This window comes from Aotus nancymaae, unplaced genomic scaffold, assembly GCF_030222135.1.
Source record: "Aotus nancymaae isolate 86718 unplaced genomic scaffold, 86718_ANA_hifiasm-v0.15.2.pri h1tg000049l, whole genome shotgun sequence".
NCBI lineage: Eukaryota > Metazoa > Chordata > Mammalia > Primates > Aotidae > Aotus > Aotus nancymaae.
Window position 1 is genome coordinate 14,977,635 of NW_026988463.1, and position 270,979 is coordinate 15,248,613.

The 270,979-nt window shown below is 50.4% G+C and overlaps 1 protein-coding gene, 2 non-coding genes and 1 pseudogene across 3 annotated transcripts; 1 reads left to right on the forward strand and 3 right to left on the reverse strand.

Annotated features, from left to right (window-relative positions):
• The first annotated feature begins 19,616 nt into the window (after positions 1-19,616).
• On the forward strand, positions 19,617-184,391 carry LOC110568750 (uncharacterized). Its single transcript, XM_064362875.1, has 66 exons — positions 19,617-19,683; positions 24,420-24,473; positions 25,794-25,954; positions 28,967-29,037; positions 31,974-32,139; positions 32,222-32,356; positions 33,352-33,532; positions 38,535-38,674; positions 44,971-45,074; positions 46,174-46,339; positions 54,329-54,514; positions 55,751-55,903; positions 57,439-57,583; positions 60,451-60,609; positions 61,899-62,023; positions 64,084-64,278; positions 75,018-75,173; positions 76,572-76,756; positions 77,654-77,836; positions 78,905-78,996; positions 83,581-83,744; positions 86,008-86,167; positions 86,407-86,486; positions 92,529-92,715; positions 93,688-93,843; positions 94,208-94,341; positions 95,089-95,247; positions 96,083-96,263; positions 102,486-102,697; positions 104,488-104,676; positions 105,544-105,683; positions 106,707-106,869; positions 106,981-107,067; positions 112,952-113,089; positions 113,184-113,303; positions 114,476-114,568; positions 119,121-119,338; positions 123,982-124,175; positions 131,683-131,991; positions 133,149-133,384; positions 134,973-135,050; positions 139,186-139,393; positions 142,832-142,998; positions 144,364-144,476; positions 145,948-146,029; positions 149,750-149,887; positions 151,418-151,580; positions 154,104-154,225; positions 154,838-154,978; positions 156,398-156,511; positions 156,618-156,746; positions 157,737-157,898; positions 159,639-159,803; positions 162,858-163,026; positions 163,592-163,776; positions 164,000-164,092; positions 164,247-164,451; positions 165,862-166,046; positions 166,125-166,222; positions 168,806-168,990; positions 170,655-170,860; positions 170,989-171,166; positions 171,643-171,752; positions 171,960-172,076; positions 172,192-172,333; positions 183,787-184,391. Exons 1-66 carry the CDS (start codon positions 19,617-19,619, stop codon positions 183,792-183,794), a joined length of 9,807 nt encoding a protein of 3,268 aa, XP_064218945.1. The 3' UTR covers positions 183,795-184,391.
• On the reverse strand, positions 87,909-88,003 carry LOC135269164 (small nucleolar RNA U13; annotated as a pseudogene).
• A 20,574-nt stretch (positions 184,392-204,965) lies between the features above and the next one.
• Positions 204,966-224,279, reverse strand: LOC105717860 (uncharacterized). The gene is made up of 3 exons (XR_010337428.1): positions 224,174-224,279; positions 223,169-223,237; positions 204,966-205,052 (listed from the first exon to the last, which is right to left on the reverse strand). It is a non-coding gene; the product is annotated as an uncharacterized LOC105717860 (transcript).
• Positions 224,280-262,691: 38,412 nt separating this feature from the next.
• Positions 262,692-262,792, reverse strand: LOC135269163 (small nucleolar RNA U13). The gene has a single exon (XR_010337462.1). It is a non-coding gene; the product is annotated as a small nucleolar RNA U13 (small nucleolar RNA).
• Positions 262,793-270,979: the final 8,187 nt, after the last annotated feature.

The window sequence follows — 270,979 nt, forward strand, 5'->3', positions numbered from 1 at the left end:
GGCCTCGCAAAGTGCTGGGATAACAGGCGTGAGCCACTGTGCCTGGCCTGAGCATCTAAGTATTCTTAAAGCTCTTAGTACTTCAGTGTCCCTTAAGTGATCCTGGCTGGTTTCCCAAATGGGCAAAATCAATTTAATGGGTTTGTCAGAAGTCACAGTGCATCACTTAGTGCATCACTCATAATACATCTGAGTATTATTTGTAAAACTTTTGGGTATATAGATGCGTGTGTTGGGTAGGGGAGGTCTCAGTGTGAAGGGTAACATCTGGAAGCCTCTGGCTGGTGTCTGTGGATTTCACACTGTTTATCATCGGTTAACGCCTGCTGTATCAGGCATTGTGCAGTTGGGGTAGAAAGCGCCACCCTGTCTAGGAAGAGTGAACAGTGGGTTTAGTGCTACCCTGCCAACATTTCTTCCCCCTTCCTCTTCCCTCCTTCCTTCTTTCCATCTAAAATTCGCCAAGTATAAAAGTACATAATTAGGTGGCTTGTAGTACATTCACAGTGTTACGTAACCATCACTTCTACCTAGTTCCAAAACATTTTCATCAGCCCAAAATAATCCCCCATACCCATCAGCAGCCACTCCCCGTTCCCTCCTCCCTGCAACCCCTGCACCCATCAGTCTGCGTTCTGTCTATGGATTTACCTTTAGTGGCTATACCATATCAAGGGAGTCGTAGAATACGTTATCTTTGCGTCTGGCATCTTTTGCTGAGCATCGTGTTTTCAAGGTTCATCCACATAGTAGCATGGACCAGGGCGTCATTCCTTTTTGTGGGTGAATCATACTCCATTGCGTGGATAGACCACAGTTGGTTAATCCACTCATCCCCTGATGAATATCTGTTATTTCTAGCTTTTGGCTATTGAGAACAATGCCGCTGAGAACATTTGTTTACAGGCTTCTGTGTGGACATAGGTTTTCGGTTCCCTTGGGTGTATGCCGAGGAATGCAATTGCTGGGTTATAGGGTAATCCTACCTGTACGGTTCATCTGTTTATTTTTTGAGACCTAGTCTCACTGTGTCACCCAGGCTGGAGCACAGTGATACGATCTCGGCTCACTGCAACCTCCACCTCCCTGGTTCAAGCGATCCTTGCCTCAGCCTCCTGAGTAGCTGGGACTACAGGTGCATGTCACCACGCCTGGCTTATTTTTTGTAGAGGCGATGTCTCACTGTGTTGCCCAGGCTGGTCTCAGAAGTCCTGGGTTCAACTGATCTGCTTGCCTCAGCCTCCTGAGTAGCTGGGATTACAGGCATGCGCCACTACACTTGGCAAATTTTTAAATTTTTTGTAGCGTTGGGGTCTTCTGTGTTGCCCAGGCTGGTCTCGAAATCCTGGGCTTCAGTGATCCTCCTGCCTTGGCCTCCCAAAGTGCTGGGATTACAGGCGTGAACCGCCGTGCTTGGCCTTTCCGTTTTCACTCAAGGTCTTTCTTTGTGGTTGCGTCGGTTTGCCGTTCCCGTGTTTGTTGTTTGTCTAACTAAGTGGACTCCTCATTTCATTTTCCACCTGCCTTCTTCTGTCTTATAGTCTTAAATCCGTTCAGGCCTTTATCAGTGACCAGATAGTGTCCACATGTGTACATGTGAGAGGGGGTGGTCTGGGTGTCTCCATAGCTGTGTGTGTCTCGGGGGCCGTGTATGGGGGGGATATGAAGGAGTGTGTCTGTGTATGTGTGGAGGTGTTTGTTGGGGGGTCTAGGTGTCTGCCATGTGTGTGAGCTGGGCTCTGGGTGTCTCCGTAGCTGTCTGAGTGTCTGTCCCTGTGTGTGTGTGTGTGCGCGCGCGTGTGTGCACACATATCTGTGTCTCTAGATGTGTTTCTAGGTGCATGGAGAGTAAGGGGAAGGGGCCAAGCTGCCGGAGCTGCACTGGTCTAGAAGCCGTCAGTCCTCCAGGAGCCCTGCAAGGACTTTCCAGCCCCCAGGGGGAAGATAAATGACTGTTGCCTTGCTGAGCTCAGGGACTAAAGGGCAGGAATGATTGTTCCTCCCATTGTTATACAGCATGGAGGGGACCATGCCTGGCTTCCTGGTCTTGTCAGTCACGGCTGTGTCCGGCTGCTTGTGGATGATTCCAGATGAGAAAGATTCTTACCGACTCCTGTACAACAAGGCCAGGGCCACTGTCCTCAGACTCCATGGCTCCACATTAGAATCCCCTGGTTGAGGTGGGAGTGGTGGCTCATGCCTGTAATCCTAACACTTCGGAGAGACTAAGGTGGGAGTATTACTGGAGCCCAGGAATTAAAGACCAGCTTGGGTAATATAGTGAGACCTCGTCTCTACAAAAATAAAAAATTAAGGCCAGGTGCAGTGGCTCATGCCTGTAATCCCAGCACTTTGGGAGGCCAAGGTGGGCAGATCACCTGAGGTCGGGAGTTTGAGACCAGCCTGACCAACATGGAGAAACCCTGTCTCTACTAAAAATACAAAATTAGCTGGGTATGGTGGCACATGCCTGTAATCCTAGCCACTCGGGAGGCTGAGGCAGGAGAATCACTTGAACCCAGAGGGAGAGGTTGCATTGAGCTGAGATCGTGCCATTGCACTCCAGCTTGGGCAACAAGAGCAAAACTCTGTCTCAAAAAATAAAATAAAATAAATTAGCTGAGCATGGTGATGTGTGCCTCTGGTCCCAGCTGCTCGGGAGGTTGAGGCAGGAGGCTGGCTTGAGCCCAGGAGTTCAAGGCTGCAATGAGCTGTGATCTCACCATTGCACTCTGGCCTGAGCAACAGAGTGAGGCCCTCTTTAAAAAAAAATAAAGAAAGAAAGAAACAATCCCCTGGGGGAGCATTTAAAAGGCTCCATGCCCAGGCCATGCCCCAGATCAATTGGATTAGAAGCTCTCAAGGTGCCACCAGGCATCAGTGCCCACCTGTCCCTGGGCACAGCCATGCTGGGGACACAGGAAGTCTTTAATTTTCTTTTCTTTTCTTTTCTTTTTTTGTTTTGAGACGGAGTTTCACTCTTGTTACCCAGGCTGGAGTGCAATGGCGCGATCTCGGCTCACCGCAACCTCCGCCTCCTGGGTTCAGGCAATTCTCCTGCCTCAGCCTCCTGAGTAGCTGGGATTACAGGCACGCGCCACTATGCCCAGCTAATTTTTGTATTTTTAGTAGAGACGGGGTTTCACCGTGTTGACCAGGATGGTCTCGATCTCTTGACCTCGTGATCCACCCGCCTCGGCCTCCCAAAGTGCTGGGATTACAGGCTTGAGCCACCGCGCCTGGCCCTAATTTTATCTTTTTTTTAATAAAAAGGGAAAACGCCTGCATATAACAATGAATCCAACCTGGATTACATTTCTCTTTATACCAACACAGTCATGTTGGAAATAGATGCTCAGTGATGCAAAGAAAAATTAGCACTGAGACAAAGGATCTTTCAGCAATGCAATTTTTACTTCCTGGACTGCAGGAAGGGTATCCTCACTAGCCATCTTGCCACCAGAGTACAATGAACAAAGGGAAACACACAAATTTATCCCTTACTCATTTGGGGTCATCCTTGCTGCTGTGTCTGATCTCCATTGGGTGGAGCCAGACCTCACAATCTAAACTAAAATCGGATTGGCCAACAGCTTAAAAATTTCTAAACAGGTAAAAGCAATGGAGGGCTGGGGCATGCCTGTGAGCACGTTCAGCACAGATACATTCATTAAAGTTCAAGGACATAGAATGTACTACGTGCCTGTAAGCACAGCATGTCTAACAGCTACGTAGGATAGGGCTTAACAAAGGTATTAGCATACTTATTCTTTAACAAGAAAGGAAACTTTGAAAAGGAACTTTTCTATTTCCCACAGTCATAAAATACATGTTTAAATATATTTTTATGGAGGAAGTGGCTCACTGAAGTGCTAATGTTGCCCTGATCAGCTGGTGGCTGCAGTGTGGCCCCAGGTGGCTGGCCTGGTCTAGGGGCGGGTGTTGAGTATGTGAGGCTCCATCACTGATGGTATGGTCCCCAGTGCCTCTGTTCATTCAGTAAGTGCTTATTGGGTGTGCAAATACGTTACCAGGATACAGCAGCAAATAGGAGAGACAGGCTCCTTGCTCTTAGGGAATCTCAACTAGAACTTCGTCTCATTAGGCTTGCTTTGCCTATTATGATAATACGACCTTACATATAAACGCTTCCTCAAATATTGTCTCCACCTATCCTGCCAACTCTTCCAGATAAGAAGGAAATACATTATCATTGTACAAGTAAAAGATTGGAGGCGGCCAGGCACGGTGGCTCACGCCTGTAATCGCAGCACTTTGGGAGGTCTAGGTGGGAGTATCGCGAGGTCAGGAGTTCGAGACCAGCCTGATCAACATGGTGAAACCCCATCTCTACCAAAAATACAAAAAATAGCCAGGTGTGGTGGCACACGCCTGTAATTCCAGCTACTCAGGAGGCTGAGGCAGGAGAGTCGCTTGAGCCTGGGAGGTGGAGGTTGCAGTGAGCTGAGATCACGCCATTGCACTCCAGCCTGGGTGACAGAGTGAGACTCTGTCTTAAAACGAATGGTGGCATGGAATAAGTATGATTTACACAGGGCTGCCAAGCAATTCATGGCAGAGTAACTTCTTCTCATCCTAAAATTCACCTTGGGCTTGTTAAAAATATAGATTCCCAAGCTACATGCCTGGAGATTCAGATTTGGAAGGCTTGGGAGAGGGCCCAGGAATCTGCATTTTTTTAAGAAAAGGCAAGGTGTGGTGGTGCCTGTCTGTAGTCCCAGCTACTTGAGAGGCTGAGGTGGGAGGCTTGCTTGAGCCTAGGAGTTAGAGGCTGCAGTGAGCTATGACTGTGCACTCTTGCCTGGGCAACACAGGGAGACCTCATTTCTTCAGAAAGTGAAAGAGAGAGAAAGAAAGAAAGAGAATAAGAAAGAAAAAGGAAAAGAATGAGCAAGAAAGAGAAAGAAGGAGTGCCTGGATGTTTCCTAAGTCAGGCAAGGTTGAGCAATGCTGTTCCATGTGGCCTGGGATCAGGTCAGCCAGAGAGAAGGAACTGGAATCGGGGTTCTTGACCTTGGCACTATTGGCACCTTGGACCAGATTGTTCCTTGTTCCGAGTCCATCCTGCGCATTGGAGGATGTTTAGCAGCATCCCTGGCCTCTACCCAGAGATCGATGCCAGTGGCAGTCCCCAGTTGTGACAATCAGAAATATTAATACTCCAGGCTGGGCGTGGTGGCTCATTTCTGTAATCCCAGCACTCTAGGAGGCTAAGGCAGGTGGATCACCAGAGGTCAGGAGTTCGAAACCGGCCTGGCCAACATGGCGAAACCCATCTCCACTAAAAATACAAAAATTAGTTGGGCATAGTGGTGGGCACTTGTAATCCCAGCTACTCAAGAGGCTGAGGCAAGGAGAATTGTTTGAACCCGGCGGGGCAGATGTTGTAGTGAGCCGAGATCACGCCATTGCACTCTAGCCTGGGGGAAGGGGCAAAACTCTGTCTCAAAAAAAAAAAAAAAAAATACTCCAGACATCACTGAATGTCTCCGGGGGCAACGAAATCAAATCACCCCATTGAGAACACCTGGGCAAAGTGCATGAGTTGAAGGAAACATTTCCCATGTTTGGGGATTGGGTATCTCTCACTAGCCCAAACATGGTTAAAATACGCCAATTTTCGGCTGGGGGCGGTGGCTCAAGCCTGTAATCCAAGCACTTTTGGAGGCTGAGGTGGGCGGATCACAAGGTCAGAAGTTCGAGACCAGCCTGGCCAATATGCTAAAACATTGTCTCTACTAAACATACAAATATTAGCTGGGCGTGGTGGCAGGCACCTGTAGTCCAAGCTACTCGGGAAGCTGAGGCAGGAGACTCACTTGAACCTGGGAGGCAGAGGTTGCCATGAGCCAAGATTGTGCCACTGCACTCCAGCGTGGGTGACAGAGAGAGACCTCATCTCAAAAAAATAAAAAAAGCAAACAGGGCCGGGTGAAGTGACTCATGACTGTAATCCCAGCACTTTGGGAGGCCGAGGCGGGTGGATCATGAGGTCAGGAGTTCAAGAACAGCCTGGCCAAAATGTTGAAACCCTGTCTCTACTAAAAATACAAAAATTAGCTGGGCGCCGAAGCACGCGCCTGTAATCCTAGTTACTCAGGAGGCTGAGGCAACAGAATTGCTTGAACCTGGGAGGTGGAGGGTGCAGTGAGCCGAGATCTCACTGCTGCACTCCAGCCTGGGTGACAGAATGAGACTCCGTCTCAAAAAAAAAAAAAAAAAGCAAACGGTAGAATCTGAAGACAAGACCTCAGTATCTGCATCTTTGGAACCACTACAATGCTGGGTTAAAATGTACAATACATGTTTGTTAATTTGGGAAGAAAGTAAACTGAAAGCATTCGATTCATCAAGAACCATGACTGAACCACTTGCGACCTGCTGCATCGCTGGGACAAGTCATTTGAGCTTCCCACGCCGAGTTCCTCTCCTTTCGAGGAAGAGGTAGGCTGATTCTTCCAGCGCTAAACGTCTGTGTTGGGAAATGGACAGGTCTGGGGGAGACTACAGTACCTGCTGGAACATTCCAGAACATGCTGGAATATGCTAGGGGCTTGCTGTCTTGCCCTACATTGTGCTGAAACCCTATTAGTTTCACTAGGGAGGAAACAAATTCAAGAGGCTGAAGAAGAAAATGCAGAGCCAGCAAAGGAGGCATGAGGTTTGATTAGGGGCTTAGATACAGAGGGGAGAGTGCAGGTGGTGGTGTGCCGGAGAGGTGAACCGCAGCTGCTTGCAAACAACGTGCAGTTTATTCAGCATTTTCACTTAGCACCCGCCCCTTAATGACCTCCACCTGGCAACCTTCGATGACCCTAAAACTCAGAGCCTCTATCCCTTGGAGGGCCTGTGTTTCGTGGGACGGGCCAGGGGCTCAGATGTTTCTCATAGATGGGAAACAAATCTCCAGGTTGGCCACTCCTGGATTCCGTAGCTGGAACACACATTCAGGTGCGTCTACCCTCCAGGTCATCCTAAGGATTGCCTGCAGGTTATTGCTTTCAGGTGCATTTGCCCTACAGCGCACAGGGGCAAGCTCGTGGCTAAGCTAGGAAACCCTCGAGACACAGGTCTCAATGAGCACGAGGCTGTGGTCAGCTTTGACAAGCAGGAGCGGAACAAGCCAAGCAGTGACACTCAACTTTGCAAGGATCAGCTCCTGTGTCCCCTTCCCACCGTCTGCTGCCAGGGTAGGGCATCTGTATTCACACATCTGGCTCAGGTGAGGATGGGGCCGGGAGCCACCGCTGCAGGTCATGTCATTCGAAAGCCCCCATCATTCCTTCCACTGGTGGGCCCTGGGAGCTGCTTCCCTCCTTGAGCTGAGAATGCCATCATCGGAGTGAGTCTTGGGTCTACAGATCTAGGGCTCTGTGTGTCCTGCTCGGGGCATGGTGAACATGGCTCATTCCTGGGAAGCGAGGACGGGAAGGGACTGGGTATGGGGCTGTAGTCTTCACATGAGGGTTCATTACCATGGAGGCCCAAGCAGCTGGGGACATGTGGTCCTGGGCAGGTATATTTCTGTTTGGAGGACGTGGGATTGGAAGCAGGTGTCAGTTATAGAGCGGAGCCCCAGGTGAAGTGGCGGATGCATTTCTGAGTAGCCAAGAAATAGGAAAGCGCCGGAAGAGGCAGGCCCATTAACGCAGGGGGAGGTTTTCAGGCCTCACCGTAGACGCTGCTCTATCAACAGCCGCTCACAGAGGGCCTCGAGGTAAGAACGTTTTGGCTTTTTTGGAAGTAGCTTTATTGAGATGTTATTTATGTATCACACAATTCATCCATTCAAAGTGTACAATTCAGCCAGGTGTGGTGACTCACACCTGTAACCCAGCACTTTGGGAGGCTAAGGTGGGAGGGTTGGTGGAGACCAGAAGTTCAAGACCTACTTGGGCAACATAGTGAGACCCAGTTTCTTAAAGAAAGAAAGAAAGAAAGAAAAAAGCAGTAGCTGGGCATGGTGGTGCATGCCTGTAGTCCCAGCTACTCAGGAAGCTGAGGCAGGAGGACCGCTTGAGCCTAGGGGAGGTGAAAGCTGCAGAGAGCTGTGATTGCACCACTGCACCTTAGCCTGAGTAACAGAAGCAAGACCCTGTCTCTAAAACAAAGTTTTATGGCTTTTTAGTATAGTCACAGAGTTGTACAACCATTACCACAATCAGCTTTAGCATTTTCATCACCTCAAAAAGAAACCCTGGGCTGGGCGCGGTGGCTCACGCCTGTAATTCCAGCACTTTGGGAGGCTGAGGTGGGTGGATCACCTGAGGTCAGAAGTTCCAGACCATCCTGGCCAACATGGTGAAACCCTGTCTCTACAAAAATACAAAAATTAGCTGGGCATGATGGCGGGTGCCTGTAATTCCAGTTACTTGGGAAACTGAGGCAGGAGAATCACCTGAACTTGGGAGGCAGAGGTTGCAGTGAGCTGAGATCACACCACTGCACTCCGGATGGGCAACAGAACGAGACTCCGTCTCAAAAAAAAACAAAAAAAACCCTACCCTTTAGTTGTTGACCCTCAATTTCCCCTCCCTGCCACTCCCAGCCCTTGGCAATAAACTGATCTAGTCTCCAGCTCTATAGATTTGCCCATTTTGTTCATTTCATGTAAATCGACTTAGTGTATGTGAGCTTTTGTGCCTGGCTTCCCCCTACCCACCCCCACAATGGAGTCTTGCTTTGTCATCGAGGCTGGAGGGCAGTGGTGCCATCTTGGCTCACCGCAACCCCCACCTCCCAGGTTCAATCAAGTCTCCTGCCTCAGCCTTCTGAGTAACTGGGATTACAGGTGTATGCCACCAAGCCTGGCTAATTTGTTTGTATTTTTAGTAGAGACGGGGCCAGATATGGTAGCTCATGCCTGTAATCCCAGCACTTTGGGAGGCTGAGGTGGGTGGATCACCTGAGGTTGGGAGTTTGAGGCCAGCCTGACCCACATGAAAAAACCTGTCTCTACTAAAAATACAAAATTAGCCTGCTTGTAATCCCAGCTACTCAGGAGACTGAGGCAGAAGAATCGCTTGAACCCAGAAGGCGGAGGCTGAGCCAAGATCGCACCACTGTAGTCCAGCCTGGGAGACAGACCAAGACTCCGTCTCAAAAAAAAAAAGGTGGGGTGCAGTGGCTCACACCTATAATCCCAGCACTTTGGGAAGCCGAGACGGGCGGATCACCTGAGGTTGGGAGTTCGAGACCAGCCTGACCAACATGCTAAAACTCGGTCTAAAAAAAAAAAAACCCAAAAACTAAACCAAAAAAACCCACGTGTGATTTTTTTTTTTTTTAAAGGCCTGACGATAGGCAATTCTGAAGGCTTTACTTGGCAGGCCTTAGGAGGGGCTACCCTCCCACACCAGGCTTGGGGTGCAGCCAGTGCCCTGTGGTCTCCGTTTGTATTAAGGGCTGAGGCCCCGAGGCTCTGCTGTGATGCATGTCTGCATTTTTAGCTCTGGTGTCTGCCTTCCTGGACCTCCTTATATGAGGTCTTGGGCAGGGGTCATCTTCAGGGGCCTCTGATAGGGCAGGAGGAGGAAAAAGAAGACCCTTTCCCCACTTTGGATTAGTACTCAGTACTTTGCCACTCTTAGCCCCCTCTTGCCCCGACCGAGGTCCATAAAACTGCCAGGAACCTTTCGCTGGGTTCCCCCACATCTGGATGATACACCAGACCCTCAATTGATGCCCCGTTGTGGGAAAATGGGAGAAGGGCAGTTGGCGCTTTCTCCAGTTTCTCCTTGTACCATCACGATGAGTGATCTCGGGCTTAACGCTGTCATTTTTGACTTGGTGTTTTGACACCTGATACCTCAACCCTCCCTTTTCCAGCTCAGCCGAACTCCCCACAGCCCCAGGAATCGGGACTCAATCTTTGATTGTGAAACGATGTCCACCTGTGAACAGTAAAGGTAAATGAGTGAGTAGGCTTGCGGATGCCGGGAGGATAATGACCAGTGATTATAGATGACCCCGTCTGGGAGCAGCAGTGAGTGTGGTAGTGAATGGCTGTCACGGGCAGGGCACGTTCTCTCATTGAATTTCCCAACGATTCTGTAAGGCAAGCATCTGTTCTGCATTTTGCAAAGAAACTGAAATTCTGAGAGGTGAAGTTACTGGTCCCAGGTTCCAAGCTGGGATTCCTCAGCTAACATGTCACCCCTCCCAAAAGGATTTTGTATCGTTTTTGTGCTTGAACTTTTTCCTTGTTTGCACTGATAAACTACATGTTTTATTTCCTGGGCGGGAGGCAGCCCCCATGGCCCTCCCATGAAAGAAATGTGGGGGCTTTCAAATGACACAGAGGTGGCCACCTGCTCCATCCTCACCTGGGCCAGGTGTGCTGATGCCGACGCCCACACCTGGCAGCCCGTGATGCAATGGGGACACAGGTGACTGCTGCTGTTTGGCTTGTTCTGCTCCTGCTTATCAAAGCTGAACACGACCTGGTCCTAATGGAGACTGGCTTCTAGGTGCCAAGCCTGTGTCCCGAGGGGTTTCCTGCCCTCCCATAAGTCTGCTCCTGAAAGACAAGCTTATCTGTGGTCTTTTATTTTCCTTATTCACAGAGACGGGTTCTCACTATGTTGCCCAGGCTGTTCTCAAACTCCTCATCCTCTCACCTCAGCCTCCCAAATTGCTCAGCTACCACACCCCGCCTATTTGTCTTGTTTCTGATCTGTGTCCCTGCACTAGAAAGTCAGCTCCTTCACTGGGCACAGTGGCTCATGCCTGTAACCGCAGCACTTTGGGAGGCTGAGGTGGGCAGATCACGAGGTTAGAAGTCTGAGACCAGCCTGACCAACATGGTGAAACCCCGTCTCTACTAAAAATACACAAAATTAGCCAGCTGTGGTGGTGCGTGCCGGTAATCCCAGCTACTCAGGAGGCTGAGGCAGGAGAGTCACTTGAACAGGTTGCAGTGAGCTGAGTTAGCGCCGTTGCACTCAAGCCTAGGCAACAGAGTGATACTCGGTCTCAAAAAAAAAAAAAAAAAAAGTAAACTCCTTGAGAGCAGGGGCTTTTGTCTGTCTTGCTACTGACTGCTGTATCCCCAGTGAACAGTGACGCACACAGTAGGTGTTTGCATTTTGGGAGGGGCCTGAGATCACTTTTAGCCCCTGTGGTTTTCTAGGAGGACTCACAGAGCTCAGAAAAGCCACTGCACTGATGGCCACTGTTTATTACAGGGAAAGATGCAGCATTAAATCAGCAAAGGGAAAAGGTGCATAGGGCAGGGAGGCCAGGCACGAGCTCCCAGAGGTTCTCTCTCTCTCTGGACTTGGGGATGGTACTTCTCGCAGCCATGGTGTGTGGCAACATGTACAGGGCACTGCCAACTAAGGAAGCTCCCCAGCGCCTTGTGTGCAGTGTTTTTATCGCCAGTCTTTCATGGCCAGGCTCATAGTTGACCTCAGTCTCCAGCCCCTCCAGAGGTTGATATCACATGGCCCAACCCCCTACCATAAATCATGTTATTAGCATAGACTGGCTGACGTGGTCCCAGGCCCCCAGGTAAAGAAAGACGCTGACGCTACTATCGGGCAGCATATTCCAAGGGCCTGGAGGTTCCTTCTAGGAGCGAGGCAAGGTTAACTTTTTTTTTTTTTTTTTTGAGACCGAGTCTCCCTCTGTTACCCAAGCTGGAGTGCAGTGGTGCAATCTTGGTTTATTGCTACCTCCACCTCCTGGGTTCATGCTATTCTCCTGCCTCAGCCTCCTGAGTAGCTGGGATTACAGGCACGTGCCATGACGCTGGGCCTATTTTTGTATTTTTAGTAGAGACAGGGTTTCATCATGTTGGTCAGGCTGATCTCAAACTCGGGACCTCAGGTGATCTGCCCACCTCTGCCTCTGCCTTCCCAAGTTCTGGGATTACAGGCAGGAGCCACCACATCTGGCTTGGGTTAATTTCTAGAAGGGGAATTGCTAGGAGAGAGATGTGCTTCCCCTTCCCCCACCCAACCCACATTTTTATGGCCACAATGTGAAGGTGTTTTGAGTGATATGAAAGGGAGGATGGTCTATGCCCTTGGAAATATTAAACTACCTGTTGTCAAGAGTTTCACGTACTCCAGATGTGAAGTGATCTGTCATTCACCTTTAACCCGCAAAACCTCAACGTGCTGTTTCCTCTTCGTTTTCCCTGAGAGCTCATGTCCTTTTTCTCCACTAGTTGCCAATTAGTTCATCTAGGTTTATGGCCTTTTCACTTAATTTTTTAAATTAATTTTTTGTTACTGAGACGAAGTCTCGCTCTGTCGCCCAGGCTGGCGTGCCGTGGCATGATCTCGGCTCACTGCAACCTCCACCTCCTGGGTTCAAGCATTTCCCCTGCCTCAGCCTCCTGAGTAGTGATCCGCCCGCCACAGCCTCCGGAAGTGCTGGGATTACAGGCGTGACCCACTGCACTGGGCCTGAGTTTTGTAACTTTAATTTGTATTTCCTTTTTAGTGATCTTGGCTCATTGCAACTTCCGCTTCCTGCATTCAAGTGATTCCTTTTCCTCAACCTCCCAAGTAGATGGTATTACAGGTGTGTGCCACTACACCTGGCTAATTTTTGTGTTTGTAGCTCAGACGGGGTTTCACTATGTTGGCCAGGCTGGTCTTGAACTCCTGACCTCAGGTGATCCGCCCGCCTCAGCCGCCCAAAGTGCTGAGATGATACGCGTGAGCCACTGTGCCAGGCCTAATTTGCATTTCTTTTATGTCTCAGGTTGAGCCTCTTTGCTGACACTCTATTTGTGTCTTTTTCCGTGAACGGGGTGTTTGTATACATTGTCCATCTTTGAATCTGTTCTTCTCCCCAACTAGATGCAATGCCGTTTTTATCATTGCTAACTCCGGCCCCTACTTGGTTTCTTTCTGACCTGTCGGTTCTTCACTTGAACACAACATCGTGCTGAAAGACACTTTGCCAGGAATTTCCAGCCCTTTCATTTTGCCAATGAGTAAAGGAGTCCAGAGGGGTTAAGTAACTTTTCTAAGGTCACACTGCTAATTGAACAAACAAGCAAAGAGATGAACCTTCCGTGCCCCGCCTTCTCCCGTCCACGCCCCGCCTTCTCCCGTCCACGCCCCGCCTTCTCCCGTCCACGCCCCGCCTTCTCCCGTCCACGCCCCGCCTTCTCCCGTCCACGCCCCGCCTTCTCCCGTCCACGCCCCGCCTTCTCCCGTCCACGCCCCGCCTTCTCCCGTCCACGCCCCGCCTTCTCCCGTCCATCTGACTTTTCCAACCTTACTAGTAATCCACAGGGAGCCAGGGAGCCAATTTCTCTGTAAATCTTTTTTTTTTTTTCTTTCGGCTATGGGGTCGCATTCTGTCGCCCAGGCTGGAGTGCAGTGGTGCAATCTCAGTTCATTGCAGCCTCCTTCTCCCAGGTTCAAGCCGTTCTCTTGCCTTAGCCTCACAAGTAGCTGGGACTATACAGGTGTACGTCACCACGCCTTGCTAATTTTTGTATTTTTAAATAGAGACAGGGTTTCACTATGTTGGCCTGGATGTTCTCAAACTCTTGACCTCAAGTGATCCTCTTGCCTCAGCCTCCCAAAGTGCTGGGATTACAGGCGTGAGGCACCAAGCCGGGCCTCTCCGTTCATCTTTTATGTGGAAGATAGGGTGGCAGTAGTGAGTGATTCATGAAGGCCAGGCAAGAGGAGCTCACTGCCCCCTGCTGGTTAATTCTTCTCTAGCACGGGGTAGCTACGGTTCTCTCACCTGCTTACCCTAGCTCTGCAAAATATCTTTTGGGGGTTTAAAAAGAAAGCTTCTATGAAAACAGACTAATAAGAAAAAATAAAAAATAAAAGCTTCTTCAGACCAGGTGTTGTGGCTCACATCCATAATCCCAGCGCTTTGGGAGGCTGAGGTGGGCAGATCATGGGGTCAGGAGTTTGAGACCAGCCTGACCCAACATGGTGAAACCCCGTCTCTACTAAAAATACAAAAATTAGCAAGGCGTGGTGGTGCACGCCTGTAATCCCAGCAACTCAGGAGGCTGAGGCAGGAGAATCTCTTGAACCCGGGAGGTGGAGGTTGCAGTGAGCCGAGATTGTGCCATTGCACTCAAGTCTGGGTGACAGAGCAAGACTCTGTCTCCAAAAAAAAACCCCAAAACCAAATCGATGTGGTTTGGCTGTGTCCCCAGCAGAATCTCCTGTGAAATGGTCATCTCCAGTATTGGAGGGCAGGCCTGGTTGGAGGTGATTGCTTTAGGCCAGAGGGAGTTCTCATGAGTGGTTTAGCACCATCCTCCCTTAGTGCTGTAGAGTAGTGAGTTCACAGGAGATCTGGTTGTTTAAAAGAGGGCGGCGCCTCCACCGTGCCTCTCTCTTGGTCCGCGCTTGCATCGTGATGTGCCTGTTCCACTTTGCCTTCTGCCGTGACTGGAAGCTCCCTGAGGCCTCCACAGAAGCAGATGCTGCCATGCTTCCTGTACAGCCTGTGGAACTGTGAGCCAATTAACCCTCTTTTCTTTATAAATTACCCAGTCTCAGGTATTTTATTTTCTTTTTTTTAAATATATATTTTATTGCATTTTAGATTTTGGGGTACATGTGAAGAACATGCAAGATTGTTACATAGGTCCATACGTGGCAATGTGGTTTGCTGCCTTCCTCTCCATCACCTATATCTGACATTTCTCCCCATGTTATCCCTCCTCAACTCCCCACTCTGCACTGTCCCTCCCCTACTTCCCCCCCGCAGACCCCAGAGTGTGATGCTCCCCTCCCTGTGTCCATGTGTTCTCATTGTTCGACAAACACCTATGAGCGAGAACATGTGGTGTTTGATTTTCTGTTCTTGTGTAAGTTTGCTGAGAATGATGGTTTCCAGTTTCATCCACGTCCCTCCAAAGGACACAAACTCATCCTTTTTTATGGCTGCATAATATTCCATGGTGTATATGTGCCACATTTTCCCTGTCCAGTCTATCATCGATGGGCATTTGGGTTGGTTCCAGGTCTTTGCTATTGTAAACTGTGCTGCAATGAACATTTGTGTGCATGTGTCCTTATAGTAGAACGATTTATAATCCTTTGGATATATACCCAGTAATGGGATTGCTTTTTCTTCCCTTTTTTTTTTTTTTTTTTTAGAGACCTCTTGTTGCCTAGGCTAGAGTGCAATGGCGCGATCTTGGCTCACTGCAACCTCCACCTCCAGGGGTCAAGTGACCCTCCTGCCTCAGCCTCCTGAGTAACTGGGATTACAGGCACCCACCACCACGCCCAGGTAATTTTGTATTTTGAGTAGAGGCAGGGTTTCTCCACGTTGGTCAGGCTGGTCTCGAACTCCTAACCTCAAGTGATCCGCCCACCTCAACCTCCCAAAGTGCTGGGATTACAGGTGTGAGCCAATGCACTCAACCTCAGGTATTTCTTTATAACAGCGTGAGAAGAGGTTAATACACAAATGAAAAGGCTGCCTTTTTCTTTTATTTTTTTTTAAGCAGAGTTTTGCTCTGTCACCCAGGCTGCAGTGCTCACAGCTCACTGCAGCTTCAACCTCCTGGGCTCAAGAAATGCTCCTGCCTCAGCCTCCTGAGTAGCTGGGACTACAGGTGTGTACTGTCACAATCGGCTTTTATTTATTTATATTTGTAGAGATGGAATCTCCCTGTATTCCCCAGGCTGGTCTTGAATTCCTGGGCTCAAACAGTCCTCCCGCCTCAGCCTCCCAAAGTGCTGGGAGTAAAGTCACGAGTCACTGCACCCACCAAAAAGGCTTCTGAATGCTGGTGATGCTGACCTGAGCCTGCTGGGTTTCAATCCATACTCCGGCCGAACTCACACTGACTGGAAGCTCAATCCCCAGTCATTGGCAAACCCAACCCCATAAGTTTCCTCCAGGTAGAAGGACTTTCTTTTTGGTGGGAGGACGGGGGTGGGCGGGGAGCTGGGGAGGTGGGAAGATACGGAGGCAGGAAGGTGGATCTATGGTGGATGACTTATCTAGGAGGGTCTGACTCTTTGCAAATTGAGTCCTGTGTCCCCACACTCTATCAAACCAGCTTACGGGGTTTTGGGCCACTGACGATGTAGACACAAAGAGCCCAGAGGTACAGGGACACTTCCCAGGCCGCCTCAGGTAGGATGGGGTGATGCACACCTGGCTGGTCATCAGAATGGCCTGCAGGGAGGGCCCCACCTTAGGAAGTCTGATTGTCCTGGCCTGGAAGGGGCCTGGGAATCTGCATTTGTAGCCAGTACTCCCTGTGATTGATGCTGCTGCATTGATGAGAAACTATGGCATCGAGGATTGCAAGGTTTCTGCTCAGGCTCCTGGCTTGGAATCGGGGGGGAATCCAGGCCTGTGGTCAGAGACTTGAGTCTCCTAGGGGGGAAGATGGAGAAAGTGATGGAGCAAAGCTGCCAGAGCTAACTGAGCAGGAACTCTGGCGCCAGATGGGGTGAAAATCATCCTGAGCTGTGTGACTTAGGGCAAGTGTCTTAACCTCTCTGTACCTCTGTTTCCTCATCTGTATCTCTGTTTCCTCATCTGTATCATGGGATGATCTTGTTCACCTTGCAGGGATTTTGCTGGAGGAGTTGACTGAATGAGTTAATATACAGGGAATGCTTTGCCTAGTGCCTCAACAATACCGTCTATTCTTTGCGATCCAAGGAAATCTCTCCTTTGTAAACTCTTCCACGATTTCCTGGCACAATAACTGTTCCTTTCTCTGCGTGAGGTCTGTCCATGGTGTGCTCAAAGTCTCCTGCTGTGTATCTCATTTCCCCACTGGCTCCTCCAAGCCAGCACCCCTCGGGATGTGGTTTTTGGCTTTTCCTCACAGTATTTAGCCAGCCGCACCAGAACTCATCATAGTCCCCAAGCAGCTGTGAGCTGAGGGGTCTTTTACGTCTTCATTCCTGTGGGTTGGGGGCTCCTGAACCCTGCTAGAGACAATGCTTGAGCTGGGGGCCGGATGCAGTGGCTCAAGCCTGTAATTGCAGCACTTGGGAGGCCAAGGTGGGTGGATCACCTGAAGTCAGGAGTTCGAGACTAGCCTGGCCAACACGGCGAAACCCTGTCGCTACTAAAAATACAAAAAATTAGCTGGGTGTGGTGGCACATGCCTGTAGTCCCAGCTACTCAGGAGGCTGAGGCAGCAGAATAGCTTTGAATTCGGGAGGTAGTGGTTGCAGTGAGCCGAGGTTGCGCCATTGCACTCCAGTCTGGGCAAAAAGAGCAAAACCCATCTTTTAAAAAAAAGAAGATGCTAGAGCTTGGGAAAGGGGAGGTGGAAGCATTGATTTCAAAATATGAAAAGAAAATTGGCCAAACTAAAAGCATAAATAAGTTTTCATAAAACATGGTGTGTCAACCAGTCAACTGTGTCTTAATTTGACTCTAAGAAAATTGTATTAAAAGTACATTTAACTGTCCATCAAGAGATAAATGGCTACACAGGAAGTGGTCTATCCATTCAGTGCATTGTTATTCAGCCTCAAAAAGGAATGACGTACTATTTCACATTACGTGGCTGAACCCCAAAACCGTCATGCTGAGTAGAAGAAGCCAGACAAAAAGGCCACCTACTGACCCATTTATGTGAAGTGTCCAGAATGGGCAAATCTGTAAGGACAGAAAGCCTATCAGTGGTGGCCAAGGACAAGGGTCAGAGGTGCCAGGAGTGATTGCTTACTATGTATGGGATTTCTTTTTGCAGTGAAGGTATTATAACATTGGTTGTAATAATGATTGCAAAACTCCCCATCTTAAAAACCATTGAGTTGTATTCTTCATTTTTATTTTGAGATAGAGTCTCACTCTGTCTCCAGGCTGGAGTACAGTGGTGCTATCTCAGCTCACTACAACCTCTCCTCCCGGGTTCAAGTGATTCTCCTGCTTCAGCCTCCCGTGTAGCTGGGATTACAGGCGCCCACTGCCACCACCAACATGCCTGGCTGATTTTTTTGTACTTTTAGTAGAGACTGGTTTTCACCATGTTGGCCAGACTGGTCTTGAACTCCTGACCTCAGGTGATCCACCTCCCTCAGCTTCCCAAAGTGCTGGGCTTACAGGTGTGAGCCACTGCGCCCAGCCGAGTTACGCACTTTAAATGGGAGGAGTGAGCCAAGTATGGTGGCATGTGCCTGTAGCCCCAGCTACTTGGGAGGCTGAGGTGGGAGGATCGCTTGAGCCTAGGAGGTTGAGGCTGCAGTGAACTGTGATCACACCACTGCAGTCCAGCTTGGGCAACAGAGTGAGACCCACCATCTCAAAAACAAAACAAAAAAACACCGTGAAAACCAAAAGTTGTGGGTGGAGGTGAGTTGGAGGTGAGAGAAGGGGAGGTGTGGGACCTAGGATGAGCGCTGAGCAGGTGTGAGCAGACCCTTGGCTCCGGAATTATTTCCTTGTCCTCTCAGAGGCCGTGAACCTGGAGCTTTGCAAAACCCGCTGCTGCTGTGATACGAGCCATCTCCAAAGGGCTTGCTGAGCCAGACCTCCCATTGGCTTTTCCTAACCTGAGCGCTGGGAAAGGCAAACCCAACATCAGACTATACAACTAGATAGTGGCGATGGTTGCAGTGTCATCAGTGGACACGATGCCACTAAGCTCGATACTTCAGAGTGGTTAAAATGGGCTGGGTGTGGTGGCTCATGCCTGTAATCCCAGCACTTTGGGAGGCTGAGGTGACTGGGTCACTTGAGCCCAGGACTTCCAGACCAGCCTGGGCAACATGGTGAAACCCCGTCTCTACCAAAAAAAAAAAAAAAAAAATTAGGTGGGTGTGGTGGCACAGACCCTGTAGTCCCAGTTACTTGAGAGGCTGAGGCAAGAGGATTGCTTGAGCCAGGGAGGTGGAGGCTGCAGTGAGCCATGATCTACCACTGTACTCCAGCCTTGGTGACATAGTGAGCCCGTCTTTTTTTTTTTTTTTTTTGAGATGGAGTCTAGCTCTGCTGCCCAGGATGGAGTGCAGTGGCACAATCTCTGCTCACTGAAAACTCCGCCTCCTGGGTTCAGGTGATTGTCCTGCTTCAGCTTCCCGAGTAGCTGGGATTATAGGCTCCTGCCACCATGCCCAGCTGATTTTTGTATTTAGTAGAAACTGGGTTTCACTGTGCTGCTCAAGCTGATCTTGAACTCCTGACCTTGTGATCTGCCCCAAGACCTCCCAAAGTTCTGGGATTATAAGCAAGAGCGACCATGCCTGGCAGTGACTCTGTCTTTTAAAATAAATGGTGAAAATGGTCAGTTTTGCATTGTTAATATATATAAAATTATACTGCAATTAATAAGAAACAACCACCACACTGCGTTGCCGTCTGCCCTGCGATCTCTGTTTACGAGGCTGGAAGAGTAGTCAAGCTCCTTTTCTTCCCCTAGGCTTTTTTTCCCCTCATTGGTCAGGAGCCCCCCTCCCCTCCTCTCTGTTGGGTCCGGGGTGCTAATAACTTTATTGGAGGCTTCTGATTGGCTGGATCTCTGTTCTGAATGCCCCCCACCTCCCCTTCTCCCCTCCTGGGCTGGGAGAGTGGGTTGAAGCGGAGCCCTCCTCTTTGGGGAAAAGATTCCTTTCAGGACTAGCTGAGCTGCTCTGGAGCCTGAGGCTGGTGGCCCCAGGGCTGGCCGAGGGGTGATGCCGGCCCCCATGGAGCTCCTCAGTCTGGTCCTGCTCTGGCCGCTGGTGGCAGTGACTGTGGAGAGTAAGTAAAACTGATGCGCGTTCCTGGTTCTGTCTAGTGAAGCGAGGGGCAGCCCAGATGCGCCTGGGGTGGTGCTTTTGTAGCCGGATGGCTGCTGACCTGCCTTTCCACTGCCACCTTTTCATGGGGCAGAAGAGCGAGAGATGACAGGTGAATCCTCATCTCTCACTCACTTCCTCCACCAGCATCCTCTGGAAACTCAGGCAAGGAAGGGGGATTGGGAAGCTGCAGAGACCAGATCTGAAGCCCGGAGTGAGAAAACGCTGCCTTCCAGGCTCACTGAGCTTGAGCCCGGGGGGTATCGAGGCTGCAGTGACCCAATATCAGGCCACTGCACTCCAGCCTGGGCGACAGAGTGAGATCTTGTCTCAACAAACAAAAAGCAACTTATCTTAATTTTCCTGGTACCCACACTTAAAAATGTAAAAAAAAAAAAAAAAAAAAAAGGCAGGTGAAATTAATAACATATTTTATATAAACTAATATATCCTATATATAATTAGAAAATATCAATAGAAAGTATTAATGATATATATATTTCCCATTCTTCAACATTCCATGTGTATATTATACTTATGACATTTCAATTTGAATGCTAAATTTTCATTTAGAGATCAAATACTTGATCTCTTTAGATGTCTTAAAATACAGAGTTGAGAAAGTATGTTTAGTTACTATGCTAAGTTGTTTCAAACATATTGGAAAGTTTTCTTTTTTAAAAAATATTTTTTATAGAGACGGGATTCACCATGTTGCCCCAGCTGGTCTCAAACTCTCAGGCTTAAGCAATCCTCCCAAAGTGCTGGGATGACTGGTATGAACCACTGCACTTAGCTAAAAGTCTATTAATAATTGAGTATTGGTTTTTCATTTAAATAAAATTAAATGAAAAGTTTCTCTGTAACTAGTAACGTTTCAGATGCTTAATAGCCACGTGCTGGACAGCACAGGCCAGATTGTGGGGTCTTTTATTAGTTGTAAATGATTGTTTTGATAGTTGGGCTTTTATTTGAGCATATAACACTGCCTGGCATACCATAGGTGCTCGGTAAATTGTGTTGGCTTCATAAAAGAATGCACACGGATCAGAACTGACAGCTGAGAAAGCTGAAATGGGACTTGATTGCATTTGCTGGCTTGAGATGACGTTGATTTCAGTCCATTTCAGGTCTCTTTCAAGAAGTTAGTCGGATCTGACTGAAGAATTTATTATCGCCAGTGTGCAATGTTGTCCCATCCTTGGTTAATCTATTATGAATCTATCATTGCATTCCGTTTTTCTGAAATTTTAAAAATATTTTACGTGTGTTTTTTTAAGTGCTCAGGAAATGGAAGGGGTGGGGTACAGGGTTAATTCAAGCACAAGGCTCTCGAAGCTCAGCTCACTTCTGCAGGTCATGGTGGATGGAGGCTGGCGGGCCAGGCTGCTTTGTAGCCTAGCAGAGCTGGAAAGCAGATGCAGGGATTGTCTGTTGAGCAAACAAGCAGAATGCTGGGCTTGTGCACGACCGAGAATGTCATGATTAGGCACACATAGGTGTAACTTGCTGCCCAGTGTCTGAGTGATCAAAGAGTTGAAGGAAAGTTGGAAGGGAAATTGATTGGGTTAAATGTCTTTGAAATGTGATTTTATCTGTTGATACTCTACTTGAATGCAAAGAGGGATTTGTTAGATGTGTCAGAATATTTAGGGGAAAAAAACCCTGTCGAATATCCTACCACGTTCTGTTGTTTCAAAGGGTCTAAACAAAATAGTATATATAATGCACTGCAGCTCCCACCCCTCCCCATTTTGGGGAAATGATTTTTTTTTTTTTTTCTTTTTCAGACAGGGTCTCACTCTGCTGCCCAGGCTGGAGTACAATGGTGTGATCTCGGCTCACTGCAACCTCTGCCTCTTGGCTCAAGCAGTTCTCCCACCTCAGTCTCCTGAGTAGCTGGGACCAAGATGTGCGCCACCATGCCTGGCTAATTTTTGTAGAGAGGGGGTTTTGCCATGCTGGTCAGGCTGGTCTCGAACTCCTGAGCTCAGCCATCTGCCCACCTCGGCCTCCCAAAGTGCTGGGATTACAGGCATGAGCCACCGCGCCCAGAAACAATTGGTTTTTCGAGGGGTTAAACAGGTCAGCCTATGTAGCAATGACCAGTCGAGGTGCACTGGGGTAGCTTTGGGGATGGAAGTGGTATTATTGAAATGCCATCCCATGGAAATGGCTGCAGATGGATGCCTGGTTAAGGCACTGGAGGGTGTGGATGGTGGCTGGGAAAGATCCCGCAAGTGGCTGGGAGGAAGGGGAAACAAGGCTTAAAAGTAGGTGGCAGGCCCGGAGCGGTGGCTCAAGCCTGTAATCTCAGCACTTTGGGAGGCCAAGGTGGGCAGATCATGAGGTCAAGAGATGGAGACCATCCTGGCCAACATGGTGAAACCCTGTCTCTACTAAAAATAAAAAAAAATTAGCTGGGTGTGGTGGCGTGCACCTGTAGTCCCAGCTACCCGGGAGGCTGAGGCAGGAGAATTGCTTGAACCCGGGAGGCAGAGGTTGCAGTGAGCCCAGATCGCGACACTGTACTCCAGCCTGGCGACAGAGCGAGACTCTGTCTCAAAAAACAAAATAACAAAGTAGGTGGCAGTGCAAGGGCTGCGTGGCTGGTGGAAGAGAGGGTGGGAGGGAGAGAAGAAGGGAGGGAGGGAGGGGTGCTGACCTTCCCAGGGAGAGAGCTCTGGAAATCCCTGGCAGTTTCCTCAGCAGCCTGAACTTGGGGCCAAGGGGCCACCTCACCACGTCTGCTCATGCCCTGGTTGTCCTCTACCCCTTGAATGGCGGGAGAAGGGAGACACCCACCGGGGAGCGGCAGCAGCTCCTGCCATTTCCTGCAGCAGCCTCTTGGTCTTGCCTTTGCTGGTTCTCTGTTCATTCACGCATTTTCTCACTTACTCTCCGATTCATTCAGGATGAGGGTATGGCTGGGGACTCTGGAGCCAGAGTGCCTGGGTTCAAGTCTCAAGGCTCCACCGTTAACCAGCTGTGTGCACCTGGGCAAGTCACTTCAGGACTAGGTGCTTTATTTGTAAAATGGGGAATAAGAAGGGCATTGACTCGGCTAGATTGTCAGGGAGATCAAACACGATGAATTAATAAAGGGGTGCAAGTGTTCATGGTATTCATTTATCCAATCTTTCCAGTCTCTACGGAATTCCAGGAGCTGGCGGTTACAGTGTTAAATAGGACAATCAAAATAATTAAATCACATACCAATTTTGAAAGGGTTCCGTTGAGAATAGGGTGCTATGTAGAGGTGGAGGTAGGAAACCTACTCAGGACAGGGTGGTCAGGGTGGGCCAAGGAGGGACATTTATGCTGAGACCTAAGGGATGCTGGGACATGGAGGGCAGGAGGAACAGAGTTGAGGCAAGTGGGAATGGCATGTGCAAAGGCCTTGAGCTGGGGAGGAGCCACCAGCATGCCTGGAGGGCAAGAGGGGGCAGGCAGAGGCCTGCTTGCCTGGTTAGGGTTTTACTGTAAGTCTGTGTGTTGAGGGGTGTGTGGTGGGGAGGAGCCCCAGGAGCTGTTAAGCAGGGAGTGATGTGATGTGATCTGATCTGTGTTTTTAAAGACTGACCCTGGCTGCTGGGAGGAGGATGAGTCATGGACACAGGGAAAATAGCAGGCTTCTTCAGTCATCTGGCCAGGAGGAGGTGTGGCTTTGTCTAGAGTGAGAGCCACAGAGTAGGAGGCACATGGGTAGCAGAGGGGAGGGATGCATAGGAGGAAGAATGGGAGGGGCTCTGAGGGGAGGGGACAGGGGATGGATAGATGGATGGATAGAGGCGAGATGGCGAGCTGGATGGATGGATGTGGGGGAGTGGGTGGATGGATGGGTAGGAGGTGGGAGACGGTGGATGAATGGATGGGTGGGTGGATGGATGGATAGGAAGGGGGAGTGGGTGAATGGGTGGGTGGATGGATGGATAGGAAGGGGGAGTGGGTGGGTGGGTAGATGGAAGATGGGTTGGGGGTAGGTGGGTGGATGGATGAATACGGGGAGTGGGTGGGTTAATGGATAGGAGTGGGAGTTGGTGGATGGATGGATAGGAGGGGGAGTGGGTGAATGGGTGGGTGGATGGATGGATAGCAGAGGGGAGTGGGTTGGTGGGTGAATGAGAGGGGCAGTGGGTGGATGGATGGATGGATGGGGGAGTGGTGGGTGGATAGGTGGATGGATAGGAGGGGAAGTGGTGGGTGGATGGATAGGAGGGGGTTGGGGAGGTAGATAGGAGGGGGTGTTGGGGGTGGATGGATGGATAGAGCGGGGATCGGGTGGGTGGATGGATGGGAGTGGGGATGGGTAGATGGACTGACGGATGGGAAGAATGGAGACCTGCGTTGGGTGATGAAATCGGCAGAGCTTACTGACATGTTGGACTCAGGTGGTGATGAGGGTGTGGCGGCACGAATGATTGCCACCTTGAGCTATCAGGGATGATGGTGCCAGTACCCAAGATGGGGAAGAGCAAATTGGACAGATAGGGAAATTGCTTCCAGTCTTTGTGGCCCTCCCTCCCCTGGGGACATTTTGCAAAGTCTGGGGAGAGCTGGCATTATCGTTTGTCATCCCATTAGTCCCCCTGGACCCTTAAATGTCTTCTTCCTTGAGTAGGTCAGTGGCCCATAGGGTGGGGCTATCCTATGCCTCTTTCTAGCCTCACCCTGGTTCCATCTGATTTGCAATTTCAGAGATTCCAGATTCGCAGGTGGGGCAGGCGGCCTCCTGCATGACTGCATGCACAGGTGAGTGATTCTCTCAGGATGGCTGAGCACACCTCTAGACCAGGAGCCTGAGCCCAGTACAGGGCCCGAGGGTGAAGCTGTCAGATGGGATCAGAGACAGCCCCAGAGGGCCCTGGCTATGTTCCCAAAGATACCAGTTGGGAGGACCAGGTCTAGTTCTGCAAAGGCCATCCACAGACTTAAACGGTAAGCAAGCTCAGAGTAAAATGCCTTATGCCATCCCAGCCCCCAAGGCCCGGGACTTTTTCCTCATACCTGTGGGCCGCAGGTGGAATAAATGTCTTTGGCCAGGTGATGCCATTTGCATTTTGGAGTGGAGCAGATGAAAAAACCTTTTGGGAAGAAATTCTTTGGAAAGAGAGAAGCATCTTAGGAATATGAGGTGTGGTTCTGTCTCAAGGAAATTGACATGAGAATGTCAATTCAATCACAAGCCTTAGGGAGGAGTGAGGTGTCATAATTAGGTTTCACACTTGATCCCCTGGCCACAATAGAAGGTTAGAGATTTGGCTCGAGAATTACAGACCTCTCCGTTCCCTAAATCGGCTCTTCCCCAGAGCAATTACTCTCCTCAGCCCGAGATCCCCCAAGGTTGGCCAGCTTTACAACTTTCTCTTCTGTGAAGATCAGGATAACAGCCCCCCAAAGCCACCTGATGTCCTTCAAGGTGGTAGGTGAGGAGTCAGACTGCCAAGGGTGGAATCCCAGCTTTGTGACCTTGCGTAAGTTAGTTAACCTCTCTGAGCCTCCGCTTTTTCTACTGTAAGATAGAGAAAATAGAGTATTCACCTCAAAGTTGGTTATAAGGCTTAAATGAGTCACTGTAGATGAATGCTTCTCAGCTGGGGTAATTGTGGCCCTCCCTTCCCTGGGGACATTTCGCAAAGTCTGGGGACATTTTTGGTTGTCACACCTGGGCTGTGTGGGTAGAGGTGTTGTCACACCTGTGGCATCTCGTGGGTAGAGGTCAGGGATGCTGCTAAATTTCCTGACAACACACAGAACAGCCCTCACAAACAGAATTCCCTGGCCCCAAATGTTAATAGTGCCCAGGCTGAGAAACCTTGACATGAGAAGAAGGCTTAGCCCATGATGACACTGGCTGGCGCTTACTGAGCACTTACTGTTACTATCTTTATTTTCTTTTTCATCCTTATGAGGGTATGCAGCTACTCAACCTTTCCCCAAGCTGGGGACAGGAAGCTCAGAGCCCAGATGGAGGGAGAGAGAGGTGCGAGCAAGGATGCTTGGAGGTGGAGTTGGGGTCCCAGATGGCTGCAGATCATCAAGGTGACATTACTCTCTCTCTCTGCCCTCCAGGGTCAGCTGGGCCCCTCCTCCATGTGGGCACCAGATACACCTATCGCTTTTCCACCAACACCAGCACCAGCCTGCAGGAGGTCCCGGTGGAGGGGAGTGGCCTTGGCCTCCACGGCTTGGCTGTCCTTGATGTGCTTGGCCCATGCCAGATGGCTTTACAGGTGAGTGTCTTTGGGCAACTGGGAGGTCACGTTGACACTGGGGAAGACCCAGAGGAAGCCACAGCCCCTCACCTCCAATTTCCAGTTTGCTTGATAAGCAGAGGAGCTTTCTGAGAAATCTTCTATTTGGCAAGTGAGGGCCCGTGAGAGGAATGTGGAAAAGTGGTGCCATTTTGGTTGTAAGAGGTGCCATAGAGGGCCCACTGGGGGAATAGCAGAGGTTAAGGAAGGAATATTTTTAGGGCAGGTTGGGGGAATTCCTTGGAGTGAGAAGAGCCATAGAATGGGGACATACTGTGACCTAGCGGTGGACTGAGAGACACATCTGAAGGTCTAAGGGTGAGCAAAGTCAAATCGAGTCAAGGCCTTTGGACAACAGAATAGACCGGGTGGAAGTCTATTCCCAGGAAGGCCTGCCCTGGCCTGCTTTCTGCTAGACACTGGACTGGCAGTACCTGGGTCCACAAGCTCAGGTTAAAGGCAAACAGTGAGGTGCAGTGGTGGTAGGTCCTAGGTTAAGGCAGAATTATGTGCTAGGCCCACTTGGTGGGTTGCAGGTTTCTTTTCATTAAGATTTTCTGGAAGCTCCTCAATGTTTTTGCAAGTGGAAGTGCTTGTCCATTTGCCTCTGTCCCATTTCTCATAACCCTCATATTTTTTCCTGGATAAACCCTCTCACCCCCGATAAGTGGCCTTTTAGTTTCTGCTGGAGTCTCATCTTATATTGTGATGCGTTTTTGTACTGGCTGGAATGCTTGCTAACAAGAGTTTCTCAAAACTGTTTTGTTGCATTTTCATGTAGACCACAGAATGGGGTCTTTCATGGAGTGGCCCTGAGCTGCCTCTGAATTCTTACAGTGTCCAAAATGTCAGAACTGCTGCTTTGTTAGTCTTTGTCATCCTTTTACATCCTTCAAAACACTTGTAGTTGCTTTTATCTGCAGGGCCAGTTCTCACAAAGCAAGTTGTGCCGTGTTGCAGTTTTATTCATTTGTTTGCTTTACGCATTGAAGAAAAGTTGCCAATGTCAAATGTTGGCAAGGGTATAAAGAACTGGTTTGTTTCAAAGATTTTAGATGAAAATGGAAAGTTTCTGGCCCCTTTGGAGGTTAATTAATTAAACATACTTTTAGAGTAAAAAGTGTAAAAATCACAAATCTTCAAAACAAGGAATTTACATAAACCAAACACCTATGTAGTGATCACCAGAGCAAGAAACAAAATATAACCCCCGAGCCTCCTTCATACTTCTTCTTGGTCACTTCTGCCAAGGGTACAGCTTCTTTTTTTTTTTTTGAAATGGAGTCTCACTCTATTGCCCAGGCTAGAGTGCAGTGGCACAATCTCAGCTCACTGCAACCTCCGCCTCCCCAGTTCAAGTGATTCTTCTGCATCAGCCTCCTGAGTAGCTGGAATTACAGGTGCACACCACCACGTCCAGCTAATTTTTGTACTTTTAGTAGAGACGGGGTTTTACCATGTTGGCCAGGCTGGTCTTGAACTCCTGACTTCAAGTGATCTGCCTGCCTTGGCCTCCCAAAGTGCTGGGATTAAAGCGTGAGCCACTGCGCCTAGCCTGCCTTTTTTATTTCTATCACCATAGATGAGTTTTGCCTGTCTTTGAACTTCTCACTGATGGAATTGTACAGGATGCTTTCCTCTGTGTCTGGCTTATTTGTATGTGTATTTTTTTTTTTTACTGTGATTATAATATGGAATACACCATTTCAACATCTTAAGTGTATGATTCAGTGGCATTAAGTACTTTCACAGTGTTGTACAACCATCACCACCCTCCATCCCTAGAACGTTTTCGTCGTCCTAAATAGCTCTGTACGCATTGATGGCGGCTTCCCGTTCCCGCCCTGCAGACCCTGGTCACCTCTACTCTGCTTTCTGTCTCTGCGAACTTGCCTGTTTTTTAGGTACGTCACAGAAGTGGAATCACATAACATGTGACTGTTTGTGTCTGGCTTATTTTAGTTAGCATAACTTTTCAAGGTTCATCTACATTGTGGCATGTAGCAGAACTTCATTCCATTTTTTTAAAAAATGTTTTTTATTTATTAAAACGGAGATGGGGTTCCACCATGTTTTCCAGGCTTGTCTCGAATCCCTGACCTCAAGTGATCTGCCTGCCTCAGGCTTCCAAAGTGCTGGGATTACAGGCATGAGCCACTGTGCCCAGCCAAAATCTATTAATTTTTTTTTTTTTTTTTGGAGACAGAGTCTTGCTCTGTCACCGAGGCTGGAGTGCAGTGGCTCAATCTTGGCTCACTGCACCTACCACCTACTTGGGTCAAGAAAGTCTCCTGCCTCAGCCTCCCAAGTAGCTGGGATTACAGGTGCCTGCTACCATGCCCAGCTAATTTTTGTGTTTTTAGTAGAGACAGGGTGTTGCCATGTTGACCAGGCTGGTCTCAAACTCCTGATCTCAAGTAACCCACCTGCCTCAGCCTCCCAAAGTGCTGGGATTACAGGCATGAGCCACTGTGACTGGCTGTATTAAATTTAAACACTGAAATCAGTTCTTTTAGGGAGGATATTTTGCATTTTTAGAAAGTCTACCTTTTGCAACACACACACACACACACACACACACACACACACACACCCTCCCACACACACCCCCTTTGGTGATGCTGGGGTATCCAAGTCTTCGTTATGGGCTAAGCCTTTGTTTGCTCTATGATGGAACATATTCCTGTTGATGCTGTAGAGTCCTATGAATCCCTCAACCAAACTGCCAGTGTCTTTTTGGGCAGAATGAGAACTTTCCAGACATTTAGCAGGAAGCTTTAGGTACTTAGCTATCTCAGTGATCCGCCTCTGGAGACATTCAGCCTTCACCACCCAGGCTTCGTCCCTGGTCCAGGGAGGGGTCTCTCTGCCTTGCCCCCAACATGGGTTCATGTATTCTGCTGGCCCTTGACCTGCTTTGTGGGTGGGGTGCTGGCGAGGTCCTGGGGTATGCCGGGAGAGGTCACCAACTCGCCGTGCTTTCTGCTTCAGCTCCGAGACTTCCAGGTGACATCCATCCTGGGGTCCAAGGCGGAGCTTCTGAAGGAGTCGGAGAGCCTGAGGTAAGACACTTGGCTATGGGGCCGGGACCTGCTCATGATGGGGCTGGAGGTGTGAGCCCTCTGCCGTCTTTGAACAGCTGTCTAGCTCTGGGTGCACTGAATTACATTAGGACAAACAGTTAGGGTGACCCCTCTGTAGCAAAGAGATGCCATCGTGGACTGAAGTTCAAGGAAGTTTCTGTATTTGTTTTGACCTTGTCAAGCACCTAAGGAGACCGCTGTGGGGCGGGTGCCTTCATGTAGGAGCCTTGGGTGACCCCACCGGGTGTCTTACCTGGTGGGAGGAACGCATCCTGTAGTTCTGGCTGTGCCCCCAAGCGTGTCCAGATTTCACGCCTGTCAATCACCGCCTGGGCATCATTGTTGAGGGTGTTCTGGAAGACTCCAGCTCATGGGACTGCTGGGCCCGTGGAGGTCTGCCTCTTCCCTCCCCCGCTCTGCCGAGACCCCATCCTCTCCCACCCCAAGCTAAGCTCCCCTTTTGTGACCCAGCCAAGCCTGGGATTCTCCCTGTGGCTTGTTTCCCAGGCCTCCCTGACAGTGGCCTCTGTGGCCTCAAAGCTCAGAGGGGCCGCCAGTCTGAAGACAACTCCTTCTCTGCAGACTCCTCTTCCATTTTTATGCGAATTCATTTGTTAAGATATAAAGCCTTTGTCTAGGGATACCAGGATGGGGGATGCTGCTGAGGGACAGACAGATCCCCACTGAAAGGCAAGGGGAGGGTCCCCTCCAAGGGGACTATTGTCCCCCAGCTCCTCATCAGAAATGCTAAGTCAGCGGGGCCAGGGGTTGTCACTTCCTGGAGGCCAGACTGACATTGCTATTCTGGGAGTGGTGGGTGCCATTAGCATTTCCCTCCATCAAGGCCTGAGACCCAGGGGACTGCTTTAAGAAGACCCCCAGGCCCTAGTTGGAGCTGGAGCGTGACTGCCGCCCCCACCGCCCCTCCCCCAGAAGTAGAGGTGGTGACATCTGTTCTCCAGGGCTCTGTCTTGCCAGCCTGTAGGGTTTGGGGACTCGGCAGCTTCCCGGCATCCTGCAGCATCTTTGTCTTGCCCTTTCAAGCTCCATGCAGGGAAGGAGGATTTCACCACCCCTCACCCCCCACCTTCCCATCCTTCACTCTGCAGATACCAGACCCAGGCCCCTTTCTGCCAGGCAAAGGGCCGGCGGGAAGAGCATCAGGCTGAATTCTGGTCCTAGCTCCTCCCCTGGCTTGCTGTGTGACATCCCCCAAGAAGGCCCCTGTCTTGGGACCGCATTTCCTTGTCTCGGCAATGACAGAGTCTCAAGTCCCTTCCAGGTCAGGGTTTCTGCAGCCTGTGACGCAGGAGCCTGCCTGGGTTCACATCCCAGCTGGGGCCCTGAGCTAGACACTGCGTTGCTCTGAGCCTGCTTCCTCATCTGGAATGTGGGTGGAGGGATGACAATGACCTCCCTGGTGGGATCTGTAGGGGAGGGAACGACTCTCTTTACCTACCTGGGTTCTGTAGTTGTGCTAGAAATGAACCGACATTAGAAGGGGTAGCAGATTTTTTACATGCACAGGGACATTTCAGAATGAAAGAGTGAAGGCCCCCAAAGTGGTGAATTTGGGAGCTTATGTACAATTTTTATGGGGGAAGGGGAGGAGGGAGGGAGGCAAGTTAGAAGGCAGTAGATGGTTTCTAGAAAACAGGAATGGACCTTTAGAAGAAGAGGTGGGAGAGGCCGGGCGCGGTGGCTCACGCCTGTAATCCCAGCACTTTGGGAGGCCGAGGAGGGCGGATCGTGAGGTCAAGAGATCGAGACCATCCTGGCCAACATGTAAAACGCCGTCTCTACTAAAAATACAAAAATTAGCTGGGTGTGGTGGCATGCACCTGTAATCCCAGCTACTCAGGAGGCTGAGGCAGGAGAATTGCTTGAACCTGGGAAGTGGAGGTTGCAGTGAGCCAAGATCGTGCCGTTGCACTCCAGCCTGGAGACAGAGGGAGATTCCATCTCAAAAATAAAATTATATTAAAAGAAGAGACAGGAGATGCGCTAGTGTGGGATGCAGTTTGTCTGGGTGTGGTGTCACCTTGCAGTATCCTCTCTTAGGATGAGAGCTGCTCTCCCAGGTGATGAAACTCCCTGGAGAGGATTGATGACAATTAGGTTCCTTTTGGGGGATATGTCTTAAGGCAGCAGAGGGGGAGTTCAGAAAGCGTCTCCCCATATTTGCTGTTGCTCGACAAATACAGCCTTCAGTTCAAAATAGACCAGAGGCTGGGTGTGGCGGCTTAAGCCTATAATCCCAGTGCTTTGGGAAGACTAAGGCTAGAAGATTGCTTGAACCCAGGAGCTTGACAGCAGCCTGGGCAACATAGCAGAAACCTATCTTTACAAAAAGTTTAAAAATTAGCTGGGCATGGTGGCCACATGGCAGTGGTCCCAGCTACTCAGGAGGCTGAGGCAGAAGGATCGTGTAAGGCCAGAAGGTTGAGGCTGCAGTGAGCTATGATCACGCCACCGTACTCCAGCCTGGGCAGCAGAGCGAGACTCTGCAAAAAAAAAAAAAAAAAAAAAAAAAAAGTCAATATACCCAGGTGGCATAATTTGGGGTGGCACATTCAGAATGCCATCAACTCCTTCTTGGGATTAAGTGAGATGCTTTGGAATGATTGCCTAATCTTGGGGGCTCAGCCTTTCATTCTTTGACACTTGTCTGACACACCTGTCCTTTTGTCCCGGGGTGACAAGGCTGGGGTGGCTCAGAGCCGAACTAGGCTGCCCCAGAGCCCCGCTGCAGAGGGAAGAAGTCGGGGGTATGTGGGGTTCCCCATGTGGGGTTCTCCAGGTGCTCCACATGGGGGCTGGCCTGCAGGAGGGCAGGAATGCTGTGGCCTCTGGCAGTCAGCAGGTGACCTGGGGCACCAGAGGGTCCCGCTTGATCCCTATCTGCCCTCTTGCAGCACTGCCCTGGGCCGTAACCCACTCCACTTCATCCTGCACTCTGGGCGTGTGGCCCGCCTGTGTCCCCGCCCCGATGAGCCACGCTGGGTGCTGAACGTGAAGCGTGCCGTGCTGAGCCTCCTGCAGGGCCATGCAGGGGCCTGCAGCCCCAAGACCCTGGATGAAGTGAGGCCAGGAGATGGGAAAGGGCGGGGAGTGGGGGTGAGGTGGACAAAAGGCCGACCTGTCCCCCACCGTGTCCACCCAGGTGGACATCCTGGGCCAGTGTCCTACCACATACCAGTGCCATGGGGACTGGCTGCACAAGACCAAGGACCTGGCTCGGTGCTCCCTGCGCAGGGGACGCTCCTCGCTGCATTCTCAGGCCCTGCCTGGAGTGGCCGTAAGTGCTGGGCGGGCCAGGCCCCTGACAGCTGCTGTGCTGGACCCTCCTCTTCCTCCTTTTTTCTCCCTTTTCCGGCTTCCGTCCTCAGCTCCCCCTCCTCTCCTCCAATTCCTTCTCTTCTTGGTCCTTTCTTTACCTACTCTCCTCCCTTCCCCTTCCCTCCCCTCTTCTCCTTCCTTCTAGAAACGTTACTGTATGTGTGTATGGATGTATGCATCTGTTTCCCTTAGAGACAGAGTCCCACCCTGTCACCCTGGCTGGAGTGCAGTGGTGTGATCGTGGCTCAGTGCAGCCTTCAACTCCTGGCCTCAAGCGATCCTCCTGTCTCAGCCTCTCGGGGAGCTGGAACTACAGGCACAAGGCACCACTCCTGCCTAATTTTTTAATTTTTATTTTTGGTAGAGAGAGTGTATTGCTGTGTTGCCCAGGCTGATCTTGAACTCCTGAGCTCAAGCGATCCTACCGCCTTGACTTCCTCAAGTGCTGGAACTATGGGAGTGACCCCCACACCCATCTGTCTGTCCTTTTCCTGACGCCTTCCTCCCCACCTCTGTCTCCAGCTCCCTGAAGAAGCAAGTGCTTTGTAAATAGCAAACATCTATCTGCAGAAGGATGAGAGAGGATCCCTGTTCATGTTGAGTCATTATGAAAAGTCTCAGCATCTGAGAGGTGGAGGTGGGCCTCTGCTGACGCGAATGTTTTCCAGCTGAGGCTCTGTCGTTTCTCTCTTGCTGGTCACTGTCTGCTGGACTTTCTTGTTTCCCCTCGTTCTTGTCACCTCCTGTCTGCCTTTGTCTGGGCTGCTGTTGGTGCGAGTTAGGGGTGGGTGACATGGGGATGCAGCTCTGAGCGTCTCCTCCCCAGCCTCACTGAGGGAGGGGTGGGGGCCTGCAGTTCTGATGCGGCCCTCAGCCCTCCTCCCTTGGTCCCAGTTGGGTCCCATGGATGGCTAGATCCTGGCCTGAGCTGTCTCTTCTCCTCTTGGTCTGCAGCCTGGCCTGGCCTCCCGTCTGACCTGCGTCCAGAGCTTCCGGGCTGGCGTGCTGCAGGAGGCCTCCTGCACAGAGCTGGACACCGCAGGGCCGCTGCCTGCGAAGGCGAGCGCTGTGCAGATTCGGACCCTCTCCTCACTCAGGCTGCTGCACGAAATGGCCCGAGATCCAGCTGGCACAGGTGACCTCAGGCTTCCCTGGTGGTTACCCCCTGGCTGTGGTGTGAGGGTGGTCTGGCCACAGGGGCCCAAGGAGGTCCAGGCTCCGTCCCTCTGTCCCGGCCTGGATGCCTCTGAGCCATTTCTGAAAATGATCGTCGTCAGGAGAGTTAGCCACTTGTAGAAGGTTCTCCAGGCTCTTTCTGCAGGCTCAGATCAAATGGCTCTGACTTGGTAGAGTCCTTTTTCCCATGGGATCTTCTGTTTCTCAATCTTAAATTCAGTGACCTCTCAGTTTGCTCATTTTAGGGGCAAACTGACTCAGGTTTTCTGATTTTCCAGAAAGTTCCTGCTAACACATATCATTCCCTGATGCTTGGCGCCCTCCTACAGTTTTGCTTGGAAAGAAACAAGTGAGGCCTGTATCTGGGGGGAGAATTTGTTTTCCGTGTTTGGAAACCAACTGTCTTCCTTAATAATGAAATCAGAATGGTTATTCTTACTGCTGGGATTTTGGAAGGATTTACTGTGGGTCAGTGGCCATGCTGAGCACTTTGTGTATTTCATTCTCATCAAAACCCCATTAGGAAGGTACTGTTATTAGTTAAATTTAAAGAAAAATTCTGGCCATGTGCAGAGGCTCATGCCTATAATTCCAGCACTTTGGGAAGCTGAGTTGGGTCGGTCACTTAAGATCAGGAGTTCGAGACTAGCCTGGCCAACATGGCAAAAAAAATGCAAAAATTAGCCACACATGGTTGTGGGCGCCTGTAATTCCATTTACTCTGGAGCCTGAAGCAGGAGAATTGCTTGAATCCAGGAAGCGGAGGTTGCAGTGAGCCAAGATCACATCACTGCACTCCAGCCTGGGCAATAGAGTAGAGGCCATCTCAAAGAATAAATAAATAAATCAAATTTTTTGATTTAATTTTTTTTGGAGGCACAGTTGTGTTCTGTTGCCCAGGGAGGAGTGCAGTGGTCTGATTATGGCTCACTGCAGCCTCAACGTCTGCAGGCTCAGGTGATCCTCCTACTTCAGCCCACCAAGTAATTGGCACTACAGGCGCACAGCACCATGCCTGCCTAATTTTGTATTTATTTATTTATTTATTTTTGTAGAGATGGAGTTTCACTATGTTGCCCAGGCTGGTCTCGAACTCCTGGGCTCAAATAATCCTCCCACCTTGGCCTCCCGGAGTGCTGGGATTACAGGCGCCTCGGCCTCCCGGGGTGCTGGGATTACAGGCGCCTCGGCCTCCCGGAGTGCTGGGATTACAGGCGTGAGCCACCGTGCCCGGCCCTTTTGTTGTTGTTGTTATTACTGTTACTATTATTTCAAGATGAAGTCTGGCTCCGTCACCCAGGCTGGAGTGCAGTGGCTTGAGCTCAGCTCACTGTAACCTCCTTCTGGGTGCAAGTGATGCTCCTGCCTCAGCCTCCTGAGTAGCTGGGATTACAGGTATGCGCCAGCACACCCAGCTAATTTTGGATTTTTAGTAGTGACGGTGTTTCACCACCAGGCCGGTCTCTTAACTCCTGACCTCAGGTGACCTGCCTGCCTCAGCCTCCCAAAGTGCTGCGATTACAGACATGAACCACTGTGCCCAGCCTTCAACTTTTTTCTTTTTCCATGTTTACAGAAAACATCAACTTAATTTTTTTAAGAGACAGTCTTGCTCTGTCACCCAGGCTGGAATGCAATGGTGCCTTGACCTCCTGGGCTTAAAGGATTCTTCCAGCCTCAGCCTCCCCAGTACACCTGTGCGCCACCATGCCTGGCTAATTTTTTAATTTTTTTGTAGAAACGGGTCTCGCTATGTTGCCCAGGCTGGTCTCAGACTCCTAGCTTCAAGTGATCTTCCCACTGCAGCCTCCCAAAGTGCTGGGATCACAGGTGTGAGCCACTGTGCTCCACCTTAATCAGCTTAAGAACATTGTCATCACCCTAAAAAGAAACCTTGTGTCATTAACCGTCATCTCCCCAGACCCTGGCAGCCACTCAACTGCTTGCTGCCTCTAAGAATTTTCCCATTGTGGAATTTCATATAAATGGGGTCATAAAGTGTGCCCTTTTGTGCCTGACTTCTTCACTCAACACAATGTTTAAGGTTCATCCGTGCTGTGGCATGAATTGGAATTTCTTCTTTTTCATTGCTGAATAATATTCCATTGTATGGATGAGTTTTTTTGCATATTTCCGTTGTCATTCCCAGGAAGCTCATGGAGTCAGAACTGGATTCAGGTTCTGACTGTGTTGTGTGACTTGGGCCGATAGTGTCTCTCTGTGCCTCAGTTTCCTTAGCTGTAAATATATGGGTAGGTCACCGCTTACCCCATAGGTTATGGGAAAAGTTACGGAAAATGGTCAGCTGGACACTGTGGCTCCAGCCTGTAATGCCAGTACCTTGGGAGGCCAAGGCGAGCAGATTCCTTGAGCCCAGGAGTTCAAGACTAGTCTGACAACATGGTGAAACCCCATCACTATGAAAAACACAAAAAATGAGCTGGCATAGTGGTGTGTGTCTGTAATCCCAGCTGCTTGAGGGTCTGAAGTGGGAGGATCACCCGAGCCTGAGAGGTCAAGGCTGCAGTGAGCTGTGATTGTGTCACTGTTCCAGCCTGGGTGACAGAGTGAGACCCCTTCTGAAAAAAAAGGAAAGCAAAGAAATTTGTCATTGCCTTTAAGCACCTGGCACATGGCCTTTGTGAGCACTAGTTCACATCCTCCTGGCCGCATTCTTTAGGGCCTGATCCCAAAGGCACACTTGGAAAATGAGCCTTTATCCCTCCTTGAAATTCTGTGCTGGGCTCAGGTGGCCCTGGCTTGGCCCTGTTTTCTCCCTGGGTAATTGTTCCAGGGTTAGGGTCATCTGGTTCCCAGCTGTTGTGGGAGAATTCTCTCCAGGTCTGCAGATCCTTGGCAAGTCATCAGGAGTGGTTTCTTTTTTTTTTTGAGATGGAGTTTCACTCTTGTTGCACAGGCTGGAGTGCAGTGGCGCGATCTGAGCTCACTGCAACCTCCGCCTCCCAGGTTCAAGTGATTATCCTGCCTCAGCCTCTCGAGTAGCTGGGATTACAGGTGTGTGCCACCACACCCGGCTAATTTTGTATTTTTAGTAGAGACAGAGTTTCTCCATGTTGGCCATGCTGGTCTCGAACTTCTGACCTCAGCCTCCCAAAGTGCTGGGATTACAGGTGTGAGCCACCACTCCCTGCTCAGGAGTGTTTTCATTCATGCTTGTCTGAGCACCTGTTATGTGCTAAGCACTACCAGGGCTCTGGGGACAGGGTTGTGATCATGGTCAACTCCATCCCTGTCACCCTGAGACTGCCACCTGCCTGGGAGGGGGAAACTGCTGATGGGGAAAAACACGGTTAAGGTGGCTGGAGACAATGGTCGTGTCAGGAAAGAAATTAAACAGCCTCATGAAAGGCAGTGACTTAGACAGGGGGGCCAAGAGGGCCTCTCTGAGGACGTAAAGATTTTGATGAAGGATAAGACAAGCTCAGCTTTGGGAAAATGCAGGAAAGAGCACTCAGGGAGGAAACGGGAAGTGCAAAGGCCCTGGGACAGGAATGACCTCTATGTGTCCCAGGCTCCCCTGGGCTAAGGAGAGGTCTGGGAGTAGATGGGTGGATGTGTACACCTGTGTGAAGCTAGACACACTTCGAGGATGAGTGCTCAGGCCTGCAGGCAGCCAGGTGGTATTGGACAGCATCTAGAGGGCACACGCCTCTGCCGAGGAGCATGGAAACTGACGGAGGTGTAGATTTCGGATTCGAGGGTAGGTCTTTGTCTGGGGTGTGGGGGTCCAAGCAGGGCTCAGGAAAGTTTAACACCACAGCTGTGTGCAGAGCAGAGGGCAGTTTCTGCCATCACCCATCTTTCTTAGGAAGCAGCCACAGGACTGAAGGCATGAGAAAGATTAAGATTTTTTTTGACAAGGTGACATATGACAAAAGGACGCGAGTCCCCCCCTCTCCAGAGGCTCCCACCATTCCTGGCTTCTAGTGTACTTTGCCAGACAAATCCTGTGTACTTACAGATACATTGGCAACTGTGTCTTTTTGGGTTGTCTGGTTTTTACATTTTGTTTCGTTACGTTTTTTTGAGACAGTCTCACTTTTGTTGCCTAGGCTGGGGTGCAGTGGTGCGATCTCAGCTCACTGCAACTGCCACTTCTCAGGTTCAAGCAATTCTCCTGCCTCAGCCTCCCGTGTAGCTGGAATGACAGGCATGTGCCACCACACCTGGCTAAGTTTTTCTATTTTTAGTAGAGATGGGTTTCACCATGCTGGCCGGGCTGGTCTTGAACTCTTGACGTCAGGTGATGCACCCACTTTGGCCTCCCAAAGTGCTGGGATTACAGGTGTGAGACTCCGGGCCTGGCAGAGAGTAGTCTGTTTTTATTTCATTTTTTTGAGATGGAGTTTCGCTCTTGCTGCCCAGGCTGGAGTGCAATGCGATTCTCCTGCCTCAGCCTCCTGTGTACTTGGATTACAGGCATGTGCCACCATGCCTGGCTAATTTTTTGTATTTTTAGCATAGCAAGGGTTTCTCCATGTGGGTCAGGCTGGTCTTGAGCATCTGACCTCAGGTGACCCACCCACTTTGGCCTCCCAAAGTGCTGGGGTTACAGGCTTGAGCCACCGCGCCCGGCCTGTTTTCATTTTTGCCCCATACACTCTTCTGCATCTTACTTTGGTCCCTCGATGGCTTGGAGATCTTTTGAAGGCAGGGCGTGTCCTGCTGACCTGCTTCTGTTAAAGGGTACTCAGTGTTCCCTGGCATGAGTGGGCCATGGTTTGTGTGCCCGTCCCCCGCTGGTGGGGACACAGGTTGCTTCTCATCTGAGGCTGTTTGCAGTGACGCTGCCATGACTTCCCTCCTAGACACCCTCTTACCTATCGCCTGAAACATGCTGAAGGAAGCATTGGCCGGGGTGGGGGCAACTCCCAGAGGACTTCCTAGCTCACTCTGGGGTTTCCCCATGTGGTCATCCCATCCACCTCTTCCCATCCCAGATCCAGATGATGGAGGTGATGAAGACATGACCCCAAGCAGCCTGCTATATGAGTGGGAGGACACTCCATCCCAGGCCATGGTGGCCACTGCGGACAATTTAGTGAGGAGGCTGTGCCTGGCTCGGACAACCAGCTTAGAGGTAAGTGGTGTCCGCAGCCCCAGGCCAGAGTCTTTCCTGGCCCTGCGTTCCTAGGACACCTTCTTCCTGCCCATATCCTGGTCCATCCTCTCAGATATTTAGTATCAGGGCTGTCACGTATGGATGAGTAGGCTGTGCACTGCACAACTGTGCCTGGTTGCAAAAGCAAGGAAATCAGGATGGTGTGTGCCAAGCCAGTGTCCTACTCCAGGTTGGATGTGAGCAGAGGGGAAGCCTTTTCTCCTCTGTCTGTCTAGGAGCAAACAGCAGTCCTGTTGACTCACAATCTAACCTCCCAGGCATAGTTACATATGAGCCTCAGCACTGAGGGTTTCCCACAACAAAGTTAGAAACACAGTCGGGCTTGATGGCTCACACCTGTAATCTCAGCACTTTGGGAGGCGGAGGCTGGTGGATCACCTGAGGTCAGCCTGGTCAATGTGGTGAAACCCTGTCTCTACTGAAAATACAAAAAATTAGCTGGGCATGATGGCACATGCCTGTAATCCCAGCTACTGGGGAGGCTGAGGTAGGAGAATTGCTTGAACCTGGGTGGCGAAGGTTGCAGTGAGCTGAGATTGCACCATTGCACTCCAGCCTGGGCAACAATAGTGAAACTCTGTCTCAAAAAAAAGAGTTGGAAACACATGGCCAAGGCCCCCTCCAAAACTCCCAGCTGTTTCAAGTCAAGAGGTGGCTGTGGCTTTGAGACTTACGGGCAGTTCCTCTGATGACGCAAGTTCTCCTCCCCACCTGGCTTGTTCCGAGAGAGAGCCTTGAACCCACATATAAGATGGAAAGCATGAGAGAGATGGTTTAACGTGGCACAGTCCCTGGGGAAGGCAAGTGATGTGTCATTGGATTGAAGGCTCATCCAGATAATCCAGGATCATCATATCTCAATATCCTTAACTTAATTACATCTGCAAAGATCCTTTTTGTAAATAAGGGAAATTTAAAAGTTCTAGAGCTTGGGACATGGACGTACCTTTTTGGGGGCCTCCATTCAATGTCCTACAGGTTTTTTTTTTTTAAGACAGAGTCTCACTCTGTTGTTCAGGCTGGAGTATCGTGGTGCAGTCATGGCTCACTGCAGCCTTGACCTCCCGGGCTCAAGTGATCCTCCCACCTTAGCCTCCAGAATAGCTGGGACTACAGATGCATGCCACTACACCTGGCCAATTCTTGTGTTTTTTGTAGAGTCAGGGTTTTGCCATGTTGCCCAGGCTGGTCTTGCACTTCTGGACACAAACGATCCTCCCACCTCAGCTTCCCAAGGTGTTGAGATTACAGGTGTGAGCCACCGCGCTCTGCCAAGCCTTTACGGTTTTATTGAGCGCTCAGTGTATGCTCAGACAATAAGCTCCAGGGCCTCACCTGCATAATCTAATTTAATCATCTCAGTGAAAGTTACATCATTGTGTCCATTTTACAGGTGAGGAAACTGAAGCTTGAAGAGTGTAGGAAATGTGCTTAAAGCCACCCTGGTAGTAAGTGAGAGCTGGGCTGTTATCCCAGGCAGCCTGGCCCAAAGCAGGGTTTCTCACCCTGGGTGCTGTGGACACCGAGGGCTGGGTCGTGCTTTGTGGGGTGTGAGGGGGAGGCTGTCACGTGCAATGGAGGATGTTTAGCAGCATCTCTGGCCTCTTCCCACAGATGCCAGCATCATCCCCACCTGCAGTCATGACAACCACATGTCCCTAGGGAGCACAGTTGTCCCCAGTAGGGGACCGCTGCTCTCTGGCCTGTGCTGTACCCATTGCACCACTGAACTTCATGGCTGGATGGGAAGACAGGCCTGCATTCTTTGGCCCCAGAAGCACCCTGACCACTGCCTGGACATCTCCCCTGGCAGGGATGGCTCAGGGCAAGATGCTCCATGGGCCAAGGTGCTCTTTGGACCCTGATGGTGCTAGCCGGAGAGGGCACTGTGCGGCTGTCTTACTTAGAGCACTGAAAAGGAAGTTACTGCCACCAGGGAGGTCCCCTGGGCTGAGGGGTGAAGTGCCGAGGACCCTGTTGCTGGAAATGGCTTTGCAGGGACCCATCAGTGTACGCCAAGCAGCTCCTGGGAGGGCTGAGGGCCTCCCTGGGTTGCCAGGGGGATAGACCTCATGAGCTTCGGCTTGAAATGCCTTTGCCCCTCCCCATTGATGGTGGCCAGGAGACAAGGTTTGTTTTTCAGTCTGGAGACAAAACCAGGACTCAGAGCACAATAGAAAGCAAACCCCCAGCTGGGCCCTCCGCAGAGGCCCTGAGTTTCCAAAGTGGGCAGCAGTGAAGTGGGATGGCTGAGAGCTTCCCTAAGGAACAAAGGAGGAGGAAGGAAGGGGGCATTGTGGGTGGGAGGGGACAGACAGAGGGAGCCAGCGGGGCCTGGGAGAGGGCGTGGCTCATCACTAATTGTGGGTGTTGTGAGAACAGGGAGGTGAGTTAAAGGTGTGTATACTAGCGGCTGACTCTGTGCAGTCAAGAGACAGCGTAGACCGTGGCGAAACAGGCCTGGTTCATACTGGCTCACAAGAGCGGGTGAGTAGATTGCCAGGTGTCCTGCAGCCTGGCGTTAAGCACTGCTGTTGTTAAGTTGTGGCCGGTCGCGGTGGCTCATGCCTGAAATCCCAGCACTTTGGGAGGCTGAGGTGGGTAGATCACCTGAGATCAGGAGTTTGAGACCAGCCTGGCCAACATGGTAAAACCCATCTCTACTAAAAATACAAAAATTAGCCAGGTGACTATAATCCCAGCTACTTGGGAGGCTGAGGCAGGAGGATCGCTTGAACCCAGGAGGTAGACATTGCAGCCAGCTGAGATCGCTCCAGTACACTCCAGCCTGAGTGACAAGAGTGAGACTCCATCTCAAAAAAAAATTAAGTTGTATTAACGTAGCTGACGAATGGGTACAAATACACACTTCAGTAGAAGAAATCGGACCCTAATTCTCGATAGATTCTTAGGGTGACTATCATTAACATTAATCTTACATTTAAAAATAGCTGGGGCTGGGTGTGGTGGCTCACGCCTGTAATCCCAGTCCTTTGGGAAGCCAAGGTGGGCAGATCGCTTGAGGCCGGGAGTTTGAGACCAGCCTGGCCAACATGGAGGAACCCCATCTCTACAAAAAATACAAAATTAGCCGGGCGTGGTGTCGCATGCCTGTAATCCCAATTTTGGAGGCTAAGGCAAGAGAATCGCTTGACCCAAGGAGGTGGAGGTTGTGGTGAGCTGAGATTGTGCCGTTGCACTTGAGTCTGGGCCACAAGAGCGAAACTCCAACTCGGGGGGGAAAAAAAAATGGAAGAGAATAATTTGAATGTTTCTAGCATAAAGAAAAGATAAACAGTTAAGGTGATAGATATCGTAATTATCCTGATTTGATTAGATGAATGTATCAAATTATTCCACGGGTACCCTGAAAATATGTGCATTTAATGTATATCAATAAGTAAATAGGCTGGACACCCTGGCTCATGCCTGTAATCTCAGCACTTTGGGAGGCTGAGGTGGGATGATCACTTGACCCCAGGGGTTTGAGACCAGCCTTGGTAACATAGGGAGAGCCCATTTCTACAAAAAATGAGCCAAGGATGGTGGTACATGCCTGTGGTCCTAGCTACTTGAGAAGCTGATGGGAGGATGGCTTGAGCCCAGGAGGTTGAGGCTACAGTGAGCTGTGGTCACACCACTGCATTCCAATCCCAGTGACAGAGTGAGACTCGTCTCCAAAAAAAAGAAAATGAATTATATTAGAAACGATGGTATGAAGTACTCCAAACCACGACTACCTGGTTACTTTCCTACAGTTTACTCTTGTCTTTGCATTAGAGCTTAGTCACGTTTATTGTAACTGTATGGTGGAATTACACGTGCTAAGGTTGCACATTTCCTCCCAGGTCTGTCCTTAGCAATTGTATGTTGGTAGCTTGAAATTGACCATGGTGGGTGTATTTACACCATGCGAATCGGCAAACGCTATGAATCAGGACTTTTTTTTTTTTAAGCCCTTGCATGTCAGATGCTGGTTAAGAGTGTGGGTTTAGGAGCTGGTGCCCTGGGTTCAAGCCTCTACTCTGCCACTGAGTAGCATGTGCCTACTGGCACCTGACTCAAACACTCCGATTACCACTTTCCTTCTCTGTCAGCTTAGATCAGTGCCTGGTACATAGTAAAGGCTCCTTACTAAGTAACTAGTGGTGTAGTAATTATTATTATTATTATTTTTTTTTTAGACAGCGTCTTGCTCTGTCACCCAGGCTGGAGTGCAGTGGTGTGATCTTGGCTCATTGCAATCTCTGCCTCCTGGATTGAAGTGATTCTCTTGCCTCAGCCTCCTGAACAGCTGGGATTAAGGCATGCAACACCATGCCTGGCTAATTTTTGTATTTTTGGTAGAGACAGGGTTTCACCATGTTGGCCAAGCTGGTCTCGACTTCCTGACCTCAAGCGGTCCACCCACCTCGGCTTCCCAAAGTGCTGGGATTCACGCATGAGCTGCCGTGCCTGGCCCCGGACTTGAGTTCTAGGCGGGAGGCTTGAGCCCTTTGTTTCCATCCATAGCCTGCCTAGGTCTGCTCTCTTTTCTGCTTTTGAATTTCTTCTTCCACCGATGGAAGGAAAGCAGGATGAGCCACTCATGAGCCCTGCTGTTGTGCCTGGCTCTGAAAAGCCCATTCTCAGGGTAACAGTTGTGGCCAGAGGCTTGCCCAGAGCAGGAGGAGTGGTCCTGGGCAGGTACCATATCCCGGTGCCTGTCTGCACACGTGTTCCAAGCCCAGGGTGCCAAGGGCAGTCAGGGAAAGGCAGCCACGGGCCAGAGAGACATGTAGGAAGCCCATTAGGAAGGAAGGAAGCAGGCCTGGAACTGAAAATTTTTTGGATTGCTGCCCCTGACTGGACAACAGAGTCTTTGAGGCCACCAGTGGTCAGGGCCAGCCGTGATGGTGGCAGTCAGCCTGCAGCAGGGGCTGGTTCGTGGGTCCTGCTGGAAGAAGGAAAGGCGGAGCTGAGGGTGGCCACTGGACCTGCCCACACAAGGCGTATTCTGGGAAGGCTGCCTGGACTCTGGCAGGCAAACATGTTGGCAGGTGGGCCAAGTGACCAGTGGGGGCCTGTTTTGCAGTCTGCGTCTTGCTGAGATCAAGCTGCGTATGTGGGGATTCCGTCACCGCCACACACAGCAGGGAGGCCCAGGGTCAGGGAAGCAGGTCCCAGCCTTGGAGGACCCCTGGTGGGTGAGGGCTACAGCCTGGCCCTGGACAAGCCTGGGAAACATGGGGCACTTCCCTGCAGGAAGCTGAGACCTGACTTGGCTTGGCTCTTAGCCTGTCGCTCTTTCTGTGGCTTTGGGTTTAGGTCAATGTGAGCCTGAGACTACAGGGGTACCAGGAGGGAAGTTTCCCAAACTAAACGTCTCCTAAACCCGGGGGCTGCTCTCTGAGTCCTTTATTTCTTGTGAATTTTGGGCCTTCTGCAGCCCCCATAATGCCCTTTATTAGCTGCTGTCACTGTTAATAATTGTATAAAACAATTACATTCTTTTTTCATTAGAAATACTGGAAAAGGCGGGGCACGATGGCTCACACTTGTAATCCCAGCACTTGGAGGGGCTGAGGTGGGAGGATCACTTGAGCCCAGGAGTTTGAGACCAGCCTGGGCAACATGGTGAAACCTCATCACTATGAGAAATACAAAGAAATTAACTGAGCGTGGTGATGTGTGCCTGTATTCCCAGCTACACGGGAGGCTGAGGTGGGAGGATCGCTAGAGCACAGGTGCGTGAGGCTGCAGTGAGAAGTGACTGTGTTGCTGCACTCCATCCTGGGAGACAGAGGGAGACCCTGTCTCTTAAAAAAAAAAAAAAAAAAAAAAAAAAAAAAAGTATGTATATTACATAGGAAAAGATCGCCACCTCGCTGAATATTTGAAATATGCTAAGACTTATTAGAATAATTAGATTACGATCATAGTGAACATTCACTGGGCTTTTGTTAGCTATCACAGATTCTGACAGTATGCCTGTTGCTTCACTGCCGTATCCTGAGTGCAATGCAAGGCACATAGTAGGTACTCAATAAATACCTGCTAAATTAAAGAAAAATGAACCAGCCTGTGCTTGTACGGGCTGGGGGTGCAGTGGGGGAGAAGATGGACCTGGAGCTTCATTTCACTGGGTCTCAGGACACCTTGGGAGAAGGTAGCAGGTCCTCCCCACTTTCCCCACAGTTGTGCTCGCAAGCAGGGGACAGGTGAGGAGACCCCCGCATTGCTGGGTGTCTCATGCTGCTCCCTCTGAATCCTAGGCTATGGACTTGTTCCTGACACTGGTGTCCCAGCTCCAGGGCCTTTCTGGGGGTGAACTGATGGAACTCTGGCGACATTCTTCCTTCAAATGCCGAGACAACGGGTAAGGCCCCTCTCTGGGTACGGGGTGGACCAGGAGCTGGCTGGGGGTGTCCCTGGCTTATGGGGAGTCTTAGTGCTGAGGGATGGATGCTGATGTCTTATCCCGTCCCCGAGACACGACACTTGCTTGCCCTTCAGTCCAAGAATGTGCGCCAAGAAGGAGATTAAGTGGGGAGCCTGGAGGTTCCCACGGGGCCCAAGCTGGATCCTGCCTGGGACCAGAAGCTGAAGGGCCTGGTGCATAAAAACAGCCATTGTTCCCTTCCCCAGACAGGGACCCTGTTGCTGGAATTAGCATTCCAATGCGCCTAGGGTACCCTCCTGCGGGGGCGGGTCGGAGAGTCAGGGCTGGGGGGTGCTGGGCAGGGCTGGGATTCCACCACCCAGTCCTTGCTGATCTGGGACCTGTAAGGGGGGTAACGAGGCTTCCAGTCTCAGAGGAGAATTTCTGAGGCACTAACTCCTGTGCTCTGGAGTTTGAGACTAGCCTGGGCAACATAGCAATGGCCCCATCTCTCCAAAAATTGAAACCGTTAGCCAGGTGTGGTGGCACACACCTGTGGTCCCAGCTCCTTGGGAGGCTGAAGTGGGAGGATCACTTGAGCCCAGGAGGTGGAGGCTGCAGTGAGCTGTGATTGCACCACTGCACTGCAGCCAGGGTGACAGAGTGAGACCCTGTCTCCTAAACAAAAAAAAAAAAGAAAAAAGAAATGTCCTGATGTTGTGCTGAGTATTCAAGTTTGAAATTAGAGACTGTTCGCTGATTGTTGGTTCCTCTTCCACGCGGGATTCTTACCCTGACTCGGTGGCATTGGCTCGGGTGGGATTCAGCAGAGCACCGGGTGGGGAACTTGTGTTTTTCCAAACCACTGTTTCCTGGGTGGGTAGAGCTGCCAGGGCCTGTACTGGGTGCTGTGGTCCCAAGAGGACAGGCCCCCGCCAGGCTTTGGGGCCCCAGACCCAGATCATCTCCTCTCAAGGTGTATGAGGGTGGGCATGTCTGTACCGCACCTCCCTGAGCCTCAGTTTACCCCCGGGTGACTTTGGTGAGATGAGGCTTGCAGGTGCTCAGCTCAGGTGGGTCACCTTGATGATCTCAGGCAGCCGCTGCTGGATGCGCTGCGCTCCTGTGGGACAGAGCACTGCGTGGGCCTCATGAAGGAACTCATCGTATCTGGGGAGGTGGAGCCAGACGAGGCGGAGGCGTGGCTTTCATCACTGGCCTTCCTCCCACAGCCCACAGATGCCATGGTCCACATGCTGCTGGTGAGTCCCTGCACCCCACCCGAGCCCCTGTGTCCTCCCTGCCTGGTCCTCCCTGCCTGGCTTGGCTGCTGGTTAGACACCCGGCGGGGGGTGATCAATTCTTTTGTGTTAGTCCTTCATGGAATCAGTGGAAGGGGCCAGACCACTCACCCTCCTGGGCTACTGTGGCAGGTTCAAGGGCGCCTTTGGTATCAGAGAGATCCAGGTTCAAGTGTCAGCAGTGTGTCTCCCACCTGTGTGATCCCAGGCAAGTGACTTAACCTTTCTAAGCCTGTTCTCCGATCTCTTTTTTTTTTTTTTTTTTTTTTTGAGATGGGGTCTTGCTCTGTCACCCAGGCTGGAGTGCAGTGGGACAATCTCGGCTCACTGCAACCTCTGCCTCCCAGGTTCAAGTGATTCTCCTGCCTCAGCCTCCAGTGTAGCTGGGACTACAGGTGCCCACCATCACGCCCAGCTAATTTTTTTTTTTTAGTAGAGACGGGATTCTTGGCCAGGCTGGTCTCGAACTCCTGACCTCAAGTGATCCGCCCTCAGCCTCCCAAAGTGCTGGGATTACAGACGTGAGCCACCACGCCTGGCTGGTTTCTGATCTCTAAAAGGAGGATGGAAGTAGTACCTCTATGCTGGGCTCATAGTGAGGAATGAAATGCTGTGTGTGAAGTGGTTCTCCTGGTGTCTGGCACGAAATCTGAGCACTTGAAATTACAGCTGCCACTATTATTATAAACATACATTTAATGAGTCTAGAGATTAGGAAATCTGTGTGAGACGAAGTCAGTAATTTCTACTGAAACATGGAGGTCTCGTTTAACCCTTGAGATGTCCCTACTGGAGTAGGTGCTGTTATCAACCCCATTTTGCAGTTGAGAAAAGTGAGGCCCAAAGAGGTAGGGCAGTTTCCCCAAGGGATTGCAGCTGCTCTGCCCTTCACTGGGATTCTGACCCGAGACCTTGGGGCATGTCCTCACTTGCCTGGGCCAGGGGGTGTCACCTGTCACTCCTCACCTTGTTCCGGCTGATAGGGAGTGCCAAGTCAGAGGACGTTTGCGGGGAGTGAGAGCGAAGACACAGCTGGTGCTGGGCCGCGGGGTCCCCGGGGCATCAGAGACCCCTGCATTGGTTGAATGGGCCCCAGCAGGATCTGTGAGGTCCTGGAGCTGGTCGGGCCCTGGCTGTACTTCCAGGCAGAATATAGGAAGCCTTTGCCTTCTGCCCCTGACCCCATGGTTTGGGGTGGGGCTGTTCCAGGCAGTCTGTGTCCAGGCAGACAAGAATCGGGCACTGACTTGGAACCAGGCCGAGGTTGGGCCCTGAGAGGCATCACCCACAGTTGACAGCCTAGCAGGTGACTCGCTGGCCACCAGGCATGCCACAACCACCCAAGACCTGCGCTGGGCTTAGCCAGCCTCCCTGGAAACATCTGTCTACTTGCCCCCATTCCCCCATCCCCTCTCCCATCCCCCTCCCCCTCCCATCCCTCTTTCCTCTTCCCCTCCCCCTCCCATCCCTCTTTCCTCTTCCCCCCCCCTCCCATCCCTCTTTCCTCTTCCTCCTCCCCTCTCCCATCCCCCTTTTGTCTTTGCTCGCTCTCTTCTCCCATCCTCTTCTCTCTTACTCCCCTCCGCTGCGCCATCCCCTCCCCGCTCCTTCCTCCCTCCCTTCACCAGATTATTTGTACATTTGTTCCACATATGTGCAGTAACTAAAAGCACAAACTCATCTGGACTTCCCCGTTTCAGATCCCAGCTCTGTCCCTCACCAGCAGGACCTTGGCCAAGGTACTTTACTTTCCCGGGCCTCAATTTTCCCCATCTGTGCGATGGAACTATTTTGTAGGATGATCTTGCAGACCAAGTGAGTTGCATGGTGTGTTCAGAGGGAGATGGCTGTTGGCATTAGTCTGTGATACAGTAGGGAGCCAAGCAGGTGGCGTCCATTGGCTCATGGAGCCTGGAAGCTTCCTCTACCTGCCTCACATGTGATGTTCTACTTGCCGGCCAGAGCTTGTGCCTCTCTGGGCCGTATTTTCTTGTTCTGTCATCCAGTCAGCAAGGCTCTGCCTGAGCTGTGACAGGTTCTGGGGATGTGGGCTGTCTTCGTGCAGCCTGGGGAGAGGAGGTGGAGGGAGGGGGAGTGGGGAGTGAGGGGTAAACAGGGAAAGAGAGAGTATTTTAATGAACTTTTTATTTCAGAATAAATTTATTTATTTATGAGACCGAGTCTCACTCTTTTGCCCAGGCTGGAGTACAATGGCGCAATCTTGGCTCACTGCAACCTCCACATCCTGGGTTCAAGTGAGTCTCCCTGCCTCAGCCTCCCCAGTAGCTGGGATTACAGGTGCATGCCACCACACCCGGATAATTTTTGTATTTTTAGTGGAGACCAGGTTTTACCATGTCGGCCAAGCTGGTTTCGAACTCCTGACCTCATGTGATCTGCCTGCCTCGGCCTCCCAAAGTGCTGGGATTATAGGCATGAACCACTGTGCCTGGGCTGCTTAATGGTGTGTTTTATTTTTTTATTTATTTATTTTTTGGAGACGGAGTTTCGCTCTTGTTACCCAGGTTGGAGTGCAATGGCGCCATCTCGGCTCACCGCAACCTCCGCCTCCTGGGTTCAGGCAATTCTCCTGCCTCAGCCTCCTGAGTAGCTGGGATTACAGGCACGCGCCACCATGCCCAGCTAATTTTTTGTATTTTTTGTAGAGACGGGGTTTCATCATGTTGACCAGGATGGTCTCGATCTCTTGACCTTGTGATCCGCCCGCCTCGGCCTCCCAATGGTGTGTTTTGATGAACAAAAGCTGTTCATGTTGGTGAAGTCCAGCTTCCTGATGCTTTCTAGCTGATGTTTCATCTCCCCCAGGTCCCGACGCTTCCTCTTTTCTTTCCCCAGATGTTTTCTTAGCTTTTCCGGGAGGGTTGGTTTGGGGTATGATATCTGAGCTTTAGAATCATGTTGGAAAGGTGAAATCAGTTCAATAAGGGTCACGGGTTTGAGGATAATTTTATTTTTCCATCTTTAAAAATGAAAAAGAGCTGGGCTCAGTGGCTCATGTCTGTAATCCCAGCACTTTGGGAGACTGAGGCAGGTGGATCATGAGGTCAGGAGTTCGAGAGCAGCCTAACGTGGTAAAACCCCACCTCTACTAAAACTACAAAAATTAGCTGGGCGTGGTGGCAGGCGCCTGTAATCCCAGCTCTTTGGGAGGCTGAGGCAGAAAATTGCTTGAACCTGGGAGGTAGAGGTTACAGTGAGCCGAGATCGTGACAGAGCAAGACTTCGTCTCAAAAAAATGAATAAATACATACATAAAATGAAAATAAAAAAAACAAAAAAGTGATTATTTTAAACAGACTTTTAACTGTAAGTTAAGTCTTTTTAAGTTAGAGATTTTTGCATTAAGATGGGTTTGTTTCTCTTCCCTTCCTTTTTATTCCTCTTTTAAAATATATTTTTCCTTTTCAAAATTCTCCATTCTTTTTGCAATGTGCTTTCTGGTTTTTGTGAAAACAGCGAAGGCTGGCCATTCTGGGTGCATCCCCAGGGCAGCTGTACACAGAACCAACTGGGTCATTACTGCCAGGCCTGCTGTTAGCACCCAGGAGTCATGCTGGCCAAGCCATCCTGGCGGGGACGCCGGCAGTGGCTCACAGATCTGGGCTCTCTGCCAGCCAAGTGGCACCAGCCTGCCCCACAGCCCTGCTGGGCCTGTGCAGGCTTCTGGCTCCAGCTTTGGTCTGAGACAGGCCTGAGCCTGCCCTGTCGGCGCCCCCTCGGCCTTTCTTGGGTGCAGCAGGCAGAGGCGGGAACCTCCAGCAGGCGGCCCCTCCCACGTGCCCCAGCCTGTCTCAGTCTTTTTATAACCCCTGCCCTCCCAGCCAAGCCCACTTGCCCAGCTCTGTGTTAGGAAAACAGAGAGCTTGGTTTTCTTTTCCCAAGTATAGGGAAACAGTGAATGTGCGTTTTCCAGGCTACACACACTCCTGTCCTTTCACAAGGAAAACATGCAGTGAGATACACACGCCATGACTCCCACACGTGCATCCTAAGCGCACGTGTACACACACAGGACACGACCCGCACTTACTGAGGCAGCGGGATGTGCGCACACACACTGGATCATGTGTACATGCACAGACCTGCACACACACAGACACAGGCTCACACCAAGGCACAGGGACACAAAAACAGGGACATGCACACACATGCTGGATCGTGGGTACTCAGACCCACATACACTGATGAAGGCTCACACCGAGGCACAGGGACACAAACACACAGGGACATACACATGCTGGATCTTGTGTACACACACAGACCCACACACACTGATGCAGCCTCACACCGAGGCACAGGGACACCCGGACACATAGGGACATACACACACATGCTGGATCATGTGTCCACACAGAGACCCCCACACACACTAACGGAGGCTCACACTGAGGCACACGGACACACAGACACACAGGGACATGCACACACATGCTGGATTATGTGTCCACACACAGATCTGCACACACACTGACACAGGCTCACACCGAGGTGCAGGGACACACACAGACATATATACACTGGGTTATGTGTACACACACAGACCTGTATACACATTCACACAGGCTCAGGGACACACAAACACACAGGGTCATGCACACACATGCTGCATCATATGTACACACACAGACTCACTCACACTGAGGCAGACTCTCCCAGGACATCCACATGGGGGAATGCAGGGACAGACACCCATACCATAGACCTGTCAACACACACACACACTCACAAACACACACACACACACACACACACACTGAGGCATACATGCCAAGACTCATACCTGGAGATGTAGATACACACCCTAATGTGTGCACATGTGAACACATGGCGGGATATGTGTGTACACACAGCAGGACACTCACATAATGGGACGTGTGAAGATAGCCACCCACACCTGGACACATGCATGGGCACACCAGTACACACACACATACCTGGATGCATGGGCATGTGCATACACCCACTGGGACACACATGAGATGCCCATGTGGGGACTCGTGTGCACAGGTCTCCACCGGGAAACACATGCGTTCTAGGGTTCTCGAGTGCATGGAGACACCTGCACACCCCCATGGGAACATACACACCCACAAGCACTGGGATTCCACAGCACACGCCAACATGTACACACACAGCTGCTCATGTTCACACTCACATGGTGTGTTCACACTCTAGTATAGTCACGCAGACCTGGTGAAGATTCACTAAGCCAAGGAAAGAACAGAGCTGGGCAGGTCAGGCTTGGTGGGCGTGGTGGCTCACACCTGAAATTCTAGCACTTTGGGAGGCGAGCGGATCACCTGAGGTCAGGAGTTCGAGACCAGCCTGGCCAACATGGCGAAAGCCTGTTTCCACTAAAGATACAAAAATTAGCTGGGCATGGTGGCAGGTGCCTGTAATCCCAGCTACTCAGGAGGCTGAGGCTGGAGCATCGCTTGAACCCAGGAGATGGAGGTTGCAGTGAGCTGAGATCGTGCCACTGTACTCCAGCCTGGGTGACAGAGCAAAACTCCGTCTTGGAAAAAAAAGTGGGGGACAGAGCTGGATGGAGATTTTATTTCCCCACAACTGCCAAGCATTCTCCGTTCTAGGGTGGCGTGGGTCTAGCACAGAGGCCACTGTTCACACCCAGTGCCCAAGGGCCAGATTTTAGGAGTGAGCCCAGAATTTTCATTTTGAGGAGCAGTTAGTGTTGGGGTCATGTGTGGCCTGGGAGCCAGACCCTTCTGGGTTAAATCTCAATTCTACCATTTACAGCTGGGCTACCTGGGGCAAATTCCTTACCCTTTCCGAGTCTCAGCTTCCTCATTCACAAAATGGAAATGACAAGAAAGGCAATGTGTGTGATATCTTATCAGCAGAATCTGGCTTGTAGTGAGTACAGTTTGTTTATTAATATTTGTTGGCCGGGCGAGATGGCTCACGTCTGTAATCCTAGCACTTTGGGAGGCCGAGGTGGGTGGATCACCTGAGGTCAGGAGTTCAAGACCAGCCTGGCCATCATGGTGAAACCCATCTTTAAAAAAAAAAAAAAAAGATTTGTTGGTCTAGGCCAGGCACAGTGGCTCATTCCTGTAATCCCAGCACGTTGGGAGGCTGAGGCAGGCAGATCACTTGAGCCCAGGAGTTTGAGACCAGCCTGGCCAACATGGTGAAACCCCATCCCTAAAAATAAAAAAATTGGCCGGGCATGGTGGCACGTGCCTGTAATCCCAGCTACTCTGGAGGCTGAGGCAGGAGAATTGCTTGAATCCAAGAGGCGGAGGTTGCAGTGAGCTGAGATGGCACCACTGCACACTCCAGCCTGGATGACAGAGCAAGACTCTGTCTCAAAAAACAAAAAAAATGTAAATTGTTGGTCTGATTTCTCTGAGGGGCCTGGAGGGGCCAGCTGTGTCCTGAGCCCCCTCCTGTTTGCCCCGTTTGCCCTCCTTTTGTTGAAGCCTTCAGTGACCTGGAGTGAGAGTAGCTGGGCGTCTGAGTGGTGGACTCTGTCGAGCTGCTGGAGTGACCCTGGGAGGACTCTGCCTGGGCCTGGTGGCTGCTTCTGAGTGGTGTCCACAGGAGATGAACCGTGGTTGGGCTGGGTGGGTGGGGCCCTAGCAGTCTCCTGCTCCCCAGAGCCAGACCCAAGGGGTCCATCTTGCATTTCAGGGCAGGGCAGGAAGACGAGGTGTGGGACACAGATACTCATAGAAAGAGGAAGGGTCTTTTTTTTTTTTTTTTTTTTTTTTGAGAGAATCTTGCTCGTCGCCCAGGCTGCAGTGCAGTGGCACAATCTTGGCTCACTGCAACCCCTGTCTCCTGGGTTCCAGCAATTCTCCCGTCTCAGTCTCCTGAGTCTGGGATTGCAGGTGTGTACCACTGACCCCGGCTAATTTTTGCATTTTTAGTCGAGACGGGTTTCGCCATGTTGGCTAGGCTGGTCTTGAACTCCTGACCTCAAGTGATGCTCCCGCCTCAACCTCCCAGATATCTGGGATTACAGGTATGAGCCACCTCACCTAGCCTACAGGAAAGGTCATGATACTCCTCTGAAGGGGCCCAGCACAGGGTCCTCACTGGATTTGTAAGCTGAGGGTTAAATGCAGCCATTTCAAAAATTAAATGATTGGAGCTGTAAGTAGACAAATGGTATTAAAAACAAAGGCAGTGGTGAACTCACCGCTGTCTACTCATCTTGCTGTGTCACACTCCATCTACAGTCTTGAGGTTATTGATATTCAGGGCGGTCCCAGAGGGCACTGACAGTAGTGGGCACGGTGGCCTGGGAGCCATCTCCAGCCTCCTCTCATCCTACACCTGGAAGCGGGTGATGCTGTTTAAAGGACCCTGGCTGGCTCAGGTGGCAGGGCCTGGAGGTGTGGCCCAGCTCTCCTGGGTTCCATGTCCCTGCTGTGCACAGAGAGATGATAGCATCCCCTGGTCCCGGGAGAGATGGCTTCTCTCTTGTGTGCCTTCGCAGATGGGAGGCCAGCAGGCTGGCACGAGCTTGCTTTGTGAGTTGATGGCAAAGAGAGGACTTGGGTTTAGTCTCTTGCGCATCCTACATGTGCTGGGAGGCAGACACCAAGTGGAACATGGTAGGGAATCCTGGACAGAGCATCAGACCCCGCCCAGAGGCCAGAACACTGGTCATCTAGCCCTGCACTGTCAACATTTGGGGTTGGATAATTATTTGGGGAGAGGGGACTGTCCTGTGTGTTAGAGGATGTTTAGCAGCGAGCCTGGCCAGTAGTGGCCCTCCCCCTCTCCACGTGTGACACCAAAGTATTTCCAGACATTCCCAAACATTCCTGTCCCCAGTTTAGTGGGGGACTCGGCTCTGCATTGTTCCGAAGTGCCCAGGTGAGTGGGTGTGTGGCCGCAGTGAGGCCTGTGAAGGGCGCTTATCACCTTCTCAGGGTGGGAACCGGTTTCTGTCCCCAGCCACTGCTCCAGACACCACGGGCCAGCCCCGGCGCCTTCTTGGGCATCTCAGCCCTGGTGCACAACCTCTGTGCTTCTCTGGATGGGCCCTGTGGGCAGCTGCCTGGAGTCGGCTCCCTAGTGAGCATCCTGGGAGAGGCCTTGGGTGGGAACTGTGCCTTCCGGGAGCCCTCAGAAGCTGACAAGGTGAGGACATCCAGTGTCCTGGGTATCGGGTCCAGTGCCCCCAGTGGGGCTCAAGCCAAGCGGAAAGCCCCAGGTGGAGAGGGTGGGCAGGTTCCTCCTTCCCCCCGATTCTCTCCTTCCCCCCTTGCCCCCCCATTTCCCCCTGGATGGATGATGGGTGGGTGGATGGATGGGTGGGTGTGTGGATGGATGGGTGGGGGTGGGTACCTGGCTGTGCAGGAAGCCAATAGGTATTGAGGGAGTCACAGTACGGGGAGGTGGCTTGCTTAGGAAGGGGCCCAGGAACACCAAGACGTTTAAAGACTGCCTGTGTGGCAAGACGCTGTGCTGTTTTGTAAATCATTTTATTGGAATGTAGCCATGCCTTTCCCCCATTTCCCCTGCCCCATTTCTCCCCCATTCCCTCCTGCCCCTCATTCCCCCCACCTCCTGTTTCCCCCCACCTCCTGTTTCCCCCTATTCCCCCATCCCCATTCCCCCATTCCCCTATTCCCTCACCCCCCCTTTCCCCATCCCCCCTGCCCCTTGTTCCCCTGTTCTCCCATTCTCCGCTACCCCCATTCCCCCATTCCCCACTGCCCCCTCATTCCCCACTGCCCCCTCATTCCCCACTGCCCCCATTTCCTCCCATTCTCCTCTGCCCCCCATTCCCCCATTCCCCTCATTCCCCCCTGCCCCCATGCCTCCCATTCCCCCCATTCTCCTCTGCCCCCATGCCTCCCATTCCCCTCATTCCCCCTCTGCCCCCTCATTCCCCACTGCCCCCATTTCCTCCCATTCTCCTCTGCCCCCCATTCCCCCATTCCCCTCATTCCCCCATTCCCCTCATTCCCCCCTGCCCCCATGCCTCCCATTCCCCCCATTCTCCTCTGCCCCCATGCCTCCCATTCCCCTCATTCCCCCCTGCCCCCATGCCTCCCATTCCCCTCATTCCCCCCTGCCCCCATGGCTCCCATTCCCCTCATTCCCCCCTGCCCCCATGCCTCCCATTCCCCTCATTCCCCCCTGCCCCCATGCCTCCCATTCCCCCCATTCTCCTCTGCCCCCATGCCTCCCATTTCCTCCCATTCCCCCCGCCCCCATTCCCTCCCATTTCCCCTGCTCCCATTCCCCCTGTCCCTTTTCCCCCACCCTCTTTTATACCTGCCCTCTTCTCCCTCCCATTCCGCCATCCTCTCCATCCCCCTGCCCTGCCCTGCTACTGCGCCTCGTGGTCCTGCCTCCATCTTGATTTAGCTCCAGCTTGTGCTGAAGGCGATCGGCAACGCGGGCTTGGCAGCCATGGCTCTCACCCCCACACTCAGTGCCTGTGCGTCTCTGCGAAGGAGCACCCCCGAGATCCGGCTGGGTGCCATCCAGGCCTTCCGGAGAGTCCCCTGCTCTGCAGACGTGAGCCCTTGTGTGTTTCACTGGGTGGGGTTGGGTGGTGGTGGGTCGCTAACCACCATTTGCTAATTCACTTCTTCAATTGTTCATTCACTCATCATGTATTTAATGAGCACCTACTTTGGGCTGCGTACTAGTGTGAGCAGGTATCCAGGTCTAAGCCTGTGTCTAGTATGGGAAGCAGATTATTCATCAAATGCACAAATAACCATATAATTACCGATGCCATCCATGCTCCCTCTAGTACAGGGCTTGGCAGACTACGGGCCATGGGCCACTTCCTGGCCCTCTTTGTCTGTTTTTGTCAATAAAGTTTTATTAGAACACAGCCACGCTCACTTATTTATGTGCTGTCTATGGCTGCTTTCCTGCTTCACCTGCAGAACTGAGTCATTGCAAGAGACTGAATGGCTTGCAGAATCTGAAAGAGTTCGCTGTCCCTTTACAGAAGAAATTTGCTAATCCCTAGGCCAGTACCTTCTTTGTTACTCAGAGTCAAAGTCACAGTCCCTTCGTTGACCTCCCAGTTCTTGAGGGACTGATCTCTGGGCCTCACCTGCTCCTGTCACCTCTCACCCCTCCTCCGCAGCACATTCCTCTTTCTGTTCTTCCTCAAACACTTGTGACCCTCTCTTGCCCCAGACCCATTGGACATGCTGTCCCCTTTCCTGGCACACTTTTCCCCCAGGTGTCCCTTTCTTTTTCACCTCCTGTAGGTCTTAGCTTAAAAGTCACTTTCACTGTGAGGTCTCCCTTGACAATTTCACCTGAAATTGAACCTCCCTGTTCCCCCATGGCTCTGGTCCTGTTTCCCCATTTCATTTTTCCCTCCACAGGGTTTATCACCACCTAATTTTTTATATATTTCACATGCTAATCTCATTGACTGTCTCCCTGCACTAGAATGCGAGCTTCAGGTGGACAAGGGCTGGGTTGGTCTTGCTTATGGCTGTCACCTAGCACAGTGCTGGGTGCACAGTTACTGCTTAGTTAATATTTGTTACATGGATGAATGGGTGGATGGATGGATGATGGGTGGGTGGATGGATGATAGGTGGGTGGATAGACGGATGGGTAGATGGGTGAATGAATAGATGAGTGGGTGGATGGGTAGATGGGTGGGTGGGTAGCTGACTGTGGAGGAAGCCAATAGATATTGAGGGAGTCACAGTATGGGGAGGTGGCTTGCTTAGGAAGGGGCCCAGGAATGGTAAGACATTTAAAGACCTCCCATGTGGCAAGACACTGTGCTGTCCTTGTAAATAGTTTTATTGGATGTAACCATGCCCATTTGTTGGGGAATTGATGAGGCGCTAGACTGGGGCTGGTAGAGACTGGGAATTAGGCATGGTCAGTGAACTCCTGCTACCTCCCACAACTGGGCCACAGGTGAGAGTGTGTCAGGGAAGCCTCCTACGGTGGGGATATCAGGATAGCTGGGGCTAGGCAGCATGTTCACCTGCTAGAGCCAGGGACATCATCCTCCTGGGTGGAGGTAGGTGGGCTTTTGGTGATGGCCTGCCTTCTGCCCAAGCCAGCGATCAGTGCTCTCCCATCTGTACCAATCCCCGGAGGAGGATGCTGAGATCCGTATCAATGCTTACCTGGCCCTGATGAGATGCCCCAGTGAAGAGGTGTTTGCTCAGGTGCGGCGCACCCAGGCAGGCGAGCTGTCCACCCAGGGTGAGCCATGGGTGTGTGTGTGGGAGGGATATGGGCAGGGAGGGGTGGGGCTGGTAGGGCACCTCCTGGAGAGTGCAGAGGGTTTGAGAGCATCCTCACCCTCCACTCCTCTGGCATCCTTCTGTCTTCTTGTCCACCTGTTTCTCTACCATACTGTCTAGATGAGGGGCTGTGTATTCCTCCCTCCCCTACATGGCAATTCCAGTCCCCATTCTGCTGCTGGATGACTTTGAAGACGTTGCTTCTCCTCTCTGTTCCTCAGTTTCCTCATCTGTGAAATGAGATGGGAGTCAGGGAGGCCTGTTTTAGCTCTGGCCAGATCATGACACAGTATCCTAAAGAGAAACCTAAGAAGAGGGACAGCATCTGCAAATCTCAGATCCCTTATGGAAGGAGACAATTCCCTTTATACTAGCACCTGAACCCAAAGATGTAAATTCAAAAAAATAAGTTCAACTGATTGTTAAAAAAATTTCCATAATATACAGTGGGGTGAGAGGAAACTGAGAGCCCAGGTTCAAATCCCAGCTTCACCACTTCCTTCCCGTATGCCTTGGGACAAGTAAGGAAACCTTCATGAGCCTCCATTTCTGTGCCTATAAAATAGGGATAATGCTAGTACCTCCCTCATAGTGATGCAAGCCTAAAATGAGTTAATACACAAAGACATTTAGAACACATAGTAAGTGCCATATGTGTGACTGTTGCTTTTAATGTTGTTATCACTACTGCTGCTATTATTAATGCAGTATAGCTACATGGTCAAAATTTTAAAGCATAGGCAAGGGACAAATGAGAAAAATTAGTCTTCTTTCCTCTTCCCCCCAATATCTTCCTGTGTCCTGAAGATAGTTACTGTGAACCAGGTCCCCCCCCATGGGACCTGATTCTGGTATAGGCTGTTTCTGGTCTTTTGCCATTAGAACCATCACCAAATTCTCATGTGTATCACATCAGAACTTGTAATACATAGATGAACATACTCATGTAACTCCTTAACAACAGCATCTCAGGATCATGTTCTACTTGCTATTGTGCTCCTTGCCTTTTTTTTTTTTTTTTTTTTTTTTTTTTTTTTTTTAATAGAGTCTTACTCTGTCACCCAGGCTGGAGTGCAGTGGCACAATCTCAGTTCACTGCAACATTTACCTCCTGGGTTCAAGCAATTCCCCTGCTTCAGCCTCTTGAGTAGCCAGGATTACAGGCATATGCCACCATGCCAGGCTAACTTTTGTATTTTTTTAGTAGGGATGGTTTTGCCATGTTAGCCAGGCTGGTCTGGAACTCCTGACCTCAGGTGATTCGCCCACCTTAGCCTCCCAAAGTGCTTGGGATGGCAGGTGATAGCCACTGGGCCCAGCCTGCTCCTTTTGGCTTTAACATGTCTGGGAGCTCATCTCTCATCTATGGCTCTTATACATTCTCATCTATGGCTGTGTGGGTGTTCTGCTGGATGTTTGTACCATAATCCATTTTACCAGTCTCCACTGATAGGCATTTAGGTTGTTTCTGGTCTTTTGCCATTAGAAACAACAGCCACAAATCTTCCTGCACAGCTACCTTTGGCCCTTGAGTTAATCTCACTTTAGGATAATTTCCCAGAAGATAAGTTGCCAAGGCAAAGGGTATGCACGTTGAAAAGTCTGATGTGATATTATTGAATTACCTTCTGAAGAGATGGCACTATTCAAAGATACAGCTGTCTCTGTTGGCAATTTCAGGCTTGGGGTATGATGTGTGCTATACCCCTCCTTAGGATCAGCTGAGGGGCTCAGCCTCCACAGTGGCCCTGGGGTACCACCTGATGTATTGCCCAGTGGGAATGAGTGGGCACCTTATCCCTAAAAACCCACATTCTGCTCTATTCTGTGATAGATTGTTCCAGAAGCCCCTGGCTGGACCTTCTGAGAGCCTGGGACAATGGCGAGGGTTGGGGGTTCCCTGTAGGACTCTAATATTCGCCGTTGGACTTAGTCACATGAGGCTCTCATTTGGTCTTTATCCCTCCAGGGACCCTCATGGATCTCATGTCACACTTTACCAATCAATCCTGAAACATACTTAGCCTTCTAGGTCCAGGCTCTGCTTTTAACTGATCTTCCCAAAAAGCCCTGTGAGGTACGTTGTTAGTTCCTTTTTCAGATGAGAAAACTAAGGTTCCAAGAGCTGGAGTGACCATCTCAGGCAACACTGGTACATGGTGAAACCAGGATTTGAAATCAGGACTGACTTCTCATTTTCACAGATGAGGAAACTGAGGCTGAGAGAGACAGAGGGACCACCCCAAGGTCACACAGCCTTTTTTTTAAAGATGGAGTCTCGCTCTGTCGCCAGGCTGGAGAGAGTGGTGTGATCTCAGCTCACTACAACCTCTGCCTCCCAGTTTCAAGTGATTGTTCTGCCTTAGCGTCTTGAGTAGCTGGGACTACAGGCATGTGCCACCATGCCCAGCTAATTTTTGTATTTTTAGTAGAGACAGGGTTTCACCATGTTGGCGAGGATGGTCTGGATCTCTTGATCTTGTGATCCACCCACTTTGGTCTCCCATAGTGCTGGGATTATGGGTGTGAGCTACCGTGCCCGGCCCAGACTCAGGTCTGACTTTCGAGCCTGTAATATCTTCCTTTGGCTTCTGGAAAGTGTCAGAATTCCATGCATGGGCTAAATTTCCAAGTTCTGTTCAGGCACGACTCTTCATTGCTGCTGTTGCTTGAGAGCAGACTTAGGTCTCCATAGGCAGGCTCCTGAGAAGGCCCTGTGTGTGGGAATTGCAGGACTGGGACGGGGGTCGGGAGGGCCTTTCCTCTGGGCAGTATTCTTGGCACTTTCCTCATGGCCTCTCCCCACTGGCCACGACTGTATTCCAGTGGGTTCTTTTGTATGGAGTCACCTGCTGCAGCTGCTGGAGACGCACGACCCCCTGAAACGAGCCCTCCGGGACACCCTCCCTGAGGACATCCTCAGCCAGGAGTTCCACCCGGAAATGTGGAAACACTCATCCTATTCTGATGTCACCTTCCGCTCAGGTATGGCCATCCTGGCAGCCCCTGTCCTGGTCTGGGAACACAAAGGCTGGGGGACCCTGGAGCTCCAACTCCCGACAGCATATGGATCAGACGTTGTGTCAAAGGGTCAAATATTTACATGCCAGTCAGGCGTGGTGGCTGAAACCCGAAGTGCTCACTACAGCACTTTCAGAGGCTAAGGCAGGAGGATTCCTTGAGCTTAGGAGGTCGAGTGTGCAGTGAGTTATGATTGCACCACTGCACTCCAGCCTTGGTGACAGAGTGAGACCCTGTCTCAAAAAAAAGTTACATGCTGCTTGTTCAGAAATTTGTTTTGCCATATTTCCATAGCACCTGCTGCTTTTGTTAGAAGGGAAAAGCCTTAAGAATTATTTTATGGCATTTGACTGAATACTTTTATCTTTTCTTTAAATTGGCTCTTTGTAATTTATGTTAAAAAATTTATCACTACCATTAATAGAAAATCAATTTAACTCCGTGTAAAAAGAAGGTACTCCTAAAAAGAAATACTGTACACCCAGAGGTGGATAATGAAACACAGCTCTTTTTTTTTTTTTTTTGACATGGAGTCTCGCCCTGTTGCCCAGGCTGGAGTACAGTGGTGCGATCTCAGCTCACTGCAACCTCTGCTTCCCAGGTTCAAGCGATTCTCCTGCCTCAGCCTCTTGAATAGCTGGAACTACAGGTGTGCACCACCATGCCTGGCTAATTTTTGTATTTTTATTAGTAGAGATGGGGTTTCACCATGCTGGCCTGGCTGGTCTTGAACCCCTGGCCTCAAGTGATCTGCCCACCTCAGCCTCCCAGAGTGCTGGAATTACAGGCATGAGCCACTGCGCCTGGTGGAAACACTATTTTATTAAATTGTCCTGGATTCTGTGGCTTCCTGAAGCCTGTGAATTTTGAGAACTGTTTTTCCCTACTTGTTAGGAAGAGAGATTAGCGCACACTGAGACTGCCTCTTTGTTGTAATTAAATAGAAAATCAAAAAGGGAATCTCTTGCTAGCTAAGTCCCCTAAACCGCCTCAGCTTTTCTGGGAAGCCTGGGGGTCGGAGGTTGGGTGTTCTGGGCACCTCCTCTCTGCCTGTTAGCAGAGGTGGGTGGGTGTGACCCTCTGTCATGGCCTCCCTCTCTTGCAAAGGCTGGAGGCTGTTTTCCATCTTGGCCGGGGAGGGGTGAGAAGATGCATCCGGTGTCTGACCCTGTGTCAGGGTATGGCCCCGTGGTAGTAGCCAGACCCCACTCTGTGAGTGTGCAGAAGGTACTGATGTTTTTTCTTACTCCTAGTGTCTGGCATCCTGGGAGCCAACTTGGAGGGGACTCTTCTCTTCTCTCCTGTCTCCTTTCTTCCCCGTTCTGCCACGGTCAACCTGACCATCCACATCATGGACCGTGCCTTCAACCTCCTGGAGGTTAGAGGGGAGCCTTGCTGCAGCCTCCACGGGGCCTCTCCTAGACTTGGGGCCAAAAAATGTCCCAGTCACTTATCTGTCTGTCCATCCATCCCTTGCCTCCATTGTTCAATCCTCCCCTACGCCCTATATCCAGTCATCCACTCACCCACCCATAGATATATACATACAGCTGTCAATTCACCCACATGCCTTCCTCCCTCCCTCCCTCCCTTCCTTCCTCCCTCCATCCCTCCCCCTCCCTCCTTCCTTGCATCCCTCCATCCCTCCATCCATACCTCCTTCCATCCCTCCTTCCATCATCCCTCTCCCTCCTCCCTCCATCCATTCATTCTTTCACCTGCTCATCTGTCCATCCACTCACATCCCTCCCATTCATCTCTCTCATCCATCTGCCCATTTACCCACCCACCCACCCATCATCTATCCATCCATCTGCCCACCCACTCATCATCCATTCACCCATGCACCTATCCTCCAGCCACCTACCCACCCGTCATTCATCCACCCATCACTCATTCATCCATCCACCCACCCACCCATCAGTCACCCACTCCTCATCCATTCACCCATGCACCTATCCTCCATCCACCCACCCACCTGTCATTCATCCACCCATCACTCATTCATCCATCCACCCACCCACCCATCATCTATCCACCCATCTACCCACCCATCCATCTACCCACCTACCCACCCCTTATCCATCTTCCCACCTGTCATTCATCCACCCACCTGTCTATCCCTCCATCTGTTCATTCATTCATCCATCTACCAAAGCACCCATCTATCACCCACCTACCCATCCATCCATTCACTCATTCATCTTTCCACCCACCTACCCATCCATGGACATACCCACCCTCCCATCTGTCTGTGCATCCATCCAGGTAATTTCCCATCCATCTCTCTTTCTACAGACTCACCTACTCATCTATTCATCTGTTCTCCCACTCATTCATCTTTCATCCACCTAGCCATCCATGTCCACCCACATTCCTCCATCAGTCCATTCTCTGAGTCACACATCCATCCATTATCCATCCGTCCACCCACCAGTCATTGCCAAGAGCTGGACTCTGGTGACTTCTCTGCAAACGCTATCAGAGATGTCTGGATGGAAAGAGGGAAGAAAGAATAGATGGAAGAAAGAAGAGGTGTCCATAAGAAAGGAAAAGCAGATGGATGAATAGGAATTAAGGATGGATAGGACAAAGGATAGAAAAGATGGAAGGTGGCCAGGTGCGGTGGCTGACGTCTATAATCCCAGCACTTTGGGAGGCCAAGGCAGGTGGATCACAAAGTCAAAATTTCAAGACCAGCCTGGCCAAGATAGTGAAACCCCGTATCTATTTAAAAAATACAAAACTTATCTGGGCATGGTGGCAGGCACCTGTAATCCCAGCTACTAGGGAGACTGAGGCAGGAGAATTGCTTGAACCTGGGTGGCAGAAGTTGCGGTGAGCTGCGATGGTGCCACTGCACTCCAGCCTTGGGTGATAGAGTGAGAAAAAAAAAAAAAAAAGATGGGTGGATGGATGGGAAGGACAAAAGGGTAGGTGAACAGAGGGGCACATGGATGGGCAGGTGGAAGACAGGAGGGACAGAAGGAAGGATCCATTTATTCACCTATCAAATTTTGAGAACCGCCCCAGGCCAAGTTGGGCAGGCATCTAGTGATTGAGACATGAGTCCTTGCCCTCTTCATGGATCTTTCGAGGGAGACACTCTTTCCAGTCTGAGTATATTGTGTGTGGGGCAGAGGAGGCAGGAAGAAAGTGACATGAGAGTTCAGGGGGGCTTCCCGGAGGTGGTGATATTTGACCCAAGCCTAAAAGAGTCGGCAAGAATTTTTCCTGTGTGGCGTGTACCAAGTAGATACACAGAGTGATGGATTTCCCAAGGTTGTGTCGCTAAACCTGAGTCCAGGTGGGCACTAGGGAGCCTGGAGTGCCCTGCTCAAGCCTTCTGGGTCTGTCATTCATATCCCCAGTCTGACAGCTTGTCATCACCCCTGTGATTGAATTGTTCCTTCCTGAGCCCCTGGCTTCTCTTCTCAGCTTGGTCTCCGGCTGGAAAATGCTGAGGAAATTGCTCGCAGGCTGTTTGGCAGGAAGTCATTCTGGGGTCCGGAAGATGGAAGACAGGCCGAGGCAGAGAAGCCCCCAGGACCAGAACCGGGGCCTGCACCACGGCCAGCCAGTCCCAAGTGTCCAGGAGACAGAGCTAGAAGGATGAGAGACCTTCAGCAGAAGGTAAGGGACGTGGCCACACCCACCCTGCTCCACCAGGCAGGCCCACCCCACTTCATTCTTGGGCTTTTGAACCTGAAACTTGGGTATTTGTGAACTCTGACCCTGCCCACTCCTTACAGAACTAAGTGGTGGCTGGTCCAGATCTGAACAGTCAGCTCGTAGTTGGCTTTATTTGGAAAAACTGTTGATTGAAATCAATCCCGTGCACGGGAAAGTCCCTAAGTTGTAAGTATACAGCTCTCCTGTCCACCATCTCAACATGCCCGTGTCACCAGCATGCAGACCATCTTTAGCCCCTAGCCTCCGCCTTGTCCCCCTGTTCTCGTTAATACCCATCCTTAACCGGGGTACTACTCTTCAGACTTAGGACAGCATCAATGAGTCTACTTTTTAAAAGTCAGTTTTGTTGAGGTCTAATTGGCACACAGTGAACAGTAGTATATGGTTAAGGCGTACAACTGAATACATTCTGACCCATGTACATATTCAAGATATCATCACCATGATAAAGCTTACAAACATACATGTCACCCCAAAAGTCTCTTCCAGATCCTTAGTAATCCCTTCCTCCTGCTTCTCCTTGTCCCCAGAAGCTAGTGAGAGGCTTTCTGTCACTGTAGACTCTCTTTCACTTTCTAGAATATTATGTCTTTTTTTTTTTTCTTTCCTGGGTACAATCTTACTCTGTCACCCAGGCTGGAGTACAGTGGTGTGATCTCGGCTTATTGCAACCTCTGCCTCCCTGCTCAAGCAATCCTCCCACCTCAACTTGCAGAGTAGCTGGGACTATAGGCATGTGCTGTCATGCCTATCTAGTTTTTTTTTAAAAAATGTAGAGGTAGGGTCTCACTATGTTGTCCAGGCTGGTATCAACCTCCTGGGCTCAAGTGGTCCTCCTGCCTTGGCCTCCCAAAGTGCTGGGATTACAAGTGTGAGCCGCTGCACCTGAGCAGCATGTCCTTTTTTAGAAAAGCATATAATGTTTTTTGTTTGGCTTCTTTTAGTCCGCATAATTTTTCTGAGACTCATCCATGCTGTAGGGTATAATGTAGTTTATTTCTTTTTATTGCTAAGTGGTATTCCATCGTATAGATATACCACAGTTTGTTTTTCCATTTACCTGTTGATAGACATTCGAGTTGTTTACAGGGTTTGGCTATTAAAAATCTGCTATGAATTATTTATGTACAAGTCTTTGGGTATGTGCTTTTGTTTCTCTTGAATAATTAGTAGATGTGGCTGGATCATATGGCAGGTGTATGTTTAACTTTTTCTAAAGCTGCTCAACAATTCTCCCAAGTGGTTGTACTATTTTTGCATTCCCACCAGCAGTGTGTGAGAGTTCCAGTTTCTCCACATCCTCACCAACACTTGGTATGGTTAGACTTTTTAATTTTAGCCATTCTAATAGTGTGTAGTAGTATCTCATGGCTTTAATTTGCATTTCCCTAATGACTGATGACATTGATCATCTTTTCACGTGCTCACATGCTGTTGTATATCTTCTTTGGTGAAGTGTATGCACAAATCTTTGGCTCATCTTATTTTGTTGAATTGTTTTCTTCTTATTGAGTTTTGAGAATTCTTTCTATATTCGAGAAATAAGTTGTTGTTTTTTTCTTTTTTTGACTTGGGGTCTGGTTGTGTCATCCAGGCTGGAGTGCAGTGGTGTGATCATACCTCACTGCAACCTTGACCTCCTGGGCTCAAATGGTCTTCCTGCCTCAGCCTCCTGAGTAGCTAGGACTACAGGTAGTGCAACCACACATGGCTAAGTTTTTTTTCTCTTTTTGTAGAGATGGGGTCTCACTCTGTTGCCCAGGCTGGTCTTGAACTCCTGGCCTCAAGTGATCCTCCTGCCTCGGCCTCCCAAAGTGCTGGGATTATAGGTGTGACCCACCACATCTGACCAGAAACAAGTTATTCATCAGATCTGTAACTCGGAAATATTTTCTCCCAGTCTGTGGTGTGTCTTTTTGTTCTCTTAATGGTGTCTTTCAAAAAAATACCAGGAAGTCTTAATTTTGATGAAGTCAGGTTTACTAGTTTCTTTGATGGATAGTGCTTTGGCTGTTATAGCTCAGACATTTTTGCCCGATGGGACGTTAGAGATTCTCATGGGACCTTCTGTAGACCTCTGAGCATGCGCTCTGTGCACTCTATCCTCTCTGCTACCCTGCCCTGCGAAGCCAGCTGCCAGGGGCTCCCCAGACCCCCGGCTCCTCAGCTCAGGGAGTCCCCCGACTCAGCCTCCATTCCCCCTCCCTGCGCCGCAGGGTGGACACTCTCTGGGCAGGAAACTGGGCTCACCTCGCTTGTTTTCATCTCTCGGGGTTCATCATCTTGGGTTGCCTGATGTCTTTGTCTTGGGCCATCTGGGTCCGCAGCTGCTCCATGTGGGAGGTTGAATCCAATCCAATTTGGTTGGCAGTAGAAGTCACATCCAGTTTCTTTTGTAAACATTATATAAATAGAATCATTCACCCTGTATTCTTTTTTAAAGGAGATAAAATTCTCATGTGTAAAAATAAGCATTTTAAAGTGGATGATTGGCTGGGTATACTGGCTCATGCCTGTAATCCCCGAACTTTGGGAGGCCACGATGAGTGGATAAGTTGAGCTCAGGAGTTGGAGACCAGCCTGGTCAACATGGTGAAACCCCGTCTCTACTAAAAATACAAAAAAAAAAAAACACTAGGCATGGTGGTGCATGCCTGTAATCCCAGCTATTTGTGAGGCGGAGGCAGGAGAATCACTTGAGTCTGGGAGGCAGAGGTTGCAGTGAGCCGAGATCGCGTCACTGAACTCCAGCTTGGGTGACAGAGTGAGAATCCATCTCAAAAAAAATAATAAAAATGAAGTGAAAAATTCCGTGGTATTTGGTACATTCACCGTGTCGTGCCACTAGTACCTCTGTCTGGTTCCAGAACATTTTCATCACCTGCAAAGGAGACCCTGTACCCATGAAAGAATCAGTCCCCAGCACCCCCTCCTCCTAGCCTCTCACAGCCACCAGTATGCTTCCTGTCTCTGTGGATTTCCCTAATTTGGATATTTCATACAAATGGAACCATAAAATATGTGACCTTTGTGTCTGACTTCTTTCTCTTAGCCTAGTGTTTTGGAAGTTCACCCCCATTGCAGCATAGCTCAGTACTCCATTCCTGTCTAAGGCCGACTCGTATTTCATGTAAGGCCGGCTGCCTCGCTGAAGAGCCAAATGGACACACTTATCTCTCTGTGCTGTCTCCCCACACCTGCTCCTATCTGGTTTCTCCATGCAGGCTCCACACGCCCACTCCTGCATTCCTCACTCAACCCTTTCAAAATTTAAAAAGGCCGCGGAAGATTTGTCCAATGGCAGTTTAACATTAACCTCCCCAGCAAGTCAGCCTACCAATGAAACTGTCTGCTCTTTGTTTCCCTAACAATCAATCAAATCTCCTTACCAATGAAATTGTCTGCTCTTTGTTTCCCAAGGACCAATCAACTACCTCCACTTCTTATAAAATCCCATGCCCTGAGAAGCCCATTGCGACTTCTCTGGCCCCTTCCCGGACCACAGAACCTCGCCCGGGAGCTGAATAAATTGGATTCTCATTTTTTTACACTGGCCTCAGTTTCCTCATTTTAACTCGGCAATATACCTTACAGCTGGTGCCGAAACCCGGGAGGGGTTGTGAGACCCCCTCCTAAAGGGGAAACCGACTCCTCCACCTGAAGCTGGACCAGGGAGCCACTCCGCCGCAAGGTAAGACTTCTGTTACCCATAGCCTCTCCCGCTGCTTGACTCCGGACTCCCTGTCTGTAACCGCGGCCGCGTCAGGGACTCCTCTCTGCCGTGGGCCCAGGGCCCCGGCTCTGTTCAGCTGAGGGCCCAGGGCTCCAGCTCCGCCTCGAGGACCTGAGTGTAGAGGAGACGTCCCTACGCTCTTGTCTTCCCCCCGTAAGGGGTCTGCGGAGGGTCAGGAACCTGAGGGAGACGTCCCCTTCTTCCTGAACCCTCTCTGGTGTCCGGTAGTGTCGTCCAGGACGCCTACCGGTCATCTCTGCGGCAGCGGGAGAGACTCGGGTAACCAGAAGCCCTGTTTACTCCTCCAGGCCCTTAAGGCCTGGGTTAGACCTTGGCTCCTAACCCCAAAACTCGCCCTTTGGCAAGTCAGCTCCCGTTTAAATATTTTCAGTTTCTCTTTCTGTTTCTCCTTCTGTTTCTGAGTGAGTGTGTGAGTGAGTTTTTTCCCTTCCAGTAAAATTGTATCCTGCTTTGCAGGTTTTATAAGTTTACAAATTCTTGTATTCTTGTTCTCTATTGCTAATAACTGTAAGTTTCTACAGTGAAGGTCATAAAAAATGCCCAAGCAGGCAGGACTCTAGCTTTCTAAACACTGTATCAAAAAGAAATAGATAAGGCCTGTGCTAAAATCCTTGAGCTCTACAGATAGCAAACATCTGGGTCACATAGCAACTATCACATGTAAGCCTAAGTTAAGTACCTATTACTGCTTAATGAATTGCCTTTGTTCTATGCCTGCAAACTTGTTTTAGTGCCACTGTGTACTTCATGTATAAAAAGCCAAGCCCTGTCTTTGTTAAGTGCTTAATATTAAAATGCTAATCTGCTAAGCCGGTAGCCACCTTAATAAAATCCTCTTGTTTCACAAAAAAAAAAAAAAAAAAAAAAAAAAAAAAAAAAGAAAAAGAAAAAATCATGGGTAACCAAAAATCCCACCCAAACCCTAAGTCACCACTGGAATGCCTAGTTCTAAACCTACCCAAGCTGGGCCTCTCTATAAAAAACAAAAGGCTACTCTTCCTCTCCACCGTAGCCTGGCCACAGTATCCGCTAAACAACCAGTCCAAGTGGCCTCCAGAGGGCACACTTAACTTTAATGTCCTCACTAATTTAAACAATTTTTGCCAAAGGAACAGCAAGTAGGCCGAGGTTCCCTACATCCAAGCATTCTAGTATAAAATATGAAAAACTCCCACACGAGACCTGGTAAACTTAGCATTTAAACTTTTTAATGGCCGAGAGGAAAAGGCTAAAGCCGTTCCCCAGGCTCATTTACAGCAACAGGTAAGCCTCCAAACCCAAGCTTTCGTAGCAGCCCTAAGGCCGGCAGCACGCCCAGCATCTGGTGGAGAAAACTCCTCCAAGTTCCTCCAAAAAGGTCCCCTAGAACCCACCCAGACTGCTTCAAAGGTCCCTCCAGGCCCTGCTTCAAATGTGCCCAAGAGGGACACTGGGCCCGGCAGTGCCCCTGTCCACGTCCACCTCCCGGACCCTGTCCAATCTGCAAATAAACTGGACACTAGAAGGTAGACTGCCCATTCTGGACTATAGGCTCACCCCCTGCATCTCCATGTGAGGGGCAGGCCAGTCCAAAGGATGCAGTCCCTTCACTTGAACTCCTTGGCCTCATGAATAATTAACGCAACCCGGACTCGAAGACCCCCATCACCCTTGCTGAGCCCAGGGCGCTACGAAGAGCGGGTAAGTCCATTTCCTTCTTAATGGACATGGGGGTTTCCTATTCTGTATTGCCTTCCTATTCAGAGCCTAGTACACCTTCTCAGGTCTCGGTTGTGGGAATTAACAGGAAGCCCTCCTGTCCCAACCAGACCCATCCTCTAACTTGTTACCTGGAGGGACATCCATTCACCCCTTTTCTCACTCTTTTCTAATCATACCCTCATGCCCAGTTCCCCTATTAAAATATTCTCCAAACTGTGGGGGCCACTCTCCAACTTACTGGCCCCCATACTCAAACCCATCACCCACTCACCTCTTACTGCCCCTCCTAACTGACCCTATGCCCGGGCTCAACCCCTTATCTCAACCCCCTATCCCTCCTAATATAGTTAATCCCTTAGTATGGAATATCTCTAAGCCTGTAGTGGCCAGACATCACACGCCAGCTAAAATACTTCTTAAAAATGCTACCAACTTTCCCTCACATCCTCAGTTTCCCATCTCAAAAACCCACCGCCAGGGCCTAAAGCCTATTATCACCTAACTCCTGGCACAGGGACTCCTTATTCCTACCAGTTCCCCTTGCAACACTCCTATCTTGCCAGTCCAAAAGCCGTGAGGCTTTCACCTGGTTCAGGACCTGCGCCTTATCAATGAGGCAGTAATTCCCCTCCACCCTGTAGTTCCCAATCCATACACACTATTATCGAACATTCCCTCCACTACTCATTTTACAGTCCTTAACCTCAAGAATGCTTTCTTTACCATTCCTCTTCACCCTAAGTCCTATTTCCTCTTTGCCTTTACTTAGACCAATCCAGACACTAACCTCTCACAGCAGTTAACCTGGACGGTCCTGCCCCAGGGCTTTAGAGACAGCCCTCACATATTTAAACAAGCATTAGCAGCTGACCTAACCTCTTGCCCCCCCTCAGCCTAGTCTTCTCTTACAGTACGTGGACAACCTGCTGCTTTGCAGCCCTTCCCTCTCCATGTCACGACAGCATACTGACGCTCTCTTTAATTTCCTTGGGTCTAGGGAATACCGGATTTCCCCCTCCAAAGCACAGCTGTTGGTCACCTCAGTAATCTATTTAAGTATTCACCTTACTCCCCAAACTAAGGGCTTAAAAACAGTCAAAAGGCACTACTTGCACTGCAGCCCCCCAAAACAGCTAACAAAATCCTCTCCTTTCTAAAATTTGTGGGGTTTTTCATCACTAAATTCCTAACTTCGCTACTCTAGCTAAGCCCTTGTATGCGGCAGCCAAAAATACCCCCAGGGAACATGGCTAATATTCCAGTCCTATACCTGCATTGTCCCTAAAGTTATAAAACAACTTGGCTCTGTAAGCCATACAATCCTAAAAATAAAGCCACCCTAACTAACCAAATCAAACCCTCAAATAACACCTCTCATCCTTTCTCATAGTTAACTCTAGTACAGCAGGGAGCCAACATGCTAAACTTAATCAAAACCGTAAACTTCACTCACTGCTTTTTATGTGCCTCTCTTAACACCTCCCCTTTAGCCGCAGTTCCCCTCCAAACGGGATTAACCCTATCACAAAAGTCCACAAGACCTGAAACCACTTTAATGGGAATCCCCTTGTTTAAAATACACTCCCACTCTCTTTCTCTATGTTATGGGACACCTACCAACCATAGCCTTAAGTGCAACACCACAGTAAATATAAACTCTTCCTTTCATGCGCCTCAAGGGGGGTACTTTTAGTGTAATGGAACCCTAACCAAAATTATCAAAACCTCCTCCCCATTCCCCTGTGTGCCCGTCACCCTAGTCCCACAACTAGAGGTGTATAGGCAAGCTAAATTTCTATCCCTCCTTCCATCTTCCCCTCAGGGCCGAAACAAACGAGCTGTCTTCCTCCCCATAGTAGTTGGCCTCTCCCTAGCCTCCTCTTTAGCAGCTGCTGGAATTGGAGGCGGCGCCTTAGGCTACAGTATCACTTCAGCTGCTCAACTAGAAAACAAACTCCATGTGGCCATTGAAACATCAGCTGCCTCTCTGGCCTCTCTTCAGCAACAAATTACGTCACTAGCCCAGGTAACTCTCCAAAACCGACAGGCCCTAGACCTACTAATGGCGGAGAAAGGAGGTACCTGTCTGTTTCTCCAGGAACAGTGTTGCTATTACATCAGTGAAACAGGCCTAGTAGAAGAAAATGTCAATACTCTCTATCGCCTCAAGGAAAACCTCTGAGGAACGCCAAGTGCGCCAAACTTTCCTCTTAACTGGTGGCAATCTCCCATATTCACCTGGCTAGCTCCTGTTGTCATTCCCCTAATCATGGTTTGTCTTCTACTAATGCTGGTCCCATTCTTTCTTAGGTTTTTACAAGTTCGCATAAAAGAAATTTCCAGGGTGGCAATAAATCAAATGCTACTTCACCCCTACGTCCAACTCCCAACTGAGGCACCGGCCAACTGACCCCCCCCGACTCCGCCCCTGTTCAGCAGGAAGTAGCCAGAAAGAAGCAACGTCCTATATCATCAAAAAGGTCGGAATGTAAGGCCGGCTGCCTCGCTGAAGAGCCAAATGGACACACTTATCTCTCTGTGCTGTCTCCCCACACCTGCTCCTATCTGGTTTCTCCATGCAGGCTCCACACGCCCACTCCTGCATTCCTCACTCAACCCTTTCAAAATTTAAAAAGGCCGCGGAAGATTTGTCCAATGGCAGTTTAACATTAACCTCCCCAGCAAGTCAGCCTACCAATGAAACTGTCTGCTCTTTGTTTCCCTAACAATCAATCAAATCTCCTTACCAATGAAATTGTCTGCTCTTTGTTTCCCAAGGACCAATCAACTACCTCCACTTCTTATAAAATCCCATGCCCTGAGAAGCCCATTGCGACTTCTCTGGCCCCTTCCCGGACCACAGAACCTCGCCCGGGAGCTGAATAAATTGGATTCTCATTTTTTTACACTGGCCTCAGTTTCCTCATTTTAACTCGGCAATATACCTTACATTTCACAGTGCAGGGATGTGTCACGTGTGTTCATCCCTTCGTTCAACATTCGGGTTGTTTCTGCTGTTCAGTGACTGTGAATAGTGCTGCTCCTGTACTCCTTTTTGTGCCTGACTTCTTTGGTTTAAAATTGGTGAGATTTCTCCATACTGCAGTGTGTACTTATAATTCGTTCATTTTCATAGCTGCGTAGTGTTCCATTGTGTGACCATACAACAATTTGTGTGTCCATGAGTTGCTGGCTATTACAGACAGTGCTACAAAGACTCTTAGGTCTTAGGGAATGTATGTATTCATACCTGTCGGGCGTATACACCTAGGAGTGAAATTGCTTAATCTTAAGGTGTATACATCTTTTCTGCTTTTTCTCTTACCATCTTTTGAGTATTTTCTTACTAGAAGCTCGCCATATGCAGGTATGTTAATATTCTATGGGTGGGGACCACAGTTGACATAATCATTTTCCCATCAATGAACTTTTAGATTATTGGCAACATTTTGCTCTTATAAAGTGTCACTGCCATGTACATCTGATGGTGACCAAGGTGGATGGCTGGGGCATTGGTTCACTTGCTCACATGTTTCCTAACCACCAAGTGTAAACCCAGGCCTGAGCAGGACAGTAATCCCTGCTGTTAAAAGCATCTTGGACTAGAGCTGGGGGCGGCAAGAGGCTTGAAGGAGGGAGGTGGGCTAGGTACAGACAGGTTTTCTTAGAGTGCACAATCCCCTTGTTCTGTTGTTTTCTCACTTTTCCTGGAGACTCACATCCAGAGAAATACTCTGCATGAGCACAGTGATGAACGGCAGCAGATATTTGGCCTCAGTGCTGCAGAGACAATAGGGAGTGGTGGGGACTGTGGCAGACAGAGGAAGCCCATGCTCAGCTAAAGTGGCAGCCCCTGCTCAGCTCCGGCTCCTTGTTGCCCCTTGTTGTGGGGAGGGTGGGCCGCCCAATGTTTTTCTTTATAGAGAAGCCAGAGAGCTGAGTTTTACATAAGATCTTCCACTTTTGTTTAAAATTTCCCAAGTTACAAATTCAACTTATAAAAAATGTACGTGGCATGAACAACAATCAAAGACTGAAAAAGTGTCATAAACCAGAGACCAGGGAGACACGGCAACTCTATGCCGTGGGGTTTGCTGGATTGGATCTTGGGATGGAGAGAGGACATTAGTGGGAACACTGGTGAAATGTAAATGGCCCCTGGGGTTTAGTTACTAGAAACATAGCAACTTTGGTTGGTTAGTTTGCATCATGCATCCTGGTGATGGAAGATGCTGACCACGCAGAAACCGGAGAAGGGTGCATGGGAACTCTCTGTACCTTCTTCGCAGGTTATCTTTGTTTTCCTTTTTTTCGGAGACAGGGTCTTGCTCTGTCTGTTGCCCCGGCTGGAGTGCCGTGGCACGATCACAGTTCTCTGCAGCCTTGAACTCCTGAGCTTAAGTGATCCTCCACCTCAGCTTCCCAAGCATCTGGGAGGACAGGCGGGTGCCACCATACCCCGCTATTATTTTTAATTATTTTTTATTTTGTAGAGACAGGGTCTCAAAATGCTCTCCAGGCTCATTGTAAACTCCTGGCCTCAAACGATCCTCCTGTCTCACCCTCCCAAAGTGCTGGGAATAGAGGCATGAGCTACCACGCCCAACCAGTTTTCATCTTTTCCATAAATCTAAAATTACGCTAAAGTAGAACATTTATGAAAACATACACACACTCTCTCGGCGTTGGGCACTACTGTGCAAGTCAGAGAAATCACACCTGGGGTTGGGATTTCGTTCATGCTCTAGGAGCTAGTTTTGCAAGCCTCATCTGGATCCCACAAGTTTTTGATCTTGCTCACCAGCCACCCCTTCCCCCTCCCAAAGTACAGGCGCTTTGCCCTGTGTATTAGTTCGTTTTCACAGTGCTGATAAAGACATACCTGAGACTGGGCAATTGACAAAAGAGAGAGATTAAATGCATTTACAGTTCCAACCGCCTGGGGTGGCCTCAAAATCATGGCGGAAGGCAAGGAGGGGAAGTCACGTCTTACATGGATGACAGCAGGCAAAGGAAGAGAGAGCTTGTGCAGAGTGACAGCCCCATTCACTGGCACTGGAACAGTATGGGAAAGACCCACCCCCATAATCCTACCCCTGGGCCCCTCTCCCAGCCTGTGGGAATTACAGGAGCTTAAAAAGAGATTTGGGTGGGGACGCAGCCAACCGTATCACCCTGCTAATCCTGACCCTGTTCTTTGTGACCTGTCTTGGCTCTCCCGCAGGTGACCCAGAGGCGGGGGGTCCAGCAGCCTCTGCGATGCGAGCTGAGCATGAAGGTGTTGGGGCAGGAGCTGAGTTTTGTGAACTGTGGGGCCACAGGGAGTCACGTGAAGCACTGGTCCCTGAGCCTGGCAGAGCTCGCCATCAAGCTCCTGAAGGTAGCTCCTGCTGGCCCCTGCCCTCGAAATCTGCACTGTGACACTTTGGCAAAGTACTTAAGGGCATGAAATTTGGAGCCAGGCTGTTGAAGGTTAAATCCCAGCTCTATTGCATACCTCCTTGAATCTACTGATTCGCTTACCATGGCCTTAGTTTCTGCATCTGTGAAATGGGGCTAATAAATAAAAAATCACAAAATAGCTGCCTGGGCGAGGTGGCTCACGCCTATAATCCCAACATTTTGGGAGGCTGGGACCGGTGGATCACCTGAGGTCGGGAGTTCAAGACCAGCCTTGCCAACATGGCAAAACCCCATCTGTACTAAAAATACAAAAATTAGCTGGGTACGGTGGCAGACGTTTGTAGTCCCAGCTGCTTGGGAGGTGGAGGCAGGAGAATTGCTTGAACCCGGGAGGCAGCGGTTGCAGCCAGCTAAGATTGCATCACTGCACTCCAGCCTGGGCAACAGAACGACTCCATCTCAAAACAAAACAAAACAAAAAATGCAAAATATCCATTCATAGAGCAATTGTGTTAAAGGAGCTAATATGGTGAAAATCCAGCAGGGTTCCAGCTTGCCTGGTCTATACTGACTGCCTGCAACCTTACACAGGATCCACGCTCCTCCCCACCTACTGAGCCTGACCCGTAACCTTTTCTCATGAGCAAACTGCCCGGGTTCAAACCTAGCTCCATCCCTTTCTAGTTACAGGGCCTTGGTGGGCCATTTATTTTTGTGACCTCAGTTTCCTCATCTGGAAACTGGGATTACGTGCCCGTTGAGGACAAAAGAAATCTCTTGTGCTCAGTACTCAGAGGGTGCCTGGCTCACAGCAGGGGTGGCCACGTGCCCCGTGATGGTTTCTTTCTCTCTCTTCCCTCCCTTCCCTTCCCCTCCCCTCCCTTTTTCTCCCTTCCCTTCCCCTCCCTTTCCCTCCCCTCCCCTCCCATCCCATCCCTTCCTCTCCCGTCCCCTCCCTTCCCTTCCGCTCCCCTCACCTCCCTTTCTCTTCACCTCTCCTCCCTTCCCCTCTCCTCCCCTCCCTTCCTTTCCTTTTTTCTTCTCTCTCTCTCTTTTTTTTTTTTTTTTTTTGATGGAGTCTTACTCTGTTTCCAGGGCTGGAGTGCAGTGGCGTGATCTTGGCTCAACTGCAACTGTCATCTCCCGGGTTCAATCCATTCTCATGCCTCAGCCTCCTGAGTAGTTGGCATTACTGGCACGTGCCACCACGCCAGCTAATTTTTGTATTTTCAGTCAAGATGGGGTTTTCCCCTGTTGGCCAGGCTGGTCTCCAACTCCTGGGCTTAAGTGATCCACCTGCCTTGGCCTCCCAAAGTGCTGGGATTACAGGTGTGAGCCACTGCACCCGGCCCCGCTTATGGTTTCTTGGCTGCAGGGGCAAGAGGTCCAGATTAACCGGAGGCTGAGCCTGGCCGCAGAGGAGCTGGTCTTTCCCACGGTGTCTGGCCTCCCTGCTCGGCTGACCCTAAACGCCTCGGCCGCCATCAGCATCCGGGTCCGAGGAATCGCCGACTTCCAGCAGCGCTCGGATTTCTCTGTGAATGGTTATGTAAAGCCCAGGTAGCTGGCTCCTGGGACCTGGCTCAGGTTAGGGGGTGGGATCCCACTCCTACAGAGGGCTGCAGCGACCTGGGGGATGCAGGGGACATCCACACAGTCCAAGGGGATCCCTATTCTGCAGACCACCTGTGCCGAGAGACTGTGTGTAGAGATGCTGGGTGGTTAGATCCACTTTACAGATGAGAAGACTGAGGCTCAGAGAGGTCCTGTCTCGCGTTCAAGGTTACACCGCAGTGCAAGGCGGCTGGTATTCTGATCTAATGCCACAACTCTATACCCTTCCATCCACCCCACCCAGAAGGGAGGAGAGGAGCTAGCCTTGAGTTCACTGACCTGGTGCGACCCCCTCCTGACCCAGCAAGGCTGGTGCTTCTTACTCCCACCACCAGATGAGGAAACCAAGGTTCAAGGCGAGGATGCCAACAGCCTGGGGCACATGGCACCAGAGCGCCCGAGTGGAATGTGTGCAATTATTGGGTCTGATTCCAGAACCTGTCGCGGCACTGCTGAGCATCTGTCCCCAGCCACTCAGCTGAGCTGTCCTGGGGTCCTGGGTCTGACATGGGGAATGTGGACGCCCTAGGCTGGGTGCTCTGTGGGGTGAAGAGCCTGGGCTGAGACTTAGCTGGGATTCAGGTGTTCCAGCCGCATGCTTTTCCCAGTCGTGGAACTCAGGCAGGTGCTCTCACCGCTCTGAGCCTCAGTTTCCCCATCTGTAAGAGGGATGAGTGCAGGTGAGGACTGGAAAGTGCTTGGTGCACGTAAAGCCTGTGGGTGGGGTGGTGGTGGTGGAGGGGGCTGCTGTGGCTCAGAACTTCAGGGGGCAGCTAGGGGCGGTGGGTGGGGTCTGTGTCTCCAGGGCCCTCAAGATGCAGCTGGTACGTGCCTGTCCCTCAGTGCCCTGCTCCAGATCTCAGCTCAGATGGGCACAACGGGAGCCTTGGGGCAGGCTGGGCTGAGGTGGGTGACCAGTGTCCGCGGCGCCGCCAGCCTGGATGGAGGGATCCAGCTGCAGAAGGGCCGGGACTTCAAGGTGCATCTGAACACGCCCGAGGAGGCTGTGGAGCTGCTCAGCTTCAGGTGGGCGCCCTGTGCCAGCGGGCAGGGAACCATGAGCACGAGGGTGCATGTGAGCGTGTGTGAGTGTGTGCGTGAGTGATCACATGTCTGTGTGTGCGCATGGAGGTGTGCATGGTGTGGATGTGACATTAGCATGCATGTGTGTTACAGTGTGTGCCCATGAGCCTGGATCTGTGAGCACACGTGATCAGGCATATGAGAGAGAGTGTACGAGCTGCTGTGTGCATGAGGGTGTGTCTGTGTGTTGGTGAGTGTGTCAGTGAGCAGCTTTGTGGGAGTGGAGGTGTCTCGTGTCTATGAGCATTTGTGGGAGTGCGTGTGTGTCCACGAGTGTACATGTCTGTGACTAAAGGGTGGATGCGTCTATGATAGGGAATGTGGGCAGCCGAGGGGTGAGAGCTGGAGAACTTTCAGACCCTCAGCTCTTTCCTGGGGTCCCTCTGGGGCATGCTTGTCTTTGACACCTAGGGAGGTGACTTTTAAGGACAATTTCAGAGGGAGTGAGAGTGAGTACAGGCTGCCCCACCTACCTGCATCCTTTGCCTCGTCCTGCCCTATGGTGACTCTGCCCACCTTCTTCCTCCCTCCTCCCTCCTTCCCCTGTTCCCTGCCCCTCACTCACTGTCCACCTCCATCCTGACACCCCCCCAGCCAGCCTTCTTTCCATACTCCTAAATGGCCACCTCGTTCCTATCCCAGGGCCTTTGCTCCTGCTATGTCCTCTGTCTGGAACAGTGGCTCTTTCTCATCCTCTGGGCCTCTGCTCAAACGTCGCCTCTGCAGAGAACTCCCCCTACCGCAGCTAGGGAATGCCCGCTCTGTCCCTGAGACAGCCTGTGCCGTGCTATCCTCTGCGTGGGTTTCTCACTGTACTTGTCACCATCTGTGGTCCCCAGCCTCTGTCCCTGTGCCCGTGGAGTATCACCCACCAGCGTGTGCACTGCCTGAAGGCTGGTCCCCTTCAGGGTAGAATTTGCCCCTGTGCCAAGCTCTGACAGCTCAAGGTGTTACTTGTCTAATGAATGAATGAAAATGACGCATCTGACGCTGTCCTCTTTTCCCACCCAGCTCTCAGCTGTATGTCGTTACCAGGGATGGCGTGAGGAGCCTTAGACACATCCCTGTCCCTTCTGAGGCCCAGTCCTGTACTGGTGAGGAAGGTAGGCAGCGGGGCCTCCATGCTGTCTTCCCAAGGTGGGCATCCCGGGGTTGAAGGGAAAGTTGCCAGCTCCAGATCCCAGAGTGACTCTCCTGCCCTAAAAGTATTCATGTTCTGCAAACCAAAAAGTATCTCAGACAGGTCTCAGTCAATTTCGAAGTTTAATTTGCCAAGGTTAAGGACATACCTGGCGTGTCCACAGGAACACATATCCACAGAACAATCTGTGGTCTGTGCCTTTTTCCAGAGATGATTCTGAAAGCTTCAGTATTTATTTATTTTTATTTTTTATTTTTCTTTAAGTTCTGGGACACACGTGCAGAACATGCAGGCTTGTTACGTAGGTATACATGTGCCATGGTGGTTTGCTGCACCCATCAACCCGTCACCTAGGTTTTAAGCCCCGCGTGCATTAGGTATATGTCCTGATGCTCTCCCTCCCTTGGTTTAAAGGAGAAAAGCCCTCTGGAGGGAAAGGAGGGAGGGTATGGTCACGTGACTGAACCCACACAGTGCAAAAGAAAAGGAGCAGGGAGGGGAAGAGTCACTTACGTATTCATCCTTGCTCAATAAATCAGCACTTTACATAAGATAAGGTGGACATAGAATAGCTGTGCAAATATTTAACACTTATCTGTAGCTACCTGCTTATGAACAAAAGGGAAGGCAGCTGTTTGCCTGACTCAGCTTCTAGCTTAATTGTTTCCTTTTGCCATCGTGAACTGGGATCCCCAGATCATCTTCTTTCTTCTTCTTCCTTCTCTTTCTTCTTCCTCTTCCTCCTCCTTCTTTCTCTCTCTCTTCTTCTTCTTCTCCTCCTTCTTCCTCCTCCTTCCTCCTTCTTCATCTTCCTTCCTCTTCCTTTTTTCTTCTTCCTTCTTCTTCCTTCTTCCTTCTTTCTCTTCTTCTTCCTCCCTCTTCTTCCTCTTCTTTTTCTTCTTCTTTTTCTTTTCTTTTTTTTTTTTTGGGACGGAGTTTCGCTCTTGTTACCCAGGCTGGAGTGCAATGGCGCGATCTCGGCTCACCGCAACCTCCGCCTCCTGGGTTCAGGCAATTCTCCTGCCTCAGCCTCCTGAGTAGCTGGGATTACAGGCACGCGCCACCATGCCCAGCTAATTTTTTGTATTTTTAGTAGAGACGGGGTTTCACCATGTTGACCAGGATGGTCTCGATCGCTTGACCTCGTGATCCACCCGCCTCGGCCTCCCGAAGTGCTGGGATTACAGGCGTGAGCCACCGCGCCCGGCCCTCTCTTCTTCTTTTTCTTTCGTATTCTTGTCGCACTCTGTCACCCAGACCAGAGTGCAGACTCCATCTCCCCAGGCACAAGTGATACTCCCGTCTGAGCCTCCCAAGTAACTGGGATTATAGGCACTTGCCACCCTTCCCAGCTAATTTTTTTTTTGTAGAGACAGGTTTTCACCATGTTACCCAGCTTGGTCTCAAACTCCTGGGCTCAGGTGAACTACCTGCCTCGGTTTCTCAAAGTGCTGAGATTACAGGCAGGAGCCACTGCGCCTGGCTTTACTTTCCTTTACCAACTACTTTAGTCAATGATAATACTTCTAGAACTCTACCCTTTAAAAGCAAACCAAAATCACTTAAAAACGGTCTGTGCGCACAGATGTTCTTTGCAACATTATTTAGAACAAAAAATAGGCAGCAACTGAAATATTCCGGAGTAGGCAAAATGGGCAATTATAAGGGCCAGTGAGCTAAGGGTAGGTTGTTACATTAAGTGGCTTAAAAAGAGTCAAAAGAAGAATGAATATTTCATAGCATGAAAAATTCATGAAATTGAAATTTCGGTGTCCAGAAATAAAAGTTGTATGGGAACACAGCCACACCCCCTTCATTTGCATATCACCTGTAGCTACCTTGTCCAACACCACAGCTGAGTAGCTGCAGCCTAGACTCTGTCACCATAAAGCATAAAATATTGACTGTCTGGATGGCGGGTGGCCCATACCTATAATCCCTGCACTTTGGGAGGCCGAGGTGAGAGGATTCCTTGAGTCCAGGAGTTCAAGACCAGCCTGGGTAACATAATGAGAACTTGTCTCTACAAAAATAAAAATTAACAAATTAGGCCGGCATGGTGGCATGCACCCAGTGGTCCCAGCTACTTGTAAGGCTGACAGGAGGATCGCTTGAGCCCGGGAGGTCAAGGTGATAGTGAGCTGTGGTCATGCCACTGCACTCAAGCTGGGGTCACCAAGGAGGATTCTGTCTCTAGCTAGCTAGCTGGATAACTAAACAATCTGGCCCTTTACAAAGAATGTTTGCTGGCTCGTGGGTTAGGAAGTTACTGAGATATTGCATAACTTTTTTTTCTTTTTTTTTTGAGACAGAAGTTTCACTCTTGTCACCAGGCTGGAGTATAATGGTGTGATCTCGGCTCACCGCAACCTCCACCTCCTGGGTTCAAGCAATTCTCCTGCCTCAGCCTCCCAAGTAGTTGGGACTACAGGCGCCTGCCACCATGCCCAGCTAATTTCTGTACTTTCAGTAGAGATGGGGTTTCATTACAATGGCCAGGCTGGTCTTGGACTCTTGACCTCAGGTGATCCACCCGCTTTAGCCCTTCAGAGTGCTGGGATTACAGGCGTGAGCTGCTGTGCCTGGCCTAGATACTGCGAAACTTTTAAACTCCATTATGAGTGAACTGTTTTGATGAGAAACTTCTTTAGTAATACCGAGTGAAAGGCAGCGACGCTGAATGTGATCTCAGCTGCGTAAAAAGACAGGAGGTAAACATGTCACATAGTAGCAGATCTTGCAATTTTGTTTTCGGAGCAAGGTTGGGGAGGGCTCTATTTAATGAAGAGAAACGTTTTGCTTCTTGATAATTTTCCTTTTTTTGTATTTAAGTTGCATTAAGAATTTCAAATAAACTTATGAAAGTATAACATACAATACAGAAAAATTTTTAAAAATCTGAGCTAATTTCCTGCAACAAATACTTGTCTTTTTTTTTTTTTTTTTTGAAATGGAATATTGCTTTGTCGCCCAGGCTAGAGTGCAGTGGCGCGATCTTGGCTCTCTGCAACCTCTGCCTCCCAGGTTCAAGCGATTCTCCTGTGTCAGCCTCCTGAGTGGCTGGGATTACAGGCACACCACACACAGCTAATTTTTGTATTTTTAGTAGGGACAGGGTTTCACTATATTGACAAGGCTGGTCTCGAATTCGTGACCTCAGGTAATCTGCCTACCTCGTCTCACAGTGGTGGGATTACAGGTGTAAGTGACCACGTCTGACCAACAAGTATTTTTTTTTTGAGACAAAGTTTTGCTCTTTTGCCCACGCTGGAGTGCAATGGGGCAATCTCGGCTCACTGCAACCTCCGCCTTCTGGTTTCCAGTGATTCTCCTGCCTCAGCCTCCGAGTAGCTGGGATTACAGGTGCCCACCACCACGCCCAGCTAATTTTTGTATTTTTAGTAGAGATGGGGTTTCACCAGTTTGGCCAGGCTGATCTTGAACTCCTGACCTCAGGTGATCCACCCGCCTCGGCCTCCCATAGTGCTGGGATTATAGGTGTGAGCAACCACGTCTGGACAGCAAGTACATTTTTATAATTGGGACAAGAGTTAGTACCAAAGATATTACTGTCGGCCCCGTGCTGTTCTCAACACTTACTGACCCGTTAATTCTCACAGCTACACCATGAGGCAGGAACTGTTATCATTAGCAGTTTAAGAGGAGAAACACTGTGGCCCTTACTGAGGGTCAAGGGAGTAATAACAATAATAATAGGAAGAAACATTGAGGCCCAGAGAGGTTAAGTAATTTGTCCAAGGTCACACAGCTAGGAAGTGGCTGAGTGAGAATTTGAACCAGGCATTCTTGCTCCAGAGCCTGTGTTCTACACATTACTGCCTGACACTCTTAAAAAGTCTACCAGGGGCCAGGCGTGGTGGCTCACGCCTGTAATCCCAGCACTTTGGGATGCTGAGGTGGGCGGATCACCTGAGGTCAGGAGTTCAAGACCAGCCTGGCCAACATGGTGAAACTCTGTCTCTACTAAAAATAAAAAAAATTAGCTGGACGTGGAGTTGCATGCCTGTAATCCCAGATACTTGGGAGGCTGAGGCAGGAGAATGACTTGAACCCGGGAGATGGAGGTTGCAGTGAGCCGACATCATGCCATTGCACTCTAGCCTGGGTAACAGCAAGATTCAGGCTCAAAAAAAAAAGTCTACCACGGGTTCTTAGCCAGGGGCACTTTTACTGCCCCCCCCCACCTGACCCCGACCCTGGGGACATTTGGTAATATCTGCAGAAGTATTTGATTGTTGGTAGGGGTTACTGGCATCTAGTGGATAGAGGCCCGGGATGCAGCGAAACATCCCATAATGCACAGGGCAGCCCCCAATCAGATGATTGTCCCCAGATGTCAGCAGTGCTGAGGTAGAGATCCCTGGTCTACTCACCACTGCCTCACAGGATTCACGTCTACACGGTGCTGTTCCTCAGAAAAAATTACAGAAGCGCTTTCTTTGCTGACGTGGCAGCCGTGGGCACCGGCGCCCAGAGCCCTCTGGGTCTCCACTGACTGGTGCTGCCTGCTTGCCCCTCTCTGCAGTGTCCTACGCCTGGGGCTGGCAGCTGTGCGCTGGAGTGACCTGGCCGGTGCCTGGCCAGCCCTACCTGCTCTCATTGCCTGTGTTCGCCGCTGTGACGCTACAGAAGCAGGACCCGGGGCTCCGACAGTACCTGCTGGAAGCTGCCTGTTCCCTGCAGCCCCAGGTGGGCCCTAAGCCACAGCCCCATCTTTCTCAGCCAGGTTGTGGGTCTCCTCAGGTCAGTGCTGAGCTCACCTGAACGAATGCGGGGCTCGTCTCTGGGGCTGCTGGGCTGCACTGGTCTTGCTGTAGGTTTCTTCTGGACCTTTGCGCAGACTGATTTTCTGACTGGGGCTCTGTGGCTCATTAACTCTCAATCAATCTTCAGATCTCAGTTCAGGGGTCACCTCCTCAGGGAAGCCTGCCTTGGTTATCCTGGAACACATCACGTTTTTTTGTGGCTTGACCTAAGACAGCCACGTTTCTTCCCTTTTGATCGCTTCTGTTTCTTAGTGAAGCTGATCGGTTAACGTCTGTTTTCTTCACTGGTGGCTCAGTTCCTGGGAGCAGATTCAGGGTTTTTTTGTTTTTGTTTTTGTTTTTTCCCTGAGTCAGAGTTTCGCTCTTGTTACCCAGGCTGGAGTGCAATGGCGCGATCTCGGCTCACCGCAACCTCCGCCTCCTGGGTTCAGGCAATTCCCCTGCCTCAGCCTCCCCAGTAGCTGGGATTACAGGCATGCTCCACTATGCCCAGTTAATTTTTGTATTTTTAGTAGAGACAGGGTTTCACCATGTTGACCAGGATGGTCTCGATCTCTTGACCTCGTGATCCACCCGCCTCGGCCTCCCAAAGTGCTGGGATTACAGGCGTGAGCCACCGCGCCCGGCCTCAGGGTTTGTTTTATTTACCACTGTGTCGTCAGTACCTGGTCCAGAGGAGGCACTTGGTGGCCTCCTGTCTGATCCCCCAGCTCCTGTTCTGGTCTCCTTACCCTCTTCACCAGCAGCCAGACGGGCCCTCTGAAATCTCAGCCGGATTGTGTTTCTCCTCTGCATAGATTCCCCCCATGGCTCCTGTTACTCTTTGAGTAGGAGCCAGACGCTGTGGCCCACAGGTCCTTGGCAGTCTCTCTCCCGCTGGCCTCCCCTCGCGGTCTTGCCTCCAGACTCACTGCACTGAAGACACACTGGCCCCTTTTTCAATGCCAGGCACATGCCTGCCCCAGGGCCTTTGCACTGGCTGTTTCCTCTACCAGGAGCACTATTCCCCGGGACATCCACCTAACTCCCTCCCTCACTCCTTTGAAGTGTCCTTAAATGGGACCCCTCAGGGGCAGCCTTCCTGGGCCACCCCGTCTAGACCAGTGTCCCCGTCGGGGCCCCTAACCTATCCACTTTGCCAGCACACTCGCCACCAGCTGCCGTCCTACCCATTCTAGAGTCTGGTGGTCCTGTGCCTCCTCTCTAGGACGTAGGCTCCGTGTGGCTGGAGACTCTGCGTGTCGCATGCTCACCCTTCCTCCACGCAGCAGCGCGTCCTCATTGGTGTTGAATGAACGTACACTGACGTGGGATTTCTGAACACGGCTTGTGGCTGAGGCTCCATTTTCCCAAAAATAGACGCGAGCCTTAGACGGGGGCATATGTGATTTATTAAGGCCCTGGGGACCCGGTAAGAGAGGAGAAATTAGGACAGGCCAGGAGAAGATGCTGAGAGATGTACAATTTCGGGTGAAGTCGTAGCCTCAGCTTGGTCCCACAGGGAGCCCTGGAGCGCAAGGTCCTTGCTAGGTGTGTTCCCCTCTGGGCTAAGGTGCTGGGAGCTCTGGCTACAGTGCTGGAGGGCAATGTTCTGGAGGCCTCAGGTGACAGGCAGAGGGTGCAGAGCTTGCAGACGCTGGGGAATAAAGACACAGAGCTGGTTAAAAGGATGGGAGGGACTGGGCTCATGCCTGTAATCCCAGCACTTTGGGAGGCCAAGGTGGGTGGATCACTTGAGGCCAGGAGTTTGAGACCAGCCTGGCCAACATGGTGAAACCCCATCTCTACTAAAAATACAAAAAAAAGAAACAGAAGAAGTTAGCCTGGCTTGATGGCGCATGCCTGTAATCCTAGTTACTCAGGAGGGGTGGCGGAGGTTACAGTGAGCAGAGATAGTGCTTCTGCACTCCAGCCTGGGCAACAGAGCGAGACTCTCGAAAAAAAACGATGGGAGGGGTCTGTGCCGGGTGCCAGGGGTGTGCACTGCAGCCACTTCTCCCTGGCCATTTGCTGAATAAATTTCGATGCTGTGAACGCGGTCCTGGGCTGTGGTGCAGCGCTTTAAATGTCTGCAGGCGATTTTCAAGCCCAGTAAATTCCTGGTTGGGGGATTGTGAGGACAGCAGTGCGAGTGTCTGAAGGGTGGAGGTGGAGACTCTCAGTCTTGAGGACTCTGCTGTTTCCAGAAGGACAGCTGGTTCCCTCAAGAAGCCACAGCCCACATCTTCATGGGCACGCCCGGGTCAGAAGTGCCGAGGGATGTCGGGGTGGACGTCAGCTACAGCTTGCCCCAGAGCAAGTTCCGGCTCAAGCTTCTCCATCCCAGGAAGAAAATCGAGCTGGATGGTAATGACAACGTCCCCTCCCTGCTCACCGGGCCCCTCGCTCGGTGCCATACCCAGGGCTGGGCACCTGCAGTGAGCTGACCTCCTGAGATCAGCACTAAAGCCAGCCCCATTTTACAGATTCTGAACCCTAGGCTCAGAGATTAGAAAACGGGCAGGCGGTCCTCCCAAGGGGATGCAGGGGCCAGATCCAGATGTGGAACCCTTGTCTCTAAACTCTCGTTTCTCCTTCCCACCCAGGAAAGATGGAGGCTCTCGGGAGTGCCCACATGGGTCACTTGGAGCTGGTACTGGATGACAGGGACGTCTACTACATCAAGGTTTGTTCCACGCCCTTGGCTCATCTGTGTCTGCACCTGCCACCTCCCCAGGCATTTCCTGCCCCATCCCAGGGCCCCGTTACCGATTGCCACCGCCCCTGGGATCTTCCCCTTCTACCTGCCACTTAACAAGTGTTAATTCCTGTTACCCAGAAATATATAAAGAAGAAAAATATGGGCTAAAATCCCACTGTCACTGATGTTAAAAATGAATATTAATAATACAGAAACATGCTTTTAAGAATTCAGGGTGCGGTATCTCACGCCTGTAATCCCAGCATTTTGGGATGCCAGAGTGGGCAGATCTCTGAAGTCAGGAGTTCGAGACCAGCCTGGCCTAATGGTGAAACCCTGCCTGTAATAAAAATTAAAAAATTAGCTGGGTGTGGTGGTGGGTGCCTATAATCCGAGCTACTCGGGAGGCTGAGGCAGAAGAATTGCTTGAACCCAGGAGGTGGGAGGTTTCAGTGAGCTGAGATTGTGCCACCGCACTCCATCCTGGGCAACACAGCGAGATTCCATCTCAAAAACAACAACAAAGAAAAGCAAGCCGGTCATGATGGCTTATACCTGTAATCCCAGAACTTTGGGAGGCTAAGGTGGGAGGATCACTTGAGGCTAGGTGTTCAAGATAAACCTGGGCAACATAGCAAGACCCCATCTCTACAAAACATTTAAAAAAAAATTAGCCAGGCAGAGTGGCATGTGCCTGTAGTCTCAGCAATTCAGGAGGCTGAGGGAAGAGGATTGCTGGAGCCCAGGAGGTGGAGGCTGCAGTGAGCCATGCTTGTGCCACTGCACTCCAGCCTGGTGACAGAGTGAGACCCTGTCTCTCAAAAAAAGGATTCAGAGTAGAGAAAGGTATGCGTTGTAAGTTCAAGCATGCCACATCCCAGATTTCCTTCAGAAGTGTTGATGCACGCCCCAAGAAATCTGCATTTATTTCCCAGTGCTGCCTTAACGAAGTACCCTAAACTGTGTGGCTTCAACCACGGAGATTTAGTCTCACAGTTCTGGAGGCCAGGAGTCTGAAATGAAGGGGTTTTTGATTGATTGTTCTTCCTGTGAAGGCCGTGAGGGAGGGTCTGTCCCAGGTCTCGCTCCTGGATTCTCGGAGCCTCCAGACGTCCTTGGCTTGCAGGTGGGCTTCTGTCTCTGTCTTGACCTTGCGTTCCCTTTGTAGGTGTCTTTGCCACACATCCCCTTTTTATAAGGACACCGGGCACACGGGATTAGGATTCACCCTCATCACGTCAGCTTAGCTTGGTCACGTGTGAAGAGCCTATTTCCAATAAGGTCGCATCCATAGACCCTGCGGCGTAGGGCTTCAGCGTCTTTCAGGGAGACACAGGACAACGCATAACGCTATAGATTTGCAAATACTTTTAGTTTGGGTTTCTGGGTTTTATTTTTTCTCTTTTGCATCAGATGGGTGATACGATATCGTACCAAGTTTTGAGGAAGGCACGTATCATACAATATCATGGAAACCCAATCGTCATGTTTAGGTTTTGGTTTTTTAATTTTTGTTTTTCTTGAGGCAGGGTCTTGCTCCATTACTCAGGCTGCAGGGCAGTGGTGCAAACATGGCTCACTGCAGCCTCGACCTCCTGGGCTCCAGCGATCTTCCCACCTCAGCCTCCCAAAGTGCTAGGATTACAGGCATGAGCCACCACGGCCAGTTAGTCCCTATTTTCTGTTTGTACCTTGCTCTATTTACTCAAAAATACACCTTTGCGGCTGGGCATGCTGGCTCACGCCTGTAATCCTCAGCACTTTGGGAGGCCGAGGCAGGTGGATCACTTGAGGTGGAGTTTAAGACCAGCCTGGCCAACATGGTGTAACGCCTTCTCTACTAAAAATACAAAAATGAGCTGGGTGTGGTGGTGCGTGCCTGTAATCCCAGTGACTTGGGAAGCTGAGGCAGGAGAACCACTTGAACCCTGGAGGCAGAGGTTTCAGTGAGCCAGGTTCATACTACTGCACTCCAACCTGGGTGGCAGAGGGAGACTCCAGCTCAAAAAAAATAAAATATATATGCATACACACACACACACACACACACACACACACACCTTGGGAATCTTTTTATACAAGCACGCACTGGTACAATTTAAATTCTATTATAGATTTTATTTAGGTTAATTTAATCTAAATACTATTCTATTAAGTTCTATAATTAAAAAAACAGGCAATGCATTTAAATGATTCAAAGTTCAAAAGCTATGAAAGAGCGTAGAACTGAGTGTCCTATGGCAGCCAGCGGCATATGTGTTTATTGAAATCTAAGTGAGGCGGGGTATGGCGGCTCACACCTATAATCCCAGCACTTTGGGAGGACAAGTCAGGTGGCTTACCTGAGGTCAGGAGTTTGAGAGCAGCCTGACCAACATGGTGAAACCCCATCTCTACTAAAAACACAAAAAGTAGCCGGATGTGGTGGTGAGCCCCTGTAACCCCATCTGCTTGGGAAGCTGAGGCAGGAGAACTGCTTGAACCTGGGGGACAGAGGTTGCGGTGAGCCAAGATCACGCAGCTTCACTCCAGCCTGGGCAATGGAGCGAGACTCCATCTCAAAAAAAGAAAAAAAAAATCTAAATGAATTAACATTAAAGAAAATGAAGGATTTGGTTCTTTGGCTGCGTGGGCCACATTTGAGGTGCTCCACAGCTGCAGATGGCCCGGAAACATGGTCCTCATTGCTGAAAGTCCTATTGGTTGGTGCTGGTGCAGCCTTAAAGCCGCTCTCCCACCCCTCCTGAAAGCCAACCACTGTTAGGGTTGTTTTGGTGATTCCTTTCTGAGATGATCTATGCACACAATCGGCACGTGGAGTTAATATATCCTCCTAAAAAAAATCGGCGCCTCCCGTGTAGTGCGAATGACCATGTAATAGTCCGTGGAATGGAAGGCATTCAGCTGGTTTCATAATGAAGTGTTCGCGAATTTTTCCCAGGTTTCCTCTCTTACAGTTATTCTGGGGTGAACACCACGCTCTCTGCAGAGTATATTCTTAACAGTGGAATTCCCTGGCCACAAGGTTTATGTGTTTTTCTCATTTCTTTCCTCTTTCCTTCCTTTCTTTTTTCTTTCCTTTCCTTTCCCTCCCTCCCTCCCTCTATTCCCCTCTTCCTCTTCCTACCTCTTTCCCTCCCATTCCCCCATGTCTTTTCCCCCTCTCTTCCCCACGACTTTTCTGTCTCCCCCACTTTTCTCTTTCCTTTACAAGGTTTTCTATGCAATGGCATGATCCTAGCTCACTGCAGCCTCAAACCCCTGGGCTCACGCGATCCTCCTCCCTCAGCCTCCCAGGTAGCTGGGACCATGGCCTGTGTCACCATGCCTTCCTATTTTTTTTTCTTTTCTTGTTTTCTTTTTTGTGTGTGTGGAGATGGGTCTTACTATGTTGTCCAGGCTCATTTTCATCTTAGTAGGTGCTTTTCAAGGGATCTTACCCAAGGGTACCTGGATGGAACTTAGTGAGTCACTTGAAGCCCTTGTCATTGTGTTGAAGTTTTGTGTCTGTCTGCTCCATCCTGGGGAGAAGATTTAAAACTTCCATCCCCTTTTCAAGCAGATTGGTGACTTCAAAAAGTATACAAATGTTGGGAGGCAAGGCGGGTGGATCACATGAAGTCAGGAATTTGGGACCAGGCTGGCCAAGAAGGTGAAACCCTGTCTCTACTAAAGATACAAAACTTACCTGGGCGTGGTGCTGCACGCCTGTAGGCCCAGCTTCTCAGGAGGCTGAGGCAGGCGAACTGTTTGAATCTGGGAGGTGGAGGTTGCAGTGAGTTGAGATCGTGCCACTGCACTCCAGCCAGGGTACAAATAGCAGCTTTAGACTTGATCCTGCCAGGCATGACCACTGGGCACGTTCAGCAGTGGATCACCCGATTCTGCCTCAGTTTCCAGTGTCTTCTCAGAGGGCTGGAGTGGAGCATCTGAAGCCGGGGCTGGATGTCTTGCTGCATAAATACACTCTCCATTTCCACCTGTGCCATCAGCCTGGGTGGGGAGAAAACCCATGTCAGGGGAGAGCTGTCTTCCTCCTAAAGCTCCCCCTGCTTGATGGCTGAGACTTCTGCCTCATTTCCAGAACTCCCAGGGGCACCTGAACGTCTTGTTATTTGCTAAATGTGCAGGCACAGTTTGCCTATACCTCCCCTCGGACCTTCCTGCTACTCCCTATAGAGCTGTCTGAAGCCTGGAAATGTTTATTTGCCTTTGGAGAAATTACAGTTCCATCCACCCCAGACTCATCAATTACAGTAACAGCCAGAGCTCCGGAACTTTCTGGAGCCTGTTCCAGCAGACTTGAAATCTCTGCTTCAAGTCTTCTTTGTAACCCATATGAGATGAGGAAACTGAGGCAGATGAGTTCATGAATGCAAAGTGCCAGAGCTTGGGTTCAACTTGTCTCAAAGTTTGTGGGATTTAAGGTTGGTGTGGAAAGTGTTCTCTTCGGCACCCCCTACCCAGGTGTGTGGGGGTTGGGTCCTGGGTTGCCTGGAGAGCCCCAGTTTACGCCTGCTGACCTGACGCATTTGTGACCAGTGTTCTCCTTAACTGCAAAGTGTTGTGGTTTGGGAGAGAAATTCTGTGCTCACCCTGTTCACGTGCACCCTGAGGAAGCTCTGACACCACCGCGCAGCCTCTGATGCACACTGGAGAAAGCCGGTGCTAGGATGTGCCTGTCAGCAGGAAGAGCTTCGAGCGTCGACATCCACGTGTAGACATATCTGTACATATGCATTCATATACACACATCTGTATATGTACACGCCTTTACACACATCCGCACACACGTCTGTATACACACATCTACATATAGACACATCCATGTACACACACATCACTGTACACACACATCACTGTACACACACATGCATATCCACGTATTCGTACACACCTATCTGTGTATTTCCATATATCTGTATACATACACATCTACACACATCCATGTACAGATACATCTGTACACAGATGCACACACATTCGTACACACACATCGGCACACGTCGGTGGGGATCAGGGAAGCACAGCATTAAGTAGTGACGGTCTGGTAATAGCGAGTATTGTTTTGACATCTTTTGGGTGAGCTGACCAGCTAGTGGCTATCAGAGGGGTGTGTGGGATGTGTCCGCAGGTTGGCGGGGCCGTCACACATGGTATTTGTAGTTGCTCATGGCTTTTGTAGAGGATCTCCCGTGTAGTGAGCTGTCCCTGTGGCCCACCTGCCAGTGTCTGTACCAGTGACCAACAAAGTTCTGGCTTCACTGGCCTTCTCAAGGACTTTGGATTGTACCATAAGAAACGCTCGTGTGCCATCATTCGATGTGTCTGGTCACCACGTGGAGATCAGTTGCCAGGGGTGGGATGGGAGCCGGGAGAGCCAGGAGGATGTTGCAGTGAGACAGGCGCGATGGCCAGGGCTGGAGCTGGTGCGCAGCGGAGGTGGCAGATGGGGCTGATTCTAGTCACATTCCATAGTGATGGTCGACTGAGTTCCTGATGACTCCAACGAGGGGGTTGTCAAGGAGAGAAGAGGAGTCCTTTGTATTTATGTCTGAGTTGGTAACACAGGTTTCTAATTTTGAGAAATCTGGAGTTTAAAAAATTGGGGAAGGGCTGGGCATAGTGGTTCACACCTGTAATCCCAGCAGTTTGAGAGGCCAAGGCGGGCGGATCACTTGGGCTCAGGAGTTTGAGACCAGCCTCGCCAAAATGGTGAAACCCCGTCTCTACTAAAAATACAAAAATTAGCTGAGCACAACTGTGGTGTGTGCCTGTCATCCCAGCTAATTGGGAGGCTGAGGCAGGAGAATCACTTGAACCCGGGAGATGAAGGTTGCACTGAACCAGGATCCCGCCACTGCACTCAAGCCTGGGTGACAAGAAAAATCAAAAACTGGGGAAGGATCGGCACAGAAAGCTGTTGGCTGGGCTGTCTCCTGCCCACTCTCTGGTCCCAGCTTGTGTGATCATGGCTGGGCTTGCTGGCCAAGCCTGTCCTCCCAGGTGACACCGAGGCCTTTTCAGGGCTGGAGTGACCTGCAGCCACCCATGGGCAGCGAGGCGGAGAGGTTCCAGGCACAGCTGGAGGTGAAGCTGGTGACAGGGGGCAGCCCCATTGTCTTTACAGGGAACCTCACTCGACAGGCGGGCAGCAAGCTGGCCTTCTCCGCATCACTGAGCCATCTGCTGAGTGACCAGGCCCATATGACAGGTAAGAGATGAGACCCCTTGTGCCCCATCTCCTCTGTGGCCAGGCTAGGGTGTGGGCCAAATGCCTCCTGATGGTCATCATCCACCCAGCCTCTCAATATCAACATGGTATCTAAGGACAGACGCAGGCTCAGTGTGAGCCCCTAGAACCTCCCCCAACCTCCACCTGCCCCGACAAACCTTAAAATAGCAGCTTTTGGGCTGTTTTTATTCTCACCCACGATAAGGAACACATGTAACATTTTGACCTAAAATACACTGGGCATTTAGGTGCTGGCTCTGTGCCAGAGCCGGGGTGGTGGCGCCTGAGTGTGCTGTTTATGGGTTCTGGAAGATTCCAAGGTAAGGACAGGAGCTGGGGCTGGGGGCACCTGGAGCAGTGGCTGTTGACCACCTCACGTGGGTGTCTGGGAGTCGTAACAGCTGGCCCAGTTCCACCTGCGTGTTCTGGATGCCCTTCAGTGTCACAGAAGCAGAAGCTTCAGAGGATGAAATTTATCCGACATCACACGATACCCTGTTAATTCTTGATCTTCTGTCCTATTCGGTTTGTTTCATTCTACTTAGTTTTGGGCCAGGCACAGTGTCCCACACCTGTAATCCCAGCACTTCAGGAAGCCAAGGTGGGAGGATTGTTTGAGACCAGGAGTTCAAGACCAGCCTGGGTAACATAGTGAGACCCCCGCTTCTACCAAAAAATATAAAAATTAGCCAAGTGTGGTGGCACATGTCTGTAGTTCCAGCTACTTGGGAGGCTGAGGTGGGAGGACCGATTGAGCCTGGGAGGTCAAGGCTGCAGTGAGCCGCCATCAGGCCTGTCTGTGGCCTATTGTGCAGGGCACAGGTGTTGACTCTTTGAGGAGCCCCCAACCCCAAGGCCCCTGGGGTATCCTGAGTCCCCTCTTTGCCTGGGGCTGGGGGTGTTGGTCCCTGGGTGCTGACCCTTTCACCTGCCTGCTCTCTGTCCCTGCAGCACTGCTGGAAAGGAAGGAGAAGGATGGACAGTGGGTGGCCACCCTGGGTGCCGAGCTCTTCATGCCAGGGCTGGCGGGGCTGCGTGCCCTTGGCCTGCTGCAGCAGCGGGGCCGGCTCTGGACCCACTCCCTGAGGATCCAGTACAGCCTCCTGGGTAAGGCACCGCGTGCCTGGCTGTGGGGCAGGTGGAGGTGGCAGGGCCTGCCCTGTTTCCCGCGGCTGTGGCTCTGTGAGCTAAGATATGCTGTCACCACAGGATTTTCCATTAGTCCTTCTGTGGGCTCTGAGTAGGACTTAGTACCTGCTCATTAAAAGAAAGGTGTGTCTGTTAAGGGGACATTCATCCATCTCTTAAGACCTCCCCATGGACAAGTTCTAATGGAGTGACAGGTGAAGCAGACCACAGGGCCGGGGGGACACGGCTGAGGCCAGGCTGGGCTGGGCCTTCCTCCTCTTGGAGCCCTGGTGGAGGGCTGCCTGGCACAGGAGGGCAGGGGTCCCTTGATCTATCCTCACAGCTCAGGCAAAGCAGCCAGCACACCAGTGCAGCACCAGCCAGAGGCTACAGACAGAGAGCGGCTCAGACGGCGCCTACAGGCTGGAGCTGGACCACGAGCTCCACTGCACACAGATCCCGGCCTTCAGCCACAAGGTGGGTGCCAGACTGGCTGGGCCATCCAGAGAGAGCACCAGAGTCAGACAAGTGGTGATCTGAGTACCCTGAGCTCATCCCCAAAGAGATGAACTTGCTCCCAATAGCACAGCCATATAGGAATGGATCCAGGGCTGGCGCTTCAGCCTCAGTCTGATGTCTCTTCATCCAGGGTTGCTTCAGCCCAGGAGGCAGAGGTTGCAATGAGCCAAGATGGTGCCACTGTACTCCAGCCTGGGCAACAGAGTGAGAGCTTGTCTCTAAAGTAAACAAATGATAAATTTTAAAAAATAAAACAAACCAAGGCTGGGCACAGTTGCTTATGCCTGTAATCCCAGCACTTTGAGAGGCTGAGGCAGGCGGATCACGAGGTCAGGAGTTCCAGACCAGCCTGGCCAACATGATGAAACTCCATCCTACTAAAAATACAAAAATTAGCCAGGCGTAGTGGCGGGTGCCTGTAATCCCAGCTACTCAGGAGGCTGAGACAGGAGAATCACTTGAATTGGGGAGGCGGAGGTTGCAGTGAGCTGAGATCGCGCCACTATCCTTTAGCCTGGGTGACAGAGCGAGTCTCCGTCTCAAAAAAAAAAGGAAAAACAAACACCAACAACAAAGTGGTGCTTTCTACAGAACCATCTCCTCAGAAAACCAGACTGATATCCCCAGAGTGGGTGGCTGCAAGGGGGCCCAGGGACTGGGTGGGCGGGGCCTCCATGGACAGTTCACCCCTCGTGTGTGTCCCAGGTCCAGCTCTGGCACGAGGAGGACTCAGGCCACCTGCACTCGCAGCTGGAGGCGAGCTACGGGAAGCACTGGGATGAGAACGGCAACAAGAGGCTTCTCCGTGTCAGCCAGACCTTCAAGAATGACTCGGGGCCCGCCCTGAGCAATCACTTCGTGGAGGTAAGCCCGGCCACTGCAGCAGCGCCGTGCCCTGTGAGTCCAGCGTGGACGGTGGGAGCTGGGGAGCCCCTCATGGCCCTCTGGCCCCGGCTGCAAGGATGCAGGCAGCTGAAACTCAGCCTTGCTGACTTTCCCTTTTGCATCTCCAGCCCCACGTCCCCAGGGTTGAGAAACGCCTGTCACAGTGCCAAGGACTGGAAGGAGGGCTTGGGAAACACAGATTTCCAGGCGTCAAAATGCATTTTGGAAACGGCAGTTCGCTTTTAGGTTTTCCCAGAGGGTGGGTTCTTCTGCTGAGTTAGGGATGGTGGTGTGCTCAGCAGCCGAATAGGTGGCGGTTCTACAGCACACATTTAACCTTGCACATTTTTGTCCCCTTTTCACCTTCAGTCCTGCAAATGGTCTTTTTTTGTTTTGTTTTGAGACGGAGTCTTGCTCTGTCATCAGGCTGGAGTGCAGTGGCACGATCTCGGCTCACTGCAACCTCCACCACCCGGGTTCAAGCAATTCTCCTGCCTCAGCCTCCCAAGTAGCTGGGACTACAGGCACGTGCCACCACGCCTGGGTAATTTTTGTATTTTTAGTAGAGATGGGGTTTCGCCACGTTGGCCAGGATGGTCTTGAACTCTTGACCTCGTGATCTGCCCGCCTCGGCCTCCCAAATTGCTGGGATTACAGGTGTGAGCAACCATGCTCGACCGCAAATGGTGTTCTAAATTAACCTTGTGGAGTGTGGTGGTGCAGTCTTGGCTCACTGCTTCCCCGACTTCCCGGGCACGATCAAGGCTGGGGGTGGCATGATCTCATTGACATCTTGGGGGTGGGTATTCTCCAGTTTGTGCTGCAGGCGCCCGAGAGGCAGGTGGATTGCCGCGTGCAGCTGTACCACTCAAGCCTCCGCCTGCCGCACGTGGAGAGCAGCAGTCACCTGAAGGTACAGTACAACAGGCGGCCACTGTTTGTGGCAGGCGGGCAGTGGAAGGACACATCTCGGACCACCCGGTGGAAATGGGAAGGTGAGTGTGGGCTGTGGGGCCTCCTTGGCCAGCAGCTCAGATTTCTGACCTCCAGGCCTTTGCTCAAGCTAAACCTTTTCCCTGGAACACCTTTTCCTTTTCTTTGCTAGCCTAACTCAAGACTCAAATGGGGCCAGACACGGTGGCTCAGTCCTGTCATCCCAGCACTGTGGCTCACTCCTGTCATCCCAGCACTGTGGGAGGCCTTCTCGAGGCCAGGAGTCTGAGATCAGCCTGGACAACACAGTAGGACCCTGTCTTAATTTTAAAAGCAAACAAACAAAAACCCTCATCTTTAATGAGTCCCATGATGCTTATCATTACATCCTAACTCTCACCCTGGCCAGTCAAGCATCAGGTTGCCTTCTGCTCCATCCTTGTCCAACCCCACTCTCCCCATTGCTCATTACCCTGCAGGCTTCAAGACCTTTTTTTGTTCTCCAGACACACCCCAATGCCTTTGCATTTAGGGATCTTTGTGTGTGGAAAACACTGTCCCTCACTTTTAAAAACTGGATCCACCTGCCTGGACATGGTGGCTCACGCCTGTAATCCCAGCACTTTGGGAGGCTGAGGTGGGCAGATTACTTGAGGTCAGGAGTTTGAGACCAGCTTGGCCAACATAGTGAAACCCTGTCTCTACTAAAAATACAAAAATGAGCCTTGCGTGGTGGCGGACATCTGTAATCCCAGGTACTCAGGAGGCTTAGGCAGGAGAATTGCTTGATCCTGGGAGGTGGAGGTTGCACTGAGTTGAGATCACACCACTGCACTCGAGCCTGGGCAACAAGAGTGAAACTTCGTCTCAAAACAGCTAAAAACCAAAAACCCAAACAAACAAAATCCACCATAGTTTATCCATGAATTTATTTTTTCAATTTTTATTTTGACTGAAGTGATACCTAGTTTAAAAGTGAGTTCAACTGTGAGTTTCTCATTGTTGAAGCTTGGTCCACCCGTGTTACATGGGAGCTCGTCTTATTATGCTCTCTGCTCTTGTATGGACTTAAACTATATTTTCTGAAAGTTGATTAAAGTGTATGAGAGAAATACATCCTCTGTATCACATCTGCCTACCTTGTCTTTTTTTTTTTTTTAGACAGAGTCTTACTCTTGCCCAGGCTGGAGTGCAGTGGCACAATCTTGGCTCACTGCAACCTCTGCATCCAAGACTCAAGCTATTCTTGTGCCTCAGCCTCCTGAGTAGCTGGAATTACAGGTGCATGCCACCATACTTCGCTAAGTTTTGTGTTTTTAGTGGATATGGGGTTTCACTATGTTGGCCAGGCTGTTCTTGAACTCCAGAGCTGAAGTAATCCACCTGCTTTGGCCTCCCAAAGTGCTGGGATTACAGGCGTGAGCCACTGTGCCTGGCGCCTACCCCAAGTCTTGCTTAAAACAGTAAGTACTGTAAATTCTTTTGGCCATTTTTTACTGTTTATATTCTCTATCTTTTAAAATAATATAATCATGCTGTTGTTTCTTAATTTTTCAGCTTTAGTCATTGTCCATAGGTTTCTTACTAGTGAGGATAAGAATTTAACTCTTAGACTGGTGCCCCTTTCAAATACTTATTTCCCTCCATTTTCTTAAAAGAGTTAAGTTTTGTTAACATTCTATGCTTATCCAATTATAACTATAAATGTCTTAAATAGCTGAGGTATATGGTGTGCTATGATGATGACTTTTTGATTTTTCTGGAGTTTATAATTGCCTTTCTTTTTCTATTTGATTAGTTTTCTAGAATTTTTGCCTACTAATTCCAGAATTTTCAGCAGCATTGCAAAACTCTTTTCCAGATGGTCAGACACATCAGATTGCTCATTGACTTCAATTCGTTCTGATATTTTTCTTGAGGACCCTCTTCCTGGAGCCTTTGTCCTGCTCCAAAGTAGACCAGTTGCACAACTATGGTTCTGCAGCCTCCCTTTTTCATCAACCTGGAAATTTCTTTCACTTCTCCTCTGGGTCAAACCCCTTTCACTTAAACCTGTGTCATCTCTCTTGGTTTATTCCTTTGTCCTGATGGAGTACATGTTTCAGTACCTTTCAGAGAAAGTATACATGGGGGGTGTGTTCATTTTCAAGGGCTTCTGTAATTAATTATTACACTGGTTAGCTTAAAACAACAGAATGTGTTCTTTCACAGTTCTGAAGGCTGTAAGTTTGAGTCAAGGAGCCACCAGGGCCATGTTCCCTCTGAGGCTGTGGGGAGAACCCTCCCTTGCCTCTTCCAAGCATTTGGTTTTGGATGTTGATGTGTGGTGTTCCTTGGCTTACAACCACGTGCTCCCTTATCTCTGCCTGTTTTGTCACATGGCATTCTCCCTGTGTGTGTGTATCTGTGTCTAGATTTTCCTTGTCTAATACAGGCATCAGTTATATTGGATAAGGGCCTGTCCTTTTCAAGTATGACCTCATCCTGACTTGATGGTATCTGCAGAGACCTCATTTCCAGTTAAGGTCACATTGGGACATATTGGGGATTAAGACTTCAATTGATCTTTTGGGGGAACACAATTTAACCCATAACAGAATGCAAACATTTGAGACCCTGAATATTTAAAATGATTTCATTCTACTGGGGCAGTTTGAATGAGTAAGAATTTTAGGTTGGAAATAATTTTCCCTGGGGATTTTGAAGGCATTGCTCCGTTGTTGTTTTGAATTAATTTGGAGATCCGATGCTCTTTCTGACCTATCATCTTTTGTATGTGACCCTTTTCTCACTGTCTTAGAAGCTTTTAGGAGTTTGTCTTAGTCCTGGTGGTGTTAAATCTCATTACGAGGTACGCTGGTATGGACCTATGTTCCTCCATTGTACTGGGTCCTTAGTACTGGGCATTTTCATTTGGAAACATGTCATTTGGGTCTGGGTAATTTTCTTGTACAGTTTCTTGAATAATTTCCTTCCTCCCTTTGCTGTGGAATTCCTGTTGGTTAGACGTTGGGCCTCAGAAACAGCCTCTAATGTTTTCTTTGTTTCTCTTTTCGAACTTGTTTTCCTTTGTGTCTTTTTTCTTTTTCTTTTTTGGAGAATGGGGTCTCCAGGATGTTGCCCAGGCAGGTCTCAAACTCCTGGGCTCAAGCGATCCTCCTGCCTCTCCCTCCCAAAGTGCTGGGATTAGAGGTAGGAGCCACCACACCCAGCCTCCTTGTTTCTCTTTTGTTCTATTTCTTTGTCCTTTTGTGCCAATTTCCTCGACTTCATATGCCAGCCCTTCTGCTGGCATTTTTATTTTGGATTATCGTATATTTTCAAGAGCCTATGTATGTATGTATGTATGTATTTATGTATTTATTTGAGATGCATTGTCTCTCTGTCACCCAGACTGGAGTGCAGTGGTACGATCTCGGCTCACCCCAACCTCTGCCTTCTGGGTTCAAGTGATTCTCCTGCCTCGGCCTCCTGAGTAGCTGGGATTACAGGCACGTGCCACCACACCCAGCTAATTTTTGTATTTTTAGTAGAGAGAGGGTTTCACCATGTTGGTCAGGCTGGTGTTGAACTCGTGACCTCGTGATCCATCCACCTCAGCCTCCCAAAGTGCTGGGATTACAGGTGTGAGCCACCGTGCCTGGCCTCAAGAGCTCTTTTTTTTCATTTCCTTTCTTACAGAATCATTTTCATGAATGCAATTTTCTTCTCTTAGAGTATAAGTTACAGAATTTTAGGGAGTTTTATCCGTTTCGAGTTTCTTTTTTCTTTTTATTTCTGTATTTCCTGTTAGAGACTTTCCCCTAAATGCTAAGCCAGCCTTGGATATGTGCTTATGTTTGAGTCGGCTGCTGAAAATATTGGTTACCCTGTTTTCAAACAGGGTAATTACGTTTTGAGTGTACTCAGAAGCTGCCTGAGGACTTAATTCAAACCAGCGATTAAGGAAAGTTAGGGATCTCATATTCTGGAGCAGAGATTTAAAAGTTTGTTTAAAAAAACCCATTCTCCTTGAAATCCTTTTCTAAAACTTAGGGTAGGAGACCTGCTGAAACAGAGGAGAGAACGCATTTCCACACTGGGGTACCTCTCGACTCTCCTGGATCCCCTTAGGACAGAGTGAGTGCTAGTTCTCTGCCAACCTAGGATTAGGCCCTAAGGCTGCTGTAAAAAAGATCCCAGAAGAAAACTCAGGAATAAAAGCGGAGAAAGTGAGACATCCGACTAAAAAGACTGGAAGTCCTCGGGAAATAAAGAAGGAGAAACCAGAAAAATCATCAGGCCAGTTAATTTGCCTTTGGAGTAACTGGAGATCCAGAGCTTCCTAAACGATTAGAAATCTCCTGAGTTTGGAGAGTTGAGGTAGAAGAATCATGAACAGCCTAAAGCAGTTGCCCAGTGTCTCACGGAGAAGGGCGTAGAGAAAAACTGGCAGGAATGTCCCCAGATGGTGACAAGTTTGCAGGACTTTTACTGGATGAGCCATGAGACCACCCAGAGGCCCAGGAGCCAGCCCTGGCCCTGTCCTCATGGAAAGGCTCTGCACAGGATTCTGGGGTACAGAAGGAAGGAGAGCATGTCTTCAGGTCCTGTCTGTGCAGACACAGTTGTCCTTCCAGCTCCGAAGGTCCAACACAGGCCTGTGCCATCCCCATTCACTTTGAGGGGCCGCTGTGGGCTCCCTGACCCATTAGCTGCATGCAGGACCCTTGGGTACCCAGAAGGGAACCCTGGATCATGAATCCTGTGTGGTCAGTTCTAGGCCTGTTTCCTGCGTTTCCCCCAGCAGCCCCCAGCCTCCCGCAGCAGTGGCCGCTCTCTTCTGATTCTGATCCAGATGTTGAACTTGGGATACAATTAGAACCTGGATCCCAGTTCTGTCTGAAAGCAGCAGAATAACATAATCTTTACACTAGTGGGCGACTCTGGGCCCAGCCCAGTGTAATGAGTCATAAATGAATGACCATGACCTCAGAAGCAAGATAAAACAAAACAAAACGGAGCAACCAGACAGATATTCTGGAGGGCCTGAGTTTGCCAGGTCCCAACTGTGATCTATAAAGTGAAATGAGATCGTCATCACCATGCAGGAAACATGAATGAAATAGAAAACTAATTGGAGACTCTAAACGTGTTTGGAAAGAGGCGCTATGTGTAAGTGGGGGCATGTTCTGAATGGTGGGCTTCCCTGTCAGTCAAGCAATTGGGTGGGGACCTGGCTCTCCAGGGATCCATGCCTGCCTTCTGTTCTTCTATGGCGCCGTCTTCTCATTTCCTGTGGGACGGGAGCAGCTGGGCAGGGACCAGGCTGCCCACTCTTCAGCGTCTTCCTGTTCTCAACTCAGTGCCACTTCCCTCCCCTCACTGTGTCATTGTCCCTGCATCTGAGCAGGGGTGGGTGGCCTGCCCCTTTGATCACTCAGGTGAATTGTCACTTCCTCCTAGAAGTGTTTGCTGACCTCTGCCATTTTTATCAAATTCCTTCTTTATTATTTTTCTTCACAGGCCTCAGCATTTCCACCTGCGTTTTCTTTTTCTTTCTTTCTTTGAGACAGGGTCTCCTTCTCTTGCCCAAGCTGGAATGCAGTGGCACCATCACGGCCACTGCAGCCTCCAGCTCAGCCTCCCAGGTAGCTGGGAATATAGGCCAGCACCACCGTGCCTGGCTAATTTTTGTATTTTTTTGTAGATATGGGGTCTCATTTTGTTGTCCAGGCTGGTCTCAAACTCCCAGAGTCAAGTGATCCTCCCGCCTTGGCCTCCCAAAGTGCTAGGATTGCAGGCATGAGCCACTGCTCCCAGCCTTCCAGTGTTTTATTAGGAAAAAATTGCAAACCTTCAGAAGAGTTGAATGGATGGACAGTGATCACCAGCATCCTCTCATACTGGGTTCTGCTATTAACAGTTTACCCCACTTGACTCATCACCTCTCTCTCCACTTATCCAGCCCTATGTTTTTTTCCATGCAGTTCAGAGTTAAGTTGTAGACATTGATACATTTCACCCTAAACGTTTCAGCATGTGTTTCATTAAGCAGAGTGAAATGCATATATCTCCATGGTATGATTGGATGAGTTTTGACAGATGGATACACCTGTGTGATCCATACCCCGTCATAAGTCACAGCATTGCCAATGTCCTAGACAGTTTCCTCATGCCTAGTCATTTCCAGTTTTGAGATTTTCCCATCGCGGCTGTGATGAGACTCTGGGGACCTCTTGCTGCCTGCTAGAAGCTTCCTGTCTGCCCGGCATACCAGACTCTCCTTTCTCTGTCTCTTGCAGGAGGCTTGAACCTGGATAGTCCGTGGCTGATGGTGTCTGCAGCTCACAGGTTGTACTGGCCACACAGAGCTGTGTTCCATGCTGTCCTGGAGCTGACTCTGGGCAAGGCCTGGACCCTAAAGGACCTGGTGGTCAGTGTGGACTCCCGGAGTCAGGGCCCCAACAGGGAAGGCAAGATCGAGGTCTACACTCCAGTTACCACCTACCTCCGGGTGAGCAGTGTTCGGCCCCCAGCACATGCCTGGTCCCTGGCCACTGAGATGTTTTTCTGGTGCAGAGGCACATAAAAGCTGAAGCCTGTGGGCAGACAGCAGCTCACAGATGTGTGAAGCTTGGCCCTCCCAGTCTCTACAGTTATGAGAGTTAGTTTTATTTATTGATTGATTGATTTCTGTGATGGAGTGTTGCTCTTGTTGCCCAGACTGGAGTGCAATGGCGCGATCTCGGCTCACCGCAACCTCCACCTCCCGGGTTCAAGTGATTCTCCTGCCTCAGCCTCCTGAGTAGCTGGGACTACAGGCATGCAGCACCACACCTGGCTAATTTTGTATTTTTAGTAGAGGTGGAGTTTCTCCATGTTTGTCAGGCTGGTCTCAAACTCCTGACCTCAGGTGATCCGCCCGCCTTGGCTTCCCAAAGTGCGGGAATTACAGGTGTGAGGCACCACGCCCGGCCTCAGAGGTAGTTCTTAGGTGATGTAGGAAAGTAGACTAAAAAAAGAAAATCAAATTTCCCATATCGCTGCTTAGCAGCTGACCGGGAGAGAAATAGGAAAGCAAGTCGAACCGTACTTCGGAAACAGGTAGGCAGACTTTCGGCTTTTGCCAAAAAAAAAACAGAGTGAAAACTTCTAGGGCGTAAGTCGGTTTTATGCCGACTACTGACTGTCAGAAAGTTGCTTCCCTGCAGGCGTTTGGTGCAGAAGCAAGACAGGTTTGGGAGAAAACCCTTGAGTGTCATCCGCAGGGCTGAGAGAGCCTGGTCCATGGACAGTCTCCCTGTACTGGGTGATGCATGGAGGTGGGGAAGGTCCAGGCCTGAGGGGGCTCATCCGAGGGCAGCAGAGTGCCCCCTGAGGCAGGGCTGGGTGGCATCAGGGTGGAGTCAAGGGTGGTGGTAATCTTAGGGACCGTGAGGTGGCCTCTGTGTACCAGAGGGTGCCAAGACAGGAGCTCAAGGTGCGGGCAACCAGCCAGCTCCCATCCTTCACCCAACCGGAGGGCATGGCGGCCCGGCCCAGGGTGGTGGCAGTGGAGGTACCAGCAAGTGACCAGATCCTGGAGATGCCGGATTTGCTGATGGATTGGCGGTGGGGAGGGAGTGACGGAAAGGAAATAAATAGCTCAGAGGTTTTGGCTCAAGCATCTGGTGGGATGGAAGTGCCATTCAAGGAAATGGGGAAGTTGGCCGTGGGGAACCGAGGGTCAGTGACATGGGACAAGGTGGTGCGAAGTTCCGATACTGGGTTGGAGGCTCAGCCATGCCCAAACCCTGTCTTGTCCTTGCCACTTCTCCCTGTGAGTCCCCTGAATTGTGTGAATGAGGGATGGCAGCCAGCAGGGCACCGACTACGGTGTGGGGCCTGTGCTGAGTGACGGCTGCAAGTGGCCTGCCTCCCCAGCCCCGAGACGAGCCAGGTCACACCCAGCTCTTCCTAGGACTCCCAAAGGCCACCCGTCAGTGTGTGCCCTTCAAGGTATAGACATGCTGGCTACTAGTAATAGCAGCCCAGCGAGATCAGATTCCCAAACTGAAGAGGAGAGAAGGAAGTTATGTCTGCTCAGGGTTGGGGCAACAGAGAGGAGTTTTGTTTTTTTTCCTTAAGGCCCTGTAGAGAAAACTAGCCTCCCTGTACCGGTCAGGTTAGGCCTCACAGAAATGGCATGAAGGGGTTTTGAGGCGTGAATAGGAGTTCACCAAGTAGGAAAGAGATGAAAGGGTATCCCAGGGGGAGGAAATAGGGTGTTCAAAGGCCTTGGTCCTCCTCCTCACCTCATTGCAGGTTTCCATGGTGACGGTCTTGGCACAGAGCCTCTTCCACAGCTGGAGCAAACTCGAGTCAGCCTGGAACACAGCAGTGCAGGGTGAGATCCGTGCTGAGAACAGCTGGGACCGTAAGATCCTGCACTGCTGGTTGAAAGGCGCCCAGCGGGAGCTGAACCTAACAGCGGCCTACAGGCGTGTGGAGCGGGTGAGAGCCCGGGAGGCCCGTGCAGTCAAGAGACCGACCAGTCCCTCACCTGGCTCTCCTGCCTCTCTCCCTGCTTGGGATAGAAAAGAGCTTTGTGCCGCTGGCTTGGCCTGTGACCTTGGGCCTCCCTGAGCCTCTCTTTCTCTCTCACTTTCCTTTTCTTTCTTTTCTTTTTAGATTTTTTTTTGACAGTCTGGTTCTGTTGCCCAGGTTGGAATGCAGCAATAAAGTCATAGCTCACTGCAGCCTCCAACTTCTGGGTTCACATGATCCTCCCACCTCAGCCACCCAAGTATCAGAACTATAGGCACATGCCACCCATGCACCATGGCATTGAAGGGGTTTTGAGGGATGAATAGGAGTCCACCAAGTAGGAAGGAGATGAAACGGTATCCCAGGGGGAGGAAATCTCTGACTTTTTTTTAAGCACACATGAGGTATTGCTGTGTTGCCCAGGCTGGTCTTAAAGTCCTGGGATCAAGTGATCCTCCCATCTCAGCCTCCCAAAGTGTTGGGATTGCAGGGGTGAGCCACCATGCTCAGACAAGCCTTAGTTTCTTAGTCTGTGAAATGGACCCTAGTCACATTAGCACAGATCCAGGAGCAAGCTTGGCTTCTTTTAGCTGAGAAGTCCAAGTTCTTCGTTCCTCCTGGGCACCTAGGGAGGTCCAGCTGTGGTGGGAGCTGGTGGGATCCTGTGGTCTGATCAGTCTGGAGGCTGCGGTCCAGTTCAGCAGCTGTTCTTAGATAGTCATTTCTGGGGGCGATCGACAAGCTGTGGGGGGCTACCCCTTGCCTCTCTGCAAGGCGGGTCTGTGGCTTGGTCCTGTTGGCCCATCCCTCCCTTCAGCCTGGATCTTGTTGCAGCCGCGGAAGACCCAGGTGTCACTGATGGCTCTGGGGACCGGTGCCCACGGCCAGTCTCGGGGCCTGCAGTTGGAGGGCGAGCTGGAGGAGCTGAGGCGAGACAGGACATTGTACCAGAAACGGGGGACCTTGCTCCTTAGGTGCGTGTGCCCCTTCTCCTAGGCTGACACCCCTGCAAGTTTCCCCTTTTCCAGCATGGAGGGTCCCTGGGCAGGGGGACAGGATGGGTAGAGCCACCTGGAGAAACCCTGCTGACCTGCTGGGGCCCAAATGGAACCCAGATCCGAGAGAAGAGCCCCCTCCCCTGAAAGCTGCCACATCCCTATCCCCTCCGTTAGTTGCTGAGGTGGCAGCAGAAGTCAGAGTCTTATCATCCTAGCCTGGGGCTGCTTGGAGAGTCTTCTCATTTCCTAGAGACAGAGCTCATTAAAAAGGCAGTTCCCTGCGTGCTGGGAACAGCATGAGATTGGAATGGGCAGAGCCGTCTTAGACACCAGGTTTTACATTGAGCAGCTGTGTGGTATTAGATAACTCACCTACGGCCTAAACAGCAGCAGTAATGACAAGGAATAGCAACATCATTTGCAGATTTCATTTGTGTTTTTGCCCCATTTACATTCATTGAGCACCTATTATGTACCAAGTGCTCTTCTGGGCACGTGGAAAATGGCAGAGAACAAGAAGGGCAGAAACCCTTGCTCTTGGGGAGCTTACATTCATTTCATGTATGTTACCTCTCGTCCTGATCACTGTGTCCAATGAGTGTTATTTTAGCTGCATTTTACATATGGGGAAACTGAGGCACAGAGGTCAAGTCCTTTGCACAAGGTCACCCAGCTAGTGAAAGACCATGCCTGGATTTCAACCCCAGTCTGTGTGACACCAGATAATGTGTGCCATCTATCCCGTTGGGTCTTTACTGTCAAATGGTGATGGGAACCCCAGCCATGCCCACCTTGATGGCACAGTGAGATGGTGAAGGGTTCTGAATGACAAATTGTGAAAGCACAGGGCTACCCTATGTCCTGATGTTCTCTTCTCTGAGACAGACTCCAAACTCGGCAAGCTCATGACAGGCCCAGGCTGAGACCGTGGGGGCCAGTTGTCCCCGACACTGCCAGCTGCTTTAGTGGCTTTGGTCTGTTTTTCCCTCTGCACACCAGGCACCCCTTGCGCCTGCCCATCCCACAGAGCCTCATCCTGCAGGGGACCTTCACGGCTGACAGGCGACATCAGCGTTATTCCCTGGAGACAAGGGTTGTCCTGAACGGCCGAGAGGAAACCCTGCAGACTGTCGTCCTGGGCTACCAGGCCGGACACCCCTATGTGAGTGGGTCTGGGCACAGCCGGGAAGGTGCCTGAGAGCTGGAAGGAGGTCCCGGCTGCCTCCTCACCTCCCTGCATGTGTGTGTACATGTATGTGGTTGTCCCTCCCAGGTCTGTGCAGGTCTGACGCATCCATACGATGGCACAGCCATCCCCAGGAACACAGAGGGGTGCCTGGTTACTTGGAATCAGCACAAGGTAAGAGTGGAGGCCCCAGAGACCTTTGCACCCCAGCCAGCCCTGGTTCAAATTGCTGTCATCTCTCAATAGGATTAGAAACGTTCTCTGGGCTGAGTACAGTGGCTCACACCTGTAGTCTTAGCCACTCAGGAGGCTGAGGTGGGAGGATCTTGAAAGGTCAGGAGTTTGAGAACCATCTGGCAACATATGGAAACCCTGTTTCTCAAAAAAAAAAAAAAAGAAAAAATGTTTTTTAATTAGGCATGGTGGTGTGCACTTGTAATCCCAGCTACTCCGGAGACTGAGGCAGGAGAATCGCTTGAATCCAGGAGGTAGAGGTTGCGGTGAGCCGAGATCGCACCACTGCATTCCAGTCTGGGCCACAGAGCCAGACTCTGCCTCAGAAAAGAAAAAGGTTCTCCTGCCTGGGTTCTCTGTTTCATTTGGTCCTCCCTAGTACGGTCTATGTGACAGCCAGAGGGATGTTTTTTCTTTCTTTCTTTCTCTTTCTTTCTTTTCTTTCTTTCTTTCTCTTTCTTTTCTTTCTTTCTTTCTTTCTTTCTTTCTTTCTCTCTCTATCTCTGTCTCTCTCTCTCTTTCTTTCTTTCTTTCTTTCTTTTTTTCATATGGAGTCTCACTCTGTCACCAGGCTGGAGTGCAATGATGTGATCTCGGCTTACTGCAACCTCCAATTCCCAGGTCCAAGCGATTCTCCTGCCTCAGGCTCCCGAGTAGCTGGGACTACAGGCACGTGCCACTACACCCAACTAATTTTTGTATTTTAGTAGAGACGGAGTTTCACCATGTTGGCCAGGATGGCCTCGATCTCTTGACCTCGTGATCCACCCTCCTCACCTCCCAAAGTGCTGGGATTACAGGCGCGAGCCACCCCGCCCAGCCCAGAGGGATATTTTCTAAAGGCCAGCATAACTCTGCCACTCCCTTGCTCTCAAACTGTGACAGCCTCTCTTGGGGTAAAGCCCCAGTCCTGTGCCCTCAGCCCCACTTCGTGGCCTGCATTCCCCTCGTCCAGCCTCTTCGCATTTCCTCGCCTGGCTCTTTCCTGCCTCAGGACCTCTGCGTGTCCTGCGCCTGGAGCTGTCACCCTCTCCTTCACCTCCCTTCTACTCATCTTGTAGGGCTGAGCTCCAGCATCCTCTCACATGACCCCCAGACCACCTCACACACACCCCTGGTTACCCCAGCGATCACTTACATCCTTTTTGCAACCTCTGCCTCCCGGGTTTTAAGTGATTCTCCTGCCTCAGCCTCCGGAGTGGCTGGGATTACAGACGTGCATTCCCATGCCTGGCTAGATTTTGTATTTTTGGTAGAGACAGTGTTACGCCATGTTGGCCAGGTTGTCTCGAACTTGTGACATCAAGTGATCTCCCCGCCTCGGCCTCCCAGCCAAAGTGCTGGGATTACCACTGCGCCCAGCTTGCCCTATATCTTTTGCTTCTAGCACCAGTCATGCATTCCAGTTTCTTTCTTTCTTTCTTTTATTTTAGACAAAGTCTTAGTCTGTCACCCAGGCTGGAGTACAGTGGCACAATCTCGCTCACTGTAGCCTTGACCTCCTAGGCTCAAGTAATCCTCCCACCTCAGCCTCCCGGGTAGCTGGGACCACAGGCACATACCACCACCACCACCACACCTGCCTTTTTAAATTTTTTATTTTTAGTAGAGACAGAGTCTTGCTATGTTGCCCAGGCTGGTCTTGAACTCCTGGACTCTAAGTGATCCTCCCATCTTGGCCTTGAAAGTGCTGGGATTACAGGTGTGAGCCACCGTACCTGGCCCCAGTTCTATTTTTGTGTGATTCATCAGTCACTGGTTCCTTTGTTACTCTGGAAAACTCATGATCTCCGTGAGTACTTCATTTACCACTGTAGCTACAGGACTTGGTACACAGTAGGTGCTCAATGAATAGTTCCTGCCGTGATGTTATTTAACACCCCCATTGCATGCCGGGACCCAGAGTAGAGGTCACCAAACTTTTCTGGAAAGAACCAGGTAGTGACGAGTTCAGGCTTCACGGGCACACGGTTCAGGCCTTGTTGACTCAGCTCTGCCATTGCAGTTCGAGAGAACCGTGGACAGTTCATAATGAATACGTAATGAATGGGCGTGGCTGTGTCCTAACAGGACTTTACTTACTGAAACACACCACATTTGGACCAGGGGCCTTAGTTGCTGACCCTTGAGTTAGAGGGTCTTTTTTGAGACGTGGTATTGCTCTGTCACCCAGGCTAGAGTCCAGGGGCTCGATCATGGCTCATTCACTGCAGCTTTGACCTCCTGGCCTCAAGTGATCCTCCCACCCTAGCCTCCTGAGTAGCTGAGACCACAGGGGTGCACCACCACGCCCAGCTCATTTTAAAAATGTTTTGTAGAGATGGGGATCTCTCTCTGTTTCCCAGGCTGGTCTTGAATTCTTAGATTCAGGGAATCCTCCTACCTTACCTTTCAAAGTGCTGGGATTAGGCCAGGCATGGTGGCTCATGCCTGTAACCCCAGCAATTTCGGAGGCCAATGAGGGTGGATCACTTGAGGTCAGGAGTTCTAGACCAGCCTGGCCAACATGGTGAAACCCATCTCTACTAAAAAACTACAAAAATTGGCTGGGCATGGTGGCAGGTGCCTATAATCCCAGCTACTTGGGAGGCTGAGGCGCGAGAATCACTTGAACCCAGGAGGCGGAGGTTGCAGTGAGCTGAGATAGCACCACTTCACTCCAGTCTGGGGGACAGGGAGAGAATTGGTCTCAAAACATTAAAAAAGTGCTGTGATTACAGATAAGAGTCCCTGGGCCTGGATGAGGGTCTTGACATTTTGGCTCTCTAGGGGTGAAACTTGTTTTTGCTTGTGTGTCCTTGGAAAATTATTTCATGTCTCTGGACCTCAGTTTCCTTGTCTGCAGAATGGGAGCAGTAGTGCTCATCTCTTATGCAGGGGCTGTGAAGATTACAATGGAGTATTGTAAAATGCCTACTACACCACCGTCCAAGGCTTCTTCCTGACACCTCTAGGAGGCGTCGATACTCTGGGAGATCACCGTATTTTTCAGCAAGCATTTACGGAGCATGTGCTGTGTGCTAAGCCTCCAAGGAAGATAGTCATTGTTTCTCTCTCTCTTTTTTTGTTTGTTTGTTTGAGACAGAGTCTCCCTCTGTTGCCCGGCTGGAGTCTGGAGTGCAGTGATTAAATCTCAGCTCACTGCAACCCTCCACCTCCCAGGTTCATGTGCAGACCCCTCCTATCCTTTTTTTTTTTTTTTTTTTTTTTTTTTTTTAAAAAAAGACCAAGTCTCACTCTGTTGCCCAGACTGGAGTGCACCTGCATGATCTTGGCTCACTGTAACCTCCGCCTTCTGGGTTCAAGTGATTCTCCTGCCTCAGCCTCCCGAGTAGCTGGGATTACAGGCACCCACCACCACACCCAGCTGATTTTTGTACTTTTAGTAAAGATGGGGTTTTTCCATTTTGGTGAGGCTGATCGCAAGCTCCTGACCTCAGGTGATCCACCCGCCTCAGCCTCCCAAAGTGCTGGGATGACAGGCATGAGCCACCACGCCTGGCTGTTTGTCCCTTGCAAGATGCACCCCAGCCCCTGGGAAGGAGGGTGAACCAAGCACGTGTTGCGCATTGAGACCCACCCTTCTGGGGCTCCCTTCACCATTAGTCAAATGAGGCCGTGTGTGTGTGTGTGTGTGTGTGTGTGTGTGTGTGTGTGTGTCTGTGTCTGTGTCTCCCCAGGGATGACGTAGTACAGTTCTTGGAGCTTTTAGGGGAAAATGAATGGCAGGATGACAGCCTCAGACACCTGCAAAGTGCCTCCCGATGGTGTTTGCTGTTTCTTACGCCGGAGATTGTAGAGCCGGCACCGTGGGCCAAATTCGACCTGCAGATGGGTTTTGTTTGGTCTGCTTAGCATTTAAATTCTTTAAGGAAATTAATTGCTACATTTGAAAATCAGAAGATTTTGAGTGAAATCCAGATTTCTGCTGTTTCTAAGAAAAAAAAAATCAGAAGATGTGACCATACCGGGCTTCTTCACATCCCAGCTGACAACAGACTGAGTAAATGGCAGTCCTTTTGTTTTGTATAATCGGGCTCTCTGCTCTTTTTTTTTTTTTTTTGAGATGTAGTCTCGCTCTGACACCAGGCTGGAGTGCAGTGGCACAATCTCGGCTCACTGCCACCTCTGCCTCCTGGTTCAAGTGATTCTTCTGCCTCATCCTTCCGAGTAACTGGGACTACAGGTGCACACCACCACGCCTGGTTAATTTTTGTATTTTTTAGTAGAGACAGGGTTTCACATGTTGGTCAGGATGGTCTCGATCTCTTGACCTTGTGACCCGCCCGCCTCGGCCTCCCAAAGTGCTGGGATCACAGGTGTGAGCCACCGCGCCCGGCCTCTCTGCTCTTTTTAAAACCATGTGTAGGCTGGGCGTGGTGGCTCACGCCTGTAATATGAACACTCTGGGAAGCTGAGGCAGGCGGATTATTTGAGGTCAGGAGTTCGAGAGCAGCGTGACCAACATGGTGAAAACCCATCTCTAGTAAATACAAAAAAAAAAAAAAAAAGCTGGGTGTGGTAGTACACACCTGTTATCCCAGCTACTCAGGAGTCTGAGGCAGGAGAATCACTTGAACTCGGGAGATGGAGGTTGCAGTGAGCCAAGGTCATGCCACTGCACTCCAGCCTGGGTGACAGAGTGAGACTGTCTCAAAAAAACAAAACAAAGTCGTGTGTGTTTAATGACTAACATTTTTGTCATTTCGCACTTCTCCCCGTCCTCTTGGACCCTTACTTCTCTTTCTCCGTCTTGGTTCTAACATGAAGCTGAGCATCCCTTTAAAGGTGCACAACAATGATAAAGCTCCTTAGCAGGCATTTTTAACTTCTCAGTCAACACAGGTAGGAAAGATGGCAACGTGCTACTGTGTACTTGGCCCAGAATCTGAATGGTTGTTGAGTGAATAAATGATGGAGCAATTGTGTATTAGCTTGCTATGGTTGCCGTAACAAATTGCTGCAATCTTAGTGGCTTAAAACATCACAGATTCATTTTACAGTTTTGGAGCTCAGAAGCCCAGAATGGATCTCACATGGCTAAAATCAAGGTGTTAGTAGGGCTGTGTTCCTTTTGGAAGCTCCAGGGGAGAGTCCATTTTCTTTCCTTTTCTAGCTTCTACAAGCTACCTGCATGCCTTGGCTCATGGCCCCTTCTTCCACCTTCAAAGCCAACAGCGTGGCATCTTCTAGTCTGTGTGACTCTGACCCTCCTGCCTCCGTCTCACAGGACCCTTGTGATTACTTTAGGGCCACCTGGATCAACTCCCAATCTCAGGATTCTCAAGTCAATCACACTGCAAAGTCTCTTTTGCCATGAAAGGTCACATATTTATAGGTTTCAGTGATGAGGACATGGATGTCATCGTGGAATGAGTGTTCTTCTTCCAGCTCCACAAAGAATTATGCATTCTTTCACTCTAGCACAGCTTTGACCTTGGGGTTTCAGGCTGTGACTAGGGATTCTGCATTTGCCCAAATATTTATTGAGCACCTACTACATGCCAGGACCTGTGCTAAGTGTTAGGAATATGGCAGTGAACAAAACAGACTACTCCAGGGTACTTTCTTTGAAGAAGACACAGGTATTCACATTTGTTCCATCAAACCCATCCTGCTAATCTTACCTTTAGGCACTGGAATTCATCATTCCCATGTACCCGTCCCCACTTCCTGCCCTATAAATGGAAGACTGTAGACTGCTCCGTAGCCCATCAATCTTTGGACCACTTTCTTCTGACCGCTGGGTTCCCGGGGTGGCTTCTGAAGGCACATAGAGATGGGACAGGACCTCTCTCAGTGCCTCTGGTTCTCACTCACCTAGGCTAAGAAAAGGGAGGTCGAGGCCACTTTGAAAGTCAACCGGAAAGTTGTACTGCACTTAAAGGGTTTGCATCATGACAGATCTCGGCGCGGGGAAAGCCGGCACAGCCTGGCCCTGGACTTGGCCCATTCCTACCAGGTACAGGTCCCCAGCTTGGGCAGACACTGGTTTGTGACCTCCACACACAGCTTGGCTGTTAGTGAAGTAAAGGGTATGGTCTGTTTCTTCCCAGCTGAGCTTCCCGCAGGCCCTGAGCTTGGATGGGGGCATCATCTTTAGACAGAGTCCTCCAGGAACATTCAATTTTGGCGTGGATACTCGAGCTGCCGTCAACCACAACGTCACTTCCCAGGTCAGGAGGCTGAATTCTGCTCCCTTGCCTAGGGAGGCAGTTTTTGATAACCTTTAGTGAAGGTGCCCTGTGTGGAACGTCTCAGGAGGTGGCAGGAGACATGATCCTAGGAAGCCAACAGCACAGCCCTTATTTTTACAGTGTGTGTGCGATTAGTCAGGATGCATTGACTATTGTAAACAAATGTTTGCCTCCTTGTGAAAGGTCAGTATTCATGTCTCAGCTCAGCGAGGCTCTGCTCCATGCAATCTCTCAGGATCCAGGCCTCCCCACCTTGTGGCTCTGTCCTAGATGACAGATGGAGGGAGAGACAGTGGAGAATTAGGCAGGAGGTTTTTATGGGCCAGACCTGTAAGTCAAAAGATTGGTCATTCCTGCCTGGGTTCTCATCACATGACCCCACCTAGCTGCAAGGGAGGCTGGGAAATATAGTTCTAGCTGTATGTCCAGGAAGAAAAGGAAACGCAGTTTGGTAAAGATATAGCAGCCATTGTAGCTATATTTACTCATTCATGGCTGTTCATTTGTTCATCCATGTATGTCTTCATGTCCATTCATTCAGCATGGATGGGTTGTGTGTCTGCCGTGTGCCAGGCTCTGTGATGTGCATTGGGGGGTGCAGGGGTGACTGTCCCCATCTCTGTTACCATCTCTGAGGAGCTTTAAATCTAGTGGGCTTTTAGTGTTACATAAGTTCAAGTTCATTTCCCAGTTTCACTGTTAAAGAGCTATGTAACCTTGAGATACTGGACACCACTGAGCCTCAGTTTTGCTAACTGGGAAATGGGATGGTAACACCAACCCAGCAAAGCAGGGTTGAGGATTAAATGAGACGGTCATTGTGAACCTGGTAGCATAGTGCCTGGTTCGTGGTCAGGGTCAAGGAGAGGGTGGTGTGGCCGTGGGAGGCATGAACAGGCACCATGGCAGGGAATAGGGGGTCCCAGAGTGGTCTTCCCAGCCCCCCCATCCAGGGCTTCACTTCCTAAGCATCCTTTCTCAGGAGTGCAGCCTGAGTAAGATTTAGGGCTGAGGAACATTGAGGGAGGACAGGCGTTTCTGGCTTGCGCTTTGGGCATATTCTAGGATGCATTTGCCCAGCAGCCATCGCCTGGGGTTCTGCACCTCCCTGTCTGTTCCCTGTGACCCTTTTCCAACTCTCCCCGCAACAGCTCTCGGTCCAGCTGAACAGATCTGACTCCAACTTCGCGTTTTTCTTCCAACTCAGACATCCCCACAGACCAACATTTCCTCCAAACTTCCAGGTATGGACGTTGCTCCCTCGGGGATGACCTTGACTTGCCCGCCAAGGGCTGTCTGTGAGCAGCCGGCCTGCTGGGCGATGGGCGGAAGGAAGGCAGGATGGGGGCCCGGGGGAGGGAGGCCACACTTGCAGCATCCTGCTTAGCCAAACAGCCTCTGCAGAACCAAGAACAGATGGCAGGGAGGTTTCCAAATCCATCATTTGGAAGTGATTGTCCAGGCGAGAAGGGTTTTTAGCCTCCAGGGGGTGGGGATGAAGGATCACATTTCACTCTTGAAAATGGACAGAAACAGAATTTTTCTCCAAACTGTGCCCTGTATTGGGCTTGGGAGAAGCCGTGTAATGCTTCAGGAGGGCTTTATTGACCCAGGATATTTTGCCCAGTGTGGAAGTAAAGAGGTGGAGAAAGACATCCAGGTGGAAGCCCCCACGGCTGGGGCTCTAGAGAGCCCTGCCCTCAACGAGGTTTGCGGCTTCGTTGAGCAGGGTGTGCGTGGTGTTTGCACAGGAATTAGGTAGTGGCTAATTCAGGGGCATGGAGGTGCAAATAGGAAATCCTGACAGGGATGAGGCCCTCAGCAGGTGTGGGGCAGACCATTAATTTGATAGCAATAAAAAAAAATTAATTACAGGCAGGTGGGGTCTCACCATGTTGTCCAGGCTGGTTTTTTTTTTTTTTTTTTGAGACGGAGTTTCGCTCTTGATACCCAGGCTGGAGCGCAATGGCGCGATCTCGGCTCACCGCAACCTCCGCCTCCTGGGTTCAGGCAATTCTCCTGCCTCAGCCTCCTGAGTAGCTGGGATTACAGGCACGCGCCACCGTGCCCAGCTAATTTTTTTTTTTTTGTATTAGTAGAGACGGGGTTTCACCATGTTGACCAGGATGGTCTCGATCTCTTGACCTCGTGATCCACCCGCCTCGGCCTCCCAAAGTGCTGGGATTACAGGCTGGTTTTAAACTCTTAGCCTCAAGCTGTCTTCCTGCTTCAACCTTCCAAAGTGCTGAGATCACAGGCATGAGCCCCTTTACCTAGCCTGAGCAATTTCAAGATAAATTTCTTTTGAGACAGGATCTCACCGTTTCCTGGGCTGGAGTGCAGTGGCATAATCACGGTTCACTTCAGCCTTAACCGTGTGGGGTCAAGCGATCCTCCCACATCAGTTTCCTGAGTAGCTGGGACCATAGGCATGTGCCACGACACCTGGCTAGTTTTTGTATTTTTTGTTTTTTTGGCAGAGACGGGGTCTCGCTGTGTTGCCCAGGCTGGTCTTGAACTCCTGGCTTCATGTGATCCTCCTCCCTCAGTCTCCCGAGTTACTGGGATTACAGGCATGAGCCACTGCGTCCAGCCCTGACAGCATTTTTCAAACACCTGCTGTGCATTCCCTGTGTGTTGGGTTTTAGGAAATTGAATGGAGCTGAAGAATGACTCTGAATGGAGGGATCTGCTTATTCTGAGAGGCATGAGCTTTCATAGGCTGATGTCCCTGAAGTCAGGATGTATCTACACAAGGACACAGGTCACTGTTTCACTAGCAACCTTTTGCTTTTGTGGCATTCCCTAAGATCACGGCCCATCTGAGCACTGCTGGCATCTTAGATTGGAGGAAACGCCATCATATGAACCATTTGTTCTAGGAGCCGACGTCTGTGGCGTGATTGCATGGCAGGCTCTGTTCTAAACCCTCTTTGTGGATTATCTTGTGAACACCTCTTGATGCTGTTGTGTGGGGTGTGGAGCACTGTGGTACCATTTTGTGGGTGTGGCTCTGAGACTTAGACAGGTGGCGTGACTTGCCCAAGATCATGGAGCTCACAAGAGGAAGATTTTGGGTGGGAACCCAGGCGTCTGGCTACAGAGCTCATGTGATTCCCTGAACTCACTGGGGAGTGGGGGTGGGTTCCCCTGGAAGCTTGGACACTGGGTCATCTAATGGATTCAAACATTAATTTTTTTTTTTTTTTTTTGAGGCAGAGTCTTACTCTGTCGCACAGGCTGGAGTGCGGTGGCACAATCTTGGCTCACTGCAACCTCGGCCTCCCGGGTTGAAGCGATTCTCGTGCCTCAGTCTCCCAAGTAGCTGGGATTACAAGCATGCACTACCATGCCTGGCTAATTTTTTGTGTTTTTAGTAGAGATGGGATTTCACCACGTTGGCCAGGCTGATCTTGAGCTCCTGTTGACCTCAGGTGATCCACCCACCTTGGTGTCCCAAAGTACTGGGATTACAGCCATGAGCCACTGCGCCTGGCTCAAAGATTAATTTTAGTTGTTTTTGTTTTGTTTTGTTTTTTAGATGGAGTCTGGCTCTGTCTCCCAGACTGGACTGTGGTGGCATGATCTCAGCTCACTGCAACCTCTGCCTCCCAAGTTCAAGCGATTCTCCTGCCTCAGCCTCAGGAGTAGCTGGGATTACAGGCGTGTGCCACCATGCCCAGCTAATTTTTGTATTTTTAGTAGAGACAGGGTTCGCCATGTTGACCAGCTTGGTCTCAAACTCCTGACCTCGGGTGATCTGCCTGCCTCAGCCTCCTAAAGTGCTGGGATTATAGGCATGTGCTACTGTGCCTGGCCATTTTAATTTTAATTTTTAAGACAGGGTCTTGCTCTGTCACCCAGGCTGGAGTGCAGTGGCATGATCATGGCTCGCTGCAGCGTCCACCTCCCAGACTCCAGCCATCCTTTCACCACAGCCTTCTGAGTAGCTGGGACTACAGGTACACGCCACCACGCTCAGCTAATGTTTTCAATTCTTGTAGAGATAGGGGGTCTTGCTCTGTTGCTCAGGCTGGTCTCAAACTCCTGGCCTCCAGCAGTCCTCCTGCCTTGGTCACCAAAGTGCTAGGATCACAGGTGTGAGTCATCGTGCCCTGCCAGTCTATAGGTTTGACAGATGCATATAGTGTCATGGATCTGCCATTACAACGTCATTCAGAGAAGTTTCCCTGCCCTAAATAAATCCTCTGGGCGCTACCTTTTCATCCCTCCTACACTCCACCCCCCGGAAACCACTGATCTTTTTACTGTCTGTGGCTCTGCCTTCTCCAAAATGTCACAGAGTTGGAACACGGTGTGGAGCCTTTTCAGATGGACTTCTTTCACTTGGTAACACACATTTAAGTTTCCTCGATGTCTTTTTGTTTTTCAGACGGCGTTTTGCTCTTTTTGCCCAGGCAGGGGTGCAATGGCATGATCTTGGCTCACTACAGCCTCTGCCTCCTGGGTTCGATTCTCTTGCTTCAGCCTCCTGAGTAGCTGGGATTACAGGCATGCGCCACCACACCTGACTAATTTTTGTATTTTCAGTAGAGGCGGGGTTTCTCCATGTTGGTCAGGCTGGTCTCGAACTCCTGACCTCAGATTATCCTTCCACCTTGGCCTCCCAAAGTGCTGGGATTACAGGCGTGAGTCACCATGCTTGGCCTCCTCTATGTCATTTTCAGCTTAATTGCTCATTTCATATTAGCACTGGATAATATTCCATTGTGTGGATGTATCATATTTTATTTATCAGTTCATCTATGGAGGCACCAGGCATTCTTTTAAAAGGTTTCCAGGCTGGGCATGGTGGCTCACGCCTGTAATCCCAGCACTGTGGGAGGCAGAGGAGGGCAGATCACCTGAGGTCAGGAGTTTGAGACCATCCTGGGCAATATAGTAAACCTGTCTCTACTAAAAATACAAATTAAATTAGCTGGGCATTGTGGCAGGTGTCTGTAATCCCAGCTACTCAGGAGGCTGAGGCAGGAGAATTGCTTGAACTTAGGAGGTGGAGGTTGCAGTGAGCCGAGATTGCACCACTATACTCTAGTCTGGGTGACACAGTGAGACTCCATCTCAGAAAATTTAAAAAAAAAAAAAAAAAAAAGCTTTCCATGTGATTGTAATGCACAGGCTGGATTGAGAACCACAGGGCTAAACCCACTTTGCAGATGGGGAGACTGAGGCCCAGATCAGGAAAGGGAGGGACTCAGGTCCCGAGGAGCTGGTGGAGCCTTGGGCCTCTCTGCTTGCACCCCCCACTGCTCCCCTCAATACCCTTGTTGGGCCCAGCCACGTGTTCACCCCAGCCTGACAACTCGGGTACTCAGATGCCATCCCCTTTGAACCCCAGAAGTTCTGGGTCCTCTGGTTCCTGGCAGGCACACGATGGGGCCTCCTTTTCTGTGGAGGAGTTGCAAAGATGTCCTCTGCTTCCCCCACCAGCCTCCTTCAGGCACCGGCACAAGTTTTAGAGCTAGGCAGACTCAGGTGGCCTATGTGACCCTCTCAGAGCCTCAGTTTCCCCATTTCATAATAAGAACTCCCATTTCACATGTGGTGGAAAGGTCAAGATGAGACCCTACTCCTGGGCTGGGAGCTGGGGCCGGGGTGGGCTGTCTCCCCCTTCCTCCCTCTGTCTGTTTCTCTTCCTACTTGTGTGCTGTCTACCATGGTTGGTGAGTGCTCAAAGCTGGAGTGGCCCAGAAGGGCTTCCTGGAGGAGGAGGCAGCCCTCCCCAACACCCAGGATCCCACAGACCCTTCCTGTCCTTCCCCTGCCTCCCTGCAGGTGCAGGCAGCTGCCGGGCACTACAGAGTGCGCAGCCTTAACGGGTCCCTATCTGTGCAAATGTCCGGCCGGGAGCTGGTTCTGCTGGAGGTCGACGCCAGCCAGGACACTCGGAGGAGCAGCCGGGGCTGGGGCGTGAGTGTCCTTCTCCACCAGGCTGTCCTCAGCGCCCCCAGGGCTGTTCGGCTGCAGCTGTCTGGAAAGATCACCCCAGCAAGGTAACGGTCTGTAGGTGGCCTGCGACGAGGCGGGGAGACCACAGAGGGCAAAAGGCACCTGTCCTGGGACATGGGAAATCCTCACTCAGAGGCCCCTCTCTGTCCCTCTGAGACCACACCCAAGTCAGCCCCATCGGTGCCACTGAGGGCATCAAAAGCAGGTGGCATTCAGTTTTCCACTTTTGCCCTTTCTTTCTTTTTTGTATTGTTATGAGAGCGTTTATTGTAGATGGCTTAAAGGATGATAGATAAGGGCAGGGCACCATGGGTCACACCCCAGGGCCTTGGGAGGCTGGGGCAGGAGGATTGCTTGAGTTCAGGAGTCCCAGAGCAGCTTATGCAACATCACAAGACCCCATCTCTACAAAAAATTGTTAAAAATATTAGCCAGATGTGGTGGGGTGCACCTGTAGTCCCAGCTACTCATGAGGCAGAGGTGGGAAGATTGCTTGAGCTCAGGAGTTCAAGACCAGCCTGGACAATATAGTGAGACCCCATCTGTACAAAAATTTTTTTAAAAATAGCCAGATGTGGTGGCATGCACCTGTAATCCCAGCGACGCAGGAGGCTGAGGTGAGAGGATTGCTTGAGCTTCGGAGTTGAAGGATGCAGAAGCTATGACTGCACCATTGCAGTCTAGCCTGGGCGGCAGAGTGAAATGAGCCTGTCGCTAAAATAGTAATAATAGTAATAATGTAAAAATGAATGAAACAAAATCACTACTGACCCCAAAGAATGTGCGTCTCCCTCTGGTCTCACGTCTGAGTGTATATTTACATACGGATGTGTCCAGTATGGTGGGTTGCTCAGGAGCCTGGGGTCCAGGGTTGGCCCCTTGGGTTCGAGTCCTGGCTCTGCCACTGCTGCCTCTGGGACCACGCTCCCTTCTGTGCCTCAGTTTCTCCCCCTGCTTCTTAGGGTGGATGAGCTGAGCGCCGCCTGTGAGTTCCAAGCCAGGGCCAGTGGGCTGCTCAGGGGGTACCCTCTTTGCTGCAGATGTCATACGAAACGCCAGACTTTCCTGCTGCTGTCCTCTCAGTGCTCAGACTTGATGCTTCTGTGACCAGGGGCGGGGCATCTTTTTCCCTAGCAAGCAATTCTCTGGTGGACACCGACTGGTTGTCCTACAAATTAACTGAGTTCTGACCCTGGAGGTGGCATCAGCCCCCTCAGCTTAAGTGTGCAAGACTGCCCACAAGTGTAGACACCATTCCCCTCAGCCTTGCTAGTAGCTGGATCTACAGGCTTGCTGCCACACCTGGCTAAATTTTTGTACTTTTTTTTGTAGGAACAGGATCTTACTATTGCCCAGGCTGGTCTTGAACTCCTGGCCTGAAGCAGTTTTTCTGCCTTAGCCTCCCAATGTGCCAGGACTACAGGCATGAGCCACCTTTTATACATCATTACACATTATTACTTGTAGATTATTATAATTGTTCATGTTATCTACCGTGACTGCTCCCATCACAATGGAAGAACCTAGGTTCGGCTCCCCACTGTGCTTGGTGAGTGCTCGAGAGTTGGAGGGGCTCAGGAGGGCTTCCTGGAGGTGGGGATCCTCCCCCACACTCAGGTTCCTATGGACCCTTCTGTCTACCCTCTGCTTCTGAGCTCTCCCCTGCCTCCTGATCAACTGGTTATAAATTGGAGGTCCCCATGACTTCCTCCCATCTTGGGTCTGATCATTTGCAAAAATGGCTCACAGAACTCAGGGAAACCTTTTATTTATATTTACCCATTGCTTATAGAGGCTATGATTGGAGAATGTTCAGATGGAAGAGACGCATAGGGCAAGGTATGGGGGAAGGGGTGCTGGGCTTCCCTGCCCTCTCTGGGCTCAGCATCCTCTGTGTGCTCAGCCCAGAAGCTCTCTGTGAGCCCCATGGTTCAGGGATTTCTATGGTGGCTTCATCATGTAGGCCTGACTGCCTATTAACTCAATCTCCAGCCGCTCTCCCCTTCTCAGAGGATTCAAGTTCCAAGCTCTAATCTTGGCTTGGTCTTTCTGCTGACCAGTCCTATCCAGGAACCCACCAAGAGTCACCTCATTAGAACCAAAGATGCTCCTATCAACAAAAGGGACTTCCTCCTTCCAAGGGATTAGGAGCTCTGTGTCAAGGATTAGGGGCAGAGACTAAGTATAAGTTTCCTATTACATCACTATATTATGCTGTTTTGAGTACTGCATATTCTGGTACAAATTGGGTCTCCATTAAATATTTCCTCTGTGATCCTGGCGTGGTGGCTCAGGCCTGTAATCCCCGCACTTCGAGAGGCTGAGGCGGGCTGATCACCTGAGGTCAGGAGTTTGAGACCAGCCTGATCAACATGGAGAAGCCCTGTCTCTACTAAAAATACAAAATTAGTCAAGTGTGATGGTGCATGCCTGTAATCCCTGCTGCTCAGGAGGCTGAGGCAGGGGGATTGCTTGAATCTGGGAGGCAGAGGTTGCAGTGAGCCGAGATCGTGCCGTTGCATTTAAGCCTGCACAAAAAGAGCAAAACTCTCTCAAAACAAAAAAAAAAATGTCCTTTGCAATCCCAGGTTTGTTCCAGCTTTGGCATGGATTTAAGGAGCCCCTCAGCTGTGAACATGGTCCTAGATAACCTTGTCCTCAGAATTGCCACCGCAGCTGTCTGTCCACCCACCTGTCCAACTGTCCGTCCTTATCCCCAGTCTGAAAAGGATTTGAGGCAAATTATTAAAATGTACCTTGTTCTAGGTCAGGAGTTGGCAGACTTTCAGTAAAAGGCCAGATGGTAAATATTTTCAGCTTTGTGGACCGTGTGGTCTCTGTTGCAACTACGCAACCCTGCCGTTGAGGCACAAGAGTGTCACAGACCATTCATAAATAATGTGCGTGACTGTGTTCCAATAAAGCTTTATTTATAAAAACAAGTGATGGGCCAGTTTTGGCCCACAAGCTGTAGTTTGCCAGCCCTTGTTCTAGATTTTAAAAAGATACACAAGGAAGCTGGGGGAAGGGAAAAGAAAAATAGAGAAAATGGGAAGATGCTCAAAGTAATACCAGCAAACAAAATGGATACCATGAGTTCCTCTGTGTTTAGGAGCTCAGCTGAAGATTTGGGTCTGAGTTTCCTAGCGGCCAATGCAAAGAGAGAAACCAATCAGTGGTAGTATTTGCAGTGGCCCTCAGGAAGTGCACACACACACTCCACAGCTGTGCACCACGAAATGCACGGCTCATCTTGTTCCTAGCGGTGAAGCTCAAGGGAAATCTCTCTCATGGTGTCACATAAGGAATTCACTGTGTGATGATAGGAACTATGTCCCCTGCCCCAATTTTCCAGCCAGTTTAACATCAAGCTTCACGAGTCTGTTCCTTTTCTCACATATATCAATTACTCATTATGACCCAGGAGCAGGCACCTTGTGTTCCACAGTTCATTTAATTCTAAACAACCCTGTGTGTTAGGCGCTGCTAACTGCTTACTTGAGCTTTGGACATGTTACTCTCTGTCTACCTGTTTCCTCATCTGTATATCAGGGATCATAATATTCTCAAAACTCACAGGGCTTTTGTAAGGAGTCAGACAGTGCATCTAAAGTGCACTATGCGTGGCAGAGAGTGTGTTGGTTAGATATTGCTGCATAGTGAGCTACCCCAAAGCCTAGAGATTAAAGAACAACCATTGTGTGCTCACGACTCTGTGGGTCAGAAGTTTCCACAAGGCTTAGGCAGTTCTGCTCTATGTGGCATCAGCAGGGGTCATTCTCTGGGACTCTTCGCTGACATAAGCCTTCAGATGAGTCAGTTACCAGCCAGCTGTGTGCATGGGCTGAGGACAGAGTGGCGACTTCCTTCCCATGTCTGGCACCTTGGTGCTCTTCCACGTGCACCCCCCTTCTCTCTTTTCAAGTGGCTGCTTGGGCTTCCTTACATCATGGCAGTCTCAGGTTGGTCAGACTTTGGAAGCGTTCCTGTGGAAGGTGAAAGTTGCAGATCTTAGGGTCCTACATTGAAAGTTCTACAGTGTTACTTATACCACATTCTGTTGACCAAAACACAGGTCACAAGGCTAGCCCTGATTCAAAGAGAGAGGAAATAGATCTCACATCTTAATGCAAGAGTGGCAAAGCATTGCAGGAGAGTGTGTGGGAAGGGGTGGCCATAGGTGGAAACACACTCTGTCACACCTGGGTGAGTTTCTGTCAGTATCAATATCAATTTCTGTTCAAGGCCAGGCACAGTGGCTCGTGCCTGTAGTCCCAGCACTTTGGGAGACTGAGGCAGGTGGATCACCTGAGGTCAGGAGTTCAAGACCAGCCTGGACAATGTGCTGAAACCCCGTCTCTACTAAAAATACAAAAATTAGCCAGGTGTGGTGGTGGAGGCCTGTAATCCCAGCTACTTGGAAGGCTGAGACAGGAGAATCGTTTGAGCCTCAGAGGTGGAAGTTGCAGTGAGCCAAGATCGTGCCACTGCACTCCAGCCTGGGTGAGAGTCTTCCCCGCCCTCCAAAAAATGCTCAATATCAGTATGTCCACTTTATTCCCACTTCACAGAAGAAGCAGCTGATGCTCAGAGATGCTATGTCCTTGTCCCAGGTTATCCTGTTATTTGGAACCCAGGTTTGCCTGACTACAAAGTCTGATCTTAACCCCCTTACTTCACCATCTAGGATTTGGCTGTTTTCCAAGGCACTACTGGACCAGAACACGGCACAGCTGCTCCTCAAGGCATCTGAGGAAAGGAGGGGAGGCCAGGTCCTGACCTTACAGAGCCAAACCCGGCACACGGTGGCTGGCTGGGCAGCGATGCCCCGCCTCCTGACACTCACAGGAAGGCTGAAGCAGAAGGAGACACTTCGAGAGGGTGAGGGCCTGGGGAACGCCATGGGGCAGGGGCAAGCACTTTCTATGGAACTGCAGAGTAGATTCAATCCACCCAAGTCCACTGATGTTCCAATTCCAGCATCTCACACTGGTGCATACGCAGTTTTAGATAAAGGGGTATAGATGATTCCCCTTTGTGAGAAATGAATATGCATTCTGACAAAGAAAATCTGCTAACTAAAAACTGAATAGGGTTCCTTATGCAGGACTTGTCAGAGTCTTTAAAATGCTAACGGACATTGTGTATCTCCAGGAAGGAGAGTTGGGTGCAGGGTTTCCAGGCATATTTTTTTAGAAAACTTTTTATTTTGATGTAACGCTAGACTTGTAGAAAAGTTGCAAGAATAGTACAAAGAGTCCCACAGGTCCTTCGCCCAGATTAATCAGTTGCTAACATTTCACATTTCACGGATCATTCTCATATTCATATTCTCTCTATATGTACACATATGTATACTCTATTCATGATGTTATTCCTGACTTGCGTTTTCCTAGGTTGCAGACATGATAATTCTTTCTTTTTTTTTTTTGTTTTATAAGAGAGTTTTGCTCTTACCCACCAGGCTGGAGTGCAGCGGAGCGATCTCAGCTCACGGCAACCTCTGCCTCTCAGGTTCAAGTGATTCTGCTGCCTCAGCCTCCCAAGTAGCTGTGATTACAGGAACACAGCATCGCATCTGGCTCATTTTTTGTATTTTTAGTAGAGAACAGGGTTTCACCGTGTTGGCCAGGCTGGTCTCAAACTCCTGACCTGAAGTTTTGCCTCAGCTCCCACGGTGCTGGGATTACAGGTGTGAGCCACCACGCCTGGCCGATATTGACATTTTGCAGGGTACGAGGCAGTCATGTTGTGAAACAGCCTCCGTCTGGGTTTGAGTGATGCTTCCTGATGCCTGCATTCAAGGAAGCCTGTTGGTGGGACACCACAGAAGTGAGGCAGCCTCCTGTCAGGTGGCACCTGCTGTCCATTCGTACAGCGTTGGTGACATTAGCTTTGATCTCTTGATTAAGGTGGGGTCTGCCAGGTTTCTTGGCTGTAAAGCTCTCAGTTGTTTCCTTTGTAATTAATAAGTAATTGTGGTGAGATACTTGGAAGTATTCTGTGGTTTCATCCAATTGTGAACCTCCTAGGTTTAGCGTCCACTGATGATGCTGGTCTGAGTCTGTTACTGCTGTGATGATTGCCAAATGGGGATTTTTCTAATTTTTAAAAAAAATTGTATTGCTTAGAGGCCAGGTGTGGTGGCTCATGCCTGTAATCCCAGCACTTGAGGAGGCTGAAGCAGGAGGATCGCCTGAGGCCAGGAGTTAAAGACCAGCCTGGCCAACATGGTGAAACCCTGTTGTTACTGAAAATATAAAATTTTGCCAGGCATGGTGTTGCATGCCTATAGTCTCAGCTACTCAGGAGGCCGAGGCATGAGAATCGCTTGAACACGGGAGGCGGAGGTTGGAGTGAGCCAAGATCACACCACTGCACTCCAGCCTGGGAGATAGAGTGAGTCTCTGTCTCGAAAAATAATAATAAGGCATTGCTCAGGGTAGAATCCTTTGCCTGCTCACTCCCTCTGCCCTTCCTTTCCCTTCTGCCTTAATCTGTCTTTGAAATGCTACAACATACCTGAGACTGGTTCATTTATAAAGACATTGGCTCAGAGTTCTTCAGGCTGTACTGGAAGCATAGTGCATCTACTTCTTGAGGTGGGGGGCCGGGGGGTGGGCTGCCAGCACGTCACAGGCCAGAGCAGAATTAAGAGAAAGAGGGGTGTGCCGCCACACACGTTTAAACAACCAGATCTCACTGTCACAAGGACAGTACCGAGGGGATGCTGCCAAACTGTTTCTGAGAAATCCGCTCCCAGTGATCCAGCCACCTCCGCCCAGGCCCCGCCTCCGACACTGGGGATTGCAATTCAACATGGAGTTGTTGGGGACACAGGTCCAAACCGTATCACTGTCCCCCTTTCCTTCCTTCCTAACCTCAGTACGGACTCACGGATTCCTGTTTTATCCTGTAATCCGTAACGATCATGATGTATTTCAGTGCACAGTTTTCCTAGCTTTACCCCATGGGAGTCCCTGCAAGATGGCTCCTCTCCCTCCCACTCCACCTCAGCATAGAGAAAAGTCCAATTGTACGGCAAACACCCATGTGCCCCCCACCTAACTATTATGATTGTTTGCATTTTGCGTTATTTATCCACTGTGCACTGTCCACCTGTCAGAGGTGTGTAAACCAGAGCAACTCCATCTTGAATGGGAGCTGGGTAAAAAAAGGCTGAGACCTACTGGGCTGCATGTTATGTATAAATTTTCAGTGCCATAAAAGAATTAGCACTCGAATATAAATTTTCTCAGCAAGGCAATTTACTTCTATAAAAGATTCGGCTCACGGATGGAGCAATAGTGAGCACACACACGTGGACAAGGGAGGGGAAGGGGTTCTTAATCCTGACGGAGGTCGCCCCTACTGCTATATCATTCTCCTATTGGCTAGGGTTAGTCGGTACAGTCTAAGCTAATTCTGATTGGCTGTTTTAAAGAGAGCAGGGGTACCAGCTGGAGTGGTGGAGTGGGTAGTTTGGTAGGAAGGATGATTACCGGACTGGTTAGAGCAGGTGACCAGGGGTGACTCAGGTCAGAGCAGGTGACCAGGGGAACAGATGTGAACCACTGATTAGAACTGGCAGGAAAGTTGTTTACTGAAACTAGAGGCGAGGGGGTGAAGAGGACCAGGAAGTTAAACTTTAAACTGGAGCTCAACATACTGACATACTGATTCTTTGAAGAGAAACTTGGAGTTCACTATATCTAACATGCATTCCCAGAAGTTAAGGCATTCTAAATCCCAGGATGAGATAGGAGGTCGGCACAAGATACATTTCATAAAGACCTTGCTGCTAAAACAGGTCGCAGTAAAGAAGCCGGCTAAACCCCACCAAAACCAAGATGGCGACGAGAGTGTCCTCTGGTCGTCCTCATTACTACACTCCCGTCAGCACCATGACAGTTTACAGAGGGCATGGCAACATCAGGAAGTTACCCTATATGGTCTAAAAGAGGGGAGGTATGGGCCAGGGGAGGTGGCTCATGCCTGTAATCTCAGCACTTTGGGAGGCTGAGGCGAGTGTATCACCTGAGGTCAGGAGTTCAAGACCAGCCTGGCCAATATGGAGAAACCCCGTCTCTACTAAAAATAAAAAAATTAGCTAGGCGTGGTGGTGCATGCCTGTAATCCCAAATACTCGGGAGGCTGAGGTAGGAGAATTGCTTAAACCTGGGAGGCGGAGGTTGTAGTGAGCCGAGATCACACCACTGCACTCGAGCCTGGGCAGTGTTAGATACAGTGAACTCCAAGGTTCTCTTCAAAGAATCAGTGTGTCAGTATGTTCAGGTCTCTTATTCTTTAATTCTCTACTTTAAAATTTAACTTCCTTGTGGTTTCAGTAAACAACCTTTTCCACCAGTTCTAATCAGTAGTCCACATCTGTTCCCCATCCCCTGCTCCATCCTGACTCATCCAGGCCACCTATTCTGGTCTCCTGTCCTGGTCACTGCTTTGACCTGAGTCACCCCTGGTCACCTGCTCTGAACTGTTCCATAACCGTCCTTCCTGCCAAACTACCCACCCCCCTACTCTGGCTCATACCCCTGCTCTCTTTAAAACAGCCAATTGGAATTAGCTTAGACTGTGTAGTCTAACCCTAGCCAATAGGAGAATGACACAGCAGTAGGGGCTACCTGTGTCAGGAATAAGAACCCCTTCCTCTCCCTTGTCCAGCTGTGTGCTTGCCATTATTCCATCTGTAAGCTGCACCCTTCTGTAGAAGTGAATTGCCTTGACTGGGTGTGGTAGCTCACGCCTGTAATTCCAGCACTTTGGGAAGCCGAGGTGGGCAGATCACGAGGTCAGGAATTTGAGACCATCTTGGCCAACATGGTGAAACCCTGTCTTCTACTAAAAATACAAAAATTAGCTGGGCGTGGTTGTGGACACCTGTTTGCTGAGGAAATTTATGTTCGAGTGCTACTTTTGTGGCACCAAAAATGTACATATAACAGCAACAAGAGCGAAACGATCTCAAATAAAATAAATAAAAAATACAAAGCGGGGGACACGAATAACCCACCCTGTTGAGTGTATATAATCAAGAAATAGCCATAAAAACAGGCAGCCAGCAGTCCTGGGGGCTGCTCTGTCTTGAGTAGCCATTGCTCCTTTCTTAATAAATTTGCTTTTGCTTTGCACCATGGACTCGCCCTGAATTCTTTCTTGCACAAGATCCAGGAAGCCTGTCTTGGAGTCTGCGTCCAGACCCCTGTCCTGTAAAACATCCATCTATGTTCTTACTGATGCTTTTCAGAGTAAGTTGTAGACATCAGAACACCTTACCCCTAAATGGATTAGTGCGCACATCATGAACTAAAGCTCAATATTCACTTACAATTCTCCCCCTCTCTTATTCTCCCTCCCTTACTTCCTTCCCCTGGTCATGTCAATTTACATGCGATGAAACGCGCCAATCTCAGCTGGGAGCAGTGGCTCAAACCTGTAATCCCAGCACTTTGAGAGGCTGAGAAGGGTGGATTGCTTGAGGCTAGGAGTTTGAGACCAACCTAGGCGACATAAGCAGACTGTAATACCACAAAACTTTTGGAAATGAGCGGGATGTGGTGGCGCGTGCCTGTAGTCCCAGCTACGTGGAGACTGGGGTGGGAGGATCGCTTGAGCCTGGAAGGTTGATGTTGCAGCAAGCCATGATTGCGTCACTGCATTCCAGCCCGGCCACAGAGTGAAACCCTGTCTCAAAGAAATAACCATTTATATGTCCAGTGGTCTCTCTTTGTGGCTTTAATTTGCATTTTTTGTTGATGAATGATGTGGATCATATTTTCATGTGTGTTATTTGTTCACGTAGCTTCCTTTGAGACAGGTCAGATCAATTTTTTTCCCCATTTTAAAAGTTGTCTTTTATTGAGCTGTAGATACTCTTTATATATTCTGGAATAGAATGTTTTCATCCATTTTGATTTTTATGCATTTTTTTTTGAGATGGGGCCTCATTTTGTCACCCAGACTGAGGTGTGGTGGCACGATCATGGCTCACCGTAGCCTCAAACTCCTGGGCTCAAGCAATCCTCCTGCCTTAGCCTCCCAAGTAGCTGGGACTACAGGTGCGTGCCACCATGCCACCATGCCCAGATAATTGTTTTTTAGAGGCATGGTCTCCATTTGTCGCCCAGGCTGGTCTGGAACGCCTGAGTTTAAACAATCCTCTTACCTCAACCTCCCAAAGTGCTGGGATTATAGGCATGAGCCACCATGCCTGGTCTGATTTTACGCCACTAAAGTTTTTTTTTTTTTTTTCTTACTGCAGTGGACAAGAACTACAGCATAATACTGAATAAAAATACTAAGAGCAAAAATTCTCACCTTAGTCTTACAAGGAAAATGTTCAAAATTTCCGCAAATAATTTTAATGTTTTCTATTGGTTTTGCATAGATGTTCTTTATCAGATTGCAGAGTTTTTGTTTGTTTGTTTTTTAAAGACAGTCCTGCTCTGTCCCCCAGGCTGGAGTGCAGTGGTGCAATCTCAGCTCACTGTAACCCACAACCTCCACCTCTCGGGTTCAAGTGATTCTCCTGCTTTAGCCTCCCAAGTAGCTGGAATTACAGGCACATGCCACCACACCTGGCTAATTTTTGTAGTCTTACTAGAGACAGAATTTCACCATGTTCGCCAGGCTGGTCTTGAACTCCTGGCCTCAAGTGATCTGCCTGCCTCAGCCCCCCAAAGTGCTGGGATTATAGGCATGAGCCACCAAGTCTGGCCAGTTTTTGTTTTTATTTATTTATTTATTTATTTATTTATTTATTTATTTTTTTGGAGACGGAGTTTCGCTCTCGTTACCCAGGCTGGAGTGCAATGGCGCGATCTCGGCTCACTGCAACCTCCGCCTCCTGGGTTCAGGCAATTCTCCTGCCTCAGCTTCCTGAGTAGCTGGGATTACAGGCACGCGCCACCATGCCCAGCTAATTTTTTTGTATTAGTAGAGACGGGGTTTCACAATGTTGACCAGGATGGTCTCGATCTCTTGACCTCGTGATCCACCCGCCTCGGCCTCCCAAAGTGCTGGGATTACAGGCTTGAGCCACCGCGCCCGGCCCAGTTTTTATTTTTAAGAATGAGTGTTGAATGTAGTCAGATGCCTTTTCTGAATCTAGTACATATTCATACGGTTTTCCACTTTGATTTTGTTAATAGAGTGAATTAAATCGGTCTTCAGTGTGAAACCAACCTTGCTTTAGTGGGATTCCCTCCATTTTTTCATAAGTATTTTTCTTTCTATATGTAATAGAATTTGGTTTCCTAATACTTTGTTAAGATAGTTGGTATCTGTGGGCCGGGCGCGGTGGCTCATGCCTGTAATCCCAGCACTTTGGGAGGCCGAGGCAGGCGGATCATAAGGTCAGGAGATTGAGACCGTCCTGGCCAACATGGTGAAACTTCATCTCTACTAGAAATAAGAAAATCAGCTGGGCGTGGTGGTGGGACCCTGTAGTCCCAGCTACTCCGGAGGCTGAGGCAGGAGAATCGCTTGAACCTGGGAGGCGGAGGTTGTAGTGAGCTGAGATTGCACCACTGCACCCCAGCCTGGCAACAGAGCGGGACTCCGTCTCAAAAATAAAAATAAAAATAAAAATAAATTGGTATCTGTGTTCACAGCACTATTGGGTTGTAATTTTCCTTTTTTGCAAAGCTCTCTTCAGGTTTAGTATGAGGTTGACGCTGATTTCATAAACCAAGTTGATGATTCTGTTCTTTGTTCTTTTCTGAAAGAGTTTGTATGATACTGGTGGTGATGTTCCCTAAATGTCTGATAGACTCTACCAATGAAGACCCCTGGAGGTTCTCTGTGGAATTTTTTTTGGAGAACATAGAAATATAGAGCTATTCAGATTTTCTGTATTACTTTGCGAATTAGGTTGCTTGATTTTCAGAGTATCTTGTGCGGGAGCTGCCATAATTTGATGGATTTCACAAATGGGCCATTTTTTTTCCTTTGAGAGGGAGTGTCACTCTCTCACCCAGGCTGGAGTGCAGGGGTGCGATCTCGGCGCACTGCAACCTCCACCTCCTGGGTTCAAGCGATTTTCCTGCCTCAGCCTCCCAAGTAGCTTGGACTACAGGTGTGTGCCACCACGCCCAGCTAATTTTTGTATTTTAGTAGAGACGAGGTTTCACCGTGTTGACCAGGATGGTCTCGTTTTCTTTACGTCATGATCCACCCACCTTGGCCTTCCAAAGTGCTGGGATTACAGGCGTGAGCCACCGCGGCCAGCCTACAAATGTGACATTTCTGACATGAGTTACAAGTGTGACATCATGAATCTAGCATCTTCCCCCAAATTCTTTTCCCTCCTCTCCAAAGCAGCTCGGTTCCCTGAGCCGCCCCCGACTCTGTTGTCTCCCATCCTCTGCAGGCACCCTCAGAGTCACTTCTGACTCAGCTGCGCTGGGTTTCCTCCTGCGGGACAAACATGAGAAGGTGGGGAACGGCACCAGCGTGCGCAGCGTGACCTGTGTCCTCACCCAGAACAGCAGCCAGGCCTTGCCCACAGAGCTCCAGCTGAAGGGCCGGCTGCAGGCCCAGAGGAGGAACCTGAGGGCCCAGGCCAGCATCCGAGCCCACGCGGCCAGCCTGGCTCTGGGTGGAGCTTGCTCCTGGGGCCCCGGGCACAGCCAGCTTGCAGGTGGCCTGACACACAATATCAGCATGCTGAGTGATGCAGGTAGGATGAGTGGTCCAGGCAGAACAGCTTCTTCCTCCAAGACTCCCAAGTCCTGGGGCCAAGGGAGGGGGGATAAATGAGACTCCAGCCCCCTAACTCACATTCCAGCTTCGTTTCTTTCCCCTACTGGCTTTCCCTGCACACCTGCGACTTCTTCCCTGGGTTGTGATTCAGCCAGAGCATGCAGGTTCAGGACACTCGATGTTACGGTATTGACATGCTTCAGATGAGATGGTGATGGCAGCTGCCACCAAGCCCCTCCTCTCTCCCTCCTTCTCTCCTTTCTCTCTCCCTCCCTCTCCTCCTCCTCCTCTCTTTCCCCACTCATCTCCCTTCTCCTCGCCCCCCTCCTCCCTCCCTCTCACCAGTCATCTCCCCTCTCCTTCCCCCCTCCTCTTTCCCTCCCCTTTCCCCTTCCCTGCTTCCCTCTCTTCCCTCCTTCTCCCCTGCTCCTCTCTCTTTTCTCCCTTCTTCTCCCCTTCTCTTCCTCCCCGCCTCTCTTCCCTCCCTCTCCCCACCCTATCCCCCTCCCTCCCTTCCTCTCCGTCTGCCTCCCCCTCCACCTGCCTCTTCTGGATGCCTCCTCCCACCTGCCTCCCCCCCCGCCTGGCTTCCCCCTGCCTGCCTCCCACAATCTGGCCTCCTCACCCCAACCCGTTCCCTGGGACAGCTCGTGCAGTGTGGATGCCTGGTCTAGGACCCCAGTGATGCCCTCTGGAACAGTGGCTATGAAATAGTCCCAACAGCCCCTGCTTGGGCTTCTCAGAGATGTTCCCTCCAGGCCTGGAGGCGCCCAGTGCAGCAGTGAGGGGAGGACACATCATCAGACCCCCCGTTTCCCTCTAGGATTTGGGCCCTGTCCTCGGGAGCTGGAAATCCTAAGGGGACATGGGTTTACCGCTGGCTACGTGTGGTGACTGTGCTGTGAGGCTGGACTAGATGAAATCTCCACTTCTGTGAAATGTGGACAGTTTCGTATGGTTTAACCTGGTGTATTGTGGGCAGTGAGACCTGGAGCCGGGGGGCTCGGGGGACCCTCCAGAGAGCAGGTGGGCTGGCCAGGCCCCCGTCATGTTCCCACCTGACTCAATGGGTTGGAGTGGGCTGCGTGGTCTCTGGGGCTTTGCCCACCTCTGCCCGTTGGCCTCTTTCCCCAGGACTCCCCTCTAAGGCAGAGGCGCTCCTTTTTCTCACGCACGTGGCTTCCAACTGCTCAGCACACCTGGCACTGCGGAATGCGAGGGGTCAACTAGACGCTGCCCTTGGCCTCGAGGGCCTGACCCCCGAGTCCCCGAGCCGCCAGCTGCATGCTAGCCTCCGCCACACCCACACCGTGCCCAGTCTCAAGCACTGGGGCCTGCCCTTCTCCATAGATGGCTACGGGCATATCCAGGTGAGGAGGGGGCTGTGCCTGGGCCGCGCAGGGAACAGTGGGTCCCAGGGACACCCAACAGCTTTGCTTCTGCCCAGAGTGTGGGACACAATCTGGCTGCCGGGCTGACAGTGAACTTGGATGGCGAGGAGCTCCACGCAGCCCTGGAGAGGAAGGCAGAGGGCGGCCACCAGGGGCTGGTGCTGGGGCTGCACCACGGCCTCTCGGGGCTACAGGGCACACTGCCCTCCCAGCTACAGGTGAGTGGCTCAGTGCTCACATGGGCCAGACTGCAGCCTGCACTGCTGGGCTCGGGGGGCCCAAGCAGGGTCTACCAGGGCCCTCCTCCTGTCCCTACTTCTTTTCTTAGTAACCCCCTACCTGCCTCCCCCACCACCTGCCTTCCCTCCACCTGCCTTCCCTACCCCCCCACCCCTCCACTCCCCACCATCCCCCCACCTGCCTCTCCCCGACCTGCCTTCCCTACCCCCCCACCCCTCCACTCCCCACCATCCCCCCACCTGCCTCCCCGCCACCTGCCTCCCCCCCACCTGCCTTCCCCCCACCTGCCTCTCCCCCACCTGCCTTCCCTACCCCCCCACCCCTCCACTCCCCACCATCCCCCCACCTGCCTCTCCCCCACCTGCCTCCCCATCACCTGCCTCCCTTGCACCTGCCTCCCTCCTCCCATCCTCCTTTCCATTTTCCCACTCATCCTCCCTTCCATCTTCCCCCTACCATCTTCACCTGCTCTCCTGCCACCTGTCCTCCTATCTACCCACGGCTTTCTTTCCTCTCATCCTCCCTCCCTCCTCCCCCCACTCTTCCTTCCCAGCCCTCCCAGTCTCCTCCTCCCCTGCCTGTCTCCCTCCCCTCCCCTCCCCTTCCCCGTCTGTCTCCCTCCCCTCCCCTCCTCTTACCCTCTCCTCCTCCCCTCTTTCTCTCTCTCTCCCCCCACTTCTGTTCTGCTTTTGTCCTTCCTATCTGCACACCGGGCAGCAGAGTTGGGGCAGTCGCCTCTCAGGCTTCTCTGGCCCTGCCTGGTAGAATGAAGACAGCAGAGCCCCTGGCCCCTCAGTTCCTCCTTGGGTCCCCCTCCCCTGGAGAAGCCTCGCACCCGCAGCTGTCTTCCTCATTATTCTCAGAAATGAAAAGCAAGAAGCCACCTTGGTGGCTTGTCCCCGAGGGTGGCTAAACCGTCCATGGTGGGGAAGGGAACGTGAGTGACCAGGGCTCCTGGCCTGAAGCCAGGCCGCACCACCGCTGACTGTGTGACCGCAGGCAAGATGCTTTCTTTTGCCTGACTTGTGTGACTCAGTTTCCTCATCTGCCACCTCCTCCCGTGGTTCCTCTGAGGTTCAGATGATGAACCAGTTGGCACCGTGCCTGGCGCAGAGGCCCTGCATGGCGGGAGCTCTGATTACCTTCATTTGATGGTGATGTTGCTGTGGCTTTGCCCTCACGTCTCTGTGCAAACCTCTCTTTGGGGTTATTTGCCCACAGTGGCTTCCCCAAAGGGGTGGGGGCAAGTGGGATCTTGGCACCCATAGCAGTTCACTCCGGGGTCGGGGGAAGAAGCCAGCCCTTTTCCATCCACTGGTCTCCATAGGTCAGCTGCAGCGGAGATGCCTCATCCACTCAGCTGTTAGGACTCTGCCGAGGGGACATCACTGGGCAGCCTTTCGAGGTATGGGGTCTCTGTTCTGGGCAAGATGGTTGTGGTACACAGTGGGCCCCTCCAGGGAGGCTGGCACAGCCTGATCACACCACTGCCTGTGGTGTGCGTGGGGCTGAGGTCGCTGCCAGGAGAAACTCACACGGTCCCCTTCCTTCAGGACCCCCATATGCCCGGTGACATGCACCTGGACTCCCAGCTCCCAGGGGCGTCAGCTCAACCTGGCAGTCATTGAGTGGTCCCGTCTGCAGGGACAGGTAGACGTCAACCAGGACCCGAGGGCTGCAAGCCCCCCTCTGTCCTGGGCGGCCGGGCTGGTGGCGGGCGTGTCCTGGCCTCATGAGACAAGTGGACGGTGGAGCTCAGGGCTGGGGCGCGGCTCAGCTCAGGTGGCTTCACGCTCTCTCCGCCGAGGGTGCCGGCAGGAAGCGCAATGCCTTTCTCCTTGTCCTGTCTGTCTCCCAGCACTGCCATCTAAGTGGCCCCTGCCACTCTCGGCCATTTCTATTTCATGCTGGTAGTATCCCCAGGTTTAAGATGGGGCATGGCACATAGCCCACGTTGTTGACTTATGGAGTAGCGGTCCCTGCCTCATAAAACAGGTGACGTAAAACTGTGAGGGGCCTCGCTGCCTGCTGCGCGTTCAGGCAATGATCACAGCTCATTCAATCATTCATTCATTCATTCATTTACTGAGAGACTTGCTTAGTTACCCAGGCTGGAGTGCAGTGGTGCGACCTCGGTTCACTGTAACCTCCACCTCCCAAGTTCAAGCGATTCTCCTGCCTCAGCCTCCCAGGTAGCTGGGATTAAGATGCCCGCCACCACGCCCGGCTACTTTTTGTATTTTTAGTAGAGACGGGGTTTTGCTATCTTAGCCAGGCTGGTCTCCAACTCCTGACCTCAAGTGCTCTGCCCACCTCAACCTCCCAGAGTGCTGGGATTACAGGCGTGAGCCACTGCACCCGGCCTGCTTCTGCTGTTTCAGTGATCAGCCTTCGTGTGTGGGGTGCAGGGGTTGCAAACTCAAAGCTTTTGGGGCCAGGTGGAGAACTCAAATGTGTCCCTGGGCTGTGTGGGAACTGGAGAGCATGCGCCACTTCTCAAAGCTTCCACATTGTATGTATCTTTTCACATTTCTTGTAGTAAAATGCATATGGTAACGTAAAACCGTTTAAAAGTATACAACTCAGGAATGCTACGTGCGTTCACGCTATCCTACAATCATCGGTGCTTGCAAGTTCCAGAACTTTCCTCACCTCAGTGGAAACCTCATACCCATCAGCAGCCCCTCCCATCCTCTCTTCCCTGGTCCCCAACTACCACGAATCTGCCTTCTGTCCCTATGCATTTTTCTATTCTGGAAATTTTATATAAACAGACTTATATCAGATGTCGTATATCCCGGCACTCTAGGAGGTTGAGGCAGGCAGGTCACTTGAGGTCAGGAGTTTATGAGACCAGCCTGGCCAACATGGCAAAACCCTGTCTCTACTAAAAATACAGAAAATTAGCTGGGTGTGGTGGCAGGCGCCTTTAGTCCCAGCTACTCTGGGGGCTGAGGCAGGAGAATCGCTTGAATTCGGGAGGCAGAGCCTGCGGTGAGCTGAGATTGTGCCACTGCACTCCAGCCTGGGCAACAGAGCAAGAATCCGTCAAAAAAACACAACACAAAAAATACGAGAGTGACGACACAAAACCTATCGGCTCAAGGGCCACCAGTTTGCAAGCCCTGGTCTAGGGTTGACTGAACCCTGGGAACTCCCAGTCCTGGGGGAAAGTCTAGGGAGCCAGCTATGTGGTGACGAGGGCTCAGGCCTCAGTTTCCCCAGCTCTGCCCATTGGGACTGGGTTTCAGGGAAGCCCTTGGCGGATAACAACAGAGAGCTCAGCCCTGGCTTCTCTGCTCTCACGGTGAGTCTCCGGATCTGCCCTGAGCCTGTGTGCCTGAGGCCCGTATGACTTTGGCGCCATCAGGGTCAGCGGTGACACCTGCAGAGGCCAAGCAGGCAGGCCTGGGTGTGGCCCAGTGTGGATGGGGACAGTTTGGCAGAGCTGGCCAGCAGTACAGAGCCCCTGAGACTCAGGACAAGTCCAGCCTCAGGCCCTGTGCTGTCATCCCAGAGGGTGGGTGGCACATGGTCAGAGCCCAGCAGACCTGGACCTCCTGTGATGTCCCACAACATGGGCGGCCTTCTTCTGCATAGAGCGGGGTCCCTGCACACCCAGCACACAGGCATCAACCGGGGGTGGTGTTAAAATGCAGGTTTGATTCTGGTCTGCTTGGCGGGGCTGAGACCCTGCGTTTCTCATAAGAGCCCAGGAGATGCAGTCATGGATGTGCCACGGCTCATTCTCTGGGTCGCAGGGACCTGAGATGCCCTTTCCTTGCCTCTCATCCCTGTTCCTTCCTGCCCGGGTAGTTCCTTCAATAATGGTGGAAGAGGTGGTGGAGATTTCACTGAAGGGTTTGTTTGTTTTTTTTGAGACGGAGTTTTGTGCTTTCGCCCAAAGTGCGGTAGCATGATCTCGGCTCACTGCAGCCTCCCCGCCCCCCGCCCCCTGCCCCCCAGCCACTCGGTGTGTTCAAGTCTCCTGCCTCAGCCTCCTGAGTAGCTGGGATTATAGACACCTGCCACCACCATGCCTGGTTAATTTTTTTATTTTTAGTAGAGATAGGCTTTTGCCAGGCTGGCCAGGCTGGTCTCAAACTCCTGACCTCAAGTGAGCTGCCTGCCTCGGCCTCCCAAACTGCTGGGATCACAGGCATGAGCCACTGCGCCCAGCCTCACTGAAGGTTTTACTGAGATGGTTGGGGGGTGGCATGGGAGGGAATTACATCTCGCGGCAGAGTTTGAGAGACGTTTTCCGTCAAGGGCCAGATAGTAAACGTCTTAGGCTCTGCGGCCCCGCAGTCTCTGCCGCAGCTACTCCGTTCTGCTGCTGTGGTGTCGTGGAAGCAGCCACGGGATAGGACATGAACGTGTTGCCGGAAAGCGATCTCGATCCAGACCCAAGAGAGGGTTCTTGGATCTTGTGCGAGAAAGAATTCAGGGCTGCTGGTGCCCATTTTAATGGTTATTTCTTGATGACATGCTAAACAAGGGGTGGGTTATTCGTGCCTCCCCTTTTTAGACCATACAGGGTAACTTCCTGATGTTGTGTCAATATCTGTAAACTGTCACAGTGCTGGTGGAAGCGTAGCAGTGAGGACAGCCAGAGGTCGCTGTCATAGCCATCTCGGTAGGTTTTGGCCGGCTTCTTAACTGCAGTCTGTTTTATCAGCAAGGTCTTCATGACCTGTATCTGTCACTCTTTTTTATTTTTGTTTTTGGCAACGGAGTCTCGCTCTGTTACCCAGGCTGGAGTGTAGTGGTGCGATCTCGGCTCACTGCAACCACCGCCTCCTGGGTTCAAGTGATTCTCCTGCTTCAGCCTCCCGAGTAGCTGGGATTACAGGCATGAACCACCACATGCAGCTAATTTTTGTATTTTTAGTAGAGATGGAGTTTCACCATGTTGGCTAGGCTGGTCTCGAACTCCTGACCTCAAGTGATCTGCCTTCCTCAGCCTCCCAAAGTGCTGGGATTACAGGTGTGAGCCACTGTGCCTGGCCATGACCTGTATCTTGTAGGACCTCCTATCTCATCCTGTGACTTAGAATGCCTAACCACTGGGAATGCAGCCTAGTAGGTCTCAGCCTCATTTTACCCAGCTCCTATTCAAGACGGAGTTGCTCTGGTTCACACACTTGTGACAAACAGGCAGGGTTGTGTTCCAATAAAACTTTATTTACAACAAAAGCTGTAGGCTGTAGTTTGCCAACCTGTTTCGCATCAGCCAGGATATCTTCCTCTTCCCAAAGTTTTGCTCTAGCCATCCTCCCCAGGCCCCCTTTCCCCTGCCTGCCTCACCTCCTGACTGGTTCTCTGTATTTTCTCTGTGGGTTCCTTGGTGCACGTGTAATTAGCTGGAGTAACTGTGTTGGTCATCAAACCTGCTCCTTCAAGAGGGTCTGAGTTCCTCCCACCACAGGGACATGGATGGCACTGATAACCCCTGGATGTGTGGGAGCCAGTGCCAGCTTGCCCCGGGCTGGCTCGCTCTCTGCACAGGGCGGCCCAGCATCTCCTTGGTGGCATTCCAGGTCTTCATGGACATTGAGAACGGCAGCTCGGGCTTTGAGCATTCCGGACGCATCCTGATGGGACCCACATCTCTCAACTACTCTGTGAGCTGCTGTTACCGTGACGGGCACCTGGAGCTCTCCGGCCAGAGCTGGCACAACAGTGAGGCCTTGTTGTGGGCAGGATTCCCAGGAGAGGCCTCCCTGCATGCAGAGCTGCAGATACATGGTAAGGCACCCAGCCCCGAAACTGGGGAGCTGGCTTCTTCCATGCCTGGGCCAGCCAGCAGCCTCAGGCCTGGACCCAGGCGGCACCCCATGAAGCCCAGTGTGGCCCTGGGCTCTGGGACAACCAGGACAGCCTTGCCCATGAATGGCCTCACTCCCAAGGCAGGCGGATTAGTTTCCTAGGACTTCCGCAACCAGGTCCCACACATCGAATGGCTTAAAACACAGAAATCTTAGCTGGTGTGCACAGGATTCTTAGCTGGATGTGGTGGCACGTGTGTGTGGTCCCAGCTACTCGGGAGGCTGAGGCAGGAGAATCGCTTGAGCCAGAAGGTCGAGGCTGCAGTGAGCTATGATTGCAACACTGTGCTCCAGCCTGGGTGACAGAATGAGACCCTATCTCAAAATAAAACAATCCACAGTGAACTGAACGCCCATCCGGCTTGAATGTGATGTTATTTTTACTTAATTCCATCTGTAAAGACCATTTATTTATTTATTTACTTAATTAATTTATTTATTTATTTAAGACAGAGTCTCACTCTGTCACCCAGGCTGCAGTGCAGTGGTGTGCTCTTGGCTCACTGCAACCTCTACCTCCCATGTTCAAGCGATTCTCCTGCCTCAGCCTCCTGAGTAGCTGGGATTACAGGTGCATACCACCACACCTGGCTAATTTTTGTATTTTTAGTAGAGACAGGGATTGGTCATGTTGGTCAGGCTGGCCTCAAACTCCTGACCTTGTGATCCACCTACCTCGGCCTTCCAAAGTGCTGGGGTTAGAGTCGTGAGCCACCGCGCCCAGCCAAGACCCTATTTTTAAATAAAGTCATCTTCATAGGACAGAGGGTGAAGGGGGTGGGACTTCATTATCTCTTTTTGGGGGTCATGGTTCAACGCATTATGGGGGGAAAATAAAAGCAATAAGAGGAGCCAGCATTGGCTGGGCACTTACTGTATACACGCCGGGCAAGCTGTGTACACACGAGAGCTCAGTGCAGTACAGCTGTCGCCATCACACAGGGGGACGCCACAGCTCTTAGAGGGGCCTGCGAGCGGTCAGAACGCGCACCCTTCCCCCATCTGACCTCATCTCCCGGCCCCCAGCCCCACCTGTTCCACTCCTTTCTATTCTTTAACACACCAGGCTTGCTGCTGCCCCAGGACCTTGGCACGTGCTGATCCTGCCGCCTGGGACGCCTCTCTTCTGTCTCTCTCCCACACACCTGCCTGGCTCCCTCGCCTCCCTTACGTGTTTTTCCAATGGCATCTCAGGGAGGCCTCTTCCTCCTCCCATCCCCCATCCCCTCCCACCCTCTTCCCAGTTCTGTCATTTGAATACACCGTGTAGCATACAAATACCATTGTTTCTCATTCTGTCTACACTAGAATCACCGGAATGTGTGCTCCATGAGGGCAGGGATGATTTTTGTGTGCTTTCCCGCAGGGCACATAGTAGGTGTTGAACGTGCGTGAATGAGCCGATGAGGTAGGGTTAGGAATGCCATTCCCATTATGCAGATGAGGAATGGAGGCTCAGAGAGGTTGAGTCACCTGGCCCAGGCCACACAGCTGGTGATGGTGGAGTGAGGATTTAACCCAGAGCCATCCTCTGACCCCCACATAGATTACAGAGACCTGGCTCTTGACTGTTCAGGACCCCTGGGTCTCCCTAGTCCCCTAGGGCATCTTCTGTTGGCCTCAAACTTTTTTATTTTGGGAGCTTGGTGCAATGGCTCATGCCTGTAATCCTAGCACTTTGGGAGGCTGAGGCAGGTGGATCATTTGAGGTCAGGAGTTCAGGACTAGCCTGGCCAACATGGTGAAACCCTGTCTCTCCAGAAATATTAGCTGGGCGTGGTGGTGCATGCCTGTAGTCCCAGCTACTCAGGAGGCTGAGGCATGAGAACCACTTGAACCTGGGAGGTGGAGGTTGCAGTGAGCCAAGATCACGTCACTGCACTTCAGCCTGGGTAACAGAGTGAGACTCTATCTCAAAAAAATTAAAAAAAAAAAACAACAAAAACTTTATTTTTGGTCCTCAGCCTCCCGAGAGGTGAATGGAGGACTGGATCACACAAGGAAATTGTCCCAAGTCTGAGCTGACCTCAGAATTTGCTGGGGACAAGTGATGGAGTGATGGGAGGTCATTCTGGATGAACACTTCCACGCCGCTCTAGTTCCCGGCCCAGGATGCCTGGTGTGGCCGCCCCTAGCTAGGAGTGACCTCTCCCTCCTCCCACTGCTGTCCACAGTCTGCTGTTCCCGCTCTCGGGGACACTTTCTGCCCGCCGTTAACATTCTTGGTGTCTCTGACAGCCAGGTGCTCCCGGGCGTGGGAATTGTGTCCCCTCCCTCCTCTTGCCCTGCACGTAGTAGGTACACGTGGTTGAGTGTGGAATGAGGAAGGAAGGAAGTGTGTCCCAGGCCTCCTGCATGCCCCACAGGTGGTCCTCTCTCATGTGTTACCCCATTTACTCTGGACGCTGTCCGTTGAGGCAGGTGGGCTGTGCCCACCTTATAGATAAGGAAGTCGAGGCTCAGAGCTGTGGGGCTCATCCACCCTGCTGGCCAGATGGGAGGTGCTGGAGCCTGGCTGAGTGTCACTTGGGCCTGAGCCGTGAGCTGCACCCCACGGGAACCTGGCATCTGACATCTGACATAGAGTAGGCACCATCTGTTTGCTCTGTGGCTCCTGGACCCGATGGGTTTCTGTGTGTACAAGAGGGAATTTAAATCAAAGAAGAAACTCCTGTTGTGAGCCAGATTCTCCTGTTCTGTGGGGGGTGATGGGAGGGATGGGACCCTCCAGCCAGGGCCAGGTGGCTGCAGGTGGGTATCAGGCCTCAGTGGCCATTTATCAAGAGCAGACCTCATGCTGATTCCTCCGCAGGCTGCTCAGAGAATCCCCAGGAATCCTTACAGAGAAGCAGCCTCCCCCAGTCATTCGGAAAGTACTCACTGACCCCCTGTTGTGTGTCAGGAGCTGTCCTAGGAGAAACCCCGCCCCAGGGGATGGCATTCTGGTGGGGTAGCAGCAGGGGAGCAGGAACCTAGTAAGTAAGTGAGCGAGGTCATTTTGGGTTGTGCTGGGAACCCCACTCCAGGGAGATGGGATGGAGGATGCTGGCAGCAAAAGATTGGGAGGGACTTCAGATGGGCAGTCGGGGAGGCTTCTTAGAGGAGGTGTCATTTCAGCAACTTCAACTTCAATGAAAGGAGGAGCCACCCAGGCCTAGATCCTCAGGGACAAATGATGACAGATGATGTCAAGGAGGCTCAAAAGGGATTGACCCCACCTAGGCCCCCATGGGAGCCTTTCCCTTTCCCGCTGGTGCTGTGTTTGAGGGCCACAGGGCGTCCCGAAGTCTGGTGTGTTCCTGGGCTGGGAAGGGAGGTGAACCTGTCTTCAGTAGCCCGTGCCATTTTCTGCCTCTAGAGTCCCAGACCCAGGCCAATGTGGCCCTCCGTGGCAGGGATGGTGGTGTCATTGTGGACCTGGCAGCCCTGGTGGCTTGGCCACTGCACGGCCCGTTGCAGATGGTGGCCAATGCCAGCCACACAGTGCCCGCTCTGCAGAGGCTGGGCCTGCCCTTCTCCAGCCAGGTAAGGAGTGGATGGGGAGGACCTCCCTCCAAATTCTGTCCCCTGTGTCCAATTCCTGGGGTGCAGAGGACCCGCTGTGTGCAGGGCGGATGGGGAGGGCCAGGCCTTGGGTTTCCCCAGCACTTTACAGTTTACAAAGGCTTTATTTGTAATCGCTATAACTAGGTCTGCTGCGCAGTCTCTTGAGTTCCCAGTTACAGGGCTGGTGTGGGCGGGCACCCTGGATTAGCATCTGGCTTCTGACCCGTCTTTCTGTCCTGCACTTGTGTCAGAATCAAAGCTCCTGCTTGTCCAGTGCCCGCCCCATACCAGCCCCCTTTGAAGGGTTCATGGGCATTTGTTAGTTTCATCCTCCCGATGCCCCAGAGAGAGGCAGGATGGCCCCTTCCTTACCAAGCTTTCTCCGGTGTTCGGATCCCAACTCTGCTGCTTGTCGGCTGTGTGGCCTTGGGCAAATTCCTTCACCTCTCTGTGCCCTCATCTCCTCATCTGCAAAATGGGGATGATGATATTACCTATAACATGGAGGTTGTGAGGACTGAGTGCGTTAATCTCACGAATGCCCGAGTAGATGCTTAAGAAGCACTTGCTGTGATGAAGATGAAAAAGATGATGCTGATGGTGTGACAGTGACCATTATCTTCATCATCACCATCATCTCTGGGTCACAGGCGAGAGCGTGGGTGACTTGCCCAAGGTCACCTAGCAAGCAAGCAGCAAAATAGGGCCTCAGACTTGGCACCCAGGTCCTTCCTCACGGGGCCCTCCTGCCTCGGCGGAGGAACCCACATGGGGCCATGCCGTGGCCACTGTCACTTGGCGTGAACTCGCCCTGCCTGGCTGGCCCTCCTCCAAGAGCCACACAGCGTGTTTCAGAGCAGGTGCCAATGCTTCTTTCACATACACACTCCTGTTTCAGCTTACCCAGCAACCCCTGCCCCAGTCCACTCTGCAGTGGGAGGAAGGGACGGCTCCTGTGGGCTCAGGGGGCCAGGATGTCGCCCTTCCTGCAGAGGCTCTCAGCTCTGTACCCCACAACTCAGTGGACTGGATACCCCATGCCCCTGACTTTATCTAAACTCTACCGTGGACTCGAGGCCAGGTGACAGGGAGCCCCCTGGGGAGCATGTTCTTAACCAATGTCTGGGCCGCAGCTGTCCTTTGGGTGGGCATTGCCATCCTGAGCTGCAACAGGGGCTGACCCCTTGCATCCTCAGCCCCCATGAAAGTGTCGGTGAGCCAGGCCTGTGGGGCTTGGGGACAGGGACGTGCTGGGCTGTGGAGCTTGGCTGGGGTCCTCACCTGGCCTGTGAGGGTCCTCCGGCTGTCTACACCCACGCACCTCGCAGTCTGCTCCCTCCTCAGCTCGTGTTCCTAGGACTCTGGGCGGCAGAAGAGATGAGCTCCTCGCTGCGTCTGACCTGCGATTCTCAGGCCAGCTTGGTCCTTGACGTCCATGGCCAAAACCAGGCAGTCAGGTGAGGCCCCCACCTACCACGAGGAGAGGAGGCAGGGGGAGGAACCGTTGGCTGGGCACCTACTGTGCACTGATGCTGGACACAGCACCTCTCAATCCTCCGCTCAGCCCCGCTGCACCGATGTGGGCAGGGAGGCTCAGAGAGGGCAAGTGACTTTTCCAAGGTCACCCAGCTATAAAAATCCCTCACCTTCTCCAGGCAGAGCACTGATGAGTTCTTGGTCTCAGATATTAAGTGCATCCCAGGCTCTAAACACTTACTAGTGATTATTCCTGCCCTTAGGGCTAGGGGCCTGGCGAGGTGCTTGGTGTTCTCACGCGTACGCTACGTCAGTGGCCACCAGCCAGTTTCCAGTGCTTAGATCTCAGCAGCTAGGGAGGGGGTGAGTAAGCCACTTATTGAGGGGGTAAACCAGTGGTTCTCACTTAGAGGCAACTCCCCCCACCGCCCCCAGAGACTTCCGGCATGTCTGGGGAGTTTCTGGTTGCTACACTGGGGAGGAGGACGCTGTGAAGGTCAGTGTCCAGAGGCCACGATGCTGTTAAGCATCTTACAGGGTGTAGGACACACCCACGACCGTGAGGCAATGAGCCAAGACGTCTGCTGTGCCAAGGCTGAGACCCTGGGGTGGAGAGGAACCCGACAGGAGGGTGCAGCGCCCTGGGGTTACACAGGCCTGGCACAGTGGCTCACACCTGGAATCCTAGTGCTTTGGGAGGTCGAGGTGGGAGGATTGCTTAAGCCCAGGAGCTCCAGCAGCATAGTGAGGCCAGCCTGGGCAACATAGTGAGACCCCCATCTCTACAAAAAGTCTTAAAAATTAGCCAGGTGTGGTGATGCATGTTATAGTCCCAGCTGCTTGGGAGGCTGAGGCAGGAGGATCACTTGAGCCTGGGAGGTAGAGGCTGCAGTGAACAGAGATCATACCAGTGCACTGCACTGCAGCCTGGGTGACAGAGAAAGACCTTGTCTCTAGGAAAATGAAAAAGAAAAGGAAGCATGGAGACGATTCCCACCCTGGCCTGAAGGAGTGTGGGGAGGAGCCCTGGGAGGTGGCCAGGGGGTCACAGTCCACACCCTGCTGGGGCTCCCGTGGGACCAGCCCAAGAAGGCTCATTGATGGGCTCACAGCAGACTTGCAGCCCAGAGTCATGCTTAACCCTTGATACCAGTGGGGAAACTGAGGCTCAGAGAGGGACAACCGAGATGCTTGCCCATGGTGCCAGAGCTAGGCAGAGGCCAAGCTGGGATTCAAACCCAGGTCACCTGGCTCCACGGTCCAGCCCTAACCAGGACACCACATGGTCCTTGGGCCTCAGGGTGTGTGAATAGCCCTGCACTGGGCCACTGATGTGATCCTGGCTCTCTTGACCCTCTCTTGGGGAAGTTGACTTGGTCCCAGCCTGGCCCTGGGGGCACTGGACAAGGCGGCGTCTTGCCAGCTTCAAGCCCTCTCTTTCCTTCCTTCTAGCAAAGAGCTGCTGCTCTCAGGCCGGCATCGCCTCCCCTCCCTCCTGGGCCGCTGCCCCAGCTCAGCCTCAGTCTCAGCTAAGGTAACTGTGCCCCAGCCGCCTAGCTCCTAACTGGTTCCAGATGCTCAGCCCGAGGTGGGAGGGGGCCAGGCCCTCTGGGGCAAGTTAACGCATGCGCATCCGCCAGTCTGCAGCAGGTCCCCATGGGCCACCCTCGGAAACCTCTGGCTCCAGCTTTCCCAAACATACCCAGGTTTACATTCCTGGGCCGGCCCATAGCCAGGCCTGTGAGCCCTTTGGGAGATGGGGGAGGCCTCCTCACCCAGCCTGGCACACTTGTAGAGGCTGGAGCTGATGACGCAGCCATTTGAGCTGAGCCAGCATCACCCCCGTTTCTGCTCTGCACGAACGACTGGAGGGTCCTGGGAGTGGACAGAAGGGCCCATTAGACTTAGGCCAGGTTCCTCTGTCCCTCTGAGCTGTAGTTGTCCGTGTCCAAATCTGGAGCTCCTAGAGGGCATTCCTAGTGCCTGGCACAGGCCCCAGCACATAGTAGGTGCTCAGTAAAAAACGGCATGAATGGTCACATCCGGTGACTAGTCACATCATTTTCCGGCCAGCCACCGTGTTTTGCTAGGCACCCTCCTAGCCCTGGCCCAGGTCGACTTTCTTTACAGAGCACGTGCTATGTGCTGGGGTCCTCTGCCGCATTACACATGATTTTGGAGTTCCCTACACTTGGCTACAACTGTACAATCATTCAGGGAACTTGTTTCTTTCTTTCTTATTTATTTGTTTTCTGAGACAGAGTCTCGCTTTGTCACCCAGGCTTGAGTGCAGTGGCGTGATCTCAGCTCACTGCAACCTCCGCCTCCCAGGTTCAAACGATTCTCCCACCCCAGCCTCCTGAGTAGCTGGGATTACAGGCACGCACCACTATGCCTGGCTATTATTATTATTATTATTATTTTTGTAGAGATGGGGTTTCACCATCTTCTCCAGCTGGTTGCGAATTCCTGACCTTAAACGATCCACCACCTCGGCCTCCTAAACTGTTGGGATTACAGACATGAGTCACCATGCCCGGCCTTACTTTTTATTTTTAAAATTTCTTTTTGACACAGGGTCTTGCTCTGTCACCCAGGCTGCAGTGTAATGACGTGATCTTAGTTCACGTTCACTGTAGCCTCAAGCTCCAGGGTGCAGGTGACCCTCCCGCCTCAGCCTCCGGAGTAGCTGGGACTACAGGTGGCTCCTCCACACCTGGCTCCCTTCAGGGAGCTGCTTAGTTTTTCCCCAAGTTTTGTTTTGAGTCATTTGAACCTATATAAAAGTTACTGTGGGACAGTGAACGTTGACCAGGTGTTAATATCTTTCCATATTTCTCATCTATGTTACATAAATTTGTATCATTTTGTTTTAAATCCAGGATGCAGGCCGATTGCACGGCATGCGTAGTTACCATGTCTTTTTAATTTTCTTAATCTAGAACAGAGGTCTACAAACACTTACTGTAAAGTGAAATGTGGGGGTTGCAGGCCTTATGATCACTGTTACAGCTACTCAGAATTGTCACTGTAACACAAAAGCAGCTCTAGACGGTACGTAAGTGAATAGGCATGGCTGCGTTACAATAAAACTTTATTTACAAAATCAGGTTGTGGGCCACATTTGACCCAAAAGCCAGCTCCTGATCTAGAACATTCTCCTTCCACACCCTACCTTTCCTTACCCAATGTTTTATTTTGTATTTTTTTAAAACTTTTTTTGAGATGGAGTTTCTCTCTGTTACTCAGGTGGGAGTGCAGTGATGCAATCTCGACTCACTGCAACCTCCGCCCACTGGGTTCAAGCAATTCTCCTGCCTCAGCCTCCTGAGTAGCTGGGATTACAGGTGTGCACTGCCACACCTGGCTAACTTTTGCATTTTTAGTAGAGATGCGGTTTCACCATGGTGGCCAGGCTTGGTCTCAAATTCTTGACCTCAAGTGATCTGCCCACCTTGGACTCCCGAAGTGCTGGGATTACAGGTGTGAGCCACTGCACCCAGCGCCGCCCCCCAACATTTTATTATAGAATTTTTCAGACACTAAGAAATGGAAGTAATTTCACAATGAACACCCACATCCCTAGATTTTCCTGTTCACATTTTATTTTGCGTAATCACATAGCTCTCCTCCATCCATCTTATTTTTGGATACGTTTCAAAGTAAGTTGCAGATATCAATATAATTTGCCCTAAACATTTTATTTTCATTAACCACCTTAAAAAAATCCCAACTGGATGCAGCGGCTCACACTTGTAATCCCAACACTCTGGGAGGCTGAGATGAGAGAATTGTTTGACTTCAGGAGTTCAAGACCAGCCTGGGCAACGTAGGGAGACCCTGTCTCTACAAAAAATGAAAAAATTAGCCAGGCATGACAGAGTGTACTTGTAGTCTCAGCTACCCGGGAGGCTGAGCTATGGGAGAATTGCTTGAGCCCAGGAGGTTGAGGCTGCAGTGAGCTGTCTTCACACCACTGCACACTCCAGCCTGGATGACAGAGCAGACCCTGTCACTGTCTCAAAAAAAAAAAAAAAAAATCCTGCATTGACAATTTTGAAGTGTCCAGGAAGTTATTTTGCAGAACATTCTCCTAATGTGGATTTGTCAGATTGTTTGCTTAAGACAAGATTCAGGTTGAAGATTTTTGACAGGGGTATCACTAATGTACTGATGCATCTCTGGTGAGCTCATTAAAAGTACCAGCTCTTGGCCAGATGTGGCTGGAGCCTGTAATCCCCGTACTTTGGGAGGCTGAGGTGGGCGGAGCACCTGAGGTCAGGAGTTCGAGACCAGCCTGGCCAACATGGCGAAACCCCTCTCTACTAAAAATACAAAAATTAGCTGGGCATGGTGGCATGTGTCTGTAATTTTAGCCACTCAAGAAGCTGAGGCAGGAGGATCACTTGAACCCGGGAGGCAGAGGTTGCATTGAGCTGAGATCGCACCACTGCACTCCAGCCTGGGTGATAGAGAAAGACTCCGTCTCAAAAAAAAAGAAAAAAAGAAAAAGGTACCAGCTCTTGAACCTCTTCTCAGAGACTCTGTTTTTGTAGGTTTTAAGTGGAAGCCCAGAATCTATATTTTTAGTAAGTTTCCCCCAGCGATTCTGCTGTTCAGCAAACCTGCAAGTTAGCACATTATTTCATACAACTTTCACAGGCGCTATTTCAGAAGGTGAGATGTGACCTAAAACAGAACTGATCAATCCTTCCTCTCATCAAATGTGTACTGTAGTGGGAGAGATTACCCAAAATCACACAAATATGCCGCAACCCATAATAAAATAGATGTCCTTATCCCCATGTTTTGGATTAGAAGGCTGAGGCTCGGGTGGTTAAGGAACTAGCTGGAGATTACTCGCCTCTCCGTGGTGGATCCACACTTGGAGTTCTGTGTGTTTGATGCCGGCACAAGCCCAGGCATTGTCCTTTCTGCTAGACTGCCCCCTGCTGTCTGCAACAGTACTGCAACTAGAGTTCTTGCCTGCTGGCTCCAGGCTGGTAGATATTTTCAAGTCAGTGTTATAGCAGGGAGGGCCTGAGAAGATAGTTGCTATGGCCACATTTGATGGCCTAAACTGAGGCTCCAAACCCTTGCTTCACCAAAGTTCCTCCAGCCCAGGAAGCTGTGGGTCTCCTGGGCCTGGGGCTTTGGGAGGCAGAGCTCATGACTTAAAGCCAGCATCTGCTTAAATGTTCCATCAGAGCCCTGATGAAGAGATGTATCGTGTGTGTTTTTTTTCCTGACCCAGCTACACTACTCCCAGGGTGAGGTTCAGAGCACGTTTGCCTTGGGCGTGGAGGAGCATCATTTTCACATCAGCACCCTGCTGGTAGCTGCTAAGGCCAGTCTTGCCAACTTCATGAAGCTGGAACATTCCTTCGTGCAGGTGTGTGGATGGCCCAGGCCCACGGCATGCTGGGGTGTGGGGTGGGGGGAAGGTCGCTCCTGGGACAGCCCTTGCAGAAAAGAGAAATTGTCCTGATGTCCTGGTTCCTGGGAGGAAGGACAGGCAAGGCTGTGAAATGGCCAAAATTTGCTGAAGTAGATTATCAGTTGGTGTCTTTATCCGTCCCTTCCTCCTTTTGCATGATTTATTGAGCATCTACTAGGTACCAGGCACTATTTCAGAAGGTGGGGTGTGACCTAAAATGGAACTGATCAATCCTTCCTCTCATGAAGTGTCTACTGTAGTGGGAGAGATTAACTACCCAAAATCACACAAATATGCCAGATAGTAGTAAGATATGGAGAAAATGTACTGAAGTGACTGAGTGAACAGGGAGTGTATTTAGATTAGGCACTTGAGCTAGCCTTGGATGATATGTGCAGCCATTTGAAAATCTAGGGGAAGGCCAGGTGTGGTGGCTCATGCTTGCCATCCCAGCACTTTCAGAGGCTGAGGGAGGAGGATCACAAGATCGAGAGATCGAGACCACCCTTACTAACATGGTGAAACCCTGTCTCTATTAAAAATACAAAAATTAGCCAGGTGTGGTGGCACATGCCTGTAGTCCCAGCTATTCAGGAGGCTGAGGCAGGAGATTCGCTTGAACCCGGGAGGCGGAGGTTGCTGTGAGCCGAGATTGCACCACTACACTTCAGCCTGGGCATGACAGCAAGACTCCATCTCAAAAAAAAAAAAAGAAAGAGCAAACTTCCTACCCCACCTCAGCAGTCTCCCTGCAGTGCCAAGTGACCCTCGGACTATGGTACCTACCAGCAGGGACAGCGACCCTCTCTGAGCCTTTGCACAGGCTGTTGCATCTGCCTGGAATTCTCTTCCCTGCCTCCTCCCCAAGCTTGCTTCTCTGCGTTCCTTTCTCCCTTGAATGACTCTTGTGACCATCCTTGTCCCATCATTTTCTGTCCTGTGACTATCTCCTTGTCAGCCTGGAAGCCCTGTTAAGGGCCAGGACCAGGTCTTGGCTATCTTTGTACACAGGCGCTCAGCACTGGCTTGGGAACATAAAACCTGCTCACTGCATGATTGAGAAATCCCAGTACCATCTGCGTGGCTCCTACAAGCTCCTCTCCACAATCTAGCCCTGGGCTGAGTGCACCGTTTGTATTATCTTGCAGAGGCTGACACTTTCTTGCCTTCATTGTCTAGGAAAGTGAGGGTCAGAGAGGTTGGAAACTTGCCCAGAGCCACACAGCTTGGCCACGGAGTTGAGAGGTGCCTGTTCTGCACTGTCTCCAGTTGGCCACAGTCCCTTCACCCACTCGCCTCCTTTATGTTATCAGCTCATCCTTAGGAAGCATTTGGCTTTTTGATTCCCTGACGTATGTCACCATGCAGAAAACTATAAATGATCCACAAATACTCCCTTTCTCCTCCTCTGCAAGCTTCTCTCCTTTCCTATCGCAGGCAGAAGTGTGGGTCAGGTTCCCCTGTGACGCCATCATTCTCTTCCAGCTCAGCGCCCTTCCCGGGGAGCTGGTCCTGCAGACCACATATGAGAGAGCTCATGGGACCCGTGTCCTGCGCCACGTGGTGCTGTGGGATGGCCAGGAGTTGGCCCTCAATGGGAGCCTCTCCGGGCCTCTCCGCAGGCCCTTCAGGAACCTCAGCCTGCAGGGTGAGTGTGTGAGGGGATGTGGTCAGCAGTGACCCAGTCACTCAAGAAATCATCCCTGGCTGGGCACAGTGGCTCATGCCTGCAATCCCAGCACTTTGGGAAGCCAAGGTGGGTGGATCATCTGAGGTCAGGAGTTCGAGACTAGCCTGGTCAACATGGTGAAATCCCATCTCTACTAAACAAAAATTAGCTGAGTGTGGTGGTGGGCACCTGTAATCCCAGCTACTTGGGAGGCTGAGGCAGGAGAATTGACTGAACCAGGGAGGCAGAGATTGCAGTGAGTCGAGATTGTGCCATTGCACTTCAGCCTGGGCAACAGAGTGAGACTTGGTCTCAAAAAAAAAGCCATCACTGAGCACCTGCTGATCCCAGGCGTGATTCTAGACACTAGGGATCCATTGGGAAGCAAGATGGCCCAGGTGTCGCCCCTCAGGGAGACAGGCATTGAGCAACAAGGCACACATAAGCAAAATAACATCTAACATGACGATTTCCGCATGTGGGAAAGACTGTGAGAGCAAGCAGGCCTGTGTGGAGTGTGGGGCTCCTTTAGGAGGGGTGGTCTGGGAAGGCCTCCTGGAGGAGGTGACTTCTGAGCTGAGATCTGAGGGATAAGAAGCAGCTGGCTAAGGTGCAGATCTGAGCAGAGGCACTTCAGGCAGAAGCCTCGGGTGGAAATGACCTTTGCGTGTGGAGCAGCATCAGGGAGGCCAGGGTGGCAGGAGTGGGGAGAAGGGAGGAGGTTAGGCAGGAGGGCTGCGGGACCCAGGGCATGCAGGGTCTCAGCCCACAGAGAGGAGCTAGGGCTTATCCTGAGTGCGACTGGGCAGGGAGAAGGGGCCAGGGTGTGGGAGGGGTGACATCCCTGGGCAGTTCTGGTGCCAGGGGAGGTGTGTGCCAATGCAGCCCTGAGAACAGCAGTGAGCCCCAGGGTCCTCCAGGAACAGGCATCCCTGGAAGGGGCTGTCATTAGTGGCCTGTGCAGCCATGCAGACTGTCAGTTTCTGTGGGAGAAACCCCCTAAGCACAGAGAAGAGCCTGACTCCGGACCTGCCAGGTGCGGAGACAGAGTGCATACCCCAGCCCGGGGCACGGCTTGACAGGTGGCCTGATGGAATCCTCCCAGCGTCACATTTGCCAGTTGTGTGCCCTGGAAGGCACAGGAAATGAGCAGGTCCTCAACAGGCCAAGGCAGTGTGCATGTATGTGTGTGTGCTTGCATGTGTGCACACCTGCATGTGCACGTGTGTGTGCATGCCTTATGTGAGCATGTGTATGTGCGTGCATGTGTGTGCGTGCATGTGTGTGCATGCCTGTGTGCATGGGTGTGTGTATATATGTACGTGCATGCGTGTGTTTGTGTATTTGTGCCACCCTTGGTGAGCCTCGCAGCCTGCAGCCCCACACTGTGGTCGCAGTGTTGCAGGTGGTGGGTCAGCGGGTGGCAGGGAAAAGGCTTCCAGCCCTGCATGTGGTCAGCCTCCCCAGAACCAGTGACTGGGTGATGCCCTGAGAACCAGCCAGTGCCAGTGTCTCTGGGCACAGCTCCCTGCAGCCCATCTGAACACGTGGGTGCCCTTTGTACAGAGCTCAGAGCTCACCACAGCACAAAGCGCCCCCGGGCAGCCTCCTGCTGTGGGGGTCTGGGAAAGCAGACTCTGCAGGGGCCTCAGGAGGTGGGGTCAAGTGATGCAGGTCAGGGCAGCTTGACTCACCTGGGGGACAAAGGAAGAAGACCCAGGGTGTGGAGACTGTTGCGAGGACTCAGCTATGGGGTGCCACCTGTCATACCCCGAGATGGAAGGAGAGCACGGGACTGGGCAGCATGGGGGCATGGGGAATCTGAGGGGGTACAGGTCACCCATGCATGGGAGGCCCCCGAGAGCGATGCAGGTTGCTGGGGATTGGGGCTGAACCCATTAGCTCTGGATTCAAGATGGTAACAAACTGCTCCGAAACCTCTGGCATAAAGCAAGCATTGGTCCTTGCTCCCAAGGCTGTGGGTTACCTGGGCAGCTTTTCCGGTCTTCCGCGTGTTCAAGGTCAGCTGCAGGGTGAGCAGGTGGCTCTGCTGGCCTTGGCTGGGCCCTCTCACCTGCTCAGGGGCTGGCTGTCAGCTGCGCTCGGACATCCGGAGCTGAAACCAGGCTCCCTCCAACCCCAGGTGGCACCAGCCCACAGGCGAGCAGGGTTTGTTCTCATGTGGCTGGGAAGGGGTCCACCTCCTCGGACCTTAGCCAGCCTAGGTCCGAGGGATGGGAAGGCAGATGTCACCTCCTGGAGGGGCCTTGAAGTCTCATTGTAATGGGGACTCCCACAGGGACAGTGCAGGGTGTCAAGTGGTAATGGTGACAAAGTGAATGCATAGCTTCCGAATTTTGTGAAAATTATCTGGGTGTGTGGCCCCGAGTGGCTACTTGCTTGAGCTGGCAGCCACTGAGAGTCCCCTGAACCCCGTGGGGCTGCAGCTGCTGACCTCAGCTCACACGGCCTACCCTTTGTGTGTGTGTCCTCCCCACCCAGTGGAGCTCACCCACCCGCTGCCCCTCCCCCTGCCTCGACACTGCAGCCTCCGCCTGTCCTCAGAGCATTCGGGAGGCAGCCACCGGGACGGCCTGGTTGTCGGCTGGGATGGCAGGGACCAGGTAGGTGTCAGGGCTGGAAGGTGACCCTGGGGCAGAGCTCAACTCCACCCTGCAGGCTGAGTGGGGTCCCTGGGGCCCTCCTCTACCTGAGGAGCCTTACCAGGGGCTGACAAGGCTGCACCATGTCCCACAGTCTCATTGGAAGGGCAGCAGGAGACCTGGGTCCCCACAACACCTTGACAGGCATGGCAGTGCCAGTGGCTGACAGGCCCTGAATGCTTACCCTTGATAGGTGCTGTGTGTCAACCCACACCTCAGCCTCCCATTCTGCTTGGTGCTATTAATAGCCCCGTGTTCAGATGACGAAACTGAAGGACTTAGAGGCGCCGTGACCTGCCCAGAGCCACAGAGCTTGGGGAAGACAGTGGAAGAGGAGGGCGACCCCCAGTTTCATTTCTGTCATGTGTTCGCTCCATCCGCTCCTCTCCAAGCCTCGATGTCCTCCTCTGAGAAATGGGCTGAGCTCTCCCAGGGCCTTGCACAGGGCTGAGTTTGTGCTCAATGCCACCTGCCCTTGCGGCCTTGACCCTGATGGAGAAGGTGGTCTGTGCGGGTGGGAAAGAGGTGCAGCCTGTCGGTAAGGCCCCTGGCTGAGTCTGTTCCCCTCCCCAGGTGCTGGTCTCCTCCTCCCTATGGCTGGGGAAGAGTGAGCTGGCTGCCCACCTGGCCCTGACTCACCCATTCAACGTCTCCTGGCGGCAAGCTGAGGCCAGTGGCCTTGCTGAGAGCAGGGGTGGCAGGCAGAGCCGGCAGGTGAGCGAGGATGTCCCAGGCGCCCTTGGCGGGAGCTGGGAACCACGTGGCTGAGCCTGGGGGGCTGGGCTCGTCAGGTAGGGGAAGACGGTGTTCATCAGTGACAAGGACTTCTCCAGAATCACAGCTCCCTGAAGCCTGGAATCTCCTTGGTCCTTCATTCAGTTGTTCCTTTACCAATACCTCATTAAGCACCTACTGTATACTAGGCAGTGTTTGCCTAGTCACATTTTAACGTGGGAAGCAGGTCCAGGCATCTCCAATTCATTATAGTTGCCTGTTCAGTGGTAGCTTTGGGGACTGAGTGAGCAGCTGGGCGCCCCATGGGGACGTGGCTGGGTGGCCTCTGGCATCTCCCATCGCCTCTCTGAGCCTTCGGTTTTTCCATCTGGGAAAGGGAGGACAATAGGCCAGCTGTGTGCAGGCAAAAGATGCTCTCCAGAATTCAAGCCAAGGAACGAATTTAAAAATCAGAAGGTGTGATAAGTACCATAAAGCAGTAAAGATGGGCCGGGTGCAGTGCTTACGCCTGTAATTCCAGCACTGTGGGAAGTCGAGGCAGGCAGATTACTTGAGGTCAGGAGTTTGAGACCAGCCTGGCCAACATGGCAAAACCCTACTAAAAATACAAAAAATTAGCCAGGCGTGGTGATGCACACCTGCAGTCACAGCTATGCGGGAGGCTGAGGCAGGAAAATCGCTTGAGCCCAGGAGGCAGAGGTTGCAGTGAGCCAAGATCATGCCATTGTACTCCAGCCTGGACGACAGAGCAAGACTCCATCTCAGAAAAAATAAAATAGTAAAGAGTATATAAGATTGAGAGTAACTGGGCAGGTAGGTGGGGGCACTACTGTAGGCGGGTGGTCAGTAAGGGCCTCGTCGGGGAGGCAGCCCTGAGATGGGAAGGACCAGGCTTGTGAGAAGGTGGGGAAGCAGCATGCAGGAGGCAGGAAAAGTGTGTGCAGATGCCCCTGTGGTGGGAAGGAGCCAGGTGCTTCGGGGAGAGCTGGAAGGGGAATAAGACAGGGGCAGAGTGCTTGGCGGGGGCAGGTGACCTGGCGATGAGGTCAGATGGGCCAGGACAGATCCTGCTGGCCCTAGAGGCCGCACTGAGGCACACGATTGCTTTCTGCTTTTGGTAATGCTGAGTCTGGATGTTGGGGATGAGGCGGTTTTTTTACTCCAGATGCTTTCAGTCTGCAGCCTGGGAACAGCTCTGGGCTCTTCCAGAGATGAGGGGCAATCTCTCCACCCCCATCCTAATTCCTCTATAGGGATATTGGCAGGGGGGAGGTGCCAGCTTCTCCATCCTCCCTAGCCTCTCATTTCCCAACAGAGATGGGGTGTGGGGGTTGCCGTTAGCCTCTTCTCCCCCAAGTCTCCCCCTTACCCCACCACTGCGCTCCCATCTCAATGCAGGTGCAGCTCACCTGGAACAGAGGACAGCCTGTGACCCTGCAGCTCACCTGGACCGACAGGTTCTTAGCACACAGCACCACCTGGGACGGCTGCCTGGCTTCCTCCCTGGGGCAGGTATGCAGGGTCTGGCCGCTGTGCCCAGTGTGGGGCTCCCCTTTGCTCCAGGCTTCTTGGCTGGCCCCTCGACTCAGGTCATGTACTCTGTTCTCTTCCCTATCAGCTCCAGGAAACCTTGGGCCTGGATCCCCTCCGGGCCTGCGGGGCCATAACACAGACCCCAGCCGTGTTCATTGAACAGCTCGACCTGTCCTGGGGCCAGCAGCGCATGCGGCAGAACTTGACATACGAGGTGAGGCCCGGGAAGCAGTGTCCGGGCTGGGAACCCCCAGGCGGCTCCACCTGCTGCAGGAGAGCCCCGCTCTCAGACTGTGTGGTCTTGAGTTCCGCTGCTTGCAGGATCCTGGGCAACTCACTTCTCTGCTGTGTGCCTTGGTTTTCTCGCCTGTGAAATGGGCACAATACTCCCTACCTGGGATGTGGTGAGGGCTCTGGAAGACAAGAAAAGCATGTTTGTTCCAGCATGAGATGCTGGAAACAGATGAGGAAGGAGGTGGGGTGCTAGTGGGCTTCTCAGGAGGGGGTGGAGGGAGATCGGGAGCTCAGGTTCCTGGAGGCATCGGGGACCAGGTCTCCTCCAGCATCACTGCCTGATGGGCTCCTCATGGGGCCGAGCACTGTCTGCAGAGTCTGGGGCAGGAACGCACCCATGGAGAACTGGGGAGAACTGGCCCTGGAAGCCCCCTTCCTCCTCTGGGCCTCCCACCTGTGTTCCTGGGGCTCTTAGGTCCAGCCCCCTACGTGCTCCCAGCAGAAATCCTGCCATAGGCAGGGCACAGTGGCTCACACCTGTAATCCCAACACTTTGGTAGGTTGAGGCGGGGGAATCACCTGAAGTCAGGAGTTCGAGACCAGCCTGGCCAACATGGTGAAACGGTGTCTCTACCGAGAATACAAAAAAATTAGCTGGACATGGTGACATGCACCTCTAGTCCCAGCTATCTGAGAGGCTGAGGTAGGAGAATCGCTTGCACCTGGGAGGTGGAGGTTGCAGTGAGCCAGGATCGTGCCACTGCACTCCAGCTTGGGCTACAGAGCAAGACTCTGTCTCAAAAAAAAAAAGAGAAAATCCTGCCCCAGAGTGTAAGGGGTGCTGTGGCTGATGAGGGCTCTGATGGTGGATTACTGGCACATGTTCTTGCTAGGTGAGGGTCTCCACCTGCAGCTGGCCATGGGCATTCTTACGTGATGCACCCCTGACACATGGGCCCTCTCATTCCAGAGGCATTGGCCATCTCAGCCAGACAAGATCATCTTGGAGGCCATGCTGGATCACGTCCTCGGGGCCTCTTGTGTCCGGCAGAGCTTCTGGGGAGAAGTACAGACTGACTACGCACACTGGCTGCAGCACTCCCTCCACCTGGGGCTCTGTGAGCTGCCCAGGGTGAGTCTGCCCTAGGGAAAGGGGCAGCTGGAGGACCAGGGACCCATGGTGATGGGGCAGTACGGAGGGTGGTGCCCGCAGAAGGCAGGGGTGTGAGCAAGTCAGCCAGACGCCAGCATGGTGGCTCTGCCATCTGCCTGCTGGATGACTGGGCAGGGCACATCTCCTCTCTGAGCTTCCAGTGTTCCATCTGAGGAATGGAAGCAGCAGCATGTTCCAGGATGTAGGGTGATGGTGAGAGTTAAGAGAAATGTGATGCAGGAATGCTCAGGCTTGGTGCCTGGCACAGAAGTTAAGAGTTGCTGTTGTCATGATTGCCTCAGAAGAGAGGTGTTGGGACCCCTTTTCCTCAACCCCTTTCCCCTCCTGGGGTTGGTAGCTGGTTGATTGGGTCTTTTATCCACCCACCCATCCATTCATTCACCCATCCTTTCTCCTTCCCATCTTCCATCCATCTCCCTGTTTCTGCCCTCCCACCCTCACTCCCTTGCATCCCTCCATTGCTTCACCATCCATCCATAATCATCCATCCACCATCCATCCACTCACCATCCACCCACCATCATCATCTACCATCCATCATCATCCATCCACCCCAGGGACCCACAGTCTTCTGTAAAGGGACAGAGAGTAAATATTTTAGGCTTTATGAACCTTCCAGTCTCTGTTTCAACTACCAACTCCACCACTGTCTTGTGAAGGCAGCTATAGATGATATGTAAGTGAATGCATATGGCTGTATTCCAGTAAAAGTATTGACAAGAGTTGGCAGTGAGCCAGATTCAGGCCTGAACCATCGTTTCCCACTCTTTATTTATTCCTCTGTTCATTCAGAAAACGTGTATTTCACCTATGCTAGGCTGTGCTCTAGGTGCAGGGACTGGGTAGTGAAAGAGACAGCCTGGGTGCCAGCCTCCTGGGTGGTGCATCGCAGTGGGGCCAAGAAGATAGAGCAAACTAGAGCTGCTTGGTCTGTGGTCAGGGCTTGGTAAATACTGTGTAGGGAGGGGGCAGGGTGTTGGAAAAGGGGTCTGACTGGTGAGGGTGAGCCCTGCAGAGGGAAGGGGCCTGAGGCAGGACTTTGCCTTGAGGACCATGGGACAGTCCTTATGGAGGGAGTGAGGGAGGTGAGGTTGGGAAGAGGAAGCAGTCCACAGGCCATGCCAGAGCCTGGCTTCTTTTAAGTGCAGGGTACAACGTTTGATTAGTTTTTTCTTTTTTTTTTTTTCTTCCTGAGACAAAGGGTCTCACACTGTCACCCAGGCTGGAGTGCAGTGGTACAATCTCGGCTCACTGCAACCTCCGCCTCCCAGGTTCAAGCGATTCTCCTGCCTCAGCCTCCTGGGTAGCTGGGATTATAGGCGAGTGCCACCATGGCTGGCTAATTTTTGTATTTTTAGTAGAGATGGGGTTTCACCATCTTGGTCAGGCTGGTCTTGAACTCCTGACCTCGTGATCCGCCCACCTCGGCCTCCCAAAGTGCTGGGATTACAGGTGTGAGCCACCGTGCCTGGCTCTGATTTGTGTTTCTTAGAGGTTAGCTGGGGCAGGGGCAGGTGTGGAGGCTGGGAAGTGACAGCTGCTGCTGCATTTCCAGTGGAGGGGATGGGGAGGAGAGGCAGCTCTTACCGCCCCCCCGACACACACACACACACACACACACACACACACACACACACACACCCCCACCCACCCACCCACCCACCCATGCCTGCCTGACACCCAAACTCTTTCATCCAGGCCCTCTTGGTCTCCGGGGAGCACATCCTGGGCCGTGGTGAGCTCCTGCTGCGTTCCCGCTGCGAGGTGGGCCTTGCCCCAGCCCCAGACCACGGCCTGCACCTCAGCCTGACCCTCCGAAACCACAGCAGGCCTCGTTCGCCTGACTTCTCCGGGGAACTGGAGGTGGGTGGCCAGGACTCGGCTGACAGTCCCTGGGGAAGATGCGCCGACTTCCCTCCCGTTCCTCCCTGGCTAGCAGGTCCTCACTGCCTGGGCGGCCCCGCCATCTAGTGGCCACCTAAGGAACTGCAGACCAGCACCCTGGATGGGACCAGAGCGACACTCTGGGTGCAAGGAGTGCACCTGCTGAACCTCAGGCGAGGCCCTGGTACTAAGATAAAGCAGTTCCTCCACTGGCCCAATACCCAGAACTTCCTATAATGGAGAGGTAGCAGCTGGGCTGCCCAAGTTTGAATCTCAGCCCAGCTGCCTCCTGGCACCTGAGTTTCCTCCCTTGTAAAATGGGTATAATAATTGCACTGGCTCTATCTCCCATGGGGTTAATATTGCAAAGATTACATATGTTCATAGGCATAGATCGCTTAGAGCAGTGCCTGATGAAAACAGCCACTACGTGCGTATTTGCTGTCGTTAGCCACTATTGGCCCCATCTCCTCTCCTTCCTGCCTCCCAGCAGCCTGGGAAGTAGGAGGGGGCAGAGTGGGCCTCCAATGCCTACTCTACCTTGACCTTGCCAGGCGATCCCAGCAAGGAACCTCTCTGAACATCTGTTTCCTCATCTTGGATCAGTTGTTTCATAGGGTGGTTTTGGGGGGTCTGGATAGCAGTTCCCACTGCCTGCATAGCCAAGGCACATGACATAGCAGGTGCTCTCTTGGTGTTCCCATCTGGCTTCTCTGTCTCCCTGGCTGGGTGAACTCGACCTTGTGACTTTCCTTTGCTGAGCCTCAGTCTTCACCCCTGTCATATGGGAACATCTAACATCTCCCTTGCAGAATCCTCAGGAGGAAAATAGACATTTGTGTAACATCTGCACTAGTAGGTACTTGTGAGAAGGGAATTCCCTCCCTTCCTGGCATCTAGAGCTGGATGAAGATGGCATGTGTGGGTTGATAGTTCAGCAGTTGTGGCCATTTCAAAGGAGATTCTCCTTCCAAGGTTCTTGTTCTCTGGGACTGATGATCACTTCCCGTTTCCCAGCCAGGCTCCTGGCTGCTCCCAGCTCTGTAAGCCCCATGCCTGATAGAACCAGATGCCTGGGAAGGAGCCTGTGGTGGACACTGAGCAAGTGACTGGTCCTCTTGCTTTCCTGTCCCGCATTCACTTGAGACGGCTGTTCTGGCGCCTTCTCACTGGCTCCATTCTGGGGTCGGTGGAGTGGCCAGAGGCTTTCCCAGCCTTCTTTGATCCTCCCCACAACCCAGTGGCCCCAGGACAGACGAGGGACAGATTCAGGGAGGTCAGGCACTCTTCCAGGCTGCACAGAGGCAGGTGCGGCTAAAGCCGACTCCATGTGGTCTGCAGATTGCCCCCTGCCCCCACCTGCCTGGCAGGATCACAGTGTGCTCTGTGAAATTCCACAGGAGTCCTGGGCTGAACCTTCTTCCTAACTTGGATCTTCTCAGAGATAAACGTGCTTCTGCATGTGTAGTTAGCACCCTGCATTAAGTTTCAAGGGCGACTGTATTAAATTGCCACCAACCGGAAAGCTTAATGCAACAGACATGTTGGTCTCACAGTTCTAGAGGCCAGAAGTCCAAAATCAAGTTGTCAGCAGGGCCACCTTCCCTCTGAAAGCCCTAGGGTAGATCATTCCATACCACCTCTAGCTTCTGGTGGCTGCCGGGAATGCCTGGCTGTGGTGGCATCACGCCAGTCTCTGCCTCTGTCCCAGGTGGTGGCCTTCTGCCTTCTGAATGGTGTCTTCACATGGCCTTCTCCTAGGGACAACATTCATTGGGTGTGTGGCCTACCTTCATCCACTATGCCCCCATCTTGATATTTGCAAAAAAACTATTTCCAAATGATACTATGTTCATGGGAATGGGGGGTTAGGACTTCAACATACGTGAGGAACGAAACATATAACCCATAACATTCAACCCATAACAGACACACATGCATACACACACACACTTTTAAGTCCTTCTGAGTTTTGGGAACCATTGTTGTGTATGTTTTACAGACCTTGGAGCTGAAGCCCAGAGAGGGTACCGCCCTTACTGAAGGCTGCACAGCTTGGTAGCTGCAGTGTCTGGAGCAGAATACAGGGTAGCTGAGGCTCCTTCCCCTGCAGGGCCTCCTCCAGGCTTGTGTTCTGTTGGGGCCTCTGAGCCTCTCCCCCACCCCCATTCTAGACTCACCTGTCCTGGTCCTGGTCCCTGCCATGCCCCCAAGGCTAGGTGCCTGCAGGGATTGAGGTAAACTGCTCAGTGCCTGGTGTTATGACATGTGTTACCCACGCCTCCCTGAACTTGCTTAGACCTTTGCAGTGGTTCCCATGCAAACTCGGAAAGCCTGGGCTCTTGGCAGAAACACCAGGGCACTGGGAATATTAGAAACACAAGTGCTCGGGGGGGCCTCCCTCAAACCAATTAAATCAGAGTGTCTGGGCAGGGCCTGGGAAGCAGTCATCTCTAAGTTACCCTGTGGCGGCTACTGCTGGGTTGGTGGGCTCCTAGATGTTTTTTGAGACAGAGTCTTACTCTGTCACCCAGGCTGAAGTGCAGTGGCACCATCTTGGCTCACTGCAACCCCCGCCTCCAGGTTCAAGCGATTCTTCCACCTCAGCCTCCCAAGTAGCTGGGACTACAGGTGCATGCCACTATACCCAGCTAATTTTTTGTATTTTTAGTAGAGACAGGGTTTTACTGAAGCCAGGACAGTCTCGAGCTCCTGACCTTGTGATCCACGATCCCCCTGCCTCGGCCTCCCAGAGTGCGGGGATTACAGGAGTAATCCACTGTGCCCGGCCCTGAGTATTCTCATAGGTGCTTTCTGCGATGAGGCACTGGGAGCCTTTTGGGAGAGATGTGATACAGGGAATCCCGTGGCCTGGAGATTGGGGCTGGGTATTGTGCCTCCCCTTGGTTTCCTACAGGTCTGACTACAACCTCCCCAGCCAACTCCTTCCTGAGCCTGCAGCTGGCAGGAAACACAGACCACGAACAGGGCCTGAGACAGCCTCCACTCAGGACTTTGCCCTCCCCCTTCCAGCTTCGTGGCTCCAAGGCTCAGCGTGTTGGCCTACTGGGACGTGTCTCTACCTCAGCTTCTCAAAGCCTGGTCCAGTTGGAAGGAAATGTGGACAACAGGGAGGAGAAAGTGAGACTGTCTTTGTCCAGCATCCCAAGCTGTCTCCAGGCCTCTGTGGCCCATGAGGAGGGTGAGTGGCGGCTGGGTCCCAGCTCGGCTCACTGGGTCATGGCCCCCGTTGGCTCAAGAAAGGAGAGAGGGTCTAGGCATTAAGATTTCAGAAGTCAGAACTGGGCCCAGGGGTGCACACCTGTAATCCCAGCACTTTGGGAGGCCGATAAAGGAGGATTGCTTGAGCTCAGGAGTTTGGGACCAGCTTGGGCAACACAGTGAGACTCCCATCTCTACTTAAAGCATGGTGGGGTGGTGCAGTCCTGTGCCCCAGCTGCTGGGAGCAAGCTGTGATGATGCCACTGCACTCCTGCTGCGGTGGCAGTGAGAACCTGTGTGAGAAAAAGGCTCAGAAAACCCTGTCAGGACTGCATGGCATCCCTCACTGACGGCCGTTGCTGGGAAGGGTACAGAAGAGGGGGCTTCAGGTGGCTCAGCAGGTTGATTGAGGTAGTGCAGCTCCAGGTTCTCACGTTGTAGGGCTTTGGGACTTGGTGTGGGGCAGTAGGGAGCTATGGAAAGTGGTGGAGGAGAGGCAAGCTGGAAACGTCAGGGTCCCCCAGCAGGTCCTCTTCTGGCTCCAGGGGGCAGAGAAGAGAGTGTGGTGCTGCGGGCGTGTGCCGACCGGCGGACAGCGGAGGTGGAGGTCCTGTTCCGGGATGGCAGGCAGCCTTTCCAGCCCCTGGGCCGCCTGACCATGCAAGCTGCCAACCACAGCCTCCTGCTGGCTGCGCACGGCTTCCAGGGGTGCCTACTGGGCCATGTGGAGGTGAGGGGGCCTGGGCTGGGCCACAGGGAACAAGTTACCGTTCTCTCTCTGGGCAGAAGCCACAGTGCCAGGAACCCTGAGTCCTTGGGGTCCATCTGTGCCCAGAAACCAGAGCACACAGTCCCAGGGTGAGGCCTGCACCTGTCGTTGGCACCAAGACCGTTTGTCCATCTCATTCCTATGCGGCCCCGAGGGAGTCCCAGCCTCTTCTCTGTCCTCACAGTCCAGGATTGCAGCAGTTGGCTCCCAGGTGCAAGCCCGGCTGGAAGAGAAGTTTCGAGGCTTGGGTGCCTCTGTGAGAAGGTTGCAGCACCTGGTGGGTAGCACAGAGGAGAAGGGTTGGGTGGAGAGCTCCCCCTCTGGCCTGGCTTGTAGCCCCCACTTGCCAGGCATTCTGTCCTGGCCAGGATGGTGGTGGGCTCTCTTTGCCCTGGACCTTACCCCGATTCTGCCTTGGCTTCCCTGCGCAGGTACAGCTGGGAGGTGCCCTGAATGGCCTGGCAGGCCGCCTCCTACAGCTGTCCCAGGCAGGGCTGGAGGCTGTGCAGATGAGTGGTCGGGCGGTCACCACCTTGTGGGGCCACAGCCAGGCCCGGCAGGCATTGACACAGCACCTGCCTCTTTACCTGGACCGGCTGCAGGTGGGGCTGGAGCAGCTGCGGAAGGAGCTGGAATGTGAGTGTGGGAGGGAGGGCTCAACCCTGCACCAAAATCCACACCCAGTCAGGGGCCCTAAGCTCTCACATTGGCCTATGGCACTGTCAATGAGAATGGTGGCCTTGCTTCTTGCTGGCCTGCAGCCCAGCTCTATTGAGACCCCCGCCTTACTTCTTACAGACCTACAGCCTTGGGGTTTTTTTTTGTTGTTGTTGTTTGTTTTTTAAACAGAGTGTCTGTTACCCAAGCTGGAGTGCTGTGGCATGAATTTGGCTCACTGCAACCTCCGCCTCCCGGGGTGAAGCGATTCCTGTCTCAGCCTCCCAAGTAGCACACCACCACGCTCAGCTAATTTTTCTGTTTTTAGTAGAGATGGGTTTCACCATATTGGCCAGGATGGTCTCGATCTCTTGACCTCGTGATCTGCCTGCCTCATTCTCCCAAAAAGCTGGGATTACAGGTGTGAGCCGCTGTGCACGGGCAACCTCCTTTTTTTCGTGGGCTGCTGTCTCATTCTTACAAGGTCTCCCAGCTAATACCCCTCATGCCTGCTGACTCGGTTTCTTCAGTCTTCCACCTGCTTTTGAGTGGACAGCCTTGTTTTTGTGAAGCTCACTGCCAGAGGGTCTCTTTCTGGTTCCACGATGAGCTTACTGTGACCATGTGGTCTTTAAACACTCACAGCGACTGCCCTCCTGGCAGGACTAGGAACTTCTTGCCTCTCCACTATCTGGGGCTAATGCTGGCCCAGCACAGAGCCCCCAAACCCCTGCCCGGCACCAGGGTGGGCATCCCTCTGACTGGCTGTTGAATGTCACCTCTGCATCCTCTCTGCTGTGCCAGAGTCCCATGGCCACCCATAGGGCAGTGAATTTGGAAGAGTGCTCCAGGACTCGGCACACTGTGCTGTTAGTGACTGTGACTGACTACAGTGAGAGGAGGCAGGAGTGTCGGGGTGGAGTCCAGGGGGAACCAGGGCCAGCACCCAGTGTCCTCTCCCAGTCCCTGTGCCTTCACACAGGATGCACTTGGCTGTCCCAGCACTGTGTCACCCAGGGTGTTTAGTGGGGGCTGCCACATTGGCAGGTGCTGCTTGGCTCATAGCACACTGTCAGACTCCTAGGAGGCAAGCAGGGGTCCAGCATAAACCACTTTGTACAAACAGTTCAGGTGCAGAGAGCCTCGTATCACTTCTAGGAGTGGTGGGAACCCTCCCCCAATCCAATTTCCCAGACAGCCTATGAGCAGGCCATGCAGAGGCGGCTGGGGTCTGCTGTGATAACTCACCTGCAATCTCCAGTGCCTGTTGCTCTATTCCTTTTCCCCCCACCATCTTAATCCCAGGAACAGGCTCTATCTCCTTCAGGCCTGGGCTGGGCCTCTGAGCTGCCCAGAGGCCTCATGGTGGGTGGTGGCTGCCCATTACAGGGCCCCTGGCCACACTGAAGGACGCCTACCTGGAGGTGACACTGCGGCCCCTGGAGGAGGTGTGGCGGGAGCGGGCTGAGAAGGCCATGTCGTGGCTGCAGGCCTGGGTGCCCAGAATGCCAGACAACGGGGGTCTCAGGCCCATCAGGATGGCCGTGGGGGCCGTGAAAGGCGCCCTGGAACTGGTGAGTGAGAGCAAGGATGGGGCGTGGCTGGCAGTTGAGGACGACTGAGACAGCTCTCACTGTCCCCTCCCTCTCCAGATGACTCACCAGATGCTGTCCTGGGCTGAGGCCACATTCTCACGGGCACTGAAGAGGCTCTGCAAACCCCTGCTGGACCTCTATGACCTCGCAGCCAGGTAACGCAGGGTTGGGAGTGGCACATCCGGCGTTCCTGCCACATGTCAGGGGCAACGCTGAATGCTTCGACACGCTCTGACTCACTGACTACTGACCACCCTGCACAGAGGCTTCTTCACTCCCCATTTCACAGGAGATGAAGCTGGAGTTTCTTCCTCACTCCATAGAGACCTCGTGAGCACGGTCCCAGTGCAGGCAGGATTTCAGGAGCTGCTGCAGAGGAGCGCAGTAGGCGAGGCTGACCCCTGCCTTCAGGAAGCTCATTTTACTCAGACACGAAGCCCAAGAAATCATCTACAGCAGGGTGTGCACTGCTCCCTGCAAAGAGCCTGAGAGTCACCCTCTCGTGACAGAGCACAATGGCCTGCTCACTTCCTTTGTTTTGTAATCATCTTTCTTTTGGGATGGAGTCTTGCTCTGTCTCCGATGCTGGAGTGCAGTGGTGTGATCTCAGCTCATTGCAACCTCTGCCTCCTGGTTTCAAGCTATTCTCCTGGCTCAGCCTTCCGAGTAGCTGGGACTACAGGTGTGTGCACCACCGCACTTAATTTTTTGCGTTTTTAGTAGAGACAGGGTTTTGCCACTCGAAGCTTGTCTAACTCCTGACTTTAGGTAATGCACTACCTTGGCCTTCCAAAGTGTGGGGATTACAGGCATGAGCCACCACATCGGGCCTGTTTTGTAATCTTTTAAACATGCAGAAGCCGGCCACAGGCTGGGTGTGGCCCACTGCCCATCATTTACCACCACTGAGCCATACCTTACGTGGCAAATGCTAAAGAAGGAACATTGGTGAGATGGTGGGCTGGGGATCCTATGCAGTGGCCAGGGCCAGCTTTGAGAAGGTACAGTTTGAGCAAGAGCCATGCGGCCAGTGTGGGAACAGAGCTCCGGTGGGGGCACCACTGCACAGAGGCCTGGGAGAGGGATGTGCCTGGCCCGTTTGTTTTTGAGATGGAGTCCCGTTCTCTGTCACCCAGGCTGGAGTGCTGTGGTGTGATCTCAGCTCACTGCAACCTCTGCCTCTCAAATTCAAGTGATTCTGCTGCCTCAGACTCCCAAGTACCTGGGATTACAGGCATGCACCACCATACCCAGCGAATTTTTGTATTTTTAGTACAGACGGGGTTTCACTGTATTAGCCAGGCTGGTCTCAGAATCCTGGGCTCCAGAGACTCAGTGCTGGGATTACGGGCATGAGCCACCATGTCTGGCCTGTTTGAATAGCAAGGTGGCAGGGTTGATGCAACCGGAGGGACTGGGAGGTCCCAAGGCTGGGGGGTGAGGGGAGGACTCTGGCTTCTGCTCTGATATAGGAAGGATGTGATCACCCTTTCACTTCAAAAGGCCCCTTTGGTCCCTGTGTTGAGAACACAGGGGTGGTGGATAGAAGTGAGGAACCCAGTATCCTTTTCCCTCACAGGCATGAGGCCCACCAGGAACCGGGCTCCAGGCAGCATGCTATGCATGCTGGTGGCCTTGCACAGCATCTGGACTCCGGCTCTGCCTCTAACTGGGATTCCTCTGCATCGGCTCTGTATGCCTCAGTTTCCTCCGTTGTATAATAGGGACTAGACCCACATCATGGGGAAAAGGCTCCATGTAATACACGTTCCTGTTCCTGCCACCTTGCGGTCAGAATGTAGGCTGAGGAAGGGAAGCGCTCCCAAGGTGGGGCTTTGGCTTGGTTGAAGAATCACCTGCCTGGTTATTTGCCTACCTGGTGAGGGGGATCTGGTGGGGGTGCCAAAAAATTGATTCAACTGGCAGTGAGGGCATTGAGGTTGCTTCCTGCCCCAGCTGTAGGGCCTCTGGGCCCCTCTACCCACTCCACCGGCCCATCAACAACAGAGTGTGCAATATTCCTCTTACCACTCCACCCCTACGTGAGCTGAGATTTCCCTGATCTTTCAGATGTCACAGGCTTGACCCTACTCTACGTATTGAGAAAGTTCCACTCCTCCCCTCAACTGTAGAAATTTCCTAGACCTGTTGGGCACAGTGGCTCATACCTGTAATCCCAGCACTTTGGGCAGATCATCTGAGGTCGGGAGTTCGAGACCAGCCTGGCTAACATGGTGAAACCCTGACTCTACTAAAAATACAAAAATTAGCCTGGTGTGGCAGCGAGTGCCTGTAGTTCCAGCTACTGTGGAGGCTGAGACAGGAGAATCACTGGAGGCAGAGGTCGCAGTGAGCTGAGATCATACCACTATACCCGAGCTTGGAAAACAGAATGAGATTCTGTCTCAAAAAACAAAACAATTTCCTACACCTTCCAGCTTCTGTCCTTGGCATCCCCACACACAGGCCCCATGCTGCCCAAGACCCAGGGGGCAGATGAGGCATGACATCAGACATCCGTGTCCTCAAAACAGGGCAGCTTGTTTCTGTCCCGGCCTCACCCCCAACCTCTGCTGTCATGCCAGCCTCTGTCCTCCTCCACCTCATTATGGGATTTCCTAGAACAAGGATAGCCCCTCCCCGAGAGCTCTTCCTGCGGACCTGTGAGCTCCCCCTCTGCAGCCAAAGGAAGCAAGGCTCGGCCAGGCATAGCGACTTGTCCTATGTGTTCCCTCTAGGAACTACTCAGTTGTAGTGACTTTGCCACTGCTGCCTCGGGGAGATGAGCCCCTGGACCTGGCCCGGGTGACCAGCTACCTGGTGGAGGAGAAGCTGCTGCGGCCGCTCCGAGAGCTATCCAGTGCCAACATGTTGGCGGAGTTCTACCGGCTCAGACGCCGCCTCCTGCAGGGTCCCTGGGAGTGTGAGTCCTGCCCTGGGCTGTGCCGCCCTCCTCCGTGGGAGCCCCCTGCCCCATGGGCACAGCAGCAGAGCCATGCAGGGGCAGGTACTGTGGGGACACAGGGAAGCCTGCAGAGGCTCATGGCATCACAGTGCCAGGCCCAGAGCTTACTAGACTTCCTAAGGTCCTATGGGACTAGGGCTGAGGCTGTACATCCTGCTTTTCTCCAGATTATAAGGCCTGGCCCAGCAGAGGAATATAGTGGGCCATTTAGGACTTCAGGCCAGCTCCCTCCCTGTGTGCTCTGCTGGAGCAGCAGGCAGACCCCCCATTACAGCTTGAAGGGCACTGAGTTTAGACTCACCAGTCAGGGGCAACCTACAGCCAAGGGCGGTGCTCGGATGACTGGCTCTGGACTCCTGGGGAGCTTGCGTGTGGCTCAGGTGAGTCTGCTAACCTCTGTGGACTCGGCTTCCTCCACTGTGAAATGCAAGTAACCGCGTGGCTCGCTTGCATGGGTAAGGGGCACGTACAGTTCTTAATGCACGAGGGAGCCCCTCATGTCTGTGGGGGAGCCATGGTACCCAGGCTTGGCAAGGAGCAGTTTATCTGTGTGGGACTCGCACAGAGGCCTAGGGCTCCTAGAAGCGTGGGTGTAGTCAGGTCTAAGCAGCATGCTGATCTTGTAGAAAACAGCCTGGTCTTCAAATTGTGTGTGAGACCATGGACTTCTCTGTGCCCCTCCGTTCTGACAGCTGACCACAGGGCTGGTAGTGCCTCCCTCGGGATGCTGGGTCTGGCCATCAGGTGTCTGGCTGTGCACGATGGATGGTGCTTTCCAACCACGGGCACGAGCGCCTCCAAGGCCCAGCTCAGGGGCCACGCTGGCTGGACTGGTCAGACCTGCTCCTTCACAGGCCATCTCTTCCTTACCCTGAACAGGGCAAGTCTGCAGGACACTGTTGTCATGTTTGAGGGAGCCGTTGGCCATTCACTTCAACAGTGAATGTTTACCCCCCACCCCCCAGTAGCTTCCTTGAGATTAAATGGATGACTTCTATGTTTTTTTGAGACTTAGGTCTCACTCTGTTGTCATGGTTGGAGTGCAGTGGTGCGACCTCGGCTCCCTGCACCCTTGACCTCTTGGGTTCAAGTGATCCTCCTGCCTCAGCCTCGCAAAGCACTGGGATGGCTTAGCACCACCGTGCCCAGCCGATGTGTGAATTTTAAGTGCACGATTCAGTGGCTTCTAGTTTATTCAGAGTTGTGCATGCCTCACCACAATCGATTTTAAAACATTTTTATCATCCTAAAATGAAACTGCAGCTACGAGTCTGCCTGCTGTGTCCATGGCTGTGCCTGCTCTGGACATCTGATGTAAATGGAAGTATGACTACATGGCCTCTGAGCCAGGCTTTGTTACTTAGCACAGCAGTTTTGTAGTGGGTCTCGGGACTCCATTCCTTGTTAGGGCTGAATTGGCCGTAGCCCTTCAGCTCATATCATCCTGAAGCAGGTGGGGATCGCTGGGCCTCTGGCTGTGGCACCAGGGGAGGGGGACTCCTTGCCTGAGGGCAGGCTAAGCCGGGGCTCTAGGCATTGGGGTGCCCAGCAGGCACTGGGCTTCCACCGCGGTGGGTGAAGCTGGCTCCACTCACCCTGCCTTTGGGGCTGCTTCTCCTCAGACCATGCTCTGGTGGCCGGGGCCCAGAACGTGGTGACTTTCGACAGTCAGGTGTGGGACCTCAGCGCCCAGTGCGGCAGCATCCTGCTGGCCCAAGACTTTGCTCACAACACATTCTCCCTGATGCTGAGTCGGACAGGCTCCGGGCTCACGGCCCTGATTGTGGAGCTCAACCACATGACCCTTATCTTCTACCCCAGCCTGCAGGTGAGGAGGAGAGGCCCGAGCTTCCCCCAGAGACCTGTGCCTGTGGCAGGTCGCCTGGGGAGATGGCCCTTTCAATCTTGTCCCCTGGCTGTGGGTAAGCCCTCCTGACCACCCCCTCTGGTCCACAGGCCTACAGGCTGTACAACAACTCCCTGCCGGGAGAGAGCTGTCCAGACCTCCAGCTGCCACTTGCCATGAAAAGGAAGGACATCCCCAGGATTGAGCTGGCCAGTGAGGACGGGGTCTCCATCTCCTGTGACGTGCCCACCGGCCTCTGCAGCCTGACTCTGGGCCTCTGGCACCACGGTGAGTCTGGGCCCCGGCGGGGTTGGCCCCACCACCAAGAGCCTCCTCGGGCTGCACCATTCTCAGCTTCCAGTGCGACAGGTCCCCGGGCTGTAGGCAGCCACTGTGGTTGAGACGATGGCATCGAGGCCCAGGGCTTTCTGCCCCCATCCCTGGGATACACAGCTCCAGGGTAGAGTTGGCCTTTCTGTGGTCCCTCTGCCAAAGAACACAAACGGCAGGCCTGGATTCCCACCACTCAAGCTGAGGACATGGGGGGGGGGGGGGACGGAGGGACACATGCTGTCCTCACTCCTTGTGCTTTCTCTCCCTCTCCTGATACGGGTTTGGAGCCAGAGCCCTGGGCTCCAGAGTCCAGGGTGGAGGTGGCCGGATTGTACCAATCCTCCGTGTGCCTCAGGCTCGTCTCGCATACAGGTCCCCTGGGGGCGGATCATGGGCTCTCAGGACCTTTTCAGCTTCCCTCCTCCCCACAGGCATATCTGCTGGCCTTCCGGGCACCAACGACAATGAAGCAGGCAATGAGCTGATGTTGCCGGATGGCTCTGTGGCCCGCAGCCTGGAGGAGCTCAGCCTGGCCTGGCAGGTGAGCAGGTGCACCTGCCTTTCCTCCCTCTGGCTGAGGCTCTTGAGGGCTACTCGCTACAGAGTCCCAGGAGAGGCAGGTGGCCTGCTGGCTCTGCAGAGGTCTTTGCAGGCCCAGGGTTGGGGGGAGTCTCCTGCTGAGGCCGATGTATGTGGGGGGAGCCACATGGTCCAGTGGGAGGCCTGAGTCTTGTATCTGTCCTGCCAGGTGGATGGTGACTGCAGGGCCACCGAGAAGACTCAGCAGGCCTGCCCAGGACAGAGTCCCACCTGCCTGGCCTTCTTCCAGGACCCCCGCTCCAGCTTGGGGAACTGCTTCCAGGTGGTAAGTGTGAGCCTGAGCCCTGTGGCACAGAAAGCCCTTTCCCCAATCTACCCAGTGGAGTAGCATGGAGGAGGGGCCTAGGCTAGAGACAGTGACTGGGTGGCCCTGATTTCAGGTGGACCCTGCACCGTTCCTCAGCCTGTGTATGCAGGACTCCTGTGGCACCTGGGAGCTCCAGCCTGCCTGCACTCTGGCGGCTGCCTACATCCACCTGTGTGCCCGCAGCTTCGTGCCCCTGGCCCCTCCTCCACAGTGTGGTAAGCCGCCCCAGCCAGCTGGCACTCTGCCCCCCTGTGTGGCATCTGCCTTCCAGCCGAAGGGAAAGCCCATCTCTCTCTCTTGCCAGGGAGGACAAATAATTGTCATTCAAGGAGCTAGGAGTCAAAACAAAACTACAGCCTGAAGCAGCTTGGATGTGTGTCCCCTCCAAATCTCACGTTTGTTAGAGGGGGTACATCCCTCATGGATGGCTTAGCACCCTCCGTGTGCCGAAGTGTGAGTTATTGCTCTATGAGAGCAGTTTGTTTATAAAGAGCCTAGCACCTCCTCTCTCTTTGCACTCACTCCTGTTTCTGCAATGATTGATTGTAAGCTTCCTGGGGTCTCCCCAGAAGCCAAGCAGATGCTGGAGCTGTGCTTGTACAGCCTGTAGAACTGTGAGTCAATTATATCTCTTATTTATGATCTGCCCAGGTTGGACTGTAGTGGTGCAATCTCACCTCACTGCAACTTCCACTTCCCAGGTTCAAACAATACTCCTGCCTCAGCCTGCCAAAAATACAGGCACGTAGTTTAGAAGAGATGGGGTTTTGCTGTGTTGGCCACGCTGGTCAAGAATTCCTGACCTCTGGTGATCTGCCTGCTTTGGCCTCCCCAAAGTGCTGGGATGACAGGCGTGAGGCACCGTGCCCAGCTTCACTAGGAATTTGAATGCCCAGCCCCTGTTTTCCCTCTGCTCTCATACCGCAAAAATCATCAACACAGAAGATGACTTCTGTGAGCAAATGTGTGGGGGTTTGTCCCCACTACCAGGGTGGACCTCTAATTCAGTTCTAACACTAGCTACCTTGAGATTCTTTAGCCAGTGCTGCATATGATTGCCACAGCCAAAGTCCCACTGAAAGGCATAGAGGTCAGTATCAACAACAGGAGGGGACTACCAAGAGCTACAGATGCCAGAATTAGCAGCTGCCATTCATAGACATTTAAAACTTAACGAATTCAACAGCAGAAGAGAAAATTAATCAATTGGAAAATATGACAAAGGGAGGATGAAATCACAGGATCCAACATGTCTCAAAGAAATTCCAGGTTGGGTGTGGTGGCTCATCCCTGTAATCCCAGCACTTGGGAGGCCAAGATGAGTGGATCACCTAAGGTCAGGAGTTGAAGACCAGCCTGGCCAACATGGTGAAACCCCCGTCTCTACTAAAAATACAGAAGTTAGCCAGGCATGGATGTGTGCACCTGTAATCCCAGCTACTCAGGAGGCTGAGGCAGGAGAAATGCTTGAACCCAGGAGGTGGAGGTGGCAGTGAACCAAGATCTTGCCACTGCACTCGAGCCTGGTGACAGAATGAGTCTGTCGTCTCAAGAAAAATTCCAGAATGAAAACAGAGACAGGACCCAGGAGCCTTTAGCGTCAGGAGGCACAATCTCCAATACAATAAATCCATCCATACCTAGACCCATCAAAACAAAGAACAGGTCCTAACAGCTACTGAGGAGGGTGGAAAGGAGGAGGAACATGTTGACAATTGCTTTCCCACCAGCAGCAACAGAAGACAGTGGAGTAAGAGAAAGTAAGAATGAGGTTAGAGTTTATACCCAGCTCAACTATTACTTAATGAAATAACCTCTCACCACTGATCTGTTAGAGATCTCTTTACCATAAATGGACACTTAAGGGACACATCCACATGTTCATTTATGTACTGTCTGTGTCTGCTTTCCTGCTACAGCAGCAGCGTATCTTCAAGGGAGACCACATTTTTGCACTCTGAAAGACTCAGTTAGGAAGATGGAAAGATAAGCTACAGATTGGGGAAAACCTTTACGAACCACCTATCAGACCAAGGACTCATCTCCAGAGACTCATCTCTAGAATACATAAAGAACTCAAAGCTCAAAAGTAGGCAGGTGCAGTGGCTCACGCTTGTATTCCTAGCACTTTGGGAGGCTGAGGCGAGATGGCTTGAACCCGGGAGGTCAAGGCTGCAGTGAGCTATGATTACACTCCTGGCTGCATGACAGAGTGAGACCTTGTCTCACAAAACAAAACCTCCAAAGTAAAAAATGGGAAATAAATGCATGAACAATGTTTGCACCCCCAGCCATAGAGAAACAAGGTAGTGCTACACACCTGAGCTCCAGTGAGTTCTGGCAAGGGTTGGTGAGTTGCAGGGACTCCGCAGCATAAAGCATTAGTTGAACATCCAAATGGCCAGGTTATGATCTCAGCATCCACTGATGAGTGTACTAGAAAAAGGACTGTTCTAGTACCAAAAAGGTGGTGGCTGCTGAGAATAAAGCGAGGCTTAGAGGCAGGAATCAAGGTCATGGTCTACCAACCAGATCCTCTCAGGAAGCAGTATTGGACTCATGAAGTGCAAAGACAGGATGTGGTGTGGCTCCACAGGAAGCTTGGAGAATCTGGAATCAAGCAGAAGCACTCGTTGTTCTGACCGTGTAAATACATAACAACTGTCATTACCACAGCGATTAACAGAACATCTGGGAGGACAGGCAACTCAGAAGATTTATAGCCATAGGGTAACAATGGACTATTATCTGCAGTTAAGGTCCTCTCCCTTTCTCTTGGGGTTTATTTTTCTGAGATGGAGTCTTGCTCTGTTGCCCAGGCTGAAGTGCAGTGGAGCAATCTCAGCTCACCGCAACCTTCTCCTTCTGGGTTCCAGCAATTCTCCTGCCTCAGCCTCCTGAGGAGCTGGGATTACAGGCACGTGCCACCATGTTCAGCTAATTTCTTTGTGTTTTTAGTGGAGACGGGGGTTGCACCATGTTGGCCAGGATGGTCTCAAACATCGGACCTCATGATCTGCCTGCCTTGGCCTCCCAAAGTGATGGGATTACAGGTGTGAGCCACCGTGTCTGGCCGGGTTTATTTATTTTAAGTCAAGGGCTAAATTCTTCCCCTCTCTTGGACAGCAGTGAATTATTTAAGAAAAGCAGTCACCAATTACAGTTAACTTTTGAAGGACAAATTTAAAGGTGATTGTAAGTTACAAAACAAAGGCATCTTATGAACTCGCATAAGAAAAAAAGAATATTAAGACACTTTTTATTATTTTTGAGATAAGGTCTTGCTCTGTCCTCCAGGGTGGAGTACAGTGGTGCAGCCTCCCAAGTAGTTGGGATTACAGGCGTCCGCCAGCATGCTTTTGTATTTTTAGTAGATACGGGGTTTCACCATGTTGGCCAGGCTGGTTTCTAACTCCTGACCTCATGTGATCCTTCCACCTAGCACCTGACTAGAGAAATTAAGACATTCAAAGATAAACAAAAGCTGAGATAGTTCATTACATTGGGACCTGCCCTGCAGAAACGCTAAAGGGAGTCCTTCAAGTCAAAACAAAACAATTTTAGATGGACATTTGAAGGCACATATAAAGACCTATATTATTGGAATTTTGATTCGTATCTGATTTTATTAGATTTAAAAGACATGTGTAACTGTAAGCCTATGTTAAATATGTAATTTATTAAAAATTAGGCATGGGGGCATGCACCTGTAGTCTCAGCTATGGAGTATTGCTTCAGTCCAGGGGCTTCAGGTTACAATGAGCTATGACAGTCACACTGCACTCCAGCCTGGGTGACAGAGTGAGACCCTCTCTGCAAGATATACTTTGTAACATCAACAACATAGGACGGGGCAGAGCTGTCAAGGAGTAGAGTATTTATGATTGAACTTACTAGTTTAAAATCAATTGCTATAACTTTAGATATAAAATATATATATATATATATATATATATATATATATATATATATATAATGTACACAAAAGGAAATGAGAAGGGATTCTAAGTGTGTCACACAAAAAAATCAAACACAAAGGCAGGCAGAAGGAAGGAAATGAGAGAGAAAACAAACCATAAGCCATGCAGAAAACAGTCGATAGAGTGACATGGGGAAGCCCTGTAAATCATGTGCTGGAGTCCTCCCAGAGCAACTGCTCACCTTAATCCTTGGCTGTGGGCCTCATGGCACAGTCACCCACCATGCTAGTGAGTTTCATCAGATGACAGTCTTTAAAAATGCAAATTATTTCCACAATCAAAAGACTATAAGAGACTAACACATAAGTTGAAAGTGAAAGGATGAAAAAAGATACTCCATACAAATGGTAACTGAAAAAAGGAGGAGGAGCTAGACTAATCTCAGACTAAATAGACTTAACGTAAAAGCTGTTATAAGAGATAATAGTCAATTCACCAAAAAGATGCAACACTTATAAAGGTACATGCAACGCACCTCAGAGCTCCTAAATATATGAAGCAAACACTGACAGAATGAAAGGAGAAACAGTTCTATGAAAATTGTAGGAAATTTCAACACCTCACTTAATTTTTTTTTTTTGAGACAGAATCTCTGTTTCCCAGGCTGGAGTGCAGCTGCAACCTCCTGAATTCAAGTGATTCCCATGCCTCAGTCTCAGAGTAGCTGGGATTACAGGTGTATGCCACTATGCCCAGCTATTTTTAGTAGAGACAGGGATTCACCATGTTGGCTAGGCTGATCTCAAACTCCTGACCTCAAGTGATCCACCCACCTTGACCTCCCAAAGTGCTGGGATTACAGGCATGAGTCACCTCGTCCAGCCCAATAACTCACTTTCAATAATGGATACAACACCCAGACAGAAGATCAAGAAGCAAACAGAGGGCTTGAATGATACTATAGACGAATTGGATCTACCAGACATACACAGATGAGTTCACCCAGCAGCAGAATACACATTCTTCAAAGTACATGTGGAATGTTCTCTGGGAAAAATCATATTAGGCCTCAAAGCAAGATTTAATACATTTTAAATGACTGAAATCATAATAGCAGAAGGAAAACCAGAATATCCACAAATATATGGGAACTAAACAATATACTACAAAACTATCAATCAAAGAAAAAAAGGAAAATTAGTATTTTTAGACAAAACAACAAATCAAATCTTATGGGATGCAGCAAAAGCAGTGCTATGAGGGAAATTTATAGCTGTACACCCTTACATTAAAAAAAAGCTGGCTGGAGGTGGCTCATATCTGTAATCCCAGCACTTGGGAGGTCAAGACAGGCAGATAACCTGATGTCCGGAGTTTAAGACCAGCCCGGCTAACATGGGGAAACCCCATCTCTACTAAAAAATTAGCCAGGCGTGGTGGCAAGCACCTGTAATCTCAGCTACTTGGGAGGCTGAGGCAGGAGAATCATTTGAACCCATGAGGAGGAGGTTGCAGTGAGCCGAGATTGTACCACTACACTCCAGCCTGGGTGACACAGCTAGATTCCATTTCCCCCCATTCCCACACACACACACACACAAAAAAACAGCAGCCAGGCATAGTGACACTGTTCTATAATCCCAGCTACTTGGAAGGCTGAGGTCAGGAGATTGTTTGAACCCAGGAGTTTGAGACTAACTCAGCAAGTGGCAAGACCCTCTGTCTAATAAAAAGGAAAAGCTCTCAAATCGCAATCCTAACTTTGTACCTTCAATTATTAGAAAAACAAGAACAGCCTAAACCCAAAGCTAGGAGAAGGAAGGAAATACTAAAGGTTAGAACAGAAATAAATGAAATAGAAGATGAATCAGTGACCAAAAACTTAACAAGAAAGTACAAGAACATATGGCTTCATGGGTGACTTTTACCAAACATTTACAGAACCAATACCAATCCTGCTCATTGTCTTCCAAAATTCTGAGGAAAGAATACCTCCAAACTCATTCTGTGAGGCCAGGATGACTGATATCAAAGGCAGACAAAGCAGCAGCAGAAAACACACCACTATCCCTGATCAATACAGATGCAAAAGTGCTCAAGAAAATACTAATGAGAATTCAACAGCGTCATAGATGAATTATACAACATGATCAAGTGAGATTTATTCCTGGAATGCAAAGGTGGTTACCATATAAACATCAATATAATATAACACATTAACAGAATGAAGGAAAAAAACGCATGATAATTTGTTTCAATTAAGACAGAAAAAGCATTTAATGAAGTTTAATATCCTTTCATGATTAAAAACATACTGATTAGAAATCGAAACAACCTCAACGTACTAAAGGTCATATGAACAACCTCCAGCTAATATCATTCTCAATGATGAGAGACAGAGTTTTCCAAGATGAGGAATAAAAGTGATGCCTGCTTTCATAATTCTGGAAATCCTAGCCAGAGCTATTAAGAAAGGAAAAAGAAAAGGCATCCAAATTGGAAAGGAAGAAGTAAAATTTTCTCTATTAACAAACAACATGATCTTCTTTGTAGAAAATCCTGAAGACTGCACAAAATAAACTGTTAGAACTAATAATTTGTCCAAGTTTCAGGGTTACGAAATCAACATACAAAAGTCAGTTGCATTTCTACACAGTAACAGTCAAGAATCCAAGAAGGAAATTAAGAAAACTGTTCCTGCTGGCTTGGTTGTGAATGCCTAGAGTCCTAGCTACTTGGGAGGCTGAGGCAGGAGAATCGCTTGAGCCTGGGAGGTCAATGCTGTCAGTTTTCATAACGATTATGCCTGCGAATAGCCACTGTACCCCAGCCTGGGCAACATAGTGAGACACTATCGTAAAAAAAAAAAAAAGTCAGTTTACAAGAGCATCAAAAAGAATAAAACAGGAAGAAACTCAACCAGGAGGCAAAGACTTTGGCAGGATTTTGAGTTCCAGAGACTGGTTGTGTACCAAATGTAAAGGCATCTCATACTTATGTATTATAAGGCTTAGTTTCGTTAAGATGTCAATATGACTTAAACTGATATACAGGTTTAGTTTAATTGCTCTCAAAATCTCAGTGACATTTTTTCTTCAATTATAGAAAAATCTATCCTTGTAAAGTTCATATGCAATTTCAAGAGATCCCAAATGGCCAAAGCAATCTTGAAAAAGTAACAAAGTTGGAAGTCTTTTACTTCTCAATTTCAAAATGTGTTATTAAAAGCTACAGTGGGCTGGGCATGGTGGCTCAAGCCTGTAATCCCACCACTTTGGGAGGCCGAGGTGGGCAGATCACGAGGTCAAGAGATTAAGACCATCCTGGCCAACATGATGAAACCTCATCTCTACTAAAAATACCAAAAGTAGCCAGGTGTGGTGGCACACACCTGTGGTCCCAGCTACTCAGGAGGCTGAGGCAGAAGAATCGCTTGAGCCCAGGAGGCAGAGGTTGCAGTGAGCCGAGATTGCGCCACTGCACTCCAGCCTGGTGACAGAGCAAGACTCTGTCTCAAACAAAAAAAAGCTACAGTGGTCAAAAGTGTGGTATAGCAGTAAAGATATACAGAGAGACCAGTGGAATGAAATACAGAGTGCAGAAGGAAACTCTTACACATACGGTCAAATGACTTCAATAAAGATGCCAAGACTATTCAATCGGGGAAGGGACAGTCTTTCAACAAATAGTGTGGGAAAACTAGATATCCACAGGCAAAAGAATGAAGTTAAAGCCTTACCTTATATCATGTTAAAAAAAAAAAAAAGAAAACCTCAATAGTGAATCAAAGACCCAAGTGTAAGATCTGAAGCTACACAACTCTTGCTTTTTTGAGACAGAGTCTCACTCTGTCATCCAGGCTGGAGTGCAGTGTCATGATCTCGGCTCACTGCAAACTCTGGCTTCTGGGTTCAAGCAATTCTGTGCCTCAGCCTGCCAAGTAGCTAGGATTATAGGTGCCCATCACCACACCTAGCTAATTTTTGTATTTTTACTAGAGACAGGGCATCTTGGTCAGGCTGGTCTTGAACTCCTGACCTCATGATTCATCCCCTTCTGCCTCCCAACGTGCTGGGATTATAGGCGTGAGCCACGGTTCCTAGCCGACAACTCTTAAAACATAGAAGGAGAGCTTCCTTTGGCAATGATTTCTTGGATATGAAATCAAAGGCCCAAATAACAAAAGGAAAAGTAGACAAATTGGACTGCATTGAAGGACACTATTAACAGAGAGAAAAGGCAACCAACAGAATGACAGGACAGATGTGCAAATTACATGTGAAAGAGTTCCCATCTAGAATAGATACAGCACTCTCACAATGCAATAACAAAATCCAACTAACGCAGTTCAAAAATGCGCAAAGGACGTGAATAGAAAGTCCACCAAATAAGAGATGCAAATGGCCAATTGGCACATAAAAAGATGCTCACCATCACTAATTATTAGGGAAACAAACCAAAATCACATGGAGAGGCTGGGCATGGTGGCTCACACCTGTAATCCCAGCACTCTGAAAGGCCAAGGTGGGCAGATCACTTGAGGTCAGTTTGAGACCAGCCTGGCCGACATGGTAACATCACATCTCTACTAAAAATAGAAAAATTAGCTGGGTGTGGCAGCATGTGCCTGAAGTCCCAGATGCTCGGGAGGCTAAGACAGAAGAATTACTTGAACCTGGGAGGCGGAGGTTGCAGTGAGCCAAGATTACACCACTGAACTCTAGCCTGGGTGACAGGGCAAGACTCCATCTCAAAAAAAGAAAAAAAAAAAGACCTACATGGAGAGGCCACCTCAGACTCATTAGGATGGCTATAATCAATACAGAAAATAACCAGTGTTAGCGAGGATGCTGAGCAGTTGGAACCCTTGTGTATTCTTACTGGGAGTTTAAAATGGAGCTGCAGCTATGGAAAACAGTATAGCAATTCATCAAAAAGTTAAAAATAGGCCAGGCACGGTGGCTCACACTTACAATCCCAGCAGTCTGCGAGGCCAGGGCAGGTGAATCACTTGAGGCCAGGAGTTCGATACCAGCCTGGCCAACATGGCAAAACCCCATCTCTACTAAAAACACAAAAACTAGCCAGGTGTGGCAGTGCAGGCCTGGGGAGGCTGAGGGATAAGAATCGCTTGAACCCAGGAGGCAGAGATTGCAGTGAGCCAAGATTGCACCACTGCATTCCAGCCTGGTTGACAGAGCAAGACTCTGTCTCGAAACAAAGAATTACCATATAATCCAGCATTTCCACTTCTGGGTATGTACCCCCTACAATTCAAAGGGCCTCACGCATTTATACACTGATGTTCATACCAGCGTTGTTGAGAGCAAATTCTGACGTGTGTGAGAAATCATATTGTTTGCTGAGAAATCCTATTGAGAGCGGCGGCAAGGGAAACATAGCCCCCCAAAGCAGAAAACTGCTCAAAACATTATAAAACAGTAACCAATGTAAATATGTCTCACGCCAGATGAATTAGTTCTTTGAACACAGGATACCTGAACCTTTCCTTTGTTCCCTCGTAAAGAGCGCTTTCCAGTTTGTCTTTAACCTACAGTAAACACACACTAGCTCCCTGGGTAGTTTACCTTTAACCAATGAAAGAACACAGAGCATCCGCTTGTAAAACTTGTCACTGGAAAGTCAAGAATAAATACGTAGGTCAGAGTCTGCTCTGAACTCTCAGCTGGAAATGCTGCGAGACCCCTGGTGCTGCACTCTGAACCTACCTTTGCTCTCTATCTCTGTGTGTATTTCTTAATTCCTTCAGGGCCGCATGAGTTGGGGTCTCCACAGCTGAGTTGGTCTCGGCACAGCGTTATTCCTAGCAGCCGAAAGATAGCAGCAACCCAAGTGCCCACCGACAGATAAACAAATATGCTCTCTCCATACAGTCAAACATTATTCAGCCTTAAAAAGGAAGGAAATTCTGACACATGCTACCACATGGATGAACCTTGAGGACGTTATGCAAACTGAAATAAGCCAGTCACAAAAAGAGAAATACTGTATGATTCCACTTATGGAATCATTTATGGACCTAGAGTAATCAGATTCCCAGAGACAGAAAGTAGAGTGGTGGTGGCCAGGAGCTGGGAGAGAGCAGTAATGGCTTATTTAATGGGGACAGAGTTTCAGTTTGGCAGGATTTAGTGAGTTCCAGAGTTTGGCTGCACAAAAATATGAATGTACTTACACTGAAGTGTGTACTTTAAAAAGGTTATGGTAAATTTTTTGTGTTTTACCATATTTAAAATTTTTGACATTGGAAATGTATATTTATTGAGCACCTCTGTGCTGGGCATGATGAAATGATTATTAACACCGTAGTTAGGAAGAACACTCTTAGGGAGGTAAAATTCTAAGTGTAAAAACTAGCACAGACAGACAATAATAGACACAGACACACAGGACTCAGATAGCATGCTTATTAGAGATTATAGATTTCAGCAGGGAACCAGAAATTCTTAAAATTACTAATTACTAAATTTGTACTTCAGTAATTAATTTAGCCAATCAGCTAATTTACTAATTAATGAAAATTACATACTGAAAAAGAACCAGAATGTAGTAGAAAGATGGCAGAAAAGGCCACCTAAAGCCCATCTTTTAGACAGTGCTGTTAGCAGATGAGGGATAGAAGGGCACTCCCTGGCCAGGCATGGTGGCTCATGCCTGTAGTCCCAGCTACTCAGGAGGCTGAGGCAGGGGAATCACTTGAACCCAGCAGGCAGAGGTTGCAATGAGCCGATATTGTGCCACTGCACTCCAGCCTGGAAAACAGAGCAAGGCTCCATCTCAAAAAAAAATAAAAAGCAGGGTGTGGTGGCTCACGTCTGTAATCCCAGCACTTTGGGAGGCTGAGGCAAGCGGATCACCTGAGGTCAAGAGTTGGAGACCAGCCTGGCCATACCCTGTCTCTATTAAAAATACAAAAATTAGCTGGGTGGGGTGGCAGGCATCCAATCTCAGCTGCTCAGGAGGCTGAGGCAGAATTGCTTAATCCCAGGAGGCAGACGTTGCAGTGAGCCACTGCACTCCAGCCTGGGTGACAGAGCAAGACTCCATCTCAAAAAAATTAAAGCCCATCTTTTAAACAGTTCTCCTAGCAGATGAGGGATAGAAGAGTGCTTCCTTACCCTGGTAGCTCTGAGTGTCCATTCTGTGCCCTTGACCGCCACACTAGATGGGAAACAGTAGAGCAGCCTCCACTGCAAGCTGTACTGAAGATCCCACCCACACAGTGAGAGTTCCCTTTAGCCTGCACTTTGGGTTGGATGCATCCCGAGCTCTCAATGCATCATGTGCTAAGGTTCCACCCTCCCCTTGGCTGAGAAGTATGTCTCGGTCTTCTGTCTCCAGGGTGCTGGTGGCAGAGCCTGACATGGAGTGAGCACTCCATAGATGCTTCTTCCATTTTATAGGAACTCAGCAGGCTGGGCCTAATACCACTGCCTGCAAAGGCCTGGCAGGTGTAGGGACTCATTGACCTGTGCCTGCTGCTCTTACAGAAAGAGGAGAGGAAGATGAGTGGGAGTGGATGGAGAGTCATCCTTTTAATAAGGAGGGCCAGGAGCTGTAATAGGGGCCCCAACATAATTTATCTCAGGAAACAGCAGGGGCCCCTCTCCTCTGGGGCCCATAGCCTGGCCTTACTTCTCTTCTCTCTTTATAGTTTGAGATTTCATCTAAGCCAGCACTAGGCTGCCAAAGACTTCAAACTCCTTCACCTTCTACTCTAATTCCAGCTCCTTGACAAGGGCAAGATTCTTGGCTGGGACAGAATAACCAGCATGGAATGCCGGGAAACTCAGACCCACACGTGCTTCAAATGCAAGGAAGAAGAGCTGCTTGACATTGTGCTCAAAATACTTCTGAGGACATGAAACTCTCCCACTGGTCTGGGTAATTCTCCCCCTTCCTCCACACCTCCACTGTAAACCAAGAGACAGCGAGTCCCAGCCCTGCAGAGAGAGCTCTACCTGGCTCCTGTTCATGCCCAAGGTATTTATTCACTTATTCGACAGCCATGTGGGAAGCCACCGCTTCAGAACGCTGACTGTGTGGAGGGGACACGAAGTCAGGTTCTCAGTTGCCTGGTCCTGGCTTTCCCTGCCTGATCCAGGGGTCTCCTGAGGCAGTAGGTTCTTTGAGGGGAACTGATAGCTCTTCAGAAGCCAATAGAGAGCTGCTCTCTTTGGGGTAGACACACTGGGACTGAATGCTTTGGAGGGCTTTTGTTTTTATAGGGACACCTGTGAACTCGGGCCCCCAGGCTACAGCATTCAAAGCTTTTTTTTTACTTTCCCTTGGGATATAACCTTTTCCTTGGAATTTTCAACTGAAGAATAAAGCTAGCAGAATCCAAGAATGTGTCTCTGGATTGCTGGAGCTGATCATCCACCCAGGAGATGGGGAGACGTGGGCAGCTATGGAATCTTCTCAATGATAGGGGGTGCCCTCAAGCCCTCTGTGAGCTCAGCCTTTGGTAGGAGATTGTAGGGTCCAGAATCCAGAGCAAAGGGCCAGGTGTCAGCCATGGGAACTGAGGCAAGCTGAAGGCCAGACGCCAGACTTGGCTGTCCCTGGCCTCCCCACCCATGAATCCCTAGTGCATAGCAGGTGCTAGATGAAGTTTAGAAGAAAGAACTCCAGGGTAAATGGGAACGAGAAGGTTGGTCCTCCACATTCCCACGGTGGAGGGAAGAGCAGGGAGGGTGGCTGGGATCTGAGTGTTTGCTATGGTTACAGCCTAAAGACCCCGGAGCCCAGGCACTGCTCCAAGTGCCTTGAAAGATGTTTGATCTTAAGCCCTACAATAGTCCAATGAGGAATAATGATCTCCTTAACGAGGGAAGAAACAAAGGCTCAGAGAGTTGAGGGGATTCCCCCGAGGTCATATAACCTACAAATGCCCAGGACGGTGCTGATGTGGGCCTGTCTGCCTCCCAATGCTGCCCAAGCTCAATTCCCCACCACCACTTCTGCTTTTGCAATAATAGCCTTATGCCACATATTCTACCAGTTACTTTATGCAAGAAAGTCAAGTAAACTTTAGCCATATCCCAAGCCATAATAGGTAGCTCCTGTTCAAAATACCCTGTAAATCAGGTCATGCAAGATCAGAAATGCACCCACAACTGTTACAGGTGCTGTCTAGCCACTGTTTTGGGGGACTCAGCCTAGGAATATGAGTGAAGACACAAATCACAAAGAAAAGCAAATCACTGGCATACAGGGGGCCCTGAGCAATTTTCAGAGTCAACTGTAACTAGAATGTGCAGCCACCTGACCTGCTTGTTTCCCAATATGTTTAATGGATCCATGATGTCGGGTCCACAAAGGAAATGCAGAAGCCTTCCCTTCCTGCCTCCCACACTCTGTGGGTCAAGTATTTTACCAAAAACACAGCAGTGGACTGGACACCAGCAGAGATGCAAAGAGGGAAAAACAATTCCCCCTTCACAAGGCAGGTTGGACAACATCAATATTTTGCAGTTAGGAGGTGCGGGTGGAGTGTGTGTGCATGCCCAGAATTTAAAGACAAACAGATGGGAGAGGGAATGATTCCAGCAAAAAGACCAATATTCACATCTACAATGTACACTGAACTGCAGCCTAGACAACAGAGTAAGGCTCTGCCTCTACAAAAAATTTAAAAATTAGCCAGGTGTGGTGGCACATGCCTGTAGTGTCAGCTACCCAGGAGGCTGAGGCAGGAGGATCACTTGAGCCCAGGAGTTTAAAATTACAATAAACTGTGATCACATCACTGCACTCCAGCCTGGGCATCAGAGCAAGGCCCTATCTCTAAAACAAAACAAGATAAGTCATTTACATAAAAATCAATGTATGAAAATCCAAAATAAAATATTAGCAAATAAACCCTACTGGGGCTTAAAAAAAAACTTACCTAAACCAAGTGAGACTTCTACAGTGTGAAAAGGATGGCTCGAAATTAAAACATCTTTTCATTTCATTTATATGTTGAAAATCATAATCACCATAGATGTTCAAAAGGCATTTGACAAAATTTACTACAAAATTTATAAAAGAAACTTATCAAATTAGAAAGAGGGATACTTCCTTAAATTACACACAATAAAGGAAATTACACCCAGACACACACCCATCAAGCCAAAGCCCAGCATCATTTGTAAGGGATGGAAGCAATAGAAGCTTCCATCAACCTTTGAAACAAAAGAATGCCCTCTGTTACCACTATTATTTTGGAGGCCCTAGCTGATGCAACTACGCAAGGAGGAAAGTAAGACATTAAAGAAAGAAGCAGAAGGTGAAATAGTTATATTTACTCCAAAAAATGAGGCAGACAGATTTTGCTAAGGAGTTAGGTACAAAAGGAACATACTAAACAAACAGCCTTCCTTTTTCTTAATTTTTAAACTATAGAGATGGGGCCGGGCACAGCTCATGCCTGTAATCCCAGCACTTTGGGAGACCAAGGCAGGCGGATTGCTTGAGGCCAGGAGTTCCATACCAGCCTGGCCAACATGGCAAAACGCTGACTCTACTAATAATACAAAAATTAGCCAGGTGCTGTGAAACACCTGTCATACCAGGTACTCAGGAGGCTGAGGCACGAGAATTGCTTGAACCTGGGGGATGGAGGTTGAAGTGAGCCGGAACTGCACTACTGCACTCCAGCCTGGGCAAAAGAGCAAGATCCCGTCTCAAAAAAAAAAAAGAAAAAAAAAGAAATGGGGGCTTAGTATGCTGCCCAGGCTGGTCTCAAACTCCTTGGCTCAAGCAATTCTTCTGCCTCAGTCTCCCAACGTGCTAGGATTACAGGCCTGAGCCACCAAACCTGGCCTCAGACAGTCTTCCTCTGTACAAACAAGCAGAAAAAAGAAGAAAACATCCCATTTGCAACAGCACACCCCCAAAAACCAAAACTCTCAGAAATAAACATGCGAAAATATGCACACACAATCCATATGAAGAAATCGTTCAATGAAATACTTTGAATGCAAAGAAAGCCACGCTGCACGTTATCGAGAAAGGTTCAACATTAAAAAGATGTCACGGCCAGATGTGGTGGCCCACACCTGTAATCCCAGCACTTTGGAAGTCCAAGGTAGGTGGATCACAAGGTCAGGAGTTCGAGACCAGCCTGAGCAGCATAGTGAAACCCTGTCTCTACTATACAAAAAAATTAGCCGGGCATAGTAATCTGCATCTGGAGTACCAGCTACTCAAGAGGCTGAGGCAGGAGAATTGCTTGATCCAGCAGGCAGAGATTGCAGTAAGCCGAGATTGCACCACTGCACTCCAGCCTGGGTGACAGAGTGAGACTCCATCTCACAAAACAAACAAAAAGATTTCACTATCCATATCAAGTGGGGGTGTGTGGAAGTGGAGCCTTCACACATGCTGGGGGAACATAAGACAGCATGGCCACTCCAAAAGACAGTTTGGCAGTTTCTTAAAATGTAAATATAAATTTACCTTGTGGAGTCAGACGCAGTGGCTCAGGCCTGTAATCCCAGCATTTTGGGAGGCCAAGGCAGGTAGATCACCTGAAGTCAGGAGTTCGAGACCAAACTTGGCCAACATGGTGAAACCCCGTCTCTTCTAAAAATACAAAAAAGTAGCCCAATGTGGTATCGGGCGCCTGTAATCCCAGCTACACGGGAGGCTGAGGCAGGAGAATCGCTTGAAACAGGAAGGCAGAGGTTGCAGTGAGCTGAGATCACGCCACTGCACTCCAGCCTCAGTGACACAGCCCGACTCTGTCTCAAAAAACAAAAAAAAATTAGGTGCGGTGGCACATGCCTGTAATTCCAGCTACACAGGTGGCTGAGGCAGAAGAATCACTTGAACCCGGGAGGTGTAGGTTGCAGTGAGTCAAGATCATGCCACTGCACTCCAGCTTGGGCAACTGAATGAGACTGTCTCCAAACAAATAAATAAAAATAAAGTGTCAACATCAGTGGCTCTTTGTATACTCACAGAATGGTGCATCCATCACCACAATTGAGTTTAGAACATTTTCATTTCCCCAACAAGGAACCCTGGTATCCTTAGTCATCACCCCTCCTAATTCTTCCTTCCACCCCCAGCACTAGGTAACCAGTAATCTGCTCCCTGTCTCTCTGGATTTTCCCATCTGGACATTTCATATAAATGGGATGATACAGTATGTGGCCCTTGGTGACTGGCTGCTGGACTTGGCATAAAGTGTCAGGCTCACCCACATGTGGCCCATGTCTGTGCTTCATTCCTTTTCACTGCCTTATTGCCCAAGTGGTGTCATAAGCTCTGCAGGTGAACTGTGAAAAGTCAGGGTGTGTGTTGTAATCCCTAGAACAATTGCTAAAGAAAGCACATATAGCTAAAAACATAGAGCAAAAAGATACAGCCAAAAAGCCACTAGAGATGAAAGGATACGTGAAGAATCACTCCATTCATCCAAAAGAAGGCAGGAAAGGAGGAACAAAAAACAAAAGAGAATAGGCCATGCACGCTGGCTCACTACTAAAAATACAAAAAAAAAATTAGCCAGGTAGAGTGGCACACACCTGTAATCCCAGCTACTCAGGAGGCCGAGGCAAGAGAATCGCTTGAATCTGGGAGGTGGAGATTGCAGTGAGCTGAAATCATGCCACTGTGCTCCAGCTGGGGTGACAGAGCAAGACTGTCTCAAAAAGGAAAAAAAAAAAAAAGAACACAAATGGCATACATTAGAATTCCATTGAATCCTAAGTAAACTAAACACTCCAAGTGAAAGTGAGATAGTGATACTGAATTTTAAGAAACAAACAAAAACATGACCCACCTATATAATGTGTAGAAGACCCTTTAATTACAAAACACTCTTTAATTACAAAAACACAGCTAAGATGAAAACAACAGAATGAAAAAAGATATCTATGTAAACAGTTATAAGAAAGCTCTATTAACATTAGATAAATAGATAAGTAATATGTGGGCTTCCTACATCTTTAATGGAACAATTAAAAACTGAGAATATGAGGTTGGTGCAGTGGCTCAGGCCTGCAATCCCAGCACTTTGGGAGGCCAAGGTGGGCAGATCACCTGAGGTCAGGTGACAGGAGTTCAAGACCAGCCTGGCCAACATGGTGAAACCCTGTCTCTACTAAAAATACAAAAATTAGCCAGGCACGATGGCGGGTGCCTTTAACCCCAGCTACTTGAGAGCCTGAGGTGGGAGAATGGCTTCGATGTGGGAGGCACAGGTTGCAGTGAAAGGAGATTACGCCATATACTACAGCCTGGGTGACAGAGTGAGACACCGTCTCAAAAACAAGCAAACAAATACCAGAGAATGGTACACTTTAAATTGCTGCATTTTGTGGTATGTGAATTACATGTCAATTTCTTAAACGACTGGTAGGAGAAGGAAGGCACTGCAAATGATATTTTGGTTTTGTAATTAAACGAGATTTCTTCCTCTCTCCCCAAAAAAATTCCTCTTTCAGTTTCTACAAACTTCCTCCTTCCCTCCCCTATCCATCCACCCAGAGAAACTTTTATCTGTTCCCACCCAACCAGATTAGAAGCCTTTGTCTGTCTTTTAATTTGAGGCCTGGTAGGTAAATTAGAGGTCCCAAGTCAACAAAGAGAGGCGTCCCAGAGCCCTGTTCCATCTGAGCCTCCCACGCCCCATGACTCACTTTACCCCATAACACGCTTCCCTTCCGGTTTACCATCTGAAAAAAGAATAAACTTATTTCTCTTATTCATCAATAATTTATATAAACCAAAGATTGCAAACAAGGGTGTCCTTAGCAACCTGATCTCATTCTCTTCAAATATCAATTGCTCTCCAGTAAAGGGATTGTCTTTCCAGACAACATAAATTCAATTGGAAATTTCACTTAAAACAGAAAAGTTAAGGTCTTCAAAGGTTTGCCATGGGCAAAGCATTTGCAGGAATGTATGGGGCTGAAGGTCAAAGGAAAAGAAAACAAGCCACAAATTCTTTAGATCTGATTTCATTTGTCTTTGTACGCCCATGGTTAGAAATTAGTAAGGTCAACTGGCAGTGATAACAATCTGCTTTTGAAGTTTTTTTGGTTTTTTTTTTGGAGACAGAGTCTCGATCTGTGGCCCAGGCTGGAGTGGTGCAGTGGCGCGATCTCAGTTCACTGCAATCTCCATCTCATAGGTTCAAGAGATTCTTCTGCCTCAGCCTCCTGAGTAGCTGGGATTACAGGCACCCATCACCATGCCTGGCTAATTTTTGTGTTTTTAGTACAGGCGAGGTTTCATCATGTTGCCCAAACTGGTCTCAAACTCTCACAGGAGAAACACCATGTGATCTACCCACCTCAACCTCCCAAAGTGCTGGGATTACAGGCATGAGCCACCTCGCCTGGCCAGGTTAATTTTCTCTAATGGAAGTAACAAAACAGGTATCATCCAAAAATCACAGATACATCAAAAATTTTAAACCAGTGTTGGAGGCCAGGTGCAGTGGCTCATGAGTGTAATCCCAACACCTTGGGAGGCCAAGGCAGGAGGATCACTTGAGACCAAGAGTTCGAGACCATCCTGGCCCATACAGCGAGACCTCATATCTATAAAACATTTTTTAAAGATACTGGAAAATGCTAACTTGGGTAGTAAATTTCAATGCATCATTGCCTGGCCTTCTGGGTTTTGCTCTGAACCTTGTGACAGATGATTAAGTCATGTGTCCAAGCTCAGGGACTTCCTGTTGTACAGAGATGATGCTCCCTGGAGCACCCTGCTCCAATCCCCCTCCCTTCAACTTGTCCTAGTGTACCATAATCAGCCCAGACCAGGGCAAGCCCTGCTCATGTCATCAGCCCTGCCCAGGCCAACAGCCTAGAAAAGATCCCCATCAACTCCCGCAAGAGCAGGGTGACTCAGTTCACCCACATGGTGCAGGCCAGCTGCCTGCCTTGCACTGTCTCCAGACCTGGGCCAGTGTACAAACTACAAAGGCAGGACCCTGTGCTCAGAAGGGTCCCTAACACTTGCTTGAATGCTCTGCTACTTGAATCTTTTTTTTTTTTTTTTTTTTTTTGGGACACAGTCTCACACTGTCGCCCAGACTGGAGTGCAATGGTGTGATCTTGGCTCACTGCAACCTCCACCTCCCGGGTTCAAGCAATTCTCCTGCCTCAGCCTCTTGAGTAGCTGGGATTACAGGCGCCCACCACCATGCCCAGCTAAGTTTTGTATTTTTAGTAGAGACGGGGTTTCACCATGTTGGCCAGGCTGGTCTCGAACTCCTGACCTCGTGATCCTCCTGCCTCGGCTTCCCGAAGTGCTGGGATTACAGGCATGAGCCACTGCGCCCAGCGCACTTGAATCTTAATTACTTAAAAGTATTGATTTTCATTTTGTGCTGATCCCTGCAAATTAAGTAGCAGTTCCTACTTCGGAGCCACTTAATGAAGATTCTTGGGTGGCTGGAGTAGGCCAGGGTTTAAAGTAAGGGGCTGGCTAGGCACAGAACCACTCCAACAGGGAGACATTTCCCTTGCTCTAAAGTAACCCTCTCAGAGCTATTTCCTAATGGAGCCTGAAACAGCCTGGTGACCTGCCCTCAACTATTTTAATCACTGGCTGTCCCCCTCTTCAAGAGCAGGTGCATTTCACATAAGTGCATAATCAATACTAACAAGAGGGGCTGTGCCCATGGACTGGGGTCCTGTCATAGGCATTCTGTATTCGGGGTCCCTAGGAGGCAAAGGAACCAGATCTGTCCTTATAGTATGACAATAGATCACTCTACAGTGGCCTGTCCTGAGCAGGACAAGACCCAGCAACCCTTTTGGTCAATGCTGGAACGTCTCCCTGGCATGAGCAATGGTGGCATTTGCAGGATGGTTGGTAGCACTTGGCAGTGGGACAGCTGTGCCTCAGTGGCTCTGGCGGTTCAAACCCACAATCCAGCCTACTCACCCTGGGCTCCAACCAGCCTGGGTAACTGCCAACAGCCATTCCCAGCTGCACTCAGGCATCTGAAAGACCCTTCCTTTCCCACGAAGCCTCTTGCAGGGTTTCAGGAAGGAAGTGGAAACAGTAAGGGGAAACCACAAACCCATATAACTCTAATAGCATCACCTCTTGGTCTATGGGGGTGAGGGGAGGGTGCTTCCCATGTTGAATTTCATCCTGATGCCACCCCGGTGGGGGTAGGAGCAATGCCATTTGCTCCGTCTCACAAATAACATCGCATCAGCCCCCCAAGAGATGAAGCCAGGGACTGAGACTGGCTAGCAAAGCCAGGACCAGGACCGACCAAGCCTCTCTGACTTGGGAGCCTTAGGGCAGGCTGTTGGTGTCTGCAGATCCCGGCCTAGTGTAGCCTGTGTGATCAGCCGGGGCTGAGGTTCTCTCTGCTGACAGAGCTTTCCCTCATAAGGACACTGGTGGGGCCACGTCCCCATCAGATCATCTGTCCCTGGGAATACTCTTTTCCAGAGAACTCCAATGAGGAAGAGAAAGTGGGTTCACTGACTTCCATGTCTCTGAAAATAACTTTGTGAAAGTATGTAAGGACCCAACACTGTGCTTATAATCAGACAGCTCAGGACCCTCCGCTCTGAGAGCATCAACATTGGCCATCTCCTTCTCCTGTTTGGGTCTCAAACTCTGCCTCTGAAACCTTGTTTCCAAGGCTAAGTTTCCAGCCAGAACAAGTACCCATGCTCTGCTCTCCCAACCCATGCCCCTGCCATAGCCAGGAAGGCCGAGGACAGACAGGGTCTTTGCTCCCCTAGAGAGAGCTGGCCATGACTGAAGGACCCTCAGACGCAAGCAGAATCCTTTGTCCTTTTTTGTCACTGTGCTGACCACCTTGAGAGCTGATTATGTTCCTTAAACCTTCTGGGAACACTTAAGGCCTCCAGCACTGCAAAAAGGATTAAGTCAACTGAGATGAGACATGTTTTTCCAATTAGTTATAAACCACCCATGTTGGAGTTTTTGCAAAACTGGCCGGTTGCTTTCCCATTACCCAAAATTCCTCATTCTTTCTTTCTGCATAAATAATTTCACAAGGTTTTCACATAAATTTGGTACTAAAGGCCCATGACCATGGAATAAGCAGGATGCTCACAATGAAATGCTAAAGCCAAAATCTTCTCTTCCATGTGCCATGCTATGAGAAAGGAGATGGAAAGTAACTTCCACCTACCAAACTTCCCTACCTCAGGCTTAAGACACACATCAACAGGTGCAATGACGTTTGTGTTGGGATATCCATTTTACTACATACGTACATCTTTAAAAAGACTTTACCTAGCCGGGCGCGGTGGCTCACGCCTGTAATCCCAGCACTTTGGGAGGCCAAGCCGGGCAGATCACAAGGTCAAGAGATCAATACCATCCTGACCAACATGGTGAAACTCCCAACTCTACTAAAAAAGGCAAAAATTAGCTGGGCATGGTGGCACGTGCCTGTAGTCCCAGCTACTCAGGAAGCTGAGGCAGGAGAATCGCTTGAACCTGGAAGGCGGAGGTTGCAGTGAGCTGGGATTGTGTCACTGCACTCCAGCCTGGCAACAGAGCGAGACTCTATCTCAAAAAAAAAAAAAAAAAAAAAGATTTTTCCCACTGACATTTATTTCTCATGCCAAGTCGGGGCCTGCTGCCAAACTGGGGAGACCAACATCCTAGAGCCAGTGTGCTCACTCTCCTTAAAGGGCCACGACACCAGCCAGAGAGGCAGAGAATGTGGTAAAGGCAGGGAAAACACTATCTCACACTTAGGAAGACAGAAGAGGTCTCGCAATGGGCAGGGCAGCCCTGGAAGCAGGTGACTCATAATAGCAGGAATAAATATTACAGCAAGTGCATCCACACACAGAAGGAGTTTAACAAGGCTCTTCTTTTTCTGCGATGGAGTCTTGCTTTGTCACCCAGGCTGAAGGGCAGTGGTGCAATATCGGCTCACTGCAACCTCTGCCTCCTAGGTTCAAGCGATTCTCCTTCGTCAGCCTCCCAAGTAGCTGGGATTACAGGCATGCAACACCACACCCGGCTAATTTTTTGTATTTTTAGTAGAGATGGGATTTCTCCGTGTTGGTCAGGCTAGTCTCGAATTCCTGACCTCAGGTGATCCGCCTGCCTTGGCCTTCCAAAGTGCTAGGATTACAGGCATGAGCCACTGCACCCAGCCAATACATTTGTTTTTTTAAGCTCCTAAGTTTGTGGCATTTCATTATGCAACATTACCAGCTCTAACCAGAGGTCTCAAGCACAAACCCCGGCTGTCATACCTATGGAAAATGCCAAGCCCTCACATGCCACTCCAGGCCTCCAACACACCTCCTGTGGTCCCATCAGGCTCCTAAAGGCCCCTTAGGGCACTATCACTACTCTTTGCAGGAGCCACGTGAGGGCAGTAAGATTGTCTGTGGAATTTGAAGCTTCTAAGTCCTGGCCCCCCAGGACCTCAGGGGTCTTACCCAGGTGTGCTATTAACGTGATGTATCCCTTGACGTTAACCTTGGCTGGCTGGCTGGGGCAGTCTGTCAAGTTTTGCCATTGTAAAGTTACTCTTTTATCCCCCTTCCATTCTAGAAGGAAGTCACTGTGCACAGCCCAGACTGATGGAGGAGGCATCTTAAACTTCTATTTACTGAGTTTGGCAACCCTGCCTGTCACACCAGCACACTCCAAGTACTACATAGACCCATGAGGCTGCTGACAATCACATTGGACAGTGCAGCTCTACTCTAAAATATCAAGGAAAAGCAAGTACCCACACATCAGTCACTCAGGTACCACTGTACTACTGTTTACTTAATAGTTTTCTGTAAAAGGGCTCACTTTTTTTTTTTTTTTGAGATGGAATCTCGCTCTGACACCCAGGCTGGAGTGCAATGGAGTGATCTCGGCTCATTGCAACCTCTGCCTCCTGGGTTCAAGCGACTCTCCTGCCTCAGCCTCCCGAGTAACTGGGATGATAGGCTCACACTACCACATCCAGCTAATTTTTGTATTTTTAGTAGAGACGGGGTTTCACCATGTTGGCCAGGCTGGTCTTGAATACCTGACCTCAGGTGATCCGCCCACTTTGTCCTCCCAAAGTGCTGAGATTACAGGTGTGAGCCACTGTACCCAGTCACAGGGCTTTTTAAAAAGAGAACTTGATATCACTACCTTGCAATGGCCCAGTATCAAGTATGGTCCTGGATGTCCAAGAGGTAGAACAACTCTATTCCTCCACATGGGCTTTTTCCAGCCTTCCTTTCTTCTCCTTCTCAGAAGCCTGAGGCATGCGGGGACCCCTGGTCCTGGTCCTGGACCTCTGGGCTCCAGGGTCTCCACTTGAGGGAGCCTTCACCAGTTCACAACCAGCGTCACGGGCAGCTCTGACCCCTCCTATGCCCCAGGTGTCTCTGGGTCAGAAAGCTGTAGCTCTGTGGCTGCCAAACCTGGTTGATGATAAGACTCACCTGAGAGCTTTCTAAAAGCTTAGACTTGAGCCCCCAGCACGTGGATCCTAATTGAAGATATGGGTAGGGACCAGGTAAAAACAGCCCAGGTGGAGCTAATAATTAGGGAGTCCTACATGTAGGACAACCAGGCTTAGCTGTGCTCTGGGAAAATTTTCACCTGCAAGTAATGCACAGCTCTCTGATGGAAGACTCCAGGGCAGGCCCTGACTCTAACTCTCTTTTTCCTTGAGACAGTCTCACTCTGTGGCCCAAGCTGGAGTGCAGGGTCACGATCTCGGCTCACTACAACCTCGGCCTCCTGGGTTCAAGCGATTCTCCTGCTTCAGCCTCCTGAGTAGCTGGGACCACAGTAGTGTACCACCACACCTGGCTAATTTTTGTATTTTTAGTAGAGACAGGGTTTTGCCATGTTGGGCAGGCTGGTCATGAAGTCCTGGCTTCAGGAGATCTGCCTGCCTTGACCACCCAAAGTGCTCGGATGACAGGTGTGAGCCACTGCGCCCGGCCTGACTCACTTTCTAAAATGAGTAGTACCCACGGAAGAAAAGCGTCTAGCCTGGCCTTCTCCCAAGCTCACAGTACATGGAATTAGGTGCCGACAGACCCTTTGGAGAAACTCCTTTCCATGTCCTGTGTGACCAGAAGGAAAGGAGCTTTGTGGTCTGGTATTTCTGGGTGTACAGCCTCATTGTTTCTTCCTTATCTTTCTTGCCCATATCACCTATCAGGTCCCTTGGATCAGGGACAGAACTAGATTGTACCCCTCTGGGTGGCCGCTCACTACACTTTAGGGCCAGGTAACTGGTTTAGTGAGTTCCAGGTTCACAGAGGGAGAGGAACTGCTCAGGATGGGTCATCCCCAGAGCCTCCCCCATGCCAGATTGAGATGTTTTAGGTGATGAGATTTAGAGCAGATTTTGGACTCCTGAGTTGATGTTATAATGGGATGAGGCCTTGGGGCAGGGTGGATGTATTTTGTATTTGGGATGAACACACATCTTCGGGGTCTAGAGGGCTGACTAGGTAGGCAGACTGTCCCTCCCCACACAATGATGTCCATGGCCTAATCCTGAGAACCTCTGAATATGTCACCTTATGTAGCAAAAGGGACTTTGCAGGTGGGATTAGTAAGGGGTTTGAGACAGGGAGATTTGCCTGGATACCCAGGTGAGCCCAATCTAACCACACACGTTCTTAAAAGCACGGGACTTCCTCGGGCTTAAACAGGAACGATAAGGAGGAATGGGAGGTCCAAGAAGTCACCACACTGCACAGGGAGCAACCACGTGTCTCATTCACCTTGTATATCCCCAGAGCCTGGAACCCAGCAGGTGTTTGGCCACAGAAAGGCCAATAAAGTGAACTTTTGTGGTTTCTTTTTGTTTTTGAGATGGAGTTTTGCTCTTGTTGCCCAAGCTGTAGTGCAATAGTGCAGTCTTGGCTCACTGTAACCTCTGCCTCCTGGGTTCAAGCGATTCTCTGTTTTGGCCTCTCAAGTAGCACGTGCCACCGTGCCTGGATAATTTTTTTGTATTTTTCGTAGAAACGGGGTTTCACCATGTTAACCAGCTGGTCTCGAACTCCTGACCTCAGCTGATCCATCCGCCTCAGCCTTCCAAAGTGCTGAGATTACAGGCGTGAGCCACTAAAGTCAACTTTTAAGCACTGGATTCCAGCTAACAGCCATGTGGGTGAATTATTTAAACTCTCTGACCCCATGTCATCCCATTTCTATGGATGTCAGATGTAAGAGCAGTGAAATAACCCACCCAAGGTCATCCAACGGATAAACAGTGGGGCTGGCCCCACTGCAAGCCCCTCAGAACCCATCTGGTTGCCAAATCAAGCATACCCCCACCCCCACCGCGGCCTGGCCATAATGGGCAGAACTCCTGGGTAGACAGGGGTCTTCACCTTCTCATAGCCCATTTCATTCCTTCGCTTCATTCTGTGCCTTTGTTTTCTGGTAACTGGTTGTCATCCCATTTCCCAAGCACAGACCAGCAGGGGGTGCCAGTGCCCGTGCAGAGACCATCAGCTCCCAGAGCTGCCCTGGGGAAGAACTGCCATAGGGAAGGGCCTGCTCCTGACCACCCGCAACAACAGTTTCCTTAATGATGAGGGGCACCTACTGGTTCATAACCTGGCTCTGTGGCTGGACAGAGCCCCTGGACAAAGGACTTCATCTCCATGGCTGCAGTTTTCACAGCTGTGAAAGGGGCCAGGGGAAACGGACCTCCCAGGGGTACTGGGACAGTAAAATGAAGCAACTCATGAGACAGCTTCTAGCACAGTCCCTGGCACTTAATTCTTAGTTGAACTTCCATTCTTTTTGTTTGTTTTGTTTTTTTGAGTCAGAGCCTTGCTCTGTCACACAGGCTGGAGTGCAGTGGCACAGTCTCAGCTCATTGCAACCTCCATCTCCTGGGTTCAAGTGATTCTCCTGCATCAGCCTCCCAAGTAGCTGGGATTACAGGCACCCCCACCCCACATCTGGCTAATTTTTGCTTTTAGTAGAGACGGGGTTTCGCCATGTTAGCCAGGCTGGTCTTGAACTCCTGACCCCAGGTGATCTGCCCACCTCGGCCTCCCAAAGTGCTGAGGTTACAGGCATGAGCCACTGAGCCCAGCTGAATTTGCATTCTTTACCAAGAGACGTTCAGTCAATCTCGAAGTCCTCTCTTTTCAGATTCTGCCCAATCACATGAATCATTTTTTGGACTTGGCTGTCTCGCTCCTTTTCCTCCACGCTTTTATGTCTTTACCAAGTCTTCCCTCTGTACTTAAAGAACACTCCCCAACAGTCTAGCTATCACCCTCAGACCCACTATAAACTATACAGAGGGTCCAATTCAAAAGGCCCTCCTAAGCAGGGGGCTCCTTTCATTTCAAAACTGCTGCAGGCCAAGTGTAACTTCAAGACACTGTGCCTTTGCTTGTATATTTCCACTGTCTTCCAGCCTAAAACCCAGCCAGTCCTAACATTGACTGACTGCCCATGTATGTTACGTAAGACCCCATGCTGGGCAGGGATACTGAGATAAGAAAGACACAATCATGCATGACTGGAAGCACCTCCAACAGAGACAGAGATAGCAACAGATGATTTCAGAACAGCATCTACAGACACCCACTCTCAGGAGGGGAAACCTGTAAGGCCTGTTGCCTCGCCAGGAGCATGGACGCACAACCCCCCCACCTTTTTTTTTTGAAAAATCGGACATGTCCTCCCCTCGCACAGCCTAGCTTTCCTTTAAAAACCCCGCCAAGATGCAAAGGAGGTCTTGTAGCTCTAGCCAATAGCAGTCAAGTCCTGTATGCAAACGAAGTCTTGTAACTCTAACCAATAGCAGCCAAGTCCTGTATGCAAACGAAGTCTTGTAACTCTAACCAATAGCAGTCGAGTACTATGCAAACAAAGGCTTGTAACCCTACCCAATAGTAGTCCTGCTTTTCCCACACCCTGCTCTTCCACAACCAATCGAATGCCTCCACTCCCTATAAAACCCCACGTCTGAGAGGAGTCTGAGCGACTTCTCTGGCCCCTCCTGTTGGACCGCAGAATCTCACCTGGGAGCCCAAATAAACTCTTCGCATTGGATCTTCCTGTGCTGGCCTCAGTTTCTTCATTTTAAACTTGGCGAGAACCCAACAAACCTTACAAAACCTAATTCAGTTCCCAAGAACCTACTGGTATTACCCTTCGAAGGAAGAATGGTCTCCACTTCACAGACTGACTTTCAAGGCCCAAATCAAACAGGAACCGACAGGATCAGGACTGGACCCTAGGTTTGGCTGACATCACTATCTCCCTTATCGCAATGAGGCAGAGGCCCCTTGAAGATGTCCTATTGCAAGAGCTCCAAAGTATCTAGTAAATGTAGGTCATTTTGCCTAAAAATACATTTTCCCCCTTGTCCTTGCAGCTGCTCTGTAAGTTTGGGCTGTAGCCTGATGCTCAGCTACACCAGCCCTAGCCAACTGCTGGTCAACAGATTACAGGGTTGTGACCCTTGGAATTTGAAGGCATTCTACACACAGTGTCTCTTCCAGGTGCTTTTTCTTGTCAACCATTAAACCACAAACAGGCCAAGTGACAAAGCACACAGTTCCTTCACACGTTCATTCCTTTCCCCTCCCGCTTCGCCTGATGCAGAAGAATTTGTCAGTCAAATGTGAGCATTACAAGAATATGCAACAGAAAGAATTAGAGAACTCAGCAATCCAAAAGCTGCTAAATGAGGGTTTTCTGCATTTTTTGGGGTAATGTAAAGCAGTTCCAAGAAAAGTGAAGTCACAGCCTCTGCAGCTTATTTTCAGTTCTTAGAAAAGAGCCAGTGTCAAAGGGGAAGCGGCTCTGCCCTAGCACACAGACTCCATTGTCTGGCGGGGGGGCGTTTGCTGATAAACCAGCTTGGATTTGGCACCAGAAACCCAAAACCTCTGACATGTTTTCATTTGGTGATGTCAAGAAGGAAACACAAGCCGAAGCAGTGAAAGTTACTAACATTCAGAGAAACCACACAGCTCAGCTAACATGCTGGGGTGACACCCTTCCAGCACTGAGCCACCAGCAGTTTTGAGGGGACTGTCAGAAAAAACACAGTGGCCTCCTTTTCCTACCCCACACCCACCCCCCACATTCCTGAGATGTGTTATCACTCAGGCCACCATGTAAGCCCAACCAGCATTTTTCAATGGACATTATTTACCAGAAGTTGGGGGAGGACAAACGGGGCAGGATATGGTACAGGTGGTTTTTGGCAGCTTGGGTCTGCTTTCTGGCATACAAGCAGGTTTCGCCACAGTAGGCTAGACTTCAGGTTAAGATCTTGGGGGTCTACTACACATCCAGCTCAGGGGCTACTACCGGGTGCCCTATAATAATTTTGTGAATAAGGTTTGCATTTTTTTTTTTTTTTGGAGACAGAATCTGCCTTCATCATCCAGGCTGGGGTACAGTGGTGCTATCTCAGCTCACTGAAATCTCCGCCTCCTGGGTTCAAGAAATTCTCATGCCTCAGCCTCCAGAGTAGCTGGGATTACAGGTGTGTGCCACCATGCCTGGCAAATTTTGTTCTATTTTTAGTACAGACGGGGGTCTCACTATGTTGCCCAGGCTGGTCTCCAACTCCTGGCCTCTAGTGATCAGTCCTCCTTGACCTCCCAACATCGAGTGACCCAGCCAGGGAGAGTGCCTAAGGAGACATGATGATGAAGTGTAATTCGGTGTCCCAGATGGGACACTGGAACAGGAAAGGACATTAGGAATAACCCCCAGAAATCTGAATGAAGTACAGACTTGGGTTAATAAAAGCATCTCAATATTTGTTCATTAATTTTAACAAATGCACGGTACTAAAGTAAGATGTTAATAATAGGAGAAGCTGGATACAGGTACATGGGAACTCTTTGTACTATCTCTACAATTTCTGTCTCTCTGTCTGTCTCTCTCTCTCTCTCTCTCTCTGTGTGTGTGTGTGTGTGTGTAGACAAGCAAGATGTACTGATCCTCCCAATGATAATGATTTGGTGCTTGCCAAGTGTCACATACCATGTAAAAGTGATGTACACATATCTTCATTTATTCCTCACATTAGTGCTATGAGCTGGGCATTATCTGCATGTTACAGATAAAGACACTGAACAACAGAGAGGCTAGGTACCTTGCTCATAGTCACATGGCAAGGTTAGTGGCAGATAAAGGGCTCAAATTGACAGGACAGCTCAGCAACATTGCCTCAAAAATCCCAAACTGTGAACATAAAACAGTTCAAAACAAGCTTCATCTGGGCAATGAAAACAAGGCCTACTTTCCAATCTGTCCTGCTTTAAAAAGAAAAGAGTTTAAAAGCACAGCATAGGCCAGGCACAGTGACTCACACCTGTAATCCCAGTACTTTGGGAGGTTGACGCAGTCGGATCACGAGGTCAAGAGATTAAGACCATCCTGGCCAACATGGTGAAACCCCGTCTCTACTAAAAATACAAAAAACAATTAGCCGGGCATGATGGCACGTGCCTGTGGTCCTAGCTATTTGGGAGGCTGAGGCAGAAGAATCGCCTGAACCTAGAAGGCATAGGTTGCTGTGAGCCGAGATTGCGCCACTGCACTCCAGCCTGGTGACAGAGCAAGAATCCGTCTCAAAAAAAAAAAAAAAAAAAAATTAGCTGGGCGTGGTGATGTGAACCTGTAGTCCCAGCTACTTGGGAGGTTGAGGCAAGAGAATCGCTTGAACCCAGGAGGTGGAGGTTGCATTGAGCCAAGATCACCACCACTGTACTCCAGCCTGGCAATGCAGCGAGACTCCATCTCAAAAAACAAACTAACAAAAACCACAGCACAACCAAGAAGGCACTGGCAACACTCAGTGCTGGAGAGGATGTGGAACAGGAACTCCCCTTCATTGTTGGTGAGAATGTAAAAGCAGTCTGGCAGTTTCTACAAAGCTAACCATAGGTTTACCATATGGCCCAGCAATTGCACTCCTAGGCATTTACTCCAATGAGCTGGAAACTTAACGCCCACACAAAACCTGGCCATGAATGTTTACAGCAGCTCATTCATAGTTACCAGAGTGGAATCAAGTAAGATGTCCTTCACTAGGTGGATTAGGTAAAACTATGGTACATCCATACAATGCAACATTATTCAGTGATAAAAAGAAATGAGCTGGCCAGGTGTGGTGACTCATGCCTGTAATCCCAGCACTTTGGGAGGCCAAGGCAGGAAGACTGCTTGAGCCCAGAAATTAGAGCCTGGGAGTTCCTGCCTGTAGTCCTAGCTCCTCAGGAGGCTGAGGTGGGAGGACTGCTTGAGGTGGGAGGACTGCTTGAGCTTGGGAGGTTGTGGCTGCACTGAGCCGTGATCGTGCCACTGTACTCCAGCCTGGGTGACCTCAGTGACCGGGCAAGTCCCCATCTTAAAAAAAACAAAAACAAAACACCTCAAATAAATAAATAAATACATAAATAAATTAGCCAGGCGTGGTGGCACACAGCTATAATCCCAGCTACTCAGGAGGGTGAGACAGGAGAATCACTTGAACCCAGGAGGCGAAGGTTGCAGTGAGCAGTTAATTGCACCACTGTACTCCAGCCTGGGTGACAGGGTGAGACTCCGTCTCAAAAAAAAAAAAAAAAGTCCCTAAGGAATTCTTCAGGTTTCTATCTTATAATAAACATGGGCATTTATTTAAAAAAAGAGAAAAAGAAAAAGAGCTAATAAGCTGCAAAAAGACCTGGAGGAGTTCAGAGACAGTGGCTCACACCTGTAATCCCAGCACTTTGGGAGGCTGAGGTGGGAGAATTTCTTGAGCCCAGGACTTTGAGACCAGCCTGGGCAACATGGCAAAATCCCATCTCTACAAAAAATACAAAAAATTAACCAGGCATGGTGATGCACACCTGTAGTCTTAGCTACACAGGAGGCTGGGATGGAAGGATCACCTGAGCCTGAGAGGTTGAGGCTGCAGTGAGCTGTGATTGTGCCCTTGTACTCCAGCCTGAGTGAGATTAAGACTGTCTCAAAAAAAAAAAAAAAAAAAAAAAAGACATGGAGGAATCTTATATGCACAGCAAATTAAAGAAGCCAGTCCAAAAAAATTACATACTGTATGATCCAACTATATATTCTGGAAAAGGTAAAACTGAAAAAGAAAGATCAGTGATTATCAGGGGAGGGGAGAGAGCTTAACAAGGAGAAGCCAGAGGATTTTTAGGGGAGTGAAACTATTCTGGATGATACTGTAATGGTGGATATATGTTATTATGCATTTGGCAAAATCCACAGAATGTATAAGAGGAAGAATGAAGCCTAATGTAAACTAGACTTCAAAAAATGTAATGTTGGTTTATTAAATGTGTCATCCTAATAAAAGATGTTTGTTCACAGGTGGAAAAACTGGGAGAGTGGCATGTGAGTGTGGAGTATATGGGAACACTGTAGTTTCTGCTCCATTTTTCAGAAAACCTAGAACTGTTTTTTAAAATCTATTTAAAAAAAAAAAACCCATACAGCATATTAAACAATTTATTAGAGGTAGAATAGTAATAATCCAGGCAAAAGTCTATAACCATGTCAGAACATAATCTAACTCCCTTGATATGTACAATCTCAAAAAATCAGGCATGGGTACTGTAAGGCTGGCTGCCTTGCTGGGAGCCGACTGGACACGCCCCTTTCTCTCTGCGCCTGAAAACTACGTCACCATTCTGAGCACATTACTCAGCATTTGCCCTCTACACGCGGGCTCCCCGTACCGGTTTCCGCATTCCAATCTCAGCCCTGCACCCGCCGAAATTTTTAAAAAGCCTGCCAAAGACCTGCCCTATGGCAAGCTTGCCCCATACATCCTCAACCAGCCCCTCATCCATGCCCAGTCCCTTCATATCCAATGAAATTACCTCCTCTTTGTTTCCCCACAGTCAATCAGCTACCTCCACTCCCTATAAAACCCCATGCCCCAAGAAGACAAGCGCGACTTCTCCGGCCCCTCCTGTCGGACCGTAGAACCTCGCCCAGGAGCTGATTAAATTTCTTTATTCCAATAACTGGCCTCAGTTGCCTCATTTAAATCTCAGTTGCTTCATTCAAACCTTACAGGTACTAAGCAGACAGCAGAAACCCAACATTCAAATCACAGCCAAGTCATTCCATACAAAAAGACAAAAGAACTCTAAACCAGGAGGCTCACCGTGTCTCACTCAAAGTTATAAAGCAGAAGTTTAGCTAAGGCCTAAAAGGCATCCCTAATCTTGATGTTTTTCATTTCAACAAGAAATTCTGAAAACATCTCAAAATCTGAGTGATGGAAGAAGGTATCACCTTCTCTAGCCAAGGGAAATGAATAGAGTGGTGTCTAAATGTTTGAGTGGTGTCCGAAGCAGAAAGGGAGCTATTGTCTTTCGGGGGCCGCTGAGCCTGCTGTTAGGAAATGCCATTTGACTTGCAAACTGGTTATGGTAGTTGCTGATGAAGAAGATGAGGAGCCATGATGTCATTCCTTTTTTACACAGTCTGTCTTCCTGCTCACAACCACACTTCAATCACCACGGGCAATGACTGAGATAAATTTTGCATTGTAAAACAGGGATGCAGCAGTAACGGAAAAAGAATCACCATGCATAAAATTTGGAAAAGGCAACATAAGACCTCTGTGTCTGAGAGAAAGAGAGAGAATTGACACACACATACCAGGAAGAAAAAAGCATCTGCTTTTCATCAGCAAACACAGGCAAAGCAAGGGGCAGCAGAGGCTATCACTGAAGTATCCCAGGATTTAAACATTCCTACATCCAGACTCCTCAGTCAATCAAAGCAAGGCTCTCCGAAAACCTTTTGAAAAATACGCATTGAAAAATATCCATGAAATCCACATCATTATAAGCTTTAAATCGTTTCAGGATTTTGGTTGTTTTTAACGACAGTTCCAATGTCATCTAAGTAATATACCTGTGTAAATCTTCCACTTCCAGTTCCCACATACTTTCACGGATGGGATTATCAGAAAGGTGTGTCATCTTCACAGCCTGCAGGCATGGCTTCGGGCTGCAGGCCTGTACCACTCCCATCACCATCACGTGCTTTCCTAAAAAAAGAAGGAAACCCATAGTAATGTTCTTTTTTTTTTTTTTTTTTTCTTTTGAGACAGTCTCACTCTGTCACCTAGGCTGGAGTGCAGTGGCGTGATCTCGGCTCCTTGCAACCTCCGCCGCCTGGGTTTAAGCGACTGTTATGCCTCAGCCTCCTGAGTAGCTGAGATTACAGGTGTCTGCAACCATGCCTGGCTAATTTTTGTATTCTTAGTTGAGACAAGGTTTCGCCATGTTGGCCCACCTCAATCTCCCAAAGTGCTGGGATTACAGGCGTGAGCCACCGTGCCTGGCCATCTTCTTTGGTTTCTGATTTTACTAGGCCAAACAAAACCATCACGTAAACTGTAATCATGACCAAGGAATGGAGGAGACACTCCCATCAGAGTATGAGTTATAATTAGACAGGCTGCTCTGAAGCAGGGGCAGAAAACTTCAGCTTTCCTCTAATCCCGTTCCTTGCTCAAAGCTACAGAGTATGTGACTAGTCTCTGTGCACAGGACACATCCTCTTTCTGCAGACACCCTCTGACAGTTACCAAGCAAATCCAATTTTCCCTCTATGTTGCCAGAAAGGCTGGGCAGGCAGCCCCTGCCCCACTGTTGCAACTGCCGGGACCTATCCCTGCCACCTCCAGCACATACAAGCAAATCCACACAAGGGCAGGCTGCCACCCGGATGAACTAATGACATATTAACTGTGACACTCGCTTCCCATTCCCTTGGGGAAGTGACTCTCCTTCAAAGCAAAACTTGGCCAATCTCAACCACACAAAACCCAATTGTGTAAAAGAAAACTCCAAACACTGCAGGAAGGACAGGCCTGGTGCCAGCCCCACTGCCTGCCCCTGTGAGGCTGCTTCTATTGCACTGCATGTGGGGCCTGGGGCTTTAAGCAGGAAGCCAGGCAAGCTGACCCCTGATCCCGCCATTCAACCTCAGGCAGGATGTGCTCAGGTTTCTCAGAGCTCCTTCCCACAATCCACTTGGGTCTCTCGGTGAGAGGCTAGTTCTGAAAATGCACTTACTGTCCCCTCTGAATGGGCTTAAAGGGCAGGTAGGCCTGGAACCCATAGAAGTAGAACTGAAGGCCCAGGAAGAGAAGAACAAGTCCAAGGACATTCCAACCAGGAGAGGGGAACAGGAGCTCTACTAGGAAGGCACACACAGCCAGCCGGATGAGCTCAAAGGCATGCGATGAGACAAACTGGCCCTGTAGGTTCTACCCACACCCTGTCCCACTCCAAAGCGGCTCTCCACTCTGTCCCTCCCTCTCCTTTCAGCATCCCCACCTCCCAGTTGCCATGATCACTCCAATGGTTCCCAGCCCATGTTCTGCCACCTTCCTCCACTTCAAAACCACCCCCACCTCACAGCTGCAGTCAACATTCTGGAATCCACCTCCTGCCTCCAGAACTCAGTTGATCACAGCACGATCTAGGTAAGTGTGGTTTCTCTGCTTCTCCTGCAAAGAGCAGCTTGAGGACAGGGAGAGCTTCTCAATCAACTCAGCATTTTCAACACCTTCGGTTTAAGGAAACAAACTCCTGGATGTTCCAGAGGAAGAGGCAGTGGAGGAATAGCACTAGAGCAGCAGTGCAGTGAGCAGAGGTCAAGGCCACGTTGAAGCAGGCAGGTCCTTCCAAACAGCCACTGTGGCTCATCAGGATAGAGCCCTCCTTCCTTCCACCGCTGCCCCAGCCAGGCTCCCCAAATGCACGAGGCTCTATTCCCTCCAAGCCTTTGCACAGGCTGTTCCATGCAGCTGCATAGTCTCCTGCCACTGCACCCAGACAGAGGGTGCCCAACTGTCCTAGTTTTAACACTGAAAGTCCCACGTCCCAGGACCCTCTCAGTCCCAGGCAACCCCGGAGGGTTGGTCCTTACAGGCAACTCCAGTGCAACCCTCAGCGCTGCCTCTTCCAGGAAGCCTTCCCTGAGCCCTCAAGCCTGGATCAACTGTCCCTCGTTTGCGACACCTGGCTCTTGCCTGCAACGTTACTTTGTGTTTTAGTGGCCTGCTTGCCTCCCTGCCTGAAGGCAATGTCTCAATTTTGTCAAGCTGGACTTGGTATTAATTAACAAGAGGAAATGATATAGCCCTGCCAGCTGGTATTCAGGTCAGTGAGTATGTCAGACAAGTTCACCAATGCCCATTGGTTCAAACAATGAAGTATTTACTAGATGCCAGGCTTATGCCAGGACTGAGACCAGACAGAAGACTGCCCAAGCCTGCCTGCAAGTGGCTTTGCCTGCAAACCAACACACCAAGCAGCATGGGTTATGTGTTGGGCAAAGGCTAAAGCAAAGGGTTGGCAAACATTTTCTGTAAAGGGCCATATAGTAAATATTTCAAGCTTTTCCCACCATAGGGTCTTTGTCCCAGATACTCAACTCTAACTGTAGTGGGACACTGGCTGAGGCATTCTGTAAATTACCAATGTATTCCAATAAAACTTTACTTATGGTGGGGTGCAGTGTCTCACACCTGTAATCTCAGCACTTTGGGAGGCCGAGGCAGGCAGATCACCTGAGGCGGGAGTTCAACACTAGCCTGATAAACGTGGAGAAACCCCGTCTCTACTAAAAATACAAAAAATCAGCCGGGCATGGTGGCGCATGCCTGTAATCCCAGCTACTTGGGAGGCTAAGGCAGGAGAATCGCTTGAACTCAGGAGGCGGAGGTTGCGGTGAGCCAAGCACCACTGCATTCCAGCCCGGACAACAAGAGCAAAGCTCCATCTCAAAAAAAAAAAAAAAACTTTACTATGGACACTGATGTTCGAATTACATATACTTTTCACATGTCATTTTTTTCCAACCATTTAAAAATGTAAAAACTCACCAGGCACAGTGGCTCATGCCTGTAATCCCAGCACTTTGGGAGGCAAAGGTGGGTGGTTCACTTGAGGCCAGGAGCTCGACACCAACCAGTCTGGCCAACATGATGAAACCCCATCTCCACTAGAACTACAAAAATTAGCCGGGCATGGCGGTGCACGCCTGTAATCCTAGCTACTCAGGAGGCTGAGGCACAAGAATCACTTGAACCTGGAAGGTGGAAGCTGCAGTGAGCTGTGACTGTGCCACTGCACTCCAGCCTGAGACACAGAGCGAGGCTCTGTCTCAAAAATAGTAAGAATAAATAAAAGATTAAAAAGCATTTTTAGTTTGCAGGACATGTGAAAAGAGGAGGCCTGTAGTTTGCTGACCCTGTCCTAGACCAGCGCTGGGGCTGAGGGCAGGCAGACAGAGGGAAGGCTGAAGGGCAAGGTGGTGGGGGAGGGGCAGAAGCATGTTTTGCACCCTCACTATGAGCCAGGCTTAGTGTTAAGGCAGTTGTTTACTTACTGAATCTACACAACAGACAGGAACGATTAGCTCCTTTTTACAAAAGAGTACAAATTCAGAAAAGTTAACAAAAGTGCTCCAGGCAGCTCAGCTGGGAAGGGGTGGAGTCAGGAATTCACCTAAGCCTGTCTGAATCCAAAGCAGCTCTGGCCAGACCACTGACCTATCTGCCTCTAATTAAGACTCCAAGACTGAGCAGGAGGGGCCCTTAGGAATGAAGTGATCTTGGCCTGATCTCCCAGCGGAGGGAGCCGAGGGGAGGGAAGGCCCACATATCCTCAGACCTCCTCAGCTTAGACCTCACATCTCTAGAAGCCCCCGAGGGCCACTCAGCACCTTGTACATCCTCACGGCTCCCAAGGGATCAGTGATCCTCCGGGACACATGTTCACTGCCTATCTCCCAGCAGGCTTTATCTGGGTCTCAGCTGCAGCCCAGTGCTGCATATGGGGGGCTGATGTGTAACACCTGCTCCATTGACATCTCAGTGAATAAGTGAGATGGATGTCCACTGCCTGACACTCAAGACAGTTGGTTCTTGGAGCACTTATGTGTCAGGCACTGGGCCAGATGCTGAGGATATAGTTGTCAGGACCACACAGCTGTGGCCTTCCAGAAGCTCGGTCTGGCCCAGTGGTTCTCAAAGTATGGCCCCCAAACACCAGGCATGGTGGTGCAGGCCCGTAGTCCCAGCTACCCAAGGAGGCTGAGTAGTAGGATTGCTTGAGCTCAAGGCCAGCCTGGGCAACACACCTATCTCAAATAAATAAAACATTTTAAAAAGTCCAAAGTAGACCAGCAGCATCAGCCTCACCTGGGAGCTGGTTAGAAACGCAATTTCCAGCCCCACCTGGACCTCGTGACTCAGGAACCCTGAGGGTGGAGCCCCAGCCATCCCAGCGTCAGCAGGCCCTCCAGCAGAGACATACAGACTCAAGTTTGAGCATCAGTGGCTTAAGAGAGGAAGCAGGCAGGGCGCGGTGGCTCACGCCTTGTAATCCCAGCATTTTGGGAGGCCAAGGCAGGCAGATCACTTGAGACCAGGAGACTAGCCTGACAAACATGTCGGACTAGCCCAACAAACATGGCGAAACCCAGTCTCTGCTAAAAAAAAAAAAAAAAAAAAAAAAAAAAAAAAAAAATTAGCTGGGTGTGGTGGCACACGCCTGTAATGCCAGCTACTCAGGAGGTTGAGGCACAAGAATCGCTTGAATCCGGGCGGTGGAGGCTACAGTGAGCCGAGGTCGTGCCGCTGCACCCCAGCCTGGGCGACAAAGTGAGACTCCCTCAAAAATAAAAATAAAAAAAGAGGAGGCAAACGTAAATGAGCTACAGCCCAGGACAGTTCAACGAAGGAGCAGTACAGGAGGGTCTCCCGTTCCCAGGGGTTAGGGAGGGCTTCCCTGAGAAAGGTACATTTGAGTTGAGACGTTAAGGACAGTATTTCCCAAAACTTGATGATGAAAAAGGAAATCAATTGGGGGAGGGGGCTTGTGACAAACGCAGGTGCCCGGGTCCCTCCCCAGAAGATTCCCACTAGGAGGTGGAAGAGTCCCAGGAAAAAGGGACTGCAGGTGATACCTAGCATCATCAGATCAACCTGACGGAGGAGGGACCGGAGCAAGGGTACCCGGGCGGGAACCGCAGGGGCAGAGGCCCGGAGGTAGGCCAGCGCCGCCGCGCCCCGCCCCCTTTCTAGAGTCAAGACCGGGTTTGAAGAATCTGGCCTCGGCAACTTTTCGGCGGACAGCAGGCAAGAGGGCCCCCGGTGAGGCCCGGGCATTACCTGGGACGAGGCAGGGCCGCCCGCGCAGCACCTCGGGTCCCGCAGCAGCGCCTCGCCGCGGTCCGCCATTACCACCGTGCCCTGCATCCCCACGGCCGCCAGCTCCAGCGGCTCGCGGCCTGCCGCCGCCCGCGACAGCCGCCACGCTCCCAGGATGCCCTCCGCGTCGTGCCGCAGCTGCTCTGCCAGCACCTTGAGTGGCGGCGACCTCGGCAGCCGCACTGCCATGAGGCCGCCTAGGGAGGAGTCCGCGGCCGCCGCTATTCCGCCACGCCGCCGCCGCTATTCCGCCACGCCGCCGCTTTCCCGCCAACTTTGAGAAGTAGCGGGGCCCGGCCCGCAGCCACCAATCAAGAGCGCGCTGGCAGAGCCGGCCAATGGTCGACGTCAAAAGGCGGGAGTGCCTGGCGGAGCGGCCCTCTCTATCAGCCAGGAGTGCCCATGCGTAGAAAAAAGTAAATAAACGCCTGAAAGTTGTAGATAACACCGAAGAAACGCCTGCAAGTTAGGAATGAATGAAAGAAAGGAGTAAATGAGAATAAATAAGGGAAGACAGAGAGGTAAAGAACTTCCTCTTGGGCCGGGCACGGTGGTTCACGCCTGTAATCCCAGCACTTTGGGAGGCCGAGGCGGGTGGATCACGAGGTCAAGAGATCGAGACCATCCTGGTCAACATGGTGAAACCCCGTCTCTACTAAAAATACAAAAAATTAGCTGGGCATGGTGGCGCGTGCCTGTAATCCCAGCTACTCGGGAGGCTGAGGCAGGAGAATTGCTTGAACCCAGGAGGTGGAGGTTGCGGTGAGCCAAGATCGCGCCATTGCACTCCAGCCTGGGTAACAAGAGCGAAACTCCGTCTCAAAAAAAAAAAAAAACTTCCTCTTTCAACGCATCTCAAAATTTGGCGTGCACACAGATCACCTGCAAAGTGTCTTTATTCATCCTTACATTGCCTTGTTTTGAGGTTAGTGAATACTTTAAAGAATGAAGAGCCTGTGTTCATAGGGAGTGGTCAGGAATCCAGTCAGGAGGTAAGGCTGGAGAGGGAGAAGGGAACAGCTAGAAAACTTGCCCTTTCTTTATTATTTTCATTTATATTTTAATAGCATCAAATACTTTTAAGGTTAACAAAATATATTGCTATGTTTCACGAAAGAAATACACATTTATTGTAAAAAAAAATTAGAAAAGGAAAAATGTACAAGAAAATAATTGTCAAAACCGCTTATAGATAGCCACTGTTAATTTGGGGGTGTATTAGCCTTCAGGTTTTAAAGTAAGTGTGTGTGTGTGTGTGTGTGTGTGTGTGCGTGCGTGTATTTTTTTGAGACAGGGTCTCATTCTGTTGCCCAGGATGGAGTGCAGTGGCACGGTAATGGCTCATTACAGCGTCCACCTCCCGGGCTTAGGTGATTCTCCCACCTCAGCCTCCTGAGTATCTGGAACTACAGGTGTGCACCACCACGCCCAGCTAAATTTTGCATTTTTGTAGAGACAAGGTTTTGCCATGTTGCCCAAGTTGAACTCCTGGGATCAAGCAATCCTCCCTCCTTGGCCTCCCAAAGTGCTGGGATTACAGGTGTGAGCCACCACGCCTGGCCTATTACTGATATACAAAGATTGTTTTGTATATTGTTTTCACTTAATAATGAGCATCTTTCCATAACAGCAAATATCCATCTGCTTTCTCTTGAATGACTGCATAATACAGGATTTGTCTCATCACATATTAAACCAATATCCTATAGTTGGACATTAAGGCTATTTCCAATCTTTTACTTTATAAATATAACCACTGTGGACCTACTTAAAAGCTAAATCTTTGTGCACATCTTTCAAATAAAATTCCCGGGCCGGGCACAGTGGCTCACGCCTGTAATCCCAGCACTTTGGGAGGCCAAGGCGGGTGAATCACGAGGCCAAGAGATCGACACCATACTGGTCAATATGGTCAAACCCCGTCTCTACTAAAAATACAAAAAAGTAGCTGGGCACGGTGGCATGCACCTGTAATCCCAGCTACTCAGGAGGCTGAGGCAGGAGAATTGCCTGAACCCAGGAGGCGGAGGTTGCGGTGAGCCGAGATCGTGCCATTGCACTTCAGCCTGGGTAACGAGAGCGAAACTCTGTCTCAAAAAAAAAATTCCCAAAAATTTCTCCCTAAAAATTGGAAGTCCCCAGTCAGCAAAGTCCACAAATCCTAAATCAGGCAATCAAAAAAGTCAAGGTCAGTTCTTAAGAGAGAATTTGGGGACAGGGCACGATGGCTCACGCCTGTAATCCTAGCACTTTGGGAGGCCGAGGTGGGAGGATCACCTGAGGTTGGGAGTTCGAGACCAGCCTGACCAACATGGAGAAAACCTGTCCCTACTAAAAAAAAAAAAGAGAGAGAGATTTTGAATTCCCAGGGCCTCCTGCAGTACCAGGCATTCAGAGAGTGTTCAGCAAGAACTTGATTTTTTTATTTTTTTTGAGACAGAGTCTCGCTCTGTTGCCCAGGCTGGCAGGCTGGAGTGCAGTGGCACGATCTCAGCTCACTGCAACCTCTGCCTCCCGGGTTCGAGCGATTCCCCTGCCTCAGCCTCCTGAGTAGCTGGGACTATAGGTGCACGCCACCACACCCAGCTAATTTTTGTACTTTTTAGTGGCCATATTGGCCAGGCTGGTCTCGAACTCCTGACCTCATGATCCACCCACCTTGGCCTCCAAACTACTGAGATTATAGGTGTGAGCCACTGCGCCCAGTCAAGAGTTTGATTTTTATAAAACTGAGCCAGGTCCTGTTGTAAGAACTTTGTAGGAAGTATCCCATATACCCCACAGACCCTGAAAAAAACTCTCTTCTACACAGGTGGGGAAACTGAAGCTAAGGAAGCTAGGTGGATTGACCACAGACTCTCAGTAGCCTCTATGAGGTTTTGCCTCTACATCTAATATGGTTTGGCTGTGTCTCCACCCAAATCTCATCTTGAATTGTACTTTCCATAATCCCCACATATCGTGGGAAGGACCCTGTGGGAGGTAATTGAATCATGGGGGCTGATACCCCCATGCTGTTCTTGTGATAGTGAGTTCTCACGAGATTTGATGGTTTTATAGAAGGCTTTTTCCCCTTTGCTCAGCACTTCTCCTTCCTGCTGCCATGTAAAGGACATGTTTGCTTCCCCTTCTGCCATGATTCTAAGTGTCCTGAGGCCTCCCCAGCCCTGCAGCACTATGAGTCAATTAAACCTCTTTCCTTTATAAATTACCCAGTCTTGGGAAGTTCTTTATAACAGTGTCAGAACAGACTAATACAACACCTCAACCCTGACCTATAAAGTAACCAGGTGCTTGGGCTGAGAAGGGAGCAGGAACATTAACCAAGAGAGAATCCAACCCATTCATGCCTGTTGGGTCCTCACTGATCTTCCCCCAAGGCACCTTAAGGCCAGAGAAGTGGTAGGGAAGGGAGAGAGGGTGAAGGCAGAAGCTCCCAGGCTTCTTGTGTGGGCCTGAGAATTCCCCATCATTTCTTTGGCCTCCAGATTCCCTGCCCACCACAAGCCCAACACCATGTTGCTGGCAGAGTGATCTTTTCAAAACACAAGTCTGAGCATATCAGCACTGGGTTTATAACACCTTGATGGTGTAATCCACACATCTGAAATGTGAGCATTCCTGGCAGAAGGAACTGCACATGGAGAGCCCAGACAGGGGAGAGGAAGCAAGAAGAATGTAGCAAACCGCCAGTAGTTAAGAATGGCTGGGACGCGGAGTAGAATGGAGGACTGGGGATAGATGTGTCTGGCCCTACATAACCTCATTTCTTATCCCCATTTTACAGGTGATGAAACTGAGGTTCAGGCCAATGATAAGCCTGAAGGCACATAGCTAGTGAGTGGTAGAGTCAGAACTTAAACCCAAATCCATCTGACCCCAAACTTCATGTATCTCGAACCACCGGCTCCATCTCACTGTTCACACTCTCGCCCACCTCGACCCATCAAAGTTACCTCCAGACCTTTGCTTGTGCTGTTCTCTGACTGACGTGCCTTCCCCTCAATTGCTCTCAGTTGAAACCTGGCACAGTCGTCAAGTAAAGAAGGACATGTTTGCTTCCCCTTCTGCCATGATTCTAAGTTTCCTGAGGCCTCCCCAGCCCTGCAGAACCGTAAGTCAATTAAACCTCTTTCCTTTATAAATTACCCAGTCTTGGGAAGTTCTTTATAACAGCGTGAGAACAGACTAATACGACATCTCAACCCTGACCTATAAAGTAACCGGCGCCTGGGCTGAGAAGGGAGCAGGAACATCATCAAGTGCCTGCTCACCAGCGAGACCTCTGCTATTCAGGGAGCCTTTCTTGAGCCCCACCACTGGAATTAACCTCTTCCTTCCAGACCAGTTTGCTGGTGCCCCTAATCCACAGTTTCCCAGCCTCAGTTCTACTGATATTTGGGGCTGGATAATCTTTGTTGGGGCTGTCGTGTGCACTGTAGGATGTTGGGCAGTATCCCTGCTCTCCACCCACTAGATGCCATGGCATCCTCAAGTTGCAACAACAAAAATATGTCTTCAGACACTGCCACTGTCCCCTACGGTGCTCAGTCACCTCTATGGAGAACCACTGTCCTAAGCTACAATACTCACTGATAAATAGTTGAGTCTGTGTCTATCTTACCAGTAAAGCCTGGGGTCTCAAACTAAGTTGTCAGCAGTAGACCGACAGGTAACCCTGGTGTAGCAGGGACAGACTGGCCTTCTAATGTCCCGGCAAAAGGGGTCCATCACACTCAGCAAATGATTGTCATGCAGGACTGTGGGCCCACTGTTGCTAGATCTGATTTTTCAAGACATTTTCTTTTTGTGTTTGTTTTTGTTTTAGACGGACTCTCACTCTGTCACCCAGGCTGGAGTGCGATGGTATGATCTCGGCTCACTGCAACTTCCACCTCCCAGGTTTAAATGATTCTCCTGCCTCAGGCTTCCAAGTAGCTGGGACTACAGGCGCCGGCCACCACGCCCGGAGAATTTTTCGTATTTTTAGTAGAAATGGGGTTTCCACCATGTTGGCCAGGCTGGTTTCGAACTCCTGACTTCAGATGATCCACCCTCCTTGGCCTCCCAAAGTGCTGGGATTACAGGCGTGAGCCACCGTGCCTCGCTCAAAACATTTCCATGTATAATCTCCATGTTTAAAAAAAAACGCTGGCAAGGAATTCAATTATAAAATAAAGGAACAAAAAACCATGTGCCCCTGAAAGTCATCTGTGGAATGACTCTCACATGTGATCTGCCAATCTGCAAACTCTCTCTAGAATGTGAGCTCTGCTCCAGGCACCAAGGCAGCCTGCGTGTCCACTAATTTGCAGCTCCTTAAATCTCCTACAAAATACCCTAGGGGCTATAGTGTTTCACCAGCTCCAGGAGTTGCAATCGACATCTTAAATTACAGTCATGAGCAGACAACTGGGGTCTGTTGACACATGTTGGGTTAGCCTCCCTTCCAGGGAGGATTATCCCCCCTCACCCACACTACAATCCATCACCCTCATGCTAAGGCCTGAAGCAACCCCATGTGCCAGCCTCCCCAAGCCCCACCTTCCCAGTGAGATCAAAGATCCTTGGAAGGGGGTTTCCTGCCACCTGCACCAGTGAGGACGCAGGTAATATGAGAGGAATTGTAGGCCCTGGCTTTACTCTCAACCTGCCCGTTCACTAGTTCCCAGGCCGATCAGGCCAAAATGCTTCTGGCTTCCAGAAACAAAAAACCCTACTGCCCTACAAAAATGGGTGGTTCTGGGCCAGGCGCAGTGGCTCACGCCTGTAATCCCAGCACTTTGGGAGGCCTAGGTGGGCAGATCATCTGAGGTCAGGAGTTCGAGACCAGCCTGGCTAACATGGTAAAACCCTGTCTCTACTAAAAATACCAAGATTAGCTGGGCATAGTGGCTTACCCCTGTAATTCCAGCTACTTGGGAGGCTGAGGCAGGAGAATTGCTTGAACCCAGGAGGTGGAGGTTGCAGTGAGCTGAGACTGAACCACTGCACTCCAGCTTGGGTGACAGTGTGAGACTCCATCTCAAAAAAAAAAAAAAAAGAAAAGAAAAACAAAAGCAGTTGTTCTGGAAGGTATCCATAGAGTGACATCTTCATAAGAGCAAAGGCTGTTAACTAAGCCCTTACTATGTGCCAAGCACCATGCCAGGCATGTCATGTGCAGAGACTCAGTTATTCCTCATGACAACCCTAAGAAGTAGATACTTTTCTTAAGTCCAATTTAGAGACGAGGACATTGAGGCTTGGACAGATGATGTGACCTGCCCCAGACCACAGAGCTAGGAGGTAGAGCCAGGGACCAATCCGCACCCTGGGAACCCTTACAAAGTCTTCCTCTCAGGTGTCTCTAGGTAATCAGGACAGTAGTTCTTAACATAAGGTCTCACTCCCTATCCAGGATTGGCACCAGGAAAGAATTCCCTGGGGAATTGTGTGTGTGTGTGTGTGTGTGTGTGTGTGTGTGTGAGTGTGTGTGTGTGTGTGTGTGTGTGAAACACAGGTTTTATGAAAATACACAGACACGCATTTTAGTTTTTTTTTGTTGTTTTTTTCAGATGAAGTCTCACTCTGTTGCCAAGGCTGGAGTGCAGTGGCGTTATCTTGGCTCACTGCAATCTCTGCCTCCAGGGTTCAAGCGATTCTCCTGCCTCAGCCTCCCAAGTAGCTGGGATTACAGGCATGCACCACCACACCTGGCTAATTTTTGTATTTTTTTAATAGAGTCGAGGTTTCACTCTGTTGGCCAGGCTGGTCTTGAACTTCTGACCTCATGATCCACCTACCTCAGCCTCCCAAAGTGCTGGGATTACACGCGTGAGCCACTGTGCCCAGCCTCAGACACACATTTTGAACTGTAGTTAATGAAATGCCTGCCAAAGTATGCAAAGGGGCAGTGGATGGAATTTCTGCAACGTACTTTGAAATGCAACAAGAAATAAAATAAATAAGGTGGATGGATGGGTGGATAGAGGGAAGGACACGTGGCTAGAGCTGAGAGGTGACTAGAGCCAACTGTTCATTGTGGAATCTGCATGGGGGGTGCATGGTGCTCACTGCATGGTTGTTTCAGTAACGCATCATCTGGGGACAGCTGTAGGTTCCAGGGCTGCAGCACAGCCTTCCTGCACTGGAATGTCTGGGCGTGGCACCCTAGAATGATTCTAGGACCCAGATCCCTCCCACTCAGTGACAAGCAAACTTCCTTTTCCCTCACTCACAGAATATCATCAGGTCACTGTGAAAGCTGATGCTTCTTGGTCTCTGATGCCCTTTTTTCTCCACTTCATGCAGGCCCAAGGCTGGCCTCAGGGGAGTGTGGGTAGAACAGGGTGAAGTCACACCTCACTGCCTGATGACTGACACTCCCGGGCCCTGTGCACCGATGGTGATGTCTGCAGCCCACGGCACACTGCCATGGTGTGAACAGAATGTTTGTGCCCTCTCCCCCCAAATTCATATATTCCACTGTATATGGTTAACTATAATTTATTGTATATTCTCAAAAAACTAGAAGAGGCCAGGTGTGGTGGCTTACGCCTGTCATCCAGCACCTTGGGAGGCTGAGGTGGGTGGGTGGCTAACCTCAGGAGTTTGAGATCAACCTAGGCAACATGGAGAAATCCTGTCTCTACAAAAAAATATGTATATATATTAGGTATGGTGGTTCATGCCTACAGCTCCAGTTACTTCGGAGGCTGAGGTGGGAGGATCGCTTGAGCTCAGGAGGTGAAGGTTTCAGTGAGCCGAGATTGTGCCACTGCACCCCAGCCTGGGTGACAAAGTGAGACCCCATCTCAAAAAACAAAAACAAAAACAAAACACTTTATAAGAGATGATTTTCAATGATTATAACACAAAGAATTGATAAATGTTTGAAATGGATATGCTAATTATCCTGATTTGATCATTACATGTTGTATGCATGTATTGAAATATCACTCTGTATCTCCTACATATGTACAATTATTACATGTCAACTAAAAATAAGAGGGAAAAAATATAAAAAGAAAATTTTAAAAAGGAAAGAAAAAGAAAATTCCCAATGTGAAGGTGTTAGGAGGTGGGTCTTTTGGGAGGTGGTTAGGTCTCATGAGCAAGGATGGAGCCCTCCCTCATGAAAGGGATTAGTGTCCTTATAAAAAGGGTCTCCAGAGAGCTCTTTTGCCCCTTCCACCTTGTGAGGACACAGTGAGCCAGAATTTGAGTCCTCACCAGACACTGAATCTCCTAGTGCCTCAATCTTGGACTTCCCCACCTCCAGAACTGTGAGCAGCCTGGGCACAGTGGCTCACACCTGTAACCCCAGCACTTTGGGAGGATCACATCAACCCAGGAGGTGGAGGCTGCAGTGAGCCATGACTGCACCATTGCACTCCAGCGTAGGCGACAGAGCAAGACCCTTTCTCAAAAAAAAAAAAATTATGAGCAATACATTTCTCTTGTTTGTAAGTTACCTAGTCTACAGTATTTTAACAGCCTAATCTGACTAACATGTCCAGCTCTCTGGAGGAATCTTTAAGCACAACCTCCATCTTAAATATAATAATAACAGTAACTGCTACAGGCCAAGCACGCTGCCAGCTGCTATGACTTAGTCCAGCTCATTTCCACAAACCCCTGCCAGAGAGCTATTTCTGCCCTCCCTTTATGGGAGAAAAATGACCTGAGGCTCAAAAAGGCACTAAGTCTACAGTAATCAAACCTGTGTGGTACTGACGTAAGAGCAGACACATAGAGATCCAGAGGGTAGAATGAGTGTCCAGAAACAAACCCATACATCTATTTCCAATGGCCCTTCCTTCCTTCTTTCCTTTTTTTTGTTTTTACGAAGTCTCGCTCTGTCACCCAGGCTGGAGTGCAGTGGTATGATCTCAGCTCACTGCAACGTCCGTCTACCAAGTTCAGCCTCCTGAGTAGCTGGGACTATAGGCATGTACCACCATGCTCAGCTAATTTTTGTATTTTTAGTAGAGACAGGGTTTCACCATGTTAGCCAGGCTGGTCTTGAACACCTGACCCCGGTTGATCTGCCTACCTTGGCCTCCCAAAGTGTGGGATTACAGGCATGGGCCACTGCGCCTGGCCCCCAATGGCTTTTCAACAAGGGCCAATAAGATCATTCCATGGAGAAGAATCATTTAATAAATAATGCCAGAACTATAAGAAAAAGAAGAAAGTTTGAGGCCAAGCACAGTGGCTCACACCTGTAATCCTAGCACTTTGGGAGGCCGAGGTGGGTGGATCACGAGGTCAGGAGTTCAAGACCAGCCTGGCCAAGATGGTGAAACCCCATCCCTACAAAAAGTTAGCTGGGCATGGTGGCAGGTGCCTGTAATCCCAGCTACTTGGGACGCTGAGGCAGAGAATTGCTTAAACCCAGGAGGTGGAGGTTGCAGTGAGCCGAGATCCTGCCACTGCACTCCAGCCTGGGTGACAGAGCAGGACTCCATCTCAAAAAAAAAAGAAAGAAAGAAAAGAAAGTTTGACCCCTCTGTTACATATAGAATGGATCAAAGGCCAAAATGTAAGCACTAAAACTGTAAAACTCTTAAAACAGAAGGGTACATTTTCACAACCTTGGGTTTGGCAACAGATCTTTAGAGATGACAGCAAAAGCACAAGCAATAAAAGAAGAAAACAAACTGGACTTTACAAAAGTAAAAACTTTGTGCATTAAAGGACATTATCCAAAAAGGGAAAAGACAGTTTACAGAATGGGGAAAAATATTTGCGAGTCATGTATCTGATAAAGGTCTAGTATCTAGAATATATAAAGAACACTTGAAACTCACTACCACCACAACAAAACAATTTAAAACTGAGCAAAGGACTTAAACAGACATTTCTCCAAAGAAGGTTTACGGTATGGTTTAGATGTTTTGTTCCTTCCAAATCTCTCTTCCAATGTTGAAATGTGGCATCATTCCAATATTAGAGGTTGGGCCTGGCGGGAGGTGTTTAGGTTACGGGGGCGGATCTCTCATGAATGGATTGGTGCTGTCCTCGCAGCAGAGAGTTCTCACTCTATGAGTTCCTTAGAGATCTAGTTTTTAAAAGAGCCTGGCACCTCCTCCCTCCCTCTCTCTTCCCCCTCTGCTTCCCTTCTGCCTTCCACCAAGAGTAAAAGCTTCCTGAGGCCTCACCAGAATCCAAACAAATGTTGGTGCCATGCTTGTAGAGCCTGCAGAACTATGACCCAAATAAACCTCTTTTCTATTTTGTTTTTCGAGACAGTGTCTCACTCTGTCAGCCAGGCTAGAGTGCAATGGCGTGATCATAGCTCTCTCTCTGCAGCTTCAGTCTCCCAGGCTCAAGTGATCCTCCTACCTCAGCCACCCAAGTAGCTGGGACTACACGCCACCTAATTTTTGGTAGCTAACTTTTTATTTTTATTTATAATAGATACAAGGTCTTGCTGTGTTGCTCAGGCTGGTCTCAAACTCCTGAGCTCAAGTAATATTCCCACCTCAGCCTCCCAAAGTGCTGGGATTACAGGCATGAGTCACTGCACCCAGCCCTCTTTTCTTTTCTTTCTTTTTCTTTTTTATTTTTTTGAGAGTGATTCTCATTCTGTAACCCAGGCTGGAGTGCAGTGGCTCGACTGCCTCAGCCTCCTCAGTAGCTGGGATTACAGGCACATACTACCACACCTGGCTGATTTTTGTATTTTTAGTAGAGACGAGTTTTCACCATGTTGGCCAGGCTGGTCTTGAACTCCTGACCTCAGGTGATCCACCCACCTCAGCCTCCCAAAGTGCTGAGATTATAGATGTGAGCCACCACGCCTGGTCTCTCTTTTCTTTATGAATTACCCAGCCTCAGGTATTCCTTTACAGCAATGAAAATGGACTAACACTGTATACAAATGGCCAATGAGCACATGAAAAGATGCTCAACATCATTAGTCACTAGGAAAGTGCAAAAAAGCATTAAGCTGAGTTCAAGCCTGGGTCTGACTCCACGGACCTGGGCTCCTGGGTCTGCTCCCTTCCTCTCGCCACACCTGTCCACATCTTCTAGGGGCCACTCTAGGGAGCTGAGGCAGCCAGACCTCCCAGAGGTGGCATGGTCACGGTGGGGCTGTAGATGATGAGATTCAGTCTTGGTGGAATCTAAAAACTCGATGGCCAATATCCCTACACAAACAGTCCTGGTCTGTTTGGGGTTGCTGCTGGATCCCAAAACAATGCCTGGGGCATAGCTGTTCAATACATATTTACTGACTGACGGAATGAATGAATGAATGAATGACAAGGTTATGGCTTGAGAGGAGCAACAGGTCAGGTTCCCAGGGAAGCCCACGGATGAGTGAGCAGGAGGTTTACTGGGGAGTGCTCTTGGAGGCAGCACCTGCATGGGAGCGAGGTGAGGACAGGCAGAGGAGCTGAGCTGCAATGCAGTCGCAACAAAGTCCTCAGTCATCTCTGGGGAAGTTCTGGAGCTGGACTAGTGCTGCAGAGCTGTCCTGCCTGGGGAAAGTGGGCCGGGCTTTTGTACTCCACATTCACCAGTCATTGGAGGTGTGCTGTCCCGTGGGGTGGGCGGTCTAGGGGACCATGCCCAGAGAGAGACTCAGCTCATCTGAACTCATATTAGGCCACCATTCAAGTGAACAGTCGGCCCATGTGGCTGTGGCTTCTGTATTAGTGCAGCTCTGAGTAGGGAAAGGTAGGAGCTATTTTTTGTTGGCCACAGGTCCCTGGACATGAATTGTCCACATTTTCCTCAAGTTTTTAATAAACCAAGAAGGAGACCTGCTCCATCACTGGCAGGACCATGAACTCCCTGCAAATACACTTGTTTGCAGTCCCCCACCATGTTCTTGTCATGAATTTCCTTTAAAAAGTTACCTTGTTTTAAGACAGTCTCACTCTGTTGCCCAAGCTGGAGTATAGTTGCATGATCATAGCTCACTGTAGCCTCAACCTTCTGGGCTCAGGTAATCCTCCTGCCTCAGCCTCCTGAGTAGCAGGGACTACAGGTGCACACCACCACACCTGGCTAATTTTTAAATTATTTGTAAACATGGGCTCATCACTATGCTGCCCAGGCTGGTCTCAAACTCTGGGGCTCAAGCGATCCTCCCTCCTTGTTCTCCCAAAGCACTGGGATTACAGGTTTGATTTACTGCACCTGGCCAAAGTTAGCTTTAATTCAGCACTTACTGTGTGCCTGGCACTGCTGTAAGTCTCTGCATACATTACCTCATTTGAGCCTCCCGATCACCCTGTACAATAGACATAATGATTGTACCCATTTTACAGATGAAGAAACTGAGATTCAGAGAGGCCAAAGAATGTGCTCAAAATCATACAGCTTGTGCAAGGAAGAAACTCATGTGAAACTCTGGCAGGCTGGCTCCAGAGCTTGTGTTCCTAATGTGTTAGGAATGTGTTCTCAGTCATTCATTCAGTCATTCAACAAACACTGGCCATAGGAATCAAGGTGGAGGTACATGGGGCTAGCAAGTCAGGAGCTCTGGGACCAACTGTTTCTCTGCCACTGTCTGGCTCAGTGGCCTTGGGCAAGACTCTGTCCCTTTCTGAGCCTCACTTTCCCCTTCTGTGGAATAAAGGGACTGGAGCATCCTAACTCACGCTTTTTTCTACAGAGAGGACCTCTGTCTACTACCAGACTTGATAATGAATTCCCCAAGAGTCCAATCTCTGGCCCTAGAAAGGGGGTTCAAGGAAATCCTCACACCCCACCTCCTGCAACAGCACTGGCTGACAGCTCCCCTGCTGCAGGTGAAAACATGGCCACAGATACGGATGAAACAAAACCCAACCCAAAAGCAAACGGCAACATTTATTGAGCACATACTCTGTGCCTTATGCGTCTCATTTCATCCTCACAATAACCCAGTGGAGTTGGCACTTTTCTTATACCCATTTTACAGAAGTGGGAGATTGAGATCCACAGAGTAAACTTACCCAGGTCAAACAGTGCAGAATCACATCTGCTCACATACAACCCAGCGTTCCCACTCCTGGGTGTCTAACCTAGGGAAAGAAAAAGTTAGATTCAAGGCTGGGTGTGGCATCCCACACCTGTAGTCCTAACACTTTGGGAGGTCTAGGTGGGAGGATCACTTAACCCCTGAGGTCAAGGCTGCGGTAAGCTATGATCACACTACTGCGCTCCAGCCTGGGCAACATAGCAAGCCCCTGTGTCAAAAGGAAGACTTACATTCACACAAAAACCTCTACATAAATGTTTAGAGCAGTCTATTCATCATCACCCCAAATTAAAGACAACCCAATTTAACAGAGGAATTTAATAAGCTATGGTACATCCACACCATAAACTACTACTCAGCAATGAAAAGGCGTGAACTACTGATATAACCAGCAACTCGAATGAATCTCAAATACTTTGTGTTGGGCAAAAAAAGCCAGACTCAAAAGTTCACATCTACAGGAATCCATTCATCTGACACTTGGGCAGAGCTAAAACTCCAGGGACAGAAAACAGACCAGTGGTTGCCAGGGGCCGGGAGCAGGGAAAGGGACAACCATAAAAAGGTAGGAAGAGGGAATTTTTTGGGGGGATAAAATTATTTCGTGTACCGATTTTGGTGGTGGTTAGACACTCTCAGCTGTGCTAAAATGTGTAGAATGGGGCCAGGCACGGTGGCTCACGCCTGTAAACCCAGCACTTTGGGAGCCTGAGGTAGGTGGATCGCTGAGGTCAGGAGTTTGAGATCAGCCTGACCAACATGGCAAAACCCTGTCTCTACCAAAAAATACAAAAATTAGCCAGGTGTGGTGGTGGGCATATGTAGTCCCAGCTGGGGGGCTAAGGTGGGAGAATCACTTAAGACGGGAGGTGGAGGTGGCAATGAGCTGAGACTGCGCCACTGCACTCCAGCCTGGTCAATAGAGCAAGACCCTGTCTCAAAAAAAAAAAAAAAAAGTTATAGAATGGCACATACATACCCAGAACAGAATCCCAGCTCCATGCAAATGACAACTTGTCACAGGTGGTGGCCCAGCTGGAAAACACTTTCTTCCTCTTCCGGGACTTTAGCCAAGAAAGCCCGGTGGTACCTAAGTTAAGTATCACAGAGAAGAGGAAGTGGAGAGTGACTGCTCAATGGATACAGAGTTTCCTTTCCTTGGGGGATGATGAAAATGTTTTATAACTAAAGAGAGGCGGCAGTTGCACAACACTGCAAATTTACTAAACATCACTGAATTGTTCATTTCAAATTAGTTAATTTTATGTGACGTGAATTTCACTTCCATTTATTAAAAATGGTTCCAGATCCAGCGCAGTGGCTCACACCTATGATCCCAACATTTTGGGAGGCCAAGACAGGAAGATTGCTTGAGCCCAGGAGTTCAAAACCAGCCTGGGTAACACAGGGAGATCCTCATCTCTACAAAAAACTAAAAAATTAGCCAGGCATGGCGATGTGTGCCTGTAGTCCCAGCTACTTGGGAGGCTGAGGTGGAGCACTTGAGCCTGGGAAGTTGAGGCTGCAGTGAGCCAGGATCAAGCCATTGCACTGCAGCTTGGATGACAAAACAAGACCCTGTCTCTAAAAAAATAAGTCAATAAAAAAGGTTTGAACCTCCCCCGCTCCAGCCCCCACAAAAGAAGTATCCAGAAATCAACCGACCTCCAAAACTCCAGTTCTTTCTACTGGAGACAGGGGAAAAAATGGGTTAAATATCACCCATCCCTTTCTCTCCAGGGAATTCCTCAGGGATTTCTTTCCCTCTGAGTAGTGTGACTTTATTTACACAAAAACTCTTCCAGGGAATAAACAAGAAACTCAAGCCAGTATATTGTTGTACCCTTTTTTTCAAAATAACCTCAATTCTGTGAAAGTGGAACTGTTCTAGAAAATCGAGACCACGCATCACTCCACGTGTTTGCACAGAAAGAAACAAACCTTCCGAGAAGTGCGCTGAATCTGAACACCCGATTTCATGGGGAAGGAAGGAAAGCAGGGGACATGAGACGTTGAAATGCGCCCCCCAGGGCAGCAGGGGCACTTTTCTGAGTGCCTTTGGGACAGGGTTAGGTGCGGAGGCAGGGGATGGACAAAATGAACACCTGCCAAAGCCCCAAAGCAGTTTCTCTAACCCAGAATGCCCTGACCACCAGTGAGGGGGAGTTTCCCAATTGTCCTGGGATGAGGTTTTCTAGGGGGCCTAACCCCCATTGAGGTTCACTGAAGTATACAGCGTCCCCACACTGGAGATTGCTTCTGAGGGACTCGAACCTCAGCCTTGCAAAACAATGACACTTGATTGAACCCAGCTGGGGACAAAGGAAGTGTGAGTCAGCCCAAGAATTTCTTTTAAAAGGCCGAATGAAGGAGGCCCCAGCTGCTGGACTGGGAGACAGAATTTGCATGAGCCTGGGGCTGGGTTCTGGGCGACAACCCCCTGAGATGTCCTCAGGGATCTGTGGGCAGCAAGGCCTGGCTGCAAAGGGTCTGGAGGACAGCCCCTCTGCTAAGGTGTCTGCTGCCAGGGCAGAGGGCTTGGGGGAGCTGGAGAGGCGAGGCTCCAGGAGGGGTGGCCAAGTAACTCCTTGAGCCAGTAGGGAAGAAGTCCAGCTGTGTACAAGCGTTACCCTGAGTCACACCACCGCCCTGCCAGGAGGTGTGATGTGATCCTATCTTACAGAGGGGAAGACAGTCTAATTTCTGCACTCAATGAGTGCTCACTGAATGCCTGGGGTGTGGCAGTGAACAAAACCAACAAAGACCCTGCTTTTATGGAGTTTATAATCTGGTGAAGGCGGGGAGAGAGCAAGAGACAGTTTTGGGTGCTGAGCACATGCAGATGAAGGAAATAAACTAGGAGGGAGGGGGAGAGGGGCTTATCTGGGCAGGCTCCCTCTGCTGAGACCTGAATGACGAGAAGGGGCTGGTGGCCTGGGGAAGGGCACTCCTACCAGAGGGAATGGCGAACGTGAAGGCCTTGCGGCAGGAGCGACCTGGTGTGTACGAGGAACAGAAAGACCAGTGTGGATATGCAGTGGTTGGGGAACAGCAGTGACGCGGTCAAGAGGTAGGTGAGGCAAGATCAGGTAGAGACTCACAGGCCACTTAAAGGAATTTGGATTTTGTTCTAAATGCATCAGGAGCGGGCATTCTCTGGAGCAGGGAGAGAGAGAAAGAGAGAGAGAGGCTGGGTGCCATGGCTCACATCTGCAATCCCAGCACTTTAGGAGGCCAAAGTGGGAGGATCACTTGAGGTCAGGAGTTCGAGAGTAGCCTGGCCTACATGGCGAAACCCGGTCTCTACTAAAAATACAAAAATTAGCCGGGCGTGGTGGTGGGCGGCCTGTAATCCCATCTACTTGGGAGGCTGGGGCAGGAGAATTGCTTAAACCCGGGAAGTGGAGGTTGCAGTTAGCCAAAATTGCATCACTGCCCTCCAGCCTTGGCAACAGAGGAATATTCCATATCAAAAAAAAAAAAGAGAGAGAGAGAGAGAGACATGATCTGATTTTCATTTTCAGTAGACGCCCCTGGCTGCCGGGTGGAGATGACTGGGCTGTGGGGGAGAGGAGCGGAGAGACCAGCCAGGAGGCTGCAGCTGCGGTTTGTCTACTCCCTACGGCCCGATGAGGGGACACAAAAACAGAAGTCGAGGATGGAGCCAGGGTTTGGGGCTTGAGCAACTGGATCCATGCAGGTGCCCTTGCCTGATACAAAGATAGTTTGAGCCAGAGCACTCAGCCAGGAGCTGGCTAGACGCCCCCTTCCCTGTGCTGCCCACCCCCCGGAAGGCCCGGAGTGTTCATGCCAGCATTCAAGGACCTCCACACCCCTCTCTCCTCTTGCCTCTCCATTTTGACCTCACACTTCCCCCTGGCCACAGAGCTCTTCCCTCTCTCCTGACGTGCCGTCCTCGGTCCCAGCTCCACACCATTGCTCACGCTGCTCCTGCCCGAGGGTCCTTCCTCCTCCCTTGGCCTGAGTGGAAGCCTGAGAAGGGCTTGATAGAGCAGCGGCTCTCAAGCTAGCACATGCCTGGACTTGCATTCCTGCCAACCACCTCCTAGCACGTGATCCTAAGTACATTTTAACAGGACTCAATTTCTTCATCTGCCAAATAAGAGCGAAAATTTTAGTACCAACCATGTGGGGGTAGTTTCAGGGTTAAAGAAGCAGCACTCATTCATTTCACTCTGGAGCAACAGAAATGCCAACCATGGCTAGCCAGTGTTATTTCCTAGTGGCACAGAAATGGCATGGGGGCTGGGCACGGGAGCTCATGCCTGTAATCCCAGCACTTTGGGAAGCTGAGACGGGAGGATTACTTGAGCTCAGGAGTTTGAGACAAGCCTGGGCAAGATAGGGAAACCCTGTTTGTAGACAAAATTTAAAAATTAGCCAGGTGTGATGGTGCACACCTGTGTTCCCAGCTACTCTGGAGGCTGAGGTGGGAGGATCATTTGAGCCCGAGAGGTAGAAGCTGCAGTAAGTGTGACCGCGCCACTGCACTCCACCTGTGCAGCAGAGCAAGACCCTGTCTCAAAAAATAAAATATAAAATCAAAATTTTTAAAAAGCATGGGGAAGCAACCACTCTTTGCTATCTCATATGGCTATATGGAAAGTGAAAAGGTTCTGGCCCACTGGGAGGACCGTCTCCTTCATGGCCAGGTCTCCAGAGCCTCCCAGCGTCTACCCACTGGCCAAAGAACAGCCACAAGCACGCGATCATCCCTGCCCCCTCCAAGGACTTCCTACTCTGCTTTTACAGTAAGGGACCCAAAGCCCAGAGTCACAGTGGATATGCCATGAGTGGTTCCTTCCCAAGTCTTTCTGGCCAGTGGGGCCCTGGTGATACCTGAGATACCGGACAGGGACTGGTGTTTTGTTTTAAATGCAACAGGGACTCTTTGGAGGGTTTTAAGAGAGACAGAGGAGAGGCGTGATCTGATTTTCACTTTTAATACAATGAAGGTGTACCCACATTTCCCAGGACAGCTCTGCCCTACCCAGTCCCAGTAATGTGACTTCCATCAGACTCCCATGGGCGGCTTCATGCCATACATGCCAGGAATGATGGGGCTTGCAGCCAGCTGGGGGTCAGGTGTCCTGCCTTCACCTACATCCTCTCTACACTCTGCAGCCAGAGGCTTGAAAAGGGGAAGCCATAGGCCAGACCTAGCCTAGGCTGTTGTGCCCAATGCCACTGCTGTGTGATGTCTGCTGGAAAATGAGACCATGAGGTTTACAGGAACTGGAGTCTCTGACTAGCATTGAATGTGAAAGCAAGACTCACATGCACGTACACTCAGGCTTGTACACAGACACAAGCAGACACAGAGGCACATGTACTCACATACACATAAGCACAGATAGACACATGTACACACGTGTCTGCATGACTCCGTACACAGGCATGCATACACTCATCCACTGGTGCATACACCACGAGGTGCAGGCACACACATGCACGCACACGGACGCAAAGGCTCCCAGACCCCTCTCATGTGGTCTGCCCACCTGCAGCCATAGGCTTGCTCTCCCTGGACCTCAGGGCCACTCACATTCCCAGCTCCTGCCAAGAGATACACCCATTTTCCACCAGTGGAAACACACACACACACACACACTCAAGATCCCAGGCCTATGGTCTCCAAGCAGCTCTGCACACACAACGGAGCTGCTTGTACGTGGGCTCCTTCTCACAAGGCTGCCAGGCCCCACAGTTGGGCGCACATGCACGCAAGCACACACAAGCATCCATTCTCTCTCTCTCTCAGAGTTCACAGAGGTCAGCCTCAGAAACACAGAGAACACCATGCTCAGCCCACTCTGACTGCAGCCAGTGGGCCTTTCCCGGCCCCTCACTGCCCCAGCCTTACCTGGCATCAAACGTCACACTCCTGGACTTCATGCAAGTGTACCCTTGGCCTGGAACACCCTTCTGCCTGCTCTTCCCCCGTCCCAACATGCCACATCACCAGCTGTCCCCTGCCCATCTACCAGAAAGCTCCCAGCAGTCACAGGGCACTAAAGTGTCAGGGGACCTGGGCCAGCTTGTGCGTCTCCATGTCTTAACCTCTCTGGACCTCAGTGTCCTCATTACTAAAATGAAGGTCATTATCAGCATCAGACTCACCCTATTTCCTTGAGAGGGGTTTCATGTCCAGCCAGCCATGTAGGAGGGGCTCAGGAAAAACTCATTACAAGAATGACAATGGGCCTGGTGTGGTGGCTCACATCTGTAATCCCAGCATCTTGGGAGACCAAGGAGGGAGGACTGCTTGAGCCAAGGAGCTCGAGATCAGCCTGGGCAACATAGTAAGACTCTGACTCTATAAATAAAATAAAGTAAAATAAGATAAAATAGGCCAGGCATGGTGGCTTATTCCTGTAATCCTAGAACTTTAGGAGGCCGAGGTGGGTAGATCACTTGAGGTCTGGAGTCTAAGACCAGCCTGGCCAACATGGTGAAAACCCTGTCTCTATCAAAAACACAAAAATTAGCTAGGCATGGTGGTGGGCGCCTGTAATCCCAGCTACTTGGGGAGCTGAGGCATGAGAATTGCTCAAACCCACAAGGCAGAGGTTGCAATGAGCCGAGATTGTGCCATTGCACTCCAGCCTGGGTGACAGAGTGAGACTCTGGCTCAAAAAATAATAATAAAATAAAATAATTTGAAATTAAAAAAAGACTGGGCTCAGCATATTATGTCCATAATTGTAGCATTCTGGGAGGCTGAGGTGGGGGTACCGCTTGAGCCCAGAGTTGAGCCCAGCTTGCAAAACATAGCAAGACCCTATCTATACAAATAATAATAATAATAATAAAGTTAGTTGGGCATGATGGCATGTGCCTGTGGTCCCAGCTACTTGGGAGGCTGGGTGGGAGAACTGCTTGAGTCTGGGCAGTCAATGCTGCAGTGCACCATGACTGCACCACTGTGTTTCAGCCTGGGCAACACAGCAAGATCCCATCTCAACAGATATACAGGTAGGTAGGTAGATAGATAATAAGCCAATGACAATCATGTCCACGACAGACTGAGACCCTGTCATGTTTAAAGAACACTGTGTGGTCTCCCAGCAAACCCAGCAGATGAGAGGGCTCCCATCTCTCAGATGAAACAGGCCCAGAGGGCAACAGTGCCTTCTCCAAGGCCACTGGGGTCTGCAGCAGAGCCCACCCCTCTTGATCCCAGCCCAGTGCATCTGTCGAGGGAGGCAGCTCCAGGCATAAGCCTGCTGGGGCCTACCCAGTGCAGTTCTGGGAGGCCCCTGGCCCACTATACTCCCCACACGTACTGGAGGGGTCCCTGGCCAGCTGGTGTCAGGGTTTAGTGAGCAGGGGAGCCAGGAGCTGCATGGTGGGCACAGAGGTGAAGACACAGAGGCCCAGAGACGGGGGAGATTTTACCAAGGGTGTCAGTTTCCTGAGGCCGCAAGTAACAAGTTATGAACTCAGTAGCTTAAAATAATAAAACTTGATTTTCTTACAGTTCTGGAGGCCAGAAGTCTGAAGTCAAGGCTTCAGCAGGGCCCTGCTTCCTCCAGAGGATTGAAGGGAGGCCCCTTCCTTGTCTCCTCCAGCTCTGGTGGCTCCAGGCATTCCTTGGCTTGGAACTGTGTGATTCCAGCCTCCGCCTCCATCTGCACAAGGCCTCCTCCCCTCTTTGTCTGTGTCCCAAATCTCCCTCTGCCTCTCTCTTCCAGGAACACCTCACCTTGGATTTGGGGTCCACCAATGTTCTCCTTTCCAGATCCTCAGATCCTTAATGACATCTTCAAAGCTGTTTTTCTAAATAAGATCACAGTCACAGGTTCTGGGGGTTAGAATGTGGATTTATGTTCTGGGGGACACTTTTAACTTATTACACATAGAAAGCTAGCAGTAGTGCCAGGCACAGCTCTCCCCTCATTCCAGCCTATTCTGGGATCTCATTAAGAAGACCAGAGTTGGCCGGGCGCGGTGGCTCAAGCCTGTAATCCCAGCACTTTGGGAGGCCGAGGCGGGTGGATCACGAGGTCGAGAGATCGAGACCATCCTGGTCAACATTGTGAAACCCCGTCTCTACTAATACAAAAAAATTAGCTGGGCACGGTGGCGCGTGCCTGTAATCCCAGCTACTCAGGAGGCTGAGGCAGGAGAATTGCCTGAACCCAGGAGGCGGAGGTTGCGGTGAGCCGAGATCGCGCCATTGCACTCCAGCCTGGGTAACAAGAGCGAGACTCCGTCTCAAAAAAAAAAAAAAAAAAAAAGAAGAAGACCAGAGCTGGGCCAACAGAGAGCCGGGAGCCTCCTGGCCTGGCCTGGAATCCTGGCCTTGCCTCTTACTTGCTGTGGGACCTCAGGCAAGGAACTCAGCCTCTCTGTGCCTGTCTCTTCACCTGAAAAATGGGATGACAGTTCTTACCTCATAAGGGAAATTAAATGAGTTGATGTAAAACATAAGAATAGTGGCTGCCTGGAGCCCAAAAAGCTCACAGCAAAAATTTGATAGATCAATACAGAAAATGGTGTCTGGGTCGGATGTGATGTCTCATGCCTGTAATCTCAGCTCTTTGGGAGGCCTAGGCAGGAGGATCACCTGAGATCAGGAGTTCGAGACCAGCCTGACCAACCTGGAGAAACGCTGTCTTTACTAAAAATACAAAATTAGCGGGGCGTGGTGATGCATGCCCGTAATCCTAGCTACTTGGGAGGCTGAGGCAGGCAACTGCTTGAGCCCCACTGCACTCCAGACTGGGCAGCAAGAGTGAAATTCTGTCTCCAAAAAAAAAAATTATCTGTGTGTGGTAGCGGGTTGCACCATTGCACTCCAGCCTGGGCAACAAGAACCAAACAAGAAAGAAAGGAAGGAAGGAAGGAGGAAAGGAAGGAAGGAAGGAAGGAAGGAAGGAAGGCAGGCAGGCAGGCAATAGTGTCTGGACACCCCAGACCCTTAGTAAGTGCTAACACTGCCTGAGGGCAGTGTCCATCTTCTGGAAGATTCCTTACCAAGCATGTCTCTGAGTTCCCCTCCTCATACCTTTGGCCTCCTGGAGAGAGACAGTGGAGGTCACTATTGTTCCCACTTGTCAGATGGGAACACAGCCCTGGAAGTGGGGCAGCCCCAGACCTGGTATCCCGGCCCCAGTTGAGGGTCCCATATGATGGGTCCCAGAATGGGTTTGATCCCCAACATCTTTGAAGCAAAATGAGAAACCAAAACAAGTGAGTAGGTTTTTCAAAAAGCAGAAGCTCATCTGGGGCACAGGAGAGCAGAGAGTGGTGGAATGCATGTATGTGTATATGCATGTAAGTGTGTATGCATGTAAGTGTGTATGTATGTGTGTATGCATGTACGTGTATATGCAAGCATGTATATATGCATGTAAGTGTGTATGTGTGTAGGTATGCATATATGTTTGCATGTGTGTATGGTTTTTTTTAAAAGAGATGGGGGCTCGCTGTGTTGTCCAGGCTGGTCTTGAACTCCTAGCCTCAAGGGATCCCCCAGCCTCAGCCTCCCAAGATGCTAGAATTCAGGCAGACCCACCCTACTCAGCCCCCATGAGGAGCGGTACTTGAAGGGTGGCCTGGGGCCAGCGGCACTGGCACCACCTGGGGACAGGTGAGGAATGCCCATTCTCAGGCCCACCCTGGCTACTGGAGCTCCACGTGGGTGCTGCAGGTGACAATGGTGCCTGCTGATGCTTAAGGACCACTGGCTTTAGGGGTGCAAAGTACAGATGGGGGAGGCGGCCCCTGGGGACTTGAATCCCATATATGACACCTCACAGTTGTGTGGCCACTTCCTGTCCCTGGGCATGCATCCCGCAGTGAGTTCTTAAGCATCCAGAGCAGCACCTGGCATTTCAGCTACCAGCTTACACCTCATGATAGGAGCTGACACACCTGCACCAGCTAATTATCTTTCCTTTCAGGAAGGGATGAAAACCACAGATAGTATTTGGTTTCTTCACAACTTAGTGCTTGGCACATTTTTAAAATTGGTAGTTAACTCTACCAATCCCTCCATACAGCAGCAGCCCCCAACCTTTTAGGCACCAGGGACCAGTTTCTTTCTTTCCTTCTTTTTTTTTTTTTTTTTTTGAGACGGAGTCTCGCTCTGTTGCCCAGGCTGGAGTACAGTAGTGTGATCTTGGCTCACTGCAACCTCCACCTCCCAGATTCAAGTGATTCTCTGCCTCAGCCTGCCGAGTAGCAGGGATTACAGGTGCCTACCACCATGCCTAGCTAATTTTTGTATTTTTAGTAGAGATGGGGTTTCACCATGTGGCCAGGCTGGTCTCAAACTCCTACCCTCAAGTGATCCACCCGCCTCGGCCTCCCAAAGTGCTAGGATTACTGGTAAGAGCCACAGTGCCTGGCCCAGGGACCAGTTTCGTGGATGACAATTTTTCCATGGGCCGGTGGGTAGGGGATGGTTTCAGGATGATTCAAGCATATTACACTTATTGTGTACTTTATTTCTGTTATTATTACATTGTAATCTATAATGAAATAATTCTATAACTCATCATAATGTAGAATCACTGGGAGCCCTGAGCTTGTTTTCCTGCAATGAAATGGTCCCATCTGGGGTAATGGAAGACAGTGACAAAAGATGGCCAGTGCCCTCAGGCAGTGTTAGCACTTACTGAGGGTCCAGCAGGGCATCCTGACACAATTTTCTTTTTCTTTTTTTTTTTTGAGATGGAGTTTCATTCTTGTTGCCCAGGCTGGAGTGCAGTGTTGCGACCCTTAGCTCACTGCAGCCTCAGTCTCCCAGGTTCAAGTGATTCTCCTGCCTCAGCCTCCAGAGGGGCTGGGATTCCAGGCGCCCACCACCACGCCCAAATAATCTTTTGAATGTTTAGAAGAGATGGAGTTTCGCCATGTTGGCCAGGCTGGTCTTGAACTCCTGACCTCAGGTGACAGATCATCAGGCATTAGATTCTCATAAGGAGCATGCAGTTTAGATCCCTTGCATGCGCAGCTCACAATAGGGATTTGCATTCGTATGAGACTCTAATGCCAATCTGACAGCAGGCAGACCTCAGGCGGGAATGTAAGCGATGGGGAGTGGCTGTAACACAGAAGAAGCTTCATTCACTCACCTGCTGTTCACCTCCTGCTGTACAGCCCGGTTCCTAACAGGCCACAAACCAGTACCAGTCTGTGACCCCAGATATGGGAACCCCTGCCTCCATATTTATATTTTTAAGTCTGCTGATCTTTGAAATTCTCAAATCGGGGAACTGGTGCTGAAGAGGTCTGAGTTTACTGTAACCCTTTCACAAGTTGATGAACTAAGGCTCCCTGACCCACGCCCATCCCTGGAGGCACAGGAGCTTGCTCTTTGGACCCTCCTTGTGCTGCCCCCACAGGAAAGAACGCTTGATGTCCATGGAAATCTTGTTGAGCTGGCCCGAGCAGGGAAACAGGAATGGGGAGCTCTGGGAGCCCGGCCATCCCCAGGCTCCTCCCCTTGGGTCTGAATTCTAGCCCTGGGCAAGGCACGGTGGCTCACACCTGTAATTCCAGCACTTTGAGAGGCCAAGGCGGGAGGATCACCCTGAGTCCAGGAGTTAGAGACCAGCCCGTAAACATAGTGAACTCTTGGCAGTGGGGACTCCCAAGGAGCCAGGACATGATCGGCCTTGGGTCTGAGAAGGTGCTGCAGGGATGCTAACAGCGACAATTGCAGAAATACCGGGCACCATTCGTGGTCATCAGCTCGGTACCAAGGGCTTGGTACTCAGGCCTGCTCTGCAAAGGGAGGATGGTGCTATCACAGCTCACTGCAGTCTCAACCACGCAGGCTCAGACGATCCTCCCACCTCAGCCTCCAGAGTAGATGGGACTACAGGCATGTGCCACCACTCCCGCCTAAATTATATAATTATATATATATAAATATATATATATATATAGAGAGAGAGAGAGAGAGAGGGAGTGAGTAGAGCTGAGGCTCTCTATGTTCCCCAGGCTGGTCTTGAATTCCTGGGCTCAAGCATTCCTCCTGCCTCAGTCTCCTAAAGCGCTGGAATGACAGGCATTAGCCAATGCCCCTGGCCGACATCCCCTCCCTTTTTTTTCTTTGGAGATGCAGTCTCACTCTGTTGCCCAGGCTGGAGTGCAGTGGCGCAGTCTCAGCTCACTGCAACCTCCGCCTCCCAGATTCAAGCGATTCTCCTGCCTCAGCCTCCCAAGCAGCTGGGATGACAGGCCAGTGCCCCCATGCCTGGCTAATGTTTTGTATTTTTACTAGAGACAGGGTTTTACCATGTTTGCCATGAAGGTCTCAATCTCCTGACCTTGTGATCCACCCGGCTCGGCCTCTCAAAGCACTGTGATTACAGGTGTGAGCCACCTCACCCGGCCGACGTCCCCATTTTTACAGCTGAGGAAACTAAGGCTCAGAGAACTGACACTGTGGGTCCGAGATCACAAAGCCATTAAGTGGCAGAGCTGGAATCCCAGGAGTGGGGAGCCTCAAAGCCCGGGACAGTTCCAGACTTCGGGGCCTCAGGGCACTCCCATAACCATTATCCAAGGCACCCCCGAGACCTGACCAGGGCTGAGGAGGGGTAAGGCTGTGGATCCTGGAAGTCTGGTTAACCTCCTGCTTCAATCCTTCCTGGTGGTTTCTGGCTGCCCTTGGAATAAACCCAAACTCCCCCACGTGACCTGCCAGGCCCCTGCCTACTTCTCCAGCCCCAGCGCCTTCCTGTCCATCACTCACAGAGCTCTGGCCATGCAGGCCTTTCTGTTCCTCCAGCACACCAGGCTCAGTCTCACCGTGGGGCCTCTGCATGTGCTGACGCTGTGCCCAGGACACTGTTCCCTCTGACATTCACATACCTGGCTGCTCCTCCTCTTCCCATCTGAGTTCAAACATGGCTTCTGCCGAGAGCCCTCCCACCCCCACCGTCTGGCTGGTCTAGATTCCACCCCTTTGCCATCATCCTCTGTCATATCATCTCATCATTTAATTTCCTCCAAAACATCATTCTGCCTATATTAATCTTATTTGTTCATCACTTGTCTCCCCCTACAATGGAACATGAGCTCAGTTCTGCAGCCTATGAGGTGAGGGCTTGGGTCTGAATTCTAGCCCAGGGCCAGGCACGGTGGCTCACACCTGTAATCCCAGCACTTTGAGAGGCTGAGGTGAGGGGATCACTTGAGTCCAGGAGTTAGAGACCAGCCTGGGAAACACAGTGAGTCCTGACTCTACAAAAAATAAAAAATTAGCCAGGTGTGGTGGTGGGTGCCTGTAGTCTCAGCTACTGAGGCAGCTGAGGCGGGAGGACTGCTTGAATCAGGGAGGCTGAGGCTATAGTGAGTTATGATCATGCCACTGCACTCCAGCCTGAGTGACAGAGACCCTGTTCGAAAAAAAAAATTGCATTGTGAATAGTCTATATAAGTCATAATAAGGTTAATAAAATGAATTTTTGTATAATTCAGTTGGTCATAATTATAAAGAAGTTATAAGAATCTTTCTAGAGATGTGTCTGTAACATGTATCTCTAGAAATACATCTCTAAAATCAGTAATACAAAACTAAATGATTGGTTAAAACAATATTTTTTTTTAGACGGAGTCTTGCTCTGTCACCCAGCTTGGAGTACAGTGACGCAATCTTGACTCACTGAAACCTCTGCCTCCCAGGTTCAAGTGATTCTCCTGCCTCAGCTTCCTGAGTAGCTGGGATTATAGACACGTGCCACCATGCATAGCTAATTTTTTTATTTTTGGTAGAAACGGGGTTTTGCCATGTTAGCCAGTTTGGTCTTGAACTCCTAACCTCAAGTGATCTGCCCTTGGCCTCCCAAAGTGCTGGGATTACAGGTGTGAGCCACCGTGCCTGGCCAAAAACAAGATTTTATTACAAATATTGACTTATTCTTAATGCAAGAAGTTTTTTAAGTTTTTGAATTCCATAATGTGTCTCTTTGCCGTTCTTCACATTGATACCTCTTTTGGAAAGGCCTTGAATGACAGCTCTCTCCTTCACCTTTTCTTGGCTCCTGTAACTTTTACTAATTGTCTAAAGTAAGGGAGAAAACAAATAAGAAGTATCTTTTGAACATTTAAAAAAAAAATTATGAATTCCAGCCCCGTCTCCTTCCAGCTGCGAGTCTCCTGGGCAAGTGACTTTACTTCTCTGAGCCTCAGTTTGCTTATCTATAAAATGGAAACAGAAACCCTTCCTCACTGTGTGGCAGTGAGAGAGTTAGAGACAGATTTAGACGCGGTAACGGCCGCGAAGCACACGGGTGCTTAATCCCACTTGCTGGCTCTATCGCCTTCTGCAGACATTAGATGACAGTTCCGTTTCCCGGTCTTGCTGTACCCCACCCACCCCCCTCCACCCCTCTCCAGCCACCAAAGTTTCATTTCTTGGAGGCAAAACAGAGGTGTGCGGCCACAGCAAATTCATGGTCTGCCAGAGGGGGATTTGGGGGTTCACCTATGCTACCTGATTTCCAGGCAAGTTGCCTGGGCATAGCAGTTCCAGACACAGGCCACGTTCCAGACTCCGGACGGCAAGACTGAAGAGCGAGCCCACTTGGGTCTGTTTCATAACATCTCTGGCTTCATCTTCTTCATCTGCAAAATGGTTTCACATTCCTGGCCTGGGAGGCTCCCGCTTCTGGGAAGAGCCACATAAGCAGCACTCCTTTCTGCTGCTGTCCTGGTCTCTTCCTTTGTCCCCAGGCGGTGAGGTGGAGGGAGTCACAGGGTTGGCGCACACACTCCGGACCGATGGATCTGGGAGCAGCAGGAGAGGCAGCGCTCCGTGCAAGGCGGGCTTGGCTGAGCTCAGCTCGCCAGCATCAACAGATGGCCCTGTGAGGAAGGGACAGAGCACAGTCAGACATCCAGAGAGCAAAGGACTGTGTCCCCAGTAAACAGCAGCCAGGCGGTTAATTGAGCACTTGCTATGTGCCGAGAATTCTAAGGACTCAGCTCGCATTTCTGCATTCATCCTTACAAACAACCCCATGAGGTCTGTCTTTAGAGGCAAGGAAACCAAGGCACAGAGAGGTGACACAGTGGCCCACATCACAGCAGGGCAGTGTGAAGATTCCAGCCACAAGCGTGGGACCCAGGGAGGCACGCCGGGTCACTCAGCTCCACGGCCCTTCAGGGAAGAGGATCTAAATGAGGAAATAAATGTTGAGAGTGAGGCAGTGGAGCGGGTGGGGGGAAGGGAAGGGGCTATCCGTCCCCAGCAAGGGGACAAGGACAGGGGACAGGGCGGGTGGGCGACCAAGGACAGAGGCCACTCAGAGGAGACCTCAGGGGTCACTAACTGCAAGGGAAGGAGCAGGAGACAGGAGGAGAGTGGTCTGTACCGCAGGCCCAGCCTGTATCCGCATGCTGGGCACAAGAGGGGCGCCAGGCCCCTTCTGGAAGGTGGTGCCGCAGCTCTCAGCCGGCTGAAATGCTACGCTCCCTTTGAAGCAGTAATCCCTCTTGCTGGAACCTCTCCTAAGGAAATTCTCCTTTTCCTCCTCCTGCTGGGGGCCAAGGAACAAAGCGGGCGGCTTTGTCTCCTGGCGACCAGAACTGGAGACCACACGCATTTCCTGAGAAAGGCAGGGCTGCTGCAGTGTGAGGCGCCTGCATCCCGCCCTAGCACCTGGATGGGAGGGTGTGTTGGGGGTGAGTGTACAGGAGATGGGGTGGGGGAGGGGAGGGCTGAGGGGCACCGTGGGTGGCCAGTACCCCCGACTTGGCTCATGGTTCATTAACCATTCTGAGTTCATCTGCAACCCTACATGGGCTGGATTTTTGTTTATGTTATTTTATATGCAACTTTCTGTCAATGTAGAACCCAGAATCGTGTGCGTGTGTGTGTGTGTGTGTGTGTGCGTGTGTGTGTATGTCTGGAATGTTTTTAACGGAGGCATAACCTATACAGTAAGAGTGCACTCATCTTTTTGGGTTTTTATTTTTTATATTTTTGAGGTGGAGTCTTGCTCTGTCTCCCAGGCTGGAATGCAGTGGCATGGTCTCGGCTCAGTCAGCCTCCCCCACCCAGGTTCAAGCGATTTTCCTCCCTCAGCCTCCCCAGTAGCTGAGATTACAGGCACATGCCATCATGCCCAGCTAATTTTTAAAAAAATTTTTAGTAGAGATGGGGTTTCAACATGTTGGCCAGGCTGGTCTCAAACTCCTGACCTCAAATGATCCGCTCACCTCGGCCTCCCAAAGTGCTGAGATAACAGGCATGAGCCACCGCACCTGGCCCTTTTTGGTTTTTAGGCTAGTCAAGTGCAGTAGTGAGAAAGGGGAGAGAGAGCAGGAGGAGCTGGATCTGTAACTGCCTGTGAGAACATTGGCTGAGATAACTTACTACCTTCCACCAGCCAAGTGCACTCATTTAAATATGCAGCTTGCATGTTTTTTTTTTTAAGAGCCAGGGTCTTACTCTGTCACCCAGGCTGGAGTGCAGTGGCACGATCATGACTCACTTCAGCCTCCACCTCTTGGGCTTAAGCAATCCTCCCATCTCAGCCTCCCAAAGAGCTGGGACTACAGACTGTGTGCCACCATGCTAGGCTAGTTTTTGTATCTTTAGTAGAGATGGAGTTTCACCATGTTGGCCAGGCTGGTCTCGAACTTCTGACCTCAGGTGATCCTCCCACCTTGGCCTCCCAAAGTGCTGCAATTACAGGCGTGAGCCACTGCGTCTGGCCTTGGGAGCTTTTTACACAGGTGTACAGCATGACCCACATCAAATTCAGACCTTGGCTACTCAAAGTATGGTCCTCAGACCAACAGCACTGGCCTCTCCAGGGAGCACCTTCTGGGTCAGAATCTGGATTCTACTGAATGAGACCTCAGGGAAGTTATGTGCTTGGTAAAACAGGTGTGCTGGCCGAGGACGCAGATGGAAGCCCCTAAGCCTGAGGGCTGATGCCTGGCCCCGGGGCCTAGAAGAGGCTCTGAGGTGCTGCCATCTCACCTGCCACCAGCATTTGGAGACCCCGCATTTCACGATTCCCAGGAGAGCCTTTCCAAACCAATCAATTCACCGATGAGGGGAAGGGACCATCCAAGTTCCCACAGCAGGTCACTAATAGATCCAGGGCACCAGTGGCCCCAACCAGGCCTCTTACCCCAGGACTTTGCTACTTTGTACCTCAATCTACCCATCTGCAAATAGGCATGGAGATCTCCATCCAATCCGCCTCCCGTAGCAGTGGGAGTGTCCTGCAGACACTGAGTCTTGTCCTCATGTGGTGGCGGTGCCTGGCACTTTCTCAGGCATCTCCCTGCCTGTCTCATTGAAGCCACGCAACCAGCCTATAAGGCAGGAACTGTTAGTATCACATTAATATCAACATATTAACATCAGGCCGGTAGCGGGGGGGTGGCTCATGCCAGTAATCCCAGCATTTTAGGGGGCCCAGGTAGGAAGACTACTTGATCCCAGGAGTTGGGAGACCAGCCTGGCCAACAAAGCAAGACTCTTGTCTCTACAAAAAATTGGCCGGGCACGGTGGCTCACACCTGTAATCCCAGCACTTTGGGAGGCTGAGGCAGGCAGATCACAAGGTCAAGAGATCGAGACCATCCTGGCCAACATGGTGAAACTCAGTCTCCACTAAAAATACAATAATTAGCCAGGTGTGGTGGCACGTGCCTGTAGTCCTAGCTACTTGAGAGGCTGAGGCAGGAAAATTGCTTGAAGCCAGGAGGCAAAGGTTGCAGTGAGTCAAGATCACACCACTGCACTCCAACCTGGCGACAGAGCAAGACTCTGTCTCAAAAAAAAAAATTAGCTGGGCATGATGGTTCATGCCTGTAGTCTCAGCTATTCAGGAGGCTGAGGTGGGAGGATCACTTGAGCCCAGGAGGTCGAGGCTGCAGCAAGCTTTGATTGCGCCACGCCACTGCACTCCAACTGGGGTGAGAGATGGAGATCCTGTCTCAAAAAAAAAAAAAAATCCATAATGATGTCAATAATATTGTGCCATTTTACAGGAGAGAAAATAAAAGCTCACAGAAGTTAAGCAACTTGCCTGAGAAGCTACAAAACAGGGCAACCGAGACTTGAACCCAGACAGTCTGACTCCAAAGCCCTAATTAATTTTAACCTAAATCTCCAGGAAAATGAGCAACATAGGATGTCCAGCCCTCCGGCAAACTAGTTTAAGAAAGAAAGTGTCTTTCTTTTCTTCTGTACTTGGGGTGGAGGTGGGATTGGGAGGATAAACAACAATCATGCATGCACAGGATTTAAACAAAAATTCAAAGCATCCAAGGACTTCACAACAAAAAACTGGTTTCCCTCCCACCTCATTGCCAGATCCCAGTGATCTTGCCAGAGGCAACCTCTTTGATTCATCCCTTGTGTGCCTTTTCAAGATACGCTCTGCACAACCTGACACACCTGGACACATAAACTGCCTTTCCCACTCACGTGAACATGAGCCCATTCTCCCTTCAGACCTGGCCCTGGCCCTTACCGCCCTGCACTGATCCCCCATCAGCCCATAGAGGTGGCCTTGTGGGTTATGGTGAGGGATGCCCTGCGACACCCTGGCCACCCCACGCTGCTGCGCACACAGCTTGTGAAGCCAAGCCACCTCACACTCCTGGCAGCGCTTCTGCAAGACGCCACCCAGAGGCGGGATCGCCCCACCTGAGTGTGGATGATTTTGACCTTGACAGAGACAAGGGACATTTCTTATCTACCAGCCTTGGACAGGGCACAAGATGTCTGGCACCAGCAGTGCCCAGATCCTGGGTGGGGAGGGGAGGGGCCCAGAGTAGGGAAGGACAGCCCTTTCTAAGAAACTGGAAATGAAACCAGAGAAAGGTGTGGGCAAGTGCAGGAGGCTCCTTGGAGTGAGGGACCTGTCTGTGTAGCTGCTTCTGCAGAAGTAAGAGCCAGGAGCCCCTCTCTCTCTCTCTGATAGTCCTGGGTGACAGTCCTGTCTCCCACAACCCCTAGCCCTCTAGACTTGAGCTTTACATTGGGCCAGAGCCCGGCAGGTGGCAGAAGTTTCCCCGTGTCCCAACTGAAATTAACAGTTATATGGCACCATTGTATCAGGCCACGCTAGTGCCAACCTCCCTTGGGCCATACAGGGCCTTAAGTTTATTTATTTTTTGAGATGAAGTGTTGCTCCTGTTGCCCAGGCTGGAGTGCAATGGTGCAATGTCAGCTCACTGCAACCCCTGCCTCCTGAGTTCAAGCAAGTCTCCTGCCTTACCTCCCGAGTAGCTGGGATTACAGGCATGTGCCACCGTGACTGGCTAATTTTTGTATTTTTAGTAGAGACAGGGTTTCACTGTGTTGGTCAAGCTGGTCTTGAACTCCTGACCTCAGGTGATCCACCCGCCTCAGCTTCCCAAAGTGCTGGGATTACAGGCATGAGCCACTGTGACCGGCCAGGGCCTTAACTTTAAATTTTACAGACATTTATTGAGTGGTAGCTAGGTGCCGAGGACTGCTTCGAGCATAGTATAAACATGAGACCCTTTCATCCCCAAAACATCCTACGAAGTGGGTACTATTATTATGCTCATTTTACAAACGAGAAAACTGAGGTCAGACAGGGTAAGCATGGAGTCCAAGGTAGTGGAGCTATGGAAAGGCAGAGCCCTTGTCCTCAACACAGCTCTGTCCTCTCACAGGTGGGTCTGTGAAAGTACCCCATGCTGGGCCCCTCTTGAGTTCCTGATTTGTGGGTGGGAGGTGGGCCCAAGAGTCTGGGTTTTGTTTGTTTGGACCCAGGGTCTCACTCTATTGACCAGGCTGGAGTGCAGTGGTGCAGCCTCCAACTCCTGGGCTCAATCCATCCTCCCACCTCAGCCTCCAGAGTAGCTGGGACTACAGGCACACACCACCACACACCCAGCTAGTTACATATATATATATATATTTTTGTATAATTGTGTTTTTCTACCAAGACACCAGGGGTTCAGTCTAGGTCCTGCTGCTTGCCACACAGACAGCCAATGACTGAGATGATGAGTATTGCCAAGGACGAAGGCTGTAATCTGGTGCGGCAGCCGAGATGGGAGCTCAGGCTCAAATCCATCTCCCCAGCCAACTAAAACTAGGGGTTTATATAGCAGGGAAGAAATGTACTGATGTCCAAGAAAACAGGAACCAGGTGGGGGCAAGGAAACAATCATGATGAATGAGGGCCCCCCGCCCCCCCATGTCTCATTGTCTGGATGTGGTGATCTGGTTACTTTCAGTTCTTTAATACTTTTTTGAGAGGCTTGAAGGTCCTTTCCTGATAAAGAACTCAGGTAAACAAATAAAAGCTTCAAGCTTTAGAGCTGGAAGGGTCAATTTCTTTGTTTACCCAAAAACCTATTTATGGAACTACTGAGTCAGTTTCAGTTTTGCCATGTTGCCCAGGCTGGTCTCAAACTTCTGGGCTCAAGCGATCCTCCTGCCTTAGTCTCCCAAAGTGTTGGGATTACAGGCATGGGCCACCATGCCCAACCAAGAGTCTGCATTCCTAAAAAGTGCCAGGTAATTCTATACAGTCCATAGGAGCCTTTACTGGACAAGAGCTGGTCTTCAAAGCCCTCCAACCAGGGATTCTTCATGGATGGTCTCATGGTGCAGCCGCCTGTGGCCTGGGTTCACCAGTGACCCCGAACCTTGGTCACTCTGAAATAAGGGGCTGCCCACACACAACACACGCACCAGAAGGTGCAAGGTGAAGATGACAAAACCAAGAGTGAAGATGGGGAGCAACCAGAGCCCCCACTCGCTGCCGCCATGAACATGAGTTGGTGCAACCTTTTAGAAATCTGCTTGGCACAGATTTCCTGAGGCTGGGCACATACACAGCCTAAGACCCCATGATCCCACTTCCAAGGATATGCCCAAGAGAAATGTGGTCGCACGTTCTTCAAAAGACAAGTTCAAGAACACACATATCAGTGCTATTCATGACAGCTCCAAGCTGGGAAGAACAGAGTTTGTTGAAATCAGGTCAGATAAACCTATGATCCATTCAGACGGTGGAATATTATACAGAAGTGAGAAGGACTGCATACAACTGCACACATCAGGCTGAGCTCAGTGGCTCAAACGTATAATCCTAGTCCAAGGCAGGTGGATCAATTGAGCCCAGGAGTTCAAGACCAACCTGGGCAACTTGGCGAAACGCAATCTCTACAAAAAGATACAAAAATCAGCCAGGTATGGTAGCCTGTGCCTATAGTCACAGCAGAGGTGCAACGATCACTTGAGCCCAGGAGGTCAAGGCTGCAGTGAGCTCTGATCACACCACTGTACTCCAGCCTGGGCAAGAGAGTGAAACCCAGTCTCACAAAACAAATAAACAATTGCACACATCAACACAGTGAAGCACATGGACATGATGTTCAGAGGAGGAAGCCAGGCACAGAGGAGCACACATCACATGACTCTGTTTATAGAACATCTGGTCACAGAAGCAGACTCTGGTGATAGTCTGATCCCCGGGGAGCTCGGGGGAGGGAGGAGAGGGACTGAACGGGCAGGAAGCTGACACTCTTCTCTATCTCAGTCTTGGGGGTCACCACATGAGGGTGTACTTGTGTACAATTCCATTGAAGATTTGTGCACTTTACTGCATACCATAAAAAAATTTTTTTTGAGACAGGGTCTCACTCTGTCACCCTGGCTGGAGTGCAGTGGTGTGAACTTGGCTCACTGCAACCTCCAGGTCCTGGGTTCAAGCGATTCTCCTGCCTCAGCCTCCCAAGTAGCTGGGATTACAGGTGCCTGCCACCATGCCTGGCTAATTTTTGTATTTTCAGTAGAGACAGAGTTTCACCATGTTGGCCAGGCTGGTCTCGAATGCCTGACCTCAAGTGATCCTCCTGTCTCAGCCTCCCAAAGTGCTGGATTACAGGTGTGAGCCACCACGTCTGGCCAATAATTTTAAAAACTTTTTGTATCTTTATTTTTTTATTTTTTAGAGACAGGGTATGGCTCTGATGCCCAGGCTGGAGTGCAGTGGCTGGAGTGGAGTGGCTCACTGTAGCCTCAAACTCCTGGGCTCAAGGGATCCTCCCACCTCAGCCTCCCGAGTAGATGGGACCACAGGTGTGTGCCACCATGCCTAATTTTTTATTTTTTGTAGAGATGGGGTCTTGCTATGTTGAACTTGAACTCCTGGGCCCAAGCAATTCTCCTGTCTCAGGCTCCCAAAGTGCTAGGATTGATGGCAGAGGTGGCCCATCTGGAGTGGCCTCTGCTATCATGCCAGCTGCAGCAAGGAGGCATGGCTGGGGCTGCACATTCTCTGGAGGTGGCAGGAGCTAGGGAAAAATGGGAGCCCTACCCCTTTTGAGTTGGTGGGGTAGGAGCTTCCCAGGCACACCACAACTGCCCAAGTCACGCCTGCAGACCTGGGCCTCCTGCTTCACAGAGCAGGCAGGAGCCCTGTTTCCTCCCAGGTGTGGCTGCTGCCACCCATATCACAGCTACAGACTCAGCCCCCCACCCCATAAAGCAGGCAGAAGCCCTGCACCCCCTGCCCCCAGCATAGCTGTAGTCGCCCAAATTGCAGCTGCCGACCCAGGCATCCCTGCACTCTTGGGGACCCAGGAAAGCCCCCCAGCCTTCATAGGATTAGAAGTGTCTGCTCTCACTGCCTGGCTTCTCCCTGCTGTCCGTGCCCACCCTGATCTTGGAGCAAAGTTGGGGCTGAGCCTGGGTGTTATCATAGCCTGGCCAGATGTGAACACCCAGGGCAGTGCTAACACGCCAGTCCCCTGCTGCCTCAACCCCCTCTGGACTTTGGGCACCAATAAGCATAGATGAGAAACTGAGGGGGAGCTGAGGGCAGCTTGGCACTGACCTGCAGGCACCCCTTAGCACCTACAGCCTGGACACCATGAATGATAGTAGAAGGCAGACAGTTTCTTTGGTGGAAGGGAGTGGGTCCCCAGTGAGGACCCACTTTCAGGCCAGGGAGGGCCTGAAGGCTATGAGCCAGGCTGCTAGTCCCACAGACCAGAGTGGGAACTTGTGGTGCCTTTTCTGGGCCCACTCTTGGCCACTGATGAACCATCTGGCATGCACTTCCTCCTCTCTGAGGCCCATAAAAGAACCGGCCTCAGTCAAAGCTGAGCAGATGTCAGGTCAACCAGTGCAGAGAGGAGCTACCCACTCCAGAGCCTCCTCTGAGCTATTCTGTCACTCCATAAAGCTCCTGTTCACCTTGCTCACCCTATACTTGTCTGTGTACCTCATTCTTCTTGGGTGGGACAAGAACTTGGGACCTGCCGAATGGCAGGGCTGAAAGATCTGTAACACAAACAGGCTGAAACACACCCCTTGCTCACCATGTTGTGGGTGAAGAGAAGGATAGAAGAGCTGTGGCCCTTCAGGGAACCCAGACCAGGGAGCCCAAGTCAGGGCTGGGACTCGCCCTTTGAGGCCCTGTGGTTCCTGGAGTCTCCAAACTTCCAGGCACCACTGCATTCCCCAGTGGCAGCTGTGGAAGCTGCCTGCGGTGCACCTGGTCCAGTCACAGCCTCACAGAGAGCTGACACCTGAGCCGGCACCTGGAGCCCTGCCCTGTTCCAGCAGCTGGCATGCCTCATTGCTCACACACCCCTCACTGCGTCATGCCTGCCTTGCCCTGTGGGATCCAGGCTGGTAGTGGGAGCTGAGCACAGCCTGCCAGGCTGAGTGGCAGAATGATCCCAGTGGGCCCAAGCAAAGCTTGGGCAAAAGATGCCACCAGCCACAGAGTTTTCCAGCCATAAAAGCAACAGCTGAAGGATCATGTGACCAGATTACAGGTGTGAACCGCCACACTCAGCCTAACAAAAGTTTTAATTGTAATGAAATACACATATGACTTGCCATCTGAACCATGTGAAGGGCACACTTCGGGATTTTAAGTACATTTCCACATTGTTGTGCAACCATAACCGCCATGAAGCGCTAGAGCTCTTTTGATCTTACAAAACTGAACCTCTCCACCCATTAAGCAACCCATTTCCCTTCCCTCCTGCCCCAGCAACCACTATTCCACTTTCTGTTTCTCTGAGTCTGACTTCTCTGGGTACCTCCTATGACTGGAATCAAACAGTCTGTGTCCTTTTGTGACTGGCTTATTTCGCGGTGCATAATGTCCTTAAGGCACATCCACACCATCATATGTGTCAGAGTTCTCTTCCGTTTTAGGGCTGAATTATATTCCACTGTATGTTACCTTAGTCCATCCAGGCTGCCATAACAAACTAGCATAAACTAGGGAGCTTATCTACAACAGAAATTTTTTCTCTCTTTTTTTTTTTTTTTTTTTGAGACAGAGTCTCGCTCTGTTGCCAGGCTGGAGGGCAGTGGCACAATCTTGACTCACTGCAACCTCTGCCTCCAGGTTCAAGTCACTCTCCTGCCTCAGCCTCCTGAGTAGCTGGGACTACAGGTGCATGTCACCACACCTGGCTAGCATTTTGTACTTTAGTAGAGATGGGGTTTCACCATGTTGGCCAGGATGGCCTTGATCTCCTGACCTTCTGATCCACCTGCCTCAGCCTCCCAAATTGCTGGGATTATAGGCATGAGCCACAGAGTCTGGCTCTGTTGCCCAGGCTAGAGTGCATTAGCGTGATCTTGGTTCACTACAACCTCCACCTCCCAGGTTCAAGCAATTCTTCTGCCTCAGCCTCCCAAGTAGCTGGGATCACAGGTGCCTGCCACTACGCCCAGCTAATTTTTATATTTTTAGTAGAGACAGGGTTTCACTGTGTTTACCAGGCTGGTCTTGAACTCCTGACCTTGTGATCTGCCTGCCTTGGCCTCTCAAAGTGTTTTTTTTTTTTTTTTTTTTTTGAGACGGAGTTTCGCTCGTTACCCAGGCTGGAGTGCAATGGCGCGATCTCGGCTCACCGCAACCTCCACCTCCTGGGTTCAGGCAATTCTCCTGCCTCAGCCTCCTAAAGTGTTTTTTTTTTTTAAAGACAGAGTCTCATCCCATTACCCAGGCTGGAGTATAGTGGTGCAATCCCAGCTCACTGCAACCTCCGCCTCTGGGTTCAAGTGATGATCCTGTCTCAGCTTCCTGAGTAGCTGGGATTACAGGTGTGAGCCACTTCATCCAGCCAAAAATTTATTTCTTACAGTTCTGGAGCCTGAGACATCCAAGATGAAAGTGCTGGCAGATCCAGTGTCTGCTGGGGGCCTGTTTCTTGGTTCACGGACCAGAAAGGAGGATTCTTGTTGGATCTTTAATGGCAGAAGGTGTGAACACATTCTCCGGGGACTGTTTTATAAGGGTGCTAATCCCAGCCCTCATGACCTAATCACCCCACCTCCTAACACACCTACATGTTGGGGGTTAGAATCTCACCCTGTGCATTGCGGGAGGGCACAAGCATTCAGACCATAGCATACGTATTATGTTGGTACAAGAGTAATTGCGGTTTTTGTCATTACTTTTTTTTTTTTTTTTTTTTGAGACGGAGTTTCGCTCTTGTTACCCAGGCTGGAGTGCAATGGCGCAATCTCGGCTCACCGCAACCTCCGCCTCCTGGGTTCAGGCAATTCTCCTGCCTCAGCCTCCTGAGTAGCTGGGATTACAGGCACGCGCCACCATGCCCAGCTAATTTTTTGTATTAGTAGAGACGGGGTTTCACCATGTTGACCAGGATGGTCTCAATCTCTTGACCTCGTGATCCACCCACCTCAGCCTCCCAAAGTGCTGGGATTACAGGCGTGAGCCACCGCGCCCGGCCTTTGTCATTACTTTTAATGGTAAAGACCATAATTACTTTTGCACCAACCTAATATAAGCCACATCATGTTCACCCATTCACCCGTTGATGGGCATTTGGGTTGCTTCCACGTTTGGCTATTGTGAATAGTGCTGCTATGAACATGGGTGTATAAAAGGGTTTTTTTTTTTTCTTTCCTTTAAAAAAAATTTATTTTTTGAGACAGTCTCACTCTGTCGCACAGGCTGGAGTGCAGTGGCGCACAATCTCAGCTCATTGCAGCCTCCATCTCCTGGGTTCAAGCGATTCTCCTGCTTCAGCGTCCTGGATAGCTGGGATTACAGGCATATGCCACCATGACTGGCTAATTTTTGTATTTGTAGTAAAGACAGCATTTTGCCATGTTGACCAGGCTGGTCTCAAACTCCTGACCTTAAGTGATAGTGATCTCCCCACCTCAGCCTCCCAAACTGCCAGGATTACAGGTGTGAGCCACCGTGCCTGGCCAATTTTTTTTATTTTTTATAGAGATGGGGTCTTGCTCTGCTGCCTAGGCTTAATCTAATTTTGTCTCCAGGAATTTGCCTATTCTGGACCGTTCCTATAGATGGAACCATATAATATGAGGTCTTTTGTGCCTGGCTTCTTCAACACAGCATGATTTTCAGGTTCACTCGTGCTGTAGTTTGAATGTAGTACCATGATTTAAAAACAATTCTCAGAACCTCATTCCTTCTTTCTGTTGAATGATATTCCATCGCATACCTCGGGAGCTTTAAAAACATACTGATGCTGGTGCCCCAACCGAGACACACTGATCCAAGTAGCCTGAAGTGAGCACCACAGTCTGTAGAAGCCTCCAGGTGGTTCCATCTGCTGCTGGGGCTGAGACTCATGGTGCTTTGTCTGCTTGGGATTCCAGGGTAGATATTGCAGGCACCATTTCAGCCCAGGGTCCCGTAGCTGAAGTGGAATCCGACCTTCTTCCTCCATCTGGCAGCACAAATGAGGCGCTGACTGTATGCCTGGCACTGAGAGACACAAATAACCAAAACAGAGACTTTCCCTCATATGGTTTGGTGTCCTTAACTGGCACGGGAGGCCTGATGTATGTTTAATAACAAGTAGAATGAAATGAGAATGGAAGGAGAGGATGACTGCAGGGGTAGGCAGCATTACTTAAGTAAAGCGATGGTTCTGACTTTGGGGAATGCTGACCCCTAAAATGGACACAGTGGTACTCTGCCCCCAGAAAAATGCTTCCACAGAAACCATATTTTGCCTACAACTTTAGGGGATTCTCTACCATTGAAATCTACCCAAGACCCATAAGTGGAAGCTCTTGTTTCAGAGAGAGAGAATGATGTAATTCATACATGGAACATTATTATTATTATTTTGAGACAAGGTCTGGCTCTGTCGCCCAGACTGGAGTACAGTGGTGCAATCTTGGCTCACTGCAATGTCTGCCTCCCGGGTTCAAGAGATTCTCGTGCCTTAGCTTCCCAAGTAGCTGGGATTACAGGCACGTGTCACCACACCTAGCTAATCTGTATATTTTTCATAGAGACGAGGTTTCACTATGTTGGCCAGGCTGGCCTCGAACTCCTGACCTCAAGTGATCCACCTGCCTTGGCCTCCCAAAGTTCTGGGACTACAGGCATGAGTCACTGTGCCCAGCCTGAACCCAGTATTTTTTTTTTTTTTTTTGAGATGGATTTTCGCTCTTGTTACCTAGGCTGGAGTGCAGTGGCACGATCTTGGCTCACTGCAACCTCTGCCTCCTGGGTTCAGGCAATTCTTCTGCCTCAGCCTACTGAGTAGCTGGGATTCCAGGCATGCATCACCATGCCCAGCTAATTTTTTGTATTTTTAGTAGAGACGGGGTTTCACCATGTTGACCAGGATGGTCTCGATCTCTTGACTTTGTGATCCACCCGCCTCGGCTTCCCAAAGTGCTGGGATTACAGGCGTGAGCCACCGCGCCCGGCCTGAACACAGTATTTTCTAATCACTTATGACTTGCTAAGTGTCGGGACTGCAGCTGTGAGCAAAGCAATGTCCTCGTTCTTAAGGATATTGTGATCTGCTGGAGAGAAGCAGCTAGCACACAGAGAGGTGACACAGAGCACCCGACTGCCGGATCATCCAGTGGTATGGGTAAGGAGGCGCCCAAATGTGTCCCTTCCAGGCACAGCAGGCCCAGGACACTTGGCTGAGATCTGGAAGCTACGAAGGTGTCAGCCATGCCCTGATGCAGAACAGCAGAGGGAACAGCAACGTGATTTCAGTTCTGGGAACTGAAACGTAAGGGATGAGGAGGGGTGGGGGAAATGGAGTCAGAAAGGCGGGTTGGGGCAGGGTGAGAAGTCTCAAGGCTATTGGAAATGGTTTTGTGGAGGGGGTGGGCGAGGGCTCCTTTTCCAGCACAAGGACCCAGCAAAGTGAACAGGACAGATTTGGCCCAGTTCTTTTGGAGCTGGGGGCATTAGCAGCACTAGGAAATATATCCCAGTCACAGGGTGCCAGAGTGTGTTAGCAGCAGTGAGTCCATAGAGTCTGGAGCAACCTCAGTTCTAGCCTCCTCTGAAGAAAGAATTCCACCAAGGGGGCATAAGGCAAAGGGAGGCAAGTTCTAGAGCAGGAGTGAATGTTTGTTAAAAAGTTTTCGGGCAGGAATGAAAGGAAGTAAAGTACACTTGGAAGAGGGCCAAGCCGGTGACTTGAGTCAGGTGCACAGTTTGCCATGTGACTTGGGGTCTCCTATGCTTGCACGCTTCCAGGGTTGCATTGCTTCTCCCGATTCTTCCCTTGGGGTGGGCTGTCCCCCTCGCAGCGGTCTGCCAGCATCTGAGAGAGGAGCCTGCGCAGTATGTTTACTGAAGTTGGGCGCATGCTCACTGAGGCATTTTTCCCTTACCAGTCCAGCCTTCCTAGAAGCATGTCACAGGCCAGTTAAACTCCGCCATTTTGCCTCTTAGAATGCATGCTTGAGCCCACTCGCCCAACTCCTGAGATCTTATCGCGAAGCTGCTGATCACATTTCTGGTGTTTTCTGTCTATTGGGAGCCTGCCTTTCCCTGGTGCTGGCTGCAACCCATTATTATTTTGGAGAGACAGTTAACAATCATCTGACCGGCACCTGACGGTGGTCTGACATTCCTGGTAGGTGGGGGCACCCTCTCCTGCCCTGCTCATGTCTGACTGCCTCCCGTAACAAGGGCAGGCAGAAGGCAAGCTCGTTTCACAAAATGCATCTCAACAGGTGAAAGGGGAGGGTGGGGGCATCCTGCGCCAAGGGAGGCAGGAGGAAAGGCCCGAGGCTGGAAGAAATCAAGGGCCCCCTTTGCAGATCAAGTGTCACAAGTGGGGCTTGCACAGACCTGAAGTAGCTGCAGGAACACTGGCCATGTGCCAAACAGAAAACAAGACTAAAGTTGTTTCAGCAAACTCATGAGAGAGGGGGAGACTTGCTAGTATCTGGGAGAACACTGAAACTGGGCAAAGCCAGTACATCCAAACGTTTTCTCTGAGACTGCAAACTTTATAGATATAAGAAACGAATATATATAATAGGAAATATATATATACATACATACATATTAAGTTCTCTATAAATATCTCTCTATATATACCTCTATATATGTACTTGTCATATGCCAGGTGCTGGGCCACATGCCAAGATGTTACTATTTAATTTTTAGGATTTATTTTTTGTAGAGATGAGGTCTTGCTATGTCGCCCAGCCTGGTCTCAAACTCCTGGCCTCAAATGATCCTCTTGACTCAGCCTCCCAAGCAGCTGGGATTACAGGCTTGTGCCACCACCTCTGGCTAATTTTTAAAATTTTTTGTAGAGATGGGGTCTCACTATGTTGCCCAGGTGGGTCTCAGTGATCCTCCTGCCTCGGCCTCCTAAAGCACTGGGGTTACAGGTGTGAGCCACCATGCCCTGCCTAAAATGTTACTGTATTCATATACTTATTGTTGCTTTTGACAGCTTCCTGAGATTCCCTTCAGCACTAATCTGTGTCCCATGTGTAGTGGCCCCAAAAAGGCAAGTCCACGTCTTAACCCCCAAAGCCTATGAAGGTGACTTTGGAAATTGGACCTCTGCAAATACGATTAAGTGAAGGATCTAGAGATGAAGTCATTCTGGATTAGGGTAGGCCCTAAATCCAATGACAAGTGTCCCTTAGAAGGGTAGGAGACAATAGAGAGGAGGCCTTGTGAAGAGGAAGCCAGAGACTGGAGTGACTAATGCATCTCCATGCCCAGGAGCACTGGGGGTCGCTGGCAGCTCCCAGAAGCTAGGGAGAGGCATGGAACAGATTCTCCCCTAGAGCCTCCGGGAGAAACCAGCCCTGCCTGCCAACACCTTGACTTTGAACTTCCGGCCTCCAGAACCATGAGAGAATACACTTCTATTGTTTTAAGCCACCCAGTCTGGGAATTTGTTAGCACAACCTTAGGAAATGAATACAATATATATAATTTATTAATGAGTTTGCATCCACCACCAAGGGCCTTGCTGATACTTTATAAGATATTGTGGGGAAGAAGATCAGACACTTTCAGGGACCCCTGGCTGATCTTCATTCTACCGAAGTTACTGCATAACTTTGGACATGTTCTGTGACTTCCCCGGGCTTCTGTCTACTAGGGAGACCAATGGTTTACGTGAAATATGTTTTTTTGTTTGTATTTTGGTTTTGGGTTTTCTTTTTTTTTTTTGAGACGGAGTTTCGCTCTTGTTACCCAGGCTGGAGTGCAATGGCACAATCTTGGCTCACTGCAACCTCTGTCACCCGGGTTCAAGCAATTCACCTGCCTGAGTTTCCTGAGTAGCTGGGACTACAGGCACATGCCACCATACCCAGCTAATTTTTTGTATTTTTAGTAGTGACGGGCTTTCACCATGTTGGCCAGGATGGTCTCGATCTCTTGACCTCATGATCTGCCCGCCTCGGCCTCCCAAAGTGCTGGGATTACAGGTGTGAGCCACCACACCGGCTGGTTTATATGAAATATGTGAAATACTCCACACTGCTAGAGGCTGTGATTTCCATAGTAATGACTACAGTCACATAGTCAGTCAAATAGCTTTAGCAGGCAGGGTTCTCTGCCCCCTACTTTACATGGGAAAGTAGGAAAGGAAAGGGGTTAAGAAGAGTAGGTTTCCGGGCAGTGAGGTCTAGATGAGGAACACTGCTCCCTGGAAAGTTCCAACTTTCTAATACAACAAGGGTGGCTTTTTTTTCTTTTGCTTGTTTTTTTGTTATGTTTTAAACACACACACACATCACCTTAGCTTGCTTTTTTGTTTTTAAAATTAGAGACAGGGTCTCGCTATGTTGCCCAGGCTGGTCTTGAACTCCTGGGCTCAAGTGATCCGCCTGTCTCAGCCTCTCAAAGCGCTAGGATTACAGGCATGAGCCACCGTGCCCAGCTGAGGGCAACCTTCTGAGAAGAGGTAAGGTGGGGATTTACCATCTGAAAAAAGCCCAACTAGGGTGGACCCCTTCTGGCCTCAGCAAGAGCTCCTGGGACTTTGACACTTCAAGGGCCCCCAGAAATGTTCTCATTTAAAGTTATTTTAAAAGACAAAAGGGGAACAAATGGGATCATGATGACGATGCAATAACAAATCCATCCTGGATTATATTTGTCGTTAGACCAACGTGGTCGTAAGTGTAATTTCATTTTCTCCTTTTTATGGAAGAAGGTGTCTGCAGAAACCACCATGCATCCCTGGACAGGCCACCAGGAGAGGGAGAGATGCTGAGGACTGAGAACGCTTGGCCAGCCTGAGTAAGGCATTTCAAACTTCAGGCCACCAAAGGAACAGAAAGGCCTGATTTGGAAAGCAGTCCTGGGCCAGCCTGCACTCTCTGCCCTACTTGTCATTAAGCTACCATCATCCCGTGAGAGGCACTGCCCCAGAAGCAGCAAACTCAGTTGCTTGCTGTGACAGGCACTGCTAAGGTATTTAATCCTCCCAACAGCCCTATTAGGCAAGGGCTGTGAGAGTTGCCATTGGGCAGATGGGGAAACTGAGGCCAAGAGAGCCCCGGCACACTGCCTGGTACACCACAGGTACTCAGTAGATATCGTAGATATCCTCTGAGTGTGACCAGCATGAATAGAAGGAAGTTAAGTCTTGTGCTGGGACTTGAACCAAGCAGTGGGCTCCAGACCCCCTGCTAGAACCACCACCCTCTGGCCTCTCAGCATGTGTGCCAAGCCCTACCCGGGTGCTGTTTCTAATCCTTACACAAAATCTACAAGGCTGATCTTGCCAGCCCTGTGTCCAGATGAGGAAACTGAGGCTCAGAGACACATACACACCTCCCCAGGTTCCACTCAACTCCACAGGCGGCTTCCCTTCCTCCGCTCTGCAGACTTGTTTGATGCAAAACTGGGGTTTGTGCTTGGAGGTTGCAGGGAGGGGCCAGGATTTGTGGCTGGGGGTCCTGGGGAGGGATGAGCCAGCAGTGCATGTCCAGGCAGCCTTAGTGTTTACCTGGGGCCCTCCTTGTCAGAGCAGAGCACCCAGCAGTGGCAGAAAACAAGAAATGACTTCCTGCTGGCCCGGGGCAGGCAGGGGCTGGGGACAGCTGTCCAGGCCCACCCTGGCCCAGCCTTCCTAGGCTGTAGGTCCAGGGAAATCAGGTTTTGGGGCACAAGAGAAGGGTCTGGGGATGAATCCAAGGCTTCCTTTCACCAGGTTTCCCTGGAAAAAATGAAGGGAACCTCAGATCTGAGTATCCCTCACTGGCCCTCACCTTGGATAGGTCTGCTCATCTTCCTCAGCCTCAATTGGTCCACCTGTAAAACGGGGTCTTCCAGGATAGGAGTGCCAAATCGGATACTTCCTGTGAGCCCTCATGCCAGTTTCAAAGGCATGCTGGCCTCAGTTTCCTCATCTTTATTTTTTTTTGTTGTTTGTTATTATTTATTTATTTGAGACAGAGTCTTGCTCTATCACCCAGGCTGGAGTAAAGTGGTGCAATCTCAGCTCACTGCAACCTCCACCTCCCGGGTTCAAGCAGTTCTCCTGCCTCAGCCTCCTGAGTAGCTGGGATTACAGGTGCATACCACCACACCCTGCTAATCTTTGTATTTTTAGTAGAAACAGGGTTTCACCATGCTGGCCAGTCTGGTCTTGAACTCCTGACCTCAGGTGATCTGCCCGCCTCAGCCTTCCAAAGTGTTGGGATTACAGGCATGAGGCACTGCCACCGGTCAGTTTCCTCATCTTTGAACTGGGGATAATGACGCTTGTCTCCAGGGCTTGTCCTGGAGAGCAGACATTCAGGCAGTGTCTGGCACCATTGCCGTCATCATTAGACAAGTCTCTCCATTTCTTAAACATGCAGACCCCTGAGGCTGGGCCTGGGAACCTGCATGTTCACAGGTGTCCCTGGAGGTTCTCAGCACAGGGTCTGGGGATGTGATAGGTACCAAGAGTTCTCAAAGTACTTTTTGCTCTCATTTCTTTTTTTTTTTTAACCACAAAGCTACCATCCACACACGCTGAAGCAGGACACCTAGGACAAAGGGAGGTGTGTTGAAACGCTAATTCCCTCCCTTTCTTTAATCCGACCTTCAGGGAAAACCAATGGTAAAACAATTGGTGTGTATTTGACATTGCCCTCTTCTCAGATGAACACATTTGGAAATAGTTTGGGTTTCCTCTTCCAGTTTTATTTATATTTAACCGTAATTATTTTTTTCTTTTTCCTTATTTATTTATTTATTTTTTTTGACGGGGTCTTTCTCTGTCACCCAGGCTGGAGCACAGTGGTGCAATCATAGCTCACTGCAGCCTTGAACTCCTGGGCTCTGGTGATCCTTCCACCTCAAGCTCCTGAGCATCTGGGACTACAGGCACACGGCACCATATCTGGCTGATTTGTTTTTTAATTTTTTGTAGAGATGGGGTCTCACTGTGTTGCCCAGGCTGGTCTCAAACTCCTGAGCTCAAGTGATCCTCCCACCTCAGCTTCCCAAAGTGCTGGGATTATAGGTGTAAACCACTGTGACTGGCCTATTTTATTTTTTGTAACCCAGGCTAGAGTGCAGTGGTGTGATCATAGCTTACTGCAGTCTCAGACTCCTGGGCTCAAGAAATCCTCCTACCTCAGCCTCCCCAGTAGCTGGGAAGTACGCTCAGCTACGTTTTGTATTTTGTGTAGAGATTGGGTTTCATCATGCTGTCCAGGCTGGACTTGAACTGGGCTCAAGCCATCCTCCTACCTCAGCCTCATGAGTAGCAGTAGCTGGGATTACGGGCGCACAACACTTGAGCTGGCTTTTTTTTTTTTTTTGAGACGGAGTCTCACTCTGTCACCCAGGCTGGAGTGCAGTGGTGTGATCCTGGCTCACAGCAACCTCTGCCTCCCAGTTTCAAGCAATTCTCCTGCCTCAGCCTCCTGAGTAGCTGGGATTACAGTTGCCCGCCACCACACCTGGCTAATTTTTGTATTTTCAGTAGAGACGGGGTTCCACAATGTTGGTCAGGCTGGTTTCAAACCCCAGATCTCATGATCCGCCCACCTCAGCCTCCCAAAGTGCTGGGATTACAGGCATGAGCCACCGCGCCCAGCCCTTGCCTAGCTTTTATTTTTTTATTGTTAATTTTAGAAAAACAGGGCTTATAACGTTCATGTTTTCTGCATCCTTTTTGAGAGCCTCCTATGTCAATACACTGAGCACGAACACATGCTGCAAATGCCTCGACTACTGCACTGGAAGGATGGCGCTTTTCACCCTCTTTTCCAGATGGGAAAACCAAGGCCCCAGCCTGAAGTGAGTCCGGGCAGTGGGGCGGCAGCTGAGAAGCAGAGCGTGATGATCGGGCAAGTGGCCATTTATTGCCAGGGCTGTGTCCACAGCGTGGCAGTCTCAGGCTCTGCAGCCATTCCCCAGGAGGGCACATGCAAGAAGCTGGCTGTGCCTCTGCCATGAGCCTCACGTGACCTCTGCCCTGCCCAGGCAGCCAGCCAGTGGTTTTGGGCCCCTTCTCCCCGTTGGAGCTGCCAGCTGCACAACCAGACCGCAGACCAGGGAGGAAAGTGCAAATGAACCCCAGCTGGCGGCCGAGTTTCTCTTTCCCGTCAAGCAAGTGCCTTACAGTACTGGTGCAAGGCAAAGAGGTGGGGGCGGGGGGGTGCAGGGGAGTCTTCGGGGAAGCGGGTAGCCACTGGGGCTGTTTTTATTTTCTTGAGGTATACTATTTACATGTGAAAGTACATAAATGATGTTGACTTTAAGTGTCCAGCTTGATCACTTTTTATACCTATATAGCCACCACTCAGATGAGGATCAAGGGCACCTTCAGCCTCCAGAACATTCCCTAGGGTCCCTTCCCAGTCCACAAGTGCCCTCCCCGCCCCCACCCCCTGACCCCGCCAGCAGTGGTAACCTCTGCTGTGCCATCTATAAATAGCAGTGAGATCTGCCTGTTCTTAAACTGCACATAAAGCAATCAGTCACTTGGGACGCGTCCCTTCTTGTCTGGTTTGTTTCACACAACACAAAGCATGAGAGCCAGGCATGACGTGGCGTGTGCAAAGGTTTGCAATGTTTTATGGGGAGCAATGTCTCATTGTATGGAGGCACCTTAATTTGTTTATCCATTCTCATTGTTGATGGACATTTGAGCCGCTTCCCAGTTTGGGATTATTAGGAGCAGAGTTCCTATGAATATCTGTGCACAGATCTTGATGGGCACATGCTTTCTTTGCTTTTGGGTGAATACCTGAGAGCGGGACTGCTGGGTCTCAGCGTAGGTGAATGTTTAACTTTATAAGAAACTGACCATGGTTTTCCTGCCTGGCTGCCAGAGCTGTTTTAGGAGCTCAGAGGTGTGACTGGTACAACTGCCTGGGGGGCCCCACTCCACATCAGAGCAAACCTATAAAACACACCCATGGGCCACATTAAATGTAGACTTGAGGTATAAAAATAATTTTCACAGAGGCTTTTCTAATTTTGCTTTTTGAAGTTATTTGGCCCTGAGTGACTGCTTTGCTGTGTGGGCCTGCTGGAGTTTCCTGGCAATGATATTTGGATAGTCTGACAAGAGACAGTGGAACCCCCAAAGGGTTTTTTATTTCCAGTGAGATTTTTAGGAATAATGTAGTCCTTCCCCTTCCTCTGCAGCTTTGTGAATTCCTACTCACTCCTCAAAACCCTACGCCAAGGCCCACACCTCCACAGGTGGTAGTTCATTTTCTATATTTATTTGTGTAATTCTTTGTTTACTGTAGGCCTCCTCTTTGATGAGGAGGCCCCCTAGGAGTGTCGGGCTCTCTACTGTACCCCCAGCACCAGCACAAGGGCTGGTGGATACTTGGGACATTTAAGATTTGTCAGGCTGGGCGTGGTGGCTCACACCTGTAATTCCAGCGCTTTGGGAGGCCAAGCCAGGCAGATCACCTGAGGTCGGGAGTTCGACACCAGCCTGACCAATATGGAGAAACCCCACCTCTACTAAAAATACAAAATTAGCTGCGTGTGGTGGCATATGCCTGTAATCCCAGCTATTCAGGAGGCTGAGGCAGGAGAATCACCACTTGAACGCAGGAGATGGAGGTTGTGGAGAGCAGACTATGCCGCTGCACTCCAGCCTGGGCAACAAGAGTAAAACTCTGTCTCAAAAAAAGAAAAAGAAAAAAAGATTTGCCAAATGAATGAAAGACCCAGGTTCTGAGTGCAGCCCCTCAGAGCCTCTCACCTCCACCCCAGACTCCTCCACATAGGGGAAGCCTGAGACTCTTTCTAGAAACTCTACTAGGTCATGGAGATGCCGAACTCCAGTTGATCTCTCTAATTACAGCACCCACAGGGGCAGCAGTATAGACAGGTCACCTACTCCATGCAGCTGGGCATGGGGAGGAGCCACTCTGGCTGGGGGTGAGAGGGGCCCAGAGGTCCCACAGGTCCTTGTAGGACCCAAGCAAGGCCGGGTCAAAATGTTGACCCTCTCTCATGGCCCTTCCCAGTACTCCTCACCTGAACACATCTGGACGTGTGGGGTCTTTTCCAGGTTTGCTCATTATTAATAATTTTAAAAGGAATAGGGCTGGTCACAGTGGCCCACGCCTATAATCTCAGCACTTAGGGAGGCTGAGGTGGGAGGATCACTTGGGCCCAGGAGTTTGAGACCAGCCTGGGCAACATGGTGAGAACTTGTTTCTTTCTTTCTTTCTTTCTTGTTTAATTTTTAAGAGAAAAAGAGAAAAAAAGGAATAGCATAAATGCAATGTGGGATTCTAGATTGAACCTTGTGTCTTTACCAGCCCTCTAAGTGGTTCTGGTACATGCTAAAATTTGAGAACTGCTAGTCCACTAAATATATTCCAGAGAAATTCTAGCCACAGCAACACTGTTTATAATGGCAGAAAATTGGAAACAGCCCAAGTGTCAATCAAAACGGAATGAAGGCCAAGCGTGGTGGCTCACACCTATAATCCCAGCACTTCGAGAAGCTGATGTGGGTGGATCACTTGACCGCAGGAATTTGAGACCAGCCTGGCCTACGTGGTGAAACCTCATCTCAAATTGGTCACGTGCAACTCAGGAGGCTGAGGCACGAAAATCGCTTGAGCCTGGGAAGTGGAGGCTGCAGTGAGCCGAGATTCTGCCACTGCACTCTAGCCTGGGTGACAGAGTGAGACTCTGTCTCAAAAAAAAAAAAAAAAAAAAAAAAAAAAAAAAAAAAGCCCCACAAAAAACAAGAAGCAATTAAGACAGTTACAAGGTAGGCACATAAAGATTACTATGTTACATACTTACTACTATGTAACAAGGTGACTAGAAGCTCAAGCCCTCTCTCTTCATCCACACATCTACAGGATAAATCTCACCCAGGTACCCCTCAGCAACAAAGCAGGTTATTTATTTATTTATTTTGGACAGAATTTCACTCTGTCGCCCAGGCTGGAGTGCAGTGGCATGACAGCGGCTCACCACAACCTCCGCCTACAGGGTTCAAGCGATTCTCCTGCCTCAGCTTCTTGAGTACCTGGGAAACAGGCATGAGCCACCACGCCCGGCTTATTTTGTATTTTTAGTAGAGATGGGGTTTCTCCATGATGGCCAGGCTGGTTTTGAGCTCCCGACCTCAGGTGATCTGCCCGCCTTGGCCTCCCAAAGAGCTGGGATTATAGGCATGAGCCACTGTGCCCAGCCAGCAAGACATAGAGCATAATGCCAGACAAAGATTTCAACCCTCCAAAATTGTTCTCACTGTTTGGGGGCACAAAGCTTTCAACACCTCAAAAGAGTACTGTGATTGTCTGGGGACACATACTTACGCACGTAAAGATGAACTTAGAAACGATAAACACCAGTGTCCAGGGAATGAGGGAGGAATGGGAATGACAGGAGGAAGGGGCAAATGAGGGCTTCCAATACACTGCAATTGTTTTCTATTTTAAGCCAGGGATTGATACTTTAAATACCTGAGCAGCTTCATTAAAATAATTTTTAATCGACACATGCTCTTTAAAAAATGATTCAGGCAGGGCACAGGGGTTCATATTTGTCATCCTAACACTTTCGGAGGCCGAGGAGGGTGGATCGTTGGAGCCCAGGAGTTCGAGACCAGCCTGGGCAACATGATGAAACCCCATCGCTACAAAAAATAAATGAAATTAGCTGGGTGTGGTGTCGCACGCCTGTAGTCCCAGTGAGAGGACTGCCTGAGCCCGAGAGGCAGAGGTTGCAGTGAGCCGAGATCACACCATTGCACTCCAGGCTGGGCAACAGAGTGAGACCCTGTTTCAAAAAAAAATTTTTTTTCATTTAAATAAATGAATTAAACTAAAATGAATGTTTCCTTTAATTTTTTTTTTTAAGCAAAAAGCCATGATGTATATGTCAGCCCCATGCCATGGGACAGTGAGGCTGGCTCTAGCTTTGTGGTTATACCAGCAGCACTGTGATCATCTGTCCCGCATGTAGCCTCTGCTCATCTATGTGAGTTCCTTTGAGCTGTGCTGACCACCACAGAGCCCTGAGCCACACGTGGCAACTGACTTGCAAAGTGGCCTGTTTGAACTGAGGTGTACTGTAAGGACGAAATGCAATGAACCGAAGAATGTAAAGTATCTCAATCATTCTATATTGACAACTTGAAGTGCTGATATTTCGGACAGACTGAGTTAAATAAAACATTACAATACCGTACCTTTCTTTTTTCACCTTTTTTAAAGGTGGTTACTGGAAAAACCGAAATGACATAGAGCCCAAATTTGTGGCTTGCATTATATTTCTTTCTTTCTCTACTCTCTTTCTTGAGATAGAGTCTCACTCTGTTGCACAGGCTGGAGTGTAGTGGTACAATTATAACTCACTGCAGCCTCGACCTCTCAGGCTCAAGTGATCCTCCCACCTCAGCCTCCCAAGTAGCTGGGGCTGCAGGAGCATGACACCACACCTGGCTTTTTTCGTGGCGGAGGAGGGTAGAGATGGGGCCTCACTATGTTGCTCAGGCTGGTCTCAAACTCCTGGCCTCAAGCAATCCTCCTGCCCTGGCCTCCCACAGCACTGGGATTGCAGGCATGACCCACCTCACCAGACTGGCTTGCATTATCTTTCTATTGGATGGCCCAGATCGAGAGGGTAGATTTATGCAAGCAGAAGCTCCTTGGTGCAATACTGGCCATGGAGATGTTGCTGAGATATGTGGTTAAGTGAACAAAAGTAAGTTGCAGAAGTGTGGTGTAAGTCATTTATCTATCATCAACTCCCCCCTCCGTCTCATGTGTTTCTCTTTGTTTTTTTTCACATCAGGTGAGTAACATGCTAACCTTGTAAGAAGGTTTGAGGAAGGCACATCTCACACACGCTCGTGAACACTGACTCTTGTGCTTGGGAGCCACAAAAGTGCCTCATGATCTGTCATTCTCTGTTGTTGCACATTCCCACCAGCAAACAATCCTGCTCTGCTGTCCCACTGGACACCAAGCCGCAACGAAACCAAACCTTCTCCCGGCCCACTTACGCGGCCAGCCACAGTCCTGTTTCTGTTCTATTCGGCAGTGAAAGTCCTGGAAAGAGCGGCCAGTCCTGGCTCTCTCCAACTTGTCTCCTTGTGTTCCTTCTGAATCCCACCCCCAGGCCGGGCGTGGTGGCTCGAGCCTGTAATCCTAGCACTTTGAGAGGCCAAGGCAGGCAGATCACGGAGGTCGGAAGATGGAGATCAGCCTGTCTCTACTAAAAATAAAACCCTCTCTCTACTAAAAATATAAAAATTAGCCGGGTGTGGTGGCGGGCACCTGTAGTCCCAGCTACTCAGGAGGCTGAGGCAGGAAAATCACTTGAACCCAGGAGGCAGAGGTTGCAGTGAGCCAAGATCACACCACTGCACTCTAGCCTGGGTGAAAGAGCCAGACTTCATCTCAAAAAATAAAAATAAAATAAAATGAAATAAATAAATCCCACTCCCACGAGGCTTGCCTGCCCCCTACTGCTACACACAAACCGTTCTTCTGAAGGTCGCCAGTTACTGCACATTGCATGTCCATGGGTGACATCTGAGTCCATCTCTGATGTGATTGACACAGCTGCTGCTTACCCCCTCCCGTGTGCCCTCTATCCACTGGTCTTCCTGGACCCAGGTCTCCTGGTTCCTCCTACCTCCCTAGCTGCTCCTCTTCAGTTCCTGACTTTTTTTTTTCTTGGATACAGGGTCTTGCTCTGTCACCCAGGATGGAGTGCAGTGGCACGACCTCAGCTCATTCAGCCTCCTGAGTAGCTTGGACTACAGTTGTAACACCTGGCTAATTTTTTTTTGTATTTTCTGTAGAGATGGGGTCTTGCCATGTTGGCCAGGCTGGTCTCCAACTCTTGAGCTCCTGACTTTTTTTTTTTTTTTTTTGAGTTGGAGTCTTGCTCTGTCATCCAGGCTGGAGTGCAGTGGCATGATTTCAGCTCACTTCTACTTCTGCCTCCAGGGTTCAAGCGATTCTCCTGCCTCAGCCTCCCAAGTAGCTGGGACTACAGGCACACACCACCACACCCAGCTAATTTCTGTATTTTTGTATTTTTAGTAGAGGCGGGGCCAGGCTGGTCTTGAACTCCTGACCTTAAGTGATCCACCCACATCAGCTTCCCAAAGTGCTGGGATTACAGACATGAACCACCACACCCGGCCAGCTCCTGACTTCTTAATGCTTGGTCCTAGGTACTCTATTCCTCTCCATCATCCCCTTGGTGCTTGTGGTAGGTAGAATAATGACCCCAAAGACGCTCATGTACAAATCCCTAGAACCTGTCAATAAGCTGCCTTACATAGCAAAAGGGACCATCCAGAAATGATTAAATGAAGGATCCTGAGATGGGGAGATCATCCTGAATTAACTGGGTGGGTCCAGTGTCATCACAAGGGACCTCATAAGGGAAACACAGAAGCAGGAGAGCCAGAGTCAGAGAGAGGCTGGAAGATGCTATGCTGCTGATTTTGAAGATGGGGAAAGGGCCATGAGCCAGGGAATGCAGGAGGCCTCTAGAAACACAGGGAAAAAACAAAACGTGCAGAACAGATTCTCCCCCAGAGACTCTGGAAAGGAATGCCGTCCTGCTGGTACCTTGATTTTAGCTCCTTAAGACCATTTTAGAATTCTGACCTGCAGAACTATAAGATAATAGAACTGGCATGGCAGCTCATGCTGGTAATCCCAGCACTTCGGGAGGTGGGAGGATCGCGTGAGCCTAGGAATTTGAGATCAGCGTGGGCAACACTGGGAGACCCATCTCTACAAAAAAAATAAGAAAAAGGTAGCTGGCATGGAGCCAGCTTCCATCCTAGCTATTCAAAGAGGCTGAGGTGGGAGGATCACTTGAGCCTGGGAAGTAAAGGCTGCAATGAGCTGTGATTGTACTACTGTACTCCAACCTGGGAGACATAGGGGGGAAAAGAACCCTTAATGAACTCCTGTTGCTTTAAGTTACGAAGTTCATGGTACTTTGTTACAGCAGCAGCAGAAAAACTAAATCATGTTACTTTGTTAGGGCAGCAGCAAAAAACTAAAAGACCGGCCAATCTCCTGATTGTAAACAATGACAATGTCCAAATGTAGCACTTCCAGCCTAAGTGTCACACTTCGGTATTCAGCTGCCTACTTACTGGACACCTCTACTGAGATGTCTGAGTTCTGGACCCTCCTCCCAAGCCTTCTGCACCCACTGGAGTTGGTGGCAATGCCATCCTTCTAGGTGCTTGAGCCAAAAGTCTCGGACGCAGCCTTCACTCTTCATTCCTTGTCGCTCCCCTCATCCAGGCTGCTAGTGAGTCCTGCTGGCCCCATCTTTAACACACAGCCAGATTCTGACCACTCCTCACCAGCCTCTTCTACCCCCCTGGTGTAAGCCTCCACGGCCTCCTGCCTGTGGGACAGCCACAGTCTCCCTGCCTCCACCTCTGCCCCTACATTCTTCTCAGCACAGGAGCAGCGGGGTCCTTAAGACAAAGAATGTCACTCTTGTGGTCCCCACTGCATTTGGAGTAACAGTCGAATCCTTAGGGAGGCTGACAAAGCCACCTATAATGTGATGACCCTCCCACCTCTGTGACTTTATCTCCTACCAAACCCCACCTTGCTCTGCTCCAGCCACGCTGGCCTTACGGTTCCCTGGGCACAGCAGGATGACACATCCCCACCCCAGGGCCTTTGCAGGTGATGTTCCCCTTGTCTGGAGCAGTCTTCCCTGATGTCCTCATGAGTAACTCCCTCACTGCCTTGAGGATCTGCTTAAATGTCACCTTCTCAACAAGGCCTGCCCTGCGCACCCCAAATTGCCATTCATCCCAGTCACCTCCACAATGCCCAATGCTTCTCACTGTGCCCTACTTTTTCTGTTTTCCTTTCAATATACAGTATCATTTATCCATCTGTCATTCTTATTGTTTGCTCATCTCCTGCACTAGAATGTAACTCCACAAGGGCAGGGATCTTTGTTTTGTTCATGGTGTTTAAAATAGTGCCCAGCATAGGGGCACTCAATAAATAAATGAATCACTGGAAGGGTATCTGGGTAAGTTCAGTTGTTTGTTGTTTGCTTGTTTGTTTTGGTGGTGGGGACAGGGTGTATATCTGTCACCCAGCCTGGAGTGCAGTGGCACAATCATGGCTCACTGCAGTGTCAGCCTCCCATATTCAACCAATCCTCTTACCTCAGTCAGGAGTTCAAGACCAGCCTGGCCAGCATGGTGAAACTCCCATCTCTACTAAAAATGCAAAAATTAGCTGGGCATGGTGGCACATGCCTATAATCACAGGCTGGTTTTGAACTCCTGACCTCAAGTGATCCACCCGCCTCAGCCTTCCAAAGTGCTAGGATTACAGGCCTGAGCCAGTACACCCAGCCAGAAAAAGCTTATTAAAGAAAAAAAAAATAGCCTCAGAATTAAACAGAATCATGGCATACAGTAAGTGCTTAGAAAAATGGTAATGCGTATTATTATTCTTTTCTTCTTTTTTTTTTTTTTTTTTTTTTTTTTGAGACGGAGTTTCGCTCTTGATACCCAGGCTGGAGCGCAATGGCGCGATCTCGGCTCACCGCAATCTCCGCCTCCTGGGTTCAGGCAATTCTCCTGCCTCAGCCTCCTGAGTAGCTGGGATTACAGGCACGCGCCACCGTGCCCAGCTAATTTTTTTGTATTAGTAGAGACGGGGTTTCACCATGTTGACCAGGATGGTCTCGATCTCTTGACCTCGTGATCCACCCGCCTCGGCCTCCCAAAGTGCTGGGATTACAGGCTTGAGCCACCGCGCCCGGCCCTTTTTTTTTTTTTTTTTTTTTTTTTTGAGACAGGGTCTTACTCTGTTGCCCAGGCTGGAATGCAGTGGCTGGATGATGACTCACTCCAGCCTCAACCTCCCTGGGCTCAGGTGATCCTCCCACCAGCGTAGCTGGAACTACAGGTGCATAGTACCACACCCAGCTAATTTTATAGAGACAGGATTTCACTATGTTGCCCAAGCTAGTCTTGAACTCCTTGGCTCAAGCGATCCACCCACCTCGGTCTGCTAGGATTACAGGCATTTTTTTTCTTTCTGTTCATGGAAAGAACTCACTCAACATTTAACAACATGTCTTCACCTTTCCAGTGAAAAATCCCCCACAAAATACAGAAATGAATAAAGTAGAAAGTGAAGCCTTCCATTATTCTACCTCCCACTGTCAGGTCAATGTATCACGTTCTAGACATTTTCCTCGGTGAGAGCATTTATTTCTAAACTTTTTACAAACATAGGATGACACCCTACATTTTAGCAACTCACTCACTTTCGATACAGCATGGATTTCCTTCCATAAAAGTTCACATCACTCTCCAGGGTTCTGAATGCCTGTGAGCTATTCCACAACAGGGATGAAATAACTGATTTACCAATTCCTTAAGATGAACTTTAAGCTATTTCTAATGTTCCCCACAAACAATGCTTTAATGAACAGCCTCCATCTCACACATCTGTGAACACATAGAAGATTTTCTTTGGGATAAATCACTGAGTATGGAATTGTGGGTATGATGGCGCATTTAAAACACTGTCATCTTACTGCCAAATTATCCTCTCATTATTCTCGGAATGAACTGCCTGCATTCACTTCTCCCAGAGGCAGAAGGGGGCACATATCCCCACCCCTGCCTTCCTCCTTAGGTGAGTCTCTCCTTCAACAGGGTGGTGGTGGGAGGCCACTGTGACATCACAGATGTGGGGGTTGGGACAGGGACAAGGCATGTGGCTGCCCAACTGGGACCTCACGGAACAGTATTGGACATCCCCTTCTGAGACTCAGCATGTATTTAGCTGTCAGGAGTCTTGGTGATTGGTATCATTTCTAATCACCAGTGCCAGGGACCATACTCAACAGAAGCAGGGAAGCTGGCAGGGAGAGGCTCAATGTCATTTTAAAAATCATGATAACACAATTTTAAATTTGGAAAAAGCCAAGAAAAAATCTTTTCATACAAAGCATCCATTTGCCATTCACATATTCATTCAACAAATATTTCAGTTCCTTTTAGTTCAGGTTATTCTCAGTATTAGGATTGTCACAGTGAACAAAAGAAAGTCCCTGTTCTCAGTAAACTTTCATCCCACTTGGGGAGACAAATCATAAACACAAAATCAGTGAGTGGCAAGTACTGTATTAGAGTGACAGCCAGCTGCAGTGACAAACAAACCCAAAGTTTCAGATGGCCACTGAAGGCGTCAAGACCCCAGATGAGGCCAAATGTCCCTACCGCCTGGCAGGACATCCTCTTCCCAGAACTTAGAACTAATCTCTGTGGCTGGACAAGGTGGCTCACACCTATAATCCCAGCAAGTGAGTCTCCCGCCTCAGCCTCCTGAGCAGCTGGGATTACAGGAGAGTGCCACCATTCCAGCTAATTTTGTCTCTTTCGTAGAGAGAGGGTAACACACAAGGTCTTGGAAAAACCTGAGATGTCAAAGATTGACATCCACCCTGGGCTGGGTATGGCGGCTCACGTCTGTAATGCCAGCATTTTGGGAGGCTGAGGTGGGCAGATGGCTTGAGGTCAGGAGCTTGAGATCAGAGTGGCCAACATGATGAAACCCTGTCTCCACTAAAAATAGAAAATTAGCCAGGTAAGGTGGCGCATGCCTGTAATCCCAGCTACTCAGGAGGCTGAGGCAGGAGAATCACTTGAACCCAGGAGACAGAGGTTGCAGTGAGCCAAGATGGTGCCATTGCACTCCAGCCTGGGCAACAAGAGTGAAACTCCAACTAAAAAAAAAAGTATCAAGTGTTAGAGGATTGGGAGTAACAATTTTACATCAATCTAGACCCAAGTCAATCAGTGAAAAATTACTGCTAACCTACTATGTGCTAGTGTATTCATCTTAGAAACAGAGTAGACTTTATTTTCAAATTCATGGATTCCCACCTTGATGGGGGAGGGGGTGGGCTCCATCCCCTTTGGGGCAGAGAGTACTAACAGTTTACCTGGTATCCACCAGCCCCTTCTCCTTTCTAGGAGCTCTGCTTTACCCCAATGGGCAGTGTGCTTTTGCAAAAAGCTGAAAGTCACGTAAGATAAAACTCATCATTTAAAGTGTGTAATTCAAGGCCAGGCATGGTGGCTCATGCCTGTAATCCCAGCACTTTGTGAGGCCGAGGCAAGAGGACCTCTTGAGGTCAGGAGTTCAAGACCAGCCTGACTAATGTGGTGAAACCCCGTCTCTACTAAAAATACAAAAATTAGCTCGGCATGGTGGCACATGCCTGTAATCCCAGCTACTCGGGAGGCTGAGGCAGAAGAATCACTTGAAGCAGAAGGCTCACATTGCAGTGAGCCAAGGTTGTACCACTGCACTCCAGCCTGGGCAACAGAGCGAGACCCTGTCATTCATTCATTCATAAATAAACGAAGTGTGTAATTCAGTGGCATTTAGTACAGTTACAATGTTGTGTAACCACTGCCTCTGCCAAGTTCCAAAGCATCAGCCCAGAAGGAAGCCCTGCAACCATGGCACAGCTGCTCCCTGTTCCAACCACCCTGGTCACCCCGATCAGTTTCTGTCTCCACGTACCCCCCTAATGCCAGGCCCTCCATAGAAACAGAACCGCACACCCTGCGCTGCCTCAGGACATTTGCAAGACTAGCTCCTTCTTCCCAGGTGCTCCTCCCTCCTCTTACTCTGGCACCCTTTAGGGCTCACTTCACAAGCACCCCTTTGGGGTTCTCCCTAGGGCCTCCCCTGAGGTCAGGCTCTCCAGCACATGTCCTCAGGAACCTGAGGTGTCTCTTTCTCAGCATTTACCACTACTGCAATTATTCTTTGGGGCGATTTCATTCATGCCTTCTATAGTTAGATGATAAAGTCTATTAGGGGAAGGGTATGGCGGCTCACACCTGTATCCCAGTGCTTTGGGAGTCAGAGCCAAGAGGTTTGCTTGAGGCCAGGAGTTTGCAACCAGCCTGGGCAACATAGAGAGATCCCATCCCTACAAAAAAATAATAATAATAGTAGCCAGGCATGGTGGCTCATGCCTGTAATCCCAGCACTCTGGGTGGCCGAGGTGGGCAGATCATTTGAGGTCAGCAGTTCAAGACCAAGCCTGTCCAACAGGGTGAAACCCCATCTCTACTAAAAAAAACAATTGGCTGGGTGTGGTGGTGTGCACCTATAGTCCCAGCTACTTGGGGGGCTGAGGCTGGAGAACTGCTTAAAGTCAGGAGGCAGAGGTTGCAGTGAGCCAAGATTGTGCCACTGCACTCCAGTGTGGGTGACAAAGCGAGACTCTGTCTCAAAAAAATAAATAAATAAAATAATAATAAAAGTCTACTAGGAAAGGGCATGTCTGTCTTTTTTATCACTATATACCAGGGCCTAGACCAAAATCTGGCATGCAATAGGCCAAAATATGGACAGTAATATTTTGTTAATTGAATAACTAGATGATTGCTCCCATAGAGGAGTGTGTCTCCCTGGCTGTGACATAGGCAGCCCCCTCGCCCAGGGCCCCGCCCGCCCCTCACATGCCCATATATGGACATGATGCAGGCCGCCTGGCCATGGTCTGTGAGGTCCCAGCCCTTTTGCCCTCACAATGCCCAAGGGCCCCCCCCGCGTCTATAAGAGGCCGCAGGGCCAGCCCCTGACTCACAGCCCACGGAGTTCCACCTGCTCACAGGTTGGCTGGCTCAGCCAAGGTGGTGCCCTGCTCTGTGCGTCCAGGCCAAGCCCATCCTGCACCATGGCCAGGCACAGATGCTGCCGTAGCCGTAGCCAGAGCCGGAGCAGACGCGACCGCCAAAAACGAAGATGTCGCACACCAAGGAGGCGGAGTTGCCGGAGACGGACAGCCAGGAGTAAGTGAGCCCAGCTGAGGATGGGCTGGGGCTGGGGCCTCTGGGGGCCCAAGCTTCCTCTCACCACCTTTTTTGGTCTCACCAGGGTGCGGCCGCCGCAGGTATAAGCCGCGGTGTAGAAGAAACTAATCGCACATAATTGCACAAAATGGCAAGTCCACCAAACTCCTGCCTGACAATTTTGCCAGACTTCAAGACCCTCTCGCCACATCTTGAAAATGCCAGCATG

What these genes read in the sequence shown, in the direction of transcription:
- LOC110568750 (XM_064362875.1), top strand. Translation starts at nt 19,617, where the DNA reads ATGCCGGCCCCCATGGAGCTCCTCAGTCTGGTCCTGCTCTGGCCGCTG. An exon ending in TCGCCATCAAGCTCCTGAAG is followed by an intron (nt 75,174 to 76,571) that starts GTAGCTCCTGCT and finishes TCTTGGCTGCAG; the next exon opens with GGGCAAGAGGTCCAGATTAA. An exon ending in CGGGGGACCTTGCTCCTTAG is followed by an intron (nt 105,684 to 106,706) that starts GTGCGTGTGCCC and finishes TCTGCACACCAG; the next exon opens with GCACCCCTTGCGCCTGCCCA.